The sequence below is a fragment of the Saccopteryx bilineata genome, chromosome 8 (assembly GCF_036850765.1).
Source record: "Saccopteryx bilineata isolate mSacBil1 chromosome 8, mSacBil1_pri_phased_curated, whole genome shotgun sequence".
Taxonomy (NCBI): domain Eukaryota; kingdom Metazoa; phylum Chordata; class Mammalia; order Chiroptera; family Emballonuridae; genus Saccopteryx; species Saccopteryx bilineata.
Genome location: NC_089497.1, coordinates 99092733 through 99362771, shown reverse-complemented (window position 1 = coordinate 99362771; position 270039 = coordinate 99092733). Strand labels below are relative to the sequence as shown.

The window sequence follows — 270039 nt, the reverse complement described above, 5'->3', positions numbered from 1 at the left end:
GGGTCCAACAATTTGAGCGAGTCTATACTTGAGCAAGTCTATATGGTCGGGTGCGATTCTCTGAGCAGGTGGCTGCTCCCCACACTCCATGGCCAGTGAACAACCTGGTCACAACCGTGAAAAAAAAGCAGTCCACCTGTGGTGTCGGGAAATGTTATTCAGGTTACCTGTTCTTTCCTGTGTGCCCTGGGTGTGCGGAGTGTTGCAGTGTTGTTGAGTTTGTGAGGGAGAGATTTAGTAGTGTGAATTTAAGGGAGACAAAGACAGTGTTCATCTTTTCTATGACTGAATACAGAGGGAAGAAAGGGTTTAGCATGTTGAAAGGAAGGGTGCCCTCCAGGCTGGGCCCTTGAGGAGAAGAGGAGTCCCGCAATGGGTGGTCTGAGAGCAAAGCAGTGAGGTGACCTGCAAACCTGTCCTGAGAGGGCAGGATGTAGGGTTGCAGTGACCCAGCATGTAGAAGCTTTCCAAATTCCAGGGAAAGTGGTTGTAAGGCCAGTATTCATGGCCACCATCACAGCCGCCTGGTCAGTGCAGGTTCGCATTAGATTAAGACAGTTGGTAATGAAATAACGGAGTCAAGAACTGGTGGGCTATTACTTTTAATCCTATCTTGCACCTGATAGGCAAGTAAAAACACACACTAGGCTCCAAAGTACACTTATTTAGTGCTCACAAAGCTACTAACTTATCCAATTTTCTTAAAATCAAAGATTTCTAGCTCACTAGCCTCATTCACCTCTGTTCTTCATCTCTTTCTCTCTGCACAATCTCTGCACAAACTGGCTTCTCCTTCAACACTCCACCATCTTGGCTGTTTCTCCTGGCCTCCTCCATGTGGCCTTTCTCTGTTCTCTTCTCTAATGCTATTCTCAAAAACTGAGAGAGAGCAAGCTTCCAGTCTGCCCTACTTTATAGTGTAGAAACCAAACCTTTAGCCCAATATACAAACAAGGAAGTCTCTGATACAAAATCATTCATCTGAGTCATAATGGGATTCCTCATGAGAGTGCACCACCCCACATCAAAAAGGGTGGGGAAGGCTTAGTCCCAAAACCAAACCCCAGGCTACAAGTATTCTGCCTGCCCACAGCCCACCCCCAACACACATTAATATAATCACACACTTCCAAAGCAAGAAGGGCAACCAATACCATCACCTAGTCAATGGGCTTCCACCTGGGCAGCATCATCTTTAACAAAGTGATCATAATATATTTTATCTTCCCAAAAATCCCCCCCTATGCTGAATTTACTACTCACAATCTACACCACCGGCATGCCTGTGCAAGAAAATTGGGCACATTATACAAATTACAACATGACAAATCATACAGTTTCAACAATTACAAAGGTACATTTCACCAGTCTCTGAGCACCTTGCCAAAAGTGCAAAATGTCCTCGGCCTTCTTTCTGGTCATGGGAAAAGCTTCCTGGGGCAGAAGAAAGCTTCCTGCAAAGCCACCCCCACCCCATCAGGGTATTTTACATTGTCCAAAATCCAAAAGTCCATCCACAAAGGAGCCAATGCCCACTCTGGTCGTAGTCTAGGAAATTAGTCCACGCACATGAGGTCTCATCCAACCCCCTCATCCCTGCCATCCTGGCAGGTCTTACACTGTCCCAAAGAGGAGCATGTGGCAACAGCAGTCAGCATTTCCATCTCTGCTCTGGAGAGCATGATGGCATTTACCCCTATGTCCCAAAATCGCAGACCTACCAGGGGCATAGTAAGAATTTCTTGCTGCTGGGCTCTCACCTTCTGGAGACTGCAGATTGCAACTCCAGCCCGATTCTCCTCAGCCTCCAAAAAGGAACTGAAAACACCAGCTTCTGCTGCCAGGCTTGAGCCCTGCACCACCACCGCCTTCTACTCAGCAGGCCTTGCAGCCCTGGCTCCAGCCTCAGCCCCAGCCTACTGCCACTGCTGGCTCTCCACAACATCCAGGGCAAGCTGCAACTCAGAAACCTGTGATTCCTTCTTCAGCGTCTGCTCCATTTCCAGGCAAATCTTGCAAACCTGGTCGGCCTCCTCCTCCAGCACTTCCTCCAGCTCCAGGGTCAGCATCTGTTTTTCCCACGTTTCCTCCAGCTTCTTCCACTGCTCAGTTTGCATGTCTCAAGTAGCCTCTTCCACAGAGTTCTTGGTTTCCTCACATGGCTGTAAAGTCAGCCAGCCTATGGTCCCCAAAAGGACAACCTTGGGGAACCGTAACAGCAACCAGTTCTCTACTCCACCTCTCAAAGGTGGTGTTGGCTCCATACTCATCTCTATTGAATACTGCCACAGACTACGCCAAATATAAGGCCAGTATTCATGGCCACCATCACAGCTGCCTGGCCAATACAGATTCACATTAAATTTGGACAGTCGGTAATGAAACAACAAAGCCAAGAACTTGTGGGCCATTACCTTTAATCTTAGCTTGCACCCAGCAGGAAAGTAAAAACACACACTAGACTCCAAAACACACTCATTTGAGTTTCCTAGAATCAAAGTTTTCTAGCTAACTAGTCTCATTCACCTTTGTTTCCCATCTCCTTCTCTCTGCACAATCTCTGCACAAACTGGCTTCTCTTTCAACACTCCACCATCTTAGCTGCTTCTCCTGGCCTCCTCCACGTGGCCTTTCTCTGTTCTCTTCTCCAATGCTATTCTCAGGAACTCAGAGAGAGCAAGCTCCCGGTCTGCCCCACTTTATAGTGTAGAAACCAAAACCTTTAATCCAATATACAAACAAGGAAGTCTCTGATGCAAAGTCACTCATCTGAGTCATAATGGGATTCCTCATAAAAGTGCACCACCCCACATCATAAAGGGCAGGGAAGGCTTAGTCCCAGAACCAAGCCCCAGGCTACAAGGATCCTGCTTGCCCACAGTCCATCCTGAACAAAAATTAATATAATCACACCCATCCCAAGCAAGAAGGGCAACCAATACCATCACCTGGTCAATGGGCTTCCACATGGGTAGCTCCATCTTTAACAAAGTGAGCATAATATATTTTATCTGCCCAACAGCAGTTATAGTCATGTCTACTGAGTTGGGTTCCTGCAAGAGGGAGGAGGACAAAGCAGCCCATGGGGAAGCTGAGGTCATTCAAGCAGGGGGCTGGGGTGTATCAGTATCAAGAAAGGGAGAGGGTTATGGTCATGGAGAAGTAAAGGGGCCAGTTGGGTCAATAGTTTTTAAATTTTATATTTTCATTAGCATTCTGTTCTCTTTTCATATATGCACTATTACCTCTTATCTAAAAGGATTCTTCATGAGATTTTTAAAAGGCATTTTTGTCTTCCTACATAATTTTGTCCATTTCCCCCCTTCTTTTCCAAGTGAGAGGAGGGAAGATAGAAAGACAGCCCCTCACATGTGCCCTGAAAAGGATCTACTCAGCAACCCCCATCTGGGGCTGATGTTCTGCCCATCTGAGGTCATGTTCACAACCGAGCTATTTCTTAGCACCTGAGGTAGAAGCTCCACAGAGCCATCCTTAGTGCCTGGGTCCAATGTAACTGAACCAATTGAGTCATGGCTTCTGGAGGAGAAAAAAAGAGAGAGAAGGGGGAGAGGGAGGGGTGGAGAAGCAGACAGTCAATTCTCCTGTGTGACCTGACCAGGAATCAAACCTAGAACTTCTACACACCAGGTCAGTGTTCTACCACTGATCCAACTGGCCTGGGCCTATCATTCTATTTATTTTTTATCAGCCTTTTACAGTATTTGTTTGGAAAGAATTTAGGTTTTGCTAATGTGCTGGTCTAGAGAGCTGGCAGCAGTCTTAGTCCAGCACGTGCCTCCCCTCAATCCACTTCCACTTCCACAGGGTGGAGACACACACAATACACAAGTACAGAGCTAGTAGGCTTCTTTAAACAATAAAAAGTACAGGTGCATTTGAGGTTAACTGCAAGTTTGGCAGATAATATAAAGACACAACCCAGTGCATTAGGCCCCTATGAATTCTAACATAAAGATTTAAAGATATAGTGACAGATTCTTGTTTAGGGATCCTCCCTGCTACTCACACCTGTGGATGATGACCTTATTCTGGGACCACTGCATCAGGTAAAAAATAAACAAAGTTGAGGTAATATGGGGAAGAATTTTAGAGTAATAGCATATTTCCCCACCCTGTTCACTACATTCCACATAAAAATGGAAGAGTCTACCCAGCAGGTAAACTCTATAAGCCCCTTCTTGTCAAGTGTGAGTACACACTCATGAAGGTGTGTGAGCTAGACCCTCATGCCTAATCATTACCAGTTCCAATTATCTAATCAAATTACTTTTCAGGATGAACACCTTTGTGAAGCATATCAGGTATAAACCCCCATAGACCCAGATGCTACCAAAAACAGCATGGTTATTAATTTGTCTTTTGTGATTCAGTCAGCCCCAGATATTAAAAAGAAACTTCAAAAGTTAGAAAGGGTTTGAGGGCATAAGTAAGTCCCAGTTAATTTCAATAGCTCAGAAAGTTTTTCATACTAGGGAGACAGTTAGGGTAAAACAGGATAAAAGAATAGCTAAAGTAGTAGTATCAATGCTCCAAAAGATGAACTCTTTTAAGGATAAGAAGCCCTTAGGGGAGGAAGGAAGTGATTTGAGGGGAATTAGGACTCTATTAGGAAGAAATCAATGTACATATTACAAGAAAAAGAAAAATTGGAAAATTAAATGTCCCATATTGTGAGCAGTCAAGGGAAGTTCTAAAATCCTTAATCTCAAGGACTGACGGGGCTGAGGCTTTTTTTTCATTGAACCCCTGAGAGCCTATGGTAACAGTAAAAATAGGAGAAAAAACTGTAGATTTCCTAATAAGACACTAGAGCAACACATTTGGTTTTAACTGAGCCCTTGGGACCCATCACCACCCACAGGTGGCCTCCAATACAAGGGGCCACTGGAAAAACTGCCCACTACCCATAGACCACCCAGCGGACAGTCAATCTAGGGCAAGGAATGGTCACCCATTTGTTCTTAGTAATACCAGAGTGCCCCTCACCTCTGATAGGGCGGGACTTGTTACAAAAACTCCAGGCCACAATATCCTTTAAGGGGAAAATTCCACCTTAACTATAGGAACCAATAAGGGAACTCCAGATGCTGGGCTATAGCTTCTCCTAACCTGCCCCCTCTCCGAAAAAATACCTTTTACAGGAATCAACTGAATCAGAAAATGCTCACAGCCCATCTTTACTTCAGCAGTTCCAGGAGAGTTTTCCAGAAGTATGGGATGAAACCAATCCTCCCGGACTTGCGGATCATCATCCACCTGTGGTCATACAATTGCTATCCACTGCAACTCCAGTAGCAGTAAGACAATACCCAATGAGTCGGGAAGCTAAGGAGGGAATAGCTATTCATATACAGTGTCTCCAGGAAGTGGGAATCTTAGTGCCTTGCCAATACCCATGAAACATCCCTTATTACCACTCCTAAAGCCCAGAACAAAGGATTATCAACCGGTCCAGGACCTTCGGGAAGTTAACAAATGGGTAAAGACCATACACCTTACAGTCACTAACCCATACACATTGCTCAGCCTCTTGCACCTTGAACATCAGGTCTATGCAGTCCTAGACCTTAAAGATGCTTTCTTCAGTATTCTACTAGCCCCTAAAAGCCAGCCTGTTTTTGCCTTTGAGTGGATAGACCAGGCAGGAGAATTCTCTGGCCAACTAACGTGGACTAGGCTGCCTCAAGGCTTCAGAAACTCTCCTAATATCTCTGATGAAGCCCTGAGTAAAGACCTGGTAACCTACCAACAAGAACATCAAGACTGTACCCTTCTCCAGTATGTAGATGACCTACTGCTGGTGGCATCTATGCAGGAGCACTGTCTTGAGGCAACTCGGGACCTCCTTGCCACAGGAGGGACAGGGGAGAAAGGTGGAGTCCCAGGATGCTGCAGCTGAGGCTCCCCACAGCTAGGGCTGCTCTTCTCAGCCTGTCAGTCTCTGGGGTCAAGGGTAAAGGTCGTGGTCCTCAAGAGCTCTCATTACTGGTCTGCAGAGTGTCTGCTGTAGCAGACTGTAGGAGGGACCCAGGGGGAGGGCTCAGCAGTGCTGGTGGGGTGAAGTGGGGATGAGCAAGATAGTACTTGTGGGCTAGACGCCAAGAGGGACAGCATTTCCACCGTGAAACTGCATGATGTCAGCAAGCAACTGCTTGGTTCTTCAGGAGGAGTGCATGATGGGGGCAAGGTGAGGGACAGCATGTGGGTGGCAGGAGCCTAGAGTAAGCTGAGTAAGTGGGCTCCACCTAGCATCATGGCTCACAGGGACATTAGGGAGGTAGGAGAGTGAGGGCAAGTTTGAGAAGAATACAACCCAGGATGGAAACCTCTGTGATACAGAAAGAACTACTACAGTCTAAACCTACTGTGCTCTCTTACACCTGAGTCCTCTGCCTATAGTGTCCTCCAGTGAAATGTCTTTGAGTCCTTTGATGAAGTTTGCGCTTCATCCTCTGAGACCTTTCCAAACCAAGGTGTCCCTTCTACTTAACTCTCACTGCACCAGACAGCCACCTTCCTCTTGGTGGCTCTGTGTTCACCTCTAGCCTCACCCTGCTGTGAGGCCTTCAATGGCAGGACAACACTGAACACGCAGCTCATTTGCTTACTGGGTGAATGAAGGAGGGCTGCCTTGCTGGCAGAGAGATGGCAGTGGTGACTTAATTCCTCTTCTACCCAGATGACTAGCCCTGCCCTCTGTGGGTCCACACTCACTTTTGCAGAACTGAGAAACCGAGCTTTGTGTCTTATCTCCTGACCATCAGGAATTTCATATCTATCTCTACATTTGGCCTGGTGAGCTGGGCCCTCTCATTATTCCCACTTTACTAACAAAGAAATAGACCTAGAGGTTAAATGTCCAGACCATAATACCTTCATTAAGAATTAGCAGAGCACCCTGGCCGGTTGGCTCAGCGGTAGAGCGTTGGCCTGGCGTGCGGGGGACCCAGGTTCGATTCCCGGCTAGGGCACATAGGAGAAGTGCCCATTTGCTTCTCGACCCCCCCCCCTCCTTCCTCTCTGTCTCTCTCTTCCCCTCTCGCAGCCAAGGCTCCAGTGGAGCAGGGATGGCCCGGGTGCTGGGCATGGCTCCTTGGCCTCTGCCCCAGGCACTAGAGTGGCTCTGGTCGTGGCAGAGCGATGCCCCAGAGGGGCAGAGCATCCCCCCCTGGTGGGCAGAGCGTCACCCCTGGTAGGCGTGCCGAGTGGATCCCGGTCGGGCACATGCGGGAGTCTGTCTGACTGTCTCTCCCGTTTCCAGCTTCAGAAAAATACAAAAAAAAAAAAAAAAAAAAGAATTAGCAGAGCTAGGCATTCTAATTTTAATACCAGTGCTCTTTCTACCATATTATGTGTGCCCAACAAATTTCTAGAAGGACAGAAGACTCCTGGAATAAGGACCTAAACCAGGTGATAAAATCTAGACATTTAAAAACATTATACTAACAACCAGACAATGTTCAGTATCACATTTAAAAATATTGGACTTGTAACCAGACAATGCTCAGTATCATGGCTCCAGAAGCAGCTAGAGCTGGTGGAGAGGGTGGACAGTTGGGTCCCTTACCTGCAGGGTAATCCAGTTCTTCACCAGCAGACCAATCTTGATGTCTATGAGGTTGAGGTCCTGATCCAGCTGCTGGTTCCACCAGATCTTCCTGATGACCTCTTCCTGGGGCTTTAGTAGCTCTGCCTCAGCCAAGAAGTCCCGTTGGCTTTGATTCAAGAGATGGACAAATCTACATACCATGTTGAGAGGGGGATGGGGAGTGTGCACTGTCAGGAAGAGAAGAGGCATCAGGACTAGCATGCCCTCACCAGAGGCTTCCTTGCCCACCCACTACCCTAGTCAACCCACCCTCAGTCCTCATTCTAACTGAGGTCAGCAGGCCCCCAAACCCCAGTTTATTTCTAGCTGGAGGACAATGGGCAGCCTCCCAGCCAGTCCTGTCCCTGAGCTCTGTGTCTTATAACCAGGTCTGACACAAGAAGTGCCCTTCCCTGGACTGTGAGTTCACCCCCAACCGGGACCTATCTCAGTGACCTACACACCAAAGTCAGAGCCCTCGCTCCCTTGGATGGTCCCTCCAGGCCTTCCTATTCTGATTAACTACCCATTCCTGCTGAACCAACTTGCTCTCATCTTTCATCCCAAGTTCACATCCACCTATCAGCTTCTACTCAGCCCTAGCTGCCTGTCTCTCACACAACCCTCTTCTGTCAGGAGTGTTTGCACATGGAGGAGCAGGAGCAGAACAAATGTCCAGTGGGTTTTATAATATAGGGAGGTCAGATATAGATGGTGATTCTTCTGGAATCTCTTTGGAATGGGTATCTGAGCAAAGAGAGACCTCTGAAACAAGTTACAGGGAATAACAACAAAACTACTACCTATAATATTCAATATAGGACAAAAACTGCTTTCCATACTTAAAACAATCCTGTGAGGTCAGTATACTAAAAGCAATTGATGAGATCACTGAGGCATAGAGAGGGGAAGCAACCAAGTTTACACAGCTAGTAAAAAAAAGTGTCAGATTTGGAAAATGAATAAAACTAGGCCCTCTCCAGTAAGGGAACTAGACAAAGAAACCACAATTCACAACAGCATGGTTAGTGTTTTCAGAACATGCGGACCTTTGGGAAAACAAAAACAGACCACCCCTACCTGGTAAGTGAAAAAAGGCCTCCCAGAGGAGGTAAGGATCTCAAGCTGATGTCTGTGAAAAGGAGGTGAGAGCAAGCAAATATGGCTGTTCTAGGAAGTGCTAGAAAGAAATCCATCTTGTCTGAAGCACAGATGGTGGGCAACAGAGCCAGTGAGGCCAGAGGTGCAGGCCGAAGCTGGACATGGAGAGCCTCAAGAGCTGTGGTTAGTGGACTAGACCTTTTCCCCATGGCAATGGGATTCACTGACAGGATTTAAACAGGAAAGTGACCATATCACATAGACAAGTTTTATGGATTAATCCAGTTCATGGATGGTGGGACTTGAAGTGAAGAATGGTGAAATAATTTTATTTTATTTTTTATTAAGTGAAAGGCAGGGAGGCCGAGAGACAGACTTCCTTATACACCCTGACTGGGATCCACCCGGCACGACCCCAGAATAGTAGAATCAAAGACAACTGATGGCATCTTGAATTTGGTGAAATATAGTGCATTAACTTATTTCATCCTCAAAATAACCTTAGTTAGTTAAAGTGGCATCCCAATACACCAAGGTTGTGGGTTCAATCCCCAGTCAGGGTACATACAAGAATCAACCAATAAATGTTATGAGTAAATGGAACAACAAATTGATGTTTCTCTCTCTCGCCCTTCTTTTCACTAAAATCAATTGATTAAAAAAAAAAGATAGGTACTGTCATTATCTCCATTTTATAAATGAGAAAACTACGGCAATAAAGAAGTCAAGTGGCACCTGACCTGTGTGGCGCAATGGAGAAAGCATCAATCTGGAATGCTGAGATTGCAGGTTTGAAACCCTGGGCTTGTCTGGTCAAGGCACATGAGAAACAACTAATATGAGTTGATGCTTTTGTTCCTACCCCCTTTATCTTTCTCTATCTCTTAGATCAATAAATAAAATTGTTTTCTTTTCTTTTTTTTTTTTTTTAGGTGAGAGGAGGGGAGATAGCGAGGCATGCATCTCAACTGGGACCTACCCAGCAACCCTATCTGGGTTCAATGCTTGAGTACCAAGCTATTTTTAGTGTCTAAGGCTGTTGCACTTTGATGGATCAATTCTCAATGCCCAGTGCCACACTCAAACCAATTGAGCCACTGGCTGGGGGAGGGGAAGAGGGAGAGAAAGAGGATAGGGAGAAACAGAGAAGCAGATGGTTGCTTCTCCTGTGTGCCCTGATTGGGAATTGAACCTGGGATGTCCACATGCCATGCTGACACTCTATTCATTGAGCCGCTAGCCAAGAGCCAATAAATAAAATCTTAAAAAAAATAAAAGTCAAGTGGCTAGTAAGAGGTAGTGCTGAGTGGAACCTAGCATAATGAAACTGAGAGAGAACTGGGAAAAGAAAGTACTTCCAGGAAAACTATAAACTAAGGAGAAGAAAAAGAAGATAAAGGATGGCCAGGGCAGTGTTATTAGCACAGAGACAGCAAGGGGATAAATAGAAAGGGGCAGGCTGGGGAAAAGTAGGGAGGAAAAGTAGCTGGCTGCCCAGAAGCAGGCAGGCCAAGGGTCCATGGCCAGAGGGGATAGGCGATGCTCCTGTAGGCAGGACAGGGTGGGACTGGGGGCTGAGGAAGTGAAGGAGATGACTCCCGAACAGTGTGTTCAACCTGGAGCCCAGGACAGTAACCTGAGGCCCAGAAAGAAACCAACTTTTTCAGGAATCCAAGGGACAGTGGGGAATCTGGACACAGACTACCAGTCCACCTCACAAGGAAGACCTCCAAGGCTGGGCTTCTGGACTTTGGACAGAAGCAGTCTAGAAGGACCTCTTTAAGGTTTTAAATGAACATCCCATTACTGGGAACTGTGGGGCAGGAAGATGGAGCTCCTTCAAGTTCCCCAGCACTGCAGAAAGGACTCCATGAGCCTCATCTGGTTCCTTGTGTGCTGTACCACAGAGGTCGGGAGGTAGAGGAGTCATGAGGCAGGGGAGAAAGCTAGAACTCTAGGGAGGGAAGAAGGATCCTTTTCTTTTTCTGTGGCATTGGTGGCAGCAGTAGGAAGATAATTGAAAACTGGTATATAATGAACCTGGTTAGAAGAGCTGACCCTGTGACTAGGCTTTCTGTTATTGAGGTAGGCAGGGTGGCTTTTGTTACTACACGTTCAACATTCCTGCGCAGACAACTTGTACCTCCCCCTTACCTACTGTGCAGCCTCAAAAGGAATATCCAGACATACTTGACTCTGAGGGATCCCTATCTCTACCATCAAACTGGGGAATTCCCCAAAACAGAGTACATCTCCTCACTGCTCTGTCCTTAGATATGCTCAAGGTTTCAATGAGAGATAGCAGCTCTCAATGAGAGAAAAGGGCTCAAGAAAGCCAGAAAACTTCTCCAAGGCCCCACCTTGTAAGTTATGGGGTGCAGTGACTTTCCTCCTTGCTGAATCCCATCAGGCTCGCACAGCTGACACTCACAGAGGAGGGAAACCAGGCAGTTTACTCACAATGTGGAGAAAGACCAGGCAGCTTAACTAACATCCTGTATTCACCCGGGCTTTCCTGGCTCAGCAAAATGCCTGGATCTTCACAACAGAGTTGACCTGCCATGAACACGGATGGAATAAAGGTCACTGGGCTACCCATGCCCTGGTAAAGGTTGGGTATAGGGATGGAAGAGCAAGATGACACACATTCTTCTAGAAGTAGCCCAGATGCCTCCAGTATTGCCTCCAAGCTGCCCACATCTGAGCCCAAGCCTGAATCTGGGAAAAGAGACATTGCCCTCAGACCCAGGACAACTCAGCCATCTCCAAAGATCACAAGTTTGTGAGAGGACTGAAAAGTTGTTCTCATTGGATCCTTCAAGAGAGACAGGAACCTGCCCAAATCATGATAGCTATCTTAATTATGGCATGTATGTTGGCTTTTAAATACTACAACTGTTCCAAGTATTTCTTCTGTTGTCTGTAATCCCACCAGTGAGCCTACACATCAGGATAAAAAAAGAAGTAACCCTGGCTGGTTCTGATTGGCCTGAGAGGCTTGTGGAAAATCCTTGTCCTGGGCTCTCCAGGGAAAGGTGGGAACAGGCATGTGGAGAGGGGAGGGGAAACTGGCCTTGTTCTCAAAGAACTTCGAGTTTCACAGGGAAGACCAAACACCTGCACATAGCCAAATGTGCCCTCTGCCACACTCCCTGGTACCAGCTCACACGTGTGCACTGTATTATCAAGCACACACATCCAAACTAACCAACACCTCCTCACAGAAACTCAAGTATAAGATAGCTTAAAAGAAATTAGTAAAGCATATATCTACTCATCAACTTCACCGATATGTACCATATTCCCCCAAATGTACTCACCCATACCATATCACACACTACATCTTCCCTCACATGCACTCCCTGGAGGCACACAGTGGCATGGATAAGAAGGTCTGCACAGACACAGAGTTGGTGCCACCATCTCTACCAATGAGCAATGAGAAGCAGGTCACTAATGCTCTCATAATACACTAATGCTTCTCTACACAACTATAACATACAGCTCCCCACCCAAGTTCTAAGCAAATCTTCCCCAAGGTCCCCAGTAATTCAGCTGTCAGTCTGATGGCCTCCCCCTGACTGGTCTGCTACAAAGGGTTCAAGTGACCATCTCCTCCAGGAAGCACACTCCCTTTAGTCTCTAAGACAAATCTCATAGCTCCCTTCTATTTTGGTCTTCTTCCTAGCGGCCTCTTCCCTTTCACCCCAAGCTTGTGTGAGATTAATTTTCCTAATGAATCACTCCACTCTCTCTCACATCTCCTATCCACAACATAAGCAAATCCTGTCAGCTCAGCTTTCAGAATATATCTCAAATCTGGCTCCTTTTTACAACCTCTACTGCTATTGCCCTAGACCAAGCCTCTATAACCCCTGCCTGGATTACTCCAACAGACATCTAACAGGTTTCCCTGCTTCTCCCCCTTCTAACCTGGAGTCAATTCTCAGCACAGAAGCCAGGGTGATCCTGTTAGAAGTAGGTCAGATTATCTCCCTCCTTGCTCAAACCCTCTTCTTCTAGCTTCCCAGCCTCATGGCAATCACTTATGCCCTGTAGGTCCCTCTCAAAATGACCCCCTTACCAAAGATGCCTTTCATAATGACACTATAAAATGGACAAACCGATCCTCTCTTATTTCCACACTTATCCCTTATTTTTCACCACAGCTCTTATTTTCTAATTATCTGACATGTTTGTTTTTTGTCTGCCTTTCTCCACTGACACCTATATTTGAGGAGAGCAGAACTTCCTTTTGTTCACTTTTGTTTCTTTTTTTTTTTTTTTTTAGATATTTTATTTATTCATTATAGAGAGAGGAGAGAGAGAGAGAGAGAGAGAAGGGGGGAGGAGCAGGAAGCATCAACTCCCATATGTGCCTTGACCAGGCAAGCCCAGGGTTTTGAACCGGCAACCTCAGCATTTCCAGGTTGACGCTTTATCCACTGCACCACCATAGGTCAGGCCTCACTTTTGTTTCCTACCACGTAGAACAGTATCTAGCACATAAGTGAGTACTCAAATCTTTGTGATCCAAAAATGATTAATGGAGGAGAGAATGATTGTGCTCCCACCCACTCCTAGGAAGAACAGGTCATCATGCAGAAGGCTGGTCTCTGAGTAGAACTCACAGTCTTGGCTACATTCCCTCCATTTCCTCACTCTCAATATAGGGCTAAACCTTTCTTACTGCTGAGCATTTTTGCCTTCCACCTCAGCCAGGCCTGTGGTGGGGTTCACCAGACTGCTCCAGAAGCCACTGGTATCCCTGGCCTCCAGAGCCTGGTTAATCAGGACCACAGCTGAGAGCATTTCCAAGGCCATGAAGAGCTCCTCCTGTCCAAGCTCCTATCACAGGGGGAGGGCTGGTAAAGAATCTTGGACCCACCTGCCATCCTGCCCCTCAGACTCTGCTGTACCCCAGAGTCTGTAACTCAAAACCTCATTCACTAACAATCATGCTTCATATTTGATAATGCTTCTATGTGCTCAATGTATATGTTCTTCAAATACATTATCATTTAATTTCAAAACAAGATATGAGGTAGGTATCATTAATTTTTCTTTTCACAGATGAGCCCATAATCAAGTAATTTAAGTTAAATGTAGCTGCCTGACTCCAGAGCCTACACTCAACCAGTGAGCTCTACCAGCTCCTTTCTTGTTCCTTTTACACACCGAGAACTGAACTAGGCCCTGGGCACATGGACAGGAAGATAAAGTGGGTACCTTCACATGCCCCAAGTGCCCTGGTCCCACTTCCCTGCCCAGCAGCCCTCCTCCTTTTCAAACATCTGCTTATGCTCTTTGCCTCTGTCCAGAGCACCCTTCCTGTCCTCTACAAACAGAATGTTGAGAATAATAGTAATAATAATAATAATGGCTCAAACTTGCATGACAGGCTCATTCATATCAACTTGTATAATCCTTACAACAATCTCATGAACTTTATTATTGTTCCTATTTTACTATAAATTGAGGAACAAAGAAGGTAAATAACTTGCCCAAGTTCATTTGGCTGGAAGTAGCAGAGTAAAATTGAACTCAGGTAGCCTTGCTTGAATGTCCACAATCTTAGCCACTATGCTTTACCTTAGTCCTTAATTGATGGTTGTGCTCGAGTCTCCTGTGTTGAGACTGTGTCCTGCATGAGAGTTGTGTCTGGAGACAATGCTCCATAAAAGCGTGTTGTGGGTATGAGTCTCTTTTGCTCTTCCAGGAAGCCTTCTCAGACTTATCTCTAGGTCTACTCCCTTAATTTCCCTGGTCTGAAGTCATATTTCTCTTACATCTTCCACTCTTCCCTCCCTGTGTCTCTGCATAGCCCCTCTAACACAGTGTTTTTCAACCACTGTTTGAAAACAGACCCAATAATTATAAACTCTATAAGCGTCATACAATGTCATGGTGGTTAACTTTCTTGTGGCCAGCATAAACTTTTTGGTGAACTAGTGGCTGAAAAACACTGCTCTAACTACTTGGAAGCCCTGTCACCCACTGTGAGGGAAGCTGTCTGGACTGGAGTGAAGCAGGGCAGCAGTAGTTAAAGGCACAAAATGCCAGACATTCAACTTAGTGTCCACTCTGCACTGCCAGGTACACCTGTATTGGGCAAGGTACTCAACCTTTGCATCTCAGTCTCCTCCTCTCTAAAATAAAAATAATACTTATCTTATAAGGTTCTTTTAAGGATTAAATGAGTGTGCAAAGCAGTTTTTGCTCAAGGGTATTGGCTATTATTCTATACTCAGGCAGCAAGGCTGGTCACCCTCCTTCCTCCTCTAATTTCTACCAGCATTTCAGAATACCCTCAGAGGATGCTCTGGAATGACTGCCTGGTCTCTCTAGCTGCTTGGGAACTAAGAAGTAAGACCCCATATTTCTGGGACTCACCCCCTGCTGCTGCTGCTGCTGGAGCACTGCCAGCGCCTGCTGGTACACAGCTGAGGCACAGGGATACATGGGAGGCAGCTGGGCTGCAGGGCACATCAGCTCCTTCACCGTGTCAGCTGCCACTCCCTCTGGATGGCATTGTTGATGCTCTGCACAGCCTGGAGCACTGTAGGAAAGAAAGAACAGAGGCTGCACAGGCTGGCCATTCAGAGAAATTTATACTCTGTTGGCCAATTTGGTTCTGCTGAGGATCTCTGAGAGAAAATGGCTTTGTAACTACTTTTTTTTGTGTGAGAGACAGACAGACAGACAGGCAGGAAGGAAGGAAGGGAGAAAAATGAGAAGCATCAACTTGTAGTTGCAGCACTTTAATTGTTCATTTACTAAGACTCATACATGCCTTGACCAGAGAGCTCCAGCTGAGCCAGTGACACTTTGCTCAAGCCAGCGACCTTGGGATCAAGCAAAGAACTATGGGCTCCTAGATGTTCAAGCTGTTGATCTAGGAGTTTTCAGTGTCCCAGGTCAATGCTCTATCCACTGTGCCACCACCAGTCAGGCTTAACTACTCTGAAAAACTATCCTGCTAAGTTCAAAATATGTTTCTAAATGTTCAGGAAAAAAAAGAGCTGGCGGCCCTGGCCAGTTGGCTCAGTGGTAGAGCATCGGCCTGGCGTGCAGAGGTCCTGGGATCGACTCTCGGCCAGGGCACACAGGAGAAGCACCCATCTGCTTCTCCACCCCTCCCCCTCTCCTTCCTCTCTGTCTCTCTCTTCCCCTCCTGCAGCCAAGGCTCCATTGGAGCAAAGATGGCCCGGGCGCTGGGGATGGCTCCTTGGCCTCTGCCCCAGGCGCTAGAGTGGCTCTGGTCACAACAGAGCGACGCCCTGGAGGGGCAGAGCATCGCCCCCTGGTGGGCAGAGCGTCGCCCCTGGTGGGCGTGCTGGGTGGATCCCGGTCGGGCGCATGCGGGAGTCTGTCTGTCTCTCCCCGTTTCCAGCTTCAGAAAAATACAAAAAAATAAAATAAAAATACAAAAAAAAAAGAGCTGGCTCATTTTAAGAAGAGGTTCTGGAAGAAGCAATGTTATGCCTAATAGCTGAGTAGCTTAGCAGGTAACATGGAGTGACTGTCATGGCAGAGGTGAGTTCCTAAGGTGGTGAGCACCAGATTGACAGTAGGCTATGGAGCATAGCAAAACAAAAATGAGGTTAGTCAGATTTTAGCAGGAATTAAATCTTGATGACAGCACAGAGGAATAAACCAGCTCCTAGGTGAAGCCATAGTGCATCAATGTAGTTTTAGTTTGGGAACACTGGGGCTTATAAAACACTTAGTGGATATGGGTACTGGCATCAAGGAACACACAAGTTACTGGAAAGCAATAAGGGAACAAATATACCCACAGTGTATTGCTGTCATTGTATCTGGAAGATCACTACCTTTCAGAAGGCAAAGGAACCCTAATACGTAGAAACTATCAAAATATAGGGGAGGTGCCTAGAAGAAAACTGCCTGCCCCAGTAGTAGAGCCCAATGCAGGACCGTCATTATCTCGAAGGCCTTCATGAACTAACCTGTACTGTCCTTCCAGGCAGCCAATAGAGCACACTATGTGAGAAGAGAGAGAAGTCCCTTGCCAGGCTAGAAAATCAGGCAGCAGTTTGCACAGAAACTAGCAAAGGGTTAGATTCCCTTCAAGAGTCTGTGATATATCCAGGCCAGACATCAGCCTAGAGATGACTTACTGGCTTGTTCCTGATCACTCTTCATCTTGGCAACAGCCACACCAGCTTAAACCTGACCCTTTTCCAGAAGCTCCACCAGGCCTAGCTCCTGGAAGAGGAAATGCTGCAGTAGAAAAGAGTCCTCTGGGAGCTATGAACAGGCTTAGTGAGCTGCCAGCATGAGCTCCCAGGTCCCATGCATTTAGTCTCCCCCTCCCCAGTCAGTCCCACCTCTCCCATTCAGGCACACTAGCCTGGCCCACCCATCCCTATTAACCCAGCTCTAACCTCTGGCTCATTATTACCCAGCAAGCATGTGAAATAACAACACAGGCAACGCAAATACAAAGAATGTCAGAGGAAAGTCAACAGCACTGACAATAAGATTACTAAATTGAGGTCCAAATTTAACAATGGAGGAGCATAACACTGCCTATCAAAATGCCCATAGGTCCCCCAGGCAGTTTGAGAGACTCTCAGAGAACAGAAGCTAATCAGTCTAGTCACCTGGTTGGGAAACTGTGGCTCATGAGCCACATGCAGCTCTTTGGCCCCTAGAGTGTGGCTCTTCCACAAAAATACCATGTGTGCACGCTACTTTGATAAGGAATGTACCTACCTATATAGTTTAAGTTTAAAAGATTTGGCTCTCAGAAGAAATTTTAATCGTTGTACTATTGATATTTGGCTCTGCTGACTAATGAGTCTGCCTACCACTGGCTAGTCCATTATGCTTTGAGGTGATTTAACCATTTAAACATGTAGTCAGCACTTCACTTACTAGATACAAAGAATTGACACCTAAGTAAGAGGCCCTTCCCCATTCTACCATCAGAGATAGCAGGTCATAGAGCCTAACCTGTGCTTTCTGCTCTCTGTCTGAGCTCAGCTGTTCTAGGTACCAGTGTGCAAAATTTCTCCTCACTCCTAGAAGGGCCAGGGCAGGATCTTTTTTTTTCAGGGAAGGGTCTTGAAGGGCCTCAAGCAAGGTCTCAGGGCTCTGTCCTTCCAGGGCATCATCAACAACTTCTAGGGCCCCATGAACTGAAAAAGACATGTTTTCATAATGGACAACATGGGAAAGGCCCTTGCCACCTCTCCCAGCTCTGTCTTAGAAGTCTGCCCTCTTCCTGTTGGCCCCAAGCTTCTGAAGCTTGATCTGCACAGCCTTCCCATCTCACTACTGCAGACCCTTTGCTTTCAAGCAGCTTCTCCTGCACTGATCTCTCCCTTCTCATCATTCTCCACATCACCCTCTTGAGCCTCTCCATGAGTCGCCATTCAAACAGAAGCCTCCTTGACAGACATTGAGGGCTATAAAATAGAACCTTGACTCTACACAGTGCCTTGACTTTGATCTTTACCTGAGACAAGGGTTGGCCCCACTGAGGCCATAGGCCTTCTGGCCTGAGAACCATTCCAAACCTATCAGTGCAGGAGCTCAGCCTAAGAGCATTCCCCTAAGCACCTCATTGACTCTCTTACCATTGACATGGCTGATGTTGTCCTGGATTTCAGCCTGAGTTAGGTAGCAGTCATAGATGTTCTACTTTCTCCATCATCCTGCAAATACTACATTGAGAAGGGAACCTAGGAAAACTAATTCAATCTTCTGCTCCCCCTTCTTCCTGGGTGATACCTATACCTTCTTCTGTAGGCCATCCCCAAGGCCAGAAGTCAGCCTGGTAGGAAGAAATCTGGGGAAATTGTGGGATCCAACCTCCTGGCACTGACATAGTTAAGTCAAACCAACCTTTGGAATCTCCAATCCAATTTCATCCAGTTGTATGTTCCAGGGTCTCTCTCAGCCCTCACTGAAGATGTAACCCTCCAGAACTTCTTCTTCTATCTTATCTTTGAACGCTCATTATTCTCCTAAGTTCCTCTCCTTTTTCTCTAAAATAATTGACAAGTTAGTTTCTCAACACAACTTTGGACCTAGACACAGAATAGATAGGAGTTCTGGTTTCACTCAAGGTTTTCCAAGACACCCAGCTTTTCAATCCCTGCACTACAAAATTCCTCGTTATGCAGTTCCTGCCATTAGCAGTTTTCCCCATCTTGGCCTGGGCCAGTAGCTCTTAGTAGATGGCTTCTAGAAGTTCTCAAAGATTCCCCAGCAGAGCACTGGGATTCTGCAAGGCAGCCAGGGTGTCCTCAACCACCCCTCACTCCACTGCCTCACTGATGGCAAGAATAGCTGCACGGACTGGGAGAGGGCATGGGAACAAGGTCAGGAGGCCAGAACAGCTGCAAGGCACTCTGACATCACCACTTTTCCATCCACAGGGGCCAGGCAAACCAGGTAGCCTGATGGCCCTGCCTGTGGATGTGAGGTATCCAGAAGCCTCCTGAAGGCTATGAGGCTCAGAGTACCCCCCAGGCTCTCACTGAGCCTACCCATAGCAGAGTAGAGCCCAGTACCTACCTGCAGCCTCATCAACAGAGAGCTCATTGGCCAGGATATCCCCAATTTTGCTGAAGGCAGGCAGCTGAAGGCCATATTTAGCAAGTTCAGAGGTCATGTTGCTGAGTTCCTCAGCTGCAATGATACCACAGGTGCCCTTCATTAAACCCAGAACCCCCAGGAGACTGCCTAGAACTGTGGTGGTTGGGGAGAAAATGGGCTTACCTGTGAATTTCACTTTCCCATACAGATTATGCATCTGAGGGCAAATCCCAGGCAGAAGAGGAAGAGACTGGAAAAGAATGGAAGGCATTGGAACCTATTCATTTTGACATGCTGTCCATAGTGGGTTTGTGGGAGACTTTTCAGGGACCTGGAAATTAAGACCACTCAGCATCTTCCCTTAAGTCACCCCAATCCACAGGAAGAGATGTTATTGAAAGTCAGCCCAAAGCAAGTGCTATAAAAAGGAAATAAGACACTGTGGATGTAGCTCAGGTGGCTATTGTTGTCCTGACATAGGTTTGATCCTTGGTCAGGGTACATACAAGAATCAACCAATAAATAACTGGAACAATATATCAGTGTTTTTTCTCTTTAAAAAAATTAATAAAAAAAATCAACCAATGAATGCATAAATGGCTTGAAGTATAAATCAATGTTTGTCTCTCTCTCTCCTCCTTCCCCTCTCTTTAAACTCAATAAATAACTTAAAAAGAAAAGATGCTGTAGAGATCGCGGTATTGGGAAGGCTTCACAGATAACAGCACACTGCAATAGCGGGTCACTGGGTGGAGATAGAGGGTTGGAAGGGCATAGTAAACAGAGACCCACTGAGGCAAGGCCCAGAGACTTGAAAGAACATGGGAAACAAAGTCAGGAAGTGATGATATGCTGGACACAGGAACTGGTCAATCACTTTCTATGATTTAGCCAACTGGTTGCTGATGACTGGTTCTTAGTAGAACCAAAGAGCCTTCACCATTTACACTAAAGTTGCTCTTAATGGGTCCTGGGTACCCCAGTCATAAGCTGAAGACCTTCTCATTGCTGCTCTTTTTCTTCACCCTCACAGGTCATGCATAAATGTCCCACAAACACACACATAAATCTAAACACAATTACACAAATCCAAACCCTTACTCTACTGAGGTGTGCTCCCTGTAGTCAATCCTCCATCATAACTGTTGAAGCATTTGTTTCTGTCAGTTGTTGGTTGCATCCAAGTAGAGCAACCAGGACGACAGAAATTTGGGGTCTCTCACCTGAGCACATGGATGCAGTAGATAACTTGGGGCATGTTCTTTTTGACATAGATGTCTGTGGTCTCTGGGAAGAAGGTCTGGAGTGGAAACCAGCAATTACTGTCTTTCGAGACCTTAAAGCAGCACCAGATATAGAGAGAAGGGGCTAAGTAATGGGTCTTCCTCTCCAACCTAGTGTGTGCTCTTTCATTGCCTGGGGCTCCTAGGTCAGTCTGCTTAACTATTTGCAACCAGTCTAGTGTAAAAGAAAGGCATTAGGGCCTTTAAGCCAAGACACAGTTACAGACACACAGCTCCAGATTAACCAAACACTATATAAGGATATCAAGGTTATAGAATGCAGGCCATATCTTCCAGGAGAAATGGGCCCCTTGTTCATCCTATAAACATAATCAGCCTGTGTCCCTCACACTGGACTCTTGCCAGAAAGGTGGCATGTTAGGGAGCTGTCCATGTTCCCACACAGGGCCCAGTGAGACATACATAGCCAAGGACCACAAAAGGATCAGGGTATGTCTGTTGTCGTCCTGGTCTCCAAGCCAGAGGCATAACAGAAATTGAGTTACCCCAAGCATGGCTTTCCATGCCACTTGGCAACTATAATTAGGTCTAACCTCAGGACCTCTTGGTTACTTTAGATTCATAAGAAATGAGAAAATCTAGAGACCTAAGCATTCCAACCCCACTGAGGACACATGGGTTCTATTGCTCCTGCCTCCCACCAAAGTATCTTTCTTTGTTGCTATTTCCTTGTCCTATAATTATATTTTACAATAAAAAAAAGCAGAAAGAAATTATACATTGTGGAATCCTATCATGCCTTATTTGTATAGCTCTTTACAATTCAAAAAGAAAACTCACACAGATCATGGCATCCTTTGGTCAACTTTATAAGATAGACAGGGCAGGGATTACTGATCCTATTTTTTTTCTTAAGTAAGAGAAAGACAGTGACAGGAAGGAAGAAAGACAATGAGAAGCACCAGCTCGTAGTTGCATCACTTTAGTTGTTCACTGATTGCTTCTCATACGTGCCTTGACTGGGGCCTCAAGTCAAGCCAGTGACCCCATGATCAAGCCAGTGACTTTGGATTTCAAGCAAGCGACCTTTGGGCTTAAGCCAGTGACCATAGGATCATGTCAATGATCCCATGCTCAAATTGGTATCCCTGCACTCAAGCTGGCAAGCCTATGCTCAAGCCAGATGAGCCCATGCTCAAGCTGGTGACCTTGAGATTTTGAACTTGACCCCTCAGCATCCCAGGTCGATACTCTGTCTACTGTGCCACCACCAGTCAGGCACTAAACATATTTTATAGATGAAAAGACAACTGAAATTCAAAGAGGACATGCAGCATGTATTCAATTGGCATTTGGGGCCTAGGCTTCCAGTCTATCATGTAGCAATGTGGTGTGCCCTTGCTTTATGCTATGAAATTCCAGTGGAAAAATGGCTGCCAACATGAACCCCATCACCTGCTTTACAAAAAGGTCTCACTGCCTAATGGGAACAATAAACTTGAGCCAGGGAGCCTTTATCTCCTGTTTTTTACCCACAGGGAAGTGGAGACAAAGACCAAATAACATGGTTTAAAGACACACCCCCAAGGAACTTAAACTCTTAGATTAAGTTAGTTTAGAAAACACATGGAGGGCCCTGGCCAGTTGGCTCGGTGGTAGTGTCGGCCCAGTGTGTGGAAGTCCTGGATTTGATTCTTGGCCAGAGCACACAAGAGAAGCACCCATTTGCTTCCCCACATTTTCCCCTCTCCTTTCTCTCTATCTCTTTCTTCCTCTCCTGCAGTCAAGGCTCCACTGGAGTAAAGTTGGCCCAGGCACTGAGGACAGCACCATGGCCTCCGGCTCAGGCACTAGAATACTCCAGTTGCAAGGGAGCAATGCCCCAAATGGGCAGAGCATCACCCTCCTGATGGGCGTGCCAGGTGGATGCCGATTGGGCTCATGTGGGAGTCTGTCTCTCTGCCTCCCTGCTTCTCACTTCAGAAAAATACAAGAAAACAACAACAAACAAAAACAAAAAAGAAGGCCCTGGCCGGTTGGCTCAGCGGTAGAGCGTCGGCCTGGCGTGCAGAAGTCCCGGGTTCGATTCGCGGCTAGGGCACATAGGAGAAGCGCCCATTTGCTTCTCCACCCCCCCTTCCTCTCTGTCTCTCTCTTCCCCTCCTGCAGCCAAGGCTCCATTAGAGCAAAGATGGCCCGGGTGCTGGGGACGGCTCCTTGGCCACTGCCCCAGGCGCTAGAGTGGCTCTGGTCACGGCAGAGCGATGCCCCGGAGGGGCAGAGCATCACCCCCTGGTGGGCAGAGCGTTGCCCCTGGTGGGCGTGCCGGGTGGATCCCGGTCGGGCGCATGTGGGAGTCTGTCTGACTGTCTCTCCCCGTTTCCAGCTTCAGAAAAATACAAAAAAAAAAAAAAAAAAAAAAAAAAAAAAAAAAGAAAACACAATGAGATAAAGGCTAAAGGGTCTCGGAGTAATAGATTTGTGTGTGGTGAGGGTTGGGGAGTGGGACAGCTGGTGAATAGTAAAGATAAACCTCAATCTTGAGGCTCACTGTTACTGAAGGCAGACCGATGAGGGTTTGCAGAGAGCCAAAAATTGATGTTGTTGGTGTGACTGAAATGCAAGCCAGTTGCCTGAAAGGGAAAGAAAGAGAAGGGAATCTATTTCCACAGTTCTCAGGGTTCCCTATGAGCAAAGCAAGACCACTGCTTGGATTTTCAAGTGGCTGTAAGAGCCAGAGGACCCTCCCCTTGGACTTTTCATCTCCCAACACAGTCACACACAGACCAACAGAAACCACCAGGAATGGACATTTGGAAAGGTGGCACAGGGATGGGACTAACAATCTAGAAAGGTATCCTAGAAAGCGGGAATGCAGAACTAGGACAGGAAGGAGAGGCAGGTTAGGCTAGTCAGGCACAAAGAAGGGGCAGTGTTCCCAGGAAATACTTTCAGGTAGCAAAGCCCACAAGCCTCTGCGTGTAGGATGTGGGTAGAAAAGTCTTCTTAGAAGTTTTCATGTCAGGGGTATCTCAAAGCCCACTTGTCAAGTGTCCCTTGCTGCTAAGAATAATGCACATGGTCTGGCTGGGAGACACCAATTGATACCTGTTATTCCAGTGCAATGATTAGTAGCACCTTTTTCATCTTCAAAAATATCCAGATTTGGACAATAAAATATATGGTCACTCTATTCACACAGCTTTGAGAAGAAGGGGTAGTCTGAGAGGAATAAGTTGGAAGGCAGAAACCTGCTACCGCAGCTGGTCCACGTCATAGACCTTCTTCAAGGGAACCACAGAGGGTGCAAAACAGTGGCCCAGCTTGGCCAGCAGCACTCCATTCTGGAGGCTCTCTTCCAGCTCCACAGGGGAAGGGGGCTCCTCTTTTAGGCAGGCCTCCATCCAGCTGACAGCACAAGAACACGAAAGCACCTTCTCACTTGCTCTGACAAGCCACTGCAGTTTATTCTAACCACAGGATCCTCCCTCCCTCTCTCCCCTTAAGTAGCCTCTGACTCTCCTGCCTCCTATTCTTGCTCTATTCCCAGCTCCCCTCTCTGCCCATTGCCTGGCTATTTCTATATTCTCCCAAGCTGCTCCAGACACCTGAACTGGCCAATCCTTAGCCCCCACCTACCCCAGAAATTCTCTCCTGACAGATCCTAAACCTGCCAACATTCAGTAGGGCTTAAAGAGTCTCTTATCTGTTATATGATATAACCTCTCATTCAGTCTGTTTATGTATTTGACTGTTAAACAAAAATGAATTTGCTTACTTCTCTCATTCTGCATATTCTATGAGAACTCAGTTACAGAAAGATCATAACTGCCTGCGTAAACTATGTACATAGCCCAAAACCCACCTTTGATGGTAGTGAGGCTAGTGGGGAACATCCAGGGCTGATGGAAGGGAAGCAGCACAAAGGGACAGAAAGGTCATAGCCCTTAGAATCAGAAACTGTTTTCCACACTATTTCTGCTACTTCACTTGAGCTTCAGTTGCATAATCCTTTTTTTCAATTCAGTGCAAGGCAGGGAAGCAGAGATAGACTCCCACATGTGCCCTAACCAGGATTTACCCAGCAAGCCCACTAGGGGGTGATGTTCTGCCCATCTGGAGCATTGCTCCATTGCTCAGCAACTGAGCTCTTCTTAGCACCTGTAGAGGAGGCCTTGGTGCCATCCTCAGTGTCCAGGGTTAACTCATACCCATACAACCATGGCTGCAAAAAGGGGAAGAGAAAGAGAGAAAGAGAGAGAGAGAGAGAGAGAGAGAGAAGCAAGAAGAGGGGGAGGCGTGAAGAAGCAGATGGGCATTTCTCCTGTGTGCCCCGACAGGGAGTTGAACTCAGGACATCCACATGCCGGACTGACTCTTGACTACTGAGCCAACTGGCCAGGGCTGCATAATCTTCAAAATGAAGATACTACCATCTGTACTCTGTGTCAGTAAGCAGCTACCAAAATTAAATGACCTATGTGAGAACACTTTGAATATAAATGTGAAGTATTATTATCATCAATGGCTGTATAGGTAGAAAACAAGGTCTTCTCACATGGGATCTCCAAACTTCTTCACATAAAAATATCTATACAAAAATAACTGTTTTCAAAGATAGTGCCAGTCACAACTCACTTCATGCTTTTTCTGTCAGACACCTGATTTCCTGTCCACCCTATATTACCTTACCTTTTATTTCTTTTTCTTTTCTTGTGTGTATGACAGAGACAGGGAGAGACAGAGAGAAGCACAGATAGGGACAGACAGGCAGACAGGAAGGGAAAGAGATAAGAATCATCAATTTTTTGCTGCAGTTCCTTAGTTGTTCATTGATTGCTGTCTCATATGTGCCTTGACTGGGGGGCTCCAGCACAGGAGTCACTCCTTGCTCAAGCCAGTGACCTTGGGCTCAAGCCAGTGTCCTTGGGTTCCAAGCCAGCAACCTTTAGGCTCAAGCCAGAGACCATGGAGTCATATTTATGATCATACACTCAAGCCAGCGACCCCATACTCAAGCTGGTAAGCCCATGTTCAAGCAGGATGAGCCTGCACTGAAGCCGGTGACCTCAGGTTTTCAAACCTGGGTCTTCTGCATCCTAGTCTGATGCTCTATCCACTGCACCACCGCCAGGCCAGGCTGTTACCTACCTTTTTAGAAAACATTAAAAATATACTATTGACAAAAAAAAAGAAGGAAGCATTTAATCTGCCTTTAGAGCCAACATTCATTTACAGGAAATATGGTATATAGAGGAACAAGTTGAATGAAAATGCAGAGACAAAGCCAGAATGTAGGATGTTCTCTACAGAGAAAATAACCATGTTTCTTCAACAAGTCAATGACATAAAGAATTAAAAAGGGACCTTGGCCTGGTAGTTCAGCTGGTCAGAATGTTGTCCTGATATGCCAAGGTTGCAGGTTCAATTCCCAGTCAGGGCACATACAATTATCAACCCATGAATACAAAAACAAGTGGAACAACAAATCAATGTTTTGGTCCTGACTGGTTGGCTCAGTGGTAAAGTGTTGGCTAGCATGTGGATGTCCTGGGTTTGATTCTCGGTCAGGGCACACAGGAGAAGTGCCCATCTGCTTATCCACCCTTCCACCTCTTGTTTCTCTCTCTCAGGCTCTCTCTTCTCCTCCCCTCTGTGGCAATGGTTTGATTAGAGAGAGTTAGCCCAGGCACTGAGGATGACTCCACTGCTTCCACCTCAGGCACTAAAAAATGACTCTGGTTACAACAGAGCAAGCGCCCCAGATGGGTAAAGCATCACCTCCTATTGGGCTTTCAAGGTAAATACTGGTCAGGGTGTATGAGGGAGTCTGTCTCCTCTCACTAAAAAACAAAAACAAACAAAAAAGCAAGCAAAAAAATCCTAATCAATATATCTCTCTCTCACACTCTCATCCCACTTTCTTCTCTTTCTCTAAATCAGTAATTTAAAAAATTTAAAAATAACTAAAAAGGGAAGATGGGTTATTCTAGATTAAAGAAGACTTAAGAGACATTGTGACCAGATGTAAAAATAGATTTTTTAAAGATAATCAGGAAAATCTGAAAATAGTGTCAGTATTGATCTTCTAAGGATTACTGGGTAACTTAGTTGGTTATTATGACATTGTGGTTATATAAGCAAATTTTCACATAGTTTAGAGCTATGTATTGAGGTAGGTAGGGGGATAAAAGGATGTGATGTTGCTTTGTTCACAGAAGGCATAATTGTATATGTAAAAAAATCTGAAGAAATGCAACCAAAGAAAACCTGAAACTAATAAACAATTATAGCAAGGTTTCAGAATACAAGATTAATATATATGTTAAGTGCTTTCCTATACATCAGCAACAAATGGAATTTAAAATTAAAAACAACACCATTTAAATGAGCATCCCCCAAAATCACAAATTTAGTTATAAATCTAACAAAATATGTATAAGATCTATATGAAGAAAACTATAAAACTCTGATGAGAAAAATCAAAGAACTAAATAATTGAGAGACATTCCACATTCAAGAATAAAAAGACTTAGTTTTGTCAAGATGTTAATTTTTTCCAAATTGAACTATAGATTCAATGCAATCCAAATCAAGATCCCAGCAAATGATTTTGTGAAAATTACATACTGATTCTAAAGTTCATATGGAGAGGCAATAAACTCATACAACATATTGAAGGAGCCAACAAAATATTGAATGAAAAGAACAGAGTTAGAGGACTGATGCTACCTTACTTAGCCACTGTAATCAAAACAGTGAGAGAATAGACAAATAGATATGAACTGAAATAGAGAGTCCAGAAGTAGACCCAGGTAAATATATATAATCAACTGATCTTTGACAAAGGAGTAAAGGCAGTACAATAGAGCAAAATCAGTCTCTGGACAAATGCTGCTGGAACAACTGAATATCCACTTATAAAAAATGAATCTAAACACAGACCTAGTCAATATTGTAATAACTATGTATGGTGCTAGGTGGGCACTTGAATTATCAGGGAGAGGTTACTTCATAAATTTTAAAGTGGCACACCTGAAACTAATATAAACTAATATTGAGTGTCAAGTATAATTGAAAAATATAAATAAACTAAATAAATAAAAATAAACACAGACTTTACACCCCTCACAAAAATCAACTCTAAATGGAGCATCAACCTAAATGTAAAACACAAAACTATAAAATTCTTTGAAGATAACATAGAAGAAAACCTAGATGACCTTGGGTATGACAATGACTTTTAGATACAAGAAAGGTATAATCCTTGAAATAGTTAATAAGCTGGACTTCACTAATATTAAAAGCTTCTGCTCTACAAAAGACAATGTCAAGAGAATGAGAAGACAAGCCACAGATGGGGAGAAAATATTTGTAAAAGGTGTACCAAATAAAGAATTTTTATCTAAGATACACAAATTGTCAAAATCCAGTAGGAAAACAAGCAACTCCAATTAAAAAAATGGGCCAAAGAGCTTAAAAGACATCTCACCAAAAATATACAGATGGCAAATAAGCATATGAAAAGATGCTCCATACCTGACCAGGCGGTGGTGCAGTGGATAGAGCATCAGACTGGGATGTGTAGAATCCAGGTTCGAGATCCTAAGGTTACCAGGTTGAGTGCAGGTCCATCTGGTTTGAGCAAAACTCACCAGCTTGGACCCAAGGTCGCTGGCTTGAGCAAAGGGTCACTCGGTCTGCCCCCCATCAAGGCACATATGAGAAATCAATCAATGAACAACTAAGGAGCCACAACAAAGAATTGATGTTTCTCATCTCTCTCCCTTCCTGTCTGTCTGTCCCTCTCTGTCCCTGTCTCTGACTCTGTCTCTGCCACAAAAAAAAAGGAAAAGAAATTCTCACTGGAAAAAACACTTATCTTATTTAAAAAAAAAAGAAAGAAAAAATGCTCCACATCCTATGTCATCAGAGAAAGGCAAATTAAAACAATGATGAGGTTCTGCCTTGAGGCAGCCACCCTTTCTTCTACCTAGCTTCCTTGGAATTGGGTCACAGCCTCAGCCAAGCTTGCTGCCTCCCACAGTTTTCTGACCATGGAACACCCCACCCTACCCACTTTGGGTCTACATGAAAATGTGTAAGCAAGATCTAAGCATTCTGCACAATGGGTAAATAACATTTCCTTAGGGAGTAGATGGAGAAAATTGGTGGGGGGGGGGGCAAAAAACCACTTGCTACTCATAAAACTAAATCAGAATATCAAGAAAAAAAACATTGTAAGAAGGCAGAGGGAAACATAAGAACAGAGGAACCAGCAAGTGAGGAAAGTGAACTTGAAATTGACAATGAAAGTATGATTGAACCAGACACTAATGCCCCTCAAGAAATGAGATGAAAATGTAGAGATAACCAAGGAGAGATCAGACAAATGATGATTTAAAAGAAAAAGTGTCTGTCATTGATGCCCAAAATGATGGTGAACCACAGAAAGCCATGAGTTTGTTGACCATCAAGCTGAATCTTCACTTGGCCATTCTAAATCCCAAGATACCCAGTGTCTTTGTGAAATTACAGGAGCCAAGTGCTGCCATCTGAGACTGGCATAGCTACTGAAACAAATGCTGATTCAGCTCAGCCTAACAAGTGGCAAGGAAAAGTGCACAGACTTCTGGGCCATTGGGAAGAAGCAGCCCCTTAGTATAAACTGGATTATGACCTAGATGCTAATGCAATGCTAAAAAAAGTTAAACCAAGGGCACAGGAAATTGAAGAACATCAGAAAAAGGGAAAGAGTGAAGAGCAAGAGATCAAAGAAAGAATGAAAAGGGTTAAGAAGGTTCCAAAGAAACATGAGAGAGAAATCAGAGGGAGGAGAAAGCCAGACCATAATTAGGAGCTCAGTGTGACTCTTTTCCAGGTGGCTTTGCTGGGGGCATGCCTGGAATGGGAGGGGGTGTGCCTGGTCTGGCAGTAATGCCTAGGATCAACAAAATTCTTAGTGATCCAGAGGTTCTTTCAGCCAAAAAATCCATAAGTTAGGTGGCCTTCCAGGATATAGCTCAGAACCTGGGAAATATGTCAAACTATCAGAGCAGCCCAAAGCTTATGAATCTCATCACTAAACTGTTTGCCAAATTCTCGAAAGTCAAGCTTAATTCCCATCTGAATAATAAAGCCTTTGTTGAAGGAAAAGCAACTGACATCACCGGATGGATGTTGCAAGAATATAAGCCAGTGTTCCTCTGATCTCAGGAGAAAGCTGAGGTGCTTTGAAGAGAATCTTTAACCCTCTACCCTAAATGCAGCTGTAACAGTAGTTTTGACATTAGGGTATTCATTCATGTAATGTTTTCCTAATAGGAATTATGAACTTCAAACACTTTTTTTTTCATTTTTCCGAAGCTAGAAACAGGGAGGCAATCAGACAGACTCCGCATGTGCCCGGGGATCCACCCGGCACTCCCACCAGGGGGCGATGCCCTGCCCCTCTGGGGCGTCGCTCTGTTGCATCCAGAGCCATTCTAGCACCTGAGGCAGAGGCCACAGAGCCATCCCCAGCGCCCGGGCCATCTTTGCTCCAATGGAGCCTCGCTGCGGGAGGGGAAGAGAGAGACAGAGAGGAAGGAGAGGGGGAGGGGTGGAGAAGCAAATGGGCACCTCTCCTGTGTGCCCTGGCCAGGAATCAAACCTGGGACTCCTGCACGCCAGGCTGACGCTCTACCGCTGAGCCAACCGGCCAGGGCTCAAACACTTTTAAACCTTAAAAATATTTATAAACAAATTAAAAGAGTGTGTTAATACCTATATTTTTCTTTTTTTTAAAAAAATGATGAGATACTAATATACACCTATTAAATGGCCAAAATCTGGAACACTGACAACACTAAATGCTGGCAAGGATGTGCAGTGAAAGAAACTCTCATTTATTGCTAGTGGGAATGCAAAATGTTACAACCACTTTGAAAGACAGTTTAGTGCTTTCTTAAACTAAACGGTACTCTTACCACATGATCCAGCAATTATGCTCCTTGTTATTTACCCAAAGGTGTTGAAAACTTAAGTCCACACAAAAACCTCCACATGGATGTTTGTAACAGATTTACTCATAGTTGCCAAAACTTGGAAGCAACCAAGATGTCCTTCAATAGGTGAGTAAATTAATAAACTGGTACACACAGACAATGAAATATTATTCAGCGCTAATAAGAAATGAGCTATCAAGCAATGAAAAGACATGAAAGAATCCTTGTTTTTTTTTGGTTTTTGTTTTTGCTTTTGAGAGAGGCAGGGAGAGAGAGATAGGAACATCAACCTGCTCCTGTACGTGCTGTGACCAGGGAATCAAACTGGCAACGTTTCCACCAGGAAAACACTACAGCCAACCACCTATTCGGCCAAGGTTTTTGTTTTGTTTTTTAAATATTTATTTATTGGTTTTATTGAGAGAGGAAGGAAGAGAGACAGGAAACATTGATCTGTTCCTGTATGTGCCCTAACTAGGGATCAAATTGGCAACCTCAGTACTTCAGAACAATGCTCCAACCAACTGAGCTATCCAGCCTGGGCTAGGGTTTTATTTATTGATTGATTTTTACAGAGGAAAAGAGAGAAAGGGGAGGAGGAAGGGAAGCATTCATTTGTTGTTCCACTCAGTCATGCATTTATTGGTTGCTGGTAGCTTCCCACGTGTATCCTAACAGGGGATCATACCCACTGAGCTAGCTGGACATACCCAACAGGACAAACCAACTGAGCTAACTGGCCAGGGCCATGGAAGAATCTTAAATGCATATTATTAAATAAAAGAAGCCAATCTGAGGCCTTGACTGGTTGGCTCAGCAGTAGAGCGTCAGCCCAGCATGTGAAAGTCCCGGGTTCAATTCCCAGTCAAAGCACACAGAAGAAGTATCCATCTGCTTATCCATCTGCTTCTCCACCTTTACCCCCTTCTTTTTCTCTGTCTCTCTCTTCACCTCCTGCAGCCAAGGCTCCATTGGAGCAAAGTTGGCCCAGGCACTGAGTATGGCTCCATGGCCTTCACCTCAGGCACTAGAATAGCTCCAGTTGCAGCAGAGCAACAACCCAGATGGGCTGAGCATCGCCCCCTGGTGGGCATGCCATGTGGATCCCAGTCAGATGCATGCAGGAGTCTATCTGTCTGCCACCCCCTGCTTCTCATTTCAGAAAAATTTTTTTTTAAAAAGCCAATCTGAAAAGGCTATAAAACTATATGATTACAAGTATATGGCATTCTGAAAAAGGCAAAACTATTGAGACAATAAAGTGATCAGTTGTTGCAAAAAGTTAGAGAGAAAGGAGAGATACAAAGGATTTTTAAGGCAGTGAAAGGATTCTGTATGGTACTATAATGGTGGATACACGTCCTTATATATTTGTTCAAACCCACAGAATATACAACACCACTAGTAAGCCCTAGTGTAAAGTGTGGACTGTGGGTGATAGTAATGTGTCAGTGTCAGTTCTATTGTAATAAATGTACTGCTCTTGTGGGTGCATGTTGATAATGAGGGAAACAATGCATGTGTGGCAGCAGGAGGGATATGGGGAACCTCTGTATCTTCCTCTCAATTGTACTGTGAACCTAGAAGTGCTTGAAAAAAATGCTATTTCCCACACAATAAACTCTGTCCTTTTGCTTTTGCTTTGGGGGCATGTGCCTGGAGTGGGCAGAGTGGGAAAGGGAAACCAAAAAGAGGAAGTCCCTCTGCTCACCGTTTGGCTTCCTCCAGCCGGCACAGGTACTGATAGGCAATGTTCTGCTGCCTCTGCTCATCCATTTCCTCAGCTGTGAGGCATTCATCTGAGGAGTGAAGGGGAATAAATAGGTCAATGAGAGGACGTTAGATAGAAGCCCATAACAGTGAAAGTCTGTTAAGTGAAGTTCTTAACAGTTTTCTTAGGCAACTCTGCTCAGAGGCCAGAAGCCTCTCCCATAAACCAGTTCCCCTCTTCCCAGGACACCTTGACTCTAGTCTTCTGCTTTCATTCAGTAAAGCTATCCTAGTCAGCACCATGTTAAAGGGTGGCCTTTGAACCCTTTAACAAGAGGATCCTTCCTGTATTAGAGGTGTTCTTTTCCATTCCTCTTCAGTTATCTTCTTGACTTCCCCCTTCTCAATTCTACTTCATGAACCTTCCCTTGGGGCCTCCCAGCAGAGATATCCAAAACCCTACTAGCCTGGCAACTTAGCTCCTTATTTTATCTCTAATTAGACTGAGTTCTCCAAGAACTGACTTGTGTCATCCTCCTCAAATATACTGCTCACAAAAATTAGGAGATATTTTATTGCTTCATATTTATTTTGAAATATCCCCTAATTTTCATGAGCAGTATACTTTTCCTGAGACTAGGTTAACAGAACCAACTATGACTCATCATTCAATAGCCATTCATTCAATACCTACTATATGTCAGTCACTGCGCTAGTGGACCCCAACTCTCAAGAAATACAGAGATAATTATTAGAAAAAAAACAATATGAAAGTAAAAAACACCCCTCCAACCTAATGTCATAAGTGTGATTATAGCCCATGAATAGTCTATACAAGGAGCAGAGGATTCTACCTACAAGTAGAATCTTATTTTTTTTTAGAGAGAGAGAAGCAAGGAGAGAGACAGGAACATCGAGTTGTCCTATATGTGCCCTGACCAGGGAATTGAACCGGCAACCTCTGTGCACTAGGACTATGCTCCAACCAACCAAGCTATCCTGCCAGGGCTATGAGTAGAATCTTGAACAATAAACAGCTAGCTGGTGGCTCAGTTGGTTAGTGTTGTCCCAATACACCAAGGTCTCAGATTTGATCCTTGGTTGGAACACGAACAAGAATCAACCAATAAATGCATAACAAATCCCTCACCCCCTCTCCCTTCCTCTCTCTAAAAAAATCAATAAATTTAAAGATACTTTAAAAAAATGAATAGGTGGTAAGGGGGAAAGGCAGTTCAATAGAGAGGACCATATGGAAAAGGCGACTCAGAATTAAGTGGAAGGAAAAAGAATTTTAAAAGATCACAAAGGTATCATTACTCTCCTTTTTTGGTACAGGTCAGCTGAGGAAGAAAATACTCTCCAGGCTAAATAAAATGTAGACAATACTCTGACCCCCAAATTCCAGAATAGGGAATCCTTATGTTCACTGCAGTATTATTTACAATTTTACAATTGCTAAGATTTGGAAGCAGCCCAAGTGCCCATTAGTAAAGTGAATAAAAGGCTGTGGTACATTTACACAATGGAATACTACTCAGCTGTAAAAAAGAAAATCTTAACTTTTGCGATAGCATGGATTGATCTGGAGAATATTATGCTAAGCAATATAACCCATTCAGAGAAAGAGAAGTATGATATATCATGTATGCAATCCAATTAACAGAATGAACTAAAGAACAAAATAGAAACAGACTCATAGATATGGAGAACAGACTGACAGTTGTCAGAGTGTATGGGGGTTGAGGGAGCAGGATGAAAAAGGTGAAGGGATTAAGCGAAGAAAAAGAAACCCATAGACACAGACAACAGTGTGGGGAGGTTGAACACACAATACAATACACAGATGATATATTATAGAATTGCATACCTGAAACCATATAATTTTATTAGCCAATGTCACCCAAATAAATTCAATTAAAAAGTTACAGTCTCAACCTATGGGGTTTTTTTTTCAAACTCTTTATTTCTGTAACAAAAACAAACAAACAAAAGTTAGGAAATTCCTTAAATGAGACAGCTTTCATAGTCTGCCTTAGCCACAGCCTCCCTTTATCCTACTCCTTTCTCCTCTCCCCCATCCCCCATCCCTCTGCTTTTCTTAGGGAAGACAAATTTAGAATGAGAGTAAGCTATATACACACACATCAAGAAAATGAACTCAGAGGTCTTGAAGAGACAGCTTAGTCAATCTGTCTTTGACTTAGCACCTAATGCCATTCCCACTCTTTATCTTATTTCTTTATATTGCATATCCTGAAATGATTTGATGGAAGGGCAAGGCTTATTTGATTTGGCAGTTAATCAAATTAAAAGACACACAAATGTTCAGATTTGAAAGCACTGGCCAATCACAGGAAATCCATCAGTTCTTCCAATGGGTTGTATTAGGAACAAGTGTTGGTTTCTAAGCATGGAAAATAAACCAGTAGGTGAATAATATCACCTCAGGGTTATGAATTGAAAATTATAAAACACAGGCAGGGCTTTACGTGTACATATGCATGCACATGTGCACACACACACACACACACACACACACACACACACAGTCTTAAAAAAATTAGTCTTCCTGAACGAGGTCTGGAACTAGCTTTCCTTTATGGAGGATGTGAGCTTTGTTTTGAATCCCAATGGAGAGGAAGAAGAAAATTTTGCCTTTTAATCAGACGTTCCAATGGAAACCTTTCTGCTGCCCATCCTTCTGACTCATCTTTCTTTTTTTTAAAAAAAAAAAAAAAAAGATTTTGGCCCTGGTAGGTTGGCTCAGCAGTAGACCATCAGTCTGGCAAGTGGAAGTCCCAGTTCAATTCCTGGTCAGGGAACTCAGGAAAAGCAACCACCCTCTCCTTCTCCCCACCTCCTACAGCCATGGCTTATTAGAGCAAGTTGGCCCCAGGCACTGAGGATGGCACCATGGCCTTGCCTCAGGCACTAAAATAGCTCAGTTGCCAAGCAATGGAACAATGGAATCTCGGGATGGGAAGAACATTGACCGTAGGGGGCTTGCTGGGTGGATCCTGGTCAGGGTGCCTGCTCAAGTCTGTTTCTCTGCCTCCCTGCCTCTCAGTAATAATAATAATAATAATAATAATAATAATAAAAAATATTTTATTTATTCAGTTTTAGAGGGGGGAGAGAGAGAGAGAAAGGAGGAGGAGCACATTAATTTCCATATGTGCCTTGACCAGGCAAGCCCAGAGCTTCAAACTGGCAACCTCAGCACTTAAGGTCGATGCTTTATCAACTGACCAACCACAGGTCAGGCACTCTCTTTCTAAAGCAGTGTTTTTGAAAGTGTGGCTCATGAGCCCTGGCTGGATAGCTTGGCGTATCATTCCAATATGCAGAGTTGCTGGTTCGATCCCAGGTCAGGGCACATACAGAAATAGATTGATGTTTCTTTCTGTCTGTCTCCCTTCCTCTCTTTTAAAGATGTAATAAGTAAATTTAAAAAAAGAAAACAAGAAAGGAAGGAAGGGAGGGAGGGAGAGAGGGAGGAAGGGAGGGAGGAAGGAAGGAAGGAAGGAAGGAAGGAAGGAAGGAAGGAAGGAAGGAAGGAAGGAAGGAAGGAAGGAAGGAGGGAAGGAAGGAAGGAAGGAAGGAAGGAAGGAAGGAAGGAAGGAAGGAAGGGAGGGAGGGAGGGAGGGAAGAAGGAAGGAAGGAAGGTGTGGTTCATGGATTACTTGCATCATAATTACCTGGGATGAAGAAGAAGCACAGCAGGGCTGGTTATACATACAAAGCATGAGCCCCCATCCAGACCTACTGGAGGCTAAGGCTGTGGGATAGGGCTTATGAATTTGCATTTTAAACAGGCTTCCTGGGTAATTCTGATACCCTAAAGTCTGATAGGCATCATCCCAAGGAGGCATCAGAAAGTCAAGGAGCCCTGGTGGGGGTTAAAAATGACTTATTCCCACCTTTTTAAGTTCTTCTGCCTGGGCTAATAATCAAATTAACAAGAGACAGACTAACAGAAGCTTATTGGATATACATATGGCACAGGTGCCATAAGAATGAAACCCAAGAAGGCATTGAGCAGTGGGGGCTTATATGCCATTCTCAACAAAGGATACAAAGGGAGGGGTCTGGGATTGCAAACAGAAATCAGGTAAACCACAGGTAGATGGGAAAGAGCAAACATGTGGCAAACAAATTCTTGCTGGGCCACCCAGAAACAAGGGTACTCAGAAGGGAGTTAAAAAAATAGGTTTTGCTAGCTCTGGCAGGGTAGCTCATTTGGTTAGAGCATCATCCTGAGAGACCAGGGTTGAGGGTTCAATTCCTGGTCAAGGCACATACAAGAATCAACTAATGAATGCATAAATAAGTGGAACAAAAGATTGATGTTTCTTTCTCTCTCTCTAAATTCAATTAAAAAATTCTATTCATTGATTTTACAGAGAGAGGAGAGTGGGCAGTGAGAAGTATCAACTCATAGTTGTTTCACATTAGTAGTTCATTGCTTGCTTGTTGCTCATCCTATGTGCCTTGACCGGGCAAGCCCAGGGTTTCAAACCAGCAATATGAGCATTACAGGTCAATGCACTATTCACTGCAGCACCATAGGCCAAGCTCTCTAAATGTAGTGAAAAATTTTTTTTTTAATATTTTATTTTATTTTTTGAGAGTTGAGAGAAAGGGTGTGTGTAGTGGGGGCATGGGAAGCATCGACTCATAGTAGTTGCTTCTCTTATGTGCCCTGACCAGACAAGCTTGGGGTTCACAAACTGGTGACCTCAGTGTGCCAGTTCAATGCTTTATCCACTGTGCCACCACAGGTCAGGCTAAAAAAAAAAAGGTTTATTTTAAGCCTTGGTCAGATAGCTCAGTTGATTAGAGCATTGTCCAGATACACAAAGGTTGTGAGTTCAATACCTGGTCAGGGCACATACAGGAACAAATTGATGTTTCTATCTCTCTCTCTTGCTCCCCCACCCTTTCCCCTCTCTCTAAAATCAATAAATAGTTTTTAAAATAATAAAAAAATTTTAAAATAAGGCTTTTCTGGTATCTCCCTGCCTACCACATTTAATTTATATATTAAGCAAAATTTTCTGAGCACCTTTAGGCAGGTAAGAAGAGAGTGTCAAAGGTTCTTTCTGAGTCTTGTATTTCTTAATAACTAGTCTTATTGACTTTAGGTCAATATCCTAAAAGGTGTATTTTGGGGTGGCAAAACTTTGGTCCCTCACCCCCCAGGTCTCTTTGGGCATCCAGTCCCCTGGTAGCACTTAGCAAGCAAGCACGGCATCCATCATTAAGTGCTGAATTTTTAAAAAATTTATTGATTGATTTTTAGCAAGAGAGGAAGGTAGAGAGGGAGAGACAGACAGACAGAGACAGGAACATCAATCTGTTCCCACATGTGCCCTCACCAGGGATCCAACCAGCAACCTCTGAGCTTGAGAATGAGGCTCCAACCAACCAAGCCATCTGGCCAGGGCATTAAATGCTGGATTTTAAGAGGACATCCCGACAAGAATGTAGAAGCCCCAAAATTTGGGAATAGGGAAAAAACTCTTTGTTGTTAAGCCTAATCCAGAGGGACCCAAAACATTGAATACACAAACAAAGTCCGTCAATTACACACCAAAGCTTTATTGTCTAGCTTGGTCAAACGGCGGCAACTCCAACAGTGGTATGAGGGAGCGCACACACGCACCGCCCCTTTGTTCTTAGTTTTTATAGTTTTTATAGTTTTGTAAGTGGGAAGTACAGAAGCAAAAATTGTAATTAGGAGCCCCTTACCACTATTGGTTATAGTCATATGTCCTTTAACATGATAGGACCACGTTCAATTTGCAATTATTTTGGAGAAAACAAAATTTACAAGTCAACACAATGGCAGAAAGATATCTTTTTACATATTAAAAGGCTTTCCCATATTATCTAGTGTTCATCTGCTATCTCTCTGTCCAGAGTCACACGTGTTAACTCCATTCCTTTACATAGGAGAGGTAGTTTCCGTGGAGACAAATACCCGCAAATGGTTCATTGCTATAAGAAAAGGTTTATTTTGGCTTTTCTCTCCCTGCACCTGGCTAGCCATTCACCCCTTTCCCCACAGGTGTGGTGGAATGTCTGGGGATCCATGTTTTCCTCCCCTTTGCATTTACAATACAATGCCAAGGGCCATCCTGGTTATGCCAATCACACAGTACAGAGACTATTTATTCTCACAATTTCTCTGCACAACTTAACCCAAACTAATAAAATGTTCTCCAAGCCTCTTAAAATATTAATATTAATTCTGTAGTTTTTGGTACCTTACAACACCTGTGGGTGAAAGTGGCTCAGTGGCTCCTCATTTGTAAGCACAGAATTCGGGGCAGTTTTTCTGCTCACAGCTTTACTCCTGCATACAAGAGTCCAGTCTCAATGCTTCCTTCCCACTGAACATAGTCCTGCCAGCTCACTCCCAGGACCACTGACCCCCTGCAGGGGTACCACCACTGGGCCCTCCTAGGCTTCTTATGACACAGACCACCAGGCTGGGCCCCGCTCCTCTCCCCCGTTTCTTCTTTTCCAGGTTTGAATCTCCTGCTGACGGCCACTTCCCCTTACCATTTCCACAATAGGATAGGACACTTCCTGTATACGTGCAGGGAACACTGGGATTTGTAGTTTCAGGCTGTGGAAACACATCGCCAGATAAGGAAAACAAGAATGCCGCTCCAGCAGGGGAGGAGCACCCCCTCCCGGCGGTATTCTGGTTTGCTGTTCCTCCAGGGCCCCTTAGTTTCTAGACCGTCTTATTTTAATAAAGTGCCTTCCCTTGCCCATGCCTTTATTATTGCCCCCAGTATTCCCATTAACCACATCCAACTTCCTATAGAATACTTTGGGCTTGGTTGGTGCGGACATGCAGATAAATAAGCACAGTTAATACCCTAAAGAAACTTGCTGTTCTGGAATGCATGATAAATATATAGTCAAATAAGTTAGATATCAGTGATACAAAGAAGATAAAAGTTAATTGTTGTTGCCCTGGACAAATGACTTTGTTGGTTGGAACATTATCAGGAAGTGGAAGCTCAGAGCTTTCCAGTTGGATCCCTGGTCAGGGCACATATAGGAACAGATCAATGTCTCTCTCTCTCTCTCTCTCTTCCTCTCTCTCTCTCTCTCTCTTTCTCTCTCTCTCTCTTCCTCTCTCTCTCTCTCTCTCTCTCTCTCAAAGAAAGAAAAAGCTAATTGCTTTGAAGAAAGAAAAGGCTAATTGCAGTGAAGAACAGGAAGATTTTTTTTGTGGAGGTGACAGCTGATCTGGGTTAAAAAATTAACAAGGGCCTGGGGCCGGTTGGCTCAGTGGTTGAGCTTCAGCCTGGCATGTGGATATCCCAGTTGGATTTCCAGTCAGAGCACACAGGAGAAGCACTCATCTGCTTCTCCACCCCTCCCCCTCTCACTCCCCTCTCTCTCTTCCTCTCCTGCAGCCATGGCTAGATTAGAGCAGGTTGGCCCCAGGCACTAAGGATGGCTCTATTGCCTCCACCTCAGGTGCTAAAAAAGAGCTGGGTTGCAACCTTGGTCCCAGATGGGCAGAGTATCACCCCCTTGCCAGGTGGATCCCCATCCCAGCACTTTCAGGAGCCTGTCTCTCTGTCTCCCCTCCTCTTACTAAATTAAAAAAAAAGAAAGAAAGAAAGAGAAAAAAGAAAAAAAATTAACAAGAATTCAACAGATTGAAAGAAGAATTTCAGTCAGTGGGAACAGTATGTGCAAAAGCAAGGAAGTGAGTTCAGGAAAGTAAAGTCGGTTCAATTTTATAGAACAAAGCTTAACCAGGAAGAGGCAGGGGGTAGCTGGGAGAGGCACAGGGCCAGATCCTGCAGGGTCTTGGGCACCACAGTCTGGGGAGCATTCATGTGCCAAACACTTTAGACATAGGTCAGAGCCATATACATATTTTTGTAGAGATAACTTTTGCAGCAGAGGCTTGAAGGGGAGAGAGACAAGGCTAAAGACAGAGATCAATTGGGAGTTTATTGTAATAGCACAGGTGAGAGATTATAAGAGTCTTTACTAATAAAAAAATTATAATTACAACTGTACTGAAAAAAAATATTTTTGATACATTACCTAATAGTCTTTCCCCATCTAATGTTTCTCCTTTTGCCCATCTCCTCATGCCCCATTCAAGCAACTAGGCAACCTAGGCTCATAGACTCGGGGAAGAGATGTGAAAGAGTAGAAAACAGAAAATATCTAAACCTTCAGAGAAACAGAGGAGACTCAGGGTCAAGACAAAACTATTTGAGAGATGTGGGGTTTGAAGAGAGTGGGTGTTCCCTGAGACTAGAAGGGATTCTCCCTTGCTACCCTCCACTACCACCAGGGGGAAGTAGTGGGAATCTTGATGTTGGTGGCTGCTGGTGATAGAGATCCTACTACCTGCTTCTTGAGAAGAACTGGAGGAACACAGGATCCTGAGAAGGAACAGTTGCATAATGAGCCAGTCAACTATGCCTTTAGACTTGTGCAAAACTATTCCTTTAGACTTGTGCCCAACTCACCCAGAAAGGAAGAAAGTACCTATATGACTCTTCTGGTTGAGACAAGGGTTTCTGAGCCTGAAAGAGCCAGATGGATGAGAAGAAAGAAGATGTCAGTGGAGAGTGAATAGGTGCCCTCCTCCTTTAAGCTTTAGCATCCCACATCTCCCCTAACTTGGACTCCATCCTGGGAGAATGGAAGAGGCAAATCAAACTGACTCACATCCTAGTGAAATAGGGGTTTGCTTGAAACAGGAACTGCATAGAGATGCAGTCTCAAATGCTAGAGTTATGGACCACATATGTATTGAGTGCTTATTATATGCTGGTACTATATTTAGGATCATCTTATAAGGACAATCTCATTTAATCATCCCAGCACATTTTTTTATTTTACTTTTCTTTTTAGTGAGCAAGTGAGAAAGAAACAGGAAGGGAGAGAGATGAGAAGCATCAACTTGTTGTTGTAGCACTTTACTTGTTCATTGATTGCCCTCCCATATATGCCTTGATGGGGCGGGAGGGGGCAGGCTCCAGCAAAGCCAGTGATCTTCAGCTCAAGCCAGCAACTCTAGGCTTCAAGTCAGCAACTGTTGGGCTCAAACCAGAAACTCATGTCTGTGATCCTATGCTAAAGCCAGCAACCCTGCTCTCAAGCTAATGAACCTGCACTCAAGCCGGCGACCTCAGGACTTTGAACCTGGGTCTTTAGTGTCTATCCGCTGCACCACTGCCAGGTTGGGCTACTCTTCATAGTATAGCTGGGAAAACTGAGGCTTAGAAATTTCACATAGCTAAAAAGTAGTAGAGCCAAGATTCAAACTTAGCCCAACTCCAAGTTTGAGTTTTAATCACTATAAACTATACCACTTCCAAGAGTATGACCATGAGACTTCAGAGGAGAGGGTATACTGGACAGAGTTATCAGAAGTAGAACCAATAGGACTGAGGGGAGGAGAGGGGGGATTCATGGATGTCATTGGGCAAACAATTGTGTTAAGCTTGCTCACTTGCACTTTGCCTGATTGGTGCATAAGCACAAGGCAGCACCTCATGTCTGTGTAAGGCTGCAGATTCTTGCCTTCAGGGTGGCAGATTGTAGATTGCAGATTGCCCACCACCATTGGGAAGGGTCATTTTTTTTTTGCTATTGTTTTACTGGAGAAGGGTTTTTTTTTACCCTGGCCTGTTTGTTCATCAGCCCTAAGAGAGAAAGAAGCGGTTTTTACCTGCCTGCTTGCTTGTCTGCTGTTGTGAGACTCTAATAAACAGAATGTTCCACCACCCTCCAACTCCACAGTTCCTTGACCATCTGCCCGAATCCAATGTAAACTTGTATGGCCACAACTTCCAGCCTTACAGATTTCTACCAGGTTTACAGCTTATAGATTAGGTTGATGGTTTACTAGCTAAGACCAGAAACACAGAATGGGCAGATTTGAGAAACTAGAAATTTTGACTGGACAACCTAAATCTAGAAGTGTACATTTAGAAATTAATGTCTTGTCAATGATTTAAAAATCAGAGGAGTGAATGAAATGTTCATGGAAGGGTATATAAAGCAAGAAAAGGCAAAGGGCCTGACTGCTGAGGACCCAGATCTGAATCCCCAAGGTCACCAGCTTGAGCATGGCTCACCAGCTTGAGGATGGAATCACAGATATGGCCCCATGTTTGCTAGCTTGAGCCCAAAGGTTGCTGGCTTGAGCAAAGGGTCACTGTCTCGGCTGGAGCCCCACAGTCAAGGCATCTATGAGAAGCAATCAATGAACAACTAAGGAGCTGCAACTGCAAGTTGATGCTTCTCATCTCTTCCTTCCTGTCTCTCTTATACTCACAAAAAAAGAGGAAGAAAGAAAAAAAAGAGCAAATGGCAGAGTGTTGGGGTACATTAGGATTTAAGATATGGACTGAGAGCCCAGAAAAGGAGACAGAGAAGGAGTTGTTAGAACAAGAGTAAGAGAACCAGGATACAATGGGACATGGAAGCCAAGTAAGGAGAGAGTTGCAAGGATATGTCAGTTATAGCAGGAAATCAAACAAAAAAACAAACAAACAAACAAACAAAAGATTCAAGAAAATAATCACTAGATCACTGGAACCTTGGTGAGAACAGTTTCAGTCCCTGTCACCTCCCCAAATCATCTCCCCTTAAGGGAAGCCTGCGGAGTCAACAACAGACTGAGCTGCATGTTTGCTACTGGCCCAGATGCAGTAGCCCAACTGGAAGGCCCAGCCCTGGGGCAAGTGTTCCAAGCATCCCGGAGAGCCTGATTCCACAGGGCACAGCAAGCACTCAGCAAAGGCTGCCAGGCAAATGCAGGTGAGTCTGGCTATTTCCTTATAATTTTGTTTCTGGCAAAGTGCTCTCTACTTAGAAAGGCCTTTTCTCAGGATGTTGAGGACATTTGCTTTCTGTTGCAGGCACCCTGGGTGAATTATGGCAGTAGATGCCAATTGTTCTGGGACCTGCTGTCCTCTCATTAAGCAGAACTAGAAGGATGCTGATCAGTGGAGTTGGGAAAAAAAGTCTGGGGACAAGAACGCTCTTCTGATCCCTAGGCCTTTCCTGACCATCAACTTTTTACCCTGTTCCCAACTGTGAAACTATCACACAGAAATACAGTGTGTTGAGAGAGAGAGAAAGATGTTAATCCAAATTTGGAGGGACCCGAAATATGGAAGACAGGAACAAGGTCCATCGTTTACACATCAAAGCTTTATTGTCGGAGATGACATCAGAGTAATGGCGGAGTAGGAAGCGATACCGATAAATCTCCCCCAAACCTCAACAAGATCTTCAACCAGAAACAGAAAAACCTATCCTTGGAGCCTCCAGATGTTTCGCAATACACCCAAAGGTATGATCGAGTGAAAAATTGGCTAAATATATAACCAAACCCTGAAGGAAATAGGGAGTAAGAAATGCTCCGCCTTCCTCACTAACCTAAACAGAGTGATTTTCACTGGAAACGGAGAATATAGAAACTAAGGCAGGCAAAGGGGGTGAATAGATCCAGGCCGCGGCACAAATGGCTGAACCAGGCTGTGGCACGGAGATCCAAGCCGAGGAAAAACTGTTCCTGTGACAACCTGGGCAATAGAGCTAACACTCGCGCCAAACCCAGACAAAGAAAGACAAGCGGGGCAGCCATTTTACCTGATCCCCTGGTAGGCGCACAGTGGGAGAGAGATTCCTTCCAAAGCTCCCAGAGGGTGCGCCTGTGTTACTCCACAGAGAGGCAGAGTCAGAGGCCTTTGTGTGGGCCGAAAGCCTCCGGGCTGCCCCAGCACCCGGGGAGAGCCGCACACGGGGAGGGAGCGAGAGCTAATTCCAACACTGGAACTTTTCAGTGCGGGCGGGAGGTTTCACTCAGAGGGCGAGACTCTGGCCTCACATCCTGGTCTTCACGCACGGAGAGTGGGAAGGAGACTCCTCCCAGCACCTACAGAGTGGGAGCCCGTGTTGTCCCACGGAGGGGCAGAGTCAGGGGCCTTTGAGTGGGCCAAGGGCAGAGTCACAGGCTGCCCCAGCGCCTTGAAAGAGCGGCACACGGGGACGAGCGAGAGCCAATTCCAACATTGGAACTTTTCAGTGTGGGCAGGGGGTTTCACTCAGAGGGCGAGACTTCAGGTCTAACATCCTAATCTGTGCGTGCAGACCCGCCCGTGTTACCGGACAGAGTGACAGAGTCAGAGGTCTTTGAGTAGGCGAAAGCCCCGGCTGATTATGCTAGCAGCTCTGACTGACTGAGCCTTACCGAGAGCCCTGTGCTGAGTGGAAATAAGAGTGGGGAGTTGCCCGCTCTTTGAGCCTCTTACTATCCAGGCAGAGGCAGCAGCAACCCCATAGCTGGATTCTCAGGCTGCTGGTTGAGGAAGGAAAGACTAGGAGAGAGGCTCCTGGAACACGGACTCTCTGACTGTCGGAGCCTATAAATGCTAATGAGCCTCGACTGCCAACGAGACTGAAGCACTATACATGACATCGCCATAGAGACTTATCAACTGCAAACCTCTACCTGAGCGTGCCAAAGGGGCAGAACCCAGGGTACAGAGTCACCAACCAGGAAGAGGGAGAGAAAAGAAAAAGCAAGAAGATAACCTCTCAAAATCACAATAATCCGCAGACTTTATAACCTATCCCATTTTATTATATTTGTTTGTTTGTTTCTCTTATCTTCATCCTTGATTTTTTTTTTCTTTTTTCTTTTTTTTTTCCTCCTCCAATTTGGTCATTTAACTCCCTACCGGTCTTACTCTCTCCTCTCCTTGAACTACACTACCCATAAGTGTTACATCTCCCATTATCTTTTCTTTCCTCTTCCTTTCTCTCTAGGAGGGTTGCACTCCAAAACCCTTAACACTCTCTCTCTCTCTCTCTCTCTCTCTCTCTCTCCACTTTTTTCTTTTTTCTTCTTTTAGTGGTTCCCTCTTTTTTTCTCTCTCTCTCTTCTTTTCTCCCTCTATATTAGTTTCTTCCTTTTTCCTTTACATCTCCTCTCATTCAAACCTCAATAACAAACAAATTATTTTATCTGGGACTCAAACTTATGTTTGTGGCATTTTGGGGGGTTTTTACTTCACCTTTTTAACTCACTAGCAGTGCTCCCATCCCTGGCTCTCCATTTTATCAAGCTCTTGTTCCACTAAATACAATAATAATTTTTTAAATTGTCCCCCCATTTTCCTGTTTCCCGCTTACACCTCTCATCAAAACTCTTAGTCAACCAACACCTAAATGCAAATCATTTTATTCTTGATCTAAATTTTTTCATTATTTGCTTTTTGTGGGTCCATACCCCCACCAATTTTTTTTATTTATTTTTTTTCTTGCCCCTTTATTACTTTTCCCCAATTCAGGCCCTCCATTACAGGCATTGTTTGTTCTATTAAATACAATATAATTCACAGTTCACCACAAGATTTTCTCAAGAAAGAGGGGAGAGGAGAGGAGAGAAAAAAAAGGAGGGGGGAATAATTTCCTTTTCTTAAAAAAATTTTATTTTATTTTATTTTTCTTTATTTCATTATTAATTTTTTAAAAAAAACTTTTTTCAATTTTTTATTTTTTTAACTTTTTATTTTTTATTAAATCTCATTAATACTATCAACAAAACCACCCTCAGATGCCATTAAGGAAGAGAAAATTGAATATCATGAATACAAAAGAAAGAGAGGTAACACAGATAGAAGAGGAAAAATCTATGGAGAAAAAATTTAATATATTGGAAAACTTGGAGTTAAATGACAGAGAATACAAGATAGAAATCCTAAAAATACTCAGAGATATACAAGAAAACACAGAAAGGCAATTTAGAGAGCTCAGAAAACAACTCAATGAACACAAAAAATATATGTTCAAGAAAATTGAAACTATAAAAACAAATCAAACAGAGATGAAAAACTCAATTCACGAGCTGAAAAACGAGGTAACAAGCTTGGCTAATAGAACAGGCCAGATAGAAGAGAGAATTCGTGAAATAGAAGACAAGCAACTTGAGGCACAACAGAGAAAAAAAGAAAGAGACTCAAAAATTAAAAAAAATGAGATAGCCCTACAAGAATTATCTGACTCCATCAGAAAGAATAACATAAGAATAATAGGTATATCAGAGGGAGAAGAGAGAGAAAATGGAATGGAGAACATACTCAAACAAATAATAGATGAGAACTTCCCGAGCCTGTGGAAAGAACTAAAGCCTCAAATTCATGAAGCAAACAGAACTCCGAGTTTTTTTAACCCCAACAAACCTACTCCAAGGCACATCATAATGAAATTGGCACAAACCAACTGCAAAGAAAAAATTCTCAAGGCAGCCAGAGAAAAGAAGAATACAACATATAAAGAAAGGCCCATTAGATTATCATCAGATTTCTCAGCAGAAACTCTACAAGCTAGAAGAGAGTGAACCCCAATATTTAAAGTCCTGAAAGAGAGGAACTTTCAGCCACGAATACTATACCCATCAAAGCTATTCTTCAAATATGAAGGAGAAATAAAAACATTCACAGATACAGAAAAGATGAGGGAATTTATCATCAGAAAACCCCCACTCCAGGAATTACTAAAGGGGGTTCTCCAATCAGATACAAAGAACAAAAAAAAAAATAAAGCCACAAGTAAAAGCTCCAAGAAGAACACAATAAAACCAAATTTAAACTGTGACAACAACAAAAAGAAAGGGGGGAAAGGATGGAGATTAACAGTAGCAAAGGACGATAGAGTGCAAAAGTACTCACAAAATAGTGTGCTACAATGAACAGGTTAGGAACCCTTTTTATTACCTAAAGGTAACCACCATTGAAAAAACCACCACAGAAGCACATGAGATAAAAAAGATAGCAACAGTGGAAAGATGTATGGAATACAACCAAATAAAAACAAAAGATAAAAAAACGAAAGAGAAGGATCAAACAAGACACAAAACTAACAGAAAGCAATCTATAAAATGGCAATAGGGAACTCACAAGTGTCAATAATTACACTAAATGTAAATGCATTAAACTCACCACTAAAAAGACACAGAGTAGCAGAATGGATTAAAAAAGAAAATCCAACTGTATGCTGCCTACAAAAAACTCATCTAAGTAACAAGGATAAAAACAAACTCAAAGTGAAAGGCTGGAAAACAATACTCCAAGCAAATAACATCCAAAAAAAAGCAGACGTAGCAATACTCATATCTGATAATGCTGACTACAAGACAACAAAAGTACTCAGAGACAAAAATGGCCATTTCATAATGGCTAAGGGGACACTGAGTCAAGAAGACATAACAATTCTTAATATATATGCACCAAACCAAGGAGCATCAAAATATATAAGACAGCTACTTATTGACCTTAAAACAAAAACTGACAAAAATACAATCATACTTGGAGACTTCAATACACCGCTGATGGCTCTAGATCGGTCATCCAAACAGAGAATCAACAAAGATATAGTGGCCTTAAACAAAACACTAGAGCACCTGGATATGATAAACATCTACAGGACATTTTATCCCAAAGTGACTGAGTATACATTTTTCTCCAGTGTACATGGATCATTCTCAAGAATTGACCATATGTTGGGCCACAAAAACAACATCAGCAAATTCAGAAAAATCGAAGTTGTTCCAAGCATATTTTCTGATCATAAAGCCTTGAAACTAGAATTCAACTGCAAAAAGGAGGAAAAAAATCCCACAAAAATGTGGAAACTAAACAACATACTTTTAAAAAATGAATGGGTCAAAGAAGAAATAAGTGCAGACATCAAAAGATATATACAGACTAATGAAAATGACAATACGACATATCAGAATCTCTGGGATGCAGCAAAAGCAGTGATAAGAGGGAAGTTCATATCACTTTATGCATATATGAACAAACAAGAGACAGCCCAAGTGATCCACTTAACTTCACACCTTAAGGAACTAGAAAAAGAAGAACAAAAACAACCCAAAACTAGCCAAAGACAGGAGATAATAAAAATCAGAGCAGAAATAAATGAAATAGAGAACAGTAAAACTATAGGAAAAATTAATAGAACAAAGAGCTGGTTCTTTGAAAAGATCAATAAAATTGACAAACCCTTGGCAAGACTTACCAAGGAAAAAAGAGAAAGAATTCATACAAACAAAATCCAAAATGAAAGAGGAGAAATCACCACGAACACTGTAGATATACAAAGAATTATTGTAGAATACTATGAAAAACTTTATGCCACTAAATTCAACAATCTAGAAGAAATGGATAAATTCCTAGAACAATACAACCTTCCTAGACTGAGTCAAGAAGAAGCAGAAAGCCTAAACAGACCTATTAGTAGAGAAGAAATAGAAAAAACCATTAAAAACCTCCCCAAAAATAAAAGTCCAGGCCCTGACGGCTATACCAGCGAATTTTTTTTTTTTTTTTTTTTTATAATTTTATTTTTTTAATGGGGTGACATCAATAAATCAGGATACATATATTCAAAGATAACAAGTCCAGGTTATCTTGTCGTTCAATTATGTTGCATACCCACCACCCAAAGTCAGATTATCCTCTGTCACCTTCTATCTTGTTTTCTTTGTGCCCCTCCCACCCCCTATCCCTCTCCCATTCCCCCCTCCCCCCCGTAACCACCACACTCTTATCAATGTCTCTTAGTTTCACTATTATGTCCCACCTACGTATGGAATAATACAGTTCCTGTTTTTTTCTGATTTACTTATTTCGCTTCGTATCATGTTATCAGGATCCCACCATTTTGCTGTAAATGTTCCGAAGTCATCATTTCTTATGGCTGAGTAGTATTCCATAGTGTATATGTGCCACATCTTCTTTATCCAGTCATCTATTGATGGGCTTTTTGGTTGTTTCCATGTCCTGGCCACTGTGAACAATGCTGCAATAAACATGGGGCTGCATGTGTCTTTACGTATCAATGTTTCTGAGTTTTTGGGATATATACCCAGTAGAGGGATTGCTGGGTCATAAGGTAGTTCTATTTTCAGTTTTTTGAGGAACCACCATACTTTCTTCCATAATGGTTGTACTACTTTACATTCCCACCAACAGTGTATGAGGGTTCCTTTTTCTCCACAGCCTCTCCAACATTTGCTATTACCTGACTTGCTAATAACAGCTAATCGAACAGGTGTGAGGTGGTATCTCATTGCCGTTTTGATTTGCATTTCTCTAATAGCTAAAGAAGATGAGCATCTTTTCATATATCTGTTGGCCATTTGTATTTCTTCCTGGGAGAAGTGTCTATTCATATCCTCTTCCCATTTTTTTATTGGATTGTTTGTTTGTTTGTTGTTGAGTTTTATGAGTTCTTTGTATATTTTGGATATTAGGCCCTTATCTGAGCTGTTGTTTGAAAATATCATTTCCCATTTAGTTGGCTTTCTGTTTATTTTGTTATCAGTTTCCCTTGCTGAGCAAAAACTTCTTAGTCTGATGTAGTCCCATTCATTAATTTTTGCCTTCACTTCTCTTGCCATTGGAGTCAAATTCATAAAATGCTCTTTAAAACCCGGGTCCATGAGTTGAGTACCTATGTCTTCTTCTATGTACTTAATTGTTTCAGGTCTTATGTTTAGATCTTTGATCCATTTTGAGTTAATTTTTGTACAGGGGGAGAGACTGTAGTCCAGTTTCATTCTTTTGCATGTGGCTTTCCAGTTTTCCCAGCACCATTTATTGAAGAGGCTTTCTTTTCTCCATTGTGTGTTGTTGGCCCCTTTATCAAAAATTATTTGACTATATATATGTGGTTTTATTTCTGGACTTTCTATTCTGTTCCATTGGTCTGAGTGTCTATTTTTCTGCCAATACCATGCTGTTTTGATTGTCGTGGCCCTATAATAGAGTTTGAAGTCAGGTATTGTTATGCCCCCAGCTTCATTCTTTTTCTTTAGGATTGCTTTGGCTATTCGGGGTTTTTTATAGTTCCATATAAATCTGATGATTTTTTGCTCTATTTCTTTAAAAAATGTCATTGGAATTTTGATGGGAATTGCATTAAATTTGTATATTGCTTTGGGTAATATAGCCATCTTGATTATATTTATTCTTCCTAGCCAAGAACAAGGTATATTCTTCCATCTCATTATATCTTTTTCGATTTCCCTTAACAATGGTTTATAGTTTTCATTATATAAGTCCTTTACATTCTTTGTTATGTTTATTCCTAAGTATTTTATTTTTTTTGTTGCAATCGTGAAGGGGATTATTCTTTTGAGTTCCTTCTCAGTTGTTTCATTGTTGGCATATAGAAAGGCTATTGACTTCTGTATGTTAATTTTGTATCCTGCGACCTTACTGTATTGGCTTATTGTTTCTATTAGTCTTTTTGTGGATTCTTTGGGGTTTTCGATATATACCAGCGAATTTTATCAAACATTCAAAGAAGACTTGGTTCCTATTCTACTCAAAGTCTTCCAAAAAATTGAAGAAGAAGCAATACTTCCAAACACATTTTATGAGGCCAACAGAACCCTCATACCAAAACCAGGCAAGGATGGCACAAAAAAAGAAAACTACAGACCAATATTTCTAATGAATACAGATGCTAAAATACTAAACAAAATACTAGCAAATCGAATACAACAACATATTAAAAAAAATAATACATCACGATCAAGTGGGATTTATCCCAGAATCTCAAGGATGGTTCAACATATGTAAAACGGTTAACATAATACACCATATCAACAAAACAAAGAACAAAAACCACATGATCTTATCAATAGACGCAGAAAAGGCTTTCGATAAAATACAACACAATTTTATGTTCAAGACTCTCAACAAAATGGGTATAGAAGGAAAATATCTCCACATGATAAAGGCTATATATGATAAACCATCAGCTAACATCATATTAAATGGCACAAAACTGAAGTCTTTCCCCCTTAAATCAGGAACAAGACAGGGTTGTCCACTCTCTCCACTGTTATTTAATGTGGTACTAGAGGTTCTAGCCAGAGCAATCAGACAAGACAAAGAAATAAAAGGCATCCATATCAGAATAGAAGAAATAAAGGTATCACTTTTTGCAGATGATATGATCCTATACATCGAAAACCCCAAAGAATTCACAAAAAGACTACTAGAAACAATAAGCCAATACAGTAAGGTTGCAGGATACAAAATTAATATACAGAAGTCAATAGCCTTTCTATATGCCAACAATGAAACAATTGAGAATGAACTCAAAAGAATAATCCCCTTCACAATTGCAACAAAAAAAATAAAATTCCCAGGAATAAACATAACAAAGAATGTAAAGGACTTATATAATAAAAACTATAAACCATTGTTAGGAGAAATTGAGAAAGATATAATGAGATGGAAGAATATTCCTTGTTCTTGGTTAGGAAGAATAAATATAATCAAGATGGCTATATTACCCAAAGCAATATACAAATTTAATGCAATTCCCATCAAAATTCCAATGACATTTTTTAAGGAAATAGAGCAAAAAATCATCAGATTTATATGGAACTATAAAAAACCCCGAATAGCCAAAGCAATCCTAAAGAAAAAGAATGAAGCTGGGGGCATTACAATACCTGACTTCAAACTATATTATAGGGCCACGATAATCAAAACAGCATGGTATTTGCAGAAAAATAGACACTCAGACCAATGGAACAGAATAGAAAGTCCAGAAATAAAACCACATATATATAGTCAAATAATTTTTGAGAAAGGGGCCAAGAACACACAATGGAGAAAAGAAAGCCTCTTCAATAAATGGTGCTGGGAAAACTGGAAAGCCACATGCAAAAGAATGAAACTGGACTACAGTTTGTCCCCCTGTACTAAAATTAACTCAAAATGGATCAAAGATCTAAACATAAGACCTGAAACAATAAAGTACATAGAAGAAGACATAGGTACTCAACTCATGGACCTGGGTTTTAAAGAGCATTTTATGAATTTGACTCCAATGGCAAGAGAAGTGAAGGCAAAAATTAATGAATGGGACTACATCAGACTAAGAAGTTTTTGCTCAGCAAGAGAAACTGATAACAAAATAAACAGAAAGCCAACTAAATGGGAAGTGATATTTTCAAACAACAGCTCAGATAAGGGCCAAATATACAAAGAACTCATAAAACTCAACAACAAACAAACAATCCAATAAAAAAATGGGAAGAGGACATGAACAGACACTTCTCCCAGGAGGAAGTACAAATGGCCAACAGATATATGAAAAGATGCTCATCTTCTTTAGTTATTAGAGAAATGCAAATCAAAACTGCAATGAGATACCACCTCACACCTGTTAGATTAGCTCTTATTAGCAAGTCAGGTAATAGCAAATGTTGGAGAGGCTGTGGAGAAAAAGGAACTCTCATACACTGTTGGTGGGAATGTAAAGTAGTACAACCATTATGGGAGAAAGTATGGTGGTTCCTCAAAAAACTGAAAATAGAACTACCTTATGACCCAGCAATCCCTCTACTTGGTATATACCCCCAAAACTCAGAAACACTGATACGTAAAGACACATGCAGCCCCATGTTCATTGCAGCATTGTTCACAGTGGCCAGGACATGGAAACAACCAAAAAGCCCGTCAATAGACGACTGGATAAAGAAGATGTGGCACATATACACTATGGAATACTACTCAGCCATAAGAAATGATGACATCGGATCATTTACAGCAAAATGGTGGGATCTTGATAACATTATACGAAGTGAAATAAGTAAATCAGAAAAAACCAGGAAGTGCATTATTCCATACGTAGGTGGGACATAAAAGTGAAACTAAGAGACATTGAAAAGAGTGTGGTGGTTACGGGGGGAGGGGGAAAGGGAGAGGGAAAGGGGGAGGGGGGGCACAAAGAAAACTAGATAGAAGTTGACCGAGGACAATCTGACTTTGGGTGATGGGTATGCAACATAATTGAAAGACAAGATAACCTGGACTTGTTGATCTTTGAATATATGTAACCTGATTTATTGATGTCGCCCCATTAAAAAAATAAAATTATAATTAAAAAATAAATAAATAAAAAGATAGATTTAACTATAAAAAAAAAAGCTTTATTGTCTAGCTTGGCCAAGCGGCGGGAACTCTGACAGAAATCTGACAGAGAGCGCGCTGGCCCTTTGTTCTACTTAGTTTTTATAGTTTTGTAAGTGGGAAGTACAGAAGCAAAAATTGCAATAGGAGCCCCTTACCGCTATTGGTTATAGTCATATGTCCTTTAACATGATAGGACCACGTTCAATTTGCAAACCATACATCATTTTGGAGAAAACAAAATTTACAAGCCAACACAATGGTAGAAAGATGTCTCTTTACATATTAAAGGCATTCCTATATTATCTAGTGTTTATCTGCTATCTCTCTGTCCAGAGTCACAAACACATTTACATAGGAGAGGTAGTTTCAGTGTGGACAAATGCCCGCAAATGGCTCATTGCTATAAGCCATTTGCAAAAGGTTTGTTTTGGCTTTTCTCTTCCTGTACCTGGCTAGCCTGGAATGTCTGGGAATCCATGTTTTCCTCCCCTTGCATTTACAATACAATGCCAAGGACCATCCTGGTTATGCCAATCACACAGTACAGAGACTATTCTCACAATTTCTCTGCACACCTTAACCCAAATTAATAAAATGTTCAAGCCTCCTAAAATATTAATATTAATTCTGTAGCCTTTGGTACTTTACAACATCTGCGGGTGAAATGGCTCAGTGGTTCCTCAAAGAGAGAGAGAGAGAGAAAGAAAGAGAGGGTGTGTGTAAAAGGGTTCACTTCCAGGACAGCTCAAGCCTTATTAAAGTTTGCAGTTATAGTTAGTGGAACTGATCCTAGGCTAATTAGCCCAGAGTCAGAAAACCAGGGATCTAATCCCAGCTGCATGACTGCTCTGTGACCTCAGGCAAGTTACACCTGTTTTCTGAGCCTGGCCCCTTCCTCTGTGAAATGAAGATATGGGATAGATAGAGGATATTTGAAGTTGTAACTAGTAACAAGCCCATGATGCTTTCTTTGATTTATTGTTTTGAGTAAGGGACTTGAGAGGTGTGTCTGCAGGTATGGAGAGTAGTGGAACAGGAAGGGCAATTGAATTCAGGTGTCTGTGCCCAAGCGTCAACTGTGTTCAGCACTAAAATAGGGCACCTGAGCTGTCAATCAAAGAATTCCCTAGGAGTTCAGGGCGGTATCTGGTTGTCTGGTAACAGCGGTGGTCTCTGAGCAAGGAGCTAGCAATAGGTAACCCAAGCCAGAGGGACCATTCCAGAAAGCTAGCTGCCGAGAAGATCAAAGGAGGCAAGACATCCTTGGCTGGAACCCCAAAACCTGGTGGGGGTGGCCAGGAATGCTCCAGGAATGAGGGCCTTGAAGAGGTATGATTCCTTGTTCTTCTTAGGAGCAGGAGAAATTTTTTTCAAAAATAGAGTGTTTTTATCACCTCTGCGTATTTCTCCTAAAACCGGGAGGAGGGGTGGAAGGGAAAGGGGGAGGGACTGACAGCTCAGTTCCTGGGTCTTTTCCACTCCATTTCCTCTCTCCTGAGAGGAGAGTTTATAAAACAGCTCTTCGTTTCTAGGGGAGAGATACTAAGGGGAAACATTTGCTGATGAGAGAAATGTGATTGGATTTAAGAGCACCCTGGAGACCAGAGCAGGATGTTGTGGGACCTGAACAAGGCAGCAGACAGAGAGTTAAAAAGATAGGGGAGAAAGAAGTTCCCCTTGAGATAGGGAGTGAGGTCAGAGGAAATAGAATCCTTACTCTTGGAAGTTGGCTCCTTGCCATTTCATAGCCTCTTCAGCTTTCTGACCCCAGTGCCTTTTATGGGTCCTGGTACATAGCAGTAGCTTACTGAATATTTGTAAAACAGACTTGAATCATGTCTGGAGATTGGACAGCAGGAACACAGTGGATAGGGCGTATGTGGAGGCACAGGGTGAAGGAGACCGTGGAGGTGAGGCTTTGTATGTGTTCAGTTCATTCATTCATTCAGTTATTCAATCAGTAAACATGTTTATTGTAGTAAAACATATATAACATGAAATTTATAGTTTTACACCATTTTAAGTGATATTAAGTGTTTGTTGCAACCATCAGACCATCCATCTCCCTAACCTTTTTATCTCATTTGATAAATATTTATTGAGAGTCTACTATGTGCCAAGCCCTTTAAGTTGCTCCAAATCTAATAGGGGAGATACATAAGAAAGTTAATAACTCTAACCTAGTGGGATAAATGCCATAAAAGGCATAAGGTGCTATGGGATTACAGAAGGGCTCAGCTGGCTGAGGGGAGGGGACTTTCTGAAGGAAGCTATTACTTGAACTGAGTCTTGAAGGAGGACTAAGAATCAGTCAGGACATTAGAGTGAGTTGAGATGGTGCCAATGGGAGAGATGAAGCAGTGATGTGGCAGAGAGAAATTCTTGAAACCCTGAGGCTCACACCAGGGCAGGAGTAGAGCTCAATTCCCCTAGAGTAGCAATTTTCAACCGGTGTGCCGCAAGATTTTTTTTAAGACTTTTATTTATTCATTTTAAGGAGAGGGAGAGAGAGAAGGGGAAGGAGCAGGAAGCATCAACTCCCATATGTGCCTTGACCAGGCAAGCCCAGGGTTTCTAACTGGTGACTTCAGTATTCCAAGTCGACACTTTACCCATTATGCCACCACAGGTCAGGTGCAACATTTTTTAAAACATGCAACACCTGACTATTTAGTCAGGGGCATTGGCCTCTTTTCCCTTAGATTGTCAAATAAAAAAATGACAACAGCCAATACAACAGTAGCTGTCTGGTGTGAATGAATGAAAATTATACCTATTATTCTTTGTCAGATCAGCAAAATATATATGTATTGGAGTGCCACAGAATTTTAGAATTAGTTTATGTGTGCCATGAGATGAAAAAGGTTAAAAATTGCTGCCCTAGAGGGATCCTGCTTTGGAGAAAATGAAAGGTAACATATAAACCTGTGCTTTCCATTTTCAGTACTATGTCTTCCCCCAACCCTGAGGCTACCCCACAAGAGCCTTAGCCTTCAAGTTCCAAGAAGAAAAAGAAGAAAAGAAAATGGCAACAGCAAGAGGCCAGCATTCAAGCCCTCACCAGGGCTGGCCACAAAGTCCTATTGGCCGGCCAGAATCATGAGTCCTTGGCCAACTTCCAGAGGCCTTCTTCCTGGCCTTCAAGGCCCCACAAAAAAGGGACAGCCTTATTCTCCAGGCCTGTGCCTTCAACCTGGGGGCTGACTACGTGGAGACTGGGGACCCAGCCAGAGGCCTTGAGCTGCTCCTAAGAGCCCAACTTAAAGAGGAGTCACAAGGCAGGTGTCATGGTGACCGTGTTTCAATGTGGCTTTGGCCTACTAAGCCATGGGCAACCTGCCTCAAGCTTTGGCCTGGTACCAAGGGCTCTGGGCCACTACCAGCCACTAGGTGACCAGAGGCAAGCCCAGGAAAAAATGAGAGCCTGCTACTAGGCTCTGGTACAGCCTGAGCTAGCAGCCCACTGCCTTCAGAAAGCAGGCTGGGCATATGCCCAAACAAAGCATCCCCAGGCTGCAGCCCTGGCATTGGGGGCTGTGACAGGGTGTATGCTGAAAAGTAGGCAGCATGGCCTGGGTGAAGTGGTGCAAGTGCTGGAGGAGAGCTGGAAGCTTGCTAAAATGAATACTGAGCGGGGACTGCTGGGTAAGGCCTTTGGACAAAGAGGTGTGGGATCTGGGGAGGCTCAGACCTGGTGATCCTGGTCTCAATGCCTCTGGTGAAGTGGAAGCAGAGGCATTTCTGAGGGTGGGGAAGGTGTTGCAAGAGTGGAACAAAGGCTATAACAGTATGGCCTCAGTTGCATCTGACCTTGGCTTTACCTTCTAGGGCAACTCTTTAATGACCTAGGCCTGGGTTACTCTCAGCTGCAGCTGTTCCTGATACCAGCAGAGGCCTTCCAGCAGGCCCTGCCCTTGTGCCAGGGGCCAGGAGAGGAGGCCACAGTGCCCTTGGCAACTGTCAGGAAGCCCAGGAGTTTTACCAGAAGGCTGCTGACCTTCGTGGTGAGTACCAGAAGCTGGAGAATGTTATTAAGACTAAAGTACTAAGGGGGGGGGGGGGTTCAGCAGGGGCCCAAAGGCTGAAAAGTGGATTAACCATTAGGACTAGTTATGGGGCTAGGAAGCCTAGAACTAGGGGGATGAGGGCTGGGAATGCAGGAGGTGTGATAGCCAGGCAGGGAAAAGTATTGTGGGCCCAAAGACTTAGGCCTAGAGCTGGGAATGCAGAATTGGGCAGAAAGAAGAGCTATTATTAATACCTGCTTTGCCTACCTCACAGGGTTGTTGCTTAGCTCACAATAGCCAGAGGGAGGCAACAGAACTGCAGAAAGGCTGGGTATAGTTATTGGAAATTTGGTTCTCTGTGGTACATCTGAAGTTGTGCTGTGGCTGAGCAATATAAACTTTCCCTTGGTTGTTGGGGGGTAGGGTACTGATGCCCAACAGCCAAGGTCCCCTGTTAGAATTAGGTGGCCTTTGTAATCATCTCTGTGGGGCAGCAGGGGAGCAGGACCAGAGCTTTGGCAGCCTGGTATTCGCACTGAGCCAGCTGGAGGACCACAAGGCCACCAGAGACAACTACCTACAGGCTCTGCAGACTTCCCAGGACACTGGTGAGGGTGAGGGGGTTAGCAGGTGGCTTGGGGTGGTGAATCAGAGGCTGAGATTCCTTGGGGCTGGTAGGAAGCAGTAAGGGACTTGGGGTGGGAAGTACCTGTGGAAGAGAGGGTTTGTGAGGAAGGAGCCATAAAAGGACCTCTCAGGCTCTCTTCCCAGGAGACATGAAGGGGCAGTGGCAGGCCTGCAAAGCACCACACCTGGCTGGGGCAGCACAATCAGGCCTTGAACTACTATAAGGAAGCGCTGGCCTGGTGTCAGGTGAGACCCCCCCCCACTCTAGAATCGAGCCCTTCTTCTAGCCCTCCAGGAATCCTTCTCTGACTAACATTTCTGCCTTCACATCTTGTCTTCTCTGCCTCAATGATTCACTCATTAAACATGCCCTGTGCACATTGTGTGCTAGGTCCTGGGACACTATTCTGAAAAATAGTTCATCTCTGCCCACAGTTCTGGGTAGGACCCTAGCAAAGGCATTTGGGGATGGAGCAAAAAGGAGGGAAGACAAAGCACCATTCCTTCCTCCCTTTCCTATTTCTTTCTTTCCCAGAGAACCACAAAGCCCAGATTTTCTCCATTAATCCATTATCCTCCCTTTCCCTAGGAAGAGCCTGATTCTGTGTGAGAGCGGCTGGTGGCCAAGATGGTGGGTGCCATGATGACCCATTTGGCCCGGGATGGGCAGGACCTGACTCACACCCTGATGATACTGAGACAAGGATCTGGGGGTGGAGAGAGGTTACCTGAAGAAGGGGGATGGTAAAGGTAAGAAGAGCTGACTGCTTTTCTGTGTTCATTTGCCCCTGGGCCAGCATATGGTACATGTATCACTTTCCCCAGGCCACCTGGGGGTGGGAGGTGAGCAGGGGATCATGGCACATGTCCAACACTATGAGTATGCCAGAGTTTTAGCTGAGTGGGAACTAGCTCCATGGGCAATTAAGCCACACCAAGGAGGAGGCTTGTGAAGTGCCTTGAGTTTTAAGTCCTTGGCTGCAGTTCCCAAAAGGGCCACGTGATGGGGACACTGCTTCAAGTAAATCCTTCTGTCTCATCTCTGATTCTTGGGAGGGCATTTTTCTTGTTCTCTACCATGCTTCTTCTCTGGCTCCTTCTCAACCTCTCTTTACCTCCTAGTTTCTCTCAACAGGTTGATGTCTTTCCAGCCTCCTCCTCCATCCCCCTCTGAGATACCCTCAGGAAACATTCCATCCAAGTAATTGAAATCATACTTCAGCATTTATTATATTTATTTAATCAGTTTTATGTCTTCTCTTATTTTAAGGATTAGGACACCCTACTTATAGGGTGAAAGCAAAATTAAATTAGCTTGGTACAGAAAGAGGACAGTATTGGGAGTCAGATGACCTGGGTTCCATCTAAAGTTGACCACCAACTTTCTGTGACTTTGCTGCTGGAGGCCACGAGCAGGATGGGATGGTGGTCTGGCTCTGGTCACATCTGCTAGTCCATGAGCCTTAGTACTAACATGATAGTTTGTAGTGGGGGCCTTAATAAAACAAAGACCTCACCCACTAATTTTACTCTGAGACACAAGGCACAGCCTGGTTTACTCTGGCACTTCTGTGACTCTGGGGCCATGTGTCTGGAAGGAACATAAACTCATGCACACATCCAGAGACATTTTTCTCTAACTGATTTTCTTTACTCCCCTTCATTCCCAGACCTCAGCTCCAGAGAAGCCTCAGGCTACAGGTGGGGTCTACCCAATGGGGACTGCAGCCAGGGTATGAAGGGGCCCGGCAGAAGCACAGCACAGGTGACTGGGTTGGAGCAGAGCTTCTGGGATAGATGTGTCCAGGGGGGTGGAGGGAGGGGGGTTAGGAGGTTTTGCAGTAGTGCTGTGGTGGCTGGGACTTCATAGGTACCTCAAGGGAGAGGCAACCTAACTAGGTGACACTTTGCCCCTTGTTCAAAGCCCCTATAGATCTTTGGGTGGGTGGGAAGATAAAAAATTAGAGGAGGGCTATAAGGAGAAAGAAGAAGAGGGCTTTCTGAAAGTTCCTGACTGGGTTTGCTTGTGCAGGAACTCGAGTGTGGTACATGTAAGCTTTGCTGGCTGAGGGGAGCACTGTCCCCTCTCTCCTCATTTCCCTTACTTTCTGCCTTTCCCACCTCAGGTCTGACACCCCAGGTCAGCCTCCCCCCATCTCTGCTCCTCTCAAGATTCTTGCCCATTTTTCCTGAATCCTTTCTGGAATCACCTCTTTTTCCTTGCTTCAACAGCTTTCCTAACTCCTAGAACTGCATCTTAGAGCACCAAGATTTGTTGGAAGCCTACTATGGGCCAGGTACCTGGTGCATTTCCTACCCTAGCTTGCTGTTCACTAGTCTCTTTCCTCAAAGGCTTCCAATTCTGGCAGCAGACTTTCTTGCTACTTATTGAATTAAATTCACTGATACCTTCTTTTCAGTATATTTTATTCCAGGCACTGGTGAATTATTTCCACATCTAGCCCAGGCTTGTCAATAGCATAGCCTTTGGTATAGCCTCCATATACAGTGACCAACACATTCCCTGACATCTACTCTTTTTGTTCTCCCAAAGTGTTCTCTTTTCCAGAATGAGGGTTCTTGGTTCAGAGAGGCCTACAATAAATGTCTGTCCCTCTCCATCCAGGACACGGGTCTCATCTTCCATTTCTACTACCCCAGTCAAACCATGGTTTACCAAGAGTTGGTTGTGCTTGACACCAAATGTATTTATGCTGGTTGTATGTATCAGTGCAATTTGTAAGTTAATTAAATATTATATAAACTGATGAACCAAATGTTAAACTAAAAACTGTTTCTTTGAGCCCTGGCCAGGTAGCTCAGTTGGTTAAAGCATCAGGTCAATAAACCTGTGACATCTTAGGACAAGTGGTGCAGGCCACCAGCCATGAAAATTGAGTACATCCAGTACATGGCTGGAGGCAAAAGATAAACAACCATTTGAAATGTAGCAATATTTTCCACTGAACTCTATGTACCCAACAGCAAGGAAGCCCTACCCTAGAGACTTAGCCAAGAATAAGGTCAGCTAATTGCACCTCTTCCGCCCTTGTAAATGCTGCTTGCTTGCTCAACCTAGATAGCCACCCTATAAAAAGGAACCATTTTAGAGGCTTGGCACTGCAGTGTTTCCTTGCATGGGTTGCCTGTAGTCCCTGCGCAGGTTTGCAATAAAACTTATAAAATTCACTTTGGGTTTGATGTGGTTTGTTTCCTGGGATGTAACATATGGAGGACCCAGCAAGATAGGCCGTGTATGACCCCTCCTCACGGAGTGGGCTGCAGCAGACGTTGGTAGCTGGCCAGCCCCCGGCAGTTGACATTTGGAAACTGAATTTGGCTGATTCAAAACATTCGGAGGTCTCAAGACTGTCTGGTAAGGAAACTTCCTCTTTGAATATCTAGAAACAGAGCTCTGGTTAGAGAAAAGGGTGTAGTGGAGCAAGTGGGATGCCACCTGATTTCTCCCCACCTGGTCGGGGAATGCAGGATATTGCCTTCTCCATTTTCGTTTCAGTTTAGAAGTTTTGTTTGTTTCATGTGCATATTTGGTTTGTTTGTCTGCTTCGCCCGTTGCTTCCTCACAGGATTCCTTCGAGAGTCAAGGGCCATGAGTCAGGGGCAATCTGCTGCCCTAATGCCTCTTCAGTGCTTGCTTGATAACTTTTCTGATTTCTCTCACAGGGCATGAGACTATGGGACTCCTGATGATTCTGCCATGTTGCAGACTCTTTGTGAACTAGAATGGCCAACCTTTGGTGTAGGGTGGCCCTTGGAGGGCACTTTCAATTTACCCACACTCTTTGCTGTCAGGGAAAATGTCTATTGGGTCCCGCACCCTGACCAGATGCCATATATAGATGTGTAGATTAACATAGCCACGGGAAGACCAGGTTATGTTAAGAAATTTTTTAAGAACTATATTAAGGGAGATAAAGTTTGGGCAGGAAGAAAAGCTGTCCTATTGGCAACCCCAAACAAAAGCAAAGGGAGGCTTCCCTCCCCAAAACAAGAAACTTTGAGAGAACAGCCACAGCCTGTCCACAGACCTTATCCAGTAATACCTGAAGATCCAGGGGCTGCTGAGTCCTTACTAGATCCCATTCTTCCTCCAAATCCAGAGCAAGCTGAGGACACACCTAAAGCCGCAGGGCTACTCCCCACAGCAAACCCACAACCTGGACTGGCCCCCTCTTGGGAAAGCCCACCCCATACCCATACAGGGGCCAATTATGGTCATCCTAGTATACCACCAGCTCCAAAGTCGGCACCTTTGCTTCCCCTCCGAGAAGCTGCAGGGTGGGGTCCTAGGGGACTGGCTAGATTAATTTATGTCCCCTTCTCTATTAGTGATTTATATAATTGGAAACATCAGAACCCCCCATTTTCAGAGAAACCCCAGAGTCTAATTTCTCTCCTTGAAACCATTTTCCATACTCATCGTCCTACTTGGGATGATTGACAATAGGTTCTTTATACTCTCTTCACTTCTGAGGAAAGGGAAAGAATCTACCAAGAGGCTGATAAAGCAGTATTAGGGGATGGAGATCTACATATCCTTGGTTGAAGGCAAGAATTAGAGGAAGTTCTCCCTTTGACCCCCCCTAACTGGGACCCCAACACTTCTAGGGGACAGGAGGCTTTATGCAAGTATCATTATTTCCTGCTCAGGGGTCTCTGGGCAGCAGCAAGGAAGCCAACTAATTTTAGTAAAGTCAGCAAAATCATCCAGGGAAAGGATGAATCTCCTTCGGCTTTCCTTGAAAGGCTTTTAGAAGCCTATAGAACATATCCTCCATTAGACCTAGATGCCCCAGAGAACAGGAAGCTCATAAACATAGCTTTTGTCTCTCAAGCAGCCCCAGACATTAGAAAGAAGTTACAAAAGTAAGAAGGATTTGAAGGAGAAAATAGAAGCAAGCTTTTATAAGTTAGTCAGAAAGTTTATATGAACAGGGAGGATCCAGAGATATGAGGTGCAGAGAAGGTGGCAAAAATACTAATTGCAGCCCAACCAAATAAACCCACTAAAGAAAAGCCACAAGTGTTGTGGACCATAAATGGCAAAAAGCCATTGTAGATTCGAGCCATTGTAGCAAAAGGCTAAGTTCTCCCCCTTCCATCTCCATATTTGGCTATGATGCTGAGTATTTGCACCCACTCTACTTGCTTCCTTGGGTTGCTAGAAGCAATATACATGCCCTTCCTCTGACTTTTTGTTTGTTTCAGATGTTGGTAGATTTCACTAATGTATCCTGTTTTTGCCTTGAGAGAGTTCCTGTCTTAGCATTGAATGTGCAACTTTGTATCAAGGTCCTTCATTTGCATATGGCTATATAATAAAGCAAACTGGGGCTATGGGGCACTCAGATACTGCCAGGCATGTTGAAGAGTCCTCCTGGTCCCATCATTTTCATTTTGACAAGTGTGTTTCCTTAATTCTGCACTGTTATTAGGAGCCGCACTGGTCCATGGCAAGTGGCGCCCAAACAAACGACTTGAGTATGAGGAAACTAAAACTGAAGGAAGGTGACAGAACTCCCCAAAGTGAAGTACACACAGTGAGTAAAGAAAGTTTTTGGGGAAAGTGTAGTCAGGAGTAAAAGATTATGGACAGACAGAGTAAAAAATAAGGGACCTTTATGTAGAAATGTTTCCATATAAAGACAAATCATTATTTGAAGAGTATCAGGGTGAGCTGGAAACAGAGGGATGTGAAAATGCTGATAACTTGGAGTCTGAGGATGACAGGGGGGATGAAAAATCCATGGCTATGGCTGCCTTAGCTGCGGGGCCTGTGCTGCCCTCAGCTCCTTCCTACATTCAACCCTCTGCTCCTCTGTTCCCTTAATGGGCTGATTGCGGAGTCTATAGCTCAAAATCTGGGAAATCCCCTCTCCAACAATCTATAAACCAGGCTCAAAATGTGGGGGAAATAATAGATGATGGCTTTACCCATTTTCCTATTGTAGAAAAACAGGATGATACAGGGAGATTAGTGCGAGAACATGAACCTGTACCTTTTAGAGCTCTGAAAGAACTTAAACTTGTTTGTGTTCAGTATGGGCCTACTGCCCCTTTTTCACTTGGTTTATTAGATACTATTAGAGCAAAGGTTCTTCCACCAAATGACTGGAAGGCGATTGTTTGTGCTTCTCTCTCTGGGGGTGATTATTTGCTGTGGAAGTTGGACTTTCATGAAGGGGCTGTTGAGGTAGGAGAAAAATCTCAGCATAGTCATCCTGAGCTGCCAGTTACAGTGACTATAGAATTTGAGAATGGATAGGAGACTCAGGTATTAGGAAAATTACAGCTTTTCCTGTCATGGTCTGATTTTCTTTAATGTTTTAACTATAATCTTCTGAACTATCATTTTGTTTCTTTCTTATTCTTTGCCTGGAAATTGAGGCAGGGCACTTGTGTTGGATCTGACTATAGAAGATATCCCAGCAGCTGCAAGAGCAAATTTTCTCAAGGAGATTTTGTTTAGTCACATCCTTCAGTCCCTCTGTCAGGAAATGCCCTGACCAATATCAGGCAGGCATCTTTGTAATCTGGATGTGCTCTGAAGTCCCGGGTTTCTCTCTGGTTTGTCTGGTTCTTGTTTCTGTTTAGTCTTTGTTTAATGTTGTTAAAATGTATCTGTTTTTAAGGCCTGAATTAAGGTTTTTTTGCAAGAAAAAAATAAAAATGATGGCTCTAATATTTAGAAAAAATAAAATGTTTTAGAACTTGTAAGGAGCACTCATTTAAATTTAAATGGAATAGAATGTAGATCCTTAAGACTTACTGATTTGGTTAGTACATTGTGAGGTGTGTTCAGAGTTAGGAGCCAAATAGCAATTTAAATATTAGGATTAGTCAAAGTTGTGTTTTTTGTGTGTAAATTGTCTTGTTATGTGTAAGGTTATACTCAGTTAAGCAAAACAAAGGAATTGAGCAAAATTAAGCAGGGCCCTAATAAGTCATTTCAGGAATTTGTCTCACGGCTAATTCAGACAGTTAGAAGAATAGTATAAGGGTGCTAATTCTGCTTCTCAGGCCACATCCTGCAAAAGGGCCCCAAGAAAATTGGTGATTTGGCTCCTCTAATTTTGCCAATTGGATTAAAAAAATAGGTCAGGAATGCCCTGAAATGGAACTAACAATACAAGGATATAAATTTAAAGGAATGATACTAGGGCTGATGTATCTATTATTGCTAAGCTACATTGGCCTCCTTCCTGGCCCACTCATGATAATGGGAAGATGAAGAAGGTCATTCTGGATTTTTTCAGCCTCATGTGCTCCCTGGATTGCCAGCTAATTTGTGGGGTAGAGATGTTTTGAAAAATATGGGAGCATTACTTGTCAGTCCTAATAATTTAGTCAATACTCAAGTGCTTAATCAGGAATTTTTAGAAGAACAGCGGGGAATTCTCACCCCCATAGAGGTGGCAGCCAATACCAGAAGGTGTGGATTAGGATATCAAAATTTAGCATAGGGGTCTTGGTAGTTCCTGCTACCCCAATAATGCATTGTGCAGACCCAATTACTTGGAAATCAGATAATCCTGTATCGGTAGACCAATGGCCCCTTTTGAAACTTAGGGCAGCTGCTCAATTGGTACAAGAGCAGCTACAGCTTGGGCACATTGAACCATCTAATAGTCCATGGAATATGCCTGTATTTATCATTACTTGAAGGATTGCTTTTTTACTATTCCTTTAAGCCTGCATGATTGCAAGCATTTTGCAGCACCCTAAGGCATACATAATTCATTATATGAATGATATTCTTATTGCTCATTTAGATAAAGACACTGTTGACCATTTTACAACAACTAGAATATTCTTTGAAAGAATCAGGACTTTATATAGCTCCTGAAAAGGTACAGCAATCTTTACCTTTTTCTTATTTAGGATAAATTATTGAGGGACAACAAATTCATCCACAGAAAACAGAAATCAGGACAGATCATTTGCAAATTTTAAATGATCTCCAGAAACTGGTAGGATACATTAATTGGCTTAGACCTTCCTTGAGATTAACTACCGGGGAACTAAAACCACTTTTTGATAGTCTTAGAGGATTGGCTGAACCAGCTTCTCCTTGGCTACTTACAGCTGCAGGACAACAAGCTTTAAAGCTTGTAGAAAAGGCCTTGGAGCAAGCACAATTAAAATGCATAAATTCTGAAGAATCAATTGCCTTACTAATTTGTCCCTCAAGTTACACTCCAATGGGACTACTGTGGCAAGCTTCAGGTCCTATTAAATGGATTCATTTGGTTGTTACTTTTAAAAAAGTTTTATCTTCAAATTTTGATCTTGTCACCTCCTTGATTATCATGGGATGTAGGCGACCCTTACAGTTTATAGGTTTTGAGCCTCAAATTATTATTGTTCCTTTTTCAAAGGATCAATAACAATGGCTCTGGGAAAATTCCACTAAATGGCAAATCATTTTTACAAATTTTAGAGGCCAAATTGATTCTCACTACCCAGCTGATAAAATAGTTCAATTAATTACTACATTTGTCTTTCCTCAGACAATTGTTAATGATCCCATTCCTGAAGCACCTAAAATCTTTACTGATGGATCCAGCTCAGGAACAGCGGGCTTAACAATCAATGGACAAATTTATATTAAAATAATTTGCCTTGAAATTGACTTAAAGACTAGAATTACATGCTGTTATCATGGCTTTTTAGCATTTGCCATATTCCTCCTTTAATCTATATACAGACAGCAAATATTTCCACTATAGAGACTGCTGTCTTAGAGACAACTGCTGATGAACTATTTCAGCAGTTTATCCTTCTTCAAAGACTTGTATATCAACATAGAACTCCATGTTTTATAGGACATATTTGAGCTCACTCCATGCTCCCTGGAACTTTTGCACAAGGGAATGCCCTTGTTGATCAAGCTACCCAAAGAAAATTATTTGGAGCAACCATGAGAGATTGATCAATTCAGTCTCATACTATTCATCACCAGGATGCTGCAGCCCTACATAAAAAATTTCAACTTTCTTGGGAAGCAGCATGGCAGATTGGTAAATCCTGTCCAAAGGGTCCTATACTACAATCTGTTCCTTCATTTGGAGTTAACACTCACGGACTCCTACCAGGACAACTTTGGCAAATGGATGTTACTCATATACCTTCATTTGGCAAACAGTCCTCTGTCCACGTTACAGTGGATACTTATTCTGGATTTATGGTAGCTTCTGCTAGGACAGGAGAGGCTGCTAAGCATGTTATAGCTCATTGTCTGTATGCATTTTCTATTATTGGATTTCTTGATGTGATTAAAGCTGATAATGCTATTGCATATGTAGCAAAAGCATTTTCTGTATTTTGTCAAACCTTTCAAATTACGGGCATTTCTTACAATCTTTAAAGTCAAGGTATTATTAAAGTGCATCCAGCAAATATTTAAGGTTAATTTTAAAAATATAAAAGGGGGAGTTATATCCTGGAATTCCTGCAAATCTACCTTATTTTTTTTTAATTTTCTTTTGAATGTTGATGAACAGGAGACACCAAATCCTTTTCTCCTGCAAACTTCTACCCTCTTTTATTTGATCCAGCTAATAACACTGTTTTGTCTTTTTCCAAATAGTTCCAGATATATGGAAAAGGTTTATATAGGTGGATGGGGATCCTCAAATTCCTCAGCGAGATCTTCTGAGCATGGCTTTTAAGGTACAAAGAGGCAGAAAAAGCCCAAAAGATATCAGGTAAAATACTAGCTCTTGGCATACACCCTCAAAGGCTCCAATGCTCCAACTGGACCTCATAGGACTCCATGAGGGCCCTGCTTCAATAGTAGAAAAGATGGTTATTTAAGCCAAACCCTCCCAGGCTTACATGCCTTTGCTGTGAGGAAGAAGGGACACTGGAAGGAGGCTTCCCCCTCGCTCCTCTAAGGGAGGGTTTAGTCTCTTCCAGCCCTGCTCCAGCCACCTGTGACCTAACCTTGCCCAGAATGCTGGGATTTGCCACTGAAGGCTGAAGGTGCCTGGGGCCATCAGCCCCATTTAGGACACTGTGGACGAGCCTAGGGTATTTCTTCTAATAGCAGGTAAACTGATCTCATTTACACAAGGGCCACTTAACTATGTCTTGCCTGAATAATCAGATTTTTTATTCTTCCTTCAAAAATCTCTGTTATGGGTATTGATAGTCCTATTTTCTGCTGCTTTGTTTAATATATAGTGTTTCCTTTATTCCTCCTGCCTCAATACCCTACTCATATTTTAGTCTATGACCTACTCCTAATTTAGAGCTCCTTTTTTCCCTTTTTGCCAACTTACAAATTTATCTCCGCCATCCAGCTTAGTGTACCCCAAGGTTCTCCTCACCACCCCATGGCTGTAAAGTTCCAGTATAAGGCCCCCTGGGTTCATCTTTCCAGTTTAAAGAAAAAAGAAGCTCCATCTTTATGTGTGCTGCAGATGGCTTTTCCAGTCTACCTGGGTCATTACCAGCTAGAAGCAGTGGTCATTGGGACTTTGACGCTAGCTGCAGAGTGTAAAAGTGTGACAGCAATTCCAGTGCCATGTGGACTTCTCCTGGATTTGTTTCCTGGACTCTTGCTCCTGTGACAGCTCTGGATGGACTGAGCTGGGGTTGGGTTGCATTTGCAGAAATTTGGAATGGTTGTTGGTGCCAACTTGGACTTGGTGAACATGTTAAGGACACTACTCTTTTATGGATTCTTGTTGTATTGGCCAAGAGTTTGCTTAAAGGCTTTAATCACTAATGTTTTAGAATATTTGGGTATCTTGTTAGTATTGGCTATACTAATTCTGTGTTTGTTCTGTATTTTTTAGTCTACCTTCAAATTATAATCTGGAAAACTAGGAAATCCGATGAGTGCAAATCTCAGCACACAAATTAAAAATAAAAAAGAAAAGGGGGATATGTTATGGACCATAAATGGCAAAAAACCATTGTAAATTCAAGCCATTGTAGCAAAAGGCTAAGTTCTCCCCCTTCCATCTCCATATTTGGCTATGATGCTGAGTATTTGCACCCACTCTACTTGCTTCCTTGGGTTGCTGGAAGCAATATACATGCCCTTTCTCTGACTATTTGTTTGTTTTAGATGTTGGTAGATTTCACTAATGTATCATGGTTTTGCCTTGGGAAAGTTCCTGTCTTAGCCTTGGATGTGCAACTTTGTATCAAGGTCCTTCATTTGCATATGGCTATATAATAAAGCAAACTGGGGCTATGGGGCACTCAGATACTGCCAGGTATGTTGAAGAGTCCTCCTGGTCCCATTGTTTTTGTTTTGATAAGTGTGTTTTCTTAATTTCACACCATTACTAGGAGCCACGCTGTCCATGGCAACAAAGGAAAGAGCAGAATAGTAGACTGCCTCTAGACAAGAATCAATGTGCTTATTGCAAGGAGACTGGGCATTGAAAAAATAAGTGTCCTAAGCTAAAGGAGAAGAAGGGACAGAAAACTGAAGTCCTCTTTGAGGATCAAGACTGAGGGGGCCAGGGTTCCATACCATTAGGCCCCCAGGAACCCATGGTAACACTGTCCATTGATGGGAAGCCCGCCAAATTTCTTGTGGACACGGGGGCCACTTATTTGGTACTACAAGAAGCTACAGGACTACTCTCTTCAAAGAAGACCGCCATTGTCAGAGCAACGGGAAAAGCTAAGTCATACCCATGGATGAAGGTAAGGATCACTGACCTTGGGAAGGTAACTATCTCATTTGTTCCTAGTAATGCCAGAGTATCCTTATCCTCTCCTTGGAAGAGACCTCCTATGCAAACTACATGCTACCATCTTCTTCCATGGGGAGGCAACTATGTTAACTTTAAATCCAGCTTCAACCCCATCCATATTAGTAACAGTATCCTTGTCAGAGGAATACTTGTTAATAGAGGAACCATCTTTGTTAATAGAGGCAACCCTGCTGCCTGAGACAGAGGAACAGCCCGGCCCTGATCATGATTGCCTTGAACTTCTTGACACTATTTCCAGTCTCTGCCCAGATCTTCAGGACTTCCCATTGTTGAATGCAGAAACTACTCTCTCCACCAATGGGAGTAGCTTCCTCAACCAGGGGGTCTGAAGAGCTGGAGAAGCTATAACAACAGAGGACAAGGTAATATGGGCCCAGTCTCTTCTACAAGGAACTTCTGCCCAGAGGGCTGAACTGACTGCTCTCACTCAATCCTTAAGATGGACAAAAGGGAAAACTGTCAACATCTACATGGACAACAGGTATACTTTTGCTACTGCACATGTACATGGGGCTTTATATAAGGAGAGAGGCCTTCTTACTTCTAGAGGGAAAGAAATTAAAAATAAAGAAGAAATTTTAGCACTCCTCAAAGCCATTTGGCTACCAGCTAAAGTAGCTATTATACATTGTAAAGAACATCAAAAGGGGTTGGATCCAATAGCAAAAAGAAATAACCTAGCAGATGATACAGTAAAAGCAGTTGCTTTAAAACCCAGGGAACCAGTTACTATCCTTCCCTTACTTCCAGAAAGACTTTTACCTGAGAAGCCTCACTATTTAGAAAAAGAAATTCAATTAGGAAATAAATTACACTGCAGAGACTTACCTAGTGGATAGAAGCAACTACCCAATCAGAGACTGTTTATACCTAAGGCTATAGGAACAAGTTTAATTCAGGAAATACATCAAGGAACTCACCTGGGTATTAACAAGCTCACTTCCTTGCTACAAAGGCACTATTACATACCTTACTTAAGTAGTCTTGTAGAATCAGAAGTATCCAGATGCCTTGTATGTGCAAAAGTAAACCCACGCCAATAGAAGAATATACCTAAGGAAAGACAACGGGACACTCTCCAGGTGAAATTTAGGAAGTAATACTGAAGTAAAGAAAGAAAGATATGGATACAAGTACATACTAGTCTTTGTTGATACTTATTCAGGATGGGTTGAAGCCTTCCCTACAAAGCATGAAACTGCTACCACTGTGCTCAAGTACCTCACCTCTGAGATTATCCCTCGATTTGGCCTTCCCTTTGCTCTGGGGTCAGACAATGGTCCGGCTTTCATAGCCTCAGTTTTTTAAAATTTAGCCAAAGCTCTAGGTATTAACTGGAGACTTCATTGCATATACAGGCCACAGAGTTCAGGACAAATAGAAAGAATAAATAGAACCCTAAAAGAAACTTTAACTAAATTAAGAGAGGAAATAAGTGATGATTGGGTAGGCCTCCTACCCTTTGCCCTTCTCCATGCTAGGTGCTCTCCTTACTATAAAGGCTTAACCCCTTTTGAAATTCTTTTTGGAAGACCTCCTCCTATCCTGCCCAAGTTAAATTCAAGCATGTTAACCCCATTTGATAACTCACAGTTCCTTAAGTCCTTACAGGCCATCAAGGCAGTGTGAGCAGAAGCCAACTCCCACACCCAAAAAATACCTAATCAGCACCTGCATTCTAGCGAGCCTCCCATTAAGCCTGGACAGTGGGTTTGGGTCAAGCGGCTCCATCGTGAGAACCTTCAGTCCATTTAGGAGGGACCTCACCTTGTTATTCTAGCTACTCCAACAGCAGTTAAGGTAGCAAACCGCAAACATTGGATTCATCACAGCCAGGTAAAGCGAGCACATCCTGACCACATATCCACTAAGGATAAACAATAGAAGGTACAAAAGGACCCTACAGAACCTGTAAAGCTCCGGTTTACATCATCACTGGGGTAATCCTATTTACACTGACTTTCACTCAAGCAGGAACCCCTAGCCGCAGTAAGTGAGTCCTCATTAGAACTCAAGATAGGTCTGTAATTGCCAGGAATCAAACTTGGGTTACTTCAGCTGTCACCTTGTCAGTAGATTTTTCTAAACTCTTTCATGAGAAATTTTGTGACTCACCAGCGGCTTGGAGGTACTCTGATTCAGCAAGGAGCCCCCTCCTAGATGACTGGCCTAGTTCATATACCATAGGTAGCAGATGCTCTCCCCACATTACAAATAGAGCCTATGGTATACTCCTCATTATGCTTGTCCTGAACCCCCTTCTGGGCAGCACCGTACTTGTGGGTCTATCGCTGATTATTATTGTAAAAAGTAGGGTTGTGAGACTCTTGTTAGTGAATTCCAGTAGAGTCCTCCTAAACAAGACCCAGACATAAACCTTCTCAGATTAGGAATAAGACCAGGGGGAAAAAGACCAAATAATAGATAGGATGAAAATTGTGCTAAAGATAACTGTAACCCCACCATCATTACTATTAAGAAACCCCAAGATCCAAGTTGGAATACAGGGAAAATGTGGGGCCTCAGATCCAGGAACCTTCTTCACCATCAAGAAGTTACCCCCCGAGGCTCGCAAGCCTCTCTTGAGGTGATTAACTCATACCTTACTTAAAGCCTTTAAGCCCCCTAAAGCTGACTCACCTAAAGAAGAATTAAATCCCAATTTTACTGCTTCGCATAGTCCAGAAACTGTATCACCCAATAAAGCTACCCCTATTGCTAACACCTTAGCACCTCCTGACCCCACATTAGAACAGAGTTCTTCTATCTTCACACTTCTAGACTCTGTTTTTCTAGTCCTAAATAGCTCCCAACTCGAAACTACTAAGAGTTCTTGGCTTTGCCTGGATCCTCAACCTCCCTACTATATTAGATTAGGAGCTAATGTTTCTTTTCAGAATGTCACTGTAAATGATTCAGACTCCCTTGTTGAGTGTGAACAGGAAGGATGCATCTCTCTGGCCAGATTCCAAGGAAAAGGACATTATTTTACCTTAGGAGAACTGACGGACCCCACCACCATTGCATATCAGAATTCTTGTCTCTCCATGACTCACATCAGTCCACCGGCAGCCGGAAGACCATGGGTACTAAAAGCAACAGAAGGAACTTGGGTTTCTTGTTTATCTTGAGTCAGCAAATGTATCTTACCTAACATCTCTGATGATTTTTGTATATCTACCTATATTGTACCTCAGGTTTACCTATACAGGGGAAACTCTGAATTCCTTCTCCAACCCAACATCAGGTACAGAGCTAAAAGAGCTGTACCCCTACTTTTACCTATCATAGCAACCTTAAGGATCACTAGAGCCATAGCTACAAGAGCATCTGCTCACATCACCCTAGAAACTAGAATTAAACAATTATCTTTGACTTTTTCAAAGGATATATCTATTTTACAAACTCAGATGTCATACCTTGAACATGCTGTAGATTCTTTAGCAGAGGTAGCTCTTCAAAACAGGAGAGGGCTAAATTCACTCTTCCTAAAACAAGGAAGATTATGTGCTGCTCTAGGAGAAGCTTGTTACTTTTATGCTAACCATTCAGGAATAATTAGAGAAAGTATCCAAGTTTTAAGAAAAAGGCTCCAAGATAGGAAAAAGGAATTACAAGACAATAACTGGTATCAAAATCTTTTTAATTGGTCCCCTTAGTTAACAACCTTCCTTACTGCATTAGCTGGGCCAGTTTTAATACTGCTACTCATCCTCATCTGTGGACCAATTATTGTCAATCATTTAGTTGCATTTGTTCAAGAAAGAATAGATACTTTAAGACTTATGATCTTAGCTCAGTCCTACCAGATTATACCCAGTTCGGATAAGCAATACCAAAGTTCAATAGTTTGAACTAGTAAGAAGAAAAGGGGGGAATGTGACATCTTAGGACAAGCAGTGCAGGCCACCAGTCGTGAAAACTGAGTACACCCAGTACATGGCTGGAGGCAAAAGATAAACAACCGTTAGAAATGTAGCAGTATTTTCCACTGAACTCTATGTACCCAACAGCAAGGAAGCCCTACCATAGAGACTTAGCCAAGAATAAGGTCAGTTAATCACACCTCTTCTGCCCTTGTAAACTCTGCTTGCTTGCTCAGCCTAGATGGCCACCCTATAAAAAGGAGCCATTTTAGAGGCTTGGCGCTGCAGTGTTCCTTTGCGGGGGTTGCCTGCAGTCCCTGAACAGGTTTGCAATAAAACTTATAAAATTCACTTTGGGTTTGCTGTGGTCTGTCTCCTGGGATGTAACAAAACCAAGATTATGAGTTTGATCCCTGGTTAGGGCACATACAAAAATCAAAAAAGGAATACATAAATAAGTGGAACAACAAAATAATGTTTCTCTACCCCTCCCAAATCAATAAATAAAAAAAATTTTAAAGCATTGTTTCTTTGAAAAAAATGTTAAATTATTAAAAAACTTGATTAAGGTGAGTCACTTTCAAAATTTTTTGAATTAGATATAAGCAAGGAGGTTATTATAGACTGAGAGATATAAAAATCTGATGAATTTTGCACTTTGTTTCACCTTAAGTGAGCAAATTGCAATGTGTAGGTGATATATATATAGCTGGTGAAGTTTATGGAAGAAAGAAATGGAGCCAATCATTGGCTGTATTCTCAAAGAAAAGAGCCTAGTCACACTTTGACAGATGGAAAATAAATGTATTTTTTGTTTTAAGTTGAAATAAGATAATCCACCCCTGATCATGTCGGATAAGAGGGCTTCTACTGTACTGTGTACTATTTCACACTGAGATTTTGTGTATTCATTAAAATATTTGTAGAGACTCTTATTATGTGCCAGGCACAGAAGAACGTCCCGGGAAAACAGCTGTTAATCTTCCTCATGTAAATAGAGTATATAGTCTTGTCAGGCATTCAATATATGTTGATTAGGATGCAGGTTCACTAACTAGAGGAAGAGCCAATAAAACAGTGTCTTTATCCAGAGAGAACTTTATTCCTGTCTCGTATAAGCAGCCCAGGGTGGATATAGTGGCTCCATGGAGCTTGGAGAGCCAGGTAGGATGCTTTTCCATCCTCAACCTGGGATTTACATCTCATGGTCCAAATGGTTGCTCCAGTTTCAGTATAAAACTGTCCTTCCAGCCAGTAAGAAGAAAAGTAAGTGGAAGAAAACATTCATTCCACATGCATATATAATTTCTACTCAAATCTCATTGGTCAGAGTTTAATAACATGTGCATGGTCAGCTGGTGCAAGGAAGACTGGAAAATGTAGTGTCTAGATGGGCAGCCATGTGGTCAAATAAATCTCAGGGATTCTTTTATCAAAAGAAGAAAGGAAAATGGACTTTGAGGGACAAGTAGCAGCATCTGCCATCCAGCAGTATTGCCAATTCAATATCAACCATTACTGACTCTACCATTTAATAGCTGTATTATTTTATAAAAATTCCTGTCTGACCAGGCAGTGGCACGTGGATAGAGTGTTGGCCTAGGATGATGAGGACCCAGGTTCAAAACCCCAAGATCACCAGCTTTAGCGTGGGGTCACTTCACTGGCTTGAGCATGAGATCATAGACATGACCTCATAGTTGCTGGCTTGAAGCCCAAGATCGTTCGCTTGAGCAAGGGATCACTTGCTCGGCTGGAACCCCTGGTCAAGGCATACGTGAGAAAGCAAACTAAGGTGCTGCAACTATGAGTTAATGCTTCTCATCTCTCTCCCCTGTGCTTGGAGGGGCCTTCTGGTGGTGAGATTCACACGAGCCCTGTGCGATTTCGATTGGGTGCCCACGTGCTCTTTTTCTGTCTCTTCCCAGTCTTTCTTTATCTCGTCTGAGCTGGAGTCACACCCCCTCGCCTTGCTGCGGCCCCTGGGCCAGGCCACCGCCAATGCTACCGCAGGGTTGCCTCACCAAGCAATGGTGCTGGCGCGCGGGGGGGGGGGGGCTGCCCGTGTGCTCCCATCCCCCATCTGCCTCCTGTCCCTTCCAGGGCCTTGTATCCCCCCCACGGGTGTGCTGTCGCCTTCCCGGCCCACCGCGGCCCCTGCTCCGTGCCTGGCATGAGAGTAAGTGCTGGGTCCCAGGCGGCCGTCATGAGCATTGTGCCCGCTTACGCCCACCTCACCAACCCCAACCCCTGTGGGAGGGGCCCGACGTGTCCAAGCCAGCTCTGTCTTCCCCGTGGAGTCGAACGAGTGAGGGGGGGCGGCCCCATGGCCCGATCCACCCCTGCAGTGGCTCTCCTCCCAGTCTCCCCTAGGCTCTTCTCTCCTCCCCCAGTGGGGTGCAGGGAGGGGGGAAGCTGACCCTACGGGGGCCTCGGTGGCATAAAGTTGGTCCCCCACTGGGCCCTTGGGCCCACCAGGCCGGACACTCGGGGGCCAGGGGCGGAACCAATTCTGGATGGAAGCTGGTCCCTTCCCGTGGATCGCCTCAGGGACCATAGGGCATAACGGGAGCAGGGCGCCACAGTGGACAGTGAAAAGGGAAGTCTAGGCGTGCGTGTTCACAAAGGCAGGCAGTGGTCCCTGTTTTGATTTAGACACATAATCGTTTATAAGGAACACATAGGTACCTTACATGTAGGATAGTTAAGGACCCAGTTAGCCTTTCCTTTCCGCTAGCTTGCTTCCCCTATTTTTCCCTTCCCTTCTCTTCCCTTCCCTTTCCTTCCCTTCCCTTCCTTTCCCTTTCTTTCCCTTCCTTTCCTTTCCTTTCCTCCATGCGGTTTGCCTGCCTGCCTGCTTAATGTTTGTTTTATTGATTCCAGATGGAAAGAAGAAATAGATAGAGAGGATGGAGGGAGGGAGAGATGAGAGAGAGAGAGCTAGAGAGAAAGAGAGCCTATAAGTAGTTCAAGATCTAAGGGTGATAGATCAATGGTGTGGTTAGTCTACCCCACCAAATCCTTTTACTGTGGGGGGGATTCCTAACCAAACCTAACAGATCTCTGTACTAGACTTTACGAATGCCTTCTCCTGCATCCTACTATGTTGGAGGAAAGCTGAAGCACAAAGTGACTTTCTGTTCCTATCCTGGGAAAGTGAAGGTCGAGGCCAAACACTCATGAGGCCAAACACTAAAGTCATGCCCAGGAGAGGCCCAAGGACGTGGGTGTTTTGTTTAGCCCAACCAGAGCTTTCTGCAGGTCTGGAATCAGACAGCAGATGGTGTTATGTCTCATAAAGGGCAAGAAAAATCTAATCAGTTTTGCAAAACTAAGCAATAAAATTGCACGTGGTGTTCTGCTTGTTAGTTTCTTATGCAAGATGACATAATTCTGCCTAATAAATTAGATAACTGCCCTCTCCAAGGCACCTTGATCTTGGAGAGATTGGGGTTCTCCATTTGTGGTATTGTTGTGGGTGCCTCATTCCTTTGCGGCTCCTGTTCATGAAACCCTGAACATTAACAACAGCACTAGACCCAGCTAGATGATCTTTATTTGCTTTACAGAGAACAGATACTCAGGGATGTGGACCGATGAGGAACCCAGACTGTACTCCCTCGGGGATTCAAAGATAGTCCACGTTTTTTTTTGTATGGGCAACAGCCAGGAAATCCCAAGGGACCCACCACCTCCTCAGGAGAATGGAGGGGGGCGGGTGGCTGGTAGTCAAAGAATTTAACGTGAAAATGGCTCACTTCTCTGTTCTCTTGGCTTACTTCTCTGTTCTCTTCTGCAGGAACTAGGCCGAAGACCTGTCCTATGGATCCAGGATAAGGCACAAGGCACAAATGATACCATGAGAAATAGAATGCCTAGTTCTTCTGCGAACTCCTGGGAAAGGAACACTATCCTCAACCAGTATACAGGCCATTTTTTACCTTCTTGAGGGGCTGGCACCCAGAAACAGCTTCGAGAATTCTTAGGTTTCACAGGATATGTAATGCAGATGGTAGGTTTCAGACTATGGAGAGAGGTCCAGACCCCACTATAGGGCTTTGAGGAGGAGCCATTGACAAGGGTCAGCCATCCTCTGTTGGTGAAGGAAAGCAACAAGGGGCTTTTGAACAACTGAAAGAAGCTCCTACACCAGTACTGGGCCTAAGCTCACCAAAGTTAAAAAAAAAGAAAAAGAAAACAAAGCCCTTCCAGTGATATGTTACTGAAACAAACACACACACACACACACACACACACACAAAACAAAAACCATTCGGGGTTCTGACTCAGGCCTTGACACTTACCAGAAGATCTATAGTCTCTTTACCAAAAAAGTGGATACAGTAGTGCCTGGAGCCTGCCTCATCACCTCAATGTTGCTGCTGCTGCTGCAGCAACAGCAGCAGCACAGATATACCAAAAAGAGAGCAAATGGCATTTGAGAAAAGGACCTCGTCACCCTTCCCCAAGTACATGTTAGAAGTTAGTCAAGTGTGTGACCAGTGGTGGTGCAATAAATAAAGTGTCAACCTGGAAGGCTGAGGTTGCTGGTTTGAAACCTGGGGTTTGCCTTGTCAAGGCACATATCAAACTTGATGCTTCCTTCTCCTTCCCCCTCATCTGTCTGTCTGTCTTGTCTCTTTTACTGTATCTTCTTCTCTTTCTCCCCCTCCCCTGTCTCTGAAAAGAATAGGTAAAATCTTTAGAAAAAATAAGTAAAATAAAGACCAAGGGCTTACTTAATGACAAGGCCAGGCACCTCCAAGCCTAGGCTATACTGGGATGGAATTCCTGGCCCAGTGGCTAGTCATGAGCTCTTGGCTATTGCCCTTTCTAGGATGTCTCCTGAACTTCCTGCTCATCTCGCTTTTTTTCAGAACTTGCACTTTTTAAAAAATTGATTTCTGTGAGAGAGGAAGGGGGTAGGGCAGTGGTAGTGAGAGGGTACACAAGAACATTGAGCTGTTTCTGTATGTGCCCTGAACAGGAATCGAACAAGTAACCTCTGCACTTCACGATGATGCTCTAACTGAACAAATGTATCTGGCCAGGGCAGGAGCTTGTATTCTTAATACCCTTGTCCATTCTGTGTCTCCCAGGCTAGAAACAGTTCACCCTCAAAAAAAAAAGTCATTTTTCCAGAGCATGTCAACACCCTTCTCAACCCTCTGGGTCAGGCTGCTGACAAGTTTTAGACAAAACCCTGATTTTATCTTCCCATACATGAATGAGTAATGCCAACATTCAACCCACTCCACATACTCACTCAGCAGGAGGTAGGTATGGAATATTGACTGGAGACATTCAACAGCCCTCCACACAACCCCTGTGGTGCCCCCCCCCCGCAACATTTGGATGGTAGCCCTTCAAGGGTCAATGCTACATACAATACACAGTTATTACTGAAAGTTAATGAGAGTCGGTGGGCTGGGCAGGATTCACCTCACCCACTCTAGGAGGGAGTCAGAGGCCTTAGGAGCTGCTGAAACAAAACCACCAGATGTTCAGATGGTCCTGAAATCCAGTGTGTTCCTTTCAGTATCAGGGAAGGGGAGCCTTGAGTTTCCTGGATGGCTTTGTTGTAAGTGCGAAAAGCTACAAAATTAATATCAATATTTTAAGAAATTTAAAGAACATTTTATTAATTTGGGCAAGGCATGCAGAGGGATTTTGTAAGTGTGATTTCTATGCTTGTGTGATTAGCATAAGACCAAGATGGCATTGTTTGTTAATGCAGAAAGAGGAAGGAGACTTGCATTCTCTGACCTTCCCCCATACCTATGGGGGAAGGGTCAATGGCTAGGCAGAAGTAGGGAGAAAATAATTAAATCTTTTCTTGGGCTAATGAATCATTTGCAGGCATTTGTTCCCATGGAAACCACCCCTTCCTTCCTGAAAGCATATAATTAATATATGTATTTCTAAACAGAAGGTATAAACTTATGCCAAAATATCATGTTTTCTCCCCTCCCATGTATAATTAGGAGTTGTCGGGCAGATAAAATATATTATGCTCACTTTGTTAAAGATGGCACTGCCCATATGGAAGCCTGTTGCCCAGGTAATATTAGTGTGTGTGGGGGGCGGGCTGTGGGCAGGCAGGATCCTTGTAGCCTGGGGTTTAGTTTTAGGACTAAGCCTTTCCCATCCTTTTTGATGTGGAGTGGTGCAATCCCATTATGCCCCAGATAAGTGACTTTGTATTAGAGACTTCCCTATTTTGTATATTGGATTAAAGGTTTTTATTTCTGCACTATAAAATGGGGGGCAGAACAGGAGCTTGCACTCTTAGTTCCTGAGATTAGCATTAGAGGAGACAGCAGAGAGCAGAGAAGGGCCATGTGGAGGAGGCTGGGAGAAGTAGCCAAGATGGCAAAGTGTTGAGTGAGAAGCCAGTTTGTGCACAGTTTGTGCAGGGAGAAGGAAGGAGATGGAAAACAGAGTTGAATAAGTCTGGTGAGCCAGAAACCTTTGACTCTAGGAAACTTGGATAAGTCATTAGCTTTGTGAGTACTGAATGTGAGTGGGTTTTGGAGCGCAGTGTGTGTTTTTTACTTGCCCGCCAGGTGCAAGCTAGGATTAAAGATGATGGCCCACCAGTTTTTGGCTCCGTTGTTTCTTTACCAACTGTCCAAATCCAATGCAAACCTGCATGGGCCAGGCTACTGTGATGGTGGCCATTGCTACTGGCTTTACAAGAGTACAGCCTGCCAGCCAATACAGGGTGAAAAACACATTCCTATGAAACAGACCTCAGAGAACACTGCAGAAGTTGGACAGACTAGGCTGTAGAATCTTTAATAAGAAAGAAGCCTGCAGAGAGCAATCCCACAGATGCTAAAGCAAACTTAACTAGATATATCTGGGGAACCTTAGAAAAAAGCCTGAATAGAAGTCAACACACCCCATCTAACCACTTAAACTAGTGGCTCTGATCAGAAGAGCTTTCATACTTAGGGCTGTATGCTAAAAGAAGGAAATTGGAAGCTTTTAAGACCTCTTATTCTGCAGGCAGCAACTAGGGCAACTTCATGTTAGCCAATACAGGTTACAAAGTGCAAAAAGCCTGGGGAGAGTGCTCCCACAGAGTGCTGAGGAATACTAGACATGCCTGGAGGCTCATAGAAAAACACATTAAAATCAATTGGCTCCTAGCCCTCCTGATTATGCTGGTGGCTCTGACTGACAGAGCCTTACCCACAGCCCTGTGCTGAGTGAGATAGAGTAGGGATTTGCCAGCTCTTAGGGCTTCTTACACTCCAGGCGGTGGCAGGGGCAACCTCATAACTTGATCACCAGGCTGCTAATTCAAGAAGGAGAGACATAAAGAGCGGCTCTGGGAAAAAAGACTCACTCAATTTTGAAGCCTGCAAATGCTAACAAGCCCCAACTACCAATAAGACTGAAGCCTAGTATATGTCATCACCACAGTGACATATCAACTACCAACATCTACCTAAGCATGCCACAGGGACAGAGCCTGGGATACAGTGACACTGACCAGGAAGTGGAAGAAGAAAGAAAAAGAAAGAAGATAAACTCTCAAAATCAAAAATAATCCACTCTTTATAACATTTTCCACTTTTTTTGTTTCTTTCATTTTATTATCTTTATTTTTTTCTTCCACCTTAGTCCTTTTGTTTTGTTTTGTTTTGTTTTCTGAAGCTGGAAACCAGGAGGCAGTCAGAAAAACTCCCACATGCGCCCGACCAGGATCCACCTGGCACGCCCACCAGGGGGTGATGCTATGCCCATCTGGGGCGTTGCTCTGTTGCAACCAGAGCCACTCTAGCGCCTGGGGCAGAGGCCAAGGAGCCATCCCCAGTGCCCGGGCCATCGTTTGCTCCAATGGAGCCTTGGCTGCGGGAGGGGAAGAGAGAGACAGAGAGGAAGGAGGGGAGTAGGGGTGGAGAAGCATTTGGGCGCATCTCCTGTGTGCCCTGACCAGGAATCGCCACCTTGGTTCTTTTATTCTCTGCTTATCTTGTTCTTTTCATCTTGAACTACATTACTCATAGGTGTTACATTTTCCATTGTTTTTCTTTTCTTTTTTTTCTCTCTATGAGGGTTACACTCGAAAAACCTTAACTCTCTTCCTTTATCCTTTTTTCCTCTTTTTTCTTTCTCTTTCTTAGTTTTTTTTTCTCTTTCACTTTTTCTCTCATTCGATCCTTACTCACAAATTATTTTATTTTGGATTCCAATTTTTTTTTGTGGCATTTTGTGTGCTTTTTACTTTGCTTTTTAACTCCTTAGCATTCCCCCCAACCCTGGTTCTCCATTTTATGTAGTTTTTGCTCCACTTAATTCAATAGTATTTTTTTATTTTTCTTATTATCTCTTTCACTACATCTTTCATTCAACTGTCATTTAAAAGCAAATTATTTTATTCTTGATCCAAGTTTTTTCCTTTTTTGCAATTTATGAGTCCCTACCTCATTTTTTGCCCTTTGTCACTTTTTTCCAACTGAGACCCTTCATTCTAGGTAGTTTTTATTTCATTTAGCACAATATAATTCTCAGTTTTTCATATTTTCTCAAAAAAGGAAAAAAATAATTTTTAAAATTATTTTTTATCTATTTTTAAATTTTTTTTTAATTTATTTATTTTTAGTGGGGTGACATCAGTAAATCAAGATACATATATTCAAAGATAACATGTCCAGGTTATCTTGTCATTCAATTATGTTGCATACCCATCACCCAAAGTCAGATTGTCCTCTGTCACCCTCTATCTAGTTCTCTTTGTGTCCCTCACCCTCCCCCTTCCCTCTCCCTCTCCCTCCTACCTCTGTAACCACCACACTCTTATCAATGTCTCTTGGTCTCACTTTTATGTCCCATCTATGTATGGAATAATGCAGTTCCTGGTTTTTTCTGATTTACTTATTTCACTCCGTATAATGTTGTCAAGATCCCACCATTTTACTATAAATGATCCGATGTCATCATTTCTTATGGCTGAGTAGTATTCCATAGTGTATATGTGCCACATCTTCTTTAACCAGTCATCTATTGATGGGCTTTTTGGTTGTTTCCATGTCCTGGCCACTGTGAACAATGCTGCAATGAACATGGGGCTGCATGTGTCTTTACGAGTCAGTATTTCTGAATTTTGGGGGTATATACCCAGTAGAGGGATTGCTGGGTCATAAGGTAGTTCTATTTTCAGTTTTTTGAGGAGCCACCATACTTTCTTCCATAATGGTTGTACTACTTTATATTCCCACCAACAGTGGATGAGGGTTCCTTTTTCTCCACAACCTCTCCAACATTTGCTATTACCTGTCTTGTTAATAATAGCTAATCTAACAGGTGTGAGGTGGTATCTCATTGCAGTTTTGATTTGCATTTCTCTAATAACTAATGAACATGAACATCTTTTCATATATCTGTTGGCCATTTGTACTTCTTCCTGAGAGAAGTGTCTGTTCATATCCTCTTCCCATTTTTTTATTGGATTGTTTGTTTGTTTGTTGTTGAGTTTTATGAGTTCTTTGTATATTTTGGATATTAGGCCCTTATCTGAGCAGGTGTTTAAAAATAACATTTCCCAATTAATTGGCTGTCTGTTTTCCTTGTTATCAGTTTCTCTTGCTGGCAAAATCTTCTTAGTCTGATGTAGTCCCATTCATTAATTTTTGCTTTCACATCTCTTGCCTGTGGAGTCAAATTCATAAAATGCTCTTTAAAGCCCAGGTCCATGAGTTTAGTACCTATGTCTTCTTCTATGTACTTTATTGTTTCAGGTCTTATGTTTAGATCTTTGATCCATTTTGAGTTAATTTTAGTAGAGGGGACAAACTGTAGTCTAGCTTCATTCTTTTGCATGTGGCTTTCCAGTTTTCCCAGAACCATTTGTTGAAGAGGCTTTCTTTTCTTCATTGTGTGTTGTTGGCCCCTTTATCAAAAATTATTTGACTATATACATGTGGTTTTATTTCTGGGCTTTCTATTCTGTTCCATTGGTCTGAGTGTCTATTTTTCTGCAAATATCATGCTGTTTTGATTGTCGTGGCCCTATAATCGAGTTTGAAGTCAGGTATTGTAATGCCCCAGCTTCATTCTTTTTCTTTAGCATTGCTTTGGCTATTCAGGGCTTTTGATAGTTTCATATAAATCTAATTATTTTTTGCTTCATTTCTTTAAAAAATGTCATTGGAATTTTGATGGGAATTGCATTAAATTTGTATTTTGCTTTTGGTAATATAGCCATCTTGATAATATTTATTCTACCTAACCAAGAACAAGGAATATTCTTCCATCTCATAATATCTTTTTTGATTTCCCTTAACAATGATTTATAGTTTTCATTGTATAAGTCCTTTACATTCTTTGTTATGTTTATTCCTAGATATTTTATTTTTTTGTTGCAATTGTGAAGGGGATTATTCTTTTGAGTTCATTCTCAAATGTTTCATTGTTGGCATATAGAAAGGCTATTGACTTCTGTATGTTAATTTTGTATCCTGTGACCTTACTGTATTGGCTTATTGTTCCTAGTAGTCTTTTTGTGGATTATTTGGGGTTTTCGATGTATAGGATCATATCATCTGCAAAAAGTGATATCTTTACTTCTTTTCCGATATGGATGCCTTTTATTTCTTTGTCTTGTCTGCTGTGGCAAGAACCTCTAGTACCACATTAAATAAGAGTGGAGAGAGTGGACAACCCTGTCTTGTTCCTGATTTAAGGGGGAAAGCCTTCTGTTTTGTGCCATTTAGTATGATGTTAGCTGATGGTTTATCATGTATGGCCTTCATCATGTTGAGATATATTCCTTCTATACCCATTTTGTTGAGAGTCTTGAACATAAAATTGTGTTGTATTTTATCAAAAGCCTTTTCTGCATCTATTGATAAAATCATGTGGTTTATGTTCTTTGTTTTGTTGATATGGTGTATTATGTTAACCGTTCTACCTATGTTGAACGATCCTTGAGATTCTGGGATGAATCCCACTTGATCGTGATGTATTATTTTTTTAATATGTTGTTGTATTCGATTTGCTAGAATTTTGTTAATATTTTAGCGTCTGTATTCATAAGAGAAATTGGTCTGTAGTTTTCTTTTTTTGTGCCATCCTTGCCTGGTTTTGGTATAAGGGTTATGTTTGCCTCATAAAATGTGTTTGGAAGTATTGCTTCTTCTTCAATTTTTAGGAAAACTTTCTGTAGAATAGGAACCAAGTCTTCTTTGAAGGTTTGATAAAATTCGCTGGTATAGCCGTCTAGGCCTGGACTTTTATTTTGGGGGAGGTTTTTAATGGTTTGTTCTATTTCTTCTCTATTAATAGGTGTGTTTAGGCTTTCTGCTTCTTCTTGACTCAGTCTAAGAAGGGTGTATTGTTTTAGGAATTTATCCATTTCTTCTAGGTTGTTGAATTTAGTGGTATAAAGTTTTTCATAGTATTCCACAATAATTCTTTGTATATCTATGATGTCCGTGGTGATTTCTCCTCTTTCATTTTGGATTTTGTTTATATGAGTTCTTTCTCTTTTTTCCTTGGTAAGTCTTGCCAAGGGTTTGTCAATTTTGTTGATCTTTTCAAAGAACCAGCTCCTTGTCCTATTAATTTTTTCTATAGTTTTTCTGTTCTCTATTTCATTTATTTCTGCTCTGATTTTTATTATCTCTTTTCTTCAGCTGGTTTTGGGTTGTCTTTGTTCTTCTTTTTCTAGTTCCTTAATGTGTGAAGTTAAGTGATTCACTTGGGCTCTCTCTTGTTTATTCATATATGCCTGAAGTGATATGAACTTCCCTCATATCACTGCTTTTGCTGCATCCCATAGATTCTGATATGTTGTATTTTCATTTTCATTTGTCTGTATATATCTTTTGATCTTTGAATTTATTTCTTCCTTGACCCATTCATTCTTTAAAAGTATGTTGTTTACTTTCCACATTTTTGTGGATTTTTTTCCCTCTTTTTTGCAGTTAAATTCTAGTTTCAAGGCTTTATGATCAGAAAATATGCTTGGAACAACTTCGATTTTTCTGAATTTGCTGATGTTGTTTTTGTGGCCCAACATATGGTCAATTCTTGAGAATGATCCATGTACATTGGAGAAAAATGTATACTCAGTCACTTTGGGATGAAATGTCCTGTAGATGTCTATCATATCCAGGTGCTCTAGTGTTTTGTTTAAGGCCGCTATATCTTTGTTGATTCTTTGTTTGGATGACCGATCTAGAGCCGTTAGCAGTGTATTGAGGTCTCCTAGTATGATTATATTTTTGTCAGTTTTTGTTTTAAGGTCAATAAGTAGCTGTCTTATATATTTTGGTGCTTCTTGGATTGGTACATATATATTAACAATTGTTATGTCTTCTTGATTCAGTGTCCCCTTAGCCATTACGAAATGCCCATTTTTGTCTCTGAGTACTTTTGCTGTCTTGTAGTCAGCATCATCAGATATGAGTATTGCTACGCCTGCTTTTTTTTTGGATGTTATTTGCTTGGAGTATTGTTTTCCAGCCTTTCACTTTGAATTTGTTTTTATCCTTGTTACTTAGATGAGTTTCTTGTAGGCAGCATACAGTTGAATTTTCTTTTTTGATCCATTCGGCTACTCTGTGCCTTTTTATTGGTGATTTTAATCCATTTACATTTAGTGTAATTATTGACACTTGTGAGTTCCTTATTGCCATTGTATAGATTGCTTTCTGTTAGTTTTGTGCCTTGTTTGATTCTTCTCTTTAGTTTTTCTATCTTTTGTTTTTATTTGGTTGTGTTCCATACATCTTTCCTCTGTTGCTATCTTTTTTAAATCATGTGCTTTTGTGGTGGTTTTTTCAATGGTGGTTACCATTAAGTAATGAAAAGGGTTCCTACCCTGTTCATTGTAGTGCACTGTTTTGTGAGTACTTTTGCACTTCATCACCCTTTGCTACTGTTAATCTCCATCCTCTCCCCCCCTTTCTTATTGTTTTCAGAGTTTAAAGTTGGTTTTGTTATGTTCTTCTTGGAGCTTTTACTTGTGGTTTTGTTTGTTTTTTTTATTCTTTGTATTTGACTGGAGAACCCTCTTTAGTATTTCCTGGAGTGGGGGCTTTCTGGTGATAAATTCTCTCATCTTTTCTGTATCTGTGAATGTTTTTATTTCTCCTTCATATTTGAAGGGTAGCTTTGATGGGTATAGTATTCGTGGCTGAAAGTTCCTGTCTTTCCAGACTTTAAATATTGGGGTCCACTCTCTTCTAGCTTGTAGAGTTTCTGTTGAGAAATCTGATGATAATCTAATGGGCCTTCCTTTATATGTTGTATTCTTTTTTTCCCTGGCTGCCTTGAGAATTTTTTCTTTGCTGTTGCTTTGTGCCAATTTCATTATGATGTGCCTTGAAGTAGGTTTGTTGGGGTTAAGAAAACTTGGAGTTCTGTTTGCTTCTAGAATTTGAGGTTTTAGTTCTTTCCAGAGGCTTGAGAAGTTCTCATCTATTATTTGTTTGAGTATGTTCTCCAATCCATTTTCTCTCTCTTCTCCCTCTGATATACCTATTATTCTTATGTTATTCTTTTTGATGGAGTCAGATAATTCCTGTAGGGCTATCTCATTTTTTTTAATTTTTGAATCTCTTTCTTCTTCTCTTTGTTGTGTCTCAAGTTGCTTGTCTTCTATTTCACTAATCCTGTCTTCTATCTGGTCTGTTCTATTAGCCAAGCTTGTTACCTCGTTTTTCAGCTCGTGAATTCAGTTTTTCATCTCTGTTTGATTTGTTTTTATAGTTTCAATTTCCTTGGAGATATACTCTTTGTGTTCATCGAGTTGTTTTCTGAGCTCTCTAAATTGCCTTCCTGTGTTTTCTTGTATATCTCTGAGTATTTTTAGGATTTCTATTTTAAATTCTCTGTCATTTAACTCCAAGGTTTCCAGTATCTTAAATTTTTTCTCCATAGATTTTTCCTCATCTCTCTGTGTTACCTCTCTTTCTTTTGTATTCATGATATTCGATTTTCTCTTCTTTAATGGCATCTGAGGGTGGTTTTTTGATAGTATTAATGAAATTTTATAAGAAATAAAAAGTTAAAAAAATAAAAATAAAAATAAAAATTGCAGTTTTTTTAAAAAAATTAATCATTAAATAAAGAAAAATAAAATAAGATAAAAATTTGAGAAAAAAGGGAATTATTTCTTCCCATCCTTTTTTCCTCTCCTCTCCTGTCCCCTCTTTCTTGAGAAAATCTTGTGATGAACTGTGAATTATATTGTATTAAATAGAACAAACCATACCTGTAGTGGAGGGCCTGAATTGGGGAGAAGTAATAAAGGGGTAAAGGAAAAAGAAAAAAAAAGAAAAATAAAAAAATAAATAAATATAAGAAAAAAATATATATATATATAAAGGGGGGGCAGTATAGACCCACAAAAAGCAAATAAGGAAAAAATTTGGGTCAAGAATAAAATGATTTGCTTTTAGGTGTTGGCTGAATCAGAGTTATAATGAGAGGAATAAGAAGGAAACAGGAAAAAGGGGTGGAAAATTAAAAAATTACTATTGTATTTAGTGGAACAAGAACTAGATAAATGGAGAGCCAGGGATGGGAGTACTGCTAATGTGTTAAAAAGGTGAAGTAAAAACCCTTCAAAATGCCACAAACTTAAGTTTGAGTCCCAGATAAGATAATTTGTTCGTTATTGAGGTTTGAATGAGAGAAGACATAAAAGAGAAAGGAAGAGACTAATATAGAGGGAGAAAAGAGAGAGAGAGAGAGAAAGATGGAACCACTAAAAGAAGAAAAAAGAAAAAGGAGGATAAAGGGAGAGAGAGTTAGGGGTTTTGGATTGCAACCCTCATAGGGAGAAAGGAGGAGGAAAGAAAAGATAATGGGAGATGTAACACTTATGGGTAGTGTAGATCAAAGAGAGGCAAGAGTAAGACTGAGAGAAAATTAAATGACCAAATTGGAATAGAAAGAAACAAAAAACAAAAAATCAAGAATGAAGAAAAGAGACACAGACGAACAAATATAATAAAATGGGATAGGTTATAAAGTCTGCAGATTATTCTTGATTTTAAGAAGTTATCATCTTGCTTTTTCTTTTCTGTCTCTCTTCCTGATCGGTGACTTTGTAACCCGGGTTCTGCCCCTGTGGCACGCTCTTGAAGAGGTTTTCAGTTGATAATTCTCTATGGCAATGTCATGTATTGGGCTTCAGTCTCGTTGGCAGTCGAGGCTCATTAGTGTTTATAGGCTCCAAAAATGAGAGGGTCTCTCACTGTGAGAGTGTTCCTGGAGCCTCTCTCCTAGTCTTTCCTTCCATAATTAGAAGCCTGATAATCCAGCTATGGGGTTGCTGCTGCCTCTGCCTGGATAGTAAGAGGCTCAAAGAGCTGGCAACTCCCCACTCTATTCCCACTCAGCACAGGGCTCTGAGTAAGGCTCAGTCAGTCAGAGCTGCTAGCATAATCAGGCGGGACTTCCACCCCCTCAAATACCTGTGGCTCTGCCCCTCTGTGGGATAACACGGGTGCCCACTCCTGAGGCATTCAGAGGAATCTCTTGCCTACTCTCCGTGCGCACCCTCCAGGATGTCAGAGCAGCCGTGTCATACTTCGAGTGAACTCCCTATCTGCACGGAAAAGATCGAGCGTTTGAATTGGCTCTCACTCTATCCCTGTGCACGGCCCCCTCAGGGTGCTGGGGCAGCTCAGAGATTCCTCTCTTGACCCACTCACAGGCCTCTGACTCTGCTCCTTTGTGGGAAAACACGGGTGCTCACCCCTGAGGAGTTTGGAGGAATCTCTTGCCCACTTTCCGTGTGCGCCGACCTGGATATCAGGCCAGTTTGGAATCAAGCTTTCTCTCACTCCAAGAAAGCCCTCTGCCCACACGGAAAAGTTCTGGTGTTGGAATTGGCTTTCGCTCTGTCCCTGTGCGGCTTTCCCAGGGGGCTAGGGTGGCCTGAGATTCTGCTCCTGGCCTGCTCACAGGCCTCTGACTCTGCTCCTCTGTGGGAAAACATGGGCGCTCACCCCTGAGGAGTTTGGAGGAATCTCCGTGCGCGCTGACTAGGATATCAGGCTCAGGTGGGATGCCTCTCACTCCGAGAAAGCCTACCTCCCGCACAGAAAAGTTCCGCCGTTGGAGTTGGCTCCAGCTCCCTTCCCGTGCCCGGTCCCCTCAGGGCTCTGGGGCTCCTAGGAGATTCTGCTTTTTGTCCACACAGAGGCCTCTGACTCTGCTTCTCTGTTGGTTAGCATGGGCTGTGCCCACCCCTGAAGTGTTCATAGGAATCTCTTGCCCACTATCCACGCGTGCACCGACCAGGAGATGCGGAAAATGGCTGCCCCACTTGTCTTTCTTTGTATGGGTTTGGCGCGCATGTTAGCTTGAATTGCCCAGGTTTTTCCATGGCTTGGATCTCCGTGCCACAGCCTGGTTTGGCTGTTTGTACTGCAGCCTGGATCTATTCACTCCCTATGCCTGCCTTAGTTTCTCTATTCTCAGTTCTCAGTGAAAGCCATCCTGTTTGGATTAGAGAGGAAGGCGGAGCATTTCTTACTCCTTATTTCCCCCAGGGTTTGACCATATATCTAGCCAATCTTTCACTCGACCCTACCTTTAGGTGTGTTGTGAAGCATCTGAAGACTCCAAGGATAGGTTTTTCTGTTTCTGGTTGAAGAACTTGTTGAGTTTATGGGGAGATTTTCGGTATCAATTCCTACCGCGCCATCACTCTGACGTTATCCCAAATTTTTATTCTTTATTAATTCTCCTTAGTATTATTAAAAACTCACCCTCAGATGACATTAAAAAAATAAAATCAAGTATCATGGATACAAAAGACAAAGATGTAGCACAGATAGATGTCAAAAAATCTATAGAAAATATTTTAATAGATTGAAAACATTGGAGTTAAATGACAAAAAAATTAAAATAGAAATCCTAAAAATACTCAGAGATATACAGAAAAACACAGAAAGGCAACTTAGGAAGCTCAAAAAACAACTCAATGAACAGAAAGAATATATTACCAAGGAAATTAAAACTGAAAACAAATCAAACAGATAAAAAACTCAATTCATGAATGGAAAAATGAGGTAATAAGCTTAGCTAATAGAACAGGTCAGATAGAAGAGAAAATTAGTGACAAAGAAGACAGGCAACTTGAGGCACAACAGAGAGAAGAGGGGAGAGACTCATGAATTAAAGAAAATGAGAAAGCCCTATAGGAATTGCCTGACTCCATCAAAAAGACTTCATAAGAATAATTGGTATATCAGAAGGAGAAGAGAGAGAAAATGGAATGGAGAACATATTCAAACAAATAATAGACAGAAACTTCCCAAGCCTATGGAAAGAACTAAAGCCCTGAATTCAAGAAGCAAACAGAACACCATCTTAACCCCAACAAACTTACTCCAAAGCACATCATAAATAAATTGGAACAAACTACAAAAAAAAAATTCTCAAGGCAACCAGGGAAAAGAAGAATACAACATATAAAGGAAGGCCTATTAGATTCTCATCAGATTTCTCAGCAGAAAGTCTACAATCTAGAAAAGAGTGGACCCCAATATTTAAAGTTCTGAAAGAGAGGAACTTCCAGCCACAAATACTATACCCATCAAAGCTATCCTTCAAATACAAAGAAGAAATAAAATCATTCACAGTCACAGAAAAGATAAGAAAATTTATCATCAGAAAACCCCTACTTCAGGAAATACTAAAGGGATTTTCCAAAGAATGAAACAAACAAAACCACAAGTAAAAACTCTACCAAGAACACAATAAAACCAAATTTAAACTGTGACAACAAAAACAAAAATGGGGAGAGGACAAAGATTAACAGTAGTAAAGAATAATGGAGTGAAGCACTCATAAGATAGTGTACTATAATACACATGGTAGGTTTCCTTTCCATTACTTAATGATAACCACCCTTGAAAAATACCACCACAGAAGCACATGACTTAAAAAAAGAAGTAACAGAGGAAAGAAGTATAGATTACAACCAAACAAAAACAAATGATAAACAAAAAAGAAAAATTAAACAAGATACAAAATTAAAGAATGCAATATATAAAATGGCAATAGGAAACCCTCAACTTTCAATAATTACACTAAATGTAAATGGATTGAACTCACCAATAAAAAGACACTGAGTAGCAGAATGGATTAAAAAAGAAAATTCAACTGCATGCTGCTATAAGAAACACATCTAACCAATAAGGATAAAAACAAATTCAAAGTGAAAGGCTGAAAAACAATACTCCAAGCAAGTAACATACAAAAAAAAGCAGGTGTCGCAATACTCATTTCTGATAATGCTGACTATAAGACAGCAAAAGTACTCAAAGACAAAAATGGTCATTTCATAATGATTAATGGGACAATGAATCAAGAAGACATAACACTTTTTTATATATATGCACAAAACCAAGGAGCACAAAAATATATAACAGCTACTGACTGACCTAAAAACAAAAATTGACAAAAGTACAATCATACATGGAGAACTCAATATACTGCTGACAGCTCTAGATAATTCATCCAAACAGAAAATCAATAAAAAAACATTGGCCTTAAATGAAACACTAGAGCAATTGTATACGATAGACATCTCCACAACATTTCATCCAAAAGGAACGGTTTATACATTTTTCTCTAGTGTACATGGAACATTCTCTTTTATTTTGGTCACTTTATTTTAAAACATTTATTTATTTATTTATTTATTTATTTATTTATTTATTTATTTATGCATTTTAGAGAAGAGAGAGAGAGGAAGGGGAAGAGCAGAAAGCATCAACTCCCATATGTGCTTTGACCGGGACAGCCCAGGGTCTTGAACCAGCAACCTCAGTGCTCCAGGTCGACACTTGATCCACTGCACCACCACAGGTCAGGCTGGAACATTCTCAAGAATTGACCATATGTTGGACCACAAAAATAACATCAGCAAATTCAGAAAAAATTAAAATTATACCAAGCATATTTTCTGATCATAAAGCCTTGAAACTAAAATGCAACTGTAAAAAAAAAAGTATAAAAACCCCACAAAAATGTGGAAACATAATAACATACTTAAAAAATGAGTGGGTCAGAGAAGAAATAAGTGCAGAGATCAAAAGATATATACAAAAGAAATAAAACAATACAACATATCAAAATCTCTGGGATGCAGCAAAAGCAGTAATAAGAGGTAAGTTTATGTCCCTACAGGCCTATATGAACAAACAAAAGAGATCTCAAGTAAACCACTTAACTTCACATCTAAAGGAACTAGAAAAATAACAAAGACAACCCAAAACAGAAGAAGAAAAAAAATAATAAAAATCAGAGCAGAAATAAATGAAATAGAGAACAGAAAAACTATAGAAAAAATTAATAAAACAAGGAGCTGGTTCTTTGAAAAGATCAACAAAATTGACAAACCCTTGGCAAGACTCACTAAGAAAAAAAGAGAAAGGATTCATATAAACAAAATTTAAAATGAAAGAAAAAAATCCCCACAGATATCAAAGATATAAAAATAATTATTGTAGAATACTATGACAAATTATATGCCACCAAATTCAACAATCTAGAAGATATAGATAAATTCTTAGAACAATGCAATCTTTCTAAACTGAGTCATAAAGAAGCAGAAAGCCTAAACAGACCCATAAGCAGGGAGGAAATAAAAAAAAAATATTAAAAATCTCCCCAAAAATAAAAGTCCAGGCCCAGACGGCTTACTAGTTAATTCTATCAAAAATTCAAAGAAGACTTGGTTTCTATTTTACTCCAAGTCTTCCAAAAAATTGAAGAAGAAGCAATACTTCCAAACACATTTTATGAGGCCAACACAACCTCAGCACTTGAAACCCAGCAAGTACGGCACAAAAAAAGAAAAAGAAAACTACAGACCAATATCTCTAATGAATACAGATGCTAAAATACTAAACAAAATACTAGCAAATCAAATACAACAGTATATTTTAAAAATTAATACATTATGATCAAGTGGGCTTCATCCCAGAATCTCAAGGATAGTTCAACATATGTAAAATGCTTAACATAATACACCATATCAACAAAACAAAGAAAAAACCCCCACATGATCTTATCAATAGATGCAGAAAAGGCATTTGATAAAATACAACACAATTTTATGTTTAATACACTCAACAAATGGGTATAGAAGAAAAATGTCTCAACATAATAAAGGCCATATATGATAAATCATCAGCTAACATCATATTAAATGGCAAAAAATGGAAGGTTTTCCCCCTTAAATCAAGAACAATACAGGGTTGTCCACTCTCTCCACTCTTATTAAATGTGGTGCTGGAAGTTCTAGCCAGAGAAATCAGACAAGATAAAGAAATAAAAGTCATTTATATTGGAAAAGAAAAAGTAAAGTTTTCACTTTTTGCAGATGATATGATCCTATACATCGAAAACCCCAAAGACTTCACAAAAAGATTACTAGAAACAATAAACTGATACAGTAAGGTTGCAGGATACAAAATTAATATACAAAAGTCCATTATCTTTTTATATGACACCAACAAAACATGAGAAAATAAACTAAAAAAATAATCCTCTTCACAGTTGCAACAACAACAACAAAAAATAAAATACTTAAGAATAAACATAACAAACAATGTAAAGGACCTATATAATAAAAACTACAAAGCATTGTTAAAGGAAATTGAAAAAGATACAGTGAAATGGGAAAATATCCCTTGTTCTTAAATAGGAAGAATAAATATAATTAAAATGACCATATTACTCAAAGCAATATACAAATTTATTGCAATTCCCATCAAAATTCTAATGACAGTTTTTAAAGAAATAGAACAAAAAATCATCAGATTGTTATGGAACTCTAATAAATTCTGAATAGCCAAAGCAATTTTAAGAAAAAACAAAGAAGCTGGGGGCATTACAATACCCAACTTCCAATTATATTATAGAGCCATGATAATCAAAACAGCATGGTATTGGCAGAAAAATAGACACTCAGACCAATGAAACAGAATAGAAAGCCCAGAAATAAAACACATATATATGGTCAAATAATTTTTGATAAAGGGGCTAACAACACACAATGGAGAAAAGAAAGCCTCTTCAACAAATGGTGCTGGGAAAACTGGAAGGCCACATGCAAAAGAATGAAACTCAACTACAGTTGTTTCCTTGCACTAAAATTAATTCAAAATAGATCAAAGACCTAAATATAAGACCTGAAACAATAAAGTACATAGAAAAAGACATAGGTACTAAACTCATCACCTTGGTTTTAAAGAGCATTTTATGAATTTCACTCCAAAGGCAAGGGAAGTGAAGGCAAAGATAAATGAATGAGACCACATCAGACTAAGAAGTTTTTGCTCAGCAAGAGAAACTGATAACAAAATAAACAGACAGCCAACTAAATGGGAAATGATATTTTCAAACAACTTTTCAGATAAGGGTCTAATATCCAAAATATACAAAGAACTCATAAAACTCAACAACAAACAAACAAACAATCCAATAAAAAAATGGGAAGAGAACATGAATAGACACTTCTCCCAGGAAGAAATACAACTGGCCAACAGATATATGAAAAGATGCTTATCTTCATGAGTTATCAGAGAAATGCAAATTAGAACTACAATGAGATACCAACTCACAAGTGTTGGCGAAGCTGTGGAGAAAAAGGAACCCTCATCCACTGTTGGTGAAAATGTAAAGTAGTACAACCATTATGGAAGAAAGTATGGTGGTTCCTCAAAAAAAAAACTAAAACTAGAACTACCATATGACCCAGCAATCCCTCTACTGGGTATATACCACCAAAACTCAAAACCATTGGTACATAAAGATACATGCAGCCCCATGTTTATTACAGCATTGTTCACATTGGCCAAGACATGGAAACAACCAAAAAGCCTTTTAGATGACTGGATAAAGAAGATGTAGTACATATATACTATGCAATACGAAATACAGCCATAAGAAATGATGACATCGGATCATTTACAATAACATTGATGGATGTTGATAACATTAAACTGAGTAAAATATGTAAATAAGAAAAAACTAAGAACTCCATGATTCCATACAGATATGGGACATAAAACCGAGACTAAGAGACATGGACAAGAGTGTTGTAGATACTGGGGGTGGTTGCAGGAGAGGGAGAGGGGGGAGGGGAGGGGCAAAATGAAAACTAAATAGAAGGTAACAAAAGACAATTTGACTTTGGGTGATGGGTATGCAACATAATTAAATGTCAAAATAACCTGGAGATGTTTTCTCTGAACATATGTATGTTGAGTTATTAATGTCACCTCATGAAAATTAATAAAAAAATTTGAGTTTGTTTTAACAATATTCTTGTGTCCACTGGGAGACTGATATTTCTACCTTTTTTTTTTTTAACAGAGGCAGAGAGAGAGTCAGAGAGAGGGATAGACAGGAACAGAGAGACAGGAAAAAGAGATGAGAAGCAACAATTATTAGTTTTTTTGTTGCATGTTGGAACACCTTAGTTGAGAAGTTGAGAACCTGTCTCAAGAGCCAGATGTGGCTCTTTTGATGGCTGCACCTGGCTCGCAGACAAATCTTTAATAAAAAAATAATAACGTTAAAAATATAAAACATTCTCATGTATTACAATCCATTCATTTCCTACCACTCATATTCATGTTTCTGGGTGGCTGGAGCCAAACACAGCTGCCCTCCGGGACAACAATAAATTTTTATTGGATAATGCATAATGTACACGAGTCATTGTATGGCTCTCATGGAATTTCATTTTAAAATATGTGGCATTCAAGGCTCTCTCAGCCAAAAGGATGCCTGACCCCTGCCTTAGTTGTTCATTGATTTCTTTCTCATATGTGCCTTGACCATGGGTCTTCAGCAGACCGAGTAATTCCTTGCTCGAGCCAGCGACATTGGGTCCAAGCTGGTGAGCTTTGTTCAAACCATATGAGCCCATGCTCAAGCTGACAACCTTGGGGTTTCAAACCTGGGTCTTCCGCATCCCAGTCTGACACTCTATCAACTGCACCACCGCGTGGTCTGACTGATATTCCTACCTTAGTATCACACTTTATTTATGCTTCCAGTTTTTTATTAGAATTACTGTAGTATAAGTATCTGTAGTTTGTGTACTCACAACTCTTGGGTTCTCTATTAACATCCAACTCTATATATAGTGCTTCCTATAGTTTTGCATGGTTATAAAAGGTAAAAATTATATACTAGTTTTGAACTCTTTCTTGAAAGCAAGGATTGTGTTATTTATGCTATATTCTCAATTTTATGGCTGACGCATAGTGATTAGTTTGCTGTGTTGACAGTGTTCTTTAACTTGTGTCTGTTTTATAGATGCCAGCACATTAGCAGGTTAAGGCACAGGCAATCTCACCACACTAGCATAAATTCAGATAGTCTGAAACGATTCAAAATTTATAAGTAATCGAGTGTGTATTTTTATTGCTGCTGTATTAAAATTGTCATAACTTGGGGTCTTAATACAACACATTTTATTCTCTCACTGATTTGGAGGCTGAAGTCTGGATTCAATTTTACTAGATTGAAGTCAGAATGTCTTGCAGAGTCAAAGTGTCAGCAGTTCTGGCTCTTTCTTCTGGCAGCTCTGAGGAAAGAAATCTTTCTTTTCTTTGTCTTTTTCAGCTAATAGTGACTACCCATATTTCTTGACTCATGGCTCCATCTTCAAAGCTTCCAGAATCAGTTGCTTTCTCTTTTTTTGTAACTTATCTTCCTTTCCTTCCCTCTTATAAAATCACTGAAGACATTATGGGGCCGTCAAATAATCCAGGACAGTGTTCTCATCTCAAGCCTTAAAGTGACACAGGTGTGACATAGGTTTTCCAAGGTGTAGAACCTAGATATCTTTTGGGACCATTATTCAGCCAAACATATCTTTAAATTTTTGGCATATTGATGCTTACTTTCTCTTTATAAGTAGGGTATTATTTTTTTCCAAATGGAATAACTCCATGTATTATTTTACTCAACTCTTAATGCTTGTTTCTTTGTTATTGTCTGTGACATATTGAATGAGTAGTTTTCATATGGGCATCATGCACAATTTTTTTTATTTTGTCCTGAAAATTATTTCTTAATGTTGTTGTTTTGTGTTGTAGTTGGTATAATATGGTGCCCAGTATGCCACTAAGAATGCAGACAGATAGACCTTGTGGATAACTATTTTGTGAAAGATAGTTCTAAAGTTCCTAGCAGTTCTGATGAGAAATTAGAACAGGCATGCTTCTCATTTTTTTTTATATTTCTATCTTAACATTAAAATGTAAACTATTAGAAAAACATGTTTGAGTTGTTATATAAATTAGGCTAGTATTGCTACAGTTTTATCTATCTTTCAAATGGAAAAGAAGAATATCTTTATTATATACCCTCTCAGAGCTGTTATTTAAATGAGGGAAAAGGTTATTATTGAAAAATTGAAGTCTTGTATAGATTTTGTGTTGAGACTTCGATACTTACCCACCTGAACTTTTGATCTGTAAGGAAAAGAATTCTATTAAAGATAAATAGATAGGAAAAATAATTTTATTCTAGGTACAGTGAATTACTGTATTTGGAAGCAAGTTAGAAAGTTTTTATCTTTTCTATTTTGTGGCCATGTATTTTTTAAATTTAATGTATATTAGCAATTATTTCTTCTTTTTTGTATGTATTAGTTGTGAAAACAATGCAAGTCCATTTGGCTTTTGTGTAGAATGTGGAGAATGGCTATGTAAGACATGTATTGAAGCACATCAAAGAGAAAAATTCACTAAAGATCACTTGATCAGAAAGAAAGAAGATGGCTCAGGTAAGATAGAAGCAGTTTTAATAATTACTATTAATCTCCCTCTTTTGCCCCTGTAATATTTCTGCATATTCTTTATAAGCTTTGGATATCAGTATCAACAAGAATTTAGAAAGTTAGACAAAGTTTAGTTTAGTTTAAAAATATATGTTTTATTTTACTACAGAGTCTGTTGGAGTATCTGGTCAGGGCCCTGTTTTCTGCCCTGTACAAACAAGAACAGTTGAAACTTTTTTGTGAAACATGTGATAGACTGACATGTAGAGACTGTCAGCTACTGGAACACAAAGAACATAGATACAAAAGTCCTAATTGCTTAACAAAAAATATTATAAAAACTTTTTATAAAGTTCTTAAAAAGTTTTCATTTTTTCTAAAGCAAATATTTTATAATTTTGTTTGGTAGTAACATTTTAATTCTTAATTTGTATATTTCTTCAATTAAATATGTTTTTCATAAATTATTTAACATTTTCCACATTTACATGTAATAGTCTTATGATTTGTTAAAAATGTATCATATAGATTTGGGTTTGTAAGAATGGAGTTTGTTTCTTTGCTCTGCCTTGTTTCAGATGCACATTCTTTTCAAGTACTGTGGTATCTAGGCTATGCATTGTCATCTTAAAAGGGTAATATTTCCATAGATAAGGATCAATGGTATCCATTTCAATGTTAAAACATACATAAACTGATTTTATATTAGATGTTACAATTTTCAGAAAAACTAGACTTAAGAGCCTCTAACTAAACAGAGTTACTAATTCTATAATATATAGCTAAGTATTTCAACCCTATTATACGCTCAGAGTTTAGTAGGAGTTATCACTAGTCTATTACATCCTAACTGTTCTGGAAATGTACTCAAATTTCTAGTCAGTTGTACAAAAAATCCTCTATCAAATGTCCCAGTTGCTGTGCTATCAGTTTATTACAGTTAGAAAGATAGTCTTGCCTATCCAGACAGCATTTTTTAAAGTTTTACTTTTTTTATTTCTATTTATATTTTTTATTTAATTAATTGTGTTTACATAGATTCTAGGGTCACACAAAAGCATCCCCTCTCCCCCCTGTTTCCCGCAACATCTCTACCTTGCCCCTTTCCTTACAGTTCCCCCCCTTCCTTTCAGATTTATCCCATCCTACCATCCCCTATCCATCTGTCCTCTTTTTTTTATTACTTTTACTAAGGTGACATCAATAAATCAGGGTACATATTTTCAAAGATAACATGTCCAGGTTATTTTGTCAATCAATTATGTTGCTTACCCATCACCCAAAGTCAGATTGTCCTCTGTCGCCTTCTATCTAGTTTTCTTTGTGCCCCTCCTCCTCCCCCTTTCCCTCTCCCTCCCCATCCCCCGTAACCACCACACTCTTATCAATGTCTCTTAGTCTCGCTTTTATATCCCACCTACATATAGAATAATGCACTTCCTGGTTTTTTTCTGATTTACTTATTTCACTTCTATAATGTTATCAAGATCCCACCATTGGCTGTAAATAATCCAATGTCCTCATTTCTTATGGCTAAGTAGTATTCCATAGTGTATATGTGCCACATCTTCTTTATCCAATCATCTATTGAAGGGCTTTTTGGTTGTTTCTATGTCCTGGCCACTGTGAACAGTGCTGCAATGAACATGGGGCTGCATGTGTCTTTACATATCAATGTTTCTGAGTTTTGGGGGTATATACCCAGTAGAGGGATTGCTGGGTCATAAGGTAGTTCTATTTTCAGTTTTTTGAGGAGCCACCATACTTTCTTCCATAATGGTTGTACTACTTTACATTCCCACCAACAGTACATGAGGGTTCCTTTTTCTCCACAGCCTCTCCACATTTGCTATTACCTGTCTTGTTAATAATAGCTAATCTAACAGGTGTGAGGTGGTATGTCATTGCAGTTTTGATTTGAATTTCTCTAATAACTAAAGAAGATGGGCATCCTTTCATATATCTGTTGGCCGTTTGTATTTCTTCCTGGAAGAAGTGTCTGTTCATGTCCTCTTCCCATTTTTTTATTGGATTGTTTGTTTGTTTGTTGTTGAGTTTTATGAGTTCTTTGTATATTTTGGATATTAGACCCTTATCTGAAAAGTTGTTTGAAAATATCATTTCCCATTTAGTTGGCTGTCTGTTTATTTTGTTATCAGTTTCTCTTGCTGAGAAAAAACTTCTTAGTCTGATGTAGTCCCATTCATTAATTTTTGCCTTCACTTCTCTTGCCTTTGGAGTCAAATTAATAAAATGCTCTTTAAAACCAAGGTGATGAGTTTAGAACCTATGTCTTTTTCTATGTACTTTATTGTTTCAGGTCTTATATTTAGATCTTTGATACATTTTGAATTCATTTTAGTACAAAGGCACAAACTGTAGTCCAGTTTTACTCTTTTGCATGTGGCTTTCCAATTTTCCCAGCACCATTTGTTGAAGAGGCTTTCTTTTCTTCATTGTGTGTTGTTGGCCCCTTTATCAAAATTTATTTAACATATATATGTGCTTTTATTTCTGGGCTTTCTATTCTGTTTCATTGGTCTGAGTGTCTATTTTTCTGCCAATACCATGCTGTTTTGATTGTCATGGCCCTATAATATAGTTTAAAGTCAGGTATTGTAATGCCCCCAGCTTCATTCTTTTTCTTTAAGATTGCTTTGGCTTTTTGGGGTTTTTTATACTTCCATATAAATCTGATGATTTTTTGTTCCATTTCTTTAAAAAATGTCACTGAAATTTTGATGGGAATTGCATTGGATAATATGGCCATTTTGATTATATTTATTCTTCCTAACCAAGAACAAGGAATATTCTTCCATCTCATTATATCTTTTTTGATTTCCCTTAGCAATGGCTTGCAGTTTTTATTATATAGTCCTTTACATTCTTTGTTATGTTTATTCCTAGGTATTTTATTTTTTTGTTGCAATCATGAAGGGGATTATATTTTGAGTTTGTTTTCAAATGTTTCATTGTTGTCATAAAGAAAGGCTATGAACTTTTTTTTTTTAAATATGTTTTTTTTTTATAATTTTATTTATTCATTTTTAGAGAGGAGAGAGAGAGAGAGAGAGAGAGAGAGAGATACAGAGAGAGAGAAGGGGGGAGGAGCTGGAAGCATCAACTCCCACACGTGCCTTGACCAGGCAAGCCCAGGGTTTCGAACCGGCGACCTCAGCATTTCCAGGTCGACGCTTTATCCACTGCGCCACCACAGGTCAGGCGGCTATGAACTTTTGATGTTAATTTTGTATCCTGCAAGCTTACTGTATTGGCTTATTGTTTCTAGTAGTCTTTTTGTGGATTCCTTGGGGTTTTTGATGTGTAAGATCATATCATTTGCAAAAAATGATACCATTACTTCTTTTTTCCAATATGGATGCCTTTTATTTTTTTGTCTTGTCTGATTGCTCTGGCTAGAACCTCTAGTACCACATTAAATAAGAGTGGAGAGAGTGGACAACCCTGTCTTGTTTCTAATTTAATGGGGAACGCCTTCAGTTTTGTGCCATTTAATAGGATGTTAGCTGATGGTTTATCATATATGGCCTTTATCATGTTGAGATATTTTTCTTCTATACCCATTTTGTTGAGAGTCTTTAACATAAAATTGTGTTGTATTTTATTGAAAGCCTTTTCTGCATCTATTGATAAGATCATGTGGGGTTTTTTTCTTTGTTTTGTTGATATGGTGTATTACGTTAACTGTTTTACATATGTTGAACCATCCTTGAGATTCTGGGATGAATCCCACTTGATCATGATGTATTATTTTTTAAATATATTGTTGTATTTGATTTGCTAGTATTTTAAGTATTTTAGCATCTGTATTCAATAGAGATATTGGTCTGTAGTTTTCTTTTTTTGTGCCATTTTTGCCTGGTTTCCGTATGAGGGTTATGTTGGCCTCATAAAATGTGTTTGGAAGTATTGCTTCTTCTTCAATTTTTTGGAAGACTTTCAGTACAATAGGAACCAAGTCTTCTTTGAATGTTTGATAAAATTTGCTAGTATAGCCATCTGGGCCTGGACTTTTATTTTTGGGGAAGTTTTTAATGGTTTTTTCTATTTCTTCCCTACTAATAGGTCTGTTTAGGCTTTCTGCTTCTTCTTGACTCAGTCTAGAAAGGTTGTATTGTTCTAGGAATTTATCCATTTCTTCTGAGGGAATTTATTATCAGAAAATTTCCACTCCAGGAATAACTAAAGGGGGTTCTCCAATCAGGTACAAAGAACCAAAAACAAAAACAAAAACAAAAAAACAAGTAAAAGCTTCAAGAAGAACACAATCAATCAAATTTATACTGTGACAACAACAAAATAAAAGGGCATGGGAAAGGATGGAGATTAACAGTAGCAAAGGACGATGGAGTGCAAAAGTACTCGCAAAATAGTGCACTACAATGAACAGGGTAGGAACCCTTTTCATTACTTAATTGTAATCACCATTGAAAAAACCACCAGAGAAGCACATGATTTAAAAAAGATAGCAACAGAGGAAAGATGTGAATTTAGTGGCATAAAGTTTTTCATAGTATTCTACAATAATTCCTTGTATATCTATGATGTCCGTGGTGATTTCTCCTCTTTCATTTTGGATTCTGTTTATATGATTTCTTTCTCCTTTTTCCTTGGTAAGTCTTGCCAGAGGTTTGTCAATTTTGTTGATCTTTTTAAAGAACCAGCTTCTTGTTCTATTAATTTTTTCTATAGTTTTTCTGTATTCTATTTCATTTATTTCTGCTCTGATTTTTATTACCTCCTTTCTTCGGCTGGTTTTGGGTTGTCTTTGTTCTTCTTTTTCAAGTTCCTTAAGGTGTGAAGTTAAGTGGTTCACTTGGGCTTCCCCTTGTTTGTTCATATATGCCTGAAGTGATATGAAATTCCCTCTTATCACTGCTTTTGCTGCATCCCATAGATTCTGATATGTCGTATTGTCATTTTTATTTGTCTGTATATATCTTTTGATATCTCCACTTAATTCTTCTTTGACCCATTCATTTGTAAAAGTATGTTGTTAAGTTTCCACATTTTTGTGGGATTGTTTTTCTCTTTTTTGCAGTTGAATTCTAGTTTCAAGGTTTTATGATCAGAAAATATGCTTGGTACATCATTTTTTCTGAATTTGCTGATGTTGTTTTTGTGGCCCAACTTATGGTCAATTCTTGAGTATGATCCATGTACAGTGGAGAAAAATGTATACTCTGTCATTTTGGGATGAAATGTCCCATAGATGTCTATCATTTCAGGAGCACTAGTGTTTTGTTAAAGGCCAAAATATGTTTATTGATTCTCTGTTTAGATGACCTATCTAGAGCCATCAGTGGTATATTGAGGTCTCCTAGTATGATTGTATTTATGTCAGTTTTTGTTTTAAGGTCAATAAAAAGCTGTCTTATATATTTTGGTGCTCCTTGGTTTGGTGCATATATATTAAGAATTGTTATGTCTTCTTGATTCAGTGTCCCCTTAACCATTTTGAAATGGCTATTTTTGTCTCTGAGTACTTTTTATGTCTTGTAGTCAGCATTATCAGATATGAGTATTGCTATGCCTGCTTTTTTTTTGGATGTTATTTGCTTGTAGTATTGTTTTCCAGCCTTTCACTTTGAATTTGTTTTTATCCTTGTTGCTTAGATGAGTTTCTTGTAGGCAGCATACAGCTGGATTTTCTTTTATAATCCATTCTGCTACTCTGTGCCTTATTATTGGTGAGTTTAATCTATTTATATTTAGTGTAATTATTGACACTTGTGATTTCCCTATTGCCATTTTATAGATTGCTTTCTGTTAACTGTGTCGTTTGATCCTTCTCTTTTGTTTTTCTATATTTTGTTTTTATTTGGGTGTATTCCATACATCTTTCCTCTGTTGCTATCTTTTTTAAATCATGTGCTTCTCTGGTGGTTTTTTCAATGGTGATTACAATTAAGTAATGAAAAGGGTTCCTACCCTGTTCATTGTAGTGCACTATTTTGTGAGTACTTTTGCACTCCATCGTCCTTTGCTACTGTTAATCTCCATCCTTTCCCATGCCCTTTTATTTTGTTGTTGTCACAGTATAAATTTGATTGATTGTGTTCTTCTTGAAGCTTTTACTTGTTTTTTTGTTTTTGTTTTTTTTTTGGTTCTTTGTACCTGATTTGAGAACCCCCTTTAGTAATTCCTGGAGTGGGAATTTTCTGATGATAAATTCCCTCATCTTTTCTGTATCTGTGAATGTTTTTATTTCTCCTTCACATTTGAAGGATAGCTTTGATGGGTATAGTATTTGTGGCTGAAAATTTCTCTCTCTCAGGACCTTAAATATTGGGGTCCACTCTCTTCTAACTTTTAGAGTTTCTGTTGAGAAATTTGATGATAATTTAATGGGCCTTCCTTTATATGCTGTATTTCTCTTTTCCCTGGCTGCCTTGAGAATTATTTCTTTGTCATTGGTTAGTGCCAATTTCATTATGATGTGCCTTGAAGTAGGTTTGTTGGGGTTAAAAAACTCAGAGTTCTGTTTGCTTCTTGAATTTGAGGCTTTACTTCTTTCCACAGACTTGGGAATTTCTCATCTATTATTTTTTTGAATATGTTCTCCATTCCATTTTCTTTCTTTTCCTGCTGATATACCTATTTTTTTTATGTTATTCTTTTTGCTGAAGTCAGAAAATTCCTATAGGGCTATCTCATTTTTTTAAATATTTGAGTCTTTTTCTTCTTCTCTCTGTTGTGCCTCAAATTGCTTGTCTTCTATTTCACTAATCCTACCTTCTATCTGGCCTGTTCTATTAGCTAAGTTTGTTATCTCATTTTTCAGCTCGTGAATTGAGTTTTTCATCTCTGTTTGATTTGTTTTTATAGTTTCAATTTTCTTGGTAATATATTCTTTGTGTTCATTGAGTTGTTTTCTGAGCTCCCTAAATTGCCTTTCTGTGTTTTCTTGTATATCTCTGAGTATTTTTAGGATTTCTATTTTAAATTCTATGTCATTTAGCTCCAAGGTTTTCAATATATTAAATTTTTTCTCCATAGACTTTTTCTCATTTATTCCTCTCTTTCTTTTGTATTCATGATATTTGATTTTCTCTTCCTTAATTGCATCTGAGGGTGGTTTTGTTGACAGTATTAATGAGATTTAATAAAAAATTAAAAGTTAAAAAAATAAAAATACAAAATAGAAATTTAAAAAAAAATTTAAAAAAATTTATTCCCCCCCTTTTTTTCCTCTCTTCTCCTCTCCCCTCCTTCTTGAGAAAATCTTGTGGTGAACTGTGAATTATATTGTGCTAAATAGAACAAACAATGCCTATATATTGGAGGGCCTACATTGGGGAGAAGTAATAAAGTTACAAAAGAAGTGAGTATGGACCCACAAAATGCAAATAAGGAAAAAATTTGGGTTAAGAATAAAATGATTTGCTTTTAGGTGTTGGTTGACTAAGAGATATAATGAGAGGAGTAAGAGGGAAACAGGAAAATGGGGGGAAAATTTAAAAATTACTATTTTATTTTGTGAAGCAAGAACTAGATAAAATTGAGAGCCAAGGTTGGGAGCACTGCTAGTGAATTAAAAAAGTGAAGTAAAAACCCCCAAAATGCTACTAACATAAGTTTGAGTCCCAGATAAGATAATTTGTTCATTATTGAGGATTGAATGAGAGGAGACATAAAGGAGAAAGGAAGAGTCTAATATAGAGGGAGAAAAGAAAGAGAGAGAGAAAAAAAGAGGAAGCCACTAAAAGAAGAAAAAAGAAAAAAAGGAGAAAGAGAGAAAGTTAAGGGTTTTGGAATGCAACCCTCATAGAGAGAAAGGAAGAAGAAAGAAAAGATAATGGGAGATGTAACACTTATGGGTAGTGTAGTTCAAGAAGAGGAAAGAATAAGACCGGCAGAGAATTAAATGACCAAATTGGAAGAGGAAAAAAATAATCAAGACATGAAAATAAAAGAAAGATACAAACAAATATAATAAAATGGGATAGGTTATAAAGTCTGTGGATTAGTCTTGAATTTGAGAGATTATCTTCTTGCTTTTTCTTTTCTCTCCCTCTTCCTGGTCAGTGACTCTGTATCTCGGGTTTTTCCCCAGTAGCACACTTAGGTAGAAGTTTGCAGTTGATAAGTCTTTATGGTGATGTCATATATTGGGCTTCAGTCTCGTTGTCAGTCGAGGCTCATTAGCATTTGTAGGCTCCAACAGTGAGAGAGTCCATGTCCCCGGAGCCTCTATCCTAGTCTTTCTTTCCTGAGTTAGTAGCCTAATAATCCAGCAATGGGGTTGCTGTTGCTTCTGCCTGGATAGTAAGAGGCTCAAAGAGCTGGCAAATCCCCACTCTATTTCTACTCAGCACAGGGCTTTGGATACGGATCAGTCAGTCAGAGCTGCTAGCATAATCAGGTGGGGCTTCTGACCACACAAAGACCTCTGACTCTGGCCCTCTGTCCGGTATCATGGGTGGTTGCCCACTCCCGGGGTGCTTGGAGGAATCTCTCGCTCACTGTCTGCATGCGCAGACCGCAATATGGAGCAGGCCGTCTCTTACTCCAAATGAGACCCCAGCCCACACGGAAACGTTCCCACATTTGAATTAGCTCCCGCTCCCTCCCCATGCATGTCTTTTTCAGGGTGCTGGGGCATCCCGAGATTTTGCTTTCTGCTTACACAAAGGCCCCTGACTCTGCCCCTCTGTCTTAAAACATGGACACCCACTCCCAAGGCTCTCAGAGGAATCTCTTGCCCACTCTCCGTGCATGTCAACCAGGATATCAGGTTAGCCATCTCTCACCCCGTGTGAGACCCCTGCCTGCACAGAAGAGTTCCAGCTTTGTAATTAGCTCTTGCTCCCTCACCATGAGCAGCTTTTTCAGGGCACTGGGGCAGCCCAGAGATTCTGCTTTCAGCCCACACAAAGGCCTCTGACTCTGCCTCTCTGTGGGGTAACACGGGTGCCCACTATCTGTGCACACTGACCAGGGGATCAAGGCGAATGGCTGCCCCACTTGTCTTTCTTTGTGTGGGTTTGGTGTGAGTGCTAGCTTTTATTGACTGGGTTGCCACAAGTACAGTTTTTCCTCAGCTTGGTTCTCCATGCCACAGCCTGATTTGGCCATTTGTCCCACGGCCTGGATCTATTCACCCCCTTTGCCCACTTTAGTTCCTATACTCTCAGTTCCCAGTGAAAGCAGCCCTATTTAGGTTAGTGAGTAAGGCAGAGTGTTTTTTGCTCCCTATTACCTTCAGGGTTTGATTATATATTTAGCCAATTTTTCATTCGACCATGTATTTGGGTGTATTGCAGAACATCTGGAGGCTCCAAGGATAGATTTTTCTATTTCTGGTTGAAGATCTTGTTGAGTTTTGGGGGAGATTTATTGGTATCGCTCCCTACAGCGCCATTACTCTGACGTCATCCTAAAGTGTTTTTCTTAACAACTGTTCTGCTGAATTGATGGAACTAGGTTTTATGAATCTCCCATTATAAAAGAGTAAGTTAAGTTGCATCAGCCTCACAATGTGTTTTTTAACTTTAAGATATCTTGGAGCTTTTAAATTGTTAGTCATTAGAAGTCACTTAGAATTCTAAGAAGTGAATACATTAGTCCATAGTTTGGGATAGGTACTTTTATGAATGCTGCATGTTGGTTTAATTTGCACCCACTTCCCATGAAGTGTTGGTACCAGTATCATGACTGTTTTACAGAAGAGGGAATCTATGCCCAGAAAGCTTTAGTATTCTGTACAAGGTTTCACTGGAAGTGGGAAAGCCAGGATTTGAACACAGGTGGTCATACTCCAGATCTATTTTAGCTTATTTGCTAATTTCTCCCATATGATATATAGAATATAGAATACTCTATGTGAAATCTCTCAAAGGTTATGCCCTTTGTTCTTTTTCAAGGCTCTCTTACTTTTCTAAAGAACATATGTTTAAAAATTTGCTTTAAATTTTTGTGTCCTTAATTTGTTCCAGAATGTTTCATCTTACCTGCATGCTGGCTAGTGTTTTACATGAGGTTACTAATCTTGTGGCTGCCTTCACTTCAGGGCCAAATCTTACATTGATTGTTTATAATAATCTATATATATATCATTAGCTTACCTTTCTCACAGCTTCAGACTGATCTTTGAGAAATCTTAAATTTTTTATGGCTTTTAAAATTGATGGCAAAAAGTAGTAAAAAACACTGGAAGATGGCATCCTTTTCCTTACAAAAGAATAGCTTCAGTCTCCCCTCTGTCAAACTCTAGCCATGATTCTTCCCATTTCTTCATCATTTTCCTTTACCATCTCTATCCAAGTCCTAATTATTTCTTTTTTTTAAGTTTTCTACTTTTTATTAAAGAATAACATCAACACATTTTTATAAACTACACCCACCCATGTACTCAAAATCCAAATAAAGAATCAGATTATTACCAGCACCCCAGAATGTAATAGCTTTTATTTGTTTTATTTAATTAATTGTGTTTACATAGATTCTAGGGTCACCCCAAATGCAGCCCCTCTCCTTCATATTCCCCTTAACATCTCTCTTGCCTTCCTCCCTACAGAGCCCTCCCCCCTTCCCTTCAGGTTTATCCCATTCTATCATCCCCTTTCTCTCTGTCCTCTTTTCCTCTTGTCCCTTTGATTCCTCTGTCTCAATTCCTTTCCTCAGTTCTCCTTATTCCTTGGATTTCTCAAATGAGTGAGATCATATGATATTTTTCTTTCTCTGCCTGGCTTATTTCACTTAACATAATAGTTTCCAGGTCCCTCCATATTATTGCAGAAGGTAATATTTTCTTTGTTTTCATAGCCCCATAGTATTCCATTGTATATATGTACCATAGCTTTTTAGTCCACTCGTTCACTGATGGACACTTGGGCTGTTTCAAGATCTTCATTATTGTGAACAATGCTGCCATAAACATGGGAGAGCATTTCTATTTTCAGTCGGTAACATGGTGTCCTTGGAATATAGTCCTATAAGTGGGTTGGCTGGGTCAAAGGGCATGTCTATTTTTAATTTTTTTTAATTTTTATTTATTCATTTTGAGAGAGGAGAGAGAGACAGAGAGAGAGAAGGGGGGAGGAGCTGAAAGCATCAACTCCCATATGTGCCTTGACCAGGCAAGCCCAGGGTTTTGAACAGGCGACCTCAGCATTTCCAGGTCGACACTTTATCCACTGCACCACCACAGGTCTATTTTTAATTTTTTGAGGAACCTCCGTACTGTTTTCCACAGTGGCTGCACCAGTTTGCATTTCCACCAGCAGTGCAGGAGGGTTCCCCTTTCTCCACATTCTTACCAGCACCTATCATGTGTTGTTTTGTTAATGAGCACTATACTGACTGGTGTGAGGTGGTATCTCATTGTGGTTTTAATTTGCATCTCTCTAATGATTAGTGATGTTGAATATTTTTTCATCTGCCTAATGGCCATCTGTATGTACTCTTTGGAGAAGTGTCTATTTATTTCTTGTGTCCATTTTTTGATTGGATTGTTTATTTTCCTGGTGTTGAGTTTTACAAGTTCTTTATAAATTTTGGTTATTAATCTCTTATCAGATGTATTGTCAAATATGTTCTCCCATTGTGTGGTTTGTCTTTTTATTCTGTTCATATTATCTTTAGCTGTGCAAAATCTTTTTAGTTTGACATAGTCTCATTGTTTATCCTGTCTTTTGTTTCATTTGCCTGTGGAGATAAATCAGCAAATATATCATTGCAATAGCTGTCAGTGAGCTTATTGTTGATGTTTTCTTCTAGGATGCTCATGGTTTCACAATTTATATTTAAGTTTTTTATCCACTTTGAGTTTATTTTTGTGCATGGTGTAAGTTGGTGGGTCTAGTTTCATTTTCTTCCAGGTAGCTATCCAGTTTTCCCAATACCATTTGTTAAAGAGACTATCTTTACTCCACGGTATGCTTTTACCTCCTTTGTCAAATATCAATTGTCTATAAAGACGTGGGTTTATTTCTGGGTTCTCTGTTCTGTTTTATTGATCTATATGCCTGTTCTTATGCCAGTACCAAGCTGTTATGAGTACAATGGCCTTGGAGTATAACTTGATATCAGGAAGTGTGATACCTCCCACTTTACTCTTCTTTTTCAAGATTGTTGATGCTATTTGTGGGGTTTTTTTTTTTTTGGTTCCATATAAATTTTTGAAATATGTGTTCTATGTCTCTGAATTATGTCATTGGCATTTTAATTGGTATTACATTGAATATATAAATTACTTTGGTTAATATAGACATTTTCATAATGTTTATTTTTTCTAACAATGAACATGGTATATGCTTCTACCTGTTTGTGTCTTTCTTGATTTCTTTTATCAATGTTTTATAACTTCTTGAATACAAGTCTTTTACCTTCTTGGTTAAATTTACTCCTAGGTACTTTATTTATTTATTTATTTGCAATAGTGAAGGGGATTGTTTTATTAATTTCTCTTTCTGACAGTTCATTGTTTGTGTATAAAAATGCTTCTTATTTCTGTGTACTAATTTTATATCTTGGCACCTTGCTGAATTTGTTTATTAGCTCCAGAAGTTATTTGACTAAGACTTTAGGGTTTTCTAAATACAGTATCATATCATCTGCAAATAATAACAGTTTTACTTCTTCTTTTCCAATTTGAATGCCTTTATTTCATTTCCTTGTCTGATTGCTGTAGCTAGGACTTCCAGTACGATGTTGAATAAGAGTGATGAAAGACGGCACACCTGTCTTCTTTCTGATTTTAGGGGAATTGTTTTTCATTTTTGTCCATTAATTATGATGTTGGTTGGCTCTGGGTTTGTCAAAGGTGGCCTTTATCATGTTGAGGTATGTTCCCTGTATTCCTCCTTTGCTTAAAGTTTTGATCATAAGTGAGAGCTGTATTTTTATCAAATGCTTTTTCTGCATCTATTGATATTATCACCTGGTTTTTCTCCTTCCTTTTGTTTATGTGGTGAATCACATTAATTGATTTACGAACATTGTAACATCCTTGCCTTACCAGAATAAATCGCACTTAATCATGATGTATAATTTTTTTCATGTATTGCTAGATACAGTTTTCTAATATTTTGTTGAGAATTTTAGCATCTATATTCATCAGGGATATTGGCCTATAATTTTCTTTTTTTGTGTTGTGTTTTTCTGGTTTGGAATCAAAATTATGCTCACCTCATAAAAGAAACTTGGAAGTGTTTCTTCCTCTTGAATATTTTGAAATAGTTTGAGAAAAATAGGAGTTAGTTCTTCTTTGAATATTTGGTAGCATTCACCAGTGAAGCCATCAGGCCCATGGCTTTTGTTTTGGGGAGTTTTTTGATAACTGTTTTGATCTCTTTTGTTGTAATTGGTCTGTTTAGGTTTTCTGATTCTTCCAGATTAATTTTTGAAAAATTGTATGTTTCAAAGAATTTGTCCATTTCACCTAGGTTGTTTAATTGTTTGACATACAGTTCTTCATAGTATTTTCTTACAATATTTTGTATTTCTGTTGTGTCAGTTATTTCTCCACTCTCATTTCTAATTTTATTTATTTGAGTCCAGTCTCTCTTTTTTTTAATTTGTCTAGTTAAAAAGTTCATAGATCTTGTTTACCTTTTCAAAGAACCAGCTTCTAGTTTCATTGATCCTCTGTATTGTTTCTTTAAACTCTGTGTCATTTATTTCTGCTCTGATCTTTATTATTTCCTTCCTTCTACCATATTTGGGCTTTACTTGCTGTGCTTTATCTAGTTTTTTTAGATGCAGGGTTAAGTTGTTTATTTGAGCTTTTTCTAGCTTTTTAAAGTGTGCCTGTAGTATATGAACTTCCCTCTCAGTACTACTTTTGCTGTGTTTCATAAATTTTGAGTTGTATGCTCATTATTATTTGTTTCTAGAATTTTTTTATCTTATTCTTAATCCATTTGTTATTTAACAACTTGATATTTAATTTCCATGTTTTGGAGAACTTTTGAGCGTTTCTGTTGTGGTTCATTTCTAGTTTCATGCCATTGTGATCAGAGAAAGTGCTTGATATCATTTCAATCTTCTTAAATTTTTTGAGACCACTTTTGTGCCCTAACATGTGGTCTATCCTAGAGAATGTACCATGAGCACTTGAATAGAATGTATAATCTGCTGCTTTATGGTGAAATGTTCTGAAGATATCTATTAAATTGAGTTGATCTAGTGTGTCCTTTAAGTCTGCTGTTTCTTTGTTAATTTTTTTTCTTGAGATCTATCTAGTGATGTTAGTGGGGTATTAAAATCCCCTACTATTATAGTGTTGCTGTTGATCTCGCTCTTTATATCCATCAAAGTCTGCTTTATATATTTAGGTGCTCCTATATTAGGTGTGTAGATATTTATAATAGTTATATCTTCCTGTTGGATTGTTCCCTTTATCATTATTTAGTGGCCTTCTTTATCTCTTACTATATTCTTTGTTTTAAAGTCCATTTTGTCTGATATAAGTATTGCTACCTCAGCTTTTTTTACATTTCCATTTGCATGAAATATTTTTTCCATCCTTTTACCTTCAGTCCATGTGCATCTTTTGTTTTAAGGATTGTCTCTCATAGACAGCATATGTATGGGTCCTGTTTTCTTATTTATGCAGCTACCCTATGTCTTCTGATTGGATCACTTAATCCACTTACATTTAAGGTTATTATTGATATGTAGTTCTTTATTGCCATTTTATTTTTTAAAGCTGTATTCCTCTTTTGCTATAATCTCTTCCCACTTTGATTTGTTTACATCAGGCCCCTTAACATTTCCTGCAGCATTGGTTTGGTTGTAATGAATTCCTTGAGTTGTTTTTTGTTTTTTTGTTTTGTTTTGTTTTTTTGTTTGTTTTTTTGTCTTGGAAACTTTTTATTTTCTCCTTCAATTTTAAATGATAGCCTTGCTGGTTAAAGTAGTCTTGGTTGTAGGTTCTTGTTCTGCATTACTTTGAATATTTCTTGCCATTCCCTTCTGTCCTCAAGTGTTTCTGTTGTGAAGTCAGATGTTACCCTATGGGGGCTTCTTTGTACATGATAGTCTTTTTCCTCTTGCAACTTTTAATATTTTCTCTATCACTTAGCTTTTGTATTTTAATTATGATGTGTCTTGGTGTAGGTTTCTATGGGTTTCTCTTTAATGGAGTTCTCTGTGCTTTTTGAACTTGCGAGAGTTTCTCCTGAATTAATTTAGAAAAGTTTTCAGCTATGATATGATTAAACAAAGTGTCTATCCCTTGTTTTTTCCCTTCTTATTCAGGAACCCCTATTATGCGGATGTTATTTCTCTTTATGTTGTCACTGAGCTCTCTAAGACTTTCTTCAGACTTTTTGAGTCTTTTTTTTCTTCTCTGCTTTCATGTCTTCATTCCATTTGTCCTCCAACTCATTGATTCTATCCTCAGCTTCATCCATCCTATTTTTAATTCCTTCCATTGTCATCTTTATTTCTGTTATTGTATTTGTCATCTCTGACTGATTCTTTTTTAATATTTCAATATCCTTTTTTATAGTTGCTATTTTTTTATTTAGGTGTTTGTAATGACCGTTTATTGTTGTTCTAAGATCCCTAAGCATCATTACAATCATTATTTTGAACTCCGCATCTAAAAGTTTGGTTATTTCCATATCAATCAGTTTATTTCCTGGATGCTTTTCTTGTGGTTTTATTTGGATTGCACTTCTCTGTCTTCTCATTATAGCTGTGTATTTGGGTCTTTTGTCTGTAGAGCTGGTTGAGTCTAGGCTTTGTGTTGTCTCTCCTTTATTTTTTTTAATCTCTGCTTCCCTTTCCAAGATTCTTCAAATAGAGCACATTTACATTAGCATTTGTTTTAGATAAATATTGACAACACATTTAAACTAATTATTATACATAACACTCAAAGCAGATTTGTGTACAGTGTAAGACTTTCAAGTCAGATTGCCGGACTTTTGGCAAAGTATGTTTCCTTTTTCATACAGTGAGAATGTAATACTTTTCATGTGACCTGAATAGTATTCTGACACTTGTCAATGTAAATTACTGAGAAAGACTGATGAGTTCACAATAATGTTAGAATATTTCTGAAGCTTAGTATTATGTACAGTTTGACATTGAGGGTAGAATTAGGGAAAGATTAGAAAAACATTTTATTTTAATGCTAAGATACATCTGGGGTCATCTTTAAGGTAGGTATTTCAATTTAGGTTCTAGCATTCAGGAATTTGGTTCATGCTGAAAATAAACATGACAAATCACATATTGGTTGTTTGACAATGGTCCTTTGATTCTACATGTTCCTTGTTTCATGTATTGAGTGAAATGTAGAAAACATCTTTAGTTTTAACTTATAACGCACCTGTAATGACTCTTGTACATGTGTAGTTAAGTTGGACTTTCTGCTCACATTAGCTAGATGATTGAAGTTATATTTAAATTCAAGGTTAACTTGTGTTTTCCTTAAAAATTCTAACTCAGTTTACACAGTGACATCACACTTTAACATCAAGAACCTCATTGTATATTGAACTCCATATGCTGGTAATGATGCAGTTCAAAAATGATGAACTGTTTAGTTCAAAAAATTTTTTCAGTAACCTAAGCATGAATCATGTTTCATATCAGAAAAGATAAACAATTTAAAAGTGAAAGCCTGAAGTTAATTTTAAAGCAGTGCCAAACATACACATGAATAAAGCTAACACAAGACACTTGAAACAAATTTCAGCAAAATACCCAGATACAACAAAAAACTAAATTTGACATGTAAAAGTATTAAACATTGTCTTTAAAGAATATGGTTCCCTTTAAAGTATGAAATAACTATTTCATTACTTCTTAGAAAACTATATTAACAGTAATTTAAAATCTCACCATTTCATTCAGTTCAAGAATCTAATCACAGTAGGGTGGATGAACATTACTGTGTAACAAAACTGAGTACTATTTCAAGTCCTATGGAAAAAAGTATTGCCAAGACCTACTTCTTCTGAAGAGCAGACTACTGTAACTCCAGCAAGTACTACAGTAACTATAAATAGTGATTGTGGCACATTTTGTAAAGAATGGAATGAAAGGTTTGATATATATGGTCACTTTGGAACATCTGTATGTTGTGGGTGTTAGAGACAGTGGTAAAGCCTACAGAACACTTTAAGGATATTTTAAGCCTCCTCTCTACATCAGTGGCTGAAGTTACAAAGATGACCTTGTTTCTTATGGTACTAACACAGATGCATGTTTTCCCTGCAGTGTGTCTTTCAAAACTCTGAACATATTCTAAGAGTACAATGTGTATGGGTTGAACATTTAAAATGTCATCCAAATGGAAAAAAAGCAATGTTTCTGAAAGGCTGGGATCTGAACGTTTTGATTTATATCTGCAAAACATGAAAGGAACAATTGAACAAATATTGACAAAGCATTTAAACTAATCAGTATATACATCACTCAAAGAAGATTTGTGTACAATGTAAGATTTTCAAGTGAAATTGCTGGGCTTTTGGCAAAGTATGTTAATTTTTCCACACAGAGAAAATGAAGTACTTTCCAGTGACCTGAATGGTATTCTGACATTACTAAATGAGAATGAGTGAAAAAGACTGATGAGTTCACAGTAATGCAAGTATATCTTCTGGAGCTTAGTATTATCTATAGTTTGACATTAGAAGTAGAATTAGAGAAAGATTAGATATATGTTTCATTTATGTGCTATGACACATCTGGGGTCATGTTTAAGATTGGTATTTTAATATAGGTTCTATCTTTCTAGAATTTGGTCTAGGCTGAGGATAAACATGACAGACACATAGTGGTTGTTTCACAATGGTCCTATAATTCTGCATGTACCTTGTTTCAAGTATTATGTGAAATGTAGAAAACATCATTAGTTTTAACTTATATCACAGGCGTGACTTCTAGTGTACATGTGCAGTTCAGTTGGACTTGCTGCTAACGTTAGCTAGATAATTAAAGTTACTTTTAAATTCATGGATAACTTGTGTTTTCTTTAGAATTTGTAACTCTGTTTACACAATGATGTCACATTTTACCATCAGAAACCTGATTGTATATTGAACTCCATATGCTGATAACAGTGCTGTTCAAAAATAAAGCACTGTTTGCTGAAGGGAAGACTTTATGTAACCTAAGCTTGGATCATGTTCTTAAGCTGAATAGAGAGACAATTTTTTAAAGAAATTCTGAAGTTAATTTTATGGCAGTGCCAAACAAACACATGAGTGAAGTTAACTCAAAACACTTGAAACAAATTTTATTAAAAAATTCAAATATAATAAAAAACTAAATCTGATGTGTAATAAAGCATTAAACATTGTCTTAATTCCATTAGAAGTATCAGCTAATCTTTGCACAACTTCTTACCAAAACTATATTAACAGTAATTTAAAATATCACCATTTTGAGAATCTAAGCACAGTGACGTACATGTACATTACTGTGAAACAAAACTAAGTACTATCTCAATTCCTAAGGAAAAAAAAATATTTTCAAACAATACATCTCCTGAACATCAGACAACTGTGTAACTCTAGCAAGTACTACAGTAACTATGAGTGGTAATTCTGGTACATTTTGTAAAAAATGGAATGAAAGGATTGATATATATATGGTCACTTTTGTACCTGAGTATACTGTGGGTGTTATAAACAATGCTAAAGCCTAAAGAATGTTTTAAAAGTATATTAAGCATATGCTCTGCATTAATGAGTGAAGTTACAATAATGATCTGTTCTTTATGCTACTAACAGAGAAGCATATCTTACCTGCAATGTGCTTTTCCAAACGCTGAACCAAGGAGAAAAGAACGGGTAACTGTTGAACATTTAAAATGACATTCGAATGGAAACACAGAACTGTTTTTGATAAACCAGGAGCAGAACGGTTTGATTACATCAGTAAAACATGAAAGAAACAATGTGATGAATATTGACAATTCATTCCAACTACTCCCAATACATGTCACTCAAAGCAGATTTCTGTACAGTGTAATATTTTCAAGTGAGATGCTGGATTTTTCACAAAGTATGTTTTGATATGCTCACTGTGAAAATGTACAGCTTTCCAATGACCTGAATGGTATCCTGCCACTTCTGAATGGGAATGACCAAGAAAGACTGATGAGATCACATTAATGTTAGAATATCTTCTGGAGCTTAGTATTATGTACAGTTTGATATTAGGGGTAGAAAAACAGAAACTATAGAGAAACATTTTATTTATATGCTACAATACATCACGGGTTATCTTTAAAGTAGGTATTTCAATTTAAGTTGTAGCATTTTGGAATTGTGTCCAGGCTGATAGTTAACAATGATCCTTTGATTCTGTATATACCTTGACACAAGAATTCTGGGAAATGTAGGAAACATCTCTAGTTTTAATTTTTCTTTATATTGAAATCTGTGTGCTGGTAACAGTGCAGTTTATATTGAAGCACTGTATGGTTCAAGGAGGAAGACTTTCTGTAACCTAAGTTTTGATGATCTTCCTGAGCAGAAAATAGAGACAATGTAAACATAAAAGCCTGAAGTAAATTTTTAAGTAGAAACAAACATACACATGAGAGAAACTAACTCAAAACACTTAAATGTGATTTCACCAAGAACTCAGATACAACAAAAAACTAAATCTGACATGTAATAAAGTGTTAACCATTGTCCTGAAAGCATATAATATTTATACAAGTATAAACAACTTTGTACAACTTCTTACAAAAACTGTGTTAACAGTAATCTAAAATCTCACAATTTCATTAAGTTTATAGAATCTAAGCAAAGTTGGTGTATGTATTTACATTACTTTATAAAAAACTAAGTACTATGTCAATTCCTAATGAAAATCAAAGTATTGCCAAGCACTGCTTTTTCTAATAAATGAAAACTGTGAAATTCTAGCAAGCAGTAAAAAAAACTATAAGTGGTGATACTGGTGGTGTTTGTAGAGAATAGAAAAAAAGGGTTGATATAATATGGTTACTTTTGAACATCTGTATATTGTGGCTGTTATACACAGTGTAAAGCCTAGAGAAGGCTTTAAAGATATTTTAAGCTTGCTCCCTGTCTTAATGGAAGAAGGTACACTGATGATCTGTTCCTTATACTACTAACAGAGTCATGTCTAACCTGTAATGTTCTCTTTCAAATGCTGTTCATTTCCTAAGGAGCAGAATCTTGTATATGTGTGTTTTTTTAGCTTATTTTTATTAATTTTAATGCAGTGAGATTGATAAACCAGGGTACATATGTTCCGAGAAAATATCTCCGGATTATTTTAACCTTTGATTATGGTGCATACCCCTCACTCAAAGTCAAATTGTCCTCCATCACCTTCTATCTGGTTTTCTTTGTGCCCCTACCTTCCCCCCACTCCCTCCCTCTCCTTCCTTGCCCCTTTCCCACCCCTCCACCCCATTCCCTGTTACCATCACATTCTGGTCCATGTCTCTGAGTCTCATTTTTATGTCCCATCTATGCATTGGTTCATATAGTTCTTAGTTTTTTTCTGATTTACTTATTTCACTCCATATAATGTTATCAAGGTCCATCCATGTTATAGTAAATAATCTGATGTCATCATTTCTTATGGCTGAGTAGTATTCCATAGTATATATGTACCAAAGCTTTTTAATCCATTCCTCCTCTGTCGGACACTTGGGCTATTTCCAGATCTTCGCTATTGTGAACAATGCTGCTATAAACATGGGGGTGCATTTCTCCTTCTAAAACCATTCTATGGTGTCCTTGAGGTATATTCCTAAAAGTGAGATGGCTGGGTCAAAAGGCAGTTTGATTTTCAATTTTTTGAGGAATCTCCATACTGTTTTCCACAGAGGCTGCACCAGTCTGCATTCCCACCAGCAATGCAGGAGGGTTCCCTTTTCTCCACATCCTCACCAGCACTTATTCTGTGTTGTTTTGTTGATGAGCGCCATTCTAACTAGTGTGAGGTGATATCTCATTGTGGTTTTAATTTTTATTTTTCTAATGATTAATGATCTTGAGCATTTTTTCATATGCCTATTGGCCATCTGTATGTCCTCTTTGGAGAAGTGTCTATTTATTTCTTTTGCCCATTTTTTGATTGGATTGTTTGTCTTTCTGGTGTTGAGATTTACAAGTTCTTTATAAATTTTGGTTATTAACACCTTATCAGACATAATGTCAAATATGTTCTCCCATTGTGTAGTTTGTCTTTTTATTCTGTTCTTACTGTCTTTGGCCAAGCAAAAGCTTTTTAGTTCGATATAGTCCCATTTGTTTATCCTGTCTTTTATTTCCCTTGCCAATGGAGATAAATTAGCAAATATATTGCTGCAAGAGATGTCGGAGAGCTTACTGCCTATGTTTTCTTCTAAGATGCTTATGGTTTCACGCCTGACATTTAAGTCTTTTATCCATTTTGAGTTTATTTTTGTGAGTGGTGTAAGTTGCTGGTCAAGTTTGATTTTTTTTGCAGGTTGCTGTCCAATTTTCCCAACACCATTTGTTGAAGAGGCTGTCTTTACTCCACTGTATTTTCTTACCTCCTTTGTCATATATCAGTTGTCCATAGAGCTGTGGGTTTATTTCTGGATTCTCTTATCTGTTCCATTGATCTATGTACCTGTTCTTATGCCAGTACCAGGCTGTTTTGAGTACAATGGCCTTGTAGTATAGCTTGATATCAGGAAGTGTGATACCTCCCCCTTTATTATTCTTTTTTAAGATTGCTGAGGCTATTCGTGTTCTCTTTTGGTTCCATATGAATTTTTGGAATATGTGATCTATATCTTTAAAGTATATTACTGGTATTTTAATTGGTATTGCATTGAATTTATAGATTGCTTTGGGTAATATAGATATTTTAATGATGTTTATTCTTCCTAACCATGAGCATGGTATATGCTTCCACATGTTTGTATCTTTCTTGATTTCTTTTATCAATGTTTTATAATTTTCAGAGTACAAGTATTTAGTTTCCTTGGTTAAATATACTCATAAGTACTTTATTTTTTTGGTTGTACTAATGAAGGGGATTGTTTCCTTAATTTCTCTTTCTGGTTGTTCATTGTTGGTGTATAAAAATGCCTCTGATTTCTGAGTATTAATTTTAAATCCTGCCACCTTGCTGAATTCATGTATCAGGTCCAGTAGTTTTTTGACTAAGACTTTAGGATTTTCTATATACAATATCATATCATCTGCAAATAATGATAGCTTTACTTCTTCTTTTCCAACTTGAATGTCTTTTATTTCTTCTTCTTGTATGATTGCTGTGGCTAGGACTTCCAGGACTATGTTGAATAAGAGTGGTGAAAGGGGGCAACCCTGCCTTGTTCCTGATCTTAAGGAGATTGCTTTTAATTTTTGCCCATTGAGTATGATGTTGGCTGTGGGTTTGTCATAGATGGCTTTTATCATGCTGAGGTATGTTCCATGTATTCCCACTTTGCTGAGAGTTTTGATCATGAATGGGTGCTGGATTTTATCAAATCCTTTTTCTGCATCTATTGAAATTATCATGTGGTTTTTCTCCTTCCTTTCATTTATGTGATGAATAACATTGATAGATTTGTGAATATTGTACCAGCCTTGCCTCCCCAAAATAAATCCCACTCGATCATGGTGTATGATTTTTTCCATATGTTATTGGATCCGATTTGCTAATATTTTGTTGAGGATATTAGCACCTATATTCATCAGGGATATTGGCCTATAATTTTCTTTCTTTGTGTTGTCTTTGCCTGGTTTTGGAATCAGAATTATGTTCACCTCATAAAAGGAGCTTGGAAGTCTTCCTTCCTCTTGAATTTTTTGAAATAGCTTGAGAAGGATAGGAATTAGTTCTTTTTTGAATAGTTGTTAGAATTCACTTGTGAAGCCATCTGGCCCAGGACTTTTCTTTGTTGGAAGTTTTTTTGATAACTGTTTTGATCTCATTTGGTGTAATCGGCCTGTTTAGGTTTTCTGATTCTTCCAGATTGATTTTTGGAAGATTGTATGTTTCAAGGAATTTGTCCATTTCATCTAGGTTGTCTAGTTTTTTGGCATACAGTTCTTCATAGTATTTTCTTACAATCCTTTGTATTTCTGTTGTGTCAGTTGTTATTTCTCCCCTCTCATTTCTAATTTTATTTATTTGAGTCCTCTCCCTCTTTTTCTTGGTGAGTCTAGTTAAAAGTTCATCAATCTTGTTTATCTTTAAAAAAAAAACAGCTCCTATTTTCATTGATTCTCTGTATTGTTTCTTTAATCCCTATGTCATTTATTTCTGCTCTGATCTCTATTATTTCCTTCCTTCTACTACATTTAGGCTTTACTTGCTGTTCTTTTTCTAGTTTTTTTAGATGCAGGGTTAAGTTGTTTATTTCAGCTTTTTCTAGCTTCTGAAAGTGTGCCTGTATTGCTATAAACTTCCCTTTCAGTACTGCTTTTGTTGTGTCCCATAAATTTTGAGTTGTTGTATGCTCGTTATCATTCATTTCTAGGAATTTTTTTATTTCTTCTTTGATCTCATTCTTAATCCATTTGTTATTTAACAACCTGCTATTTTGTTTCCATGTGTTTGAGAATTTTTGAGCTTTTCTGTTGTAGTTCATTTCTAGTTTCATGCCATTGTGATCAGAGAAAATGCTTGATATGATTTCAATCTTCTTAAATTTGTTGAGACCACTTTTGTGCAGTAACATGTGGTCTATCATAGAGAACGTACCATGAGCACTTGAAAAGAATTTATATTCTGCTGGTTTAGGGTGAAAGGTTCTGTAGATATCTATTAAATCAAGTTGATCTAGTGTGTCCTTTAAGTCTGCTGCTTCTTTGTTAATTTTATTTCTTGAGGATCTATCTAGTGATGTTAGTGGGGCATTAAAATCCCCTACCATTATAGTGTTGCTGTTGATCTCGTTCTTTATATTCATCAAGGTCTGCTTTATATATTTAGGTGCTCCTATATTAGGTATGTAGATATTTATAATAGTTATTTTTTCCTACTGGATTGCTCCCTTTATCATTATGTAGTGGCCTTCTTTATCTCTTCCTATATTCTTTGTTTTAAAGTTCATTTTATCTGATGTAAGTATTGCTACTCCAGCTTTTTTTACATTTCCATTTGCATGAAATGTTTTTTTTTTCCATCCTTTTACCTTCAACCTATGTGCATATTTTATTTTAAGGTGTGTCTCTTGTAGACACCATATGTACAAGTCCTGTTTTCTTATCCACGCAGATACTCAATGTCTATTGATTGGATCATTTTATCCAGTGTTTCCCAACCTTTTTGTGCCATGCCCCACCTTAACCTTTCAAACATCTTTATGTCCCCCCCTATGTAACATACATAATTTTTAACATTAAAAAATTGATTTGTTCACTTAATAAACATAAATGATAAGTTCTAGGAAGAAATCACTATGAAATTGTTAACAAAACACAGTAAGTAAAATTTCAAAACATATAATGAAAAACAGAAATTTAAATTCCAAATAATTTTAATACAAATTTTTCTATATTAATTTATTATTTTAATTTAGTGTGATCCTTGCACTTGATGCTTGCTGCACAGAGATTTTATATTAGGTTCCAATTTGTTTAGCTTTAGTCTCAAGTCTCCACGTTGTATTATATCCAGCCGATTTCTTTTTTTTTTACCAGTAAATCATTTACAGCACTAAATCCACATTCAGCTAAAAATGAAGATGGAAATGGTAGCAATAGTTTTCTTGCACATTTGGTTGAATTTGGGTATTTGATTTCTGTTTCCTCACAAAGCCATGCCATTGCTCCTTTGATATTAAATAAAGCTTTAACTGACTCATCATTTTGCAATTCTGCGAGTTCTTCTTGATACTGCAAATTTGATATATCAGACAAATCCACTAACATTGGCTGCATCATCCATGTTGGGAAATCAATTTGTTTTAAATCAGAAAATCTTTCTTTTAAATCAGCTGATAGAATATTCAAATGATTGACAATAACAAGTAAAGCGGTATCAGTTACTTCACATTTTTGGAGCCTATGAAACTGTTTCAAGTTTTTGTTGTTAATATGTTTCTGACATAACTCAATATTAGTAATGAAACCAAATATCTTTGCTTTTGCATCGACAAGAGTTTTATTTGTTCCTTGAAGTTGCTTATTTAATATATTTAGTTTTTCAAAGATATCGGCTAAATAACTGACAAATGCTTTACCATCTATTGTTAACAGATACTTCATTTCAGGTTTGTCGCTTAAAAAATCACTAAGAGTATCAAACAGTTCCATAAATCTTTTCAAACAGTTTTCTTTAGATAGCCATCTTACTTCAGTATGAAGTAAAAGTCTCACATGGTCTTCATTTTGTTCTTCACAAAATAGCTTGAAAAGATGCTCACATTTGGCACTAGCTTTAATAGCATTAACACACTTTATTACTGTATGTAATACTTCATTCAGAACAGGCGAGATGTTTTTAGCTACCAAGTTTTCCCTATGAATAACACAATGCACAAGAATCATTTCTGGATTCGCATCTTTCATCAATTTTAAGCAGCCATTTTTCTTGCCCATCATATTGGGAGCACCATCTGCAGCACAAGATGTTATATTTTTCATTGGTATATCATTGACATCTAAGTAGTTTTTTAGCTTATTATATATATTTTTGGAGGTAGTGGTGCTTTCTAATCTTTTACAGAACAACATTTCTTCAGCAAAATGTCCTTTATCAATATATCTTACGTAAGTTATCAATACTGCCTCACTGTTTCTCAAAGTTGATTCATCCATTTGCAAGGAGAATTTTCTTGTTTTCAGCTTTTCAATAAGTTGTTTTTAATATCCTCACTCATTTTGTCTATTCTTCTGCTAACAGAATTGTTACTGAGTGGCATAGCTTTTACATCTTTGTCATATTTTTCAAGAACCGTTTTAAGAAATGCTGATATTGATGGCTTTATTAAATTCTCTCCTATAGTGTGATTTTCTTCAGTTTTAGTGATGAATAAAGAAATTTGATAACTAGCCTCAAGAACATGATTATTAGTTGAAGTATGAGCAGTAAATAGAGACTTTAATGTTGTTCTTTTTTCAAAAATTTTCTTTAAAGTTTTAAAGTAACTGAAATCTGAATTAATATGAGCACTATGTTTTGCCTTCAAATGTGCCTCAAGACGACCTCGTTTCATTGATTCTTTGGTCAAGCATTGCTGGCATAAAAGACAAAAAAGAATCCACTCATCGTGAACAGCGGGTATGAACCCAAAGTTTAAATATTCCTCCGAATATTGATGAGTTTTTTTCTTGCTTGCACATCCATTTTATTATGGGCTATAATAAAAATAAGATCAATTAAAAACTAATATTAAAATATGTGTTAAAATATATTCAATGAGACATAGAGTAAATGTATACTAAAAATTCATATTTATTTAAATGTATATAACACATTTACTACACTTCCACCACAAATCAAAAGGTATCTATATTTTTTCCACTTGACAAAATTTTCTGGAAAGTTATACTTCTAAAATTAAAATTGTTATACATGCACTATTATAGCCCCAATAATATTTATAAAATATTAGTGCTTTCTAGCCCTGATGCAAGAAGTACTTAATAAAGAGGTTAATATTGATAAAAATAAAATCAAATACTTACCAATTATATCTATACAATATATATATGTATATTTATTAAATCAACGAGCTTTTACAACAGTTTTGACTGACACTTATTTCAAATTAACACCAACTGAATGATCTGAAACACTACAGATGTTGTGATGGGCCAATTAGGTGAGAATAACTGCATTGTTTAGCGAGTTTTTAAAACGTCTGGGGTTCCCTGAGGCAGATGACACGCTCCGCAGTGAACCCAGGACGAAGTTTACTTGATGACGCCAATCACCCAATTGATATTTTTGTCTCATCAAACAAAATTATACTTAATAATTATTTACCGCAATTATTTAAGAATTGCATATTTTGTTAAATTTGGCGCCGATATCTAGCATTGCATTTAAATATCCCGGAGCGAAAGAGTTAAAGTCGTGTCGAGTCCATTTACAAATTGTCCCCCTTAACTATCGAATTGCCCCCCTGTGGGTTGTGGGACCCACGTTGGGAAACACCGATTTAATCCATTTACATTTAGGGTTATTATTGACATGTTGTTGTTTATTACCATTTTATTCTTTAAAGCTGTATTCCTCTTTTCCTATATTCTTTTCTCACTTTGATCTGTTTACACCATGCCCCTTATCATTTCCTGCAGCATTGGTTTGGTTGTAATGAATTCCTTGAGTTTTTTTTTTTTGTTTTTTTGTTTTTTTGTCTGGGAAACTTTTTATTTCTTCTTCAATTTTAAATGATAGCCTTACTGGATAAAGTAGTCCTGGTTATAGGTTCTTGTTCTGCATTACTTTGAATAATTCTTGCCATTCCCTTTGGCTTTAAGTGTTTCTGTTGAGAAGTCTGATGTCATCCTTATGGGGGCTCCTTTGTAGGTGACAGCCTTTTTTTCTCTCACAGCTTTTAATATTTTCTCTTTATCACTTATCTTTGGTATTTCAATTATGATGTGTCTTGGTGTAGGTTTCTTTGTGTTTGTTTTTAGTGGAGTTCTCTGTGCTTCTTGAATTTGTGAGAGTTTCTCCTGTATTAATTTAGGGAAGTTTTCAGCTATGATATGATTGAACAAAGCCTTTATCCCTTGTTCTTTCTCTTCTTTTTCAGTAACCCCTATGATACAGATGTTATTTCTCTTTATGTTGTCACAGAGCTCTCTAAGAGTTTCCTCAGACTTTTTGAGTCTCTTTTCTTTTTTCTTCTCTGCTTTCATGCCTTCATTCCAGTTGTCCTCCAGCTCACTGATTCGATCCTCAGCTGTATCCATCCTGTTTTTAATTCCTTCCATTGTGGTCTTCATTTCTGATATTGTATTTGTCATCTCTGACTGATTCTTTTTTAATATTTTAATATCCTTTTTTATACTTGCTATTTCTTTATTTAGGTGTTCATGATGACCATCCATTGTTGTTCTAAGATCCCTAAGCATCCTTACAATCATTATTTTAAACTCCGCATCCAGAAGTTTGATTATTTCCATATCACTCAGTTCATCTCCTGAAGGTCTCTCTTGTGGTTTCATTTGGATTGCACTTCTTTGTCTTCTCATTGTGCCTACCCAGGGTGTTTTCTTTGTAGAGCTGGTTGAGTCTAGGCTTGGTGTTGTCTGCCTCTAGTTTTTACTTGTGTTGTTTCTAAGTCTTCTTGGGTTGGCATCAGCTATTATTTGTAATCCACTTTACGATTTCGGCTGCTTTGAAGTCTTGATTTTTTTGTTTTCTTAACAGGTGATTGTCTTGTTTGCTGCTCTCAGCAGGGGGCTTATTTGAAACTGTACCCAGGAATGCGCTGGGTATGAACTGAGGCTCTGAAGTCCTCTTCTGCCAGTTAATCTCTATGGGGGTGGGTTGCTTTCTCAGCTTCAGTAGGGGGAGGTGTATCTCAGATCTCCAAGGAGACCTGAGTTACTTCCCCTCCTCCCCACTTCTTGTTTTCAGCTGTGTCTTGTTGTGCTGATTGGAGCTGGAGAGATGTCTGTATCTCTGTGACCTAAAAGTACTTTTGTATTTTGCTTTGTGGAAGGATCAACCCCTCTCAGTTATGGCCGCCTCCAGCACTGAATGAGTCAGCTTTTTATGTCATCACCTATATTCCTCTCCCCCTCACCATCCGTCTCTCTCTTTCTCCTCTTTTTGGAAGACAAACGGGCCCTTTCAACACACCTCATTCCCTGGTCACCAGGTAAGTGGCTGTGAGTAGTATTTAATTCTCTTTTTCTTGGAATTGAGAGCCCAGCCTCATCCCCCCCATTCCTGTAAGGAGGGGAGATTCAGGCGCTCTCTACCAGGTTTGTTGTGGCTTATTCTTTGCTCCTTGATTTTTGAAAGCTGTTCTTGTAGTCCAGATTTGGTTTTTCATGCTGATTGTTCATAAATTAGTTTATAATCCAGTTTGGTGGTGTGAGCTGGGAGTCTGTGCATCTGCCTACTGTTAGATTCAGGGAGTGTTGATATGTTGGGGCTGCCAAAAGTGTAACTATTGAAGGAACAGGGAGTGCTGATAGGGCCCCTATGATGCCGAGAACAAAGAGTTCAGCAACATCCTGCATTTCATGAGTCAGGGACCCTTATCAGAAGTTTATATTTGAAATTCTCCACTGAGCAATACCTCCCCCTGTAACTGCACAACCTCCCTAGCTGATAGCTAACAGCCACATCAGTTTCTGTATACTGCTTGCTCAACCTAGATAGCCACCCTATAAAAAGGAGCCATTTTAGAAGCTCATGGTTGCAGTGCTCCAGTCATTTCAATGGTGTGGGTTGCCTGCAGTCCCTGCACAGGTTTGGGTCCCTGCACAGATTTGTGGGGTTGCAGTGTTCCCCTGTGGTGGTTACCTGCAGTCCCTGTGCCAGTTTGTGGGGTTGCAGTGCTCCCTTGTGTGGGTTGCCTGCAGGTTTGCAATAAAACTTACAAAATTCAATTTGGGTCTGCTGTGGTATGTCTCCTGGGATGTAACATATGGAGGCCAAAGCGAGATAAACCGTGTAAGACCCCTCCTCAGGGAGTGGGCTGCAGCAGACATTGGCAGCTGGCCAGCCTCTGGCAGTTGCCATTTGAAAACTGAATTTGGCTGATTTGAAACATTTGGAGTCTCGAGACTGTTTGGTAAGAAAGCTTCCTCTTTGAATATTTGGAAACAGATCTCTGGTTAGAAAAGGGTGTAGTGGAGGAGGCAGGATGCCACCTGATTTCTCCCCACCTGATCAGTCGGGGAACTCAGGATGCTGCCTTCTCCCTTTGGTTTTGGTTTAGAAGTTTTGTTTGTTTTGTGTGCATAGTTGTAGAAGTTTTGTTTGTTTTGTGTGCATATTTGGTTTGTTTGTCTGCTTCGCCCATTGCTTCCTCACAGGATTCCTTCAAAAGTCAAGAACCATGGATCAGGGGCAATCTGCTGCCCTAACACTTCTTCAGTGCTTGCTTGATAACTTTTCTGATTTCTCTCACAGGGCATGAGAATATGAGACTCCTGTTGATTCCGCCATGTTGCAGACTCTTTGTAAACTAGAATGACCAACTTAAGAGCAGACTGGCCAAACCAAGGGTTGCTAGACCCATAGAAAACATAGAGAGTCTAGTGTACTATCACCAGCACCCACCTGCAGGCAGGTGGCATGGTCAGTATGCAGCCCAGTATAGCAGCAGAGGTAGAGAAAGAAAAGGCAGCCAGGCTAAAGCTGGCTGCAGGAGAAGCGTCAGGCTCCCTCACAATTTCAGGCATTTGCCCCTCCCCCTTGGGCACCAGGCTCAAGGACTGTGCCACTGCTTAGTCAGGCAAAAGATAATAATGCAGTAAGCTACAGGCTATCATCACCCTGCTATAGCCCTCTGCCCTCCTCTGCTTTGGCTCCAAGGAATCTCAGCCTTCTATCTGGAGCCAGACCCGAGGAGAAGATTTAGGGAATACGGCCCCTTCTAAATAATTTTATTTTATTAATGGGGCAACATCAATAAATCAGGATACATATGTTCAAAGATAACAAATCCAGGTTATCTTGTCATTTAATTATGTTGCATACCCATCACCCAAAGTCAGATTGTCCTCTGTCACCTTCTATCTAGTTTTCTTTGTGCCCCTCCCCCTTTCCCTCTCCCTTTCCTTCCTCCCCCCGTAACCACCACACTCTTATCAATGTCTCTTAGTTTCATTTTTATGTCCCACCTACATATGGAATAATGCAGTTCCTGTTTTTTTCCGATTTACTTATTTCACTTCATATAATGTTATCAAGATCCCACCATTTTGCTGTAAATGATCCGATGTCATCATTTCTTATGGCTGAGTAGTATTCCATAGTGTATATGTGCCACATCTTCTTTATCCAGTCATCTATTGATGGGCTTTTTGGTTGTTTCCATATCCTGGCCACTGTGAACAATGTTGCAATGAACATGGGGCTGCATGTGTCTTTACATATCAATGTTTCTGAGTTTTTGGGGTATATACCCAGTAGAGGGATTGCTGGGTCATAAGGTAGTTCTATTTTCAGTTTTTTTGAGGAACCACCATACTTTCTTCCCTAATGGTTGTACTACTTTACATTCCCACCAACAGTGTATGAGGGTTTCTTTTTTTCCACAGCCTCTCCAACATTGGCTATTACCTGTCTTGTTGATAATAGCTAATCTAACAGGTGTGAGGTGGTATCTCATTGCAGTTTTGATTTGCATTTCTCTAATAACTAAAGAAGATGAGCATCTTTTCATATATCTGTTGGCCATTTGTATTTCTTCCTGGGAGAAGTGTCTGTTCATGTCCTCTTCCCATTTGTTTATTGGATTGTTTGTTTGTTTGTTGTTGAGTTTTATGAGTTCTTTGTATATTTTGGATATTAGGCCCTTATCTGAAAAGTTGTTTGAAAATATCATTTCCCATTTAGTTGGCTTTCTGTTTATTTTGTTATCAGTTTCTCTTGCTGAGAAAAAACTTCTTAGTCTGATGTAGTCCCATTCATTAATTTTTGCCTTCACTTCTCTTGCCTTTGGAGTCAAGTTCATAAAATGCTCTTTAAAACCCAGGTCCATGAGTTGAGTACCTATGTCTTCTCCTATGTACTTTATTATTTCAGGTCTTATGTTTAGATCTTTGATCCATTTTGAGTTAATTTTAGTACAGGGGTACAAACTGTAGTCCAGTTTCATTCTTTTGCATGTGGCTTTCCAGTTTTTCCAGCACCATTTATTGAAGAGGCTTTCTTTTCACCATTGTGTGTTGTTGGCCCCTTTATCAAAAATTATTTGACCATATATATGTGGTTTTATTTCTGGACTTTCAATTCTGTTCCATTGGTCTGAGTGTCTATTTTTCTGCCAATACCATGCTGTTTTGATTGTTGTGGCCCTATAATATAGTTCGATGTCAGGTGTTGTAATGCCCCCAGCTTCGTTCTTTTTTTATTTAGGATTGCTTTGGCTATTCAGGGTTTTTTATAGTTCCATATAAATCTGATGATTTTTTGCTCTATTTCTTTAAAAAATGTCATTGGAATTTTGATGGGAATCGCATTAAATGTGTATATTGCTTTGGGTAATATGGCCGTCTTGATTATATTTATTCTTCCTAACCAAGAACAAGGTATATTCTTCCATCTCATTATATCTTTTTTGATTTCTCTTAACAATGGTTTATAGTTTTTATTATATAAGTCCTTTACATTCTTTGTTATGTTTATTCCTGGGAATTTTTTTTTTGTTGCAATCATGAAGGGGATTATTCTTTTGAGTTTGTTCTCAATTGTTTCATTGTTGGCATATAGAAAGGCTATGGATTTCTGTATGTTAATTTTGTATCCTGCGACCTTACTGTATTGGCTTATTGTTTCTAGTAGTCTTTTTTTTTGGATTCTTTGTGGTTTTCGATGTATAGGATCATATCATCTGCAAAAAGTGATACCTTTACTTCTTCTTTTCCAATATAGATGCCTTTTATTTCTTTGTCTTGTCTGATTGCTCTGGCTAGAACCTCTAGTACCACATTAAATAAGAGTGGAGAGAGTGGACAACCATGTCTTGTTTCTGATTTAAGGGGGAAAGCCTTCAGTTTAGTGCCATTTAATATGATGTTAGCTGATGGTTCGGGTCCCTGCGCAGGTTTGCGGGGTTGCAGTGTTGCCCTGTGGGGCTTACCTGCAGTCCCTGTGCAGGTTTGCGGGGCTGCAGTGCTCCCTTGCATGGATTGCCTACAGTCCCTGCGCAGGTTTGCAATAAAACTTACAAAATTCAATTTGGGTCTGCTGTGGTACATCTCCTTGGATGTAACACCTACTCTGCTGCCATCTTCAGGTCTCCGTATGTGTTGAACATATAGTTAAAATGACATCCAAATGGTAACAAGGCACTGTTTCTGATGCTGAATGTTTTGATTTCCATCTGTAAAACATGAAAGAAAAAAATGATGAATATTGACAAAGCATTTCAACTACTTATTATACATGTCACTTAAAGATTTTCCAAGGAAATTGCTATAATTATGGCACAATTTTTTTTCACATTTTACAGATGGAAATCAAAACATTCAAGATCAGGAACAGTGCCTTGTTATCATTTGGATACCATTTTATCTATATGTTCAGCACATACAAGATTCTGCTCCTTAGTAAATGAACAGTGCTGTCTATCTGAAGAGCAGAAAGCTGTGTAACTCTAATAAATACTATAGTAAGTTTGAGTGGTGATTTTGTTGGTAAGTATTGAAAGAAAGGGTTGATATATATGGTAACTTCTGATGTAACGTATACTGTGGTTGTTGTACACTGTGCTGAAGCATACAGAAGGGTTTAAAAATATTTTAAGTTTGCTCTGTGCTTTAATAAAAGATGGGACGCTGATGCTCTGTTCTTTATATTACTAATACAGATGCACGTCTTACCTGCAATGTTCCCTTCAAAATGCTCTTCAGTTACTAAAGAGCAAAACCTTGTATGGGTTCAACTTATAAGTTGGCACCCAAATTAAAACATGGCCCTGTTTATGATAGGACAGGAGTGAAACATTTTGATTTCCATCTGTAAAACATGAAAGGAAAAATTTGATGAATATTGACAATGCATTTCAATGACCCATTATACACATCTCTTAAAGCATACTTTTTCTGTGTAATATTTTCCAAGAAAATTGCTGGAGTTTTTTGCAAGGTATGTTTTCTAAAGAACACTGAAAATGTACTGCTTTCTATATGAGCATAATTGTATTCTGACACTTCTGAAAGAGAATGACAGAGAAAGTCTAATGTGTTCACATTAATGTTAGAATATATTCTAGAGCTTAGTATGATATAGAGTTTAATATTAAGGGCTGAGTAACAGAAAGTATAGAAAAACATTTCCTTTCAGTGCTAGGATAAATCTGCACTCATCTACATGTTTTAGTTATCTGGAATATTATACAGGCTGTTATAACATGACAATATAAATAATGGTTGTATGGCAATGGTACTATGATTATGCATGTTTTTTGAGCAAAGTATTGTGTGAAATAGAAAAATATTTCTAGTTTTAAATTTTGTGCTCTAGTAACATTTCCTGTTTATATGCAGTTAGGTAAGACTTGCTGAATATGTTAGCTATAAAATTGAAGGTACTTTGAAATTCGAGGTTAACTTCTGTTTTCCTCAGGATTTTGCAACTCCTTTTACACAATGAGGTCACTCTTACTCGAGGAATCTGATTTTATATTGAACTTTGTTTGCTGGTAAAATTGCAGTACATAAATGAGCACTGTTATGTTAGAAGAAGTCTTTCAGTAAACTAAGCCTGGAATATCTTCCAGAGCAGGAGATAAAATCAATGGAGACATGAATGCATAAAGTAAATTTTCAAGTAGAACAAAACATATACATAAACGAAGCTAACTCAGAACACGTAAAACTGATATTATTAAAAACTTGGATACAACAAAAAATTAAAACTGACCTTTCAGTGCTAGGATAAATCTGCATTCATCTACATGTTTTAGTTATCTGGAATTTTATACAGGCTGTTATAACATGACAATATACATAATGGTTTTATGACAATGGTACTATGATTATGCACGTTTTTTGAGCAAAATATTGTGTGAAGTAAAGGGTTAAGCATTGTCCTGGAAAAATATAATACTTTCAGAAGTATGTATTGATCTTTGTACAGGTTGTTATGAGAAATATACTAAAAAATTTAAAACCTCACCATTTCATTTAGTTTGCGAGTCTAAAATATTAGTGTAAAAATATTAAAGTGTAATAAAACTGAGTACTATCTCAATTCCTAATGAGTTTTAAGGTATTGCCAAGCGCTGTCTATCCTGAAGAGCAGAAAACTGTGTAACTTTAATAAATACTACAGTAAGTTTGAATGGTGATTCTGTTAGTGTTTTTTTAAAATTGAAATTAATGGTTGATATATGTGGTTACTTTTGAACTTTTTTATAGTGTCATTGTTGTAGACAGTGCTAAATCCTACAGAAACGTTTAAAGATATTTTATGTTTGCTTTCTGCTTTTATGGAAGTAGGTACACTGATTATCACTTCCTTATAGTACTAATAAAGATGCAAGTCTTACCTGCAATATTTCCTTCCAAAATCTGTTCATTTACTAAGGAGCAAAATCTTGTATGGGTTGTACGTATAAATTGACTTCCAAATGAAAATTTGGCAGTGTCTCTGACAGGAATGGAGCTGAACATTTTGAATTCCTTCTGTAAAACATGAAAGAAATAAATGAATATTGACAATGCATTTCAATGACTCATTATACACATTACTCAAAGAATACTGTGTAATATATTTCAAAAAATTGCTGGATTTTTTAGCAATGTATGTTTTGTTATGCACACCAAAAATGTACTCTTTCTATAGAAGTGAAATGGTATTCTGACACATATGAAAGGGAATGACAGAGAAAGTCTAATGAGTTCACATTAATGTTAGAATAAATTCTGGAGCTCAGTATAATAAAGTTTTTAACATTAAGAGCTGATTAACAGAAACAAGATTTTATTTCAGTGTTAGCATACATCTGGGTTCATCTACATGTTTTAGTTATCTGAAATTTTATAAAGGCTGGTATATCATGACAATATACACACTGGTTGTTTGACAATGTTTTGAGCATAATGCACATATCTTGAGAAAAGTATTGTGTAAAATTTAAAAAGTTTCTCTAGTTTTTAATTTTGTGCATTTATAACGTTTCCTGTACATGTGCCATTAAGTAGTATTTGCTGCTCATGTGAGCTAGGTGATTGAAGGTACTTTTAAATTTGGGGATTTACTTCTGTTTTCTTCAGTATTTTGTAACTCTATTTATGCAATGAAGTGACTGTTACTTAAGGAATCTGATTTTATATGATACTCCATGTGCTGGTAAAACTGCAATTCATAAATGAAGCACTGTTAGGTTAAAAGAGTACTTTATGTAACCTAAGCTTGGAAGAGCCTCCTTAGCAGAAAATAGATTCAATGTTAACATGAAAGCCTAAAGTAGAACCAAACATACACATTAGTGAAGATATTTCAGAAGACTTAAAACTGATATTATTAAAACTTGGATACAACAAAAAACTAAATCTGACTTTCAATAAAGTCTTAACCATTGTCCTGAAGAATATACTATCTTCAGAAGTATGAAATGATCTATTACAAGTTCTTATGAGAACTATACTAACAGTTATCTGAAACCTCTCCATTTCATTTAGTTTGAGAGGCTAAGTACAGATGGTACATGAACATTACTGTGTAACAAAACTGAGTACTTTCTCAATTCCTAATGAGTTTTAAGGTATCAACAAGCACTGTCTATCCTGAAGAACAGAAAGTTGTGTAACTCTAATAAATACTACAGTAAGTTTGAGTGGCGATTCTGTTGGTGTTTTTAAATAATTGAAATTAAGGGTTGATAAATGTGGTTACTTTGAAATGTTTGTATAGTGTCATTGCTATAGACAGTGCTAAAGTCTACAGAAGGGTTTGAAGATATTTTATGTTTGTTCTTTGCTTTTATGGAAGAAGGTACATGATGATTACTTCCTTATAGTACTAATATAAATGCAAGTCTTACCTGCAATATTTACTTCCAGTAGTTGTTCTTTTATAAGGAGCAAAATCTTGTATGGGTTGTTTGTATAAATTGACTTTCATATGAAAACTCGGCACTGTCCCTGATAGAAATGGAGCTGAGTATTTTGAATTCCTTCTGTAAAACATGAAAGAAACAATTAAATGAATATTGACAATGCATTTCAATGACTCATTATACACAACACTCAAGGCATACTTTTTATTGTGTAATATATTCCAAAAAATTGCTGTAATTTTTAGCAAGGTATGTTTTGTTATGCACACTGAAAATGTACTGCTTTCTATAGGAGCAGAATAATATTCTGACACATATGAAAGAGAATGACAGAGAAAGTCTAATGAATTCACATTAATGTTACAATATTTTCTGGAGCTTATTATGATAGAGTGTTTAATATTAAGGGCTGAGTAACAGAAACAACATTTCATTTCAGTGCTGGGATACATCTGTGTTGTTCTCTATGTTTTAGTTATCTTTAATTTTATACAGGTAGGTATATCATGACAATATACATACTGGTTGTTTGACAATGGTTCTTGGATAATGCATGTATTTGGAGCCATGTATTGTGTAAAATTAAAAAAATTTCTCTAGTTTTTAATTTTGTGCACTTATAACATTTCCTGTACATGTGCCATTAAGTAGGACTTGCTGCTCATGTAGCCTAGATGATTGAAGATTTTTTAAATTCAGGGATTTACTTTCATTTTTCTCAGTATTTTGTATCTGTATTTATGGAATGAGGTGACAGTTACTTGGAATCTGATTTAATATAAAATTTCATGTGCTCGTAAAATTGCAGTTTATAAAAGATGCATTGTTAGGTTAAAAGTGTACTTTATGTAACCTAAGCTTGGAAGACATTCCTGAGCAGAAAATAGTGTCAATGTAAACATAAAATCCTAAAGTTAATTTTCAAGTAGAACCAAACATACACATTAACGAAGATATCTCAGAACACTTAAAACTGATATTATTAATAACCCAAATACAATGAAAAAACTAAATCTGATGTGCAATAAAGCATTCACCATTGTCCTGGAAGAATATAATATCTTCAGAAGTATGAACTGTTCTTTGTACAAATTCTTACAAGAACTGTACTAACAGTTATTTGAAATTTCTCCATTTCATTCAGTTTTAGAGTCTATGTACAGCTGGTTTATGTACATTACTGTGTAACAAAACTGAGTACTATCTCAATTCCTAATAAATATCTATGTATTTCCAAGTGCTGCTTCTCCTGAAGAACAGACATCTGTGCAACTTTAATAAATACTGCAGTAAATTTGAGTTTTGATTTTGTTGGTGTTGGTAAACTATTGAAAGAAAGGGTTGATATGTATGGTTACTTTTGGTGTAATGTATACTGTGGTTGTTATAAAGTGTGCTGAAGCCTACAAAAGGGTTTAAAAATATTTTAAGTTTGCTCTGTGTTTTAATAAAAGATGGGACACTGATGATCTGTTCTTTATTTTACTAATACAGATGCATGTCTAATCTGCAATGTTCCCCTCCAAACAAAGTTCAATTACTAAGGAGCAAAATCTTATATGGGTTGAACATATACATTGGCATCCAAATTGCAACACAGCCCTGTTTCTGATAGAACAAGAGCTGAACGTTTTGATTTCCATCTGTAAAACCTGAAAGAAACAATGTGATGAATACTGACAATGCATTTCAACTACTCAGTATACATGTCATTCAAACCCTATTTGTTTATATTGTAAGATTTTCCAAGGAAAATGATTGACTTTTTGTGAAGTATGTTTTGTTATGCACACAGAGAAAACATAGTGGCTTGAATGTTATTCTGACACTTCTGAAAGGGAAAGACAGAGAAAAACTATTGAGTTTACATTAATGTTAACTATATCTTCTGGAGCTTACTATTATATACATTTTGATATTAAGGGCTGAATAACAGAAGGTATAGAGAAACATTTTATTTTAGTTCTATGATACATCTGAGTTTATTTATTTGGTTTTAGCTATTTGGAATTTTCTACAGGCTGAGGATAACATTAAAGAATACATACTGGTTGTTTGACAATGGTTCTTTGATTCTGCATGTATCTTGAACCAAGAATTGTGTGAAATGTAGAAAATATCTCTAGTTTTAACTTTTGTGCACTTGTAACTTTTCCTGTAATTGTGCAGTTATGTTGGATTGCTGCTCATGTTATCTAGATGATTGAAGTTACTATTAAATTCGGGATTAACTTTTGTTTTCTTCAAGGTTTTGAAACTGTATTTACACAATTAAATCATTGTTTAACAGAGGAATTAAATTTTATATTGGAATCCGTGTGTTCGTAAAAGTGCAGTTTAAAAATTAAGCACTGTTTTGTAAAAGGAAGTCTTTCTGTAACCTAAGCTTGAAAGATCTTTCTGAGAAAAAATAGAGACATTGTAAACATGAAAGCCTGAAGTTAATTTTCAAGTAGAACTAAACATACACATGAGCAAATCTAACTCAAAACACTTGACACTGTTTTCAGCAAAAACCCGACTACAACAAAATACTAAATTTAACATGTAATAAAGCATTAGTCAATGTCCTGGAAGAATATACTATCTTCAGAAGTATAATCTGATCTTTGTAAAACTTCTTATTAAAACTATATTAACAGTAGCTTGAAACCTCACCATTTCATTCAATTTGAGAGTCTAAGCACAGTTGGTGTATGTACATTACTGTGTAACAAAATGAAGTAACAAAATGAAGTAACAAAATGAATGTAACATAATGAAAATCAAAATATTGCCAAGCACTGTTTCTCCTGAAGACCAGAGAAATGTGTAAATCTAGTAATTTCTACAGTAACTTTGAGTGGTGATTCTAATGTTGTTTGTAAAAAATGAGAAGAAAAGCTTGATATATATGGTCACTTTTAAATGTTTGTATACTGTGGCTGTTATATTCAGTGCTCAAGCCTACAGAAAGCTTTAAAGATATTTTAAGCTTGCTTTTTGCTTTAATAGAATAAGGTACACTGATGATCTGTTTTTTTGTGGTACTAACACAGATGCATATCTTATTTGCAATGTTCCTTTCAAAATGTTGTTCATATACTAATGAGCAAAATCTTTTATTTGTTGAATGTATAAATTGGCATCCAAGTGGTAACATGGAACTCTTTCTTATAGGACAGGAGCTGACTGTTTTGATTTCCATCTGTAAAATGTGAAAGAAACAATCTGATGGATTTTGTCAACTCATTTCAAATACTCATTATACGCTTCACTCAAAGCATATTTGTTTACAGTGTAAGATTTTCCTTTGAAATTGCTGAACATTTGGCAAAGTATGGTTTGTTGTGCACACAGTCAAAACGCACTGCTTTCTAAGTGACCAGAATGGTATTCTTTCATTTCCAAAAAGGAAAGACAGAGAAAGACTAATGAGTTCACATTAATGTTATAATTTCTTCTGGAGCTTAATATGATATACAGTTGATATTAAGGGTAGAGTAACAGTAGGGAAACATTTCATTTCAGTGCTAGATACAACTGGGTTCATGTATATGGTTTTAGCTATCTGGAATTTTGTACAGGCTTAGGGTAAACATGACATAATACATAATGGTTGTTTGACAATGGTTCATTGATTCTGCATGTATCTTCACTCAGGTGTTGTGTGAAATGTAGGAAACATAACTAGTTTTAATTTTGTGCACTTGTAACATGTCCTGTACATGTGCAGTGAAGTTGGACGTGCTTTTAATATTAGTTAGATGATTGAAGTTACTTCTAAAAAAGGTTAATTTCTTTTTTCTTTCAGGTTTTGTAACTCCATTTGCACAATGCCATCACTCTTTACCATGAGAAATCTGATTGTATATTGAACTTTAGGAGCTGGTTATGGTGCAGTTCATAAATGAAGCATTGTTTGGTTAAAAGAGAACTTCATGAAACCTTAGCTTCAACCATGTTCCTGAGCCAAAAAAAAGTGAGAATTTAAAATAAAAGCCTCTAGTCAAGTTTAACATATTGCCACAAATGTAAATGAGCAAATCTACTTCAAAACACTTCCAACAAATTTCATCAAAAAAACTGAATAAAGACAGGACATGGCAGTGGAGCAGGCAGATGCACAGTCTTTCATCTCATACCACCAAACTGGATTACATATTTAATTTAGAAACCATGAGTGTGAAAAACCAACTCTGGACTACAAGAATAGCTCTCAAAAAGTAAGGAGCAAAGAAGAAGCCACACTGAGCCTGGTAGAAAGCACGGAGGAGCAATGAGTCTCCTCTGCTTAAAGGAACAAAGTGGGGAGTGAGGCTGAGAGCTCAGAAAGGCTCTCACTCCAAGGAAAAGAGCAGAAAATATTACTCACAGCCACTTGCCTGGGACCTGGGAATGAGGTATGTTGAAAGAGCTGCCTTGTCTTCCCAAAGGAAAGGGGAGGGAGAGAGAAACACTGTGAGGGGCAGAGGAATGCATGGGATGACCTGAAAGGCTGACTCATCCATTACTGGAGGCAGCCATAGCTGGGGGAGGGGTTGATCCTTCCACACAATGCAAGACTAAAGAGGTTCTGTGTGACCCATCTTCAGATATCTCTTCAGCTCCAATCATTAGAACAAGATAACACTAAAAACAAAAACAAAAACTGGGAAGGAGGGGAAGTAACTCAGGTCTCCATGGAGATCTGAGATACACCTCCTCCTACAGAAGCTGAAAAAATGCCCCACTCCCAGAAAGAGTAATTGGCAGATCAGGCCTTCAGAGTTTCAGGTTACACCCACCACATTCCTGGATACAGTTTCAAATAAAGCCCCTTCTGAGATCAGTAAACAAGACTACCACCATGTTAAGAAAACTGCAAAGAAAACAATCAAGTCAAGACTTCAAAGCAACTCTGCTAGAAAAACCAAATCCAACTGTGTATTACAAATAACAGTTGATGCCAAAACAAGACCTAAAAATAACACAACTGAAAATCGGAGGCTGACAATACCAAGCCTAGACTCAACCAGCTGTACAAACAACACACACAAACACATAGACATAATGGAAGATAGAGAAGTTCAGTCCAAATAAAACCACAAGAGAAAACCCCAGGAAATGAACTGACTGATATGGAAATAACAAAGCTTCTGGATGCATAGTTTAAAATAATGATTGTTAGGATGCTTAGGGATCTTAGAACAACAATGGATGGTCATTACGAACACCTAAATAAAGAAATAGCAAGTAAAAAAAGGACATTGAAATATTAAAAAAGAATCAGTTTGAGATGACAAATACAATATCAGAAATGAAGACAACAATAAATGGAATTAAAAACAGGATTGATGAAGCTGAAAATCGAATCAGCTAGTTGAAGGACAAGTTGAAAAAAGGCATGGAATCAGAGCAGAAAAAAGAGAAGAGACTCAAAAAGTCTGAGAAAGTGATATCAGAGAAATGGTACCATGAGGAGCAGTACTAACTCTCACCAAAATTTCAACAAGTTCTTCAAACAGTGACAGAAAAATCTACCCTTGGAGTGTCTGGAACACCCACACACTAAACATGAAGGTATGATCGAGTGAAAAATTGACTAAATATATAATCAACCCTGAATGAAATAAGACAGAGAAAGGAACACTCTGCCTTCCTCACTAACCTGAGCAAGGGCTGCTTTCACTTGGAACTGAGATAGAGTGAGGGCTGAAGGTGTGGAGGGAGCTAGGCTGCAGCACGGATGTCCAAGCCAAGGAAAGACTGTGCCTGTGGCAACTCAGCTCATACAAGCTAATGCCTGTGTCAGACCCCAGCAAAGAAGGGCGAGGAGCAGCTGCCATTAGCCCCAATAGTTTGGTCAGTGAGCATGGATAGTGTCAAGATATTCCTCCTAGTGCTCCCAGAGTGGATATCCATGTTCCTGGACAGAGGGGCAGGGTAAAAGGCCCTTGAATGGGCTGTGACCAGAGTCTTGGTGTGGTCCTTGCACCCTGAACAGCAGCACACGGGGAGTGCACAAAAGCAAACTTCCCCATGTTCAAACTTCTCCAGGCGGGTGTGGTGCTTCACCCAGCCATTCAGGCTAACATCCTGGGGAAGAAAAAATACAAAAGTGTTAGGGGGAGGGGCATGCAAGCAGTTTTCCATCTGTCTCTGGAGCAGATCTGTGGATCAAATCACTGAAATTAGCTTAACCCACAGTCTGCTCACCTCCGACATGACTCTACATGGCTCTAACTTACAGGATCTCTTTCAGTTCAGTGATCAAAGACAAGAGGCATGATATTTTTAGTGCCTCTTGATATGCACATAGGAGTGGGGGCAACTTTCTGTCAGCCGATACAGGTTGAAAAACACATTCCTATGGAACAAAACTCAGAGAACACTGCAGTAGCTAGACAGGCTAGGCTGTAAGCTTTTTAACAAAGAAGCCTGCAGAAAACAATACCATGGAATGCCAAGGCAAATTTAACTAGATATACCTGGTGAATTGAACAGAAGTCAACATGCCCCCCAATCTGACTAAGCTGGTGGCTCTGATTGACAAAGCTTTCATAATCATGGCTATACATTAAAAAGAAACACTTGGCAGCTTTTCAGACCTCCTGTTCTGCAGGCAGCGACTAGGGCATCTTCTTCCCAGCCAAAACAGGTTACAAAGTGAGAAACCTGAAGAGTGTAGTCCCACAGAGTGCTGCAGCATACTGGACATGCCTAAGGCACCTTGAGAACAATTGGCTCTCAGCCCTGCCTGATTATGCTGGCAGCTTGGACTGAGAGAGCATTACCCAGAGCCCTTAGCTGAATGGGGATAGAGTGGGGTTTGCCAGCTCTTTGAGCCTCTTACTCTCCACAAAGAGGCAGCAGCAACCTCATAGCTGGATCATCAGGCTGCCAATTCAGAAAGGAAAAACTAAAAGAGAGGCTCCGGGAAAATGGACTCTCTTATTTTCAGAGCCTGCTAATGCTAACAAGCCTTGACTACCAACAAAAATAAAGCCTAATATATAAGATTGCCATACAGACTTATCTACTGCAAATCTCTACCTAAGTATGCCACAGGGGCAGAGCCTGGGGAAAAAAGTCACTGACCAGGGAGAGGGAGAGGAAAAAAAAAGGAAGACGATTACCTCTCAAAATCAAGAAAAATCCACAGACTTTATAGCTTTTTCCAACTTTTTTTTGTTTCTTTCATCTTCTTGTCTTTATTTTTTTTTTTCTTCCACACTGGTCCTTTTATTCTCTGCCCATCTTTTTTTTTTCCTCTTCTTGAACTACACTACCCATAAGTGTTACATTTTCCATTTTCTTCCTAATTTTTCTCTATGAGAGTTACACTCTAAAACCCTTTAATCTCTCTCTTTTTTTCTTTTTCCTTTATTCTTCTTTTCTTTTTTTCCTTTTTCTCCCTCTCTATTAATTTCCTCTTCTCTCCTTTACTTTTCCTCCTATTCAATCCTCAATCATGAATAAATTACTTTATTTTGGACTCAATTTTTTTCTTTGTGGCATTTTGGGTGCTTTTTACTTTGCTTTTTAACTAATTAGCATTCCCTCCAACCCTGGCTCTCCATTCTATCTAGTTTTTGATTCACTTAATAATAATTTTTTTCTATTTCCTGTTTCCCTCTTATCCCTCTCATTATATCTCTCAGTCAACCATCAATTGCAAGCAAATCATTTTATTTTTGACCCAAATTTTTTTCATTTTGTGGGGTTTTACCTCCTTTTTTGCCCTGTTATCACTTCTCCCCAACTCAGGCCCTTTGTTATAAAGAAGTTTTTTGTTCCATTTAGCACATATAATTCAGTTTATCACAGTAATTTATTAAGGAGGAGGAGAGAGAAGAAAAAAAAGAAATAATAAATATTCTTTTTTTCCATTTTTTTCTTTTCTTACTTTTTATTCTTTATTAATTCTCATTAGAGCTATCAACAAAACCACCCTCAGATGCCATTAAGAAAAAGGAAATCAAATACATGGATACAAAAGACAGAGATGTTGCACAATTAGATGAGAAAAAATCTATAGAGAAAAAATTTAATATATAGAAAACCTTGAAGCTAAATGACAGAAAATTTAAAAGAGAAATTCTAAAAATACTCAGAGATATACAAGAAAGCACAGAAAGGCAATTTTGGAAGCTCAGAAAACAACTCAATGAACACAAAGAATATATTACCAAGGAAATTGAAACTATAAAAACAAATCAAATAGAGATGAAAAACTCAATTTATTAACTGAAAAACGTGGTAACAAGTTTAGCTAATAGAACAGGCCAGATAGAAAAAAAGATTAGTGACATAAAAGACAAGCAACTTGATGCACAAAAAAGACAAGAAGAGAGAGAGTCAAAGATTTAAAAAAATGAGAAAGCCCTGCAGGAATTGTCTGACTCCATCAAAAAGATTAACATAAGAATACTAGATATGTCAGGCCCTGGCCGGTTGGCTCAGTGGTAGAGCGTTGGCCTGGCGTGCAGAGGTCCTGGGTTTGATTCCCGGCCAGGGCACACGGGAAAGGCACCCATCTTCTTCTCCACCCCTCCCCCTCTCCTTCCTCTCTGTCTCTCTCTTCCCCTCCTGCACCCAAGGCTCCATTGGAGCAAAGATGGCCCAAGCACTGGGGATGGCACTGTGGCCTCTGCCTCAGGCCCTAGATTGGCTCTGGTTGCAACATAGCGATGCCCAGGATGGGCAGAGCATCGCCCCCTGGTGGGCAGAGCATCGCCCCTGGTGGGCGTGTCAGGTGGATCCCGGTCAGGCACATGCGGGAGTATGTCTGACTGTCTCTCCCCATTTCCAGCATCAGAAAAATACAAAAAAAATACTAGATATGTCAGAAGGAGAAGAGAGAGAAAATAAAATGGAGAACATATTCAAACAAAAAATAGACAAGAACATCCCAAGCCTGTGGAAAGAAGTAAAGCATCGAATTCAGGAAGCAAACAGAACACCGAGTTATCTTAACCACAACAAACCTACTCAAAGGTACATCATAATGAAATTGGCACAAACCAACAACAAAGAAAAAATTCTCAAGGCAGCCAGGGAAAAGAAGAATATAGCATATAAAGGAAGGCCCATTAGATTATCAACAGATTTCTCAACAGAAACTCTACAAGATAGAAAAAAGTGGACCTCAATATTTAAAGTTCTGAAAGAGAGGAACTTCTAGACAAGAATACTATACCCATCAAAGCTATTTTTCAAATAAGAAGGAAAAATAAAAACATTTACAGATACAGAAAAGATGAGAAAATTTATCACCAGAAAACTCACATTTCAGGAAATACTAAAGGGGATTTTTCAAGCAGACACAAAGAACAAAACAAAACAAAACTACAAATAAAAGCTCCATCAAGATCGCAATAAAAACAAGATTAATCTGTGTCAAACAAACAAAAATGGGGAGAAGACAAAGATTAACAGTAGCAAAAAGGATGGAGTGCAGAAGCACTCATGAGATAATGTACTACAATGAACATGATATGTATGCTTTTCATTATTAATGGTAACCATACCTGAAAAAACCAACACAGAAGTACATGGCTTGAAAAAAGAAGTAACAGAGAAGAGAAGTATGGATTACAACCAAACAAAAACAAATGTTAAAAAATAAAAAAGAACCAAACAAGATACAAAACTATCAGAAAGCAATATATAAAACGGCAATAAGAAACTGTCAAATGTCAATAATTAAACTAAACATAAATAGATTGAACTCAACAATAAAAAGACACAGAGTAGCAGAATGGATTAAAAAAGAAAATCCAACTCTATGCTGCCTACAAGAAATACATCTAAGCTACAAGGATAAAAACAAATTCAAAGTGAAAGGTTGGAAAACAATACTCCAAGCAAAACTGCTGACGACTCTAGATCATTCTCATTCATCCAAACAGAAAACCAATAAAGAAATATTGGCCTTAAGTGAAACACTAAAACAATTGGATATGATAGACGTCTACAAGACATTTCATCCCAAAGTGCCAGAGTATACATTTTTCTCTAGTGTACATGGAACATTCTCAAGAATTGATCATATGTTGGGCCACAAAAATAACCTCAACAAATTCAGAAAGATTGAAATTATACCGAGCATATTTTCTGATCATAAAGATTTGAAACTAGAATTCAACTGCAAAAAAGAAGTATACAAACCCATGAAGAGGACCTGAAAATGGCAGCGGAATAGGCAGACGCACAGACTACCAGCTCACACCACTGCATTGGATTACAAACTAATTTATGAACAATTAGTGTGAAAAACCAAATCTGGAGTACAAGAACAGTTCTCCAAAACCAAGAAGAAAAGAAGAAGCCACAACAAACCTAGTAAGTAGCGCCTGAATCTCCCCTGCTTACAGGAAAAGAGGAGGGTAGGCTAAGAGCACAGAAGGGATCTCACTCCAAGTAAAAGAGCAGTAAATACTGCTCACAGCCACTTGCCTGGTGACCAGGGTATGAGGTGTGTTCAAAGGGCCAACTTGTCTTCCAAAACAAAGGGGGGGGGAGAGAGAGAGAGACAGTGAGGGGCAGAGCAATGCAGGAGACGACCTGAAAAGCTGACTTATTCAGTGCTAGAGGTGGCCATAGCTGAGGGAGGGGTTGATCCTTCCACAAAACAAAAGTCAAAGTGCTTCCAGGGCACAGATCTCCAGACATCTCTCCATCTCCAATCAGTGCAACAAGACACAGCTGAAAACAAGAAGTGGGGAGGAAGGGCAGTAATTCAGGTCTCCATGGAGATCTGAGATACACCTCCCCCTACTGAAGCTGAAAAAGCAACCCACCCCCAGAGAGATTAACTGGCAGAAGGATATCAGAGTCTCAGGTTATACCCACTGCATTCCTGGATACAGTTTCAAATAAGCCCCCTGCTGAGATCAGCAAACAAGACAATCATCTGTTAAGAAAACAAACAAATGAAGATTTCAAAGCGGCCCAAATCCGAAAGTGGATTACAAATAATAGCTGATGCCAACCCAAGAAGACCTAGAAATAACACAATTGAAAAGTGGAGGAAGACAACACCAAGCCTAGACTCAACCAGCTCTACAAACAAAATATCCAAATACCGAGATATAATAAGAAGACAGAGAAGTGCAATCCAAATGAAACCACAAGAGAAACAACCAGGAAATGAACTGAGTGATATGGAAATAACCAAACTTCTAGATGCGGAGTTCAAAATAATGATTGTAAGGATATTTAGGGATTTTATAAAAACAATGAATGATCATTACGAACACCTAAATAAAGAAATAACAAATATAAAAAAGGATATTGAAATATTAAAAAGGAATCAGTGGGAGATGACAAATACAATATCAGAAATGAAGACCACAATGAAAGGAATTAAAAACAGGATGGATAGAGCTGAAGATCGAATCAGTGAGTTGGAGGACAACTGGAATGAAGGCATGAAAGCAGAGAAGAAAAAAGAAAAGAGAATCGAACAGTCTGAGGAAACTCTTAGAGAGCTCTGTGACAACATAGAGAAATAATATCCTCATCATAGGGGTTCTTGAAGAAGAAGAGAAAAAACAAGAGATAGAGATTTTATTCAATCATATCATAGCTGAAAACTTCCCTAAATTAATGCAGGAGAAACTCTCACAAATTCAAGAAGCACAGAGAACTCCATTAAAGAGAAACCCAAAGAAACCTACACCAAGACACATCATAATTAAAATACCAAAGCTAAGTGATAAAGAGAAAATATTAAAAGCTGCTAGAGAAAAAAAGGCTATCACCTACAAAGGAGCCCCCATAAGGATGACATCATACTTCTCAACAGAAACAGTTAAGGCCAGAAGGGAATGGCAAGAAATATTCAAAATAATGCAGAATAAGAACCTACAACCAAGACTACTTTATCCAGCAAGGCTATCATTTAAAATTGAAGGAGTTTATTTCCTTCAAGCTTCCAAGACAAACCCATGAAAATGTGGAAACTAAACAATATACTTTTAAAAATGAGTGAGTCAATGAAGAAATAAGTGCAGATATCAAAAGATACATACAGGCAAATGAAAAGAACAATACAACATATCAGAATCTCTGGGATGCAGCAAAAGCACTAATAAGAGGGAAGTTCATATTACTACAGGCTTATATGAACAAACAAGAGAGAGCTCAAGTAAACCACTTAACTTCACATCTTAAGGAACTAGAATAAGAGGAACAAAGACAACCCAAAAGGAACAGAAGAAAGTAAACAATAAAAATCAGAGCAGAAATAAACAAAATACAGAATAGAAAAACTATAGAAAAATCAATAAAACAAGGAGCTGGTTCTTTGAAAAGATTAACAAAATTGACAAACTTTTGGCAAGACTCACCAAGAAAAAAAGAGAAAGGACTCATATAAACAAAATACAAAATGAAAGAGGAAAAAACACCACAGATATCATAGATATACAAAGAATTTTTGTAGAATACTATGAAAAATTATATGCCACCAAATTTAAAAATCTAGAAGAAATGGATAAATTCTTAGAACAATACAATCTTCCTAGACTGAGTCATTAAGAAGCAGAAAGCCTAAACAGACCCATAAGCAGAAAGGAAATAGAAACAACAATTAAAAAGCTCCCCAAAAATAAAACTACATAGCCAGACAGCTATACTAGTGAATTCTATCAAACATTCAAAGAACTCTTGGTTTCTATTCTACTCAAAGTCTTCCAAAAATTGAATAAGAAGCAATACTGTCAAACACATTTTATGAGACCAACATAACCCTCATACCAAAACCAGGTAAGGACAACACACACACACAAAAAAACTGCACACCAATATCTTTAATGAATACAGATGCTGAAATACTAAACAAAATACCAGCAAATCGAATACAACAACATATTAAAAAATAATTCATCATGATCAAGTAGGATTCATCCCAGAATCTCAAGGATGGTTCAACATACTTAAAATGGTTAATGTAATACACTATATCAACAAAACATAAACAAAAACCATATGATCTTATCAATAGATGCAGAAAAGGCATTGAATAAAACACAACATCATTTTATGTTTAAAACACTTAACAAAATGGGTATAGAAGGAAAATCTCTCCATGTAATAAAGGCCATCTGTGATAAACCATCAGCTAACATTATATTAAATGGCATAAAACTGAGGACTTTTCCCCTAAAGTCAGGAATAAGACAAGGTTGTCCACTCTCTCCTCTCTTATTCAACATAGTGCTGGAAGATCTAGCCAGAGCAATCAGACAAGAGAAAAAAATAAAAGGCATTTGTATTGGGAAAAGAGAAGTAAAGGTTTCACTTTTTGCAGATGATATGATCCTGTACATCAGAAACCCCAAAGACTCCACAAAAAGACTACCAGCAAGAATACACCAATACAGGGTCGATGACGTCAGAGTAATGGCGGGGTAGGAAGCGATACCGATAAATCTCCCCCAAAACTCAACAAGATCTTCAACCAGAAACAGAAAAACCTATACTTGGAGCTTCCAGATGCTTCGCAATACACCCAAAGGTATGATTGAGTGAAAAATTGGCTAAATATATAACCAAACCCCGAAGGAAATAGGGAGTAAGAAATGCTCCGCCTTCCTCACTAACCTAAACAGGGCAGCTTTCTCTGGTAACTGTGAATATAGAAACTGAGGCGGGCAAAGGGGGTGAATAGATCCAGGCCGCCGCGGCACAAACGGCCGAACCAGGCTGTGGCACACAGATCCAAGCCGAGGAAAATCTGATCCTGTGGCAACCCGGGCAATACAAGCTAACACTCGCGCCAAACCCAAACAAAGAAAGACAAGCGGAGCGGCCATTTTACCCGGTCTCCTGGTCGGTGCGCAGTTAGTGGGCGAGAATTTCTTCCTAGGCCCCGAGAGTGGGTGCCTGTGTTGCCCCACGGAGAGGCAGGGTCAGAGGCCTTTCTGTGGGCCGAGGACAGAGTCTCTGCGCAGCCCCAGTGCCCTGGGAAAGCCACGCACGGGAGGGAGTGAGAACTAATTCTAACGGTGGAGATTTTCCGTGCTGGTGAGGGTTTCACTCAGAGGGAACCGCGGCCAGCCTCATATCCTGGTTTGCGCGCGCAGATAAGGAGTGAGTGATTCCTCCGAGTGCCTCGGCAGTGCGCGCCCGTGTTATCGCAGAGAGGGGCAGAGTCAGGGGCCTTTGTGTGGGCAAAAGCGGAATCTCAAGCCGCCCCAGCGCCTTGCAAAAGCCGCACACGAGAACGGAGCGAGACTCAATTCCAACGCTGCAACTTTTCCCTGCGGTTGGGGGTTTCACTCAGAGCGTGAGACTGCTGGCTGGATATCCTGGTCGCAGACAGTGAGTGAGAGTTTCCTCCAAGCGCCCCCCAGAAGTGGGCGCCCGCTTGTGTTACCGGACAGAGTGGCAGAGCCAGTGGTCTTTGAGTGGGCGGAAAGCCCGCCTGATTATGCTAGCAGCTCTGACTGACTGAGCCTTACCCAGAGCCCTGTGCTGAGTGGAAATAGAGTGGGGAGTTGCCAGCTCTTTGAGCCTCTTACTATCCAGGCAGAGGCAGCAGCAACCCCATAGCTGGATTATCAGGCTACTAATTGAGGAAGGAAAGACTAGGAGAAAGGCTCCAGGAACACGGACTCTCTCACTGTCGGAGCCTATAAATGCTAATGAGCCTCAACTCCCACGAGACTAAAGCACAATACATGACATTGCCATAGAGACTTATCAACTGCAAACCTCTACCTGAGCGTGCCAAAGGGGCAGAACCCGGGGTACAGAGTCACCGACCAAGAAGAGGGAGAGAAAAGAAAAAGCAAGAAGATAACCTCTCAAAATCAAGAATAATCTGCAGACTTTATAACCTATCCCATTTTATTATATTTGTTCGTTTGTTTCTCTTATCTTCATTCTTGATACTTTTTTTTCCTCCTCCAATTTGGCCGATTAACTCTCTACCGGTCTTACTCTCTCCTCTCCTTGAACTACACTACCCATAAGTGTTACATCTCACATTATCTTTTCTCTTCTCTTCCTTTCTCTCTATGAGGGTTGCACTCCAAAACCCTTAACTCTCTCTCTCTCTCCTTTCTTTTTTCTTCTTTTAGTGGTTCCCTCTTTTTTTTCTCTCTCTCTTTCTTTTCTCACTCTATATTAGTTTCTTCCTTTCTCCTTTACATCTCCTCTCATTCAAACCTCAATAACAAACAAATTATCTTATCTGGGACTCAAACCTATGTTTGTGGCATTTTGGGGGGTTTTTACTTCACCTTTTTAACTCACTAGCAGTGCTCCCATCCCTGGCTCTCCATATTATCTAGTTCTTGTTCCACTAAATACAATAGTAAGTTTTTAATTTGTCCCCCCATTTTTCCGTTTTCCTCTTATTCCTCTCATCATAACTCTTAGACAACCAACACCTAAAAGCAAATCATTTTATTCTTGACCCAAATTTTTTCCTTATTTGCTTTTTCTGGATCCATACGATCTTTTTTTTTTCTTTTTTCTTTTTTTTTTTTTCCTTTTTTTTTTTTTTCTTTTTTTCTTTTTTGCCCCTTTATTACTTTTCCCCAATTCAGGCCCTCCATCACAGGCATTGTTTGTTATAACTCACAGTCCACCACAAGATTTTCTCAAGAAAGAGGGGAGAGGAGAGGAGAAGAAAAAAGGAGGGGGGGAATAATTTCCTTTTTTTAAAAAATTTTTATTTTATTTTATTTTTCTTTATTTCATTATTAATTTTTTTTTAAAAAAACAACTCTTCGATTTTTTTTTATTTTTTTAAACTTTTTATTCTTTATTAAATCTCATTAATACTATCAACAAAACCACCCTCAGATGCCATTAAGGAAGAGAAAATCGAATATCATGGATACAAAAGAAAGAGAGGTAACACAGCTAGATGAGGAAAAATCTATGGAGAAAAAATTTAATATATTGGAAACCTTGGATCTAAATGACAGAGAATTCAAGATAGAAATACTAAAAATCCTCCGAGATATACAAGAAAACACAGAAAGGCAATATAGGGAGCTCAGAAAACAACTCAATGAACACAAAGAATATATGTCCAAGGAAATTGAAACTATAAAAACAAATCAAACAGAGATGAAAAACTCAATTCACGAGCTGAAAAACGAAGTAACAAGCTTAGCTAATAGAACAGGTCAGATAGAAGAGAGGATTAGTGAAATAGAAGACAAGCAACTTGAGGCACAACAGAGAGAAGAAGAAAGAGACTCAAAAATTAAAATAAATGAGATAGCCCTACAAGAATTATCTGACTCCATCAAAAAGAATAACATAAGAATAATAGGTATATCAGAGGGAGAAGAGAGAGAAAATGGAATGGAGAACATACTCAAACAAATAATAGATGAGAACTTCCCAAGCCTGTGGAAAGAACTAAACCCTCAAATTCAAGAAGCAAACAGAACTCCAAGTTCTCTTAACCCCAACAAACCTACTCCAAGGCACATCATAATGAAATTGGCACAAAAAAACAACAAAGAAAACATTCTCAAGACAGCCAGGGAAAACAAGAATACAACATATGAGGGAAGGCCCATTAGATTATCATCAGATTTCTCAACAGAAACTCTACAAGCTAGAAGAGAGTGGACCCCAATATTTAAAGTCCTGAAAAAGAGGAACTTTTAGCCACGAATACTATACCCATCAAAGCTATCCTTCAAATACCAAGGAGAAATAAAAACATTCACAGATACAGAAAAGATGAGGGAGTGTATCATCAGAAAACCCTCACTCCAGGAATTACTAAAGGGGGTTCTCCAACCAGATACAAACAACAAGAAAAAAAAAACAAACAAAACCACAAGTGAAAGCTCCACCAAAAACACAATAAAATCAAATTTAAACTGTGACAACAACAAAAAAAGGGGGAGAGGATGGAGATTAACGGGCAAAGGACGGTGGAGTGCAAAAGTACACACAAGATAGTGCACTATAATGAACACAGTAGGAACACAGTAGGAACCCTTTTCATTACTTAATGGTAACCACCATTGAAAATACCACCACAGAAGCACATGATTTAAAAAAGATAGCAACAGAGGAAAGATTTATGGAACATAACCAAATTTAAAAAAAAAGATAGAAAAACGAAAAAAAGGATCAAACAAGACACAAAACTAACAAAAAGCAATCTATAAAATGGCAATAGGGAACTCACAAGTGTTAATAATTACACTAAATGTAAATGGATTAAACTCACCAATAAAAAGTCACAGAGTAGCAGAATGGATTAAAAAAGAAAATCCAACTTTATGCTGCTACAAGAAACTCATGTAGGCAACAAGGATAAAAACAAATTCAAAATGAAAGGCTGGAAAACAATACTCCAAGCAAATAACATCCAAAAAAAAGCAGACGTAGCAATACTCGTATCATATAATGCTGACTATTAGACAGCAAAAGTACTCAGAGACAAAAATGGTCATTTCATAATGATTAAGGGGACGCTGAATCAAGAAGACACAACAATTCTCAATATAGATGCACGAAAGCAAGGAGCACCAAAATATATAAGACAGATACTTATTGACCTTAAAACAAAAACTGACAAAAATACAATCATACTTGGAGACCTCAATACACTGCTGACGGGTCTAGATCGGTCATCCAAACAGAGAATGAATAAAAATATATTGGCCTTAAACAAAACACTAGAGCACCTGGAATGATAGACGTCTACAGGACATTTCTTCCCAAAGTGACTGAGTATACATTTTTCTCCAGTGTAAAAGGATCATTCTCAAGAATTGACCATAAGTTGGGCCACAAAAACAACATCAGTAAATTCAGAAAAATTGAAGTTTTACCAAGCATATTTTCTAATCATAAAGCCTTGAAACTAGAATTCAACTGCAAAAAAGAGGAAAAAATCCCACAAAAATGTGGAAACTAAACAACATACTTTTAAAAAATGAATGGGTCAAAGAAGAAATAAGCACAGAGATCAAAAGATATATACAGACAAATGAAAATGACAATATGACATATCGGAATCTATGGGATGCAGCAAAAGCAGTAACAAGAGGGAAATTCATATCACTTCAGGCAATATGAACAAAGACAGAGCCCAAGTGAACCACTTAACTGCACACTTTAAAGAATTGGAAAAAGAACAAAGACAACCCAAAACCAGCCGAAGAAAGAAGATAATAACAATCAGAGCAGAAATAAATAAAATAGAGAACAGAAAAACTATAGAAAAAAATAATAGAACAAGGAGCTGGTTCTTTGAAAAGATCAACAAAATTGACAAACCCCTGGCAAGACTTACCAAAAAAAAAAAAGAAAGAACTCATATAAACAAAATCCAAAATGAAAGAGGAGAAATCACCACGGACACCGTAGATATACAAAGAATTATTGTAGAATACTATGAAAAACTTTATGCCACTAAATTCAACAACCTAGAAGAAATGGATAAATTCCTAGAAAAATACAACCTTCCTACACTGAGTCAAGAAGAAGCAGAAAGCCTAAACAGACCTATCAGTAGAGAAGAAATAGAAAAAACCATTAAAAACCTCCCCAAAAATAAAAGTCCAGGCCCTAACGGCTATACCAGCGAATTTTATCAAACATTCAAAGAAGACTTGGTTCCTATTCTACTCAAAGTCTTCCAAAAAATTGAAGAAGAAGCAATACTTCCAAACATATTTTTTTTATAAATTTTTATTAATGGTAATGGGATGACATTAATAAATCAGAGTACATATATTCAAAGAAAACATGTCTAGGTTATTTTGTCATTAAATTATGTTGCAAACCCCTCGCCCAAAGTCAGATTGTCCTCCGTCACCCTCTATCTAGTTCTCTGTGCCCCTCCCCCTCCCCCTAACTCTCTCTCTCCCTCCCTCCCATGTCCTCCCTCCCCCCCCCCCACCCTTGGTAACCACCACACTCTTGTCCATGTCTCTTAGTCTCATTTTTATGTTCCACCAATGTATGGAATCATGTAGTTCTTGTTTTTTTCTGATTTACTTATTTCACTCCTTATAATGTTATCAAGATCCCACCATTTTGCGGTAAATGATCTGATGTCATCATTTCTTATGGCTGAGTAGTATTCCATAGTGTATATGTGCCACATCTTCTTTATCCAGTCTTCTATTGAAGGGCTTTTTGGTTGTTTCCATGACTTGGCCACTGTGAACAGTGCTGCAATGAACATGTCTTCACGTATCAATGTTTCTGAGGTTTTGGGGTATATAACCAGTAGAGGGAATGCTGGGTCATAAGGTAGTTCTATTTGCAGTTTTTTGAGGAACCACCATACTTTCCTCCATAATGGTTGTACTACTTTACAGTCCCACCAACAGTGAATGAGGGTTCCTTTTTCTCCACAGCCTCTCCAACATTTGCTATTACCCGTCTTGTTGATAATAGCTAATCTAACAGGAGTGAGGTGGTATCTCATTGTAGTTTTGATTTGCATTTCTCTAATAACTAATGAAGCTGAGCATCTTTTCATATATCTGTTAGCCATTTGTATCTCTTCCTGGGAGAAGTGTCTGTTCATGTCCTCTTCCCATTTTTTTATTGGATTGTTTGTTTGTTTGTTGTTGAGTTTTATGAGTTCTTTGTAAATTTTGGATATTAGGCCCTTATCTGAGCTGTCGTTTGAAAATATCAGTTCCCATATAGTTGGCTGTATGTTAATTTTGATATCAGTTTCTCTTGCTGAGCAAAAACTTTTAATTCTGATGTAGTCCCATTCATTTATCTTTGCCTTCACTTCTCTTGCCATTGGAGTCAAGTTCATAAAATGTTCTTTAAAACCCAGGTCCATGATTTTAGTACCTATGTCTTCTTCTATGTACTTTATTGTTTCAGGTCTTATATTTAGGTCTTTGATCCATTTTGAATTAATTTTAGTACACGGGGACAGGCTGTAGTCGAGTTTCATTCTTTTGCATGTGGCTTTCCAGTTTTCCCAACACCATTTGTTGAAGAGGCTTTCTTTTCTGCATTGTGTGTTGTTGGCCCCTTTATCAAAGATTATTTGACCATATATATGTGGTTTTATTTCTGGGTTTTCTATTCTGTTCCATTGGTCTGAGTGTCTATTTTTTTGCCAATACCATGCTGTTTTGATTATCGTGGCCCTATAATATAGTTTAAAGTCAGGTATTATAATGCCCCCAGCTTCATTCTTTTTCCTTAGGATTGTTTTGGCTATTCGGGGTTTTTTATAGTTCCATATAAATCTGATGATTTTTTGTTCCATTTCTTTAAAAAATCTCATAGGGATTTTGATGGGAATTGCATTAAATTTGTATATTGCTTTGGGTAATATGGCCATTTTGATTATATTTATTCTTCCTACCCAAGAACAAGGAATATTTTTCGATCTCATTGCATCTTTTTCGATTTCCCTTAACAATGCTTTGTAATTTTCATTATATAGGTCCTTTACGTTCTTTGTTATGTTTATTCCTGGGTATTTTATTTTTTTTGTTGCAATCGTGAAGGGGATTATTTTTTTGAGTTCGTTTTCTAATATTTCATTGTTGGCATATAGAAAGGCTATGGACTTTTGTATGTTAATTTTGTATCCTGCGACCTTACTGTATTGGTTTATTGTTTGTAATAATCTTTTTGTGGAATCCTTCGGGTTTTCGATGTATAGGATCATATCATCAGCAAAAAGTGATAGCTTTACTTCTTCTTTTCCGATATGGATGCCTTTTATTTCTTTGTCTTGTCTGATTGCTCTGGCCAGAACTTCTAGCACCACGTTGAATAAGAGTGGAGAGAGTGGACAACCCTGTCTTGTTCCTGATTTAAGGTAGAAAGTCCTCAGTTTTATGCCGTTTAATAGGATGTTGGCTGATGGTTTATCATATATGGCCTTTATCATGTTGAGATATTTTCCTTCAGTACCCATTTTGTTGAGAGTCTTAAACATAAAATTGTGTTGTATTTTATCAAAAGCCTTTTCTGAATCTATTGATAAGATCATGTGGTTTTTGTTCTTTGTTTTGTTGATATGGTGTATTACGTTAACCGTTTTGCGTATGTTGAACCATCCTTGAGATTCTGGGATGAATCCCACTTGATCATGATGTATTATTTTTTTAATATGTTGTTGTATTCGGTTTGCCAGTATTTTGTTTAGTATTTTAGCATCTGTATTCATTAGAGATATTGGTCTGTAGTTTTCTTTTTTTGTGCCATCCTTGCCAGGTTTTGGTATGAAGGTTATGTTGGCCTCATAAAATGTGTTTGGAAGTATTGCTTCTTCTTCAATTTTTTGGAAGACTTTGAGTAGAATAGGAACCAAGTCTTCTTTGAATGTTTGATAGAATTCACTAGTATAACCGTCTGGGCCTGGACTTTTATTTTTGGGGAGATTTTTAATAGTTTTTTCTATTTCCTCCCTGCTGATTGGTCTGTTTAGGCTTTCTGCTTCTTCATGACTCAGTCTAGGAAGGTTGTATTGTTCTAGGAATTTATTCATTTCTTCTAGATTGTTGTATTTGGTGGCATATAATTTTTCATAGTATTCTACAATAATTCTTTGTATTTCTATGATGTCTGTGGTGATCTCTCCTCTTTCATTTTGGATTTTATTTATTTGAGTCCTGTGTCTTTTTTCCTTGGTGAGTCTTGCCAAGGGTTTGTCAATTTTGTTGATCTTTTCAAAGAACCAGCTCCTTGTTTTATTGATTTTTTCTATAGTTTTTCTGTTCTCTATTTCATTTATTTCTGCTCTGATTTTTATTATTTCCTTTCTTCGGCTGGTTTTGGGTTGTCTTTGTTCTTTTTTTTCTAGTTCCTTAAGGTGTGAAGTTAAGTGGTTTACTTCGGCTCTCTCTTGTTTGTTCATATCGGCCTGAAGTGATATGAACTTTCCTCTTATTACTGCTTTTGCTGCATCCCAGAGATTCTGATATGTCGTATTTTCATTTTCATTAGTCTGTATATATCTTTTGATCTCTGCGCTTATTTCTTCTTTGACCCATTCATTTTTTAGAAGTATGTTGTTTAGTTTCCACATTTTTGTGGGTTTTTCCCCCTCTTTTTTGCAGTTGAATTCTAGTTTCAAGGCTTTATGATCAGAAAATATGCTTGGTACAATTTCAATTTTTCTAAATTTGCTGATATTGTCTTGTGGCCCAACATATGGTCAATTCTTGAAAATGTTCCATGTACACTAGAGAAAAATGTATACTCTGTCGCTTTGGGATGAAGTGTCCTGTAGATGTCTATCATATCCAGGTGTTCTAGTATTTCGTTTAAGGCCACTATATCTTTATTGATTCTCTGTTTGGATGACCGATCTAGAGGCGTCAGCGGTGTATTGAGGTCTCCAATTATGATTGTATTTTTGTTAGTTTTTGTTTTAAGGTCAATAAGTAGCTGTCTTATATATTTTGGTGCTCCTTGGTTTGGTGCATATATATTAAGGATTGTTATGTCTTCTTGATTCAACTTCCCCTTAATCATTATGAAATGACCATTTTTGTCTCTGAGTACTTTTTCTGTCTTGTAGTCAGCATTATTAGATATGAGTATTGCTACACCTGCTTTTTTTTGGGTGTTGTTTGCTTGGAGTATTGTTTTCCAGCCTTTCACTTTGAATTTGTTTTTATCCTTGTTGCTTAGATGTGTTTCTTGTAGGCAGCATATAGATGGATTTTCTTTTTTAATCCATTCTGCTACTCTGTGTCTTTTTATTGGTAAGTTTAATCCATTTACATTTAGTGTAATTATTGACACTTGTGGGTTCCCTACTGCCACTTTATAAATTGCTTTCTGTTAGTTTTGTATCTAGTTTGATTCTTCTCTTTTGTTTCTCTATCATTTGTTTTTGTTTGTTTGTGTTCCATACTTCTTTCCTCTGTTGCTACCTTTTTTAAGTCAAGTGTTTTTGTGGTGGTTTTTTTAAGGGTGGTTACCATTAAGTAATGAAAAGGGTACCTACCATATTCATTGTAGTACCCTATCTTATAAGTATTTCTGCACTTCATCATCCTTTGCTACTGTTAATCTCCATCCTCTCCCCCCTTTTTTTCCTTTGTTGTCACAGTTTAAGTTTGGTTTTATTGTGTTCTTGGTGGAGCTGTTACTTGTGGTGTTGTTTTCTTTTGTTCTTTGAATCTGGTTGGAGAACCCCCTTTAGTAATTCCTGGAGTGGGGGTTTTCTGATGATAAATTCCCTCATCTTTTCTGTATCTGTGAATGTTTTTATTTCTCCTTCGTATTTGAAGGATAGCTTTGATGGGTATAGTATTCGTGGCTGAAAGTTCCTCTCTTTCAGGACTTTAAATATTGGGGTCCACTCTCTTCTAGCTTGTAGAGTTTCTGCTGAGAAATCTGATGATAATCTAATAGGCCTTCCTTTATATGTTGTACTCTTCTTTTCCCTGGCTGCCTTGAGAATTTTTTCTTTGTCATTGGTTTGTGTCATCTTTATTATGATGTGCCTTGGAGTGGGTTTGTTGGGGTTAAGAAAACTTGGTGTTCTGTTTGCTTCTTGAATTTGAGGCTTTAGTTCCTTCCACAGGCTTGGGAAGTTCTCGTCTATTATTTGTTTGAGTATATTCTCCATTCCATTTTCTTTCTCTTCTCCCTCTGATATACCTATTATTCTTATGTTATTCTTTCTGATGGAGTCAGACAATTCCTGTAGGGCTTTCTCATTTTTTATTATTCTTGAGTCTCTTTCTTCTTCTCTCTGTTGTGCCTCAAGTTGTTTGTCTTCTATTTCACTAATCCTATCTTCAATCTGGGCTGTTCTGTTAGCTAAGCTTTTTACCTCGTTTTTCAGCTCATGAATTGAGTTTTTCATTTCTGTTTGATTTGTTTTTATAGTTTCAATTTCCTTGGTAATATATTCTTTGTGTTCATTGAGTTGTTTTCTGATCTCCCTATATTGCCTTTCTGTGTTTTCTTGTATATCTCTGAGTATTTTTAAGATTTCTAGTTTAAATTCTCTGTCATTTAGCTCCAAGGCTTCCAATATGTTAAGTCTTTTCTCCATAGATTTTTCCACATCTATTTGTGTTACCTCTCTTTCTTTTGTATCCATAATATTCTATTTCCTCTTTCTTATCGGCATCTGAGGGTGGTCTTATTGATAGCACTAATTAGAATTAATAAAGAGTAAAAAGAAAAAAAAAAAGGGTAAAACACCCCACAAAAAAAAACAGTAATAATTTATTATTTCCCCCTTATTTCTCTCTTCTCTTTCCCTCCTCTCCCCTCCTCAGGGAAATATCGTGCCTATAATGGAGGGCCTGATTTGGGGTGAAGAGTTCAAGGGGCAAAAAAAGGGAGTAGGGACCTACTAAATGCAAAAAAAAAAAAAGGAAGAAAATCTTAGACAAGCATAAGATGATTAGCTTGTAAGTGATGGTCAACTAAGAGATATAATGAGAGGGATAAGAGGGAATCAGAAAAAAGGACCAAAAAAGAATAATAAATAAGAAAAAATAAAAATAATAAGTAAAAATCTGTTGTATTAAGTGGAGCGAAGACTAAATACAATGGAGACCTTGGGTTGGGAGGACCCAAAATGCCACAAAAATAAACAAACAAGAGAAAAAAAAATAAGAACAAAAGCAAAAAAGAGAAATAAAACAAAAAAAAAAGCCTTGAGTCCCAAATTAACTAATTTGTTCGTGATTGAGGATTATATGGGAGGAAAGTAAAATGAGAAAAGAAAAAACGAATAGAAAGGAAAAAATAAGAAAAAGAGAAAAACGAAGGAAGAAATAAAATAGGAGGAGAAAAAAACAAAATAAAGCAAGACAAAAAAAAAAACAAAAGAGGAGAGAGTGAGAGTTAAGTGTTTTGGAGTATAACCTTAAAGGAGGGTGAGGATGAAGAAGAAAAATAAAATGCAACACTCATGGGTAGTGTAGTTCAAGAAAGGGGAAGCATAAGATGGGCAGAGAATAGAAGGACCGAGGTGGAGGAAATAAAGGCAAAAAGATAGAAGAAACAAGCAACAACAACAACAACAACAAAAATTAGTGGATCAAGTTGTAAAGTCTGTGGGTTTTTCTTGATTTTGAGAGGTTAACTTCTTCCTTTTTCTTTTCTCTCCCTCTTCCTAGTCAGTGACTCTGTACCCCAGGCTCTGCCCCTGTGTCACTCTTAGGTAGGGATTTGCAGTTGATGGGATTTTATGGCAATGTCATATAATTGGCTTTAGTCTTGCTGGAAGTAAAGGCTTGTTGGCGTTTGCAGGGTCCAACGATGAGAGAGTTTGCTTTCCTGGATTCTCTCTCCTAGTCCCCCCTTTCTGAATTAGCAGCCTGGTGATCCAGCTATAAGGCTGCAACTGCTTCTGCCTGGGGAGTAAGAGGCTCAAAGAGCTGGGAAATCCCCACTCTATCCCCACTCAGTGCAAGGCTTTGGGAAAGGCTCTGAGAGTCAGGGCCTCCAGTGTAATCAGGCGGGGGTGGGAGTCAATTGTTGTCAAGGTGACTGTTCAGCACCTATCATTTAGTTGGACCTCTCAACCCAGGCTTTCCACACTTTGTACCCTGTTTTTGCAGGGAAGAAGAGGCACTAGTCTCTGCTTACGACTAGTGTAGTATAGACCTTATTATCTGCCAAGTCCTTCTTGTTAGCGTTTATCCCTGAATATGGAGGCTCTATCAATCAGAAGTTGCCCCCGCCCCTTTAGTGAGAGGCACTAAAAAATATCACGCCTCTTGTCTTAGATCACTGAACTGAGAGAGATCTTATCAATTAGAACCGTGGGTGCATAGATTTTATGGGTTAAGCTAATTTCAGTGATTGGGTCGCAGCTGTGCTTCGGAAGGTATTTTAGGCTGCCTGTGCGTGCCCCTCCCCCAACGCTTGATTGTTAGCTTGAATGGCTGGGTGAGGTGCCCCGCCCACAGAGAGAATCTCCCAAGCCTCTCCCGCTCGCCCCGCCGCTGGCGGCTGGACCGCACCAGGCGCAGGATAATGGAGCCCCCTGGGTGTGCGGGCCAGCAGGGCACCCTGGGCACGTGGAATGCCCAAGGCATGCGCGCGAATGGGGCGCTCCGGGCACTGGTGGCCGGCGACCCCCACTCGCAGTGTGCGGGCCGCTGGGATCGTCAGCGGTGCTCAACCGGACCGGGCGTGCACGCGGCAGCTCGCGGCGGTGGCTCGTGGCGGCCGCTCGCGGTGGCGGCTCGCGGGGGCTCGCGGCGGCTCGCAGCGGCTCATGGTGGCAGCTCGCGTCGGCCGCTCGCGGCGGCTCGCGGTTCCCAAGTATATGGGCTGACTCACCGCAGGCGCACTCCCTCGCGGCTTGAATGAGCGTCGCTGCGGTAGCTTCCTCCACACCCTCGTCTCTCAGATTCAAGTGATAACAGTCCTTTTGCTTTCAGTTTGTGTGGAACTCCGGAATGCTCCGAGGTTAAATTTTTCTGTTTCTAGTTGATAAATTTGTTGTGATTTAGGGGAGAGCTGTCGGACGTGCTTCTCACTGCGCCATTTCCGTGACGTCACTCACTTCCAAACATATTTTATGAGGCCAACAGAACCCTCATACCAAAACCAGGCAAGGATGGCACAAAAAAAGAAAACTACAGACCAATATCTCTAATGAATACAGATGCTAAAATACTAAACAAAATACTAGCAAATCGAATACAACAACATATTAAAAAAATAATACATCACGATCAAGTGGGATTCATCCCAGAATCTCAAGGATGGTTCAACATACGTAAAACGGTTAACGTAATACACCATATCAACAAAACAAAGAAAAAAAAACCACATGATCTTATCAATAGACGCAGAAAAGGCTTTCAATAAAATACAACACAATTTTATGTTTAAGACTCTCAACAAAATGGGTATAGAAGGAAAATATCTCAACATGATAAAGGTCATATATGATAAACCATCAGCTAACATCATATTAAATGGCACTAAACTGAAGGCTTTCCCCCTTAAATCAGGAACAAGACAGGGTTGTCCACTCTCTCCACTCTTTTTAATGTGGTACTAGAGGTTCTAGCCAGAGTAATCAGACAAGACAAAGAAATAAAAGGCATCCATATCGGAAAAGAAGAAGTAAAGGTATCTGATGATATGATCCTATACATCGAAAACCCCAAAGAATCCACAAAAAGACTACTAGAAACAATAAGCCAATACAGTAAGGTCGCAGGATACAAAATTAACATACAGAAGTCAATAGCCTTTCTATATGCCAACAATGAAACAACTGAGAAGGAACTCAAAAGAATAATCCCCTTCACGATTGCAACAAAAAAAAATAAAATACTTAGGAATAAACATAACAAAGAATGTAAAGGATTTATATAATGAAAACTATAAACCATTGTTAAGGGAAATAGAAAAAAATATAATGAGATGGAAGAATATACCTTGTTCTTGGCTAGGAAGAATAAATATAATCAAGATGGCTATATTACCCAAAGCAATATACAAATTTAATGCAATTCCCATCAAAGTTCCAATGACATTTTTTAAAGAAATAGAGCAAAAAATCTTCAGATTTATATGGAACTATAAAAAACCCCGAATAGCCTAAGCAATCCTAAAGAAAAAGAATGAAGCTGGGGACATTACAATACCTGACTTCAAACTCTATTATAGGGCCACGACAATCAAAACAGCATGGTATTGGCAGAAAAATAGACACTCAGACCAATGGAACAGAATAGAAAGTCCAGAAATAAAACCACATATATATAGTCAAATAATTTTTGATAAAGGGGCCAAGAACACACAATGGAGAAAAGAAAGCCTCTTCAATAAATGGTGCTGGGAAAACTGGAAAGCCACATGCAAAAGAATGAAACTGGACTACAGTCTCTCCCCTTGTACAAAAATTAACTCAAAATGAATCAAAGATCTAAACATAAGACCTGAAACAATTAAGTACATAGAAGAAGACATAGGTACTCAACTCATGGACCTGGGTTTTAAAGAGCATTTTATGAATTTGACTCCAATGGCAAAAGAAGTGAAGGCAAAAATTAATGAATGGGACTACATCAGACTAAGAAGTTTTTGCTCAGCAAGAGAAACTGATAACAAAATAAACAGAAAGCCAACTAAATGGGAAATGATATTTTCAAACAACAGCTCAGATAAGGGCCTAATATCCAAAATATACAAAGAACTCATAAAACTCAACAACAAACAAACAAACAATCCAATAAAAAATGGGAAGAGGATATGAATAGACACTTCTCCCAGGAAGAAATACAAATGGCCAACAGATATATGAAAAGATGCTCATCTTCTTTAGCTATTAGAGAAATGCAAATCAAAACAGCAATGAGATACCACCTCACACCTGTTCGATTAGCTGTTATTAGCAAGTCAGGTAATAGCAAATGTTGGAGAGGCTGTGGAGAAAAAGGAACCCTCATACACTGTTGGTGGGAATGTAAAGTAGTACAACCATTATGGAAGAAAGTATGGTGGTTCCTCAAAAAACTGAAATAGAACTACCTTATGACCCAGCAATCCCTCTACTGGGTATATATCCCCAAAACTCAGAAACATTGATACATAAAGACACATGCAGCCCCATGTTTATTGCAGCATTGTTCACAGTGGCCAGGACATGGAAACAACCAAAAAGCCCATCAATAGATGACTGGATAAAGAAGATGTGGCACATATACACTATGGAATACTACTCAGCCATAAGAAATGATGACATCGGAACATTTACAGCAAAATGGTGGGATCTTGATAACATGATACGAAGCGAAATAAGTAAATCAGAAAAAAACAGGAACTGTATTATTCCATACGTAGGTGGGACATAATAGTGAAACTAAGAGACATTGATAAGAGTGTGGTGGTTACGGGGGGGAGGGGGGAATGGGAGAGGGATAGGGGGTGGGGAGGGGCACAAAGAAAACAAGATAGAAGGTGACAGAGGACAATCTGACTTTGGGTGATGGGTATGCAACATAATTGAACGACAAGATAACCTGGACTTGTTATCTTTGAATATATGTATCCTGATTTATTGATGTCACCCCATTAAAAAAATAAAATTATAAAAAAAAAAAAAGAGCCACGTCTGGCTCACGAGCCATAGGTTCTGACCCCTGCTCTGGAATGTCTCCTGATGAATGAGACAGATATCTAACTGCACGCATGGTGCAGACATGGAGCTTGGCACACACATGTGCACACATGCCTGCTCCCAAGGCAGCTCTGAGCTGAGAGCAGATTCACGCTGACAGTGAAATGTTGTGAAACTTGGAGGAGAGAAGTATCACAGCAAATAGAGCAAGCTCAACATCCTGAATATGTTTGAAATGTTGCACCTGAACTTGTCTGTTACGCACTGATGTCTGTTCCCTCCTCAAACTCCTGGGTGGAAGCCTGACCCCCTTTAGACCCTTGGGTTGTATGAACAGATGGGGCCATTGGGGCTGGTTAGGTGCTGAGGGTACAGCTCCCACAATGGGAGTAGTGTCCTGGTGGGAAGCAGGGAGCAGATGTTTCTCTGGGACAGAAACAGCTCATCTGTAAACATCTTACACCCTGGACTCCCAGCCTTTAGCACACCTGTCCTGAACTGGCCCATATTGTCACTGCCACTTAGTGGCCAGATTGAGAAGTTACAGGGAATTATTCTGCCCAGCCACAGAGCCTACATCCTCCCTGCAAAGAACTTTCCAGTACATCTGGGGGAACTGATGCGGACATCATCCATCCTCACAAAATAAGTAAAAAACACAAATTAAGGAACATGGGAATCAAAAGGTGTAGGAACACAGCCCACAGAGATAGAGCTTTGGTTTTGAAGGATGAATAGGAGTTCAACGGGCAAAGATGAGATCCTGGTTTGGGGGAGGGGGACTATTATTTTCTTTAAAAAGATGAAGTCAAGTTTACTTTCGTGAAAGTCGTACATCTGGATGGAGGGTTTGAAAAGTCAGGCCCTTCCACACATGTTAGAACTACCACTCCACCCAACCCCAATCTACACCCCAGCCACAGTCCACACTGAGTGGCTTCTCAGGGCTTTCCCTCCTGTGTCTAAAGAGCACAGTCCTGAGGCTCTGTCTTGATTTATTCCCATTTAAGTATTAGTTACTGATATCCTGCCAGGGAACACAAGACTGTGTCCTTGGTCATTCAGCCCAATATAGCTGTGTCTCAGGCTCGGGTCACACCATATGTCCTCTGTGTTTACACCGTAACAACTCTATGTCTTGTCCACACTTGAGAACACTATCAACTATGGCTGTGTGTCCTCTGAGGAGGTACATTTTGAACTCTGCTCTCCTCTTTGTCTATAATTAATGCATCACTGAGCTTTGAGAGGGGCAGCATATGCCCTGAAGCTCTGTTCTCCAGGTGCAAACTCGTCTGGCCAGCTATTTTCTTTGTATCTGGGATATGTCCACCCTGGTGCCTTCTGTCATCCCACACAAGGCAGGGGCTTCCTTTTGGGCATCAGTGCAGTCATTGTGGGTCCTCTTGTCTTATGTTCCCTAATGCTCTTGACCTCTTTCATCTCTTTCATTGCACACCATGGGGTAAAGTGCCAATGCCCTCCCGATTGTCACATAGCCATGGAACAAACCCAAATCAAAGAACATGCTCCCAAACAGCTGCCCATTATCTTCAAAGGGGTCTCACAAGTGTCAAGGGAACACAGACAGACTCTTGCCGACCAGAGGATTTAGTGTGGACCCCAGACTGGGTCCTTTTACTCAGGAGACATTGTGGGGACAACTGGCAAAAATCACATGTGATCTTTGAGTGAAGGACAAGTAGAAATTCTCTTATGGAAATCTGAAGTGGAAATAGCCACTTACAGATTATAAAAAGAAATTAGTACTGGCTTGATACAGAGACCTCCAAGCTGACCAAGTAAGATGTTTGTCCTTCCCAAGATAGGCCATGCTAACCCTTCTTTCTTTTATTGAAAAGGGTGGTGTGGTTTCTAGTCATCAGCATACAGGGCTGACAGAGGTCAGAGTAACAGGAATGTGGGATAGAATGGCATCCCTTATACTCACATCTCTTAACATTTTCCTGAGATGCTTTTTGGAAAATGCACATGGTGGGGCTGCATCCTAGATCTCCCACTTGCAAATCTCCTGGGCATGTGCATTTGGAAAAGGCCGCCCATGAGGTCTGGGATTCACCTCAACTAGGAAGGGCACCCACCCTGTCACTAGCCAACCACACAATTTGGTGTAAATTACAGAAAAGGACGCTTCTTCCCTCAAGCGTTCTACTGCTACTAGCTGAATACTTGTTGTAGTACACCTACAAGCTTGAATTCTCAGCAAGCAGAACAGCGCCCCCTGGGGTTGTGCAATGAAACTGGAGCAACAAACACTCACTGCACCATAGGTGGACAAAAATTGCGTCTGCTTGGTTCAGTGCCATCACCACAGGTATTTAGGTCCACACCGCACTTGGGCTTTTCTCCTACAGCATATAATATTTTTTCACAAAACACTCCGGAGACCTCTAGGAATCTCCAACTTGAGAAATTAGTAAACGAGCTCAGAGAAGGTAACTCACTTGCTCAGGTGACCCAGGCAATGTTGAGAGGGAGTTTCAACCGGGGATGCATAACACCCAGCCACAACACACTCTCGCTTATCCCCAAAACAGTGTCAGACAAACTCAGAGAGGGAGAGAGGGAGTGAGACACCCAATGTGGGCTGGTAAAATGTGCTGGCCTCACACAGAGGATCCTTCGCCAAGCAGCTGCCCTCTCCCTGCAGAGACCTCAAACCCTGAGACAGCTGGACGCACCGTTCCTCTGGCGGAAACCAGCAAGCAGTAAAGGTGTGTTGGTGAGCCTGAAACTACTTAACAACTAAAACTAAAAAGTGAATCCTTGGAGTTCTTGCATTGTGGGGAAGCATTTGGCTGTCTAGTACTTTCTTCTTTATACTTCTTTGGTTTTGAAAGATTTCCGTGTTGAATGGGTATTTCCTTTGTAATCAGGAAAAAATACTAGGGTAATTTGAGAGAGAACTTTTAAGATCCTTTGCAGATAGGAGCTCAAAAAAGCTCTCTTTCTGGATCAGAATTCAGGGAGCAGAGCACCCAGCTCTGTCGCCTGCAAGGGGTGCACCAGAGTGGCTTCCTTTGCAATGAAACACCTGGCCTGCACAATGTCCAGGAGAGTAGACCAGCCTTCTGCAACACCTGTGGGCAGGCCTGGCTGTGGGCACCCAGGATCCCCAGAATGGAAAAGGAAACAGATGGCTGGGAAGGAGCTGACAACATCCCAGGATGCTAGACAGAGGGACAGACTTTCACTGCAGAACCCAAAAACCCCAGGACTTGGAGGTGCTTTTCCTGAAAGGGCAGAGCCAGAAAACCAGCCCCGCTGCAAGCATACAAAGCTCGTCTACCCCTCTATGTCCTCCTGCCCCAAGTGGACTGTCACATCAGGGTGGCTTCTGTTTGAAACTTAGAGTCTTCCTGTGGGAGCAGTTGGAGAGCCACATGGGCAGGTGTAACCCTGTGCCCTTGGCAAGTTACTCATCCTCTCTGGGCCCCTTAAACTCATTTAAGAGGTAGAGATAAATTACACTTGGGTAATAAAAGATGATGCAGTGTCTGGGTTGCTAACAGGGAGGATGAAAATTTAGGAGGACAGCACAGTTTACTGTACTTTGCCAGAATCTGGCATCGCCATAGCCAGGAGACAAAGACAGCAGGGCTCAGGAAGCAGTGACTTGCCTGCAGTCACTTTTCCGGCTAACTCAGGTTCTTCAGTAGGAAAAGGGCTTTCCCAAATTCCTGTGAAAAAGAGACCGACCACTAGAGGGCGGTGGACAGATCCCACAGGTTAAGGCAGTGTTTCCCAACCTTTTTTGTGCCATGCCCCACCTTAAACTTTCTAAAATTTTTATGTCCCCCCCTATGTAACATACATAATTTTTAACATTAAAAAATTGATTTGTTCACTTAATAAATATAAATGATAGGTTCTAGGAAAAAATCACTATGAAATTGTTAACAAAACACAGTAAGTAAAATTTCAAAACATATAATGAAAAACAGAAATTTAAATTCCAAATAATTTTAATACAGATTTTTCTATATTAATTTATTATTTTAATTTAGTGTGATCCTTGCGCTTGATGCTTGCTGCACAGAGATTTTATATTAGGTTCCAATTTGGTTAGCTTTAGTCTCAAGTCTCCACGTTGTGTTATATCCAGCCAATTCCTTTTTTTTTACCAGTAAATCATTTACAGCACTAAATCCACATTCAGCTAAAAATGAAGATGGAAATGGTAGCAATAGTTTTCTTGCACATTTGGTTGAATTTGGGTATTTGATTTCTGTTTCCTCACAAAGCCATGCCATTGCTCCTTTGATATTAAATAAAGCTTTAACTGACTCATCATTTTGCAATTCTGCGAGTTCTTCTTGATACTGCAAATTTGATATATCAGACAAATCCACTAACATTGGCTGCATCATCCATGTTGGGAAATCAATTTGTTTTAAATCAGAAAATCTTTCTTTTAAATCAGCTGATAGAATATTCAAATGATTGACAATAACAAGTAAAATGGTATCAGTTACTTCACATTTTTGGAGCCAATGAAACTGTTTCAAGTTTTTGTTGTTAATATGTTTCTGACATAACTCAATATTGGTAATGAAACCAAATATCTTTGCTTTTGCATCGACAAGAGTTTTATTTGTTCCTTGAAGTTGCTTATTTAATATATTTAGTTTTTCAAAGATATCGGCTAAATAACTGACAAATGCTTTACCATCTATTGTTAACAGATACTTCATTTCAGGTTTGTCGCTTAAAAAATCACTAAGAGTATCAAACAGTTCCATAAATCTTTTCAAACAGTTTTCTTTAGATAGCCATCTTACTTCAGTATGAAGTAAAAGTCTCACATGGTCTTCATTTTGTTCTTCACAAAATAGCTTGAAAAGATGCTCACATTTGGCACTAGCTTTAATAGCATTAACACACTTTATTACTGTATGTAATACTTCATTCAGAACAGGCGAGATGTTTTTAGCTACCAAGTTTTCCCTATGAATAACACAATGCACAAGAATCATTTCTGGATTCACATCTTTCATCAATTTTAAGCAGCCATTTTTCTTGCCCATCATATTGGGAGCACCATCTGCAGCACAAGATGTTATATTTTTCATTGGTATATCATTGACATCTAAGTAGTTTTTTAGCTTATTATATATATATTTTTGGAGGTAGTGGTGCTTTCTAATCTTTTACAGAACAACATTTCTTCAGCAAAATGTCCTTTATCAATATATCTTACGTAAGTTATCAATACTGCCTCACTGTCTCTCAAAGTTGGTTCATCCATTTGCAAGGAGAATTTTCTTGTTTTCAGATTTTCAATAAGTTGTTTTTCAATATCCTCACTCATTTTGTCTATTTTTCTGCTAACAGTATTGTCACTGAGTGGCATAGCTTTTACATCTTTGTCATCTTTTTCAAGAACCATTTTAAGAAATGCTGATATTGATGGTTTTATTATATTCTCTCCTATAGTGTGATTTTCTCCAGTTTTAGCGATGAATAAAGAAATTTGATAACTAGCCTCAAGAACATGATTATTAGTTGAAGTATGAGCAGTAAATAAAGACTTTAATGTTGTTTTTTTTCAAAAATTTTCTTTAAAGTTTTAAAGTAACTCAAATCCAAATTAATATGAGCACTATGTTTTGCCTTCAAATGCACCTCAAGACGACCTCGTTTCATTGATTCGTTGGTCAAGCATTGCTGGCATAAAAGACAAAAAGGAATCTGCTCATCGTGAACAGTGGGTATGAACCCAAACTTTAAATATTCCTCCGAATATTGACGAGTTTTTTTACTATGGGCTATAATAAAAATAAGATCAATTAAAAACTAATATTAAAATATATGTTAAAATATATTCAATGTGACATAGAATAAATGTATACTAAAAATTCATATTTATTTAAATGTATATAACACATTTACTACACTACCACCGCAAATCAAAAGGTATCTATATTTTTTCCACTTGACAAAGTTTTCTGGAAAGTTATGCTTCTAAAATTAAAATTGTTGTGCATGCACTATTATAGCCCCAATAATATTTATAAAATATTAGCGCTTTCTAGCCCTGATGCAAGAAATACTTAATGAAGAGTTTAATATTGATAAAAATAAAATCAAATACTTACCAATTATATCTATACAATATATATATGTATATTTATTAAATCAATGAGCTTTTACAACAGTTTTGACTGACATTTATTTCAAATTAACACCAACTGAATTATGTGAAACACTACAGAAGTTGCGGTGGGCCAATTAGGTGAGAATAACTGTGTTGTTTAGTGCGTTTTTAAAATGTCCGGGGTTCCCCGTGGCAGACGACATGCTCCGCGGTGAACCCAGGACAAAGTTTACTTGACGACGCCAATCACCCAGTTGATATTTTGGTCTCGTCAAATGAAATTATACTTAATAATTATTTACCGCAATTATTTAAGAATTGCATATTTTGTTAAATTTGGCACTGATATCTAGCATTGCATTTAAATGGCCTGGGGTGAAAGAGTTAAAGTCGTGTGGAGTCCATTTTCAAATTGCCCTCCTTAACTATCGAATTGCTCCCCTGTGGGGTGTGGGCCCCACGTTAGGAAACACTGGGTTAAGGCCTCTAGAGGCTGAGCTAGCTGTGGGGGCCAGAGCCAAGAGGCTTGTGGCTTCAGTGCTGTGAAGCTCGGAATCCATGCAAGGGGTCTCAGGAGCAAAACCCAGCGCAAGACCAGCACTTCAGGAAGTGACGCCAGGAACCTTACAACCCTACCCTACGCAGTCACTCTGCATCTCAGGGCGGTGTCCCTAAGATCAGTGAGGTGGCCCCCACTGTCACATGAATTCAATGAGGAAAGGGAGTCTCAAGAGTGAGGGCCCCATGCAGAGAAGACATGTGCCTGGGGAGAAAGGGAGGGGAGAACTGAGCTCCAAAGTCGGGACACAGAAGCCTGAGGGCCCCTGCAACTGGATCTGGCTGCTATCTCTGTTTTCCTATTTTCTGTGTTCTCAGCACTCTGACATCTGGGGCCTTGCTGACCCAGAATGAGCCAGTTTCTAGAAAGAATAAGAACCTCACCCAGCCCTGGCCGGTTGCCTCAGCGGTAGAGCGTCGGCCTGGCGTGCGGGGGACCAGGGTTCACTTCCTGGCCAGGGCACATAGGAGAAGCGCCCATTTGCTTCTCCAGCCTGCCCCCCTCCTTCCTCTCTGTCTCTCTCTTCCCCTCCTGCAGCCAAGGCTTCATTGGAGCAAAGATGGCCCGGGCGCTGGGGATGGCTCCTTAGCCTCTGCCCCAGGCACTAGAGTGGCTCTGGTCGCGGCAGAGCGACGCCCCAGAGGGGCAGAGCATTGCTCCCTGGTGGGCAAAGCATCGCCCCTGGTGGGCGTGCCGGGTGGATCCCGGTCGGGTGCATGCGGGAGTCTGTCTGACTGTCTCTCCCCGTTTCCAGCTTCAGAAAAAAAAAAAAAAGAACCTCACCCACCAGCACGCTTCTCAAATACAGACCAGCTACCTTGAGCATGAGCTCCGACTACCCCACCCATATCTGACCCTGGCATGTGTGCCACGGTCCCTGCCCTCACCGTTGTAGCGCAATTACTGGGTCATCGCCCTGATGAAGAGAAAGTGACTCTTGGTGGGAATTTGAGGCCCTACTCCTGCGCCTTTCCTCTACTTAGCTGTGCCCGAGGCCAACCCCAGCCCACACTTGGTCAAACTTGTGTCCAGGCTCAGAGTGCAGGCTCATCCCCTGCTGCCCATGCCACTGCCTCAAGCTGGAAGGGTGACTCCTTCCAGGACTTTCTTCAGTGAAGGCCTGGAGACCTGGAGCTGTGGTCACTGACGAGGTCTCAGCTCTATGGCCCTTTGTCCCCTCAGCAGCTCATTCCTGGCCCCGCAGCTGCCAACAATAATAATGTTCATGGCAGTCATGGACCAACCCCAGTTACAAAAGAGCCACCACCCTCGTCCTGGATGACCCTTGAACACACCAGTCTCACTCATTCTGAGTACACTTGCAGTGCAGAAATGCAAAAGACTTGCCTGATCTGGTTACTCCAGAGATGTCAGGAATGTATATTTCTAGGTAAATATCCCCAGATATTTTTTTTCTGTATTTTTCTGAAGCCGGAAACGGGGAGAGACAGTCAGACAGACTCCCGCATGCGCCCACCGGGATCCACCCGGCACGCCCACCAGGGGGCGACACTCTGCCCACCAGGGGGTGATGCTCTGCCCCTCTGGGGCATCACTCTGTTGCGACCAGAGCCACTCTAGCACCTGGGGCAGAGGCCGAGGAGCCATCCCCAGCGCCGGGCCATCTTTGCTCCAGTGGAGCCTTGGCTGCGGAAGGGGAAGAGAGAGACAGAGAGGAAGGAGAGGGGGAGGGGTGGAGAAGCAGATGGGCGCTTCTCCTGTGTGCCCTGGCCAGGAATCAAACCAGGGGCTTCTGCACGCAGGCCAATGCTCTACCACTGAACCAACCGGCCAGGGCCTATCCCCAGATATTTAAATGCTAGTGACTGATACAAATGTGTTAGAAACTTTGTGTCAGGAAAACAAAACACTAGGATCTGACTTGCAAGGCATTCACCCTGTTTGGGGATGAAAGGATGGAGAGCTGTGTGTGGGCAACACGGGGTGCAGGTACCTGGGACAGTCGGATGGGGGCTGTGTGCAGGAGCACAGGGCACAGGCAAGTACCTGGTGGATCTTGTGCCAGCCTTCCTCATCCTTGCACCAGATGATCATGCACTTGTGGAGAAGCAGCTCTCAGCAGTAGGGATCGCCCCCAACAATGGCAGTGTGATATAGTGGTGTCAGCCAATATCTGTCCTTATGATCCGGGGATGCTCTGAGCTCTGAAAGGGTCTAAGAAACACACCAGATGTTCATGGGTCTCATAGCCCCCTTTTCAAGGTGAGAAACAAGAAAGAAGCTCATAGGCCATGTGCCCCACCAAGGCCAAGGCTGACCTTGCGCTCAGGTCTTGTGTTTTCCCTGGGCCTCCCAGGATGAAGGACATCCCAACATTAATGAGATTTCATGCCCTGAAAGCCATGCACAAGGCATGCAGGAGGGAGTATATACCTCAGAGATGAGGAGACCCTGTGGACATGAGGAGGTCCCTCAGAGACCTGCCTTTGCCCTCTGATGCTTCATGTACCAGTGGAGAGCAATAACACAAGGATGTCATTTGTAAGGAGAAAAAAAAGCATGCCTGAAAATACAGCACAAAACTCTCTCCGTGTGCACTGAAAAGGAACTTGCAAGCCTCATCACAAACACGTGATTTCTGAGGATGCCCCCTGGCAATAAGGAGCTGACAGAAGTAGAAAAATCCGTGACTTGGGAGAGAAGCACCTTGAGGTTGGCCTGCAGCTGAGTGTCCCCTCACCTTTCCAGGGGCTCTAATGAAGGAGGGGCTTGGGGCATCGCTCTCCTATCTACAGGCTCTGCAGACATGGTGCCAGGCCAGTAGAGCAGGCACACAGGACAGTTTGGGGAAGAAGAGGTGAGTGAAATCTATACCCTGACATGAACCTCCCAAGACCTGTGGGCTGTGAGGCAGCGAGGCAGTGGGCCAGGTCTGTGGCCTCCTCCCATGGAGGGGTCAGCCCTGGTCTCCCAGGCCTGGGAATGAAACAGAAAGGAAAGAGAGCTTTGTGAACAGCAGATACTCAAAGCAAGAACATCAAGGAAACGCTAAGAAAAGCAGCCCATACTCCCAAACTCTGGTCGAAACATTCTGGAGTCATGTGGGGTGGCTGTTGTAAGTTGGGGGTAATGTGGGGGAAGACCCAGTGAATCAGATAGAAAGGGGGCATTACCCATGTAGGAATAACTCAGAATATACCTTCAGGGACACTTGGTTTCTGGTTTGGGCAGCTTTGTGCAGGGCCATCATCCCATCTTTGGCACAAAAGTCCAGATGAGCCCTGCTATTTATGAGTGCTTTGATGACCTCCATGGAGTCATGCAGCTGAGCAGCCAAGGTCATGGACATCTATGAGGGACCCAAGAACACACACTTTAGAGCCAGCACCTGGGGGACACAGCCAAATGTAACAGGGACCCCCCAAGTATCACACCCCCTGCCCTCCATACAGTTATTGTGGCTCAGGCAATCCCATGACAATAGCAGTCATACCTGAGATCAGGGCAAATCAAAGTGGGGGCAGAATCTCAGTTTTGGCATTGTCACTCTGTGGGCTAGTGACAGCAGCTGCCCTGCTGCTTTTCCCGTCAGGGCACAGAACTGGCTGTGACATCTCAGGCTCCCTTCTCCCACCCCACCCAGCGGTCAGAAAGCTAACAGGCAGACGCACAGCATTTATGGGCATCTTGAAAGATGCAGAGATTGGGCTTCCAGGACACGAAGAGGGTGAGACATGGAGTCATGACCTATAGAGGTCTTGGTCAGGGTGGGCAGAGCAACCTGTACAGCCACCATGAGGGAACAGGATAAAGAGCCAGTATACTGAGTCTGCTGCTGTTTTTGAAAACTGAAATTGTAGAGAAAACATTGCCAAGAGATTCCCATTGATTTAGCAGCATCTCGCCTGTTGTTGCACAGGGCTAAGAGTGAATCTTCTTGACAATGATAGAGTTTTGGAGGGCCTAGAGAACAGCCCCATTTCACTATGATCATGTTCTATACTTCATCATAATTGTCGGCTTTTCCATATTTCTCCAACCTGAAATGAATACCCAATTAAAACATTGCTTTTATAAATTTATAAAAAATCTGAAAGCCTATTGTTTCACTCTGTATATCAGATATTTTCCTTTTTTTTATGAAGTACACACACTCATGTGTGGCCAGGAACATGGCCTCTGATTTGTAGGAAGGCTTAAAGTGTACTAACATTATGCGTTTCTGCGCAGAACACTGATGTTCTCAGGTTATTCAAAAAATCTGCAAGCTGAGATTCGCAGGCTAAGCACGACGCATATTGAGTTCTCTCAGTCAATGTGGCACCACAGGGCGGCTTTTTTCTCCAGTTTTTAAAAATGAACTTATTTGGGTGACACTGGTTTATGAAACTATATACAGGTTACAAGAGCTGTAGCCCAGCCTCCCAAAGGAGCCGGGCCATCCAAGCTCAGGCTTCTGTCCTGCCTCCGGACAAGGGAGGGCCCTGAGTGCGGAGCCCACTGCTCATGAACTTCTGGCTCCTTCTCCAACATGCCGGGCCTCCTCTCTTTCAAGACGAAATCAGGGGTCTCCTGCTGATTGGAGGGCACACTGTACCTTGGCCCGCTCCACACTGAGCTACGTCCAGCCTATCCCCAAGCTTCCCGCGACAGCGTGGGTCCCCCCTCAAACGAAAGTGCAACCCGGGTGGGGTGGGGCAGGGCAAGGTGTGCAATTGGCTGGGAGCTGGGAGTTATGGAGGTAGAGCAGTTGGGGGCATGTGCACCCTCATTCTCTTGCGCACCTTCAGGCAGATGGGCTTCAGTGGCATGGCACAGGAGGACAGCATGTCTGGACCCCAGCAATTTGTGCCACTCCCAGGGAAGCCTGGGTGGAGGTGGGTGGGCTTCACCTGCCCTTCTTCAGAGCAGTGAGGATAAGCACTGGCCCAGCCCAGAGAGTCCAGCTTCCACGATGAACTTGTTGTATTAGAATAGCAAGTAACAGACATCTTGCCACACACACACAATTAAGTAGCCAAATTAAGGTATCTTTAATGCCAGCAACCTCATGGAGACCTAAGTAATCCAAATCAATGCAGCCCCGAACACAATTTGGGGCTAGCTTTTAAAGATAAAATTACATACTGATTGAGAAATGGGGAGGAGAGGAAGCATAGCAGTAAAACAAAGCAGTGAAACAAGCTCTCTTACAATACTTATCTATAAGGTTACTTCAGGGAAAAACATTCTGGAAACAACTGCAACCTTGAAGAACTATCCAAGGCCCCAGCCTGGGAACCTAGCCTCAAGACCAGGGGTAGAGAGTCTTTTTTAAAAAAGTAAGTTCTGCTAAAAGTCTCTTTGTTTTATAGAAAGTAATTTCTGCTAAAAATTATTCATGCTAAGAGTCTTTTTTTTTCTATATTTCAAAATCTCTTCAACCCAGTCTATTTCCCAGGTCAATATGCCATCACGTCCCAGGAAGAGGAATTTGAGTAAGAGCCACACAGGGCTGGCGCTGGTGCTCTGACGCTGACACAGGTAGGTCTTTATAGGAACCTGGGGCTGTTCCCTAGAGTCAGGTTCTTAGTGTTTATTCTGACCCTGGACTAATTGCTCCAAAGGGAGTGTCATCTGTGTAGTACATTAAGCCAGGCTGGCAGTCCTGTGAAATAAATGACCTCTGTGGCTCACACTCTTACAATAAAATCACCTAAGACCTCCTAAAGGCCAGTTTGGGAACAAAACTCTAAATCATGAGGAAGGCATTGCCTGAAGATGAGATTGTATGAGTTATCTCACAATAAAGACTTCATTTTCTATCCCTGGGGAATTACATGTTAACCCTCTGTCATCAGTTTTAACAGTATCTACTCTTTAGCACTATGTGCTAGATACACTTCAGGTATTTAATCACTACAGTGCTAGAAAGTGATAATATTTGCACCATTTTGCAGTTTAAATTGACGCTCAGACATGTTGAGTAACTTTTTCAAGGTAAGAGGTAGAAAGATTTTGAGGAAAAATTCAAATTCAAGTTCTTCTGGTTCAAAGCAGGACATTTACTCCACTCTGTGCTACTCTGGGCAAGACATGAAGTACCAGAAGCCAAAGAAGAAAAATGCAGCAGTGTACACGCAGACATGCAGGGTTCTGCTTCTACTGGGGGGACAGGCCTGTTTGTACCTGATGCAGAGAAAAAGGGATTTGTTTTCACTGACAATGTAGGTACTACAGCACCTAATATTTGTTGAGTTGAGATTTAATTGTATTCTTAACTAGTAATGGGGTCTTTACTTGTCCATAAGAGGATGGGCTTGTAAGTTAGACTATTAGCCGACTTGTAGAATTGTGTATCTGTACTGGATAAGGTAGAATCAGTTCATTGTAGGAGGAGCCTACAATGTCATTTAGTTACTTTTTTTTTAAATTTTACTAGGGTGACATCAATAAATCAGGGTATATATGTTCAAAGAAAACATGTCCAGTTTATATTGTCAATCAATTATGTTGCATACCCATCACCCAAAGTCAGATTGTCCTCTGTCACCTTCTATCTAGTTTTCTTTGAGCCCCTCCCCCTCCCCCTTTCCCTCTCCCTCTCTCCCCACCCCCCATAACCACCACACTCTTATCAATGTCTCTTAGTCTCACTTTTATGTCCCACCTACGTATGGAATAATGCAGTTCCTGGTTTTTTCTGATTTACTTATTTCACTTCGTATAATGTTATCAAGATCCCACTATTTTGTTGTAAATGATCTTTCTTATGGCTGAGTAGTATTCCATAGTGTATATGTGCCACATCTTCTTTATCCAGTCATCTGTTGAAGGGCTTTTTGGTTGTTTCCATGTCCTGGCCACTGTGAACAATGCTGCAATGAACATGGGGCTGCATGTGTCTTTACGTATCAATGTTTCTGAGTTTTTGGGGTATATACCCAGTAGAGGGATTGCTGGGTCATAAGGTAGTTCTATTTTCAGTTATTTGAGGAACCACCATACTTTCTTCATAATGGTTGTACTACTTTACATTCCCACCAACAGTGAATGAGGGTTCCTTTTTCTCCACAGCCTCTCCAACATTTGCTATTACCTGTCTTGTTAATAATAGCTAATCTAACAGATGTGAGGTGGTATCTCATTGCAGTTTTGATTTGCATTTCTCTAATAACTAAAGAAGATGAGCATCTTTTCATATATCTGTTGGCCATTTGTATTTCTTCCTGGGAGAAGTGTCTGTTCATGTCTTCTTCCCATTTTTTTTATTGGATTGCTTGTTTGTTGTTGAGTTTTATGAGTTTTTTGTATATTTTGGATATTAGGCCCTTATCTGAAAAGTTGTTTGAAAATATCATTTCCCATTTAGTTGGCTGTATGTTTATTTTGTTATCTGTTTCTCTTGCTGAGAAAAAACTTCTTAGTCTGATGAAGTCCCATTCATTAATTTTTGCCTTCACTTCTCTTGCCTTTGGAGTCAAATTCATAAAATGCTGTTTAAAACCAAGGTCCATGAGTTTAGAACCTATGTCTTTTTCTATGTACTTTATTGTTTCAGGTCTTATATTTAGTTCTTTGACCCATTTTGAATTAATTTTAGTACAAGGGGACAAACCGTAGTTGAGTTTCATTCTTTTGCATATGGCTTTCCGGTTTTCCCAGCACCATTTGCTTTATTTTCTCCATTGTGTGTTGTTGGTCCCTTTATCAAAAATTATTTGACCATATATATGTGGTTTTATTTCTGGACTTTCTATTCTGTTCCATTGGTCTGAGTGTCTATTTTTCTGCCAATACCATGCTGTTTTTTTTTTTTTTTGTATTTTTCTGAAGCTGGAAACGGGGAGAGACAGTCAGACAGACTCCCACATGCTCCCGACCGGGATCCACCTGGCACGCCCACCAGGGGCGACGCTCTGCCCACCAGGGGGCGATGCTCTGCCGTGATCAGAGCCACTCTAGCGCCTGGGGCAGAGGCCAAGGAGCCATCCCCACCACCTGGGCCATCTTTGCTCCAATGGAGCCTTGGCTGCGGGAGGGGAAGAGAGACACAGAGAGGAAGGAGGGGGTGTGGAGAAGCAAATGGGCACTTCTCCTGTGTGCCCTGGTTGGGAATCGAACCCGGTTCCTCCGCACACCAGGCCGACGCTCTACCGCTGAGCCAGCCGGCCAGGGCCTACCATGCTGTTTTGATTGTTGTGGCCCTATAATATAGTTTGAAGTCAGGTATTCTAATGCCCCTAGCTTTACTCTTTTTCTTTAGCATTTTTTTGGCTATTTGGGGTTTTTTATAGTTCCATATAAATCTGATGATTCTATTTCTTTAAAAAATGTCATTGGAATTTTGATGGGAATTGCATTAAATTTGTATATTGCTTTGGGTAATATGGCCATCTTGATTATATTTATTCTTCCTAACCAAGAACAAGGAATATTCTTCCATTTCATTATATCTTTTTCAATTTCCCTTAACAATGGTTTGTAGTTTTTCTTATATAAGTCCTTTACAATCTTTGTTATGTTTATTCCTAGGTATTTTTTTGTTGTTGTTGCAATTGTGAAGGAGATTATTTTTTTTTGAGTTTGTTCTCAAATGTTTCATTGTTGGCATATAGAAAGGCAATGGACTTTTGTATGTTAATTTTGTATCTTGTGACCTTACTGTATTGGCTTATTGTTTCTAGTAGTCTTTTTGTGAATTCTTTGGGGTTTTCGATGTATAGGATCATATCATCTGCAAAAAGGGATACCTTCTTCTTTTTCGATATGGATGCCTTTTATTTCTTTGTCTTGTCTGATTGCTTTGGCTAGAACCTCTAGTAACACATTAAATAAGAGTTTAGAGAGTGAACAATCCTGTCTTGTTTCTGATTGAAAGGGTAAAGCCTTCAGTTTTGTGCCATTTAATATGATTTTAGCTGATGGTTTATCATATATGGCCTTTATCATGTTGAGATATTTTCCTTCTATACCCATTTTGTTGAGAGTCTTAAACATAAAATTGTGTTGTATTTTATCAAATGCCTTTTCTGTATCTATTGATAAGATCATGTGGTTTTTGTTCTTTGTTTTGTTGATATGGTGTATTACGTTAACAGTTTTACATATGTTGAACCATCCTTGAGATTCTGGGATGAATCCCACTTGATCATGATGTATTATTTTTTCAATATATTATTGTATTTGACTTGCTAGTATTTTGTTTAGTATTTTAGCATCTGTATTCATTAGAAATATTGGTCTGTAGTTTTTTTTGTGTGTGTGTGTGTGTGTGCCATTCTTGCCTGGTTTTGGTATGAGTGTTATGTTGGCCTCGTAAAATGTGTTTGGAAGTATTGCTTCTTCAATTTTTTGGAAGACTATCAGTAGAATAGAAACCAAGTCTTCTTTGAATGTTTGATTAAATTCGCTAGTATAGCCATCTGATCCTGGACTTTTATTTTTCGGGCTGCCCAGAGACTCTGCCCTCGGCCCACAGAAAGGCCTCTGACCCTGCCTCTCCGTGGGGCAACACGGCACCCACTCTCGGGACCTAGGAAGAAATTCTCGCCCACTAACTGCGCACCGACCAGGAGACCCGGTAAAATGGCCACTCCGCTTGTCTTTCTTTGTTTGGGTTTGGCGCGAGTGTTAGCTTGTATTGCCTGGGTTGCCACAGGATCAGATTTTCCTCGGCTTGGATCTCCGTGCCACAGCCTGGTTCAGCCGTTTGTGCCGCGGCGGCCTGGATCTATTCACCCCCTTTGCCCGCCTCAGTTTCTATATTCACAGTTACCAGAGAAAGCCACCCTGTTTAGGTTAGTGAGGAAGGCGGAGCATTTCTTACTTCCTATTTCCTTCGGGGTTTGGTTATATATTTAGCCAATTTTTCACTCAATCATACCTTTGGGTGTATTGCGAAGCATCTGGAAGCTCCAAGTATAGGTTTTTCTGTTTCTGGTTGAAGATCTTGTTGAGTTTTGGGGGAGATTTATCGGTATCGCTTCCTACCCTGCCATTACTCTGACGTCATCTCAGCAGCCATTTCTACACAGGAGCCTCTCAAGCAAACTGGACTTCACGGAGAAGCCTGTACTGCACCATTGGCCTCTGCCTACACTATCAGATGTGGCTCTTTTGATGGCTGCATCTGGCTTGCAGATAAATCTTTAATTAAAAAAATAATAACGTTAAAAATATAAAACATTTTCATGTATTACAATCCATTCATTTCCTACCGCTCATGTTCATGGTTGCGGGTAGCTGGAGCCAATCACAGCTGTCCTCCAGGACAACACCAAATTTTTATTGGATAATGCGTAATGTACACAGGTCGTTGTATGGCTCTCACAGAATTATATATTAAAATATGTGGTTTTCATGGCTCTCTCAGCCAAAAAGATTCCCGACCCCTGCTCCAGAGCTTTCCAAGAAGATAAAGAGACCTGACATTCTCTGAGCATCAGTGGACCACGTGGGGCTGTACTGGCTGTACATTCACACATCCTCAGTCCATCTCGCAGGTCACCTACAAGGCAGGGCTGATATTTGAGGCTGTCAAACTCTATACTCATGTCCACTCAGCCTCTCTGTGTCCTGGAATCAAGCTGATAGCCCTCTTCATTTTTGTCTCCCACCAGAGGGAACGCAACTCTGTGAGAGTACAGACCAAGTCACTATCATCACAACACTCCTGTGTGGCACTTGCAAGTCCCCAGCACATACATGTTAGGCAAGGGAACCAAGCACCTTGGTTTGTTGGTTTATGTCAGAGATTCTCATGTATCTTCCCTAATCGCCACCTTGTGAGGTTTCAATGCCACAGATGTGCTGTGATTCGTCTCATGTCCTGTCACACAACTCTAAGTAAAACATCTCTGCCCCCCCCCCCGAGAACCAGTATTCACCCCTTTGAGGAATAAATACCTTAAGGTATTTGAGATTTCTGGTTTTGGTTAAATGTATTTTTGTACAATTGTGTCCCTTTTTGGGGGGGATTATCAGAGGACAAAGAAAAAGGGAAGAAAGGAAGGAACATAAGAACTTCCTGGGTGGCTGCGACAAATGGCCGCAGACAAGTTTATCTACCACTGTCTGGGGGCCACCAGTCTGGACCTCAAGCATCTGGAAGGGCCACACTCCCGCTGCAGGCTCCAGGAGAGGGTTTTTCCTGCCTCTTCCAACTTCTGGGGCCCCAGGCCTCATTCGGGGCTGGTGTCTGTGTCCACCCAGTCTCTGCCTCCATCTTCACATGGCCTCTACTCTTCTATGTTCAAATCTCTGTCCACCTCTCTCTTCCAAGGACTCTTGTGATTAAATTTTGGGGCCACTAGGTAATCCAGAATTCTGTCCCCATCTTGAGATTGGTTGATGAAGATTTTTTTACTTCATCACATCTGCTATGTAAGGTCACATCTTCATAGGTTTTGAAGATTTGGCCCTGATATTGTTTGGGGTGGATTTTCTGCCCTGCCACCAGGGGGAGACAGGAAACAGAGTAGGCACGCAGAGTAGCTGGCTCTGGATAGGGAGCAGGGCCAAAGGAGCTGTGCCATAGAAACACTTCCCCAAACTTGAGCTGGGGAGGGAAACTGAGGCTGAGACATGTTGTAGGAGCAGGTGGACCAGTCAGCATGGTCAATGAACCCCAAAGGTGTGGTGCAGGGATGAAAACCCCAGGGCAGGGCACGGCCATTAGGGACAAAGGTGAACTCAGAGCACAGCAAGTCCTTAGACCAGGGGTCCCCAAACTACGGCCCGAGGGCCACATGCGGCCCCCTGAGGCCATTTATCCGGCCCCCGCCGCACTTCTGGAAGGGTACCTCTTTCATTGGTGGTCAGTGAGAGGAGCATAGTTCCCACTGAAATATTGGTCAGTTTGTTGATTTAAATTTACTTGTTCTTGGACAAGAGTGTGGTGGTTACCAGGGGTGGGGGGAGGGAGGACATGGGAGGGAGGGAGAGAATTAGGGGGAGGGGGAGGGGCACAGAGAACTAGATAGAGGGTGGCAGAGGACAATCTGACTTTGGGCGAGGGGTATGCAACATAATTTAATGACAAAATAACCTAGACATGTTTTCTTTGAATATATGTACCCTGATTTATTAATGTCATCCCATTACCATTAATAAAAATTTATTAAAAAAAAGAGAAAAAAAATAAATTTACTTGTTCTTTATTTTAAATATTGTATTTGTTCCCATTTTGTTTTTTTACTTTAAAATAAAATATGTGCAGTGTGCATAGGAATTTGTTCATAGGTTTTTTTTATAGTCTGGCCCTCCAATGGTCTGAGGGACAGTGAACTGGCCCCCTGTGTAAAAAGTTTGGGGACCCCTGCCTTAGATGTTTCCACCAAAGCCCAGAGCCAGATGTGGGGCATGAAAAGCATAGGCCTGGCTCCGTCATTTTTTTTAGGTTCAAGAAAATTGCCCCTGGGTCCCAGGGGTGTCTGTCTTCTCCCTTCAGAGATCTGCCCACCATCTCCCTCTGTCCTGATTGCTGCCCACATCCCAGGCATGAGCATCTCTCCCGATTAGCACCATCTGCCCTCCGCTCCTAGCCCCAGTCCATCTCCCAGTGGCCAGCCATGTCCAGAAGACATATGGAAGGGAGTCACTTCTTGCTCCCCTGCCAGAAACCCCATGAGTGTGGTTGTCTTTGGGTCTGCTTCCAAGTCCTCCATTCAGCTTCTGCATCCTGAGCTGCAGCCATGCAGAATGGCTGTCCACTGGCCTGGCCTGGCCTCCAGGTGCTTGGGTTTGTCTCATCCATGACACGCAAGGCTCACCCTGTTCTGGAGTCATGAAGAGGTTGCAGGACCTGGGAGATACCAAGGGACTGACAATGACATGACCACTGTCTCCCCATTCGAAGCTCATTTGGGGGTGAGGATATCACTCAGGTGCAAGGGTTCCAGGTAGGTTCTGCCTAGTGGGCCCTCAGAGACAAGTTCTCAGGGAGACTTGGGAGCTTCTGTTTGGTTTTGGGGGTTGGGGGACATTTTCCTGATTGCCACATGACTTTGGGTCTTTTATAAGATTTTTGTGTTTTCTGTCCCTGGTTCTAGTCAAAGTACCTGTTCTTCCATCTCCTCTCACTTCTGGAAGCATCTGAGCAGCTGCTGTGTGGTGATCCTTCCACTTTTCTCCAGACATGAGCGTCAACCTGTTACTTTTTTTTTTTTTCTGAAGCTGGAAACGGGGAGAGACAGTCAGACAGACTCCCGCATGCGCCCGACCGGGATCCACCCGGCACGCCCACCAGGGGCGACGCTCTGCCCACCAGGGGGCGATGCTCTGCCCCTCCGGGGCATCGCTCTGCAGCGACCAGAGCCACTCTAGCGCCTGGGGCAGAGGCCAAGGAGCCATCCCCAGCGCCCGGGCCATCTTTGCTCCAGTGGAGCCTTGGCTACAGGAGGGGAAGAGAGAGACAGAGAGGAAGGAGGGGGTGGGGGTGGAGAAGCAAATGGGCGCTTTTCCTATGTGCCCTGGCCGGGAATCAAACCCGGGTCCCCCGCACGCCAGGCCGACGCTCTACCGCTGAGCCAACCGGCCAGGGCTTCAACCTGTTACTTTATTGAAAGCCTCTCCCAGGCTGGTTGATGTCATGTGAGGACAAGGAACTGGGGTATCACAGGATAGAAGAGCCTATATAGCAAACCCTTGGCTTCCCCCTTTGCCAAGCTGCCACCAACAATGACATTTCAGAGAAGGTCACACTGCTCAGAGTCCCAGGGAAGAAATGCGACAGGGGAGAGTCCGGGCCAGTGTGGTATAATGGTACAACTAGATTTCAGGGTCGACTTCATCATTTCGAGGACCGGCGTGGGTGACAATGTGACTCACTCAACACTCAGGGTATGCTTTCATTAACCCTTTCCTTCACTGGGTCCCTGCCCCCTACAGCTCACCTAACGCCTCTCCCTCTTTCCCCACTGAGCCTATTCCCTGGTGGCTGCTAGTTGCTGACATGGTCATCGGAAACCAGGATGCTTGCCAACATAGAAATAAATAGGCAAGCAGATGATCTCCCTCCTTTTGCTGTTGCCATGCAAGTATTTATAAACTTTCAGGTCAGTTTTAGTCCACAATTCTTGATTGTTTTTTTTTTTTTTTAATGTTTTGAGAATGAACTCCTTGGAGTTGGCATTTAAGGAAAGATACTCAAGACAAAGGACTCTCAGCCAATTGTGCCATGAATTTAGACAAATCAACCTGCTTAGAGAAACACGAGCCTCTGGCACCCAGGAGCAGGGGCCCAGCTGTGCTTCCTCAGGTGCTGCTGGGCTGGGGTTCGGAAGGGGTGTAGGCTCGAGTTGGTCCCCATTGGAAGTGAACCTCAGCTGTCTGTGATAGACCCCTCGACACCTGTGCTTCATTAGTAACAGCTCACAATACGGTTCCAGCATAAGGTTTCCACTTGCATTCAAGGAAGGAGCTGTGCAGAGATTCTTTCCGCCATTGGGGGTGTGGAGTTTTCAAAGCACATGCACACTGCCTCCTCTTGGAGGGCTTGTGTGTCTTGGAAAAGTGTCTTCAAGGGCACTCTGTGTTTTACTCATTTCTTGAAGGCCTGGCTCTGGTCCCGGCACACAGTAGGTGTGCTCATCAGTAAAATGAAGGAAGAAAGGACATGTGAGAGTCTGGAGCACAGAGAAGACACCTCGTCCACACAGAGCAGACTCAGGCATGGCTGTGGATTTTGGGGCATTGGAAAGATTACATGACCCATGGTGATGTCCTTTGGTTTATATCTCTGCCCCCCAGGCAGGGTGCAGGAAGCTTGAAAAAGAAAAATTTTAGAAGTGAAGTCCACTCATTAGGCCTGCTCGTCTCTTTGTTAACCTGGCTTCTCTGAGCCTCAGGTAGCCATCTGTGACAGTGCTGGTTCTGCCCTTCTTGGGGAGCCCTATAGGCCACAGCAGGCCACTTACCCATTGCATGGAGGGTGCATTGCTGTGATAAAAGGCTTGGCCCGGGCCAGCTCCCACACTGGGCTGAATTCTCTAGAGCCAGCAGGCTCTCAAGGCACCTGCATTGATGCTCTGAAAGCCCAGGTGACCTCTCGGCCCCCACCTCTGCTCAGAGAACATCCTGCAGATGGGGTTTGTCCCCCATTCTGAGATCCTTACTGCTGGACAAGCAGCCTTTTACCTGGGTAAGTACACCTGTGAGGATTCCACCTGGCAACCCTTTGGTCCTCTGACAGTTACCTAATGTTCTTGAAACCCAGGTGTCTGAGTCCTGAGGTCAGGACACCCCACAGTGATGAGCAACCTGCTCTCACTGAGTGCCCATGTGGGCACCTCGTCATTGCACACTGGGTCTCATTCTCTTGAGGGCCCTTGCTCAGGTGTCGTGTTATCAGTGGCATGCATAAGATTTCTCGGAAGCTCTTTTCTGCCACTGGACACCTAACACAGTGAGCATCAGGTCAGCGGGGGTGTCCTGTGGCTGAGGAAGTGCAGTTGTCACGGTGATAAGAAGTGACCAGAGTGTCCCCTGGGGGTAACCCAGCCTGGGGGAAGCATCTCACCGGCCCCTGAAAGTCCAGAAACTAACCTGGGGAGCAGGAAGGTGGGCGGGGAAGGGTCAGTCTCCAGGCTGGGAGCACATGTCTCAGGTTCCGTGCACTGGCTGTGCTCCCTGCAGCACAAAGGTCTGGATGGGTCCAGGTTCACAGTGAGGAGGAAGTGCCTGGTTCCCTGTGCTGTGTGTTTGCTGTTGTCTTGTTGTGGCTGCTTTTATTTTAAGTCTTGAAAAATACACACACACAGTGTATTTAGAAATGTAGGTCTTTTTCCATCATGGTAAAATATACATAACATAGAAATTACCTCCTCAGCCATCCCAAAGTGCACAGCTCAGTGGCATTAAGCACATTCACATTGTTGTGTTATCTCCAGAAACTTTCATCTTCCCAAACTAACTCTGTCCCATTAAGCACTGACTCCCCCCCATCCCCCAACCCCAGCACCCACTGTCTTACTTTCTGTGTTTGTAGATATGACTCCTCTGGGGACCTTGCATAAGTAGAATCACATAGTGTCTGTCCTTGTGCACAGTGTCCTCCGTGTCTACTCATGTAGCTGGTGTCAGGATTTCCTTCCTTGTCAGGGCTGAGTGACATTCCACTGTGTAGATGGACAGCATTCTGTGTGTCCATCCTGCATCCATGGACACTCGGGCTGCTTCCATCCCTTGCCTGCTGTGACCAGCACAGCTGTGGGCATGGGATGTAAGGTTCTCTTTGAGTCCCAGTTTCAGTTCTTTTGGGCCTATGCCCAGAGGTGGGATCACTGGGTCATGTGAAAAATCTATGTTTAGTGTTTTGAAGACCATCCATCCTGTTCCCCACAGGAGCTGCAGCGTCTCACATCCCCGTCAGTGGCACACAGGGTCCCAGGTGTTCCACCTCCTCACTGACACTTGTTTCTGGTTTTGTTCCATTCATATAATGGCCATCCTCATGGGTGTGACATGGAGCATTATTATCTTTAAATAGCTTTGTTTCTGTAGCAACCACTGGGATGATATCCTAAGGAGGGTATGAGCCCAAGCAGGGGGGTGGTTGGGAGACCCTACGCCCCTTCAGATGGTGAACCTCCCGTGGGGTTTTGAAGGCCTGCACCACCTCTCAGCAGCTTCTGACCTTGGATTTGCTCTGTACGAACAGAAGACTGAACTTTTATGTGAGAATGCCTGCTCACACCCTGAGAAGGCAGGGCCAGCAGCCTGACTTGGAAACACAGTCAGAATCACCCAAAGCTGGTTTTCTGGGAATTGACCCAAAGTTAGTGACAAAGCTCCTGTCTGCTTTGTGTCCCATTCCTCTGTACTTACTGCCCCCCATACCTCTGGCTATGACAATAGATACAGGTTCTGGCAGCTTGTTCCTTCTCTGCCAATGGGGTTTGAATCCCTAATTCATCTATTTCTGAGTGCCAAGGTGAGGCCTCACTCTCAATAGTTGCAGTTTAAGCTCAGAACTGGTGTGTCTTCAATTTCATATCTGTGGCTCTTGTTGGACACCTCAACTTTGTTTCTGTTGGTAACATTTCTGTGGCTATGACAGAACCAAAGGTCCCCAGAACACCCCCTTTCTTCTTCAAGAACATCTCAGTGTCAGCTTGAAGAAGACACTTCCAGTGGGAGATACGGTGCCACAGAGTTGACGGTAATGTAAAGGAGTTTGATGCAGGCTATGGGAATAGGCAATAAATGTTGCACAGAGAGGCTCTTCCAGAGAAATAATATTTGTGATGCTGATTTTGAATCACCAGGATTTTTGCAGGCTTGGCAATGGATGATGTTTTTCATTCTTTCTTAAAAATGTCAGGAGGGTGATTTTTTCACTTTAGAAAAATAATCCAGGTAGTGGAGAGTGTGCATCTGCCAGAGAGGCAAGCCCAGTGCACAGGTGTGGCTTTCAGGATACAGGCATCCTCACAATGATGGGCTGTTAGTGCCCTGTTCCTCACTGCTGCCTGCAGGCCAGCAAGTGGCCTTGAACTTTGAGGCGTGTATTTAGCACCAAGACAGCTTCTCCTTCCTTGGGAAGGAATAGGTGAGGTCTTCAAGATGACCTGAAAAGCACCAACCATGGTGAGCAGTGGGCAGTGTCACCACCCAGAAAGGGCATACAGAGCCAAGTGGTCACTCAGCAACCTCAGTTCCCCTTGTCCCAACCACCACGGTCAAGCTAACAGCTCTGACCAGAATTCAAAGAGACCTTGTGCAGCCTGCTCCAAGGGGTGAGGCAGTGGTGAGGGCCCCTGTCCTTGGCTCCCCAGTGTTCTGTGCTTCACCACCTTCACAGAAAGCTCTACTGAGATGTAATCCACACACCATATAGTTTATCCATTGAACCTATAATTAAATGGGTCTTAGTCTATTCACAGATGTATGTAACCATCTGCACAGTCAATTTTAGAATTTTACATCATCAAAGAAAGAGACACTTAGACTTCATTCCTTTAACACCCCCTCCCCCACCCCAATACCAAGCAGCAATGACACAGGATGCTCTGCTAGTCACGGGGCAATGGCAGGGCTGTCTAAGCCTCATCCAGAGAGGAATAAAAGTTCTTGGAACCAAGAACTCTTTCTACCTCAGGAAACGACAAACTAGGACTGTGTTTGGCCAATCACCTTGTCTTTGTAAATAAAGTTTTATTGAAGCACAAGCCCCCTCTGCATTTGTTTCAGGTCATCTGTAATTGTTTGCAAGTTCTGCTGGCAGAGCTGAGCAGCTATGGTGGAGACTGTGTGGTCCGAGAAGCTGGAAATATCAACTCTCTGACCTCATCTCTGCACTCTATCCCTGCCAGCACCCTCATCACCTTCATCATTGCTGTGCCCATTACATGTCATGGGAAGCTTGTGTTTCTGTCACCAGCCAGGGCCAGTCTGCTTTATAAGTTATGATCAGCTGCATCATGGAACCCCCCCATGATGTCTACATTCTAATTCCCAAAACTGGGAATATGAGAGCTTCTCTAGCAAAGGAAGCTTTGCAGATGTGATGATATTAAAGATCTTGAGATGGAAGATGATCCTGACTGTCTGGGTGACCCAAACAAGGCAGGAGGGCCATGGTAACAGAAGGTGATATGATGATGGAAGCAGATGTTGGAGAGAAAAAGTGACGTGAAGATGCTGCACAGCTGACTTTGCAATGTCTAGGCAGCTCTAAACACTGGGAAAAGCTTGGAGACCAAGTCTTCCCTAAAGACTCAGGGGGAAGCAGCCCTGAAGATGCCCTAATGTGGGGACTTTTGACCTCCAGAACTGTAGGAATAACCGTGTTGTTTTGATAGAGAAGCTGAAGAAAATTAATGCTTGTGTCCTAGTCCTGCGTCCTCACAGCGGCCCTTTAAGGGAGGTGCTGTGGTCATGCTCACGTTACATGATGAGGAAGCCACACACGGAGATGGCTGGTGTGTGATGGGGTGGGGGGCATGTTCAGACCCAGCCGTCCTTCTCTCCACATAGCATCCTCTTAGTTTTCTGCAAAAACATTCTTCCTTATTAGGATATAAGCTGATGAATGGTGGCCATGGGAACAAACCCTGCAGGTCACACTGGAGAGGAGAATGTGGCTCTTCACACCATCAGCTCTGACTAATCACTAGCCGTGTGTGATGGGTAAAAACTCCAATTTATCTGCCCCCCAGCACAAACCAACTCTGGGATCCTCAGCCTCTTCCCTGAGTCTGGACAGTGCAAACAATCCCCAGAGAGAAGCCACTTGAGGGGCTAGCTCCCTGCTTCACTGCTGTCCCCTCTCAGAACCGCAGCTCCTCTGGTCTGTGTGGTTTCGGAAGCTCTCTGGCACTTCAGAGAAATGCCTGCCTGCTGTGTTTGTTTATTCTGCTCTGTTCTCAGTGGGAGTGTCCCCCTGCCTCTATCTACCTCATCACACCCATCTCTGCTCAGCACAGGTGCATTTTAACATGACCTCCTGGTCACTGATGGTGTCCTTATTTTACAGTGTGGCAAGTTGTTTCCTGCTCCACTAGGAAACGTGTCTCAGACATGGAATCAGCCATTCTCCCAGGGAAACTTCACTTCCTTTAGTGCAAACTGGTATTGAGGGGGTCACAGTCTAAGGGCAAACGGGCTTATTTTGAAGGTGATAATACATTATGAGTTACCTTGATGTTGGCTTTCGTAATTCAGGACAAGGTTTTTACTTAACCTCCTTGATCCTATGTCCCTGTTTCCTTTCAACTGTGTCAAAAGCCTCAACTTTTAATCAGCAACATCTCTGCCTGGTTCATCCCATGCTCACACAAAATTCCCCCACTAATAATGCCAACACTTCCACTAAGAATGTGATGCTCGGAAGGCTTAAGGTTTTCATTTGCAGGTATGTTTCATCATTGGAGTAGATCTCATCAGCAATGTGTGATTCCTGTGTTTGAAAGTCATTTCAAATAATTTTTCTCTGTGTGTCTGTGCCACCAGCTATGTATGCATGAAGGCTCATTTGTTTGATTTTATTTTTCATTTTTAATGACTTCTTTCTAAATTTTTTATTTGTGAGTGTTTAAAATATTTACATCATTCTAAAAATCAAATCTATATGAAACAAGGTAAATAGAAAAAAATTCAGCCTCTATCACTCTCGTTTCTAATCTAGTCTCTTTCTTCTCCTCAGGTAATAGTTCTTTTAAATATATCCGTTCAGCCTGACCGGGCAGTGGTGCAGTGGATAGAGCATCGGATTGGGATGCAGAAGACCCAGGTTCGAGACCCCGAGGTCTCCAGCTTGAGCGCGGGCTCATCTGGTTTGAGCAAAAGCTCACCAGCTTGAGCCCAAGGTCGCTGGCTTGAGCAAGGGGTTACTCGGTCTGCTGTAGCCCCGCAGTCAAGGCACGTATGAGAAGGCAATCAATGAACAATTAAGGTGTTGCAGTGCACAACAAAAAAACTAATGATTGATGCTTCTCATCTCTCCGTTCCTGTCTGTCTGTTCCTGTCTGTCCCTCTCTCTGACTCTCACTCTGTCTCTGTAAAACAACAACAAAAAAAACAAAACAAAATAACAACAACAAATATATATATATACATATATATATATATATATATATATATATATATATGTTCACTGGTTGTAGAACATGTTTTTAAAGAATAACAATTATTCTAGTAGTATCTGCCATTTATATCAGGTAGTGCCAACCTGCATGCATGGTCTTGCTTTAATTGGCAAGAGAACTTGTGAGGTAGGGCATGTTATTGCTCCTGCCTACAGATGAGGAAACCGAGGCTCAGAGATGTTAAGTAACAAAGCCAAAGCCACACAGCAAGTAAAGTATACCCTAGGACCAAAAGCTGGGTCTTCTCTCAGCATGATCACAGTGCTGTGTCCTCTGCTGCTTTGGAAATTGTCAGTTACCACTTTTTGCTTGGTTGCCTTTGATGAATAATTTTCAAAAGATGCACTAAGACGTTTGGCACTTCTTCCTCATGATTGCTCTTCACCTGACAGAGCTACCTGGGTTGTACCTGGCAGGGAAGATGACATGGCAAGTGGGTGGTGGCCTTGTGATTCTGAGCCTGATCATTTTTGTGAAACAGGCACCATTGGCTTCCCCCACGAAGAGAGGAAAGCTGGACTCTTTGTGGGGACACTGTCTGACTCACACCCTCACAGCTGATGCGGAGTTCCTCATGGGATCCCTTGCCTCTGTGCCCACTCTGCCCCAGAAGCAGGTCCTGTGGTTGGAGATGAACTTCTTGTCGAACTGGTGCCTGTATTGAGCAACTTCTCCTTCCTGATTCTCCCAATGCAGCAATGTAATGTATGGGTTGTTTTAGACACCCAGATGCAAGCTTAAGGGACTATTTCGAGTGTCTCATTTGAAGCAGACTGAGTTAGTGAACCATCTGCAGGGCCAGAGAGCTGCCTGGTGGCTTTACTTGGTTACTTACCCTCTCCTCACCTTACTCTGCCATTGTCTGTTTCTTAATAAAAATTAAGACTAAAAGTCTGATGTCCTGAGGCCATTCCCCCACCACCGCCACACACACACAGATTGCTTTGAGACCTCAAGTCTTGTGGAGACTTAGAAGCGAAGTGTTTGTATATTCAGGAGAAGGGATTTGTGTACCACCGCATAGAGCCGGCTGTGCCTCAGTTTCTCCTTGAACTCTGTTCAGTCCCGGTTCACCTCTGCCCAGGCCAAGGAGAGAAACCTTGCAGCGGACTTGCTTTGGTAAACTCTCCATGCAGACAGTGGGCAGGTGCCAGCTGGTTGCTAGCTGTTTGAAGGGCAGGGGCTTCTTGCTATTTAACTGACACAGGTGAATAACTGTGTCACCATCCTCTTTCCAGTAAACTGTGCTTCATTAGAATTCTGTAAATAATTTTCATGCATGCTGGATACCTCATGAGAGCTGGCAGGTAGGGAGTTGGGTGTATGTGTGTGTGCACGCACGTGCAGCAGATGCAGGATTTAACGCTTCTGCCCTCTGCCAGGTACACGTTCAGGGTATTCATAACCACCAAGGGATTTTTATGTCTACATTTATTTTATTACCATGTGATAGGTCAAGTGGGTAGACATGGAGGTTTTTCTCTATTCTGGTATTCTGGCCACTACCCTGTCCTCTCTGGGTTATTCTCATGTCCTCTGACCTTCCCAAAGCAGTGCTGTGAGTATCATACCCAGCAGAATGTGTTTCAGGGGGTGATTGTTATCTCAGCTATAGTCTGGCCCCCTGCCTCAGGAGTGCTGGGCAGCCGAGGTAGTCATTTGTCCACTGGATTAAGGCACCTAATGGAGCTTACAGTGGCTTTGGGCAAACCAGTGACAGAGGGTATTATCATCACTCAGTTTTTCTTTAACCCTTTTTTGCAGAAAATAGGTGGGTCTCCCTAGATATGGCTGGCCAAAGAAAGGAAGGATGCTACTCCCTGGTGGACAGTGTGGCAGTGAGCATGGCAAAGCATGTGGCAGAGAGTGTGGCAGTGAGGAAGGACCTGGTAAACACATTGAAATGCACTTTGGTGTCAGCAGGTTCTGGTGTAGTTCTGAAATATACATGCCACACCAGACCATACATAAACTGCAGTGCCAGCTAGTTTGGGTGGTGAATTGATTTTTATTGCTCTATTCTTTCAATTTTTACATGTATGTTTGAAATATTATATAATGATCTTGGGATGGGGAACTAGAGACTCCGCATAAAGATCAGATGGAGGAAGCAGTTTCTGCTCTGCATACATCCATGATAGTTATGTTCACAGTGGTCCCTGATTTCCACTCTTGTGCCTTGAAAATGGACCACACTGAGGAGAGATTCTCAGGCCATTGTGTGTGCTAAAGGGACTTCTATCCAGTGTTTGCTGAGGAACATATGTGCCCTGACTGGGAATCAAACCTGAGACATCCACACACTAGAGCCTCGCCCAGTGTGTGGATGTCTCAGGTTTGATTCCCAGTCAGGGAACACAGGAGAAGTGACCATCTGCTTCTCCAGCCCTCCCCCTCTCCCTTCTCTCCAGGCCTCGATTGGTTTGAGCAAGTTGACCCAGGTGCTAAAGACAGATTTGTGGAACCTCCATCTCAGGCACTAAAAATAACTCAGTTGTGAGCATTTGCCCCAGATGGGGGATGCCAGGTGGATCCTGGTCAGGGTTCATGCAGACATTTATCTCCCCTGCTCTCACTTGGAAAAGAAGAAAAAAAAATTTTTTTCATAGGTTGAGTTGTGTCCCCATATTTATATGTTGAAGTCCTAACCTCTAGGACCTCAGAATGTGACCATACTTGCAGATAAGATATTTAAAAAGGTTATCAAGGCAAAATGAAGTCATTGAGGTGGATCCTAATCTAATGTGACTAGTATCCTTATAAGAAGAGATCAAGACATAGACACACAGGACAATGACCATATGAGGATACAGGGAGGTGACAGCCATCTACATGCCAAGGAGAGAGGCCTCAGGAGAGACCAGTGCTGCCCACACCTGTATCTTGGACCTCTAGCATCCAGGACAGGGACTGAAAATGCCTGTGGTTTGAGCTGCTGTCTGTGGGACTGTGTTATAACAGCTGAACCACCATCAGTACAAGTATATGGTAGGCTCAACTGTCCTTTCTTTCTGTAGTTACTGTCATAGAAAATGGTGCTATCTTTCTGTTTCAGAGTCAACACTCATTACATTCTCTCTCACACACCTCCTTTCAAGCTAGGGGACTGTGCCTGATGTGAGAAATTTCTGTAGTTGGAACCCTGTGAGGCTATGGTTGCTGCAGCAGCTATAAGCCCCAGGTTCTGGCACCAAATGGACAAGCTCTCCCTGTACTGAAGGTGGACCTTGAACTTCCTTAGGCTACAGACGCCGCCTCCTCCTCCGGGAAACAGGAGCCTCAGCATGTCCCTCCTCGGCATGCCGTCAGGATTGCATCACAGGCTGAGTGTCAACGCCTGGATGTGTGCACGTGTCACTCACTGCCATTAGCCAGACCACCACCGTTAGCCAGACTGCCACTGTCACCATTATTATAACAGCGTAGTTGAAGCCAGTCTAGGGGCATTTGTAGCCCTCGGAAGTCCCAGGTCCCCAATACACACACTCTCTTTCATCTGCTTTGGGGAGGGGTCCCTGGGAGCTCAGCAGGAAAGTCCCACCACCCCCTGAGGCTCAGCCTCTCCAGCCTGAAGTCACAAGTGCACCCCTGTCCCAGAAACCATTTCTCACAAACATAAGAGAGCTGTGCACTTTCTTATAAAGTCAAAGCTCTTTCTGTGTCTTTATTCCATCAGGCATTTTCTGGGACTGAATGGTGTCCCTTCAAAGCCACTGCAATTCAAAAGAGAAATTTGCATTTTATGGGCAGATCCATCCTAGGAGAGAGAGGTTTTTGGTCAATGGGGATTGATTACTTACCATTATTTTGCAGGGATACATGTTTAACTTTGATACCTCTCAAGTATTTCCTATGGCTTTTTCCCCTTGACTAGCAGTATAGTGTTTTGAAACATTCACCAGGGTCACACATTTTCCACGCACTTTACCTGCCTGAGCTCAATACTGTCACTGTCCCTGGATTATGAGGCTTAGAGAGGTTGAGTACACGGCCTAATTCACTCAGCTGGGAAGTGGCAGGAAGGGTGATTGCACATCATAGCCACCCAGGTGGCCTCCACTCTGGCTGTCTGGGAGGAGACATCTTCATGAGCAGCCCACCTCAGTCCAGACGGCCTTCTTACCCTCACCATGTATGTGGACTTGCCTTCGCCTGGCCTCAGTTTTGGACCTGTGAACAGAGTGAGTGGCCTGGATCTTGGGACCCTCACCCACCATTATGTGTGTGTCTCATGTCACATCCAGGCGTGGCCTTTGCTGGCTCTCTGGGACCCACTGTCACTTATGCAAGGAGTCGGGGCTGCTGGCTGCCTGGGCTGACCCCTTCCCAGTGCTCTGGTACAAATTTGGGTTATAAACACAGGGCCTGTGGACTGGGCTGGGAAGAGGCCAGGTCAGGGGCCAGGTCAGCATCCTTTTGGGCCAGCAATAACAAGGGACTCCTAGCTCTTCAGCTAGAATCCCTGCTGCCATGGCAACTTCCCTGTCAAGGTCACAGGCCTCTGGGATTAGCAGTGTCTACAGCCCCTGATCATCCCCCCCTTTATAACTAGGGAGGGGGTTGAGCCTGGCTTTCTCTGCCACAGCAGAGTCCTGGGAGCAGGCCCCTTAGCCCAGCCTAGAGGCCTCACGAGTGATGGCACTGAAACAGCCTCACCAGGCATCACTGTGTCTACCCTGCCCTTCCCTCCAGGGACTGAGAAATTTTCTGTGTTTCTGTGACAAACCTTCCAGAATGCCTCAGTGCAGGGTATTGTCAAGGGCAGGCACTGGCTGCTGCCGCCCATCTCAACACCGGGTAAACGACAGGGGATCTGTTCTCTGAGGTTCCCCGGGCATAGACCTGGAGAAATGGGGGCCTCTAGGGACTGAAGGCAATGCAACCCTGCAACCCCCAGCAGGTCCGGGCCACCATCCAGCATTCCGTGACACACATATTCAAAGGCTGCTAGGCAGAGTCCTGGCCTTGTATACACCCTGCATATCCTGCCTCGGCCTCCTGGGCACAACAAAACCCTCAGAGGTCCCAACAAAAGACCTCAGGACCCATGTCTGACACCATCCTTCAACCCTGAACTGTCACCCTCTGTCTCCCACTTGCATTAAAGTGACCACCCAGCTACACCCTTCCTAGTCCACATGGAAAACACATTCCCCTTGACCTAGGGCCATGCCTCCCTGTCCTTTGAAGGACAAACCCTTTCATCTCCCCATCCCCACTGTCAGGCCTAGGCCCCAGTGGCCATCATGGCAGTCTGGTCATCCACCCCTCAGAAAGTGGGCACATGACCTTATCTTGGACAATGAGATCCCGGTCCTGTTCCGGGATTCCAGCTCCTGAGACACACAGGAGGACAACAGAGCAGCTGAGTGGAGGGAGCAAAGGGGACAGGGAGAGAGAAAGAGCCTCAGAGGGACAAACTGCCTGACTGCCCAGAAGACACAGTCGGCAGTCCTATGCAAAGCCAGCCCAACTTTTCAATCATATGACCAGATATGTTTGCTTTTTGATTTAGGACACTCCAGCTTCTGTTGTTTACAGCTGAAAGAGCTCAGAGCGACCACATAAGGCATTTAATCGTGTGACACTGTGCCCGATGGCCAGGAAGCAGCCACCAAGCTGTGGCACATACGTGGATCTTGTGCTGTGTTCATTTTGTGGGGAAAGGTCTGCTGCCCTTCCCCACATGGGGGACTGGCCCCCACCACCCTCATGCACAACTGTGGCCCAGGCTGCTCTGGGCACCGTGCTGGACTCTGGACTCACCATGAGTACTGAGGGCCCCACAACCCCATGCAGGGACAGTGGCCTATTTCTGAGGTCTGGATGCTGAGGATGGTGAGCTAGGCTTTCTGATGGGGCATGAGGTTCATGGACATGGTCTGTGTGTAAGCAATGACTGTCACACAATATCTCAGAAGAAACCAGCCCACAGATGCGGCCAGCTCACAGGACACAGGGACTCCAAGAGCTGGAGGTGGGGACAGACTGGCACACAAGGGCCTCGATGCCAAGAATCCCTGGATCCTGGAGGTCACAAGGGCCACCCATCCATATTTCTGGCTTTCTTCTTCCTGGGCATGCAGATGATGGACCCTTGAACTTAGTTTTAAATACTGTGTTTTGAGAAAAAGTGATTTACCACTTTCTGGATGACTGGAACATTTAATTCCCCAATGACCACCCCTCTCCCCTGTTTTATTTTTTGCCCTTGGGCATGGTGACTGAGATGTTTGACATGGTGACTATTCCATCAGTGTGGGTCCCCTGGTAAACTTCTGGGACACAAGGCTTGGGGATCCACATTAAAAAAAATAAACCTTTGTGGCCCTAAGCTACAGCTAGCAGGGGTGTGCTTGTTCGTACACGTTCGCCCAGCCTCGGCAGACCTAGCCTGGACGCAGACCATGCTTGGCCTTTGCTGTCATGTGGGCCAGTGCTTCCTGTGTTTTCTTAAGCTTGGCAGAGCTGGATTTCTGTCACCAGCAACCAAGGGTTCCTCTGAGTATAGAAGGGAGGACCAGACAACATGTAGATGAGGGCTAAGTTCAACTTCATGTCTTGGAGAACGCTCATACTTCCAGGAGAAAGGGGAACGTCACAAAACAGACAGTGGGAACATGTCCCATGAGACATGGCTCACAAATACCTTTCTGGGTTTCAGAGCCAGAGGTCTCTCTGTTTACAGCAAAGAAGGCAGATACAAATCAACCAAGGGGAACGATTTACTTGTCCACTCCTTAACCTGTAGAAGCTTCTTGAAGGCAAGAAACAAGTTGCTTGCAGGCAGGCCCACCTCTTTGGCCAGTGCTGGGCTCTGTGCTTCAGACAATAGGGATTCAGAAATGTTTGCAGTCCCACACGGCTTGGAGGCCAGTAGTCACTACCACCCTAGTCTGAGTGAGCACCATCTCTTGCCTGGACCATTGCAATCACCTCCTGTCTCCTGATTCCACACTCATCCTTCCCCTCAGCAATCAACTCTTCGCAGAGCCACCAGAATGAGCTTACCACATTGTAAATCAGGCAAGGCTGCTTTGCTGTTTAACACTTTTCAACAGTGTCTCAATGGAAAGAAAGTCACATTCAAGTGCCCTTCGATGACATCGACCTGACACTTTTCCACCCTCCACTCCAGCTGCTCACTCCCCTCCCCCCCAGTCATTCCATTCTCTCCATATCAACCTCCTTTCTGTTCCTTGAACATGATGAGCTCATTTGTGCCCCCAGGGCCTTTTTACTTGCTAGATTTTTCTAGAACATTCTTTCTTTGGCTCAAATTGTATTGCATGGCTACATCCAGCTCCTACAACACATACCCTTAGACCCTTCTCTCCTACTCAAGGTTGGCAATTTCATCTCCCTGGGTCTGACTGGGACAAGTTGAGGACAAAGCATAGAATGTGAACACAGTTCCCTCTTGGGGACTGCAGAAGGAAAGGAGACAGCCCCTCTACAAACAGAGGGACTCAAGTACTAGTCCTGACCCCTCGCTGTGCCTCTCCTGGCTCTCGCCTTCTCAGCTACAAAGCTGATGAGGGATGAAGAACCCCAGAGACTCTGAGTTCCCCACCAACACCATCTCTGGGGGCTAACCCCCACCCTCCCCAGAGAGGGCCACGCAGTCGGGAGCCCCATACCGGTAGTGTTTAAGCTGATGAGCCCTGAGAGCTTTTCTGAGTATGGACTAGAAAAATCTACATTGAAAAAAACAACTCTAGAAATTCCATTCCATATAGCTCTTGTTACTCATGAAGGAGAGTGACAGATTGCAGTGACAAGCTTCAGACTGCCGTCATTTAGAACAGCCCTTCATGCAGGGCCTCTAGGAACAGGGTCCCATGACACTTGGTGAGGATGCTGGGACAGGAGGCATCTGGGAGATTCTAATGGACCCTGACCCTCCAGTGGGACTGTTTCTGGTAAAAAGGAGAAGAACTTTCTTAAAGGAATTTATTAAGACTGGAAGTCCAAATACTAACTCATAAGGATGGGTGAGGAGGAGGGGGCTGTATAGGGCCAAGAGATGGGTCAAGAAGGCAGAGCTGGGGCAAGGCTGCTGTGGACATGCTGAGTCCATGTGGGATGGTCCCCTCATGCACAAGGTGCCCATGAATGGAAGAGGCAGGGCCGGAAGGACACACACAGCCTGCATTTAGGTAAGTGTGAGTGTAAACCCCTTGCTAGATGCACGACCTGGGGCAGGAAACAATCTCACTGACCTCAGTTTTCTCATCTGTGACATGGGCCTGCAGCAGCATGGACAGTGCTGAGGAGAAAGTGAACTAGTCACCCTTCTAAGTCCCTCTCCTGGTGCCTGGCCTAGGGAGGCTGTCACAGACTGTTGGCTACTGTTCTCCAAGAATTCATCTTGGTCTTCTTATCTATATCTCTCTCTGAGAGTGTCTCCTGTGCCCTGGGACAAAGGAAGATCCCCACCCCCAGCCACATCTGTACATGGGACCTCACCTACTGGTTAGAGCTGCCCGGTCGGGCACACAGGACACAGTCCGGGGAATGTGGGATACAGTGCACTGTCCCCGCTCCTCGTCTGAGCTGAGGGCACCTCCACTTGGCTCAGAGGCTGTCACTGTGGGAAAACTTGGTGGGGGGCAAGCAGGGAGGGAGGGAGATCGAGGCAGAAGGCCTGGGGCAGTGAGACCTACGTGGTCCTGGAGAAAGGTGGCTGAGTGTTCCTGGATCCCCACAAGGCCTGTCCTCCTTTCAGAACTGGGGGAGCTAGGCCATGCATTCTAGCCTCAGGGTCCAGGAGAGGCCACCACATCCTTAACTTGGGTACTTGTCTTCATTTAAACCAAGTCACCAGGGTTTTAGGTTTCTTGTAAGCAAAGGGCACTTTTTTGGTATTCTGTCACTCTGGTAGCTACTTAAACTGACAGTGACAGCATCTCTGTGTTTCTGGTTTGGTGGCCCATCTCTTGACTGTCCTTCTTGGCTTCTAACTCCAAAGAGGTAAAAGTTACAGGTATGGGGACCTGGTGGACTGGGGAGTCCCCACACCCTCACCACAGATGTCATAGTTATTGAGTGCTTCCTCTGCCTACCCCAAGTGAAAGGTGACCTCACAGCTCTGCAAGGTGGTATCCTTCCTGCCATGAGAGTGGGCTGAGGGCTGCCCAGCTCCAAAGCCCCAAGCACCTGGCATCTACACGCCTCCCTCCCACACAAGCTTTTGTGATCTCCTGTGGGTGGGGGGTTAAATCAAACACCGCCAGGCAACACCCCAGGCTGGTGAGCCAAATGCAGAATTGAAACCACAGGGAGGAAAGAAATTACTGATGGAGATGAAGACAGAATAACTTTTATTTTTTAAAACTAAAGATGTGGACAGGCTCCTTGCAGAAGGGAGGAACACGCAGAATCTGGGGAAAAGCTGACTGTTGGCATACAGACAGGCGGCTGGTTGCCAGTCTTTGGGGGTGAGTTGGCAGGGCCGTGGTGGCTGGCAGAAGTCTCCAGGCTCTCTGTCACCTCAACCCCAGCAGGTAAGATGGGGGAGGAGGAGGGGGCTGTATAGGGCCAAGAGATGGGTCAAGAAGGCAGAGCTGGGGCAAGGCTGCTGTGGACATGCTGGGTCCATGTGGGATGGTCCACATGGGGGAGGGGAGGGGTTTAGCTAGAGTGTGATAGATCTCCCTGGTGCAGCAGTAGGGCTGGGATGAAAGGCTGTAGGCATGGAGCCTACACGCACACCCCAGGCCCAGCTCCATTGGCCACTGCAGCCACCATCCTCTGATGACAGGGGCACTGGCCCATGGTATTTCTTCAAAGAGATATATTACAGATGAGTGTTTTCCTGTAGATAATGCTTTTATGATGCTACCCTTGAGAATTTTTAGGGGATGCATGGAAAGCCCAGGTTATAGGCTTTCGGGTTAAGGACCTCCATTTGATATGAGCAGAGACTTGCCCAAAGGCCACTCACCACCTGATACTTGGGTCTCCATTCCTGCTCTGCTGCCTCTCCCATCCCTCAGAGGACGCTCATGGTGAGTGGTCTGCAGGTGCATTTACCCCCTCTCTCCCTGACTTGCTGCTCCCAAGGTCCCTTCTCTCCCTGACTTGCTGCTCCCATGGTCCCCTCTCTCCCTGACTTGCTGCTTCCAGGCCAAGCAAGGAAGTCAGGCTAATTAAGCTCTGATCCTGGCACTGTTTTCTGATCCCTATGCTTCCAAATTGGTTGGATGAATGAATGAAGCTGCTGGCTGTCAATGAGTTGGTTTCTACTCTACAGCAATTAGAATGTTTTTTTTTATTTAAAAAAAAATCAGCCCAATTGTCCATCAGTGGATGAGTGGATTAAAAAGCTTTGGTACATATACACTATGGAATACTACTCAGCCATAAGAAATGATGACATCGGATCATTTATAACAACATGGATGGACCTTGATAACATTATACTGAGTGAAAGAACTAAATCAGAAAAAACTAAGAACTATATGATCCCATACATAAGTGGGACATAAAAATGAGACTCAGAGACATGGACAAGAGGGTGGTGGTTACAGGGTGAAGGGGGAGGAGAGAGAAGAGTTGGGGTGAGGGGAGGGGCACAAAGAAAACCAGATAGAAGGTGACGGAAGACAATTTGACTTTGGGTGATGGGTATGCAACATAATCAAATGTTAAAATAACCTGGAGATGTTTTCTCTGCACATACATACCCTGATTTATCAATGTCTCCCCATTAAAATTAATAATTGAAAAAAGAAAAAAACATCAAAAAAATAAAATGAGCCCAGGCAGCTCTGAGGAAGCATTTCTACCAATACCCGGTGCCAGCCTGGCAGTAGAAGTGAAAATTGCAGTAAATGGAGGAGCCTACACCCAACAGTGGGTCATGCTGAGCTCAGCAGAGACCGTTCATGCCAAGATGGTCCCATTTCCCAGAACAGTCTCCTACCCTCTCCATCCAGAGGGGACATGGTGGCCAGGGTGGCTGGGGAAGCCAGTGTGCCTCTGGCCCCAGCAGCTCGGTTGTGTGACTGTGGCAGGGGAGAGGCAGGACATTTGAAGACACACATGGCCCTTGAAAAGGCTATCCTGGCACAGAACCCACTAGCCGGGCCCTCTTCTCTGCTGCACTGGGTCATCTGGGCAGTTTCTCACTTTATGTTCCCACCACATTGCCTCCGCCCACTTCCCACCCCACCAATACCCATGACCTAATCCTGAAGAATGCCTGGTTTTAGGTCCTCATTGTGACTGGTCCTTGCTCTGACTGGAGTGCCCAGTACAAAACCCAGCATCATAGTGCCCATTAGCAAACCACCTAATCAAGCATCTCTTCTGTCTTAAGGAAACCTCAGTCACATGGGCAGATGTTCTATCCCTTCCTCCTTACCTCCCACTGGCCCTGCCAAGGTGAAGTGCGATGCCCAAGGGCATGTCAACGGGAGTGGCAGAGCTGGGTTTAAGCCCAGGAAACAATTGAGGGTGGGAGGATTCTTTTTAGTGTTTGAAAATCTTTTTCTAAGGATGCTGGCAACTGTGCCTTAGGAACTGGGACACGAAGAGAGGAGAGTTGCTTAGCTCAAGGACACCACTCTGACCATGTGGGAAGACAGCGAGCAGAGTGGGCATGGTTTGCAATCTGACACTCAAGTCTCGGGTGAGCCCCACAGTGCAGGATCAGGGAAGCACTCTAGAAAGACTATGGATGAGGGCAAGGAGCCCAATGGCACAAACAGATCCCATAAGAAGCCACCCTGGCAATGACCTCACAGTGATGGTCAGCCCCCAGCTCACTCATTCCCTGCTACCCACCACTCAGTTTTATCTGCAAGAGGTCAGGTACCCTCCCTCTCTCCACACCACCACCAAAAGGACCAGTGGATGGGACTGGGTCACTGGAGTTTGAACATTTCAATTCCTTATTGCACCACTCAAAATGGCATCTGAAAAGGGGGCTTCATTAAGGAGCGGCCACTTAACTAATCAGATTGTTGAGCCCCAAGCCCCTGAGTCCCTCAAGCCCCAGCAAGCTGGCCATCCTCTGTCTTCTCTGCTTCTCAAAGCAAGAGGGAGCAGTTGCTAACAACCCACTGTAGAAGGTGAAATAAAGCAATACAATCTGAAAAAAAGTATATGGTGTCTTCCTGTCTCAACTGCTACAATGCCCAGAAGCATGCAGTCCAGGTAATTTAAAAAGCCCCAAACTGAAAACCAAACTGGCCATGCTTTCTTGGAAGGGAGGCAGACTGGGCCAGGTAGAGAGCATGCTGCCCTGCTCCAGTTTGGGGAGATATTCTAGTTTGACAGGTAGATGGACTCATAGGAATCCTGGGCAATGTACACACTCAAGTCACAGCACTCAGAACGCACTCCCCCTCCACCTCTCACCCCCTTCAAGTTTAATAACAGTGCTTACTAGGAATAGATGCTCAAGGTAGTCTTAAAAACCCACTGGCTGCTCAAAGAGACTATTCATTAAACAGAAGACCCCTGGAGTCCTGGGAGCCACTGAGAAGCTGGCTCCTGCAGGATCAGACTGCTACCTTGGTTCTCCCTTCTAATATCAGAAGCCAAGAAAGCCATTATGCAAACAGTAGCTTTCTGAAGAGCAGCATGTCAGCCACAGGGACAGAAATACTAAAACCCACCAAATGCACACAACGATCGCTTACAGAGTGAGCCACCACCTCACCCAGTGTCAGCAGGACCACCTGCACCCCACGATACCACGGTCCCCGTGCTCCTGTCAAGAACAAAGGCTCAGTACACCAGCCTGCACTGAGTTTGGGAGGTAGCAGCATATGTCCGAAATGAATTTTCTTCTTGAACTGGGACTGCATGGCCACTGCCTGCAGCCTGGGTGTGACAATATCACTCAGGCTGCTCTGCTGTTCCTATGGGTCCATGTGGAGACTGGAGACCTGGGTACGGCTTTATCTCTACTGTATGCTAATCCACCAGGAACAAGTTGCAGCCCTCTAGGGCCAGGATTGCAGAAGACAAGGGAGTGGGGGAGAGCAAATGTCAGAGCAGAAGGAGGATGGCTTCAGAGTGTGTAGTCCAAGGTGAGGTTCATGGCTTTGACTTTTGGAGACCGTGTGTCCAGGTCAGCTGAAAATGTGGGTTTTTGACATAAGTTGTAAACTCCAGATTGGAGCCTGTATTCTTCTCACTGTACCAGGGACAGGTTTTTTTCCCCCTAGTGCCAGTTTCCATGGTGATGCATCAGTCACTAGTCTAAATAAGTATGGGTGAAGGATGCCTGAGAAACCAGTGCAATTATGCTTTAGTGGGGAGCACAAAAATGATTCAACCCGCTATTAGCACAGGACCAAAGTAACCACTTGGAGGGCTGCTGTCACCCTTGCCTTAGTAAATATTTTCTCGTTTTGTGACCTTCGGGTGTGGGTCCCAGTGGTTTCCAAGTGCCGCCCTCTGGACTAGACAACCTGGTCAATTTGGGCCGCATGACCCCACTGAGCCAACGCCATGGGAAGGGGCTGCATCTCAGTGCCTTCCGTCCTGGCCAGAGGGACCTGTTGCTCCTTCTGCCAGACTGAGCTTCCCTTGGAGAAGGAAGAGAAGCTTGGGACTTCAGGTGGCACAAGGGGGTGTTGGGGACATTCAGGGACACTATGTGCATTCAGTTAGGAAGTTGGTGATGAGCATGTGCAGTAGGGCTGGGGCTGGGCTGAGGCCTGGCTTGCCTCCTTCTAAGAAATGTTTTCCTTGCTTCTCCACTTTCAAAGTGCCACCCCACTCGGTCCCCACTGAAGAAGGGACATATTCGTATTTCCCCATGTATAAAACACACTTTAATTTTGGGGCCCAGAATTTGAAATAAAAAGGTATTACATAAAGTTATTAAACTCAAGTTTTATTCATCATAAAATTTATACAACTTATCACTGTCAAATCTCCCATCCATTAGCTTGTCCTCATCTGTGTCTGATGATGAATCACTGTTTTCATATATTGCCTCGTTCTCAGTTCCATCTATGGTATTTGAAATGCCACACTTTCCCCGCGGGAGGAGGACCAAAGCAGTGCAATTTCATTCACTTTTGCAAGCTGAATAGCTTTTAACTTGAATTCAGCACTGTACGAAAATCTTTTTTGAGCCATTTCTGGGCAGAATGTGGCAAAATGTAACCTACTGTAATATACTGGTGACAAGTACAAAACAATGAGCACAAAAACAAGTGCAAAAAAAGCAGAAAATGCAAGTAAAAAAATCTACAAACACTATACAAGACACACCCAGTTTTTAGACCCCAAATTTTTCTGAAAAGGGTGTGTCTTATACATGGGGAAATACAGTATTAGCAGGCAAGGCAGAGGCTTTTCTCTCTTCCTGTCACTTGGAAGCCCTGGGTTCACCGTATGGCCTCAGACAAGATCCCTCACCCTCTTCAGCTGCAGGCTGCCTGTTGGTTAGAAAGCAGGTAGGCAGAATTGGTGGTTCTTAATAAATGCTCTTTGTACCCTAAAAAAGCAGGAGGGGACAAGGTGCCATCTGCCAGATGGGGGGAGTAATAACAAATTGTCTGCAAAATGGGATGTGAAGAGGGGATGCCTGATATGTGGTAGGCTCTCAAGAAAGAAGCGTTGTTATTCATATTTTTTTGCTGCTAACATGAAGAGTGTAAAAACCCTGCTACCTGCTCCAACAACGTCACCCAGGAGACATGCGAGGTTCGAGGTGTAACTCCAATCATGTGTGTCTCTGTTAATCTGCCTGCTTTGGCATAAGTGTCATGTGAAGATTTGAAGATGGGAAAACTGGGCCCAGAGAAGTTAAGTGACTGACCCAAAGTCACACAGCCAGGTAAAAAAGAACCTGAGACTGATACCTGGGGCTCCTGATGTGGCTCTGTGCCTGTCTACTCCCCACCTCACACACCTAGGGACACAGAAAGATCTGGTGCCATGAGCATAGCACTCAGCTGACCACTGGGAATAATGTGGGTCTCTACATGGGTGTCCTGGCAGATCTTGGGCCATCCCCTGATCCTGCCAATTGGCAGAGCAGTGGCTGGTACAGGCCCTCACTCAGACCTCAGAGAGTTCCTGGGTCTCTGAGCCCCTTCTTTCCATCTGCAGTCTCATTGACCTCGGAGCAAATCAGAGGTCACCAGAATAGCCTGTTCCTGAATGTAGAGGCCCAGGATTGCTGCCTCTGCTCTGGGAGGGGCAGTAGAGAGATGAGGTGAAGCAGTGTGGGTTTCCCAGAACTACGCTTAACCCAGCACACGAGCCTCAGGCAACCACAGCCCCAGGCATTGCAAAGCCTGGCATCCCTGTGGTTCCTGTGTCTCCAGAGTATTGCGAAGCTTGAGGCTACACTCGAACATGACATTTTCCGCCTTCCTCCATGTCTCTGTACCCACAAGAGACAATATGCAACCTCTGCATATTGGTGGGGGAAGCCAGCAGAGGGCAAATGCTGACTCTGAATAAGAGCTCTCCCTTCTTATCTGTGACCTTAGCAAGTCCCCCACCATCTCTGGGGTTCAGCTTCACCATCTGGTAAATGAGCAGGCAAGAGCACATCCCCTCTGGACGACTACCTAGAACCACGAAATACCAGCAGGCAGCTCCCCGTGGGCAGGTATGAGTGTGACTGTGACATCGCTGCATGTCCAGGGCCTGCATTCAGCAGGTGCCCCATACCCATCCAACACATGAGCATGCAGTGCATAAGCTGGAAAGTACCATGCAAATGCCACAGAGGTAAGCGTACCCCAAGGTCACACACGTGCACAGACATTTTCCTCTCTCTTGTCACCTCCACAGATGGCAAAGAATCAGCTCCCTGAACTAGGGTCACACAACTTGGGTTTGTGCATTAGTTGTGTGGGATTTAGGAATGTCAATAAAATTCTTCAATTCCTATGTTAAAGTCCTACCCCCTACCCCCCGATGTGATGGTATTTGCGGGTGGCTTTGGGAAGAGGGTTAGACAAAGTTGTGAGGGTGGGGTCCCTAAGATAGGATCAGCACCCTTGTAAAAGGATGAGGACACAGCACTGTGGCAGAGGACCACGCTGATCCAGAGCCCATGCAGAACCCACAGAAACTGAGAGCAACAGAACAGGCTGGAACCACTAAGCCCATGGTGGGATTGTCACGCATTCTATTTTGACCTGAGAGCCAGACCAGTGACCTTCCATGGTAAAACACAGTACACACATTCCACGGTGAGATCCTCTCTCCTGGATGCTAGAAGTGCAGAGACAAAGGAAGTGCCAAGAGACAAAGTGTGAGGAGCAAACCCAAAAGGGGAACAGAGGGCGGGTTCTCCAGATGGCCACTCACTGAGCAGCGATGATGGGCCAGTCTTCTCCAGGTGTCCCTAAGCACACTGGGGACAGAAGTAGGACATGGTGCCATTTCATGGCTCAAGCCCAGGCCTGACCAATGGGCAAATAGGGAAAAAAACACAAAATCATAATGAACCCTGAACTCATCAAGAGGTGTGTCCTGGAGGCCCTATGATCACACTTGATCAGTAAGAACCACTGCATGTGTTTGTGTGTATGCACATACATGCGTGTTTGTGAGTGTAAAAATTTTCCAAGCACTACCTCCTGCTGCTGGAAGAATCCCTGTCACCACGCTTCTCTTTCAGACCCCTTTAGGATCTTTGCTGGGCTGTCGCCATCTCCTTTGATCTATATAACTTGTTGTCCTTTTAGAACAGTGGTTCTCAAACATTTTGAAGTTGGGGTCATTTAAAATCTTACAAAAAATTGTAGGCGCACTATATACAAATTTCTGAGAAATATTTTATAATAATTAAGTCAAAATTTAAAGAAAAAAATATAAAGTCCAAGCATGCTTTTATGGTAATTAAATGAAATAAATATGACAAAATTAAATTTATTCTGACATTAAAAAACATTTAAATGTTACTTTTTTGAGTTATGCTTTTTAGAATTCCTTTAAAAAAAAGGAGGTTAAAAAAATTTAAAAAATGACAAAAAGTGAGAAACACGAGACTGATGTGTCCTAGCAATTTTTTCAATGTTTGGGCATATATTTGAAAGGCAAACTCTCATTTCCTCATCAATATATTGAAGAATTTCTCTCTTTTTACTCTTAATTGTGTTGAGTGCAGAAAACCCCAACCATACATATAGTCTTAACTTTACAGCAAACAAAGGATAGAAGAAACTTGCCTCCAGTCTTTCTGGGGAACATGGGGGGTAGGGTAAACAATCCAGCACCACAGCTTAACAGCCTTTTGCAACCTAATCAGGCAAGTGAGGTAGGGGGTGGGGCAGACTGTCAGCTTACAGCCAATTCCCCACACCTCTGTCCCCCAAAAATCTAAACTCCAAAAACCCTGCTGGTTTTATGGTCCCCAATAGGCACATATTTTTCTGGAATACCATAGGGTGCACCAGGAAATCTTCTAGGGTGCACCACTGCACCCTGGTACACACTTTGAGAACCACTGTTTTAGAACTATCACAATCACACCACATGAAATCCAGAGGATGTGAAAGGCCCAGGGTTTCTCTGAGAAATCAAGATGACCCAAGAGCTGTCACAGCCACACCCAGCACAGAGCCATGCCTATGCACCTGTGTGCAGGTCACCTGTGGGCTGCTCCTGTCCAAACACCAGACCAGAGCATCAGGAACCCATGCTAAACATGCTCAGAGTTGGGAACAGACACCCATCTCATGATCCAATGAGCGGATTAGGCAGCAGACATCCATCAGAGTGGAGGCACGTCTGTGCCCCATGTACCTCAAAGCGGAGGACATATACATGTGAGGAAAAGTCTCCACAACCCAACCCAAATTTCTGCCCAAAGGAAAGGACACAAGGACACCAACATTTGCTGGATACAATGACATGTCACCAGCTTTTCAAGATGAGACAGTACAAAAAAAATTGGGGGAAATGGTGCTTCAAAGCTTAATGCTTTTGGAGAGAAAAATTCTTAAGCTGAGACCATTATAAGACTGTCATTAGTCTAAGCAACACAGGCAGAAATAAGCACTGTGGCGCATACTGAGGGGAGTGGTTTCTTTAAACTTTGTGGAATTTTAGTGAGTAAATGTTTTCCTACAATATTCATAAATGCTACTAATACCTTAAACCAGCAACATTTTACTGATTTGCAGCTTGTTCTGTGTCATATTTAAAGTGAGTAATTTTTGCAACATGGGGGACTATTAAAAGCCACGTGCAGCAGAAGTTATTTTCTGAATCCTGGGCTGGGAATACAGAGAGCAAGGGCTTGCCAGGGTGCTGGGGCCCAGGGGACTGTCTTCCATAGGCCTTTGCCTGCTGCCATCAGGCAAGTGGGGTCAGAGCAAGGTTTGAATATCAGCCCGACAAGGCTCATTATGGGCTGGGTCATGTAAACCAGTGGGCATTGCTCACACAGCCTGACATGGCTGTGGCGGGGCTAGAGGCCCACTCAAAAGTGCTGGTCTCAACTCCACATGGTTCTTCACACTTAGCCGAGCTCCTCAGAACTGTATTTGTTTTAAGTATATAAAGGGCTTCTACATTTCTTTCTCCACTGCTGCCCCCACCACCACCCCTGCCTGTAGGGTGCCTTCTCTTCAAGGAAATCTTATCTAAGCACCAACACAGAAAGGAGCCACAGCAGAGGCCCCACAACTTACCTCACACCAGGGGCTCCCTGGGGTGAAGGTGAAGGATGCTGGGCTGTCTCAAAGGCAGTGAGAGCAGAGGTCTGGCTACCGGACGGGCCCAGACACCTGATGGGAAACTGCACCTTGGTGGTCTGCCAGAGCTTCCTGGAGTCCTGCATGCCAGGCTCCAGGCAGGGGACCTGAGATGTATGGTCACTGTCCCAAGGTAGCTCCTATCTGGTGGAAAAGACAGATAAAATTAGACTCCCTTAGGATCAGGACTTACAGGTTAACAAAGCTAATGGGAACTAGCAGGCAGGAGCAAGTGTGTGGTCTTGTGACACTGATCAATAGAATGTAGTGTCAGTGACACCATACCAGTCCTGAGTCCAGATTTTGAGAAGTCTGTATGCTTCTCCTCACTCTGAGAACCACACCGCTGCCATGTCAATGAGCCCAGGCCAGCCTGCTGGACAGTGAAATGTGTGTACTACCTGGTTGTCCCACCATCTTGCTGGCTGTTTACCAGCTGCCCCGGGAGATCCAGAGTCTAGCTGAGAACAGAGGAACCTGCCAGCAGAGCTTCACTGGAGTTGCTGATTTACACAAGCCTGAGGTAAATGGTTACTATTTCAAGTTCTGAGCAACTGTGAATACTCATTAGTTACATGACCCTTACATGACCCGGACAAGACACTTGATCATGTAGCAATACTGTCACCATCTATAAAATGGAGGTGATAAGTCTTAGCTCCTTCACAGAGCAGTTGTGAGAGCCACATGAGTAACTATGTAAAAACCCATCATGAATTCAAAGTGCAAGGCACCTGGCAGGAGAAATATTAGCATGAGAAGAACAGTCTGGAAAGCGAAGGTCAGAGGGGCAGGAAGTTGGCCAATGTTTATAAACTGCTACATTTGGTGTTTTTTTTCCAGACTGGCAGAGTCGCCCATGGGGTTTGCTGCCGGGAAGCAGAATGACCACTGACTTCAGTGTGGTTTCCAAGGTTTTCTTGTTGCCAAGGTACTGATCATATGCTTTATGACAGGGGTCGGGAACCTATGGCTTGCAAGCCAGATGTGGCTCCTTTGTTTTTGTTTTTGTTTTTTTTTTGTTTGGTTTTGGGTTTTTTTGGTATTTTTCTGAAGTTGGAAATGGGGAGGCAGTCAGACAGACTCCCACATGCACTCGACCAGAATCCACCTGGCATGCCCATCTTGGGGCTTCGCTCTGTTGCCACCAGAGCCATTCTAGCACCTGAGGCAGAGGCCACAGAGCCATCCTCAGCGCCTGGGCCTACTTTGCTCCAATGGAGCCTTGGCTGCAGGAGGGGAAGAGAGAGACAGAGAGGAAGGAGAGGGGGAAGGGTGGAGAAGCAGGTGGGAGCCTCTCCTGTGTGCCCTGGCCAGGAATCAAACCTGGGACTCCTGCATGCCAGGCTGATGCTCTACCACTGAGCCAACTGGCCAGGGCCAGATGTGGCTCTTTTGATGGCTGCTTCTGGCTCGCAGACAAATCTTTAATAAAAAAAATAATGTTAAAAATATAAAACATTCTCATGTATTACAATCCATTCATTTCCTACCTGCTCATGTTTATGGTTGAGGGTGGCTGGAGCCAATCACAGCTGTCCTCCGGGACAACACCAAATTTTTATTGGATAATGCATAACGTACACGGGTTGTTGTATGGCTCTCATGGAATTACACTTTAAAAATGTGGTGTTCGTGGCTCTCTCAGCCAAAAAGGTTCCCGACCCCTGCTTTATGACATAGAGGGCAACCTGGCAGGGTAGTGAGCCTCTGAGGATCTGGAGGTGGAGAGAAGGGGCGGGGGTCCTGTCTCCTGTCACTACAGCTGGGTTTGGTGTGACCTCCTGGTTATGCCCTTAGACAAGACCCATCCTTTTGATGAGCTGTTTCCTCATTTGTAAGATAGATACTACACTAACAGTTCTGCACCCAGCGGAGCAGGCACAAAGCAGAAATGAGAACCCCAGGCCAATACTCGGGACCACCCTGAGTTCCAGATAAATTACCACTGAGGTCCCAGGAAGATCAGCCATGACTGTCAACATTGGCCTCAGGAGAAATAACCCCCTTTCACCCCTCACCCCTGGCATGCTATGGCAGCTGTGGGTGGTTCTGTGTTTCTGTGCACCAACATTTATATTAACAAAAGGAAACCTACACAGCCACAGGGTGGTTATGGATAAAAGGCAGAGAGGTGTTCTGACAGTTTTAACTGCTGACATTTTTCTTAAGTTATTTAAGGGCTGGACAACAGCACCACCATGTCTGCTACTCTGTGCTGTTAGGTGCTCTGCATCTGGAGGATAAATGAATACAGAAACATTCTGAGACAAGGCAAGAATAGGCAGGTGTGCACAGAGTGGCACTTTCTGCTTGCTCCCTGTTTACTATCACCATGGAGACCAGGCATCTGTGAAAACAATTGGTACCAACACAGAAAGACATTCTTTGCTCCACATCAATAAGATGCCCAGGTCACTCTGTCTGTCACAGAGGACAGTGTTATATTGGAACAGCAAGAAACAAATGTCTTACCACATAATCAATCATTTAGCCAAATTAAGATATTAGGAGCCTTTCATTAGCTGATTACATGGACCACATGGAAACCTAAGTTGTTCAAATCAATGGGATGCTGAACACAGTTTGGAGCTGGTTTTTGTAGGGAAAATTACACACTGACTGAGGAATGGGGAGGAGAGAAAGCATAGCAGTAAAACAAAGCAGTGAAACAAGCTTTCTTACAATGTTTATCTATACACCTGCAACTTTGCAAAGCTAGCCCAAGACCACAGTCTGAGAGACCAGCCTCAAGGCCAAAAATAGGGAATTTCCTTGAAAAAGTAAGTTCTGCTTATCAATAGGGTTAATTCAGGGATAAACATTCTGAGAACAGTGAAACAAGCGTGCAAAGCTAGCTCAAGGCCACAGTCTGAGAGATTGGCCTCAAGGCTAGGAATAGGGAGTCTTTCTTTTCTACACTTCAGGCAGGGGAGCAGCTCACGCCTCCACTGGTGCAGATGGGACTTTACAGGATCCACAGAGGTATCCCACAGCCTTGTCTGTGACTCAGGAGAAGGGGATGCAATTCCTTCTCAGCTGGTGGGCTGGTCCAAGGCACAGTGGTCCGGGAGAAATCACATTCAGTTCATTTGGTGGAAGGTATCCACTCCTGATGGCTTATTAACTCAGGACAACATGGCAGCTGGCCCCTTGCCTAATCACTACTCAGACTTGGTACACATTGTTAGCAAAAGTAAGGTCAGTTCCAGGACTTGCAGGAACCCCAAATGAAAAACACCATTTCAGCTGTCTGGGAGTAATGAGGCTGGGCTCCTTGGCTTGAAGGGCAAAGAAAGTTTATTTCTACTCAACCAACATGTCCATCTAGAAACAAACAGGGTGGAACAAACTCTTATAACACAGAAAGTGTGGTCTTTTTTCCCAAGGTGCTTACTTTATTATGATCCCACCACTGTTTGGGCTTTCTTTAAAGAAAAAAAATTGCCAGCATTTTTATTCACATTCACGCACCGCATGATGCACCCCTCTGATCAAGTATGGAGGGCTGCAGCTAACCATATCCACAAAGATTTGGGTGGAGGGTCCTGGAAGTGTGGGATGGGTCAGCCTGTTGGTGTATAAAGAGGAGTGAGGAACTGCCACAGTACCACATGGAGGGGCCTCCAACTTGGGGGCCAGTGAAGGATGCCTCATAAAGGACCTCACAGTGTGCGGTTCTTGCATTGATATGAAAAGGTTAGGCATACAGTGGCAGGCAGCAGGCCAGTGGTTACAAGGGCAGAGAAAGGGGATATGAAAGGGACTCTGACTGGTGCAGGGCTTCCTCTGGGGATGAGGAAAGAAATCTGGAAGTAGACAGTGATTGTAGCAGGAAGCAACCTGATGGAGGACAGACACTCAGATAACTTAATCAGTAAAGGAAGGAGAATTTATTAAAGCCAACGGAGCACATGGAGTTTGTAGCTCCAAAACATGGGCTCCCCAAAGTTTACTTTCTTACAGGTTATATGCCTTTTTAGTATCTAAGCAATGGGCATGTGATTTCTTTGCTTAAGTTTTCCCAGGTCTCAAGGAAAGGGGAGGGAAAGTTTCAGTGAGGTCAGCAAGGGGGGAGGGGTTTCCAGATCACTGGCCATAGTTACATACAGATCCTGCTATTCTTGCTTTGTATTGTAACTATGGGATATAGTTAATTTATCACTGGCTGACTCAATTACCCCTGTCGGCTCCTTTCCCTTGTATTCTATTCATTTCTTCCTTCTCAGGGAAGAAGAAGCCTGCCTCTCCTTCCTCATGGTGGTGCTCACAGAACTTTGTGAATGTCCTAAATGCCACTAATGGTGCACTTTCAAAGGGAAACTTTAGGGCACTTGGATTACATCTCAATAAAGTGTCATATATAAACTAGGCCCGTGGGTGCATGTGGTGGATAGCTTAGGTTTCATCCCCACTTCATCAGGTGTGGCTTGGCAACAGAAGGCAAGGCAGTCAGCCTCTTTGGAATGACTTCCTCTTTTATGATGGAACCCACTCCCCCACTTCCCAATGATGTGTGGTCCACTGGCCATGACTTCACCTAGCTGCTATTACTGATTACTCGACTGCTACATGTAGCATGAGGCCCCTGGACTTGCAACTGAATGAATCTCCTTTCCGACTAGTTCCCTAAAGACTTTGTGGTCAGATGCACTGACTTCCTCAGCCACATAGTTCTGGGTTCATGGTCCCTTCCTTTCTCGACCCTGCACCTCCCCACTGTGATGGGCCCTGTGATCAGGACCAGCCCTCACACCATCAATCCCTGCAGACCTCACAGTAGGCATCTCCTCTCCACTCACTTCAAGGATGCAGCTGCAGCGATGGGGCCACTAGCTTCTGGCCACTAAAAACACTCGTCCTGGCCCCTACTTCTGGACCCTCACAGCCATTTCCACAACTCCCCTTTCAAGAATGGCCTCTGCTTCCTGCCCCTCTTTCTTCTGTACACTTAGGTCAAAATTCACATAACTTAAACTAGACAAATTAAAGAACTGTTCAGTGGCATCTAGTACATTCACAGTGTAGTGCAACCACCACCTCTGTCTAGTTCCAGAACTTTCCATCATCCCAATTCACCTGTTTTTTAATAAAGTTTTACAGACACAGCCGCTCTCATTCACCTGTGTACCATCTGTGACTGTGTTTGTGTCACAATGCGAGGGGGCCGCTGTGACAGAGTGTGTGTCCTGAAAATACATACTCTTTGGACTTTCAGGGTGTAGTTTGTGATACCCTGGCCTGGGGGTGGAGATGAGTTTGGGCAGGCAAGTTTGGTGAAGTGGTGGTTCACAGGAACTGGGGCTCAGGAAGGGGGGCCTGGTGTGGGCCTGTGGGAGGGGAGGCATAAGAAGGGGAACAGTGCGGGGCTGAGGTCTGAGGGGAAACATGGGCCCTCCAAAGAAGGAGGGGTGACCTCCCCAACACTTGTTCTCTTTGAGACCTTTGATGGGACCAGCTTGCATGTGGCCAGAAGGGGACCAAGAAACAGAGAAGGCACATGTTCCCACTGTTAACATGTTCATGGCAGAAAGTAGGAGTGCGACGAGGAGGAGGGGAGAGTCAGCAAGAATAGGGAGGTCACACTCTCAGCCTGAGAGGGGGTACGGATGTCCTCAGAGCTGAGGTCACTGTCAGTCTGGGAGAGAGGGAGGGCAGAAGGTGTCCTTAGAGCTGTGTCAGGGGAGGTACAGGTCCTGACTGTGCAGAGAAGGGCAGGGCAGGAGGGCTAAGCAGGGTGGGGGGCACAGCTTGGGCAAAATGAGGAGGTCAGACCCCCTGAGGTTCCATGTCCAGATTTGAGCTGACTTGCTTGGGAATATGTTGATGATGCTTTAGCAGAACAAATAAAATCCGAGAGATGATAAAAGGAATGTGTGTGAAGATCACACTTAGATGTGACTAGAAGCTCATCTGGCAATGAGTGACAAGGAGCAGAAAAAAGCAGCCTGGGTTCCTTGGCCCATGCACCTGCATTTGTAGTTGGGTTGGTAGGGTTTGATTGGGCTCCAGCAACACAGAGCAGAGTCCTGGCTGAGGACCCAGAGACCAAGGCAGAGAGAGGGCTGGTCAGGATGCTGCTGGGCATGGAAGGAGGGCTAGCATCAATGCTTTTGCCAGCTGGAGGCTGTGACCTCCGTCCTGGAAGCCAAAGTGGCAGTTGCCAACCTCACCTTTTAGGGGCCAGAGGACAGCCTGGTGACCAACCAATGTCAGATATCCAAGGAGAGGCTGCAGGCCACTGAGGCCTTCTGAGACTGCCTGGGAAAGGAGGACTGTGGGAGACAGACTGTAAGCTGAAACATCCTTATAGCCTAGGGCTTAAGACCAGGCTCTTCCCCACACCCTTTTAAGACTAAGCTTTTCCCCATACCCTTGACTGTTGCATGGTGTGGGGTGGTACACTCTTATGAGGATTCCTGTTTATGCCTGAGATGAGTGATTTTGTATCAAAGACTTCCTTATTTGTATATGGCTCTTCCCAATATAATAAAGCAGAGCTCTTGCAGGCTCTTCCAAGCTATGCATTGTGCAGAGACCTCCTGATCCCATCCTTTTTGTCTTTGAGTCTATTTCTTCATTCCGCACTGTTCTCACTCAGGACCTGGACAATCACCAGCCACACTGGTTTATGGCAGAGGACCTTTCTTCCATCCCTCATCCCCATTCCCAGGCTCAGGAGGGAGGCAGGCCAGCCAAGAAAAGAGTGCACAGCCATGTGGCTGGGACTGTCAGGATATTTTAAGCAGCCTATGGGGAATTCTTCATTACCCTGAAGATGGGAAAAATGCAACTCAAGTGGCCAAAGCATATCTGTGCTCAACAAGAGGCCTGTACCAGGGGCTAAGGGGACCCCTCCATGGTGCAGGTTGAAGTATGAAGACAGAGATGGCCATGGCCACCTATGCCCTGCTCTGTGAGGGAACCCACTGACCCAGGGAAACCCTTGTCAAATATGACAGGAAACTGCAGACAGAGTGATAATGGGATGTAGTCATCTTACCTCCCTTGCTCTGGAGATAAACTCCTTATGATGTGGCCCAGATTCTGCTGCTCACCAGCTTCTCCTGGCCCAGGCTATTCACCTCCCTCAGGTCCCAGGGCAGCCTTCCTCTTCATTAAACGGTAGCCTCCTCATCAGCAGGCCACCACAGGGATGGGCAAGCTGAACCCAAACCTGGCCCAGGTCTGAGTCTTATGGATAAGCACCCAGCAGGCTCTGACACACCTACCTTCCTGTTCAGGCCATGCTGATAGTAATAGACTGAGGAGGCAGCTAACAGTGGGCTGCATGGTGGTCCAACAGAGACAGACCCCATTCTAACTCAGGAGCCAATGAACAGGACCTTACCTAAAAATGGGGTCTTTACAGATGTGGCTACCTGTATAGAGATGAGACCATCCAGGCTTATATCCAGGTGAGCCCTAATCTACGACAAGTGTCCTTGCAGGATACAGAAGACAGGACACAACAAGAAGCCGTGCAGTCACAGAGGCAGAGATTGGGGTGATATGGCCAAGAGACCATGGAAGCCTAGAGCTACCAGAACTGGGCAGGCAGGAAGGACCCTCCCTTAGAGCCTATGGAGGGATTGTGGCCCTGGCACACTGAGTTTTGGCCTTCAGAACTGGGATTTGCATGACCTGTGGTGAAGCAATGTATAAAGCATTGACCTGGAATGCTGAGGTCGCCAGTTCAGAACCCCGGGCTTGCCGGTCAAGGCACATATGAGAAGCAACTACAATGAGCAAAGGTGGATTAAGGTTGGTTGAGGTCCTGGACACATAGGAAAATACTGGGCCCCTTAAAACTTGGTGTTATTGGCCCTGGCCGGTTGGCTCAGCGGTAGAGCATCAGCCTGGAGTGCAGGAGTCCTGGGTTCAATTCCCGGCCAGAACACACAGAAGAAGTGCCCATCTGCTTCTCCACCGCTCCCCCTCTCCTTCCCCTCCAGCAGCCAAGGTTCCATTGGAGCAAAAGTTGGCCTGGGCGCTAAGGATGGCTCTATGGCCTCTGCCTCAGGCGCTAAAATGGCTCTGGTTGCAACAGAGCAATGCCCCAAATGGGCAGAGCATCGCTCCCTGGTGGGCATGCCGAGTGGATCCCGGTTGTGCATATGCAGGAGTCTGTCTGACTGCCTCCCCGTTTCCAACTTCAGAAAAGAAAAAAAAAAAACTTGGTGTTATTAAAAATAAGTGTAAGTGACATCAGAGAAATGGCACTGTGAGGGGTGCTCCCAATATCTCCCCCTGAAATTTTAACAAATTCAACAACTAGAGACAGAAAAACAATCTCAGGAGCATCTGAAATACACATACACCAGACAAAGGTATGATTGGACAAAAAGGTGGATGAATATATAATCCATTCTGAAGGAAATAAGACAGAGAATGGAGTATTCTGCTTTCCTCACTGACCTGAGGAAGGATTGCTTTCACTTGGAACTGAGTGGAAGGGAGGCTTAAGGGGAAGGGAAAAAGCTGGGCTAGGGAAGACGTTCAAGCCAAGGGTAGAGTGTGTTGGCGGCTCAGCCTGAGATTGTGCATGCAAAGCTAGGGCCAGCAGCAGACAGCGGCAGGTGGGTGAGCAGTTGTCTGTGGAGACTGACACCAGAGTGGCTTTGGGCTTTGTTCACTCCCGGTCTGCAATCGTGGATGGTGTGCAAGTGGTTCCACCTGGTGCCTCTGGCATGGGTGTGCACATTCGCGAACAGAGGGGCTGCGCCAGAGACTGTCAGCAATGGACTTCTGCGTGGGCTGTAGCCAGAGTTTCTGTGTGGTCCTGGATCCTCAACCAACAGTGCCAGAAGTGCGCAAGGGCCAGATTCCCTAGGCCTGGACCAGTCCGGGCATGTGGAACAGACTTGTGGAAGTGGTAGAGGCTGGGTGCTGGGTGAGGCACTCAAGCAGCTTGCTGCAGGCTGCCAAATGGCACAAGGGAGAAGCCTGTGGAGATCAGACCCACAGAATGCTGAGGCAACCTAGACATATCTGAGGACCCTTAGAAATGCACCTGACCAGAAGTCAGCTCACTGACCTGCCTGCTTACACTGGTGGCTCTGGTTGACAAAGCCTTATCCAAAACTGTGCTTTGAATAGACCTGGAGGAGGGACTAGGCAGCGTTTAGGACCTCTTGTTCTGCAGCCAGTGGCTGGGGCATCTTTCCACCAGCCAATACAGATTACAAAGTGCATTCCCATGGAGCAGATCTCAGAGAGCACTGTGAAAGTGGTGCGGGCTGGGCTGTGGTCTTCCCAAACAGGGTACAAGGGAAAAAAGCCTGGGGAGAGTAGACCCATGGAGCGCTGAGCATACTAGACATGCCCGGAGGCTCTTAAAAAGACTCCTGAAAAGCAATTGGCTCCCAGCCCTGCCTACTTATGCTGGAGGCTCTGGCTGGCAAAGCCTTACACAGAACTGTGCTTTTTTTTTTTTTTTTTTGCATTTTTCTGAAGCTGGAAACAGGGAGAGACAGTCAGACAGACTCCCGCATGCACCCGACTGGGATCCACCCAGCACGCCCACCAGGGGGTGATGCTCTGCCCATCCTGGGCATCGCCATGTTGCGACCAGAGCCGCTCTAGCGCCTGAGGCAGAGGCCACAGAGCCATCCCCAGAGCCCGGGTCATCTTTGCTCCAATGGAGCCTTGGCTGCAGGAGGGGAAGAGAGAGACAGAGAGGAAGGCGCAGGGGAGGGGTGGAGAAGCAAATGGGCGCTTCTCCTGTGTGCCCTGGCCAGGAATCAAACCCGGGTCCTCCGCACACTAGGCCGACGCTCTACCGCTGAGCCAACCAGCCAGGGCCCAGAACTGTGCTTTGAGTGAGGCTAGAGAGGGGATTTGGCAGCTTTTAGAGCCCCTTGCTCTCCAAGTAGTGGCTGGGGCAACTTCACAGCTGGGTCCCCAGGCTACTGGTTCAGGAAGGAGAGATGTGGGGAGAGGCACCAGGAAAACTGACTCTCTCATTGTCAGAGCCTGCAAACCCTAACAAGCCCCACCTTTCAATGGGACTGAGGTATACTTATTTCATCACCATAGCATCACAACAACTGCAAATCTCTACTTAAGAATGCCACAGGGCAAAATCTGGGGTGCTGTGCCACCAGCCAAAAAAAGAAAAATGAAAAAAGAAGATAACCTATTAAAACCAGGGGGAAAAATCACATTTTTTATAACTTTTTCCATTTTTTTCTTGCATTTTTCATCTTTTTTCTTCCACCTTTGTCATTTTATCCCTTTTGGTTTTATTCTTTCCTTTTCATTTTGAACTTCATTACCCATAGGTGTTACATTTTCCATTTTGTTTTCTTTCTATGAGGGTTAAATTCCAAAAACCTTAACTTTTTTTTCTCACTTCTTGTTTTTCTTTTCTCTTTAATATTTTCTCTCATTCGATGCTCATTCACAAACAAATTATTTTATTCTAGATTTAAATATTTTCTTTGTGCCATTTTGTGTGCTTTTTACTTAGTTTTTTATCTCTTTGTCATTTCCCCCTAACTGAGGCTCTCTGTTATGTGTAGTTTTTGTTCCACTTAGCACAATAGAATTTTCATTTTTCACTGTATTATCTCAAAAATTTTTAATTTTTTATCAACTCTTAATAGTGTTATTAACAATACCACTCTCAAATGCCATTTAGAAAAAAATCAAATATCATGGATAAAAAAGACAGAGATGTAGCTCAGATAAATGAGAAAAAAATCTATTAAAAAATTTAATTGCTTGGAAACCTTGGAGTTAAATGACAGAGAATTTAAAATTGAAGTCTGAAAAATACTCAGGGAAATACAAGAAAATACAGAAAGACAATTTAGGGAGCTCAAAAAAAAAACAATTCAATGAACAAAAAGAATACATCACCTAAGAAATTGAAATTATGAAAATAAACCAAACAGAGATGAAAAACTCAATTCATGAACTGAACGTTTGAACTGAAGTAACAAACTTAGCTAATAAAACAGGACAGACAGAGAAGAGAATTAGTGACATAAAAGAAGGCAACTAGAGACACTACAGAGAGAAGAGGAGAGAGAATGATGAATTCAAAAAAAAAATGAAAAAGCCCTACAGAAATTGTCTGACTCCATCAGAAAGTGCAACATAAGAATAATGGGTATCTCAGAAGAAGAATAAGAGAGAGAAAATGGGATGGAGAGCATATTCAAACAAATAATAAACTAGAACTTTCCAAGCCTGTGGAAAGAATTAGAGCCTCAAATTCAAGAAGCAAAAAGAACACCAAGTTTTCTTAACCCTAACAAACCTACTTTAAGGCACATCATAATGAAATTGGCACAAACAAATGACAAAGAAAATATTCTCAAGGTGCCAGGGAAAAGAAGAATATAACAAATAAAGGAAGATCCATTAGATTATAATCAGATTTCTCAGCAGAAACTCTACAAACCAGAAGAGAGTGGACCCCAATATTTAAAGTTTAGAGAGAGAGGAACTTCCAGCCAAGAATACTATACCCATCAAAGCTATCCTTCAAATACAAAGGAGAAATAAAAACATTCACAGGTACAGAAAAGATGAGAGAATTAATCACCAGAAAACACCCACTATAGGAAATACTAAAGGGGGTTCTCAAACCAGATACAAAGAACAAAACAAAACAAAATAACAAGTAAAAGCTCTATCAAGATACAATAAAAAAACATGATTAATCTGTGACAACAAAAACAAAAAAGGGGAGAGGACAGAGATTAACAGTAGCAAAGGAGGATAGAGGGCAGAAGCACTCATGAGATAATGTACTACAATAAACTTGATACATATCCTTACTATTACTTAATGGTAACCACTCCTGAAAAAATCCAACACAGAAGAACATGGCTTGAAAAAAGAAGTAACAGAAAAGAACTATGGATTACAACCAAACAAAAACAAATGATAGAAAAAAAGAAAAGAACCAAGCAAGATACAAAGCTATCAGAAAGCAATATATAAAATGGCAATAGGAAACCCTCAAGTGTCAATAATTACACAAAATTTAAATGGGTTGAACTCACCAATAAAAAGACATAGAGTAGTAGAATGGATTAAAAAAGAAAATCCAACTTTATGCTGCCTTCAAGAAATACAGCCCTGGCCGGTTGGCTCAGCGGTAGAGCGTCGGCCTAGCGTGCGGAGGACCCGGGTTCGATTCCCGGCCAGGGCAAACAGGAGAAGCGCCCATTTGCTTCTCCACCCCTCCGCCGCACTTTCCTCTCTGTCTCTCTCTTCCCCTCCCACAGCCAAGGCTCCATTGGAGCAAAGATGGCCCGGGCGCTGGGGATGGCTCTGTGGCCTCTGCCTCAGGCACTAGAGTGGCTCTGGTCACAATATGGCGATGCCCAGGATGGGCAGAGCATCGCCCCCTGGTGGGCAGAGCTTCGCCCCATGGTGGGCATGCCGGGTGGATCCCAGTCGGGCGCATGCGGGAGTCTGTCTGACTGTCTCTCCCTGTTTCCAGCTTCAGAAAAATGAAAAAAAAAAAGAAAAGAAAAGAAATACATCTAAGCCACAAAGATAAAAACAAATTCAAAGTGAAAGGTTGGAAAATGATTCTTGAAGCAAATAACATCCAAAGAAAAGCAGGTGTAGCCATACTCATATCTAACAATGCTGACTATAAGACAGCAAAGGTAATCAGAGACAAGGATAGTCATTACATAATGATAAAATGGATATTGAATCAAGAGGACATAACACTTCTTAATATATATAAACCAAACCAAAGAGCACCAGAATATATAAGACAGCTACTGACTGACCTAAAAATAAAAATCAACAAAAATAAAGTCATACTTCCAGACCTCAATATACCACTGACAACTCTAGATCATTCATCCAAACAGAAAATCAATAAAGAAATATCGGCCTTAAATGAAACACTAGAACATTTGGATATGATAGACATCTACAGGACTTTTCATCCCAAAGCACCAGAGTATACATTTTTCTCCAGTGTACATGGAACATTCTCAAGAACTAACCATATGTTGGACCACAAAAATAACATCAACAAATTTGAAAATTATACTAAGCATATTCTCTGACAAAAAGCATAGAAACTAGAATTCCACTGCAATAAAGAGGTAAACAAACCGACAGAAATGTGGAAACTAAACAATATACTTTTAAAAAATGAGTGGGTCAAAGAAAAAATAAAAGCAGAGATGAAAAGATACATACAAACAAACGAAAATAACAATACGACCTATCAGAATTTCTGGAATGCAGCAAAAGTAGTAATAAGAGGGAAGTTCATATCACTACAGGCCTGTATGAACAAACAAGAGAGAGCCCAAGTAAACAATTTAACTTCACATCTTAAGGAACTAGAAAAAGAAGAACAAAGGCAACCCACAACCAACAGAAAAAAAAAGAAAATAAAAGAGCAGAAATAAATGAAATAGAAAACAGAAAAACTATAGAAATCATCAATAAAACACAAATCTGGTTCTTTGAAAAGATAACAAAATTGACAAACCCTTGGAAAGACTTACTAAGGAAAAAAGAGAAAGGACTCATATAAACAAAATACAAAATGAAAGAGGAGAAATCACCACAGATATCATAGATATACAAAGAATTTTTATAGAATAGTATGAAAAACTATATGCCACCAAATTAAACAATCTAGAAGAAATGGATAAATTCCTAGAACAATACAATCTTCCAAGACTGAGTCATAAATTAGAAAGCCTAAACAGACACATAAGCAGGGAGGAAATAGAAACAACTATCAAAAACCTCCCAAAATATAAAAGTCCACAGCCAGATGGTTATACTAGTGAATTCTATCAAACGTTCAAAGAAGACATATTCCAATCTTACTCAAAGTCTTCCAAAAATTGAAGATGAAGCGATATTTCCAAACACATTTTATGAGGCCAACATAACCCTCATACCAAAACCTGGCAAGGACAACACAAAGAAATAAAACTACAGACCAATATCTCCAATGAATATAGATGCTGAAATACTGTACAAAATACTAGCAAATTGAATACAACAACACATTAAAAAAATATTTCATCATGATCAAGTGGGATTCATCCCAGAATCTCGAGGATGGTTCAACATACATAAAACAGTTAACATAAAACATAACAACAAAACAAAGAACAAAAACCATATGATCCAATCAACAGATGAAGAAAAGGCATTCAATAAAATACAACACCATTTTATATTTAAAACAATCAACAAAATGTGTATAGAAGGAAAATATCTCAACATAACAAAGGCCATTTATGATAAACCATCAGCTAACATATTAAATGACATAAAACTGAAGACTTTTTCTCTAAAATCAGGAACAATACAAGGTTGTCTACTCTCTCCACTCTTATTCAATATAGTGCTGGAAGTTCTAGCCAGAGCAATCAGACAAGAGAAAGAAATAAAAGGCATTCATATTGGGAAAAGAGAAGTAAAGGTTTCACGTTTTGCAGAAGATATGATCCTATACATAGAAAACCCCAAAGACTCTATAAAAAGACTATTAGAAAGAATACACCAATACAGTAAGGTTGCAAGATACAAAATTAATATATAGAAGTCTATCGCTTTCCTGTATGCCAACAATGAAACATCAGAAAACAAACTAAAAAAAAAATAATAATTCCCTTCATGGTTGCAACAAAAAAAAATAGTTAGGAATAAATATCACAAAGAATATAAAGGACCTATACAATGAAAACTAGAAAGCATTGTTAAGGGAAATCAAAAAAGATATAAAGAAATGGAAAAATATTCCTTGTTCTTGGAAAGAAAAAATAAATATAGTCAAAATGACTATATTACCCAAAGCAATATATAAATTTAATGCAATTTCCATCAAAATTCCAATGTCATTTTTTAAAGAAGTGAAACAAAAAATTATCAGCTTTATATGAAACTATAAAAAACCCCAAATATCCAAAGTAATCCTAAGGAAAAAAAAAAACAAAGCTGGCGGCATTACAATACCAGACTTCAAATTACATTATAGAGCCATGATAATCAAAATAGCATGGTATTGATGGAAATATAGACACTCAGACCAATGGAACAGAATGGAGAGCCCAGAAATAAAACCACATATATATGGTCAAATCATCTTTGATAAAGGGGCCAACAACACACAATGGAGAAAAGAAAGCCTCTTCAACAAATGGTGCTGGGAAAACTGGAAAGCCACATGCAAAAAAAATGAAACTCGACAGTTTGTCCCCTTGTACTAAAATTAATTCAAAATGGATCAAAAACCTAAATATAGGAAAGATGACGTCAGCATAATGGCGCGGTAGGAAGCGATACCGATAAATCTTCCCCAAAACTCAACAAGATCTTCAACCAGAAACAGAAAAACCTATCCTTGGAGCCGCCAGATGTTTCGCAATACATCCGAAGGTATGGTCGAGCAAAAAATTGGCTAAATATATAATCAAACCCCAAAGGAAATAGGGAGTAAGAAATGCTCCGCTTTCCACACTAACCTAAACAGGGCGGCTTTCACTGGGAACTGAGAATATAGAAACTGAGGTGGGCAAAGGGGGTGAATAGATCCAGGCCGCGGCACAATCGGCTGAACCAGGCTGTGGCACGGAGATCCAAGCCAAGGAAAAACTTCCTGTGGCAACCTGGGCAATATAAGCTAACACTCGCGCCAAACCCAGACAAAGAAAGACAAGTGGGGCAGCCATTTTCCCCAATCCCCTGGTCAGCGCACACAGATAGTGGGCAAGAGATTCCTCCAAGTGCCTCAGCAGTGGGCGCTCGTGTTACCCCACAGAGGGGCAGTCAGGGGCCTCTGAGTGGGCCAAAAGCCAAATCTCCAGACCGCCCCAGTGCCCTGAGGGAACCGCGCAAGGGGAGGGAGCAAGAGCCAATTCCAACGCTGGAACTTTTCCATGCAGGTGGGGATTTCACTCAGAGGGTGAGACTTCTGGCCTGATATCCTGGTCTGCATGCGCAGATAGTGAGCAAGAGTTTCCTCTGAGTGCCTCAGCAGTGCGCACCTGTGTTATCCCACAGAGGGGCAGAGTCAGGGGCCTTTGTGTGGGCCAAAAGCAGAATGTCCAGGCTGCCCCAGCGCCCTAGAAAAGCACAGGGAGGGAGTGAGAGAAAATTCCAACGCTGGAACTTTTCCGTGTGGGTGGGGGTTTCACTCAAACTGTGAGACTTCCACCTGATATCCTGGTCTGAGCGCACAGATAGTGAGTGAGAGTTTCCTCCAAGCGCCCCAGGAGTGGGTGCCCACCCACATTACCGGACAGAGTGGCAGAGCTAGAGGTCTTTGAGTGGGCGGAAGCCCCACCTGATTATGCTAGAAGCTCTGACTGACTGAGCCTTACCCAGAGCCCTGTGTTGAGTGGGAATAGAGTGGGGAGTGGCCAGCTCTTTGAGCCTCTTACTATCCAGGCAGAGGCAGCAGCAACCCCATAGCTGGATTACCAGGCTACTAATTGAGGAAGGAAAGACTAGGAGAAAGGCTCCAGGAACAAAGACTCTCTCACTGTTGGAGCCTATAAATGCTAATAAGCCTCAACTGCCAACGAGACTGAAGCACAATACATGACATCACCATAGAGACTTATCAACTGCAAGCCTCTACCTGAGCGTGCCAAAGGGGCAGAACCCGAGGTACAGAGTCACCGACCAGGAAAAGGGAGAGAAAAGAAAAAGCAAGAAGATAACCTCTCAAAATCAAGAATAATCCACAGACTTTATAACCTATCCCATTTTATTATATTTGTTCGTTTCTTTTATCTTCATTCTTGATTTTTTTTTTCCTCCTCCAATTTGGTCGTTTAACTCTCTGCTGGTCTTACTCTCTCCTCTCCTTGAACTACACTACCCATAAGTGTCACATGTCCCATTATCTTTTCTTTCCTCTTCCTTTCTCTCTATGAGGGTTGCACTCCAAAACCCTTAAATCTCCCTCTCTCTCTCTCTCTCTTCTTTTTTCTTTTTTCTTCTTTTAGTTGTTCCCTCTTTTTTTCTCTCTCTCTCTCTTTTCTCACTCTATATTAGTTTCTTCCTTTCTCTTTTACGTCTCCTCTCACTCAAACCTCAATAATGAACAAATTATCTCATCTGGGACTCAAACTTATGTTTGTGGCATTTTGGGGGGGGGTTTACTTCACCTTTTAAACTTACAAGCAGTGCTCCCATCCCTGGCTCTCCATTTTATCTAGTTCTTCTTCCACTAAATACAATAGTAATTTTTAAATTTGTCTGCCCATTTTTCTGTTTCGCTATTATTCCTCTCTTCATAACTCTTAGTCAACCAACACCTAAAAACAAATCATTTTATTCTTGACCCAAATTATTTTTTATTTGCTTTTTGTGGGTCCATACCCCCTTTATTTCTGTTTTTTTTTCTTTTTTTCTTTTTGCCCCTTTATTACTTCTCCCCAATTCAGGCCCTCCAGTACAGGCATTGTCTGTTCTATTTAGTACAATATAATTCACAGTTCACCACAAGATTTTCTCAAGAAAGAGGGGAAAGGAGAGGAAAGAGACTCAAAAATTTAAAAAAATGAGATAGCCCTACAGGAATTATTTGACTCCATCAAAAAGAATAACATAAGAGTAATAGGTATATCAGAGGGAGAAGAGAGAGAAAATGGAATGGAGAACATACTCAAACAAATAATAGATGAGAACTTCTCAAGCCTGTGGAAAAAACTAAACCCTCAAATTCAAGAAGCAAACAGAACTCCTAGTTTTCTTAACCCCAACAAACCTACTCCAAGGCACCTCATAATGAAATTGACACAAACCAACAGCAAAGAAAAAATTCTCAAGGCAGCCAGGGAAAAGAAGAATACAACATATAAAGGAAGGCCCATTAGATTATCATCCGATTTCTCAACAGAAACTCTACAAGCTAGAAGAGAGTGGACCCCAATATTTAAAGTCCTGAAAGAGAGGAACTTTCAGCCACAAATACTATACCCATCAAAGCTATCCTTGAAATATGAAGGAGAAATAAAAACATTCACAGATACAGAAAAGATGAGGGAATTTATCATCAAAAAACCCCCACTCCAGGAATTACTAAAGGGGGTTCTGATATATTTTTTTATAAATAAATTTTTATTAATGTTAATGGGGTGACATCAATAAATCAGGGTACATATATTCAAAGAAAACACATCCAGGTTATCTTGTCATTCAATTATGTTGCATACCCATCACCCAAAGTCAGATTGTCCTCCATCATCTTCTATCTAGTTTTCTTTTTGACCCTCCCCCTCCCCTTCCCCTTTCCCTTTTTTCCTCCCACCCCCCCACCTCCAGTAACCACCACACTGTTGTCCATGTCTCTTAGTCTCGTTTTTTTTTCTTTTTTTTATAAATAAATTTTTATTTTAATGCGGTGACATCAATAAATCAGGGTACATATATTCAAAGAAAACATTTCCAGGTTTTCTTGTCATTCAGTTCTGCTGCATACGCATCACCAAAAGAGAGATCGTCCTCTGTCACCCTCTATCTAGTTTTTTTTCTGTACCCCTCCCCCTCCCCTTCCCTCTCTCCCTCCTTCCCTCCCCCCACCCCCTGTAACCACGACACTCCTGTCCATGTCTCTTAGTTTCACTTTTATGTCCCACCAATGTATGGAATCCTGCAGTTCTTGTTTTTTTCTGATTCGCTTATTTCACTCTGCATAATGTTATCAAGATTCCACCATTCTGTTGTAAGGGATTCGATGTCATCATTTCTTCTAGCTGAATAGTATACCATGGTGTATATGTGCCCCATCTTCTTTATCCAGTCTTCTATTTTTTTTACAGTGATTAAAAGTCTTTCAGCCAACTCTTAGCCAATACAGCAAGAATCCATAAAAGAGTAGTGTCCTTAACATGTTCGCCAAGTCCAAGGTGGCCCCATCACCATGCCAAGTCCCTGAAAATGCAACCCAACCACAGTTCAGTCTGTTAGGAGCTGTCACAGGGAGCAGGAGTCCAGGAAAATTCCACACAGGAAACGTCCGCATGACACTGGAATTGTTGTCACCATTCTATACTTTGCAGCTCATGTCCAATTCCCAATGACAGCTGCTTCTAGCTGGTAATGATTCAGGTAGACTGGAAAAGCCATTTGCAGCATGCGTGGATATGGAGCTTCTGTTCTCCTTTGCCTGGAGAGTTGAGACCAGGTTGCTTTTCCCTGGAGCTCTGCGACTGTGGCATGGTAAAGAGAACCTTGGGATACACTAAGCTGGGTGGCAAAGGTAAATTCATAATACAAGTTGGCAAAAGGGAAAAGGAGAGCTCTACATTAGGAGTAGGTCCCAGCCTGAAATATGAGTGGGGCATTGAGGTAGGAGGGATAAAGGAAACACTATATACTAAGCAAAGCAGCAGAAAATAGGACTATCAACACACACAACAGAGATCTTTGAGGGAGGAATAAAAAACCTGACTATTCAGGCAAAACATAGTTAAGTGGCCCTTGTGCAAATGAGATCAGTTTACCTGCTTCTTTGAAGAAATACCCTAGCCTCATCCACAGTGTCATAAATGGGGCCGATGGCCCTGGGCACATTCAGCCTTCAGTAGCAAACCCCAGCTTTCTGGTCAAGGTTAGGTCATAGGTGGCTGGAGCAGGGCTGGAAGAGACTGAACCCTCCCTTAGAGGAGCTAGGGGGAAGCCTACCTTCCAGTGTTCCTGTTTCCTCACAGCAGAGGCATGTAAGCCTGGCAGACTTTAGCTCAATGACCTTCCTTTCCACTATCAAAGCAGGACCCAGATGGCATCCTGAGAGACCCCTTTGGGGCATTGGAGCCTTTAAGGGTGTATCCTAAAAGATGGTAGTTCCCCTGATCTCTATTGGGCTTTTTCTACCTCTAGGTATCTTAAAAGCCATGCTCAGAAGATGTCTGTGAGGGGTTTGAGGATCCCCATCCGCCTATATAAATCTTTTCCATATATCTGGAGTTATTTTGAAAAAGACAAAACAGTGTTATTAGCTGGATCTAATAAAGAAGGTAGTAGATTGCAGGTGAAAAAGATTTGGTGTCTCCTGTTCATCAGCCTCCAAAAGAAATGTAAATTTTTTTAAAGTAAAAAGCATGATATGGTAGACCCATAGGAGTCATTGGCCTGGTGTGCAGGATTCCCGGGTTTGATTCCTGCCCAGAGCACACAGGAGAAGCCGCCATCTACCTCTCCACCCCTACCCCTCCCCCTCCCCTCCCTCCTCTCCGTCTCTCACTTCCCCTCCCACAGCCAAGGCTCCACTGGAGCAAAGCCACCCCAGGCACTAAGGATAGCCCCATGGCCTCTGCCCCAGTCGCTAGAATGGCTCTGGTTGTAACAGAGCTACACCCCAGATGGGCATAGCATCCCCCCTGGTACGCATGCCAGGTGGATCCCGGTCAGGCGCATGCGGGAGTCTGCCTGACTGCCTCCCCATTTCCATCCTCAGAAAAATACAAAAAATAAATAAATAAAAGAAAAAATACAACTACAACAACAACAAAAAGGGCATTCACTTGTGTTAAAGCTCCAGGGAGCATGGAGTGAGCTTGAGTATGTCCTATGAAACATGGAGCTCTATGTTGAAATATAAGTCTTTGAAGAAGGAGGAACTGCTGAAATAGTTCATCAGCATTTGTCCCTAAGACAACAGTCTTTATAGTGGAAACACCATAAGTAAATATTTGCTGTCTGTCTATAGATTAAAGGGGGAATATGGCAAATGCTGAAAAGCCATGCTCTTTGTGCCCCTCCCCTCCCCCAACCCCCTCCCTTTCCTCCCCCCACCCTGTACCCCCATCACTGTTGTCCATGTCTCTGAGTCTCATATTTATGTCCTACCTATGTATGGAATCCTATAGTTCTTAGTTTTTTTCTGATTTACTTCTTTCGCTCAGTATAATGTTATCAAGGCCCATCCATGTTGTTGTAAAAGATCCTATGTCATCATTTCTTATGGCTGAGTAGTATTCCATAGTATATATATATACCAAAGCTTTTTAATCCACTCATCCTCTGATGGACACTTGGGCAGTTTCCAGATCTTTGCTATTGTGAACAATGCTGCCATAAACATGGGGGTGCATTTCTTCTTTTCAAACAGTGCTATGGTGTCCTTGGGGTATATTCCTAACAGTGGTATAGCTGGGTCAAAAGGCAGTTCGATTTTTAATTTCTTGAGGAATCTCCATACTGTTTTCCACAGTGGCTGCACCAGTCTGCATTCCCACCAGCAGTGCAGGAGGGTTCCCTTTTCTCCTCATCCTGGCCAGCTCTTATTCTGTGTTGTTTTATTAATGAGCGCCATTCTGACTGGTGTGAGGTGATATCTCATTGCGGTTTTAATTTGCATTTCTCTAATCATTAGTGATGTTGAACATTTTTTCATATGCCTATTGGCCATCTGTGTGTCCTCTTTGGAGAAGTGTCTATTCATTTATTTTGCCCATTTTTGGATTGGATTGTTTGTCTTCCTGGTATTAAGTTTTACAAGTTCTTTATAAATTTTGGTTATTAACCCCTTATCAGTTGCAAAGTCAAATATATTTTCCCATTGTGTAGTTTGTCTTTTTATTCTGTTCTTATTGTCTTTAGCTGTGCAGAAGCTTTTTAGTTTGATAAAGTCCCATTTGTTTATCCTGTCTTTTATTTCACTTGCCTGTGGAGACAAATCAGCAAATATATTGCTGCAAGAGATGTCAGAGAGCTTACTGCCTATGTTTTCTTCTAAGATGCTTATGGTTTCATGGCTTACATTTAAGTATTTTATCCATTTTGAGTTTATTTTTGTGAGTGCTGTAAGTTGGTGCTCTAGTTTCATTTTTTTGCAGGTAGCTGTCCAATTTTCCCAATACCATTTGTTGAAGAGGCTATCTTTACTCCATTGTATTTCCTTACCCCCTTTGTCAAATATTAGTTGTCCATAGAGCTGTGGGTTTATTTCTGGGTTCTCTGTTCTGTTCCATTGATCTGTCTGCCTGTTCTTATGCCAGTACCATGCTGTTTTGAGTACAATGGCCTTATAATATAACTTGATATCCGGAAGTGTGGTACCTCCTGCTTTATTCTTCCTTTTCAAGATTGCTGAGGCTATTCGTGTTCTCTTTTGGTTCCATATAAATTTTTGGAATATGTGTTCTATATCTTGGAAGTAAGTCAATGGTATTTTAATCGGTATTGCATTGAATTTATAAATTGCTTTGGGTAATATAGTCATTTTAATGATGTTTATTCTTCCTAACCATGAGCATGGTATATGCCTCCACTTATTCATATCTTCCCTGATTTCTTTTATCAATGTTTTATAATTTTCCGAGTACAAGTCTTTAATCTCCTTGATTAGATTTATTCCTAGGTACTTTATTTTTTTTTGGTTGCAATGGTAAAGGGGATTGATTCCTTGATTTCTCTTTCTGACAGTTCATTATTAGTGTATAAAAATGCCTCTGATTTCTGAGTATTGATTTTATATCCTTCCACCTTGCCGAATTCATTTATCAGGTCTAGTAGTTTTTTGACTGAGACTTTAGGGTTTTCTATATACAATATCATATCATCTGCAAATAATGATAGTTTTACTTTTTCTTTTCCATTTCGGATGCCCTTTATTTCTTTTTCTTGTCTGATTGCTGTGGCTAGGACTTCCAGAACTATGTTGAATATGAGTGGTGAAAGGGGGCACCTCTGCCTTGTTCCTGATCTTAAGGAGATTGCTTTTAATTTTTGCCCATTGAGTATGATGTTGGCTGTGGGTTTGTCATAGATGGCCTTTATCATGTTGAGGTATGTTCCCTGTATTCCCACTTTGCTGAGAGTTTTGATCCTGAATGGGTGCTGGACTGTATCTAATGCTTTTTCTGCATCTATTGAAATTATCATGTGGTTTTTCTCCTTTCTTTTTTTTATGTGATGAATCACATTGATTGATTTGCAAATAGTGTACCAGCCTTGCCTCCCAAGAATAAATTCCACTTGATCATGGTGTATGATTTTTTTCATATATTGCTAGATCCGGTTTACTAATATTTTGTTGAGGATTTTTGCATCTAAGTTCATCAGGGATATTGGCCTATAATTTTCTTTCTTTGTGTTGTCTTTGCCTGGTTTTGGAATCAGAATTATGCTTGCCTCATAAAAGGAGTTTGGAAGTCTTCCTTCCTCTTGAATTTTTTGAAATAGCTTGAGAAGGATAGGAGTTAGTTCTTCTTTGAATATTGGGTAGAATTCACTTGTGAAGCCATCAGGCCCAGGACTTTTCTTTTTTGGGAGTTTTTTGATAGCTGTTTCAATCTCATGTGTTTTAATTGGTCTGTTGAGGTTTTCTGATTCTTCCAGATTGATTTTTGGAAGATTATAGGATTCAAAGAATTTGTCCATTTCATCTAGGTTGTCTAGTTTTTTGGCGTACAGTCCTTCATAGTATTTTCTTACAGTATTTTGTATTTCTGTTGTGTCAGTTGTTATTTCTCCACTCTCGTTTTTAATTTTATTTATTTCAGTCCTCTCTTTTTTTCTTGGTGAGTCTCATTAAAGGTTCATCGATCTTGTTTACCTTTTCAAAGAACCAGCTCCTGGTTTCATTGATCCTCTGTATTGTTTCTTTAGCCTCTGTGTCATTTATTTCTGCTCTGATCTTTATTATTTCCTTCCTTCTACTAGCTCTGGGCTTTACTTGCTGTTCTTTTTCTAGTTCTTTTAGATGCAGGGTTAAGTTGTTTATTTGAGCTTTTTCTAGCTTCTTGAGGTATGCCTGTAATGCTATAAACTTCCCTCTCAGGACTGCTTTTGCTGTGTCCCATAAATTTTGAGTTGATGTATGCTCATTATCGTTTGTTTCTATGAATTTTTAAATTTCTTCTTTGATCTCAATGTTAACCCATTCATTATTTAATAACATGCTATTTAGTTTCCAAGTGTTTGAATGTTTTTCAATTTTTCTATTGTGGTTGATTTTTAGTTTAATGCCATTGTGATCAGAGAAAGTGCTCAATATGATTTCAATCTTCTTAAATTTGTTGAGCCCACTTTTATGCCCTAACATGTGGTCTATTCTAGAGAATGTACCATGAGTGCTTGAAAAGAATGTATATTCTGCTGTTTTAGGGTGAAAGGTTCTGAATATATCTATTAAATCGAGTTGATCTAATATGTCCTTTAAGTCTGCTGTTTCTTTGTTGATTTTCTTTCTTGAGGATTTATCTAATGATGTTAATGGGGTATTGAAATCCCCGACTATTATAGTATTGCTGTTGATTTTGCCCTTTAAGTCCATCAAAGTCTGTTTTATATATTTAGAAGCTCCTATATTAGGTGCATAGATATTTATAATGGTTATATCTTCCTTTTGGATTGCTCCCTTTATCATTATGTAGTGACCTTCTTTATCTCTAACTATGGTCTTTGTTTTAAAGTCCATTTTGTCTGATATAAGTATTGCTACCCCAGCTTTTTTTTCATTTCCATTTGCGTGAAATATTTTTTTTCCATCCTTTTATCTTCAGTCTGTATGCATCTTTTGATTTAAGGTGTGTTTTTTGTAGACAGCATATGTATGGGTCCTGTTTTCTTATCCACGCAGCTACCCAATGTCTCTCGATTGGATCATTTAATTCATTAACATTTAAGGTTATTACTGATATGTAATTGTTTATTGCCATTTTTTTTCTTTGAAACTGTATTCCTCTTTTGCTATATTCTTTTTTTCCTTTGATCTGTTTACAACAGGTCCCTTAGCATTTCTTGCAGCCTTGGTTTGGTTGCAGTGAATTCCTTGAGTTTTGCTTGTTTGTTTTTTCTTTGTCTGTAAAGCTTTTTATTTCTTCTTCAATTTTAAATGATAGCCTTGCTGGATAAAGTAGTCTTGGTTGTAGGTTCTTGTTCTGCATTACTTTGAATATTTCTTGCCATTCCCTTCTGGCCTCAAGTGTTTCTGTTGAGAAGTCAGAAGTCATCCTTATGGGGGCTCCTTTGTAGGTGATAGTCTTTTTTTCTCTAGCAGCTTTTAATATCTTCTCTTTATCATTTAGCTTTGGTATTTTAATTATGATGTGTCTTGGTGTTGGTTTCTTTGAGTTTCTTTTTAATGGAGTTCTCTGTGCTTCCTGAACATGTGTAATGTTTTCCTGCCTTTATTGGGGGAAGTTTTCTGCTATAATATGCTTGAACAAAGTCTCTATCCCTTGTTCTTTCTCTTCTTCTTCAGGAACCCCTATGATGTGGATGTTATTTTTCTTCATGTTGTCACAGAGCTTTCCTAGAGTTTCCTCAGACTTTTTGAGTCTCTTTTTTCTGCTCTGCTTCTGTGCCTTTATTTATCGTGTCCTCTAACTCACTGATTTGATTCTCTGTTTCATCCATCCTGCTTTTAATTCCTTCCATTGTATTCTTTATTTCAGATACTGTATTTGTTATTTCTGACTGATTCTTTTTTATTATTTCAATGTTTTTTTATATTTGTTATCTCTTTATTTAGGTTTTTGTAATGGCCATCTATGGTTGTTCTGATATATTTGAGCATCCTAACAATCGTTACTTTCAACTCTGCATCTGGTAATTTGGTTATATCTGATTCACTCAGGTCCTTTTCTGGGGATTTCTCTTGGTTTATTTGTGTTGTATTTCTCTGCCTCTGCATTTTCTCTTCATGGGAGTGGCTGTGATCACGTGCTCGGGTGCACAAGCGTTGGTGGCCTTGGCCTTTGCCCCGACCCCGTGTGTGATGTTATGCTTGGTCCTGAGGGCATTGGCAAGCACCTTTGCTCAGCTGCAGGTCTCCGCCTGTTTCCGGGCTTTCACCCTGCCCTTGCAGCAGGAGCCCACTCGAGGAACAGCTGCTAGCCTTGGCTCTACCTCCGGGCAGGACTGCGTTCCCAAGCTCAACTCAGTAGCAGAACTCTGCCTCTACTGGGCTTTTGGCTCCACCCCTGTGGGAGGAGCCGGCTACCAAGTCAGACCGCAAGCCTGGGTTGCATGGGCGGGGCAAGTCTGTGCTTTTCTGCCCTTGCTCAGGGGCTGATCTCCACCCTTTCTGGGGTTCCAGCCCTTTTCCCTGCAGGCTGGATTACAGGCTTCTGGCAACTGAGCTTGACTGCTTTTGCACGCCCCCTTCTGCCCAGCCGGGCAAAACTGAGCTCACACCTGAGCCCAGTGGTGGCCAGCTGGCTTCCGCCCCTGCCAGCAGAACCGCACTTTTGTCTCCCGCTGCCACCCACCCTCCAGCGTGCCCTCAGCCTCATGGCTGGGGACGTTGCAGCTCGGACCCTAAGACTCACTACTGTAGACCCAAAAGCTCCCTCCTTCTATGCGACTCTGCTCTGAATGCCGCGGGGGAGCTTGTTTGGCTGCTCTCCTGCTTCCCTTTGCTGGTATTGCTGTTTCCGGGGGAAATATTCACTTCAGCTTTGGGGGGTGACTCATCCCAGTGGTTAGGGTGGCTATCTCCCAAAATGCTCCACCCTGTGCCTCCTAGATTACACTCTCTTCCTGTTACTCTGGTCCTCTCCTCTCTCCCCCCATCCCCAGGAGCCCCGGGTGGGTGCTTATGAGAGAGATGTTCTGCACAGTCCCTTTAAGAAGGATCCTGGGTCTGAGAAATCAGACTCTTTCTCAAAAACAGTATCCTGACTTGTTTTCAGCTAAATACTGTCCTTATGCCTCTTCTGGGCTCTGGAGCTACAGGCTGGGGCTTTGTTCCTGGGGCTCAGGACCCTTCCCCCTCTGCTAAATTCACTTCCCGCCACGCGAGTCTCTCCCTGCTGCCATTCACTCCGGGGAGCTGGGCAGCCCTCTTCGCGTTTCCCCGTTTCCGCTTTTCCTACTAGTCTCTGTGTGGCTTCTTCAGTGTTCCTTGGTTGAAGAGTCCTCTTAGTTTAGTCCAAAGTTGGTTTTTCCAGATGATAGTTCATAAAATTAGTTTGTAATCCACTTTGGTTCTGGGAGGTAGATGTTGGTACTTCCGCCTACTCCAGCACCATCTTCTGTACCCTGATATATTAATGTCACCCTAGTAAAATTAATTTTAAAAAATTTTTAAAAAGAGAAACTAACAAAAAAAATACAGTGTATAATTTTATTACTTAGTTGTGCAAAACTGATTATATTTCTCTTGCCCTTTCTGAAACATAACACCACACCATCTGCTGTCATAACACCACACGATCTGCTTTCTGATTCCTGATCTGCAGAAAGCTCCAGCAGGGCCAAGCATCTCATCCTTGAGCCTTCTCTGGACACAACTGCCTTCAGTCTTGTATGCTTGGTCTCGACCTTCACTTTCTCAGGATGGGAACAGAAAGTCATTGGTGCTTTGGCTTTCTTCCAACAAACAACCTTATCAACAAACTGAAGGACAAATGTATCATCACATCAACTGATTCAGAAGAAACATGTGACAAAATTCAACTTAGTCCCAAAGAGAAGGGTGTGCTGTGCTGCGGACTTTGTGATGAATTCAAGGCCATGGGTCCCAGGTCCCCCTCCCATACATGGGCTCCAGGCAGCTTGGGGCAGGTTGAGGCAGAGGGACTTCTAGCTCCCCGGGCCTTCACTGCTCCTTGAATAGTGTGGGCCAACAGAGGCCGTGGAGGTGCCTCGTGGGCAGAAGAGAGAGGACAAAGATTAGGAAAATCAAGGGGCCAGAGGCCACACTGAACACCTCGGAGACACAGCACAGTTTCTGGTTGATGCAAGGGGTCAGCAATGGCTGCTTCCAGTATTTAGATTTCAGATGGCCCTAGACTCGATTACAGGGCTACTGGGTCCCCACAAAGATACTAGTAACAGCAATAGCAACAATAACCAGGGCTATTGTGAAATAATACCAATACACCTGACATATTTTGAAACGTCCTGCACAAATCCCCTGTGTGTGCAAATCCTGGTTATAGTTATTGGAGCTTAGGACCAAATCTCTTTTATGCATAGAACACTATAAATAATCACAATGAATAATTAATAAAAATTTGTAATGTAACGCAAAGTCGACTGCTTTAAATCTTTAAAGTCAGTTGATTGTAATGACTGAATGGGGCAAGCTCTATAATCCTCCCTATTTAGTGTGTGAGGAAACTGAGGCACAGAGGGGCTGTGACTGGCCCATGTGACATTGTGCAGCCCTCAGGTGGTGAGGCTGGGGTTTGGATGCATGCTCTGGGCCCCTGTCCCCTCATCCACTCTGACCATCTAAGATGAACCCACAGTCAGTTATGTCCCATGTGGTGAGGGCTTCCTGTGCCTGCTGCCCCAGTGGTCATGGAGGAGGAAGTGCAGAATAAAGGGAAAATCTGCCCAAAGATGTCTTCACAGGGATGTACAGCCTCCCATGGGCTGTGTCCGTGAGGACAAATGTATGCAGAGGGCTGCCCTATGTCTCCTCCTCCCTCAAACCTCCATGTCCTGTTGCTGCACAGTGACTGTCCATCCACCTGTAGGCCTACTGGACACACTGTGAGCCCCCAATCAGAGCAGATGGCTCTCCTGGTGTGTCCCAGCCCCAACCTGGCCCTGCAGGGCCATAACAGGACTACAGGCCTTTGGTTCAGTTGACAGGTCCCATCAGGGTCTTCTCAGAGTATTAACATTGTAAACTTACCTCCTGACTCCCAAGAGGAAGCTGTCCCCCAAGGCCCCTCCTTGGAGCAGGATTCTAGATTTGTTATCCAGCCTGAGTGCCCTTGCCTGGGCTTCTGCAGTCAACGCTGCCATCTAGTGGCTAAGAGAGGAGTCACATGCTGGGACCCTTCTTGAAAGGTCCAGAGGAAGACATCAAATGAAGGGAAGAAAACTGTGTGGGGAGGCTCCTCTTACATTGGGAGTTCATGCTGGGGCCGGGAGGGTGCTGGAGGAGGGGGTACATTAGGGCAACTTCTGCACTGCGCTGTGGTTCTTGGAAACTTACTTCTTCATTACAAAATAGCTTTCAACACCTGAGTTTTTAATACCCAGACCTGCCCTGTCCCGTACCCGTGAAGACAGTGCTGACCGCATCAACTAAGGGGATGACCTTCTTTCCCAAAATAGCTCCATTGTGGCCATGAGCCCATATAATCTAGGGGAAGTGGCCCAACCTCTCTGGGCTCAGGCAGGTCATCCAGAATCTAATTTGGGGTGGGGGGGGGCTGAGATCTTTGGAATTGGGTCTGAACCTCTTCGTTCCCTCAGGCAGGCAGGCAGGGTGTAGGGGGCATCGGACCACATTTGGGATTTGCCTGGATGGGATGGGAGTGTGGCGGGGGATGCTCCGGGCAGACTAGCTGTGAACCAGACTGAAGGGCAAGCAGTAGGCCAGGGAAAGAGGCCCACCAAGCTGCAGTCCTGGGCCCACTGGTGTCTCTCTCACATTGCAGAGAAAATGGTCAAGCCTCTGAATGCAGCACCCCCTCCCCTATGCTCTATGCTCGGACTGTCAGCACACGGGTCCCCCTGGGGTCCTGGGACTTTGCATACCTAATGAGCACCAGGCGGCCATTTGGATGCTGTTGGTCTGTGGGCCACACTCTGGGCAACACCACTTTCATGGGTGGTCCTTCTTCCTTAAACCAAGTGCAAGGTTCTCGAACCTTGCTGTACCTACTTTCCCACATCCCTGAACCCTAAGAGGGTTCAAGAAAACACGGAGTTTCTGTCTCTGGGGTGGGGCTGAGCACCTGCACATTTCTGACATGTTCCCAGGTGACACTGCTGTAAATTCACGCAGCACATCTAGAGGACCCCTGCCCCACCCAGGCCCATTGACTCGAATCTAGGGAGGTGTCTTAGAGCCCTGCCCAGGGATTCTGAGACCTCTGATTTCCCTCCTGCTTCCCTCTTCACACCTGCCCATCCTGGTCTCTTACATATTCTCTGTCAAAGCAGACAGAACAGAGAAAAACTCCAGCAAAGTGAACCCGAGCTACCTCGTCAGTCACCCGAATGCTGCAGCTCTACACACACACACACAAAGTGACAGTATTTCTAAGCTAAAGGTGGGCCCTGGCTGATGGCTGTTCTCCTGAGCACCAGGGAGTTAGAGAAGTGATGTCAGGTTAAGGTTCTTCATGTCTGCGCTTTGTAGGTCGCAGGCAGCTGTGCTGTGAGTGCCAGTGAGGGGTCTGTGTAGTGTGAGCAAAGCGTCCAGGTGGGAGGGATGTGTGAAGACCACCCCAGGGGGCGCCTGTTATGGTCTCACCATGGAGGTGCACAGGACTTCCAACCCTTGGCCTTGGTCCATGGGACCTGCAGGCCATGGGGGGCATGGAGCATGGCTTCTCCTTGGTGCCTGTCAGTTAGGTGGCTCTGTCCACATGGAGGACAGGTGACCTGGGTCCTACAGGTTAGCCACACTCATCTGGTGAGGGCAGTTGAGGTTACCCTGGCCCTCGACAGCGGCTACTTGAAATGACTTCCCTCATTTTGCCCAGAAGGAAGAAAGGACGGACAGACAGATGGTGGCCTTGTTTGAGAAGTTCAGAAGGAAATTGGAAAAATGGAGGATCTTTCCAAAGTCATGGTCGGTGGCCAGGCCATGAAACTGCCACCTGTAACCACCATGAGGCCCAGCTAGGCCACATATTATCAGGTACTAGGTACCCCTCCTGGGTCAGGATCAAGGCCTGGAGCACATCCCACCCCAGCTACAACAAAGCTGTAAAAAGCATAATTGATACCCCTCCTTCCCAGCTCCTCAATTCCTGCCCATCTGCTCTGCAAGGAGCATGCCCTCAGAGGATGGGTGTGGGATCCTGGTCTGGCCAACAGGTCCATCCCACTCCCTTGATCACCATAAGTGGGTCAAGAATGGGCACAATTCAGATCAGTCCAGCAAGCCCTAACCCTGAATCTTCTCTTGTAAAGACTGGGAAAGAGGCCGTCTTCCTCTACGGTGGCTGGAGTAGTTGAACCTGAACTTGGTGCTGCCGGTGGCCATCTCCACAAAGTGTGGGGACAGCCTGCTCGAGAACGGAGTTCAGACAGAGGAAATCAGGAAGCAGAGATGGAAAGAGAGCTTTCTTGATGCTCTCTGAGCACCTGGATCTAGCCATACCTGAAGCTATTTTCCCTGAACTTTAAAGCTATTTAAGCCCTCCCATTGACTTCAGCCAAGTTGAGCTTGACTTTTATCTTTTGCAACCAAGAGGCCGCACAGGTACAAGAGGTAGTAATATTCCTTGCCTGTCAGGGTTTGATCTGGTAAGAGGTCTGGGAGCTCAGAAGATGATGAGAACTCTGATGGGATGCTGGAAGCCCCATCCAGGGATGCCAGGGAGGCTGGTGTAACAGTGCATGGGCAATCACCTTGGCAAGTCCTCTCCCTCTACAGCAGGGGTCTCAAACTCGCGGCCCGCGGGCCGCATGCGGCCCACCGAACAATTTTGAGCGGCCCGCAGACTAATCCACAAAGTTCAAAATATTTTGTATAAAATTAAGTAAGCCTAGGGGCCTACTTGTATTTTTCATTTCTCTAGCATCCTAGCTAGATATTAGCTTAGTTAACAGCAGTTGTGATGCGAACTACAGTTTCTGGTCGTTTTGTGACACTGAGTAAACTGCATGTACGATTGTGCTTGTTGTACTGATTTTTTTTTTGTTTTCAACTGCATGAGAAAAGTGTTGCATAACAGTTGCCTTTTGTAGACCTAGTGTGGCCCGCCGAACGGCTGTGATCTTGCTCTGCAGCCCACATGCTGAGTTGAGTTTGAGACCCCTGCTCTACAGGCTTCTATTTCCTCTAAGTTTTGTAGTCTTGCTCAAAACATCCCAAACCTTTACTCAAATGACATCTTACAACTTACATCCTGAGCTGCTCTGGGTGAGCTCAGGAGGCCAGGGTGGGGAGGGGGTGGTGGACTGCATGGTGTGGGTGTTCTGGAAGCAGGAAGAAGGCTATTCTTTAGGATACACTGTGGTGAAGTGGCCAGTTGCCTACCCCAGCATCTGTTCTCTACTTTAAATAGCAGGTTTCTGCAATAAAGGCTCTCGGCCTCCCTTGAGATTATGCTATGGCCAATAACACACACCTGGAAGCAACATGGACACTGCATGTCCTTAACATGAATGTGTTTTGTTTTATCTTCCCTTCCTTAACTGGAACATGGGCATGATGGGTGGAATCAAAGCAGCCACTTTGATCCATGAGGCAGCCTGTTAAGAATGCCAGAGCAGCAAGAAGGGAAGTGCCTATGTTCCCATGAGATGGGGCTGCCTTACTTTGTCATTTTAAGGTGACAGAGAAACAAACCTCTATCCTGTGGAAGCCATGGCTCTTTTGTATTTTTTCTGTCACACATTTGCTTGACCAAATCTCAACTGATGCAGGCCTTGTGGAGGAAGGGACAATGTGTCTTAGATGCCTAAGTGGATGAAAAGGGAGATGGCAAAGGGGAGCTTGGACATCTTCTTTCAAGAGAGGGATGTCTGGGTCCTTATGCTCATCTGCAAGCATCTTGTTTATTTGGGCTTTTGTGGCCAGAGTTTCCTAAAATAGTCCCCACTCTGAGCCACCACTCTCTCCGGGACAGGGTTACATGAAGGGTTTAATCAAAAGAAGACTGGGCCTTGTAGGTCAGTGTCCTGAGCACCAGCATGCTGTTGCTGCTGAGGTGGGGGGCTGCTCCTCCCTTGTTCAGAGTGCCCATCCATTTTCTTTTTGTTTCATTATACTGAATTTTGTTGCTCTAATTTTAGTGGCCATGTTTTTGTTCCAATCAGTGATCATTTTGGAAAGGTAGGCTACAGAAAGAGCTTTTGGCACATGGAATGACAAGTGGTTTTTAAACAGCAGAAGATGGATGATTTTTAACCACACTGAATTCCAAAACTGTTTCGGGACCATTAACGCTTGTTAAGGGAGTAACAAGCTGTCTCAAAGCCATGCTCACCCATCCTGCAGAAGGGCTCCAACACGGCAGGCATTAATGGCAGGCCTGTAGCATGCTGGGCTTGGGTCACAGGGAGCCCAATCAGAGAATGGAGAAACAAGGCAGGTACGGTCCACAGCACATGGACCCAGGGCCACTGTGTGCAGCTGCCCCCTGCCCATTGGTGCAGCCAGGTTGACCTGAATCCCCTGCTTCACAAGGAGACACGAAGTGCCTTCATGGCATCATGTGAGTTCTCACCAAAGTCTAGAGCAGTGAACACAATGACCAAGCACAGAGAGGACAAGTGACTTCCCCAGGTCACTTAACCAAGCTAGAGTCCCCACCAGTCCCAAGCCACAGACAACTAAGCAGCCTTGTCCCTGTGAGGAGCCCCCTGCAAGAGGACTTTGGGGTGGGTGTCAGCAGCTCTGATTTGGACCCTCAGACACAAAGGATAATCGGACATGAGTTTAAATGCTCTAGACCTGTTCCTCCCCAGCCAAGCCCAGACCCAGAGTCCTGGACTTGTCAGGACAGTGCAGGGCTGGGAGCCTAGCAGTGTCACCAGATGGAAGGTCTTCCTCCACCAGTGTCGAAGCTGAGGACACCATGCTGAGTCCCGGTGTGTCATGGTGCTGCCAGGGCACATACACCAGGAACAGAGCAGCCACTGCTGACTCTCCCCAAACCACTTCAGGATGGGCAACCCAAATCCTTGGACTCCTAGGACTCACCTTGTGGGGCGCTGTTCATGCTGAGGGAGTCATTTCTCCTTCCCTGCCTGTGACTGAGGGATGGGTTCTCTCCCATGCCATCCAGGGCTTGGCCCCCTGGGGGTTTACCAGTAAGTAAGTAGTGGGGAGGAGGAATGCATGAACCAGCAGGAAAAAAAGGCACGGTACACTGACTCCTTGTGTGGACGGCAGTCTTAACCTGGCAGCAGAACCTCAGGCCCCTGCTCCTGGCGAGAGGTCGGGCAGCCCCGATTCACTCTCAGCCCTGCTGTGGACACTGACTGTCCTGCTTTGCTCTCAGACGTGTCCCCATTTGGAATGGTAAATGATATGCTCACCCTGGCAGCGAGACTCCTAGGACCATCCACAAAAAAAGCCAGGAGCTTCAGGAATTAAAACTAGGTCGGATCGTCACCAGGTTCGGTATGTGTACCAGGGCGCAAGGACGAAGCTCGGCCCCACCAGCACAGGGGCTCCATGTGTGCCTGAGCCAGTGCTCAGTGCACATACTGCATACCTGGGCACACGCACGGCTCCCCGAGCCTCCTGGAGGGTACACAGAATCGTACATGTGCACACATGTATACATAAGCATATGCATGTCTCTGTAAATGTATGTGCACATGGGTGTGCATCAATCCTTTGATGTACAGTGAGTTTTGTGACCTGCCAAATGTTTGTGCTGGAGGTACATGCACCAGCATCCTCGGGGCCCTGCAGATGCAGCAGGCGTGATGCTCTGAGCTGGAGTGTGTTTCTTCTTCTCCTTCTCCTCTTCCTCCATCTCCCACACTAACTCAGGTCATGAAGGGGGATCAGTTGTGAGCATGTGGGCCTCTGCATAGCCCCAGCACTCTTACAACAGCTGAATGGCATAGCCCGGGCATTCTCCAACAGGCCTGTGCATGGTGTGAGGGATGGAACTCCCTCAGACAGGTATCCGGGTCAAATAAAGCTCCCATCTAGGGATGAGAGAAGGTTCTAGTCTCTGCTCCAGGATTCTCAGACTTGGGCCACCTCTCCTCTTCTCCCTAGGTGCCCTTGCAGAAACTGGAGCCACCAGTCCAGTCCTGCCTCCAACAGAAGTCTGCTGATGCACACCAGGCTCAGGAGGGCCATCAGGGGTGACTGCAGACACCAACATACCTGCTCTCCTATGCATCTGCTCTTCTGCTCAGGTGGGACCTTTCAGAGCCCATCAGGGTCATGGTCAGGCACCCTCAAGGTTAATTGAAAGATCCCTGAGGTCTACAGCTGACCCTAAGAGACCCATTTGGACAAATGGCACCATGTATCAGGCCAAGGAGCCCAGGTTCCAGAGACTATCAGGAATTACCCTATCTCCAGGGTCCTGATCTGTGGAATGGGCCCTTGGATGAGACGCTGGCCTGATTCACTCCATGGAATATTCTTCAAGGAAAGGACATTCCAGAATATTCTAGGGAAACAGAGAAGCTCTAACCATTTAGAAATGAGAAGCATCACAGTGACGATAAAAGTGACTCCACTCCTGGCTCAGTTTCTTAGAACTGACCTGAGCACAGGCCTTCCTTCTGTCTCCTGCGCAACACCACAGCATTCTCCCTCTGAGCTCAATGCCTTCCTCACACATGGCACACCGAAGACCCACCAGCCTGCTCCCTGCATTGCAGGACACTCCATTGCTCCCCAAAAGGAAAGGAGGGTGGCTGGGGCCAGCCCATGAGGGCACTTGTTTGGAGGCAGGCGGGCTGGCTTTAGCTCAGCGGTCCCTTTGAGTCACGTTCGCCTGTTTGGAGACAGGGAGGGCTGAGCGCTCTGTGGCCGTGACCCTGAGTGCCCGGAGGCCAGCCTGGGAAACGGGGCTACACCGAGACACCTGCACACACGTGAACTGCAGTGTTAGAACCTCTGAAATCATGCAAAGGGTGCATCAGCTTCCCTGTTAAACAAGCAGGAGCTGCCGGGGGCTTATTCCTCATAAGCAGCTGCTCCTAGTGGACCACGCTTCTGAGGGATCTGCCTGTGTTTGGCGACTATTTCTCAACACAAACCTCTAACCCAAACAACCTGCAGGACTCTCTCCGACAGCACGGGCTACTCTGAGAGCTGGTGTGACTCTGCAGCCCCTGCCAGGAGAGGGCGCCATGGGCTTGGGGCGGCTCTAAGCAGTACCAGCAGGTAGCCTACAGGGCTGGTTGCAGTTTGAAGGATAAGTTTCTACCTCCTGCAGCCAAGTCCCAGCTTCCAACCAAGCTGCGGGAGACCAGCCATCTGTGCCATCAGGACTGGGAAGCCCTGCAGTTCTCAAAATGAATTGCCCTATCAACATGGCTAAGACTATGAGAGTTTCATTTTCCTTTTTGTAGCTTTCTGCCTTTGCCACGTTCAGTACGGGACTGGACATGACGTGTATAATAACACGTTATTTTAAAAAGTGAATGCCTCTCATAAGAAGAAACACACACAGTCAGTAGGCCCATGAAAAGAAGTTCAATGTCTTTTGTTATCAGTGAAATGCAGATCAAAACCACTGGGAGACAACAGTGGTTGTCAGCACCTCACTCCCACCAGAACAGCGGGGATGTGGAGGAACCGGAACCCTCAAGTATTTTCAGTGGGAACATTAAAACGGTGCCGCCACTGTGGAAAACAGTCAGGGGTGTCCTCGAATGGTTAACCAGGGAGCTACCTGATGACCCAGCAATTACCCTCCTATGTGTATTCCCCCAAACTGAAAACAGACCTCAGGCTAAAACTTGGACACAAACGTTCACAACAGCATGACGCACAAAAGCCCAGAAATTGTAAAATTCAAGCATTCAGCAACAGATGAGTGGATAAACAAGAAGTGGTCTGTCCGCACCATGGAACATTATTCAGCCTTAAAAAGAAATGAAATTCTGATACAACATGGATAAACCTTGAAAATGCTATGCAAACATAAGCCAGTCACACATGACCATGTGTGCGTGAGTCCATTTACACAAAATACCCAGAATTGGCAAATCTATAGAGGCAGGATGGGGTGAGCAGTCGCCTAGGGCTGGACAGTTGACTGCTTATGGACATGGGCTTCTTCTTGGGGCGATAAGAATGTTCTGGAACCAGACTGTGCCGATGTTTACACCACCTTATGAATGCACTGAAAACCACTAAATCAGACATTTTAAAAAATTTTTTATTTATTGATTTCATCAAGAGAGGAAGGGAGGGAGAGAGAGAGAGACAGGAACACTGTATGTGTCCTGACCAGGATTGAACTGGCAACTTTTGTGCTTCCAGATGATACTCTGACCAACCGAGGTATCCAGCCAGGGCAAATTGTACATTTTAAAAAGGGTAAATTTATGGTATGGGAAGTCTTTCTTGAAATAGGAAGAGAAAGAGGGTGTGGGTCTGAGTTCCTTTGGGTCACAGGGTGATATAAGACACAGGACAGGACTCACCATAAGAACGGATCGTACAACTTGACTTCATGAACCACTTTGAAGACAAGCACTGACTCTCCACATCCAAGTCTGCAGATGGTGCCCAAGCTGTCTCTTCCTGTGCCCTGTCTCCTTGGTTCCCTGTGCCAGGTCTCCTTGCCCTGGTGCCCCCAGGCCCACAGGCTCTGACTGTCTGGTGACAGGGGAGCACAAGAACCCCCCCCATGCTGCCCTTGGCCACATGACTCTGGGAGCAGTAGGCTGGCCCGTCTGTGCCTACTTTGCATATGCACAGTTTACATGGAATCTGCCCACGTGTAGTTTCAGCTTTCCCAGCACATGGTCCCATGAGCCAATGTTTATTCATTCTTCCCGTATCTGTTTCCTGTTTCCTATTTCAGAGGAGCCAAAAGCATCTTAGCTCAGTAATGGAGCACCATCTGATAACATTTGTTTTCCAAAATGAGCCGGGTGGTCTGTGGCTCCTGTCAGGGGCCCCAGTGATAGGGGCCTTCTGGCCCTAGCTAACCATCCCAAAACTGTGTACTCATGTGCCAGTAGCTAACCATCCCAAAACTGTGTACTCATGTGCCACGAAAGAGGCCTCAAGTTGGTCCCCAACATCTGACATGTGCATTCCCCACCTGCCCAGCTGTTTCACCTCTCACAGGCCACAACCACATCTGTCTTCTGGGGCCCCCAGGAGCCCAAGTCACTCACAACGTGGGCCAGGAGGATGGGCCCCCAGCTTCCCAAGCAGGGTGTCCAGACCCCAGTGCCATGCCTCTAGGTCTTCAAGGGCAGGATGAGACATTCTCGCTGGATTCAGAGGGCAGGGCAGGTAGGCAGGGACTGAGGCCACTGTGCATCTAGGTTGGCCGAAGGGAACTGATCCCTGAAAATCTCCAGACAGACCCTCGTGTGTGAGGCCAACAGTGTGGCATTTTTCAGGTCTCATAACACCTTGCTGCCTCCCCTACTCTTCACAAACTCTATGGTATTAAAGAAATGTCATTGAGTAGTGTTGAAGAGGTTGCAAGTGGGAGAGGGTACCCAACTAAAATTGGGGTGATCTGTGAATGAGAGGATAGAGTGGGTATCTGCAACCACCCCCATGAAAGGTCCATCCATGTGTTTATCCATCCATCTGTCCACCCACCTACCAATCTGTTCACTTATTCACCACTAAATCCATCCATCTACCATCCACTCACACGCCCGCTGCCCACTCACCCACCCACTCAATCACTCATTCATCCTCCTGGTTCTTTGCCCTCATGGGAAGCAATGCATGTCAATCAATGCACCTCACAAATGCATGTTTACATACTACCCTACAGGCCCTCACTTTCAATCCTTTTGGCTCACACTGTTTGCACCAATTAAATCTGCTTCAGCTCAAGGTTCTAGGTCCCAGCTCATCAAACACATCACCTGAAATGATGGCCACTGAGCAGGATTTAGGGCCATGCCCTAAGGTCCTGCCTGCTCTCTGCACCTTTGGCGTGTACATGCAGATGTGGCATGTTGGGTGACAAGGGTCTGACAGCCCATGTCAGTGAGCATGTCTGAGAGATAGTCTGCTCTGGAAGCTCTCCATATAGGATCCCCCCCCACTGCCATGGTGGCCCTGTTGTCAGCATACTACTGCCATTACCGTTCCACAGAGCAGGAACCAGCAGCCAGAGAGGTGGAGTAACTTGTTTGAAGTCACACAGCAAGGCATTAATGAATCTCTGGCTCCAGGCCTGTGACTTTCAGCCAGAGTCCTGCACTGCAATGCTGTGTGTTCTCTGGGGCTGGGCTGTAGGCCTTCTCTCTTGGACACAAGACCGAGGGCCCTGAGGATGACCCAGGCTTGCAAATGTTGACCGGTCAGCTTGCAGCTTTCTCAGGTTGCAGACATGGGACAGCCTCTGCCCTCGGACTGCATGCCAGGAAGGAGAGAGAGGGAAGGCCCCCACAGAAAGCAGCTGCAGGAACAGAGCTTGGGTCCTGGCCATGCCTCTTTACCATGGCTGCAGGCTGAATGGTGTTCCTGCAGATTCATAGTTTGAAGCTCTCACTCCTAGTATGACTTGACTGTGTTTGGAGATGGGGCCTTTAGGGAGGTAATTAGGATTATGTGAGGTCATAATAAAGGGGCATAACCCTATAGGATTGGAATCCTTGTCAGAAGAGACAGGGATACCAGAGATGTGCACAGAGGAGGCCACATGAGGATAGAGGGAGAAGATGTCCATCTGCAAGCCGGGGAGAGCAGCCTTACCAGGAATTGACCCTGGCAACCTCCGTGACGTTGGGAAATGAGTGTCCACTGTTTGAATACCTCAGACTGGTGGTGTTTGGTCAGAGCATCCCAGGCAGAGTAAGGTGACTCTCTCCTATCCACAGCCAACCACCCGAGGTAGGAGTGAGAGTGCCCTTCCTGCCAAGTCTTAGTCACACCACTCCTTTCCTCCAGGGCCCCACAGCCCATAATGATGGCTGTACAAAGTGACTTTCTGGTTGGAGCTGCACATTCTGTGAAGACAGGAGGGGCCCTGGGGTAGGAAATCAGAGTCAGCACTGGCATGGCCAGGTTGCCATGATAACTGGGGGCCGACCAGCCTGCTGCTGGGAGGAGAGGGGTGGGAGGAGAGGGGTGAGCCTGGGTCCCAGAGCATCACCTAGGACTCAATCCTCCTGAAGGAACCAGAAATGACAGACTGAAAGACCCAGCAGAACTCTATTTTGGAGGTGAGCCCAAGTATGGAAAGTGATATTTAACACACAGAGCAGCTACTTAGAGATGGGTGTGTACACCAAGGCAGCGAGGTTCCAAGTGTGTTTTAATAAAATGATGTAAAAGAAAGAAAGGAGGGTGGGTAAGCTTCTGTCACAGCAGTTTAACAAAAACACAGCTGCTAGCGGCCCGGACATGGAGCCCTCTCTGACTTTACATTCTGTCAGGAAGCAGCTGGTCACTGCTCTGGGGACCAGCCCTTCAGATGCTTAGTAATATTTCATATTACAATTGTGCTCACAGAGTCACTGGCCTCTATTTTCAAATGTCCTAAAGATAACAAAAACATGCTATTTTGGAATAAACCACGCCGCTGTGACTAATGGAACTCCTGTTCAAAAGTGGGACCCAGGGAGCCCCTGCCCTAATGGCACCAACCAGAGCCACCCAGAAACATGGGTGACAGCTGCCACCTTGCTTTGCTTCCCGGAGGAGTGCTCCGAGCTGGGTGAGGACAGGTAGCAGCTGTGACCTTCTCTGCTGGGCCTCCTTGCTGAAGGAACATCTGCAGTTGCTGTCTGCCTCCCTCTGTTGGCCGTGACATTCCAGCTGTCTTAGGCAGACTGTCCCCCTATACCCTGGACTCAGCCAGTCACACTTCTTAAGAACATGTGTTCCTTAGCCACAGCAACTGCTTCTGGGTGAGCCTGCACGTGGCTCAGATCAACTGAGTTAGGGATAATCCTGGACATTTGCTGATGAGTCAGGAAAGAGCTACTCTCTTTTGGCTACACTTGGACGTCAGAGGACAAAAGCCCACACTGCCAGGACCAGCCTGAGAGGAGAGCTGGCTAGGGAATAGAGCCACCATGGTGGAATTGGGGCCAAAAGACAGAGAGAAATCTCCCTGAGGACATGGTTTGAGCACCTGGATACAGCTATGCCTGAAGCCAGTGCTGGCCTTTTAAATTATATAAGCTAATAAATTCCCCCTTGAGGGAAGGGAGTGCCACAGGGATTCCTGGGGTTTTGTCACCTCCAATTTTAGAAAATAACAATGAGCAGAATAGCCCCTAATCTGGGATGGAGCAGGGAGAAGACCTGGGTCAGGTGTTCAGATCTGGAAACTCCAGCTCTGCCACAAGCCAGGCTTTTGGTCCTTGGCCACCATGAGCCCAGATCTCCTCTTCTAAACAGCAGATCCCTGAACTATAAATCAGGGTTTCGCAACTGGCTCTCAAAACCCCAGTCTTCTCAGGGGCATCTCAGTTCTTCCAGGACCATCTCATTTTGTGTTTTCTTGTAGATGAGAGCCTAAGCACACGGCCATGCGCTATTGTCATAGATGAACTGCTCTGCCCTACTGACTAACTCACATCTTCATAAGCAGATCCTCAGATTTTACAATAGGGTTTACTCTAGTTTTGAAACACTAGGTTTTCCCCTCTTGAGAGTGGTCTACAGGTTACTAACATAGGCAAGATGGTGAATCCCTCCGGTTCTCACCTTCTCTGGTTTGTATCTGTGCCAGTTCCCCATCCAAGGACTCCAGACTCAGAGGTTCCTGGCATCAGGTGACCCAGATTCAAATCCCATACCTGCAACTCACAGGCTGTGGGATTCTGAGCCCGTAACATGCAAAAGAGCAGCCCCGACACTCAGCCTGTGATGTGGTTTTGGAAAGTAGAGAAAAGCTGAGAAATGTGCCATTTGGGGAGCAGTGTGTGTACCAGGGTCTGCCTCATGCAGGGACAGAACCCACAGAGCCCCACAGGACCCAGCCCCTAACACACAGGTCTGAAATCCCCTCACCCAGTCACCCTTCAAGTGTCCTGGACTTTTCAATTAGCTTTACCTGAGCTTCTCCTAGGTTCACAATGTAATCGCAGTTTAACTAAGATAACTGAGTTAAGAGGGCATTGGCCAGCCACCCGAAAGCAGAAGGGCACGGCTTTCTGAAGGCAGTTGTTCCTACACATTTATTTCTAGAAGGTGCATTTGAGATCATTATGTTAAATGGAAAGCCAGCATCCCCTGCATAGACAGAGGAGAGTTCACAGTAAATAAGCAGACAGGAGGCAATGGGATGAGAGTTGAGCTGTCTGCAAGCAGCCCTGCCTCCATGTCAGGGTCCTCCACATTGACAAAAGGGTTGGAGCCCCAAGAACTGCATGGAAGGGCAGACTCCCAGTGACAAGACCAGCCACAGTCTGGGAACAGATATTTGTAAATGTTTGTCCCTGACACATGGCTTCTTATGGCATATATAAAGAATGACCATAAATCAATAAGAAACAAACAACCCTAAAAAAAACTGAGCAAATGACTTGAACCAGCACATGATAAAAGAAATGCAAATAAACCATCAACAAACGTGCAAAAAAGTGTTCAGATTCAGAAGTGATCAAATGCAAATTCAAGGCTTCTTGAGCACAGAGACCTACAGCGGGACAGCTTGTCCACAGTGAATGACAGCATGTTGTGGGCATACCACTGTTAGTGACTGAACGTTCAAGTCTCCCAAATGTGTAGGCTGAAGCCCTAGCTCCCAATGGGTTGGTCTTTGGGGGCATCCCTTATTTCAGCTCACTCCTAGAATTCTAAGGAGAAAGGATCAAGCCATCGTAAAACAGCCTGGACTTTTTGGATGAGGAAACCAATGTCTAGGAAGGGGGCAGCCCAGGTCACTGCAGGGAAGATGCTGGAGCTTTTCCTCCTCCACCCATAAGCTGGGTCTTTCACTGTGATGGTCTGTTCTGTATGTTCACCTGAATGGGCTAACACACTCAATCATTTGGCCAACCACTAGTCTATGTGTTGCCGTGAATGTGTTTTGTAGACATGGTGGACAACAGCACCAATCCACTGATGTTAAGAGGGTTTTCCGTGATAATGTGGGAGGGCCTTGCCTAACATGCAAAAAGCCTTAAGAGCAAAACTGAGTTTTCCCAGAGTAAGAAGAAATCCTGCCACTTCCAGCCTGTAGCACCAGCTCCTGTCTGATCTCCAAGCTACAGGCTGCCCCATGGATGTCAGACTTGCTAGTGCCAGTGATTATAGGAGCCAATTCCTTAAAATTAATCCTGTAATATATACATGTATTTCTGTATGTATCCACATCTATATCTGATGATTCTGGAGAACTGTGACTGTCATCACCCAGAGATGGCAGCTGGCTGGGGACCACGTGTTCCAGCCCCTGTGGCATCCAGGTCGCACAACTGGTCCTCAACAGTGGGAATTGAGGGCCAGAGCCCCTCACCATGGGCAAGATCTCTTCACACTCCTTTCCTGTGTCTGCCAGCTGGAGGCAGAGGCTCCCAGGGCCCCTGAGAATGGGGGAGCCAGGACCCGAGTCACATCACGGAGAGAAGCAGCCATCTGCCGACCAGGAGAACTGTGCTGCACAGGGGACAGGTGGAAGGAAATGCAGGCTGTATTAAGTCACCCAAGCTGTGGGCTTATCTGTTACAGCAGCTGATGTCACCTTGCCTGGTTCACACAGCTAGAACATTCATCAGTCAGACAAGGGTGCCACACCGGGTGGCCTCCTCTCCACACACACGGCAGAGCCACGGACATATACTCTGACTTGTATAAGGACACAGAGGACTGAGAGATTGCCCCAGCCCTGGTCCTCCAGGATCCTAGACACTAGGAGCATGGGGGAGGGGCATACCAGGGACCAGCCACATATTCCTGCAGAAAGACCCTCACCGCCAATGCACAGTCATAGGGCCACATGCTGCAGCTTGCTGTCAACCCTCTGGGCTGAAGTCTGCCGAGAGGTGGGTTAATGTAAATTGGAGCATGCTGTCTCTCACCTACAACATCTGTCGACCCTGACCCAGTACCAACATCATCTCTGGCTATCACATCACACACAGACACATCATTTCTGGTGAATAACCTACCTGCTTGGAACCAGTAAGAATCCTGTGTGCAGAACTTGTGTGCAGGGAACCAGCCAGGAAGCCAGAGGTCTGCACAGGGGACACAGCAAAGCCTCGGGCCCCCAAGGCTACTGTGGCCACTCCCAGGGGCAGGCACTGGGCCTGGGCTCCACCACAGCCAGAAGAGCCCATGTGGATCAGGTTCCTCCCAGAGACGCTCAGTGCTCTGCTTTCTCCCAATTTCCGTATTTTTGCTCAATACCATAATATAAGTGGTCTCCTCATAACATTTTAACCAACCCAATCTCTCAGCCAGCAATTATAAAACGGCTTTCAGCAAGGCTCCCTGGGGACCTCTGAGACCCACGGGAAGGGTTTCCCTTCATGAACACCAGCCTGCATTTGAGTGGTTTTTATGAAGACTCCTCACTGCGGGTACTCAGGGAACCTGGGAGACGCCTTCTGCAGCGGCAAAGCTACCTGTTTATGAGTTCGGCACTTGAGATTGAGAATGAGGCTTTTAGCATTACATCAACCAGAAAAAGGCTTTTCTTCCTTTTCTTTTCTTTTTTTTTTTTTTTTTTTTTTTTTTATACCTGGAACATTCCATCCAAGTTTTCTGGCACTTGTACCAAGCAGCTTCTTAACTAAAATTTCTAGTTTGGACAAAACCTAGCAGAAACAAATAGACATGCTAGAGAAGTCTCTGTTCTGAAACTCGGCCCTCCTCTGAAGTGATGCACCACTGATTCCTTCTGCATAATCCACACACCCGCTGCTGTGCCCTGGGCCTCAGAGAGGTCACCTTTCCTGCCTTCCTGTCCTTGGGCTTGCACTGGACTTCCTCCACACACTCGGTCAGGAACCACCCGATGTGGCCACAGGCACTGCCTTCCCAGAAGCTCGTTTGCCGATGCTCAGAACTAGAGACAAAGAAAAGACAGTGTCAGCGGCAGGGCGGCCACTGGGTGGGAAGGGGAGGGGTGCTGGCGATGGCAGTGAGGCTGCATGTTATTGGCTAGGCATGGGGTATGTTGGCAGTCAGGTGCTGATCCATTTGCTGCTGACCACACTTCCTTCAGCTGTGGACGAGGGGACCTGGCAGAGTGTCCCTTGGGGAGGACAGTGCTGAGCATGGTAGCACCACAGTCCCCATGTCCCCTCTGCCTGTTAGGCTACAGGGACACAGTGACGTCCTGGGATCTTTACAGTTCAAATCGTATCACATGGCCACTGTGTCCCAGTTGAGACAGGAGAATGGTAACAGGGGCAGGGAGCAAGCCCCCTCAAAGGGAAGAAGGAGGGATGAGGTCGTGTCTGTCCCTCCCAAGCTGGGTCCCCCAGGAGCTTCTACACCTGGTTGAGGAAAGAGAAAACACGGCAGGAGACGGGAGAGCAGTCAGTGGTGGCTCCGTGGGAACACGTGCTGAAATGTAGAAAAGAAAGGCTCTTAGCATAAGTAACTTTCAGCAGAACTTACTTCTCTAAAACAAAGACTTTCAGCAAAACTTACTTTTTTTCTAAAAGACTCCCTACCCTTGGCCTTGAGGCTGGTTTCCCAGGCTGTGTGGCCTTGAGCTGGTTCTGCAAGGTTGCAGGTATTCCCAGAATGTTTCTCCCTGAATTAATCCTATAGATAAACATTGTAAAAATGTTTGTTTCGCTGCTTTGTTTTACTGCTAGGCTTTCTCTCCCTCCATTCCCCAATCAGTGTGTAATTTTGTCTTTAATAGCTGACTCCAAACTGTGTTTAGGGCCACATGATTTGAGTAACTTAGGTCTCTGTGCGGTTGCAGGTTTTGAATAAAGACTCCTTTAAATTTGAACTTTGGTGTGGAGAATGTCTGTATACTCTCTCTGGTTTTCACGCCAACAGTGCCACCTGGACTCATGAGAAAGGGCTAAATTGGCAATAAAGCCTGGACTCATGAGAAAGGGCTAATTGGCACTAAATGCAGCCCTTTGGTGTGCTGGATTATTGATAAAGAACCTATTGATCAGGTTGGTCCTGCCCAGGAGCAGGGGTCTGCAATCCCCTCAGAGAAGGGGTGGTGGGCTTCTCCTCAGGGCACTGGCACTCTGCACAGTGGGAATGTGGATGGACAAGTGAGGCTGCAGACATACCTCCCGCCTGCAAGGCTGGGCCTCCCCTCCGGAGTGAAGTGCTGGGGGCACACAAAGGCCTCAGTGAACAGGCACTGGAGAATACACTGTCTCTAATCTCAGTGTCTCTGACACTGTTTCTGATCTCCACTGATGCTGAGCACTGGTGAGTGATGCCGCCTGAAGGCACAGGCTGGGAGAGGGGCACAAGGACGCACATGCTCCCAAAGGCACTGTTTGTACCAATATCTTGGTTGTAAAGTGTTTCCCTCCACCCCTTATTTCAATCTCAAAGGCCAAATAAAAGAACAACTGGACCTGTGATTTCTGAAGGAAAACATTGGGTTTATATGCTTTTTGCCTGATAATGTGAAGAAATGACCTAAATGAGATGGACAAGCAGCCTCCTAGCTGACCAGGATAATCATAATGGCTTGAAGCATTTCCTCCAAAAACCAATGCTGCCCTGCTGACCAGGTGGTAGCTCACAACTTCCCAGCAGACCGGGATCCAGGGTTACCTCCAGGCTCAGCTCTGGGCGGCCATGTGTCGCAGGCTATCCAAGCCAGGGCCCTGTGCAGGTGAGCGGACTGTCCTGGTAGCATTAGATGGCCCACGGAGGGTGAAATGCATAGAAAGTGCTGTATTTCAGCTTCTGTACGCCACATGCCAGAAAGTACCTTAATCTCTGTGCCTCAGTTTGCTCATTTACCAGAGCTGGACAACAGTCTCTGGCTCACAGACTACTGTGTGTGACACAGAGGTATGTTAGCCCGTCACAGAGTCCCCCACTGCTCACTCACTTCCTCCCAAGGCCCCCGCCAGGGACAGTGCAGTCTCCAGCTCACATTTATGTGATGCTTGTCCTATGAAGGATTATGATGGCTGGCCATGGTGTTCAGCATAAGGGACATTGCTCTTGACCTTGAACAGGTTATAGTCCAGGGACTGACAAAAGTTACACAAAAACATCCAAAATAACAATACTTTTTAAAATTTTTATTTTTATTACTAACTTAGAGAAACGTCACCCACTCATCTCAGGGTACTGGATTCAGGTATACACCCATTCAGTGAAAATTACCTCCATGTAACTGGTTTGTTTCTTTGTTTTAATTATGGGCCCTTTTAAGCAACTGATAAAAGCTGCTGACCCCTCCAAAAAAAATGTGTGTGTGCCACATGGGACATGGCATCTAGCAAAAACCCGGGGACCTCACTGGCTCCGGCCACCTGCACAAGGGAAGAGATTGTCCTTCTTTTGTTATATGTGTAAGACCTCTCTCCATAGGGAATATTTTTTCATCATACTATAACATTATCAGAACTCAGAAACATAAACATCTAAGTGCCAATGGGGTTTTGTCCTCTCATCATTTCTCCTTATCTTCTCTGGGGCATATGAGGGGTCCTTGAGTGTTTTCAGCTGTAGCCACTTCCCTGTCCCTGTGTCCCCAGAGCCTCTGCCTGTTGCTAGAAGCTTGTCCTCAGAGACCTGCTTCTGTCTGCATCTGAAGGTAAATCCACACTGCTCTGTTTCAATACAATGAGATTTTTCTCTACTTTTTTATTGGGGGATACATTGTATTCATTTAAGAGAACTAGTAAGGTGAATGATACAATTTTTTGTTGCAGCCATGAGGAGGAAGTCCATTTTAACAAAATCCCTGTTAGGGATTTTGAAATTTATTTATAAATGAGAAATAATTGAGTTTCCAGGTCCGCAGGCATTGATGGTGTGCACATCACCAGGCATTGATTTTGTGCTGGTGCAGGGAACACACGGGGATAGTCACAGACAAGTAACACGGGTTGCAGTAGAAGGAGGAAGAGGCACTCCTCAGGCACATGCTGCCCCAGCGTGTGTGATCTATGTCTTGGCCTCTTTCCACATCCCTTCCTGAGACAAAGTATGGAGTTCCTGAGATTAAGTCCAGTGACTTTTAAATTTATTCTCCCAGATAAAGTTAAAAACTACCCTAAAGCAATAAAAATACATCACTCTCTACTGCCCAGCTCCACTGTGAACATAGCACCTTCCTCTCAGAAAGGCCCAGCTCCCCACTTGCACCTCTCTGCAGTGGGTTTCCGCCTCTGGCTCCACTCAAGTGACAACCCCCAGAGATATTTGTCTCAGGCGCCCCAGAACCCAAATCCTGTCTGGTCACTTTGAAGAATAGAGGCTCAGAGCCTCCCAAAGGCAGGTGTGAATCACCTCTGACACAGAAATATATATGTATGGCCAGTAGTCACTGCCATCATGGCCATTTACATGCAGGTTCCCATTAGATTCTGGCAGATGATAAACAGTGGAATAAAAAATTGATGGCCATTCCTTTATTCAAATCTTGCACCTGCCAGTGAGAAAACACACAAGAAAAAACACACTTCTCTCTTCATTAAGAACACACAAAGCTACGAATACATTATCCAGTTCCACAACCAGGAGAATCTTCTCCAGTGTCCCTAGAATCAAAGGCCCCCCACCAGTCTCAGTGGAGCACACAAAAGCCTCTTTCCCCTCACCTCTGTTTACCCATCTGCCAACATGGCTTCTTTCTCTGCAAAACTGGCTTCTCTCTCTTTCCCCTGCTGCCTTGGCTTCTTTCTCCTTTAGCTCTCATTCTCCAAAAGTGGCTTCCTTCTCTTCCTTCTTCTCCTTCTCTGCTCTTTTCAAAACTTGCTGGTGGGAAAACCCCTCCTCCAGCAAACATTAGCCTAACAATAGCCCTTCCCAAGCAGGAAGGTAATTAGCAATTTCACAGACACATATCTGGCAATTCCCAGCGCCATTTTTTTAAAATTTATTGGGTGTACATAGATTCTAGTGTCCCCTTCGAATACCTCCCCCTTCCCCTGTGTTCCTCACCACATCCCCCTTGCCCTTCTCCCTGCATCTCACTCCCCCAGTTTTACTTTTCTGCTCTATCCCATCCCTTTCCCTCTGTATGCTTTCCCTCTGGGCCCATTGATCCCACCTCAGACTCTATTACATTCCTCAGTTCATATTGTTTATTGGATTCCTCAAAAGAGTGAGGTCATATGGTAGTTTTCTTTTTCTGCTTAACATAATAGTTTTCTTTTTCACTTAACATAATAGTTTCCAGGTCCATCCATGTTGTCACAAAAAATAATATTTTCTTCTTTTTCATGGCCCCTAGTATTCCATTGTATATATATACCACTGCTTTTTAATCCACTCGTACACTGACAGACACTTGGGCTGTTTTCAGATCTTTGCTATTGTAAACAATGCTGCCATAAACATGGGGGTGCATTTCTCCTTTTGAATCAGTAATGTGGAGTTCTTGGGATATATTCCTAAAAGTGGGATGGTTGGGTCAAAAGGCAGTTCCATTTTTAATTTTTTGAGGAATCTCCATACTGTTTTCCACACTGGTTGCACCAGTCTGCATTCCCACTAGCAGTGCAGGAAGGTTCCCCTTTTCTCCACATCCTCACCAGCACTCATTTTGTATTGTTTTGTTAATGAGCACCATTCTGATCAGTGTGAGTTGATATCTCATTGCAGTTATAATTTATATTTCTCTAATGATCAGTGATGTTGAACATTTTTTCATCTGTCTATTGGCCATGTATGTCCTCTTTGGAGAAGTGTCTATTCATTTCTTTTGTCCATTTTTTGATTGGATTGTTTATTTTCCTGCTGTTGAGTTTTACAAGTTCTTTATAAATTTTGGTTATTAACACCTTATCAGATGTATTGTCGAATATGTTCTTCCATTTTGTGGTTTGTCTTTTTATTTTGTTCATATTTTCTTTAGCTTTGCAAAAGCTTTTTAGTTTGATATAGTCCCATTTGTTTATCCTGTCCTTTATTTCACTTGCCTGTGGAGATAAATCAGCAAATATATTGCTGCAAGAGATGTTGGTGAGCTTACTGCCTATGTTTTCTTCTAAGATGCTTATGGTATTACAACTTACATTTAAGTTTTTATCCATTTTGAGTTTATTTTTGTGAATGGTGTAAGTTGGTGGTTTAGTTTCATTTTATTACAGGTAGCTGTCCAATTTTTCCAAAACCATTTGTTAAAGAGACATTTTTACTCCATTGTATGCTTTTTTTACCTTTGTCAAATACCAATTGTCCATAAAGGTATGGGTTTATTTCTGTGTTCTCTGTTCTGTTCCATTAGCCTATATGCCTGTTCTTATGCTACTAACAGGCTGTTCTGAGTACAATGGCCTTATAGTATAACTTGATATCAGGAAGTGTGATACCACCCACTTTATTCTTCTTTTTCAAGATTGCTGAGGCTATTTGTGTGCTTTTTTGGTTCCAAATGAATTTATAGAATATTTGTTCTATATCTTCGAAGTATGTCATTGGTATTTTAATAGGAATTCCATTGAATTTATAAATTGCTTTGGGTAATATGAACATTTTAATGATGTTTATTCTTCCTATCCATGAACACAGTATATGCTTCCACTTGTTTGTATCATCTTTGATTTATTTTATCAATGTTTTATAATTTTCCGAGTACAAGTCTTTAACCTCCTTGGTTAAATTTACCCCTAGGTATTCTATTTTATTTTTTTGTTGTTGCAATAGTAAAGGGGATTGTTTCCTTAATTTCTCTTTCTGACAGTTCATTGTTGGTATATAAAAATGCCTCTGATTTCTGAGTATTAATTTTATATCCTAGCCCTGGCCAGTTGGCTCAGTGGTAGAGCGTGGGCCTGGCATGCTGGAGTCTCGGGTTTGATTCCCAGCCAGGGCACACAGGAGAAGCACCCATCTGCTTCTCCACCCCTCCCCCTCTCCTTCCTCTCTGTCTCTCTCTTCCCATCCCACAGCCAGGGCTCCATTGGAGCAAAAGTTGGCCCAGGCGCTGAGGATGGCTCTGTGGCCTCTGCCTCAGGCAATAGAATGGCTCTAGTTGAAACAGAGCAACTCCCCAGATGGGCAGAGCATCGCCCCCTGGTGGGCATGCCGGGTGGATCCTGGTTGGGCGCATGCGAGCGTCTGTCTGACTGCCTCCCCGTTTCCAACTTCAGAAAAATACAAAAAAAAAAATTATATCCTGCCACCTTACTCAATTCATTTATCTGGTCCAGTAGTTTTTTGACTGAGACTTTAGGGTTTTCTATGTACAATATCATATCATCAGCAAATAATAATAGTTTTACTTCTTCTTTTCCAATTTGGATGCCTTTTATTCCTTCTTCTTTGTGTGATTGCTGTGGCTAGGAATTCCAGAACTATGTTGAATAAGAGTGGTGAAAGGGGGCACCCCTGCACTTTCCTGATCTTAAGGTAATTTCTTTTAATTTTTGCCCATTGAGTATGATGTTGGCTGTGGGTTTGTCATAGATGGCCTTTATCATGTTGAGGTATGTTCCCTGTATTCCCCTTTTGCTGAGAGTTTTGATCACAAATGGGTGCTGAATTTGATCAAATGCTTTTTCTGCATCTATTGAAATTATCATGTGGTTTTTCTCCTTCCTTTTGTTAATGTGATGAATCACATTGATTGATTTACAAATACTATACCAGCCTTGCCTCCCCAGAATAAATCCCACTTGATCATGATGTATGATTTTTTTCATGTATTGCTAGATCCAGTTTGCTACTATTTTGTTGAGAATTTTAGCATTTAAATTCATCAGGTATATTGGCCTATAGTTTTCTTTCTTTGAGTTGTCTTTGCCTGGTTTTGGAATCAAAATTATGCTCGCCTCATAAAAGGAGCTTGGAAGTTTTCCCTTCTCTTGAATTTTTTGAAATTGCTTGAGAAAGATAGAAGTTAGTTCTTCTTTGAATATTTGGTAGAATTCACCAGTGAAGCCATCAGGCCTGGGGCTTTTGTTTGTTGGGAGTTTTTTGTTGTAATCAGTCTATTTAGGTTTTCTGATTCTTCCAGATTGATTTTTGAAAGATTATATGTTTCAAGGAATTTGTCCATTTCATCTAGGTTGTCTAATTTTTGTCATACAGTTCTTCATAGTATTTTCTTACAATATTTTGTATTTCTGCTGTGTCAGTTGTTACTTCTCCCTCTCGTTTCTAATTTTACTTGAGTCCTCTCTCTTTTTTTTCTTGGTGATTCTAGCTAAGGGTTTATCAATCTTGTTTATCTTTTCAAAGAAGCAGCTCTTGGTTTCATTGATCTTCTGTATTGTTTTTTTAGTTTCTATGTCATTTATTTCCACTCTGATCTTTATTATTTTCTCTATCTACTTCATCTGGGGTTTGCTTGCTGTTCTTTATCTAGTTCTTTTAGTTGCAGGGTTAAGTTGTTTATATAAGCTTTTTCTAGCTTCTTAAGGTTGCCTGTTATGCTATAAACTTCCCTCCCAGGACTGGTTTTTCTGTGTTCCGTAGGTTTTGAGTTGTTTTCTACTCATTTTCATTTGTTTCAAGGAAATTTTTTATTACTTTTCTTATTTCATTGTTGACCCATTTGTTATTTAATAACATGCTGTTTAGTTTCCAAGTGTTTGAGTGTTTTTCAGTTTTTCTATTGTAGTTGATTTCTAGTTTCATGCATTTGTGGTCAGAGAAGATGTTTGATATAATTTCAATCTTCTTAAATTTGTTGAGACTCATTTTATGCCCTAATATGTGGTCTATTTTAGAGAATGTATATTCTGCTGCTTTAGGGTAAAAGGTTCTGAAGATATCTATTAAATCTAGTTGATCTAGTGTGTCCCTTAATTCTGCTTCTTTTTTTGTTAATTTACTTTCTTGATTATCTATCCAGTGATGTTAGTGGGGTATTGAAATCTCCTACTATTATAGTATTGCTGTCAATCTTGCCCTTTATATCTGTCAAAGTCTGCTTTATATATTTAGGTGCTTCTATATTAGGTGCATAGAGATTTATAATAGTTATCTCTTCCTGTTGGATTGTTCCCTTTATCATTAAGTAGTGACATTCTTTATCTCTTTCTATAGTCTTTGTTTTAAAGTATATTTTGTCAGATATAAATATTGCTACCACAGCTTTTTTTTTCATTTCCATTTGCATGAAATATTTTTTGCATCCTTTTACTTTCAGTTTATGTGTATTTTTGTTTTGAGGTAGGTCTCTTGTAGACAGTATATGTACAGGTCCTGTTTTCTTATCCATTCAGCTATCCTATGATTGGATCATTTAATCCATTTACATTTAAGGTTATTATTGATATTTAGTTGTTTATTGCCATTGCTTTCTTTAAATCTACATTCCTCTTTTACTAGATTTTTTTTTCTTGCTTTGTTCTGTCTACAGCAGTCCCCTTAACATTTCTTGTAGCATTGGTTTGGTTGTAATGAATTCCTTTTTTTTTTTTTTTTTTTTGGCTGAGAAGCTTTTTATTTCTCTTTCTTTTTTTTTTTTTAATGGGTGACATCAATAAATCAGGATACATATATTCAAAGATAACAAGTCCAGGTTATCTTGTCATTCAATTATGTTGCATATCCATCACCCAAAGTCAGATTGTCCTCTGTCACCTTCTATCTTGTTTTCTTTGTGCCCCTCCCCCTCCCCCTTTCCCTCTCCCATTTCCCCTTCCCCCCATTACCACCACACTCTTATCAATGTCTCTTAGTTTCACTTTTATGTCCCACCTATGTATGGAATAATGCAGTTCCTGGTTTTTTCTGATTTACTTATTTCGCTTCGTATCATGTTATCAAGATCCCACCATTTTGCTGTAAATGTTCCGATGTCATCATTTCTTATGGCTGAGTAGTATTCCATAGTGTATATGTGCCACATCTTCTTTATCCAGTCATCTATTGATGGACTTTTTGGTTGTTTCCATGTCCTGGCCACTGTGAACAATGCTGCAATAAACATGGGACTGCATGTGTCTTTACGTATCAATGTTTCTGAGTTTTGGGGGTATATACCCAGTAGAGAAATTGCTGGGTCATAACGTATTTCTATTTTCAGTTTTTTGAGGAACCACCATACTTTCTTCCATAATGGTTGTACTACTTTACATTCCCACCAACAGTGTATGAGGGTTCCTTTTTTTCCACAGCCTCTCCAACATTTGCTATTACCTGTCTTGCTAATAATAGCTAATCTCACAGGTGTGAGGTGGTATCTCATTGCAGTTTTGATTTGCATTTCTCTAATAGCTAAAGAAGATGAGCATCTTTTCATATATCTGTTGGCCATTTGTATTTCTTCCTGGGAGAAGTGTCTGTTCATATCCTCTTCCCATTTGTTTATTGGATTGTTTGTTTGTTTGTTGTTGAGTTTTATGAGTTCTTTGTATATTTTGGATATTAGGCCCTTATCTGAGCTGTTGTTTGAAAATATCATTTCCCATTTAGTTGGCTTTCTGTTTATTTTGTTATCAGTTTCACTTGCTGAGCAAAAACTTCTTAGTCTGATGTAGTCCCATCATTAATTTTTGCCTTCACTTCTCTTGCCATTGGAGTCAAATTCATAAAATGCTCTTTAAAACCCAGGTCCATGAGTTAAGTACCTATGTCTTCTTCTATGTACTTAATTGTTTCAGGTCTTATGTTTAGATCTTTGATCCATTTTGAGTTAATTTTTGTACAGGGGGACAAACTGTAGTCCAGTTTCATTCTTTTGCATGTGGCTTTCCAGTTTTTCCAGCACCATTTATTAAAGAGGCTTTTTTTTCCTCTATTGTGTGTTGTTGGCCCCTTTATCAAAAATTATTTGACTATATATATGTGGTTTTATTTCTGGACTTTCTACTCTGTTCCATTGGTCTGAGTGTTTATTTTTCTGCCAATACCATGCTGTTTTGATTGTCATGGCCCTATAATATAGTTTGAAGTCAGGTATTGTAATGCTCCCAGCTTCATTCTTTTTCTTTAGGATTGCTTTGGCTATTTGGGGTGTTTTATAGTTCCATATAAATCTGATGATTTTTTGCTCTATTTCTTTAAAAAATGTCATTGGAAGTTTGATGGGAATTGCATTAAATTTGTATATTGCTTTGGGTAATATAGCCATCTTGATTATATTTATTCTTCCTAGCCAAGAACAAGGTCTTGTTCTTTATTTCTCTTTCAATCTTAAATGATAACCTTGCTGGATAAAGTAGTCTTGGTTGTAGGTTCTTGTTCTGTATTATGTTGAATATTTCTTGCCATTTCCTTCTGGCCTCAAGTGTTTCTGTTGAGAAGTCAGATGTCATCCTTATGGGGGTTTCTTTGTAGGTGATTGACTGCTTTTCTCTTGCAGCTTTTAGTATTCTTTCTTTATCTCTTAACTTGGTATTTTGATTATGATGTGTCTTGGTGTGGATCTCTTTGGAATTTTTTTTAATGGTGTTCTCTCTGCTTCCTGAACCTGTGTGACTCTTTCCAGCATCAATTTAGGGAAATTTTCAGCTATATTATCTTCAGTTAGGTTCTCTATCCCTTGTTCTTTCTCTTCTCCTTCAGGAAACTCTATTATGCGGGTATTGTTTTTCTTCATGTTATCATAGAGCTCTCTTAAGAGTTTCCTCAGACTTTTTGATCCTTTTTTCTTTTTGCTTCTCTGCTTCCATGCTTTCACTCATCTTGTCCTCTAAGTTGCTGATTCAATCCTCTGCTCCATCCCACCTGCTTTTAATTCCTTCTAGTGTACTCTTCATTTCTGATATTGTGTTTTTCATTTCTGTCTGGTTCTTTTTTACTATTTCTGTTTCCTTTTTGATGCTTGTTGCCTCTTTATTTAGGTGTTCATTATGTCCATCCATTGTTGCTCTAAGATCTTTGAGCATCCTGACAATCATTATGTTAAACTCTGCATCTTGTAATTTGGTAATTTTCATCTCACTCAGTTTTTTTTGGGGGGGAGGGGATTTCTTTTGTTGATTATTTGAATTGTGTTTCTTTGTCTTCCCATTTTGTCTGTGTATACACTCTTCCTTTGGGTGTGTTACTTGTGTAGCTAGCTAAGTCTAGGGTTGGTATTGTCTGCCTTCAATTTCCAGTTGTGTTGTTTCTAGATCTTGGTTTGGCATCAGCTGTTGTTTGTAATCTGCTGTGGGCTACTTGTCTACTATCACTATTCTTTTTGCTGTTTGTGTTGGCATTTTCTATGTCTTAGCTGGGTCAGGTGTAAAGAGCCCTTCCTTAAGCTACCACTCTTGTTAGAGTGGTTGTTAGGTCTTGAGCTGATGCTCTCTGTATCTGGCCACTGGATATGCCTACCCTAGAACACCCTGGCCAGAGCCTGGCGCAGATTGGCAGGTGTCACTGTCTATGACTGGCTTTTATCGACCTTTTTAGAGCTACAGGAGATTCAGATGTTATGGCTGCCTCTGCTGAGCCTAAGTGCTGTTGTAAATATCAGCTTCACTCCTAGACTAGCTTTTATCTACTCTTGGCCTAGGGAAATTTCCTTTAAAAGTTCATGTTTCCCTGAGATCCACTTTCTGTTGCCTCTTATTGCTGCCTACTTGTTGGGCTCAGTACTGTAATTCAGTGATTAGATACCATATTGGATGTGGCCTGCTCCTTAGCTTTTGGTGTCTTTCTTTCCAGACTTTTATTTATTTTATTTTATTTTGTTTTTCTCTTCTTTTTCAGCACTCAGAAGGGTGTGGTCTCAGAAGGGTGTAGTCCAGTGAGTGTGAAATTTGCTCCAAATGTGTGGTCTTTCCACTGACCCCCCACTGCAACTGTTGCCAACTCAGGCATTTGGGCTTGGGCACTGCCAGCCCCTGGTGGGCCCATGTGCACCTTCTCAGACAGCCCCCAAGTTTTCCCAGGCCCCAACAGTTGCCAAGGGCAAGCTCACTTTACTGGTGGGATTGCATGGGAGCTCGGACCTCTGTGGCAGACCACTGCAGCTTCCAACTCTGCCAGGGGGCCAATGCATGCCAGTTTGGACAGCTTTTGCTGTTTCCCAGGCCTCAGCCACTGCCAGAGGAGGGTCCACACTGCAGGTGGAATTACACATGAGCTCAGACCTCCGCAACAGCTGCCACAGCCTCTGCCTTTGTGGGCGAGCCCGTACTCAGCCCCTTCACCTCCAAGGGTGGGCTCGTGCCACAAGCGGGATTGCGAGTGAGCTCCGACCTCTGCAGTGGTTGCTGCAACTCTCGTCTCTGCTCCTACCTCCATGGGTGGGCCCGTGTGCATCACTCAGACTGCCTTCGCAGTCTCTTGTCCTCAATCACGGGCAGGCTTGCATGCTGGCTTCGACCTCTGCAGCAGCCGCTGTGGATTCTACCTTTGTGGATGAGCCCATGTGTGCTTGCTGAAAGTTCCCTGGCTCCCGCAGTTGTGCCCCACCATTGCTGGCCCGCCTGACCCTGGTGAGCACTCAGCAGTGTGAGGGGATGGTGTAGCTCAGACCTCAGCACTCACTACCTGTGTCCCTAACATGCTACCTGTCTCTAAACACCTCTTTGTCCTCAGTGGAGCAAGAGAGCCTCTGGTGGGTGGGTTAATTTCTTCCATTTGCTAGTGTTGCTGCTCCAAGGAAAAATGTTCACTTTAGATTTGGGGAGTAATTCAGCCTAAGGGTTAGGTGTCCATCTGTCTAAGTGTCTCTTTCTGTGCCTCTGAAACCACAATCTACCCTGACAACTCCAGTCCTCCCAGTGCTCTCCACTCCCAGAGCCCTGGGGAGGTGGCTGTGAGTGAGGCTCTCCATGCAGTCACTTTAATATGGAGCCTGGGTCCAAGAGTTCTGTCTCCTCTCAAACAGTGTCTAGGCTCCTTTCTCAGCCAAATACAGTCTGTTTCCCCCTTCTAGGCTCCAGGGCTTTAGACTGGGACTCCAGTTTGGGGGTTGAGGATGTGCAACCCACAACTAAATGGGCAATCCTTCCCATTGCAAGAGTCCCTTCAGGCCACCAATTGCTCCTGGGAGTGGGCAACCCTTTCCACATCTCCACCTTCCTTACTAGTTTCAGTGTGGGTTCTTTAGTGGTCCTTGGTTATAGAATCCTCTTAGTTTAGTCCAAAGTTTGTCTTTCAAGATGACTGTTCTCAAAATTAAGTTGTAATCAAATTTAGTTCTGGGATGTGGGAGTTGGAACATCCACCTACTCTGTGGATATCTTGTCCTGACCAGCACCATTTTTAACAATAAAAGTGAGTAAACTCAAAAAACACAAATTTTAGGTGGCAAGATGGCAATACAGTAGATGGACATACCAACTTCCACCTCTCAGAACCAAAGTGGATTACAACTTAATTTTAAGAACCATTATCTGGAAAAACCAACTTTGGACTAAATGAAGAGGACTCTACAATGAAGGATCACTGAAGAAGCCACACTGAGACTGGTAGGAAAAGTAGAAATGCGAAGAAGGCTACCCAGCTCCCAGGAGTAAATGGCAGCCTGGTGGGAAGTGAGTTTAGCTGAGAGGGGAGGGTCCTGGGCCCAAGGAACAAAGTCCCATCCTGCAGATCCAGAGTTTAGAAGAGGCTTACAGACAGTACTTAGCTGCAAAAAAGCCAGGATACTCTTTGTGAGAAAAAGACAGATTTCTCAGACCCAAGATCCTTCTTAAAGGGACCACACAAAAAACCTCTTTCATATCCACTCATCCGAGACTCTGAAAGACTGGGAGAGTTGAGAGGACCAGAGTAGCAGGAAGAGACAATAATCTAGGAGGCACAGGGAGAAACACTTTGATGGACAGCCACTGTAACCCCTGGGCTGAGTACCCCCCCCCAAATCTGAAGTGAATATTTCCCCTGGAACCAGCAATACCAGCAAAGAGAAGCAGGACACCAGCCAAAAAAGCTCTCCTGTGATACTCAGAGCAGAGTCATTTAGAAGGAGGGAAACAGTATTGTTTCAGGAATACAGTATTGATTGTTAAGATCTGAGCTGCAGTGCCCCACCTACACTGCTGAGGGCTCACTGGAGGGTGGGCAGTGGCAGAACACAAAAGCACGGTCCCATTGAAAAGGGTGGAAACCAGGCTGGCCAGACTGAAGCCAGGCATGAGTTTAGTTCAGCCCAGCAGGGGCAAAAGAGGCACACAAAAGCAATCCAATGTGGCTGCAGGCTGGGTGAGCAAGAGTGGTCCTGCCTGCAATCCCATCCACAGGGGAAAGGGAAAAGCTGGGGAACTGCAGAGAACCGCAGCTGAACAAGGGTGCTCAACCCCACCCCTGGAGCCAGAGCTTGCAGCCTGGCACATGATCACAGCTCTGCCAGTGGGGGACAGTGAATGCCAGGGAACTGGCAGAGACCCACCATGGCTAAGCATAGGTGTGCAGCCCCACTTGCAGTACCAAGCCTTGCGACTCTGGTGCAGCACGCAGCCGCACCCGTGGGAGTGGGGCAAAGGCTGAGGTTGGCCAGGGCTTGTAGCCCAGGCACATGAATGAAGCCCATCCACAGAGAAGAGGCAGAAACTGCAGAGACTGCCGCAGCGGGCAGACACCAGCAACACCCATACCCAAACATCAGAGGCAGTGGCAGAGGGACTGATGGCTCTACAGACAGACCACACTTAAGGAACACAGAGGCCATACCCCTTAAACTCCAGTAGCCACACACTTCCTATACACAAACAAAATGGGTAGGCAGAGAAATGCAACCCAAATGAATCAAGACAAATCCCCAGGAAAAAAAACTTGAATGAGTCATATATAACCAAATTATTGGATGCAGAGTTTAAAATAATGATTGTTAATGCTCAAAGATCTTAGAACAACAATAGATGGACATAACATGCACCTAAATAAAGAGATAGCAAGTATAAAAAAAATTGAAATAATAAAAAATATCAGGTAGAAATGACAAATACAATATCAGAAATAAAGACCACAATGGAAGGAATTAAAAGCAGGATGGATGAAGCTAAGGATTGAATCAGCAAGTTAGAGGACAAAATAAACAAAGGCATAAAAACAGAGCAGCAAAAAGAAAAGAGACTCAAAAAGTCTGAGGAAACTCTAAGAGAGCTCTGTGACAACATGAAGAGAAATAACATCCACATCATAAAGGTTCCTGAAGAAGAAGAGAAAGAACAAGGGACAAAGACCTTGTTCAATCAAATAGATGAAAACATAACTAAATTGATGCAGGAAAAAGTCACAAGAGTTCAAGAAGCACAGAAAAAGAAAAACCCAAAGAAATCTATACCAAGACACATCATTAATTAAAATAACAAAGCTAAGAGAAAATATTAAAAGCTGCTAGAAAAAAAAGGAGAAGACCTTAACACTCAATACTGTATTCCTGAAGGCTCCCTCCTTCTATGCAACTCTGCTCTGAGTGGCACAAGAGAGCTTTTTTGGCTGGTGTCCTGCTTCTCTTTGCTGGTATTGTTGGTTCCAGGGGAAATATTCCCTTTAGATTTGGGCAGTGACTCAGCTCAGGGGTTAGGGTGGCTGTCCATTGAAGTGTTTCTCCCTGTTTTCTCTATCACCTACAAAGGAGAGCCCATAAGGATGACATCAACTTCTCAACAGAAACACTTGAGGCCAGAAGGAAATGGCAAGAAATATTCAAAGTAATGCAGAACAAGAACCTACAACAGAGACTACTTTATCCAACAAGGCTATCATTTAAAATTGAAGGAGAAATAAAAAGCTTCCCAGACAAAAAAAAAAAAAAAAAAAAGAAAACCTCAGGAATTTATTACAACCAAACCAATACTGCAAGAAATGTTAAGGGGCCTGTTGT

General features: G+C 42.1%; 2 pseudogenes; both read left to right on the top strand.

The window, feature by feature from the left end:
- Window positions 1-28614: 28614 nt before the first annotated feature.
- On the top strand, window positions 28615-29733 carry LOC136311732 (hsc70-interacting protein pseudogene; annotated as a pseudogene).
- Window positions 29734-56184: 26451 nt separating this feature from the next.
- On the top strand, window positions 56185-248426 carry LOC136311731 (tetratricopeptide repeat protein 24-like; annotated as a pseudogene).
- The last annotated feature ends 21613 nt before the right edge of the window (window positions 248427-270039 follow it).